Here is a 288,358-nt window from a genome sequence, read left to right as displayed (position 1 = left end):
TCCTCTCAGTGGCGCTTAGGATAGGCTGTGTAAAAGCTCAGAATAGGGAGTGCACGCATTTAGACATAAGGCACATACAGATGTGTTTGAGAAGATAACACAACCTAGATCTGGACGAGTACCTCCCCAGCAAACTCAAAAGTTAAGTTTTCCCCATTGATCCATTACTGGCACCATGCGATGTTGAACAAGTAAAATGTGCGACACCAATGCTTCTCTTTTTCCACCACAAGCAACTTGATATACACCTTGCCAACTGTACTTGATTTGCAGGAAAAGCAAAAACAATTTGATATTGTTACTTCAAACAGCATTCTGGACATCTTCCTCACAAACACACTGTACTTCTGAAGTCATGATTGGACATAGAGGCAGTGGTGTTTCTGATTTTTTTTTCCCTAAGTTTGAATTTTTTTTCCTATAAAATAAAAGTATAAGGACCTCTGGGTACATTTTTTGCTGGAAGTAGCACAAGGCCCACAGTTAAATAAAACTCAAAATGAACATATGCCCCAAACAATTAGTTCAATGGCAATACTTCTAGATTTTCCTAAATGCAAACTGCATCCAGCTGATGGCCTCAGCCTCCTTTCGCTTTGACTCTGGATGGAACCAGGGTAACTAAACGTAAGGAGAAGCTAGCACGTCAAAAGGTCAGACCTGCAAAGCTCACTTTGATCTGTGCATGCTTATCGGTGGGATGGATCTATGAATTCATCCACGGCCTATCTGCTGCTCTTGTATAGAATTATCTTTATGTATGTTAATAATATTCTGACTCAGACAAAACAGAAAGAAATGATATGAAATTAAAACAACATAAGTTTGCTGTAATTTCAGCCAAACATGCATTTGCCTTCAGAAGGCCATATAGATGGGATCTTATTAGTCTTTCAGTCCCTGTTTTGAGAACCGAAACTATTTCTTGAGAATGTTTAATGTCATTAAAAAAAGACACTGCGGGCAGACAAATGTGATGTAAAGCCTTTGTGTTAGATTTAGCAGTCCTTCAGTGCTTAGCTTGCAGATTTTACGATGTTAAAAATACACATCAGTGAAGTAGCTACATCCATTTCTCTCTGCATGCGAGTTTTAATATGAAATTCAAGGATACCCAGCTGTGGACAGAAATGTAAGTTGGTCAGTGGATTTTTTCACTGCCTCTCAAACACAGATTCGGTTTCTTCCATAGTTACTGTATGGCATATGTGCTAACAATAGCACCCCTTTGTTCCTCTCACTAGAGAGAAAACTGAGGGAGTGCTGGAAGATGTCACCTGTAAAAGTCATTTGACAAGGCCAGCAGCAGGACCAGAAATGGAACTCTGGCTCCTTAATCATGACTTTCGTATTTCCCTTCTTCTTGCTAGCTCCTTTACTCTCTAAATCAGGCTATTTATTTTCTATTTAGATGCATTATAAATACTACAACACTAGAACTCCAGTTTTTAGTACTTCCTCAATCCACACGAAGTATTGTATCACATACAAATAGTTTTTCAGTTTGATCTGACAGATGCCTCTGGGATGATAACATAGCAAAGTGCTGAATATGGGCATTTTGGCTGAAAACTAGATCACTCAGTCATATGTTCAGACAGGAAAAGAAGATCAGTTACTATGTTTATATTAATTTTCCTCTGTGTTAGTTTGTATGCTGGTTTCAATCATTACATTTTACCTGCTTGCCTTCCTTTTCCAACAACAAATGTCAAGACCACAGCTCTTGGGGCATCAATAACAACCACTCATTTAAATACAGAAGCAATTGAATCATCTACTTTATGATAGAGGATTAAATCTAATAATCTACGTTTTATGCTTCAAAACATCACTAGCTAACATTTGCTTTTGAGCAGAAAGCTTAATACTTCTAAGTGTCAGCACAAAGAATAGCATTCAGTTTCTTGATTCAGCTTTGCCAGCCAAGTCACTGATCTTTCAGAACTGCAGAAACTGGATAAGCAAGTGCCTGTTTATAACTCCAGTCTCTTGAGGGAAAAACAGCCATTTCCTCTTTAGTGAAAATAATACAAAGACTTGGAAATGAACACAGCCCTCTGGTGCGTCTGGCTCCCTTTTAGACCCACTCCACATTTCTGTAACCTGCAGCTTTATTTATGTGTTACCAACCTAAGACAATCCCCTCCCAGCCACAGGAAAAAAAAAACAAAAAAACCAAAAACGACAGAAGCATTTTTGGGCCTCCACCCAGAAATAAAAAAAAAAAAAAACAAACCAGAAAGTACAGGGACTGTTTGGAAGTCCAAAATTGCTGATAAAATTCAGCCTTAGCCCAACATATCTTCATTGGCAAAGAAAATCCTGTAAAGAACAATACTTATGGCTTAACAGCTGAGTAGGTTTTTATTACATCTTAACATTTATAAAATTTTTCTCAAAATGCATAGCATATGAAGAAAAAGGCTGAAAATTTTAAAAGAGTGTTTTTTTCTTCCTACCATATTATTGGTGTTTTGAGACCAATATGAAAATGAAGATTTTATCCTTGACCTGTAAAGTAAGAGTAAAATTAATATTTACTTTATATTAACAAGATTCACAGTGTATGAAACGCTATCTTGGGTCTTCACTGTTTATTTCATATCTGCTATTGTTTACTGAACACACTGTTACTGCTTTTGATTCTAACTTGCAGAAACTTTCAGGGATTTTGGTTTCCTTTATAAGCAAAAAATTGAGACATGGTTTCTTTTCTAACAGATCCTGAACATTACAAGAAGCAAACAAAAAGAAGAAATGTATTTTCTAATACAGTCAAGCTTTCTCCAAAGCACTGCTCTTCCTAAAATGTTCCTGTGCTTTGTTTCATTCCTTGTTATTTCCTCCATTAATGGAGGGAATACTTTCCTTCCTGCTTTTCCTTCTCGTTTTCCACGATTCCAAGTATTGTTTTCTGCAACGTGGCCCTTACCACCGTGTCCACAAAGCTCAGCTTCTGATTTGCACATTGGCCTGTGTTCGAGCAGCAGCTCTGGCTGTTTCTGCTATAAAAAGTGGGCATGCCCTTGGTGCATGTCTGCAGCGGTGTCTGCCAGCTGCAGTGAGGTTTTGCAGTCTCAGAAATTCAAATACCTTCTCTCTTAGTTCTGCCCATCTTCCCAGTGAAGTTCAGAGGCATGACAATCTGTATGGACCAAAAAAAGTGAAGGAAAAAGAAATAACAACAGATTGCAAATAGCAAAAATGCAACTATTTTAGAGAAGTCAAAACTCTGAAGAGTATTCATGTACAGACACCCTGCCACACATAGCCTTCATTATACATTTTTCCTGAGCAAAATCTTTGCTGTTGCCCAAGGGGCTCCAACCCAGACAGAAACAGGGCATCTACACAGGATTCCAGAGGGTGGTACTCCCCACTGCCCATTCCCCATGCTGAAGATGCATCTGGCCAGCAAGAGAGGAAGCCTGGCTGTGAAGGCCAGTGATTAGAGTCCTTCAGCAGAAGGGGAGTCCTGGACTCTGGTTCTTACTGATAGCAGTATTACACTTGTTATCTATTTGTTAGCATACCAGGTGGCAGTGTGGCAGCAACCTAGTTGGCCACCCTTTTTGGCCAGCCATTATCAGTGCTGTGCCTTGTGTCCTTAAAATATGTGGAAACAGCATCTTCTCAGGGACAGTCTTCAAATTTTCCTGTTATTCACTCTCTGCTGCACAACCCTGAGCCTGTCCATACATTGTCAGCCTCCTTCAACAGACCAAAATGCACCTCACCAAAGGTAGCTGCATCCCCATGGACCATCATTTCTTCCCAGTCCAATCTGGATGTCTTTATTTGTATATGGTATCCCAGTAAAGCAAAATGCTCTACAAATCAGTTAGACTTTCAGGTTATGTCTCTTTTTTTTTTTTCCATGTCAGATTAATTTCTGGTTCCTATTAACGTCTTATCCCAGACTGGATTAGTAAGATACTTTCCTGTGGTTAAATTCTCCTGGATCTCTCCAGCCCATAGCTTGAAACTTTCTCTTAATTTACACTGATGTTTATTTGCACCATGAAGTTGAGTTGAGCTGAACAAATCTCACAGAGAACTCAGATGAATTCTACCTGTGCTAACAATTTTTTTATTAAGTAAGTGTCAGAAACTGGGCTCACCTTTGCTTTGTTTGGGTTAGAAGGGATCTAGTTCCAAGCCCCTGGGCTTTGCAACAGCTGAGACTGTAGGCCAAGGGGAGACCTGGACTAGGATAGGTGCAGGAATGGGATGAGGCGTGCAAATCCCTGTGGGAACACAGGGGAAGGGGCGCAAGAGGGACCAAAGAGGGCAGTAAGCAGAAAAGGCTATGAAGGGGACCTGTTGAATGTAAATGGGTCCAAAGAGTGTATTTGTCTGTCTGAGCCCTGTGCATGGCCACTACAGTCTGTCCCTTCCATGGGTGAGTGAACTGAGTGAGGGGCTCTGCACCAGGGGCTGGAGCAGGGCTGTGGGTCACAGCCTGGGTGCCTGTGCCAGCTGCTGGGGGCTAGTGTCTGTACCTCCCTCAAAGTGGGGGTGTGGGGGGAAGGAGTGTGTGTGCTTACCAGCAAACTGCAAGCTGGACCAGCCAGTGAGTAAGGGGGCCTCAGGCTGGGGTATCACGCTGACAGGGAGTCAGTGCTGCCATGCCTGGGGGCCTTTGTGAACAAGGGGTGTCTGTAGAAAGAGTGTGTGAGGGCACAGGTATTTGCAGTGAGCCTCAATCTGGACCAACCAGCAACTGGTGGAAATGTGGGGGAGGCAAGTGAGGGTTGGATGGGGGCAAGTGACCATCAGAGGGGTCATGCTGGTGCTCAGGGGATCCATGAATGCATATGTGCTTATGCACCTGGAGAGCATGATGTATATGCCTGCACCAGTGACCTTCTGCCTCTGCCCCTCCAAGCAGAGGGGACTTAACTGTCTGTATTTTATGTGAGCTGTTGAAGGCCATGCCTTACCTGAAGGAGGTGGTCACACAACATCACTTGTCACCTTGTGTCCCTTCCAGACAGCAGAAGGAATTAGCGATTTCTGCATCTGACTTGCAATTTTTCCATGCTCATCTTCCATTTTTATTTAGCAGATGGTTATAAGAGAGAGTAGATGACCCTAATTAGGATCATCAGGCCAAAAATAATTGCTTTTCTACAACCCAGTCTGTATGCTTGTGAACCTACATGTGTCTCTACAAATGCATATACCTGCATACTGAACATTTGTACTGGAACAAATTCAAAGGTGCCTTTCTTATCTAAGATACCAGAAAAGTATTTTTTTTCCTGGTTGACTTCCATAAAAACAAATGCCTTTGATGAGAACAAAGATTGATGTATGATCTTCTGATGTGATTGGGGGTAGTTTTGTCTTACTCATTCACTGTGTCCTGTTTCCCTTTGGGAAGAGGGTGGTTAGGGAAACAAATTGTGAAATGGTCCATGCTATAGTCAGCAGCTCTCCAACATGGTTTTCAAGGCTGTTGTTTGATTTATAGAAAGTTTTTTCTCCCAAATAAAATGCACTGGAATGAAAAAGTTGCAGTTTCACCTGTCACACCCCAGTGCTGTTGCATCTACAGTATTCGCACACCCCGCTGTGATGTCTGGTTCCTATCCTCTCTCTGAGATTATTCTCTCTCTCTCTGATTATTAGCTCTGTGATTGAACACCAATAGTTTAGAGAAAAAGCAATAAAAAACTGTACCTGTGTAGTCTGGACAAAGCATAGCTGCATGGCCCTGGCAGCTTTACACATTTTAGAGGAGTGATTTTATCTTTGCACATCATTTCAGAGATCCTCTTGCTGTCCCAAAATGGGTTCTTTCACCTGGTGGGCAAGAGGCTGGTCCCACACAGAGCTGAGGTGTTCGATGTATTTACAGTTCTGCACAGAAAGCAGTGCTGGATGACAAATCCACAAAATCAGCACACTGACTTTCAAAAATTTTCACTATTTATTACATTTTAGCAAAGGCATTAATGTTAATTGGCTACAAATTATCTAGTTCTCTTATTAACTAGTACTCTATCTTAATTGGTTGAATTATTTCCTTGCTTCTTATGCTAATTAGTGACCATGCTCAGTCTTTCTCTTCTTTTGAGTCACTGTGTTTCTTGGGTCTGTGGTTTGTGAGTCGGTGGTCGCGATCTCTCCCCGCTGGAATTGACTTTTACCCAGTTGGAGAAGATTGAGCACAGTTGCTGAGTTGGCTCTGTTAGTTTCTTCCTTGTTTTGTGAGTTTGTGATGACCCACCCTTAAGAGAAAGGAGTTCTGCCAAATGTCCCTGTGGCCTGTAAATTCTGTATTCTTTGTGTCCACTATCAGTTGTACATCCTTCTTCCCAAACTTTGTCAACCTCCACCTGGGACTGAGATCTCACTGAAGCATGTCAAACCCTCAACTTTAACAAAATAATTCTACCAACAATTAATTTACCTTTCTAAAACCTGGACACCACACCAATTTCCTGACATACGCATGATGTTTAACTCCTTGTTTTTAAATGGCTCTCCTCCCAATAACAGACAACCACCACAGGTTTCATGCTGTTCTTCCGGGGAAACAAAAACAATTGCAGAAAAGTTTACTGTCAGGAAAAATTCAGGAAAACAAAATCACACAAACTACTACCTGCTTGGTTAGCTGCCTTTTTGTTGAGAAGCAATATGTTTTACTTATGTTCTACAGTATGCTATATAGGTTTGTTACAGATCAGTCTCAGGCACAATTAATTTTGTCTTACACAATCTAAACCATTCTTGAAATTTTTCATTTTAACAACTAATTTCTTAGTTGATGTAATGAGACATGCATTTCTTTATTAATCATACTATGTCAGAATTGCGCCAGTCTGTGTGCAGATCTGCGAGGCATTTTGTTTCAGTATGCTTACAAATGAAACCCATGTCCAGCAGAAATCAGAAAGACTCCTTACTAAATCAAGCGCTTTTTTTCTTCTTTTACCAGGTTTTATTTCCCTTTTGGCACTATTTTAAAGTATTGTCAGAAGATTTTTTTTTTTCTCTTATGGGAATGTAGTTTGCTTTTTGTCCTACAGCTTTTAAAAGGAAAGGTTTGGAGGATATCAATAATACACTTTACAAGAAAAAGCAGCTCTAAAATACAATACTCCTGGCAGCTAATTTTTATACACATTCTTCAGTTCACTAGTAATCCAGATAGATTACTAGAACCCTTTCCACTGCTAGAGCAGGTTGTCTTGTTTATTAATTACTTTTAGTATAAACAAACTTTATTACACCTAACTAGATTTTTATTCCCATTAATCTTAGCCTGAAACTGTTCCAAGGCTGAATCTCATGAAAATTAGAAACTTTCTTCTAATTTTCAGCCTTAATTCAGGCAGGAACATTTTGTATTTCATGATTTTGTGTAAACTTTACATTTTGGGTTAAAAACCGTGAACATATTTGCAGAGAGGAGAAGTTTCTGTTTCAGCCTTTTCTTTTACCAGACTAGACAAGACAAGCACTTTTATCTTTTCCTCAGAATACCCACTTTCAACTATTGATCAGAATAGCTCCTTTCAGCCCCTCTTCCTGACTGCAGTGTCCTCTTGGGACAGACATGAGCAGTCCCGCGCACTGCTGCAGAAAGTATCTATCTGCTTCCTCAAGTGCTAGAATTGCTATTTCCCTCACTCTACTGGATTCAACACCTTTATAATTTATTAGCCTGATAGCTGATAAAAAGCATATGATAACATTTTTCATAGTCTGTTAATTATCACACAGTTCAATTGCGGCAAATTTCCCAACACAATAAATCATTGCCTAGAATAAAGACCATGCGTTTGTTCTGGCTTCAGCTGATGCGACAGTTTCCTGACCCACCACTAATTTATCAAATATGCTTTGGTTATTTTTAAACAACAGAAGCATAAGCCAAACAAATTATATCTAATAAATGGCCAAGGTAACAAAAAAATGTTGATAAATTTGGAAAGGTGGGTGTCTCTGTCAGTCTCTGCCATCTGAAATTTCTCCGAGGCTATCTCTCATGTTCCTGGAAACGCCCAAGAATGTCCAGCTCAGGAACAACCCCTTTCCATGTGGCATCCTGAACTGAGCCCTACCCCATCTCAACTCCACCTAAGGGTTACAGCGGGTTACACCTTAACATTGTGCACAAATGAGTAACTGGAAATCCTTATTTTCCTCTTCCTGTTCCTATGCAGGACCTATTGCAATGGCTGCTTAATTCTCTTCAAATGTTTGAGAAAAAGAATGAAAGCTTGGCTGGTACCAGTATACACATCAGCACTTTAATATATTGATTCATCTATTTCACTTCACCTTCTTCCTCTGCTACTCATTCCAGTTACTGTTTATTTGGCCTCCTCCCTTTCCAGGTAATAGAACTTGCTTCAGCAAACACATATTCACATAACAAAATTTTCTGTGACAGCAGAATTAAGGAAGCCTGGTTTCCTAGGGATTCATGTTGCTGATTCCCAAGTTCCATCCTCACACCATGTCCCCCAGGATACCTTCACTATGCAAAACCCACACTTTAAATGGCCAGGGTGAGCCATATACCTGCTGCTTGGTTCAGCACTCTACATCCATTGCACAGTCAGTGAGATAACTGTGTTCTTACAGTTGTTGCCAAGGAGAATATACTGCATTCATTTTTCTGACTGGAAAATATTTCTTAAAATACTTTAAAATTAAAATAAAGGGGGTTCCAATGGAGCTCTCAGTTTCCTGGAATTGTGAATTTAAAAAGAATGGATAGCCAAGGAAATGGACATGCATTTGAAATGATTGCTAGAGAGTTAGGAATGATGCTCCTGGAAGATCAAATGTGTATTTTTACTGTAAGTCTATATGAGAAAATCACTGAACTTCCTGACAGATTAATGGGATGTATAGGAGTGAAATGATCATGAATGAGCACTTTTAAATTTTATTGCCTTTCGGGGTGTGTGTTTGCTTTTACCTTTGGAAGGTGAGCACAGCTAGTGCTTTTAATCACTGGGGAAAGTTCTGGTTAGAGGTAACTTCTCTATGTCTGTGATTTCTCTTTATGATAATATTTAAAGAAAATGTGGTGCAATGACTGTGGTATTGAATCAAAGGAGCAGGCATTTCAGAATAAGTGAGGTGAAAATCCTGTACCTACTTCTTCAAGGATAGAAAAACCACATGGAGTGCTACTGCACATGCACATGAAGGCACAAAAATTCTGTGACACAACTAAGTGATAGCTAAGAAAACAAACAAGCAAACAAACAAGCAAGCAAAAGGCTGTGGAAATTTGTCCCACAATGTGTGAAGCTGTTTATCTTGTCAGGACCTTTTCTGACAGAAAGGCACATGACCAGCACTTGGGCTGAGAGTGTGAAGATCAAAGGAGGAAGTTACAAGTTTGCATAATAGCCAATTTTTTTTTTTTTCCAATATGTAACACTTCAAGATAAGGATAAATGTAGCAGGTTGGCAATGTTTTGGTGGTGATAGACTACATTGACTGCACAGTGAGAACAACCCCTGCCAAAAGCTGTGTACAGGGTTCTGGTGGCACAGGCAGTGGGTATGCCAGGAACAGCTCTCCTAAGAGGAGTTACATTCACTTTCTCCATACAGAGCTGGTTTCATTTTTATTCATTGATTTCCCCTTTCATGTTTTTTCAACTCTGTGAAGTATTGTCATGAAACACCCACAACCTTATTAAGCTCTGTTTATGTGACAGCCACCTTAGGTGTACTGTTAGCCTTTGATACAACTGTCAGAACACCTAAACTCTATCCAGGGCTGGTGATTCCTTGTTCTTACTTAATTTTGCATAAAATATCATTTCAATCACAGAATCATGTTACTATCATCAAGTCCAACTGTTAATGAAACATTACCAAGTCCACCACTAAACCCCGTCTCTAAGTGTCACACCTGCACTTCTATTATCCAGTGATAGTGACTCAACCATTTTCCTGGGAAGCTGTGTTCTAATGTTTGGCAACCTCATTGATGTAGAAGTTTTTCCTAATATCCGAGCTAAACTTCCTCTCCCACAACATGAGGCCATTTCTTCCCATCCTGTCATTATGTGCCAGAAAATGCATTCTGTGTTAGAAAACACCATGCAAGCATGTCACCATGCAGGAAGTTAAAATCCACGTGCCAGTGAGTGGTCAATACTTCAGTCAAGGCAGTTAAGTGCTCGTTGGTTGCAAAAAGCTTGTTATTGCACTGCATTAAGCACAAAGGTCAGTCTGCCCATATCGTTTGCTACACGTCAGTGTAGTTTCACAATCTATTTTTTTCAATCTTAGCACAGCTGGGAGGAGATGTTAGCTCTCTACCTCACACTGATCCTACACCCCACAGCACCACCTAATCACCTCTGGGAACACCATGATTTCTCAGGCCATAACAGTGAGGTGTTTTCTTCAGCATCCATTGCTGGCTTGTGACCTCCTGTCTCCTTGCTACTCATTCCTTCCCACACAGCAAATTGTGCTGTCTCTTGAGTTTTGCCAGTGTGGATAGCAAATGGCAAGAAAATAAATTTCTCCATCCCTTTCCCTAGGAAGTGAGCTAATGCTTGGGACAGGAAATAAAGGCGAGTGAGCAGCTGAACTTTTTCAAAGAGAGGTATGAGAAAGGGGAAGCGTAATGGCTCTGGCACATAGCTCTTTTCTCCTCCTGTCCCCTTGAAAGCCTGAGAAGATGTGTGGACATCAAGGATTCCTCAAGGTGCCTCCATTTTAGGTCTAGAAAAAGCATTATTTGCAAAATCACTGACAGGAGCTTAAATACCTGCTACATCCTCATCACAGCTGCTGAAGCATGTAGCAGAAGAGGTTTCTTCTGTGTCCTTGTCATAGGTTAGCACTAAAGTCCTTCTACTCATCTGGCCCAGGGTAGTCTTGAGTTTGAAAGGTTAAGGTGGAGAATTACCTGGCACTGGGACACTGGATGGGAGACAAAGGAACAGTAGGGTGGCAAAAACTGCAGTCTCCATCCTGCTTGTCAGAACTTCAGTTTTTTGAAGTGCATAGACAATTAGGTTATTTCCAAGAAAGAATAAGGCCTCTCAGCATAAGTTAGGACTCCTCTACGCGTATGAGTTCAGTGTGCTATTTCTGAAACACTCCACTCGTGTTTCAGAAGAAATGGGGAGAGAGCACAACTCACAACATGCCGAGGTGGATGGTGCTTTCCAAGCGGCTGGGGCTGACAGGTATGACCCAGCACTGGCCCTTAAAACACAGCATTAACAAAGCCAGGGCGGGCATCGCGGAGGTCACCACCCTGTTCATTGTTGGGACAGCCGCCAGGCCACGACTCAAGTCTCTTCCCCCTCCCTCGGCGCCCCTCAGGCGCGGACCGGCGGTGACCCCGCTGCTTCCGCCCGCCCCCGCACCGTTCCTGCCGGGCATCCCGCCCCTTCCTGCCCGGCGCAGGCGCCGCAGCGGCCACGGCGGAGCGGAGGCGCTGGGGCTTCACGAGCGGAGCGGCCTCCGCTCGCTCCCCACCCGGCGCCATGTGGGTGCCGCTGTCCCTCCTGGCTCTCGCGGCGCTGCTGGGGCCGCGCCGGAGCGCGGCTTCCCAGGGGGAGCAGCCGCCCGCAGGTAATGGGCGGGACGGGACGGGACGGGACGGGACGGGACGGGACGGGACGGGACGGGAGGATGGGGCGGCTGGGGCAGGCCGACCGACTGAGGGGCAGCACGGGTCACCTGAGGGGCGGCGGCACCGGCCGCGCCCTGTCGCGGAGTCCTCTGTGACCGAGCGCCGCCAGTGGTGCCGCCGGGCCCGCATCGCTGCCGCGGCCCGCTGCGGGCGCAGGGAGCCGTCGGGGCAGTGCGAGCGGCCGGGCCGTGGCGGGGAGGAGCCCCCGCTCCCCGGGGTTGTGCCGTGTTGTCCCGCCGAGGCGCCCCGGCCGAGCTCTCTCCGGTGCGCGGTTCAGCCTGGCCGCAGGCCATCTCGTGGCGCGCGCACCGGCGGCGCGCTGGTGACATCAGCCGTCATTTCGGGTGTTTGCACATTTTGGCACTCAGAACCAAATGGACTGGCCTGCTCCGCTGTGCTTTATCGCTTCCTATGTCCAAAGAAGCAGAGAAACTGGGAATTTCAGTGCGAAAATTGGGAGCACGGGACAGGGGAGTGCAAAGAAGGTATCGGGAGCACGGCCTGGAACACGCATATTTTGGCCAAGCACTGCTGGGGAGTAGAGGTGGCTTGCCAGCAAAGAACAGTGTTGTGTCTGTTTGCAGAGTTGTGGCAAGTAAATTACGAAAGAAATAGTCAGGTTTACATGTGTCACTTTAAACTGAAACGGTTCATTAACAACAGAGATTGCTGTCTAATAGTCAAAAGGGAACATGCATTTAATTTTTATTGAGACTGCTGAGGGCTGGCTGTGTGCCCACGCTCCTTGGATTCTGCAGATGGAGATTTCCTGGAGTTTAGATCCATGCCCAGGTGAAGTGACTGAACTTGATCACCCCTGAGCATGGGCCACACCAGACTTTGGAAGTCTGGTTAGGTTTGTCTCATATGGACTAGCAGTGCTAAAAATGGCAGTCTGCTTGCATTCTTGTCCCTTAATAGTTTGCATTTTGAATATCCAGTTTGTTTGACTTGGTTTCTGATTGTAAGTGGCTAACCTTGCAGGGAAACTATCTTTTTGCCACATTTGATCAGTAAGGTGGCTTGATATGTTAAATACTGTCTTGTGTGGATATGTTAAATATTGTCTTGTGTGGTCTGACTTAGTCTCTTTTAAGGGCATGCTTTTATTGCTAGTAAAATATGCCACTTCTACATTGTATTAAGCATTTTTAGGGTAAAAGCCACAATACCAGTAAATCATTTGTGAAATAAACCTGCTGTAATCTAGCCTGGTCCAGCACAACAGTTATCTCTGTAAGAGTAGAGAGCAGTGCTCTGGTGTAGGTGATGTACCAAGCTGCCTAGAAGCAGAAAGCTCATTTTTCTGCATGTGAGTGAAGCAGCAAACCCTCAGCTCAAAGGAGCAGAATGTATTTTTGAGTTAGGTTTTGAAAACGCAAGCAGCATTTTCTTGGTGGCTTATACTCAGCTTGGTCACAGCCACTATAACGATGCCCTTCAGAGACTTCATCATATAAGTAAAAACTTAATTTTTTGGTGAACAAAAGCATCATGAAGGGAGTTCTAATTGACATTGCTGTGTATTAGTTGAATGAAAATGGTGGTTTTATATGTAATGACTAGTAACATGTCCTTACTTCATTATAATATTGGTGCAAGCAGATGTGGTGACTTACAGGGGAAGAATTAAGGTAGAAGGGGAGTCTGAAGCATGTTTATGATGCTTTCACATACAGAATAGCAGGGTGGGTCAGGTTGGAAGGGACCACAGTGGGTCATCTGGTCCAACTTTCCTGCTCAATCATGGTCATCCTAAAACACATGGCACAAGATTGCATCCAGATGGTTCTTGATTATTTCCAGTGAGGGAGACTTGACAGCCTCTCTGGGCAGTCTATTCTGATGCTTGGTCACTCACACATGAAAGAAGATCTTCCTTGTATTCAGGTGCATTGGTTTCTGCCCATTGCCTCTTGTTCTGTTGCCTGGCACCAGTGAGAAACAGTCTTATTGGCACTCCTTTTTCAGATACTTGTAGACATTGATGAGGTCCCCTCTGTCATCTCTTGAGACTGAACAGGCCCAGCTCCCTCAGCCCTTCCTCATAATGAAGATGCCCCAATTCCTTGATCAATTTTGTAGCTTTCTGCTGGACCTGCTCCATGAACTCCATGTCTCTTGTACTGAGGAGCCCAGAATTTCCATGGCAACAATTGCATGATTATTTTTTTTTCCTTGAGTCTTGTAGGGCTTTCAATGTGCCAGTCGTATAATAGATACCTCAAGACTGAGTGTGTAATGAGGAAATGTTCAGTTGTCTTCATCTTCCGTTGTAGGACACCATTTTCCTTAGAAAAGGAATGAAGCCAGACAACCCAGCAGCAGCTGGAACACCTCCTGCATTTCCTGCAGCTGGATGCCTAATGTGCCTGCATTGATAGCCCTCTGACTCCACAGTCAGAGGAGCTGGGCACTTTTGATGGGAACTCTCTGTATTTTAGTATCATGGAAGACAAGGTCTGTGGTCAAGGTGAAGAAGATTTAGAGGCTGTAGTAGCAGTTCAGGTGCTTACTGCACACTGGAAGCCAGATTTCCAGGGACATGTGTAGTTTGTTTATGCAGCTGACTTCCTGTTGTATGGGATAATCGTGGTGGTCTTGAGTTGTTCTTTTATGGTTCAGGTTATTGGCATTCATAGCAGTTGATGAGCTGCAAACAAAAACAAATTAGGTTGTAGAAAGTGCTATATTTAGGTATCATCTATTACAACACTTCTATGACAAAAGGGAAGAATAGTTATAAAATAGATAAAACAGTATTTAACTTATTACATCAGGTTTTTTAAGTGTCCATCTTGTGCAACTTGCTGTGCTTTTTCTCAAGATGGTATTCTCCGTGTGCCTCTCTTGTTAGTACAACTTACAACCTTGTGGAAATTTTTATCATAAACAACGATTTTAAAAACTCCACAGAACAGTGTCAAACCTCTGAGCCCTGAGAAAACACAATTCTGTTAATAGAAGCTGTAAAAATGCTCTGTATACTGTGTATAATGTTTATTCATGATACTTAGGAAATCATTTAAGTTCATTTCAGTAAATATTAAAAAAATTAATAGCTTTAAATTTTACCCCAGTCATAGTACTCACTTCACAAATAAATTAGTTTACAAATGAATTTGAGGTCTTTTGAGTACTTCTGGTAGAACCTTCTGCATAAATCGTTGTTACATGCATTAATTTAAGCTTGTTTGTAGTAAATTTTTTAAGGAAGTACCATCCAGGTATGGGAGTGGCATTAACAGAGAAATGCATGTCCTGGGTTTCTTTTGGAGGGATAAATCAAAGCGGGTGAAGGCAAACACATGCAAATATTTTCACATACACCATGTGGCTGCTGCCGCTTAAAAGAAAGCCAGTCAGGTAGCAGGCACAAAAGTTCTTCATCTCCTTGGTGCTTGCCAGCATGCCAAGCTCCCAGCCAAGCACAGCCAACAGGCAGCTCCCCTCCAGCAGTCTGATAGGAGCAGGAGCTGTTTAGTGCCTGGTCTGCTGGAAGTGCACAGAGAGGCAGGCATGCTAACCTGGGTGTGCTGCCTTGAAGGAGAACGTGGCAGAAGGCAGAGCCGCTGCTCTGACAGATATTCCCATTTCTCCCCAGGGCCCGTGCCTGGTGCTCCTGCAGCCTGTGGTGAGCAGTGACCCCTTCCTGCTCAGATTCTGTCCTGTGGTGCTGGGCAGTGCTCCTAGCTCTTCTCTAGCCCCCAGATGGCTGAACTCTGCTTTAGTGCGGGCCAACTTTGTTTGATTTAGAGCAGATTGAAGTGAGGATATTAATGGTTAGGAGGACCATTTGTCATGGTTTAACCAAGCGTCATGCGGCTGCTTGTTCACTCCACTACCAGCAGGACTGGGGAGAGAATCAGAAGGGTAAAAGCTGGAGAACTCGTGGATTGAGATAAAGAAAGTTTAATAGGGGGAAGCAAAATCCATGCGCATAAGCAAAGCAAAACAAGGACTGAATTCACTGCTACCCATGGGCAGGCAGGTGTTCAGCCATCTCCAGGAGAGCAGGGCCCCATCACAGGTAAGGGTTATTTGGGAAGACAAACACCATGACTTCAAATGTTCCACACTTCTTCCTCCTTCCCCTCACTTTATGTCCCGAGTGTATGCAACACAGAAAGCAGCAATACCCTGGGAGCCCACTTGCATTGCCATGGCTGTTATCAGAATGCTCCCAAGGCACACCACAGTGAGGTGATAAGCAGTACAGCAAGCAGCGAGCACTGGACTCAAACATACAGTCAGGAAAGTGAGCCCCGGGACAAACACAGGAGTGTACTCATTACTAACTAAACAGCACTAAAACCTGTAAATTCAGTCTAGTACATCTAGTCAAGTCTGTCATTATCTCAAACCCTTTGAATCCCAAGTTGGGCACCAAAAAAAAATTAAGGAAATTCAGCCTTCAGAGAGAGACTAAGTTGTTTTTATGTGTTATTTTTCATCCTTAGCATTGACTTGCTGCCTTCCGAATCCATTTTTCACAGTATTGGTTGCCTTTTTGCCACCTTTTTTTCTGTTTGGGTATTTTTTCCAATGCATATGGCTGCAGAGGCGTGCAGAACCATTCAAAGGTCGTGCAAATTGATCTTTTTTCCCTTGTCTTCATGTTCATTGGCGGTCAAAGTAAGGAGAGTGACTTTTTTACATTTGTGAAGTCATCAGAACTGCTACCCTTTCTGGGTGCAGTTAAAGGGGATGTGTGAGATCAGGTCCCTGTATGGGCCGTTTATGTAAGAGTTGGACTCAGTGATCCTTGTGGGTCCCTTCCAACTCAGAACATTCTGTTAATCTGTGAAGTGAAGCAGCTGTAGGTAAAGCACAGGGCTGGCACAAGGAAGGCACACTTCTCCCGGTCAGGGGCCCAGAAGGGACCAATTTGTTACCATTGCAGCTGTTTGTCTTTAAGTGATGAGTTAACCATGATTCTACAGCACAGTTCAAGCTGTCGTCCCTCTTGGCCTGTTGAAGTGGCTTGTAAGTGTTTTCCTATGATGTATCACTTGGGGATTATAAGGATTTGTTTGTTTTTAATGGAAAGCCAAAACAGGAACAGACTTTCAAAATACGTTTTTACGTGTTGTTTTTGCACAGTTTGTCTTTTCAAGCTTTCAGTTTGTGCTTTCAGTCCATATTTCAGTGCCTAAATGATGTTTAAAAGGCACATATGACTTGAATGAACTTTTATGGCTTTTAGGTCCACCGTTGTCTCAGATAGCTGTACCATAAACTCTGCATTGTGGATTCATCAGGCCCTGTTCTGTTGCGTACATTATTGCACTTCAGCTGAATTCCACTTGTGTGAGCTGTGGTGACAAATCCCTCTGTGTATATAATAATGTCAGAATGAGGGAAGGAACTTCAGTGTTGCACAAGATACACGTATCAGCTTGAAGGCTGTCTCATTTTTACATCTCGGAAATGTCCAGTTCATTGAATTAATTTTTGCTCTAGGCAATGCATTGCTGAGGCTCAGTGAACAGGTCGGACATCTACATATATACAAAATATTAAGTCCTTCTGTAGAGGCTTTAAAAATAGGTTTTATTGAGTACATGGCTGCTTCAAACTTGTCTTTCATAAGTACTTTCAGGTATTGTTAAGGAACCATTACATAGTGAACAAGAATGTCCGGTTTCAAGCTGGTAAAGAAGTCTGTATGGTTTGCATATGTCTGACCCTGCTGAGATTTGTGAGAGGTGTGCAGTGGGTGTTTTTGACTCGGAGAAGTAAATGCATAAAATAAGACAAGTTAGACTTGTTCTTCACAAGTTACTCCTGTCTTGTAGGTAAAAACAAGCATTTTCTGCCTTGATAATGTACACTTTTGAAGCAGAACTACATCATATATTCTGTGCAAGTAGTGGATTAGTTCTAAGAATTATCTGTCTTAGTCTTAGAAGACACTAGGTACACTTGTTTATGTTACTCTGAAAAAAACCCTCCAAACCAACCCAATATCCCCCTTATTTCTTAGCAGCCTGAAATCAAGCAGCAGCAGATACTTGAAGTAAAACAAGTCTTTCAGTGGAGTTTGGCTTTTAATTTCTTCCTGCATGTATTTCCTTACTGTCTTCTCTGCAAGTTTGCTGAAGATGTAAATGTCTACTAAATCTTAAATACATTAGTTAAGATAATTGCACATTGAGAAGGTGTTTGATTATGTATATACACATTCGTGTCCCATAGTAGTCACCTGATGAGATCTTTGTCATCAATATGGCAGCAATAGTTTGAGTTGTTTGCATGTGGACAAATTAATAAATTTCTGTCCAAGTTATAAACTGATGCAGGTGTGAGTTTCTTGAGATAAACTGTGTGGTTGTATTCCCACATCTATTTTTTGTTAAATGCTAAACATCCAGGTCACCCTGTGGTCCTTGTCTTTGCTTTTACCCCTCTCTTAGTCCTACCTTTGCTTTCCAAAATTCCAGTTCTTTATCCTCAAAATACAGGCATGTTGAATTTCTTCTCCTGGCATGCTTAAAAAAGATATCTGATTGGCCTACCTTTGCCCTTTATTCTATGGATGTAGAGCTGCTTTCTGCAGTTCCTTTTATGTTGTTTTACAATACAGATACACATTTCAAAAATTGTTCTTGCTGTTCTCTGTTGGCTTCTCATCAGCCAGTGTTCCTGTCCTGCAAGGCAAGGTGAACTGCAGATGGGAATCACTTTGTTTGAACTGGAGGCAAACTAGAACTTGTTGAGTTTTCTGTGTCATGCATTATAACATGAATTGCTGATCAGTTTTCTTATCTCTTTCCATACTTGCTGTCTCACTGTTTGAATTTGCACCTTGAGTGTTGCTGCATTTATGTTTATTATAAATTAAAAGGAGTTTTATGTTTAATAGTTAACCTTTGTGGCACTAACTGCTATTGTCATCTTCCACTTATGCCTGCAGAACAACATAGAATGTAGCATAAAATGTTTAGAAAAATGAATGCTTTCATTCTGGGTTCATTTCAATGGGTTAAGTAAAACAGTGTTTCTGTAAAGTATTAGGGCCTTTTACTGGTGATACGCAGAAATGGCATATGTGAAGATTAGACAGTGGCACTTTGAAAATCTGAAGGGTTCTCTGTGGTCTGCACTCTTGATGCTGGAGTGAAATGGGACTGCGGCATCCCCAGGCACTGTCTCTGGAGAAGAAACCATTAGAAATCAGATAGCCAGCCTCAGTAAAGGGGCTGTGAGCTAGACAACGAAGATCATTTGTTTAGCACCCTCTGCAAGGCCTCACATGCCTTGAGAGGGGGGGCAGCACCTCCCAGTTCAGGATCGTTGGCAAATTGGCCCAAGGTGCATTCAACTCCTGCACCCAGATCGTTGGTAAAAATCCTGAACAGAACAGGCCCTAGGACTGGGCCCCAGGGAACACTGCTGGTCCCCAGCCAGGTGCAGCCCCATTCACAGCAACCCTTTGAGCTCTGCCCTTCAGCCAGTTCTTCACTCAGTGCACTGTGAACCTGCATGTGCCAACTTGTTCAGAAGGACAGAATGAGGGACAGTATCAAAAGCTGTATTAAATCCAGAAAAAGTACATCCACTGCCTTCCCTTCATCCACTAGGTATGATCAACTGATTAATTAATAAACCAGTTAAATGGGACTTTCACTTTGTGAATCCCTGTTGACTGTTCCTGGTGATAGTATTGCTCTTTCAGTGTCTTCCAAGAGCACCCGGCATGATCTTCTCCATCATTTTTCCACGTGCTGAGGTTAAGCTAACAGGTCTGGTTTTCTGGGGTCTTTCCTCATGCCCTTCTTGTAAATTGGAATAGTGGCTGGCTTCCAGTCAGCAGGAAACCTTAGGCAGGTGATGGAGGGGTCCTACTGTAACATTTACTACCCCCTTCAGCGCTCTGGGGTCGTCCCCATTTGTTAAGCAGTTTCTTTTGTATAATAGTACACAACAGTTAAATTTTTCTAAGGCTAGCTACACTGTGGCTTAAACTGGCATATTTGAAGTAATGTTTGTATGCTTTGGCCCATCTGTGTGCTTGACACCTCTTCTGTCAGCTTGTCACCTTTTTTTTTTCTTGTGGTTGTGAATTTGATGATTATGTTCCTTTTTTTTCCAATAGCTGAAATGCCACTCTTGTATGTATTAAAACATAAACCACAGAACCATTTGCAGAGTGATCTATGTTTCATGTATCAAACCTTTGTGGTCAATAGCATATCTCAACCTCTACGTATTACTTTCAGTAATGTGTTATATTTGTGGTCTTGTTCTCAGGATGTGAAAATTGTTTACTTTCCCCGAATATATCACAGAGTGAAGTTGCAGTACTTGCTTCGTGAACAAAGAGCACTGTAGAGCAGGTCAAATAAGAGTTCCCTCAACATGTTGTAAAAGCTACATTGAGAATACTAAGGGTGCCAAACCAGACATTGAAAAGCTGAGTTGTAAGAGTTAAATTTAGTTGAGTGACCTTCATTTATCTTTTCTTCCTGAGTATCATGTGGCAGCCTTCAAGAGTTACAGCATACTGTAATTTTCCTTCCACTACAGCTGCTTCATTGATATCCCTGTTGCTGTTGCTGCTTAAAACAGATACTTGTTGAATATGGAAAACTGTCAGTGTTGCTTCTTATTTTTGTATTGCTTTATGACATTACCTCTGATACAGATGTATATGGAACTACATTATAGCTTCAGTGTTCAAATTCCTTACAAATGTTTGTAGTTTATTTTGGTCATCACAGCTTACTGAAAATACTGCTGGAGTGGTAGAAGTATCACTGTTAGAAATTCGTGTGGAATCCGGGCTTTCCCTAGCAGGCCTGTTGTATTTTGGCCTTGGAGGTCCAGCTCTGGTACCATTTCCCACCCCAGCTCCTCCAATTCATTTTATGAACAGCAAGAGAAATCTACAGGAACTGAGCTAATTTCCTCTAACTTGAGTAAAGTCTTACTATCTGTCTTGCTGGTACATCTGTAGAAGACCAACACAGGGGTATAATCATCACTGCCTATGAACCTGATATGGGCTGTCTGATGGACTTGCTTTCAGTGAATGTGGGTTATCTGAAGTTGTTGCAAAGAGGACAAAAGCTGTCTCTGAAGGAGAGATTAGTAATAAATCACCTTACAGGGCTCATAGGTGTCTGTACTGGTGACAGACTAGCTCATTTGGGGCAAGTATTTGTGATTTTTATGTCTAACGTGTTGCCTTTTCCAAATAATTTAGAAGTACATTTGGCTGTTCTTGTGCTTACAAAGGTTTATCAAAGTGCAATTGTTCTTTCTTCTAGTGCCTTCACCAACAGAGATTGTAGTAACATCCGAAAATTTCAAAACAGTTTTGCATTGGCAGTACCCATCTGTGCCTGTAACTCCTCGTTTTATTGTGGAAATCAAGCCTTACAAGTAAGTTCTTACTATTTTATTTCCTATGCCTGATATTCTCTAGAAGCATATAAAAGCAGTCAGTCCGTGGTAAATTCTTTTGTTTCTATGTAGTGAAGTCATGTAGGGTGAAGGTTGCCCAAGTGTGAATGAAGGCAAAATTTGTCAAGTAACAGAATGGTTGAGGTTGGCAGGGATCTCTGGAGGTCATCTGGTTCAAACCTCTTGCTTGAGCAGGTCATCCAAGACTGTGTCTAGTTGGCTTTTGAATATCCCTAAGGGATGCAACTCCACAACCTCCCTGGTTAATCTGTGCTGTCATGGGTCCTGGCCACCCTCACAGTTTTTTATTACAGGCAGTGTATTGTACAGAATTGTGCAGTTGAAGCTGTATTTACTATTATTTGATCTATTTTACAGTTTAGGTTACTATAAGAACGTCTCAACCTGTGTGAACACTTCAGCTCATTTTTGTGATCTCTCAGAGGAAATATGTGACCCTTATTTATCTCACTGGCTTCGAGTTAAAGCTTTTGTTGGGTCACAACAGTCTGAATATGTCGAGGCAAATGAGTTTATTTTGCAAAGGCATGGTAAGTTGTATCTAAGCTAAACCTTGTGATTTTTTTTCAAAAATTTAGGAAGTTAGTAATTGATTATTATTTTTGCTCTGTTATTGCACTGCATTTGGGAGTATCTTAAAGCCAGGAGTCCAGGATGAAATGAAGAGTGATTGCTTAGTAGGAACTTCATAGTACTTGTTAGCCCTGACTCGGAGGTATCTGAATATTTGTTTCAAAATGTCTAAAGGCAAGAAGGTGATGTGGATGGTGCACTCTGAATCCTTCCCATATTCTTGCCTGGTGCCCCAGAAACCAATTTAGGGTGGGAAACTGTCACCAGACAATGTGGACCTTGCTTGACACTAGAATGCCATGTACTGATAGCTTCAGGTATCTAGGTACTGTAAGTTACTATTTTTTCATGTAAATCTTTCGGCCTGCTTTGGAAAAAATTAGCCTTTAGCATTAATATTGTAAAAGTAAATTTTGTGTCTACAATCCAGTGTGGCAGGCTCTGGCATTCCATGGGCAGTGCAAAGGAAATGCAACAGAATGAGAAAAGACCAGGAGTCTTTTTACCATGCTTGCTTCATTCCCAACATAGAGCTTTCAAGGGAAACCTGGTGCATGAGATTCTATCTGACTTGGGTTATGCTTTAGCTAGAGCTGGATTTCTACATTGCTGGAGCTGAAGGAGTGGAGTCCCTCTTTGTTTTCTGCTATGATTCTGTCCCCACCTAACAGTCCTATGACTTGAAATAGTGGCTGGTTTCTAGAGTTTGACAAGGGGACAGAAGTCAGGGTAGTAATGCTGAGTGTGACAGTTTCCAGAAAATTGGTGGCCATGTATGGAAAAGAGAGACAAAACACTTTTCCCACTGAACAAGAAACTCGTGTTCAGTCAGACCATTAGACACGAAAAATTCACATAAACCATTGCCATGGGAAATCCAAAGTTTCCAAATGTTGCTTACAGTGAGATTTGTTTAGCTTTTTGTATAGCCTTTGTTTCAGTACAGTACTGTTTTTAACTGAGGTGATTTATGGTGGGATCTAGTCAGCAGGATCTTGTGTTTGGTTCTCATTTGTGTATATGTTTAATTGCTGTTAGCTTTTTCTGTTGTCAGCTGAATTTTATGGATTTATGTGTGTAGGAAAGTTGAATTGTTTAATAGTGAAATTCTTCATGGACAATCTGTTTCTATTTTAAAAACTTTAGTTAATTAATATTAATTAGTTAATGTATCCAAATGCCTCCATTACTTCTAAGCAACAAAGAGGTCTTACCACAGCTATGGAATATTAACAGCATGGGAATAAATACGTAAGTCTTCTCAAATCTGTGATGAATTTTGGAAAGCTAACTATAAATACCATTATTTTATGTTAAAAGCTTTGGCCTAATAGCAATGGTGCAATGTGTTGCAGGAAAAATAGGACCGCCAAAACTGAATCTCTCAAGACATGGTGATAAAATCGTGGTTGATATTTACCATCCTGAATTCCCTCTTTCTTGTATTGAAGACATTTATTCAAGGCTTGAGTACTTGGTGAGTGCTCGGAATAGTAAAAATGAGGTAAGTTCCAAAAATAAAATTCAAGATTAAAAACACTTGTTTACCTTAAATGCCTATACAAGGGATTACTCCTATGACACACGGAGCTAACAGATACCAAGAAAACGGTTGAGCACCTTAAATGTTGAGCACATTACAATGAGATATGTGAATGAAAAGTCTGGATTTTAGTTGCCCAAATTAATGCTTACAACAAAAATTAGATTACTGCATTAGCTGGACACAAGATAAGTGTTACTTAATCACATGCTGGTGTTTCTGTGTACATGCTAAACATTGGTAACTTTACTTGTGCCCCTCTCACTTGTCTAAAGAGACCTTTAATTTAAGAAAATTACCTTTCAAGGTATTTATACCAGTTTATTTAGCAGTCATGGAGGGTGAACTCAAGGAAAATTACAATAGGTGTGTTTACTTACAGTTAGCTTTTCATATGGATCCAGGTACAAGTTTTATAAATGAATTAGAAATGTGAATCTCTACTATGAACAGCACAAATTTTAGCTGGAAAATACCATGGTCTGATCAAATACAACATCTTGAGGTAGCCAGTAAGCTGATGTTTGCACAGCTTTTGCAAGGCATGTGGCTGATGTAGGAAACACATGGTGTTTTAACATTTTTTGAAGTGGTAGAAGGTACTGTAACACTGTTCTAGTGAGTCAGATGATATAACATGTCTTCCACTTTTTTTGCAGACTGAAGAGTTCTACGAGGACAACTGTACAATGCATAAGTGTAGCCTCAAAATCCCAGTTCCTAATGAAAGTTCCACATATTGTGTTTCAGCAGTAGGACGTTTTGATGATCTGATGGTTGGCACTCCATCAGAGGAAAGCTGCATTCCTGTTCCTCTCAAGCAGACACTGAGTAAGAGGATTCTGATATTATAGTGAGAACATACTGAATCTGAAGACAGATCTGATCTAGCAAGTATTTGAGGTCTTATATAGCCATTGGATGCCTGCGGGAGAATAGAAAAAATAGGGAAAGCTTAGTAATTATTTTTCAAAGGCATTTTGACAGTTCTGACCTTTACAGATCATGTATTGTTTTCAAGTGACCCTGACCTCTTTTTGGGGTGTTTTTCCTGTGTTGTTGGTATCACAAAACCTGTTTCCATTGCACGTGATCATTGGTGTGATTAAAAAAAGACATGGATCATTCTCTGAGCTATGTGGTTTTCATATGCATTGTCTCTTCTAGCAGCTGGCTTTTTGCTCAGCCTCCTCACTGAGGAAAATGTATGTAGACTTTTAATTTGAAGCAACTATAAACTTACAGCCATTAAATTAAGATATTGAACTCTTTTTCTTAATTAAAGAGAACAAAAGGCAGATAATGACCCAAATTTATATCTGAACCTCTTGAAATGTTGTAATTGTACTTCATTATGGCCTGGAATTTCAGCAAAGAGTTAAAGTTGATAGAAGCAGTTTTCTTGAATGCACAGGAGCAGCTGTATGAGTGAGGCAGGAGGGTGTTAAGGAGAGTCAGACTAGTGGAGTCCTACTAGTAATTGTTAACAATTCTGTGTTTTGGAAGGTTCCACGTTTTACTTTTATTGTACATAAACTCTGTGCAGTTATGTTAGTTAATATGCTATCACATGGAAAAAGTCACAAATGACTCCATCTGTCATCTCTTAGGAACAAAAAATTAGTTGCAAAATTCCTTTATTTCTATAAAAACATGATTATGTTTATATAAATTGAAAAGCTTCTGTCATTCTCATTTTTATTTACTCCATAAAAGTTTTATGGATTAAGTTTTTTTGAGTGAAAAAAGGTAGTAAATTGACTTACAGCTAAGCATTCTGAGCTATTACAATTTCTGAAATTGTTCTAAATGATAACAGCAGTGGCTTCTTTTTCCAAAATTCCTACTAGATTTTGCTTTAACTTCTTAGGTATACATTTTATCATCATTCTGTGTGTTGTTTTTGGGACCTTGACTGTAATAGCAACGGTGTACTGTGGCTGCAAGAAACTAAGGAAAAGGAACATAAAGCTGCCTAAGTCTTTGGTAAGTTCTATAACTACTGTATCTTTATGCCAATCTCTTGGGTTTGTTTGGTTGGGTCTTTTTGGCTTTTTTACCGTTGTCTCATAGATATTTAGAATTTATGCCAGTCTAATATTCTGATAGGCTTTGCAACTAGCTGCCTCTTATTTTTTTTAGGGCTAGACTTCAGTGTCTCTTTACCTGAAGTAGCAGTAGTTGGTCTAGTTTGAGAATTTGGTTCTTAAAAACTCAGTGTGTGTGTACCTAGAAGGTTTGTGTTCATTGTAGTAGCAGAGACACAAAACCACAGAATCACTGATGGGAGAAGACATCATCTACTCAAACTCTTTTGCTCAAGGACAAGAGCAGGTTACCCATGAGCATATCCAGATGGCTTTTGAATACTTGCAAGGAAGGAGACTCCACAGCTGCTCTGGGCAACCTATTCCAGTACTTAACCACCCTCACAGTTTTTCTTACATTCAGAAAAAATTCCATATGTTTCAGTTTGTGCCCATTTCCTTTCGTCCTGTCACAGGAGCTCTGAGATTCCTTCATTAAATGATAGTATTGGAATTCTGCTAATTGCTGCAATGTTCTTAGTGATGTGCAGAGTAAGGGGAGGGACTAATAGTGCTGTAGGAAGAGAGAAGAAGGACATGGGGAAATCTGTTCTCACACTAAGCAGTTACAGGGAAGAGAGGTCAGCCACTGCTGTATCTTAAGAACTCCCTGTAGCCATCCCTAGGAAACAGAGTGGATGTTCCTTAAAGAGCAGCAGCACTCCTTGGTTTCATGTCAGGTGAGAGTGGAGTATCTAACAACTATGGTTGTAATGTTCTCCTGGTGTCGTGTTACTCACAATAAATGAACAACCACAACTTCAGAGAATGCCACCTGAGGCAGTAGTAAACAGGACTCACAGGAAGTATGTCTTCTCAGTGGATAGAGAAAGTTTCATGTATATAAAGAGTAGGCAATGATCTTTGATTCCATGTTCTTCAGTTTCAAAATCCTTTAAAATTACTCCCCCATAGTCAATGCCTAAGATCCCTCTGGAATCTGCATTCTTTAGAATAGAGTATCAGGAGGTGAGATTGCTCTAAATGGAGATATCTAAGCCAGAGGTGGTCCCTTTGTAGTAAAGCAGTAATCTAGTTCACCAACTTGTGCAGCACAAGATGATTCATCTTATTCTGAAATTATATACACTTCTGGTCAGACAAAATGCTCTCTAAAATTCCTGTTTCTTTCCATGGACTGTGGTGGAGCCAGGGGACTAGTTTGGAGGTAGCCATTCACAGTGTAGGCTTTAAAAAAATCGGATGAGAGCAGCCTCTCTGATGGCATCTGCAGCTAGGCCCCAATATCAAAACACACAGGCCTGTAGAGATGCTGGAGGCTTTTTGTCATCTTCACACCAGTGTGTAATTGTCTGAATGTGTGACATTGTGTCCTGTGTACACACAACAGTAATGTTTGTGTTTAGGATTACAGTGTAGTGCTCAATGGATCCATAGTTATTTTAGCTTTCCAGTACCACTGTGATATCCCATCTAAAGGATCAGGAAAAAGAATATCACAAATAGAATGTGTGCTCCTTAATGCCTGTGAGCTTCCTGATACGTGCTCCAACTTCATGCTTGAGGCTCACCTTGTAGAAACTCATTTGTGTGCCCATATTCTCATTTTACTGGGCTGTATGTTATTTTGTGGTTCCTAGGCTCTGGCACCACAGTATGGTTCACATGCTGCATCGTATTTTATTGCTAAGGAGCTGAATGAGGCCTATAACTATTTATAAATATTGTTAGCTAGGTGGTCAGGCAATGAGACAAGCTCCCTTGGGAAGTGGTTACTGTCCAAATCCTGTTCAAAAAGCGTTTGGCCCATGCTCTGAGATGTATGGTTTAACTTCTAGGTTGCCCTGGGTGGAGTCAGGAGGTAGATGCTGATTCTTGGGGGTCCCTTCCAAATCAGGATATTCTATATTTCTGTCCATTTTCATTGAAGTCTCTAATGACAAATATAAGTTGTAGAGCTCATAGAGGTAGTTTCAACACAGGTAATATCAATACTATGGGAATGTAAAATGAGCAATTAGTAACTTATGAATAATTATTTTATGGTTAATCATTTAGAGTAATGAACAAACAATTTAAATAATTAATATTAATGATAAATTTAATTATATTGCATTATCTCTATAGACTTAATGGCACTTGGAGCCTGTCACTGACCTTTGAATATGCACAAGGCATTTCTTTCTGTACAGGTTATGATCATTGCACCTTACCTGAGCTTGTCTGAAAATAAAACATCTAGGGAGTTTTTCCATCTGTTAAAAGGCTGGGCAAGATTTCCTACCTTAGGACTGCTGTTTTTCAGCATTCTGCTTCCTGGTGACTTTAAGTAGATGGTAAAACATCATTTGAATGACTTCCAGCAACTTGGAATTTTCCAACAGAAGGGAAAATAAGGAAGAGTAACCATCAAGCAGCTACCTTTGTGAGTCTCACATACTTAGAGAAAAGAAAAAAAATGCATTGCCAGTTAGAGCTCCAGAGCTTTTATACTGTCTTTTTAAAGCTGTTCGTGACTCCCAAGAATTACATGTCAGTCATGTCTAGGTCCTGCTTCCACAGTGCAGCTGTCATTCGGTGTAGGCAATGGATGATTGTCTTCATCAGAAGACATGTTTGTTTAAATGTTTAAACATTATAAACAGTAGGATCCTACCAGGAATATGCATATGTGAAATGGGACAGAACATGTTAGTCTTCTGCCTGGATCAGAGGAATCTGATGTTTCAGCAGTTCAGCTGTAGTTAAAACTTTCATTTATTTTTCTCCCAAAAAGTATTACAAGAGGTTGTCTCTTTCCACCCATCATCTTCAGTCACTGCAGTTTGGCCTGTGGTTATTCCTGTACTAGATTTTTGTTCTAAGATTTGTGATAAGGGCTCACCCACTTTTAAAGGAACGTGACCCTAATTTACTGATACGCTGTGGGTATCTCTCTCTCTGCTTTAACGTCACTGTCTTTTTCTTCAGTGCCTTTTGTCTTTAAATTATGGCAAATATTTTTGTGGGTAGAAAAGATCCACTCTCTAAGAGAATGAGCTAAAGGTGAAAGTTGAGTCTTGCTTAAGCCAACTTTTCTGCTATCTGCTGATGCTTTTTCTGATTCTGACAGGAATGACAAAGCTGTGTTCTGTCTTTGTATTTGTAGAACACGTAAGGATATTCACAAAACACTTGAGAATTTTCTTTGCATCTGTTTTTTTTTTTTTTTTAGTTATACTACATAAATTTTTGATGTGGAGAAACTAGTTGTTCCTGTAAATATTGACTGACACTTACCACAAATAATTGTCATCTTACAAGAGAGGAGCTGCTTCATTACTTTTGTGAAAACTTTTCCCTGTGGGCATCTATAGGGGGCAGTAACATAGTCTTCTCTTCATGAATTTACACAGCATTAATGTTTTGAGGAACCATGCAAAGCCCACAAAGATTTTTGCCATCATCCTAATAAGATTTGAAATGGAGTTCTCAAGCTCTCCTCCAAGAAGCGTGCACCTGAAAATTACTTGGATCTCATGGGTGGACACATCATTAGAAAAGGAAGTTAAGAGAGAGCCTGACTTTCAGCAGTTTATTTCCCTAGTCTGTTAAAACAGTGAAAGACCTGAAAGCTCAGGTGCTGTTACTGGAGACAGGAAGTCATGTGAGTACCTGCACATGCCAGGAAATACTGCTGATGTCCATCTTAAGATCACTGGCTGTCAGTTTGCTAGTATTAGATAATATGCATAAAAAAAAATATTAACTTTCCTATAGTAAATATTTTCTTTCAAATAGCAACTGTATCTTAATTACCCTTGTTACTTAAGATCTTTTGAATGGCCTTCCAGTTAGTGTAATAAGCTATGATTCTTATCTTTGAAGCTACAAACAACTGCATGTGTTGCTAAATTGTCTAGTAGTCATGACTCAGTGACTCTTAACAAACCTTTGGTACCGGGAAACACACAGGAGTTTTTTCTTCTGATCACTTCCTCCTTTTGTGAATGGGAATAGGAGTGTCTTTGCACCATCTTGACTTGGTCAAAAACTTGCCCCGAGAAAAATGGATTTCCTCTTTTGAGAAGTCTTGGATGTAGTTGTACAGAGAATATGTATTTTATCCTGAAAGTCTCTTGAGTATTGCCAGTGCTCACTGTGAAATGCCAGACCTGTGTAGAATACAAAGTGATCCCTTAACACATTTTAGGACTGTGATTTTTTTAGAGCTGTGTGAAAATCCTAAAAGGACAGAAACAAGAACTCATTGGGTTTTGTTTTTAACTTCAGTTTAGCATGTACTGGTATGGGGAGAGATGGAAAGCTGAAAATACAGCTTTTGGCCATGGTTTCTGTAATACTTTGTTTTAATTCACATTCCTCAAGTATTCCACCTTACACAGCGAATTACCTTCTCTTGTCATTTGCTGTGTGATTATTGGAGTCAGATTTTTGCTGACCCCCACCCCAAAAAACTATAGATGCTGGTTCCTTGAAGATCAGTGTTGTATAGCATAGGTACCCAATATTTTGGATATATATCCACTAGTACACTAGTCCTTTAAGTTGTTCTTAACATTTTCAGTATCTATCCATTATTGATTGTAATCTGTTCCTTGCAGCTAACTTTTAAGCATCTGCTTCTTACGAATGAGTGGTTTCCATGAATTCTCATGGAAATTACTCTGAATAGTCTTTATATAGTATTCTGTTTCCCCATAACAGAAAATGAAAATCCAGAGACACTGATGGCTGAATGGCAGCTGGGTTCTAGTGTGTCAGGAGCCACCTGAATGCAGTTTTACTAGTTTTTCAGTGGCAACCCTTGATTCCCCGGGGGATTGCCTCACCTTTTCGATGTTCACACGGCTGTTTGTAAAAAAACCTCTTAGATGACCAGTAACTGCTCTTCAGGGAGTAGTGTTTGCTTGACTTGTGGTGGTGCTTGTTGTTTAGCTGGTTCGTTTTCCTAAATTGTAATGTTTTCATTGATCCAGCCTTAACCACAGAGTAGCATCAACAAGGTATCAGGGCTACTGAGGGGAAAGATAATGGGACTGAAGTGAGAGATGAAGGCAATTTCTAATGAAGTCAGCACAGTCTGAAGGTGTGAATGTAAAGCTACAGCCTCACAACCTTTTAATCAGGGAAGACTCTTGAAAAGCACAGTCAGATTGGATCATCTGGTTTTGATGGCACTTGCAGTTCTTACACTAATACAGACTGGGAGATTCTTTGTGCCTATTTGTAATTTCTCTTAATATTATTTTTCTTTCTTTCCTCCTCCTGTATACATCCCTTTCTTCCAAATTTGCCTCCATCTGAATTTTCAGGCAGATTTTTTTTTTTGTAAAGTATCTGAAAAAACAGTGATTATGTATTTTATTAAGAAGTTCAGGTATCTATAATACTTGGTATTGTGTGATACACATACATAGTGAATTATGAAATTTGGAAAAGGGCACTATTAACTCTTTCTCCCTAGGCATTCTGTTGTCTTTAGGGAACACCATCAAATAGCTGAAAATTTACCCTATTTTGTTTTTCATATGTATGTATTCTTGAAAAGACATTTAAAAAAAAAGACTAAAGAATTTAAACAGCCTGAAGGCATATCATAATTGTTTAAAGCAAGCTGGGGCATGGCCATTGAAGGAATTCATATGATCATCCTGTGGAGGGATTTCAAAGTGAAACATTAAAGTTTGTTGGAGCATTAAGGGACTTAGTGACACTGTGAAATAAGTTGGGAGACTCCAACATGGGTGCAGTTACTGGGTATGTTGTTAACTTCCCTCCTGGCTGAGACAGGTGCCACTGTAAATTACACTCATTAGCTACAAAGTATGGAAGGTTTTCCCAGCTGAAGAGTATTACATCTTTCCCTTCTTTTGCTGTTTTCCTCTACACTGGAAACTTCAAAATACAGTGAGTGACATGAAATGGATTTGATCCTTGTTAATGTGCTTGCCCAAAGAAATTTTTGAGATCTTGCATACAAGTGTTACTGGAACAGTTGAACTCATGGACATAGCCTTATGACCATACCAGATTTTAATTTTGCAGTTTTGTTTTGGAATTGGTTATATTAATGTTAAATTTGTTATTATCAACACACTTTTTTTTTTCAACTTTTAAACTCAAAGTTGATTTTTTTTTTTTTTCCCATTTAAGGTCAATGTGATGAGAAATCTGAGCACAGGTGCCTTACTGGGGCCAAAATCAGAGGGGAAGTATATATCCGTAATTAGCTTCCCATCAGGTCACTCGGAGTTGCCAGTGAATGGTGAAGTAACATTGCTGGAGATAGAGCCAGAAGAAGAAGCTGTTAGTCCTGTGACTTCCTGTGACGGAGGCCCTTCTGTCCCTTCCCCAGAGGCACCACCCAAGGTAGAAGAGGTCCCTGTGCAGGAAAGCACAGAGGAGGTATCTTCTGATGCTGATGAACAAAATTGTAAAGTAAAAGAGAGTTACTTCATTTCTGGCAGTAGCCAAATGGATACATGCAGTAAGTCTTCAGGGGCAGAGATTTCTACCACAGAAGCACAGCAAACAGTCATCCCAAGCAGCTGCTTCAAGTTTTCTGGCTATGACAAGCCTCATGTTCCATTAGATGTGTTAATGATAGATGTTGGTGAAGAACAGCCTGTGAATGCTTACAGGCCAACTGAGTAACCAGGGTAACGGAAGTATTTAACCACAACTCAGAAAGAACAGCATTACTGAAGGTTATGAAAAGTCTGGGTTAAATTGTGAACATCTACAAGTCATACTTGTTCTGCTCAGTTGACAATTGAAAGTAGTACCTGAAAATGACATAAAAAGTGTGGGGAAGTTTCATAATAACCACTTTTAGAAATGCCTTTTTATATGACATAACTCATTGTTTCCTATTTGAAATAGTGCTGTGTTTTTTTAACAATACTCTATAGAAAACATACCATTGACTATAAAACAGCAACTGTACCATTATTCGCTTCTGCCTCAAATCCTTTTTCAAAGTCAGTTCAATGAATGTAATGCTTAAGAAATCCTTCACTTGATTAGGATAGACATGTGCAAGAATTGAGAGGTTTTACCATTATTGGAGGTATTCTCTTGCTTATCTTCCTCTCTTGAAGAGTATTTTTATATTAAATTAGGTGCTACTATTTCTTTTAAGTAAGACTATGCCTATAAGCTCTTCCTGTAAATCTTAAGAATTTGATTCCATGTCAAAGAATTAAGAAGTAATGGCCATAAACTAAGAACACAAGTTTGCCTCAACATGAGGAAGAACTCCCTTACACTGAGGGTGGCTGGCAGAGCACTGGAGGAGGCTGCTCAAGGAGGTCACGGAGTCTCCCTCTCCGAAGACATTCAAAACCCACCTGGACACATTCCTGTGTCACCCACTCTCGGTGACCTTGCCTTGACAGGGAGTTGGACTAGATGATTTCCAGAGGTTCCTTCCAACCCTAAAAATTCTGTGAAAGTACCAGTTATTTGTAGGCTTTGCTGTTACTTGAGTACAGCAGCATCCATTTGGATCACCTAGTGACGTGAGTAACCATGTCATGTTCTGGATAACTCCAGAATGTATTAGCAAGCTGACTGATCATCACTGAAGGAAAAAAAAAAAGTCTGATGGGTGGTTGCACAAATTCTTTAGAAAATGTTTTCAAAATTCAAAAGCCTGGTTTTTTCTGGGGCATTTTATCCTAATATTTAAAACAATATATTCTTTAAACAGAAATCAATAGAATTTTTTCCAAGCATGTTTTCTAGCAGGATGAAAATCACTGCCATTTCCCCCCCCCCTTTTAATAACATAACTTAGGAACTACATAAAATCACCCTCCAAAAATATGTTTCAAGACAATAGAAAAATAGTGTGGTTAAACTGTACTTCATAAGTTTTATTGTCATCTGACAGCCTTCTGAATTCTGTATCAGAGAGATTGTAGTTTTGAAAACTGAGGAATAAGAATTTTATAGCTTTATATTGAAATGCATGCAATCCATTTATTTCCCTTTGGTCAAGATTTGATAGGTATTTTTTATTCATAGGAAATGTTTAGAGCAATCATTAATGAAGTTTAGTTCAGGAAAAAAAAGAACACTTTATAGTTACAAGTTGGTCCATTTACACAAAATTGTGGTTTTGTTTTAAAAGGTGTTTTTATAGGATTATCAGACTTGTTAGTATGTTACAGCAGGTGGTTTTAAAGGAAAACCAGTACTTCTGTCCTTAGATTTCTCAGTGCCATGAGTATTCTTAAGGTGAAGTTACTTTGTACAGCAGTTTCAGGAGTGCTTCCATTCTTGTATATATCAAGATATTGACCACAAAGGTACAAAAGATTTAAAGACAATAGCTATTTTTTCCCATCTCTACTCACAGGAAGGTAACAGATTGGTTAGCAGGGTTTTGATAATTTTAGGAAAAGCCAAATTAAGCAGGTGAATTTTGTAGTTACAGTGTCATGGAAAGCCCAATTAGTAGTTGTTAGCTGGCTGTGATCTGTTTCTGCGTTATATTCAGATGTAGTGAGATCCCCCTAGCAACTTTTCCAATGTCATGTTCTGGGTTAAGTTCCTAGAAGGCAGTGCTTAGTGACTTTCTGCTTAGGATGCACTAATGTGTAGGTCTTGCCATGGCAAAAGTGCAGAAAATAACTCTCTTGGTGTTACAAGAAGGCTTTTTTAAAATCGGCATTAATTGCCCTGAAGCTCCTAGCAGGCTGTCTACTAAGTACCTGAGCAGCTGTGTCTTGTGCAGAGATTGGAGTTGATGTAATTTCTTCCTGAGTTTGGAGGTTTGTTGATGAATATGAATTGCAATAAATATCTCAGGAATTTATAAACGTCAGGTAAGTGTTTAAGTTGAACTTGGCTCTGAAGGGATAGAGAGGGCATTAGAAACTGTGAAGTTAATCTTGTTTTATGGGAAGAAGTTTCTGGTCAATCTGCTGAGTTTTCTTTGCAACTGCTCAGAGTGCTTAACCTTGCACTTGGTAGCTTGTTTTCCTTCTGTCAGTTTTGTCCAAAAAATAAGTAGGATGTTGGTGTTCTCCAAGAAGGTCAGGAATTAGCTCTGGCAGTTGTTGGATCTGATATATCTGCCTCAAAACTAAGATTCTGTCAGAAGCATGTAATTTTTTTTAAAATTAGATTTGCATTCTTAACAGTGCATCAGGAAACCCTGGTGGTGTTAGAACTAAGAGTCAGCATCTTAGATTTGTGTGAGCTAAGTGTTTCGTTGTTCTGGAAGATTTTCCTTTGCTGACACACTGGAAGAGGAATGCAGATAGACACATTTTAAAACCAAGTGACTTTCTCAGATTCTTCTCTCTTTCCCCTGCAATACAACTACATTGTACATTTTTCTGAATCTTTCAAATCACATGGAGTCAAATGTGAATAAAAGGACCCAGCCAGGAGCTAGGATATCATTAAGAACAGTGATGTTGAGATAATAAGAAGTGACACAAAAATATATCATAATATGTGGGAAAAATGTGGCATGGCAGATAGTCATGTGTATGGGAAAGGCAGTGTTATTTTATAAGCTGAAGATCAAAACCAGTGGAATGAGTGCTTTGTACTATATCACGTATATGTATCTTTACACACACACAACAGAAATATCTGCTCTTGAAATACAGCATGGTTAAATGTACTTTTTAATCAAAATTTCTGAACCTTAACTACAAAAACCACTGAATTAGCACCATCCCTGCAGTCTGTCTTCTGTGTGCTTCATACTTAACTAGTGGCACAGGGATAGTGTAGATGCTTAAATTGCTCAGGCAAGCTTACAGCTTTTGTAATTGTGAAATAAAAAAGTTTAAGGGTGCGCACAGCACAGGATTCTTTTACTAGCTGTGACTAGCTGAAAATGTGAGGCCACAGTGAGACAAGGATGTGTTTCTGGGTCAGTTGCAAAATTAGAAGTTACCACCAGTCCTGCTTTCAGCAGTTGCCAGTAGTGGTATTGAGAGCTTAAGAGTAGGGCAAGTCATGGTGGTAATCTCGGGATACAGTCCAGTAGCTTCCAGTGTGAGAACTTCTTGGGATGGAAATGGAAATACCTTTCCAGCTACAGGTAGTTAGCCATGCTTTTGCAGTCCAATAATACCAAATATCTGAGCAATGTGGCTGGGAACCTGTCAGGTAGTATTTATCTATACCTTTTCACCTAATTGAGTTTGTTTAATTGATTAATATTCTTGTGATGAAGTTGTTTGCTTGAGCTTCTGGATATTCATACATAGCACCTTGATCCAGAATATGAAAGTGCCTAACATTTATACATTCAAAATCATTTAATATTCATGCCTTTTACAGACCTGTCAGCTATCCAGTATGACACACTTAGAAGGTTTTGACACTTCAAACCTTTTCAGCTGATTTTTACTCTTGTCCTGGCTGCTTAGCATTCCTCCCTCTCTCCTGAGGATGATTTGGGTGATGATGTAATATAAGACTCCAAAACATTATATCCTGTGAAAGAGAACTTCACAAAATTTCTGAGAACTTCAGTTCTTGTTCTTGAGTGGACATTGTAATTTTTTATTATTAGATCTGCAATTAACAGTGAAGTATTGCAGCAGTACTGCATGCTGGCACAGAAACATCAAATCTGCTTTTGTGTGGTTTTCCATGTAAGTCAGTAATTAGTTTCAAAAAAAAATTGTCAAATCTACTAACATCTGTGGAAACAAGACACCATGTAAATTCCCAGTTGCCTGGAACAGACTTCCATATTTTTATGTAATCCTTCACTAGAAGATTGCAGAAAAAGAAACTTGCATGAGAAAACCTGTTTTTCTCAGGGTTAGGAATAACCACCAGTTGCTTTGAAGTGCTTCCATGTAAACATGGAAGTATTGAGTATTAATAAGTAAGAGATGTTGTACTTGGTCCAAATTAATGGTTTTAGTGTGTCTTAAAAAAACCAAAAACCCAAAAAGCAAAAACACAACCAAAATGACAAACCAAATATGAAGCACCTTGCATCTCAGGAAAAGGTGGCCTGTGTAGATTTCTTGAGTGGGATTTTTTTTTTTTTATAATTTAGTCCTTTAACTGAAGTTCTTTTTTATTAATGCCCCATGTTCTCTAAATGGATGCAGTCATTGGGCTGAAATCTGTAATTAAATTCCTGTAAATACTGTACATTTTAAATGTTTTATATGAAAATAAAAAAATTAAGAAAAATGTGTGTCCTTGCCTCTTTATGAGTGGTGTCTTTTGTTCTGAAGATTAAATGTGCTTTTGAAGCTCTCTCAGTTCATGTTATGTGTGTAGTGTATGCCTGAGCATTATTGAGAATCAAAACTGTGCTTGGGGGAGGTGTGTGTGGCCCGTCTGTGGCTGTGTGCAGCCAGTTCCTGGATCCTACTGCCCATCTTCATCCTTGGCGCTGCACTTTCTCTTCTGCCCTTTGGCGCTCTTGATGCAGCCTGCAGTAACTTAAGTCCAGTTCTATTGCTTGGGCCTGGGGATGCTTCATTATGTTCTATTTTTAAATTGTGGACAAGGATTAAATGGTCAAACCATTTGAATGGATTAGTTGCTACAGAGTGAGGGAAGCTGGCCTTCCTTGAAACTGTAACTGTTCATTAGAAGTTTTAAATGATCACTGAACTCTTATTTGTGTGATATTTTAATTTCTGCTGTCCAGCCACAGCTTGAAAGAGGAAAAGCAGTACAAGCAGAGCAAATGATGAGCAGGCAAACCAGGAGGTTCTGCCAGCCAGCTTGCAATGTATCCTGCAGTTGTCAGATGCTTGCAATGTGAACGGTACAGCAGGAAGGGTATTGACTCTGATACAGCTTTTTTCTGTGCCAACATCACTTGAATAACACAAAGTCAAACAACTTCAAACTCAACAACTTACTCCCCTTCAAAAATGCCCTTTCAAAGAGAGTAAATAAAATCCTTTCTGATTGAAAATACAGAGCAAAAAGAACAAAAATAAATACACTGTTTTCTTTCTGGGTATGGCTGTTTGTTATGTTTTGTAATATATTTTGGAAGTTAATAGCAGCTCAGTGAATTGTAGGAAGGGTGGGGGACATGTGCTGTTCCATTCAAGAAGAAAGGAACTGTCGTGTGCTTTCTGCTGCCAGGTTTGGCAGAGTTGAGGCCTGTGATAATGTGCTGCACTTGTGATTGTGAGTTAAATTATAACAAGTAAGGAAGGGTTGCAAAAGCTTGCCTGAAAGGCTAGAGGGCAGTGGTAGCAAGGAGGTAGAGAGCATCTTTCCATTTCTCAGTCCATTCTTCCGTGTGGCTTCATCCTAGATATCAGTCTGGCCTTATCTCAGCTTTTAGTATAGTAGCAATTTGTACTCATCCCCCATATCTGAATAGAAATTGCAATAAAATACTGTGAATGTGGATGGTGAAATACAAAGAATTAATTTTTCAATTGCTTCAGGGTGCGTAGCAAACCTAGCAATTTTATTTGAGATACACCAAACTTCATTTCTTTTAAGACAAAGAATATGGAACAAAGCTTTTTTGTCTTTAAGAATTACAGGGTGATCTTGATTAAATGGTCACGTTCAGTAGACTTGAAACTAACACCTCTGAGAGGTGTGAAAACCAATTATGTGAAGTGTGGAGGGTTCTGTCATGAAAAGCTCAGCACACAGATTCCTCAATGCTCAGAGACTATCCACACAAGATCTTCGACATTGTATTTATTAAGGAAGAAAAATGCAGGCTTGTAAAACTACAGCGTATATACAAATTCAGTAGGTATTTGGAGATGGTGGTGGTAAAGATTGTTGTAAGAATGGACTTTCTGGTCTAGAGTTTGCACTCCTTGGATGGTGGAGAGATGATACTGAGAATTCAAGACAATCACAGAACGGAGCCACAGGCTAGAAAGTGTGATGTGTGCAAACTTCGCCTTGCAGAAGAAATGAGTGAAAGGCAATTTCTTTTTTTTCTTCCTTCTATTTCTTCTTTCCCTTGGCCAGGGAAACCCCTGGAGCTTGCATCTTTCCATGTTTTATTGCCCAAAGTAACTACTAGGAATGTTTGCTCCTCCTGCAGCCCAATTTTTAATGACAGATACGGAGGCAGGCATCCCAGTTGTGTGGGTCAGTTCTTGAGTGCAGGCCTGCCAACCCCTTGCCCTCTTTGTGCTGTGTGCTGAGTCAGCCCTGTGTGGTCTGTAACCTGGACAGCACTTTGGTGATCAGGTGCAGAGGCTTCGAACCACCCCCTACACAAAAATCAGTGTGTGGGTCATATCCTACTCACCAATATTCCAGGAGTTGCCTCAGCTACCTCTGGTGGCAGTGTGTCACAGAACATTGGCCCTACCAGGCTTTGAACCTTTCTTTACTTTAGTAGGCGGACCAAGAAAGCATAAGCAATGTTTGTGTTGTACCTCTCCAGTCTTATCTGTGGTTTCTGTTGGCTGAGTGAACACTTGGCGCCTTTACTATGCTGTGAAGATGCCTAAGCAAAACCGACAAATTATGGAATATTAATTCTGCGTGTCTCCAAGCTGGTAGTTTTTTGTCTGCAGATGACTTGGTGAGGGATCCACAACCTAAAAAGTGTGTCTTAATGGACTTAAACAAGCTACAGCACTTCTTAGTGGTAGGAAAAAATATAATTCTATGGCTTTGCAAGTGAGAAAAACTGACCATTTTAAGGGAACTTGTCATTTAAATAAAAGGCTTTGAGCTATTTTGGGGTTTGGTGTTAATTTCGGTTCCTAATGAATGTTAGTGTTGGTTACTAACTTCCCAGTCAATTCAGTGTGTTGCACATTGTTAAATAAATACTGCATGTGCAAATAATGACTTGCTACTTTTGAGCCTTCAGCAGATCTTCATCTTTAATATGGTGAAATGTCTCACTATGTAGATGCAGCTACAGCATTGGGAACTTCTAACTGTCATCTTTAAAATGTTGACCCAAGCTCTTTAACAGTGAGAGGTGAACAGTTTGTACCTGTGGGCAGGAAGCAGGGAAGGCACACACTGTGCAGTGAAAGTCTGTGTCACTTCCTCAAAACCTTCTCTGCAAGAACATATGTGATGCAATATCTCTTCCCTGCAGATCAGGGGGGAAAAAAATCTGAAAAGTCCCTCCAGCCTGACTGTGTGTTTGCTTTTGTTTTAATTTTTGTGTGTAGTGATTCATTTTCCCAATCCCCCCTGAGCTGGTGAAAGGCTGCCCTGCTGCACATGGCACATCAGAAGAAGCTGAGGGAGCTGGATCCCTTCAGCCAGGAGAGGTGGCACTCGGGAGAGATCTAATTGCCAACTACAGCCAACTGTAACATTTGCAGAAATGGCAGGCTCTTACCTGAAGCTCCCAGGAAAACCACAAAAAACAGCTGTCATAAATTGCAGCAGAGGAATCCCCCTAGGATGTGCAGGGGGAAACTCACATTAGAAGTGGTTAACTCTAGGATAAAATTGCCACTAGCCCTGTGCTGAGGCTGGACTGGGTGACCTCCAGAGCCCCCTCCCAATACAGGTTTTCCTCTAAGTCGACACTGGCTGTTTAGAAAAGACTGAAAACTGTGGCTCCAGTTGTGAATAGTCTTTAGGTCTAGAGTAACATGAACCGCTCACTTTCTTTATTTTTGTGTGAAATGCTACACATGAGAGAGAATTGCCTGGCCTCTGCCAGTTACTAGAAGTATTCTCTGTATGCTTTGGGTATGCTTTCTTCATCCTCCCACATCCTCATCCAGGCCTGTAAGCAAAACCCATCTCACATTCACTGCAAGTAATCAGAGACTCGCATCTGAAAAGCCAAAAGTAGTGCTACAGTAGCAGTTTCAGGGTTACATTTTCTCCTCTTATGTATGGGAAACACCTCATTCAAGGGAAAAAGAAAAAAAAAGAGTAACAAGGAGGTGGTCCTGTCAAATGAGATGAGTCAAGCAGCTTTCAGCAAAAATGTACTTGCCTTTTAACTCTGTGTAGCAGTAATCTGTCCTCAGGAGAAAGAAAGCTGTTTACCCAGCATTCAGATAGGTTTCTATTTCAGCAATGGAAAAAATTCTCATACCCGTGGTTTTCTATGTTGGTTCACAAAAATACCAGTTCTGCTGTTTCACAATGGTTTGGATCAGAAAGATGCTGCAGTGTAAGCTAGGACAAGCTAGTAGCATAATTACTTATGTGGATTCTGCTGGGCTAAGTAACACATTTTAACTTTCCACTTCTTAAAGTGCTGTTCAGAGTACCTGTAATACTGTTTATAAAAGTTCCTGTATTTTAAATACCATTGCAGTGCATCATCCTGCGTTCCTCAATAGTTTACATTTTGAAATGCACTCTATACACCATGTGCATATTCTTTGAGACTCCAGACATATTTGTATGTCCATGTCTGTGTGTGTGTGTGTGTGTGTGTGTGTGCAGCTGGTCCTTCTTTGACTCTAGTGATTTTTATCACCCAAAGCACTGAAGCAGCGTGACTGAGGCTGATGAGTAGCACAGTGTTACAGGTGCTAATAGCCTGCTATTGAAACAGCGGCTGTTTCAAAGACAACAGAAATTATGTGAAGAGTTACTGATTACTGCAGAATGCCAAGCCCAGCTGCCGATTAAACACTATCAGAGTGCAGTGCACAGGAAACCCTGGGTTTCCCCATGTGACAGGCATTTCTTGCCCAGTTTCACCACATCACAGTGCAGCCTTTTCCGAGCAAAACCTGCTGGCGCCGGCACGCTGGCCCTCAGCTCTGCTCTCCTAGGAGAAGCCACCATCAAAAGGAACTTTGACAAAGGTCCACACTTCAGCTCCTGGCAATGGGCTGCTTCCCAGGATATGAGAAGGTGTGTACAAGTCAAGTAAACAAATACAGGACCTGTGACTAAACATTGATGACCTTTCAGACTAGTGATTGGTTTGTAAAAGTTCCCTATTCCCGTACTTGAGCTCATATAACATGATGAAATACTAATTGAATTTGGTATGGGGAACTACTTAAAGGTCACTGGATTTTGAAGATGTGTTTGGGAAATGGATAGATAAAAAATCTGCAGCTAGAGATAGACTTTCTGACTTCTGCCTTCATTTTGGTGACGTGGTGTTCTTCGTTTTTTCTCAGTTCTTTAATTCCCTTAATTGGTTTGACTAATTCATTACTCAAAGCTACACAGTCAGCATTTTACTATATATGCTGCAGGTTTGGTGCTAGTATAATGAGGTATAGGTGATCAGCTGAACTGAGACCCTGTGCCCGTCTATCTGACCAAGGTCAGCTTCTTGATTAGATGTTGTTTGTTCAATATAACAGGTGGCCTTTAAATAAGTTCATTTGAACCAGAACTTGCACTTTTTTTTGACCTGACAAGTCTTCTGTTTCCATGTTTTCCCAAAGTAAAGATGATTTCATGACATTTTTGTTTGTTTGCAGACAAGTAGTCTTCATATCCATTACTCCTTTTGTGGAAGCTGTTACACAGGGCTGTGCTAAGTCTTACAAAATTAGCATTTTTCTCCTCTTGCTTATCATCATGAGTTTTCAAAAGGAGAATGCATCCTGACTTTTGCTTAGTTGCACTAGTGCTTGAGCAGTGAAGTACCAGTGGGTGTCAGCATCGGGGAGCTTTTGGGGAGGGAAGAGTGAGGGGCAAGGCTCGGCAGTAGCACCACATTCACCACCAGTAACCGAATTGTCTGAGCTTTCTATGCATCCCAGGAGCACAAAACTCATCTCCCACCAGGCAGGCATGCACGTGGCATTAAAGCATTTGCAAGCACGAAGTGAGATTGCTCTCGTGGGGGAGCCCTGGCATCCCCAGCCCTGGGGGTCTGTACATCTTGGGCAGGCAGGATCCAGAGGATAACACTGACAAATGCCAGTATTTGTGCAGGTGGTGTTGGAGCACGCCTGCACCAATTGGAGCATATGACTGGGCAGTCTGAAAGTCCAACCCAGAGTGGCACTTTGGCTCTATGGGCTGGGCTTACCTTCCCGATCCCTGTCCGGAGGCAGTCAGTCCTGCAACTTCCCTGGCCTCCCAGCATCTCCCAGCAGCCAGTGTGGGGTGAACGTGCTGCCCAACAGCCAGAAGCGATTTCACAGCCCCTCAGTCCTCCAGTGACAGCCCCCAAGATGATGTCCTGCCACCAGCACACCTGCAAACTCCATCTCTTGCTTTTGACCCAGAGGCAGTCCATCAAACCAGAGGACATCCCATGGGTAGGTATTTTATATCTTTGGAGCAAAATTTCTTGTGTTCTTAAGCTCTGAGCAACTAGTGAACTGAAAATGTACAAACATACAAATAATATACAAACAAATAAATAACTATTAAAAATCTTAGCATGGCAAGCAAGCAAGCTTCTGTGACAAGTTTATGGGATAAAGCAATATTGGCAGGCGTCATTTGGGAATTAGTGTCTTAAAAAAAGGACGGCTTGGTTCATAATTAGTTCCAAACTTCTGCATGACCACAGCTGCCAAGAAAGAACAATTGCTCATGTTTAATTTAGAGCTACTCATATGTTCTCCAGCTAAATTAAACCAAAGCCAAACAGGGGAATTTGGAAACCACTGAAAATAAGGGGAACTCTGGAGTGCTTAATGATTACTTCCTCATAAGACATGCCCAAGAGGAAGATAGGTGCTTTTCAGTCATGGAGCTGCTCTTCTAAGCATGAGGAGGATCATGCTGTCCTTCCTCTGCTTACTGATGCACCTACTTCAGGTTGAGACAACTTGTAAGTAAGGGTTTTTCTCTCTTTTCCTGTGTGGGAAGTGGGGGGTGGGGGGTGAGAGGACATGGCTTGTTATTGAATTTTTGGATGAGCCAAGAAATCTCTGTATCTTCTGCTGGGTTTCAAAACCCAGTCACTTTCAAATTAGTTTGTTATTTTATCTTTCCAAGTTGACAAATGCAGATAAAATGAACATGTTGCCCATTAGATTTTTTCATGGCTGTATTGCCAGTTTCAGTTCAGCCAGTACAAGTCTTATATGATTCTGTGCTATGCCAGAGTAAAAGCTGCTGTCATCTGGGTTGCAAAACCCACAAAAATACTAGGATTTGAATGCTTCAGAGAGGTTGTTAACTGAATCTGTTATAAGTAATATTGCAGTTTGAAAAAAGATGATCTTGAAAACTGTCAGCTTTTCCAGTGGTACAGACAGGAAAAGCAGTGAATTTAAGGTGATTGTTTATTAGGCAGGAGCTGGTAAACACAACTGTGCCAACAGTTAAAAGAGCTATAATCTCTTCAGGTTAAAGCTGAGATGTGGAGTAAAGAGAGAAAGGGCACTTGACTTTTAAGTATTGATGGGGCTGCTTACTGCAGACTCTGTGAATAGATCTGAAGGGTTTGTTTCCTGGGATGTTCATGAGGCATCTTGCACAGCAGCAAACTCACTGAGAATTATACCAACAAACAACAAACAAACAAACAAAAAAAAAAAGAACAGCAAAATAACAACAAACAAACCCAAAACAAACAGAAAAAAACTCACCTCCAAACTCTCAGACCACATAAAAGTATTCCTTTTGTAGTTCTAAATGTGCTTCTTCTGTAATTGTTTGATCTCATGACTTGGAAAGTTTTGAATGTGAGATCCAGGAGATTTAATTTCCCTGTCGTCATGAAACTAATTGGTCTGTAGCAATACCCTCTGATTCCAATACAGAGGAGCATGTCTGTGACAAATGCATTATGTTATCATTCCTTCCTATTTGCAGCGCTTTTAATTTTGGAAAACCAAGACCTGCAAGATTCGATTAAGCCGCAGAAGGTAGAGTTTCATTCATTAAACTTCAACACCACTTTGCATTGGCAGCCTGGGTGGGCCAGAGAGGCGAGAGATGCGCTCTACTTTGTGCAGTACAAAGTGTAAGTACCGGGGCCTTCTACTGTGCTGGGCCTTATCCCTGCTGGGCACATCAAAAGGATTTCTCAGGTGACAGGATGTTCTCATTCCCGGGGAACAGCCACGTCCTGCTTGGCTGCCAGCTCTCAGTTGTTTCTGCACTTATCAATTCCATAAGGTGCAGTCAAGCAGCATGAGGCAGGCAAGGAATAAGCACCTCTGTGCTGATGCTCTGCACCTTCACTGCACCAAGGATTTGAAGAAAAATGTAGTTTTCAGGGGATTTCTGAAGGTCACTGAGTCCAGCCACCTGCCTAAAGCAGGTCTAGGTAGGTCAAGTTCTTCTGTAATAGGACGTTTATTTTATTTCAGTGGCCTACCTTGCCCACGACACTGCCTCAGGATGCCTTGCATGGAAAGCTTGAGGCAACATTAGGGGCTGGTCCTCAGGGTCTGCTCCCATCTCTGGCACACTGGTGAGTGCCTGAAATCATTATCGCCCTTGGGAAACTGGCCGGTGAAATCTGGAATTCTGCCCATCATTGAACACCCTGGCTAAGCTGAAGCTTGAGTGCCTCTCCCGTGGGGCAAGTAAGAAGTGGCTTCCTACAGGGCTGGTGACCCATGTCTGTACTTTAGATTTCTTTCAGAAAAGACAGAAACCTGTAGCTCCCAAATGCCCATGAAATCAGCCTTCCCTGTTTTCAAACTGAAGGCAGTTAATTTCCATGGCAGAACGCTTGTCAGTGCCACTGGAGTAAAACAGATGGCTAAGAATCTGCATGGACACAGGCAGTGATCCCTAAAGTTTACATCCTTCCTCCTCTTTCTCCATAGGTATGGGCAGAGCACGTGGCAAAACAAAGACGACTGCTGGGGGATTCCCAGCTGTGTCTGTGACCTAACACATGAGACCTCTGACATCCAGGAGCCTTACTACGGCAGGGTGAGAGCCACCTTGGCTGGTGTCTATTCCAGCTGGAGCCTCAGCTGCAGATTCACTCCCTGGCGAGAAAGTAAGTGCAGACATATGTGTCCCCCAGGAAGGAATCTGATCTTCTGTGGCAGGGAATGCATCATTTCTGCTCACAATTTGCAAACATGATTCTAGCCACGAAGCTGTACCTAAAGAAGTGAGTCAATAGCTCTGAGGTGAGGTGTTATGCCAAAGTAATTCTCCACACACTTGAAAGCCAAGCAATTATGGCTAAATAGCCATTTACCAGTAATTAGGAGATCAAAAGATCCCTTTAGTTCAACCTCTTCCTCTGGGCATGGAACTACACAAATTATTTTCAGGCATTTTTGGAGCTGCTGGAAGGACAGGACTCAAGACAATAAAAAAGGAAGCATTCTTTGCTTGGGGGGAAAAGAGAGAACAGAGCTGCGTGGTGTGTGGCCACTATTCTTCTCGCATTTATGTGTTTTCCTGACTGCAGGAAAGGACATAGAAAGGACATGTGCAAAGCTTTTGGTTCGTACTGTCATTATAGTGCCACAGTATGTTAGAAATAGAGTACTGCCCAAACACTGAACAGTAGCAGTGTACCTACCAGTAAGTTCACCATGAATTAACTCATTTTCCCCCACTGGTCAATGCAAAATCGAATTGTCGGTGTGGGTCACTTCACAGCCTCAAAGTGCAAACTACCTTGAGCCTCCTGCACAGATGAAACCACAAGCTTTGACATAAAGCAGTACCTTGCAGCAAAACCAGAACATCTTGCCCTGTGCCACCTCCTCCTCCTGGAGGGATTCATGTGGCAGCTGCTGCCCTGTGTCCCCACATTTCTGGTGCTGCACACACATGTATGCAGGCACTAGCTCGAATCCTTAGCTGTGTTTTACCAAGCTGATTGCAAAATATTTGAAAGTGATGATGGAAACTGCATCCTTGGCATAGCTGAAATGGTTCAAATGGATGTTTTGTGCAGTCCAAGCACACAGACAAATATGAGGGAAAAAGAAAATCAGGGCAGTTTTGGAATTTCGCTTGACTGGTCAGCACTTAACAACATGCAGCTCTAAGGGATTTCAAAAAGTTTGGCTCAAAGATAGATTTACAAAGACGAGAAATGTCACCTCCAAAATAACAATAGCCAATAAACACCAAAAAGTAAGAATTTATGAAATGTCACTTGAAGAGTAAATACAGCATATATATTGTTGGTAATGTGAGCATTTGTTGAATGGATTCAAATTGCATCTATGAAATATTATTAATAAACTACAACTGTGTTTATAGCTTTAGGTTTTTTTCACAGCTATGATAGGACCTCCAATGGTAACTGTGGTTCATAGCAACAAATCCATAACAGTAAAGCTCCAGGCTCCACATTCCCCTTATAAAAGGAAGAGAGGCAGCAAAATAACAATGACAAATTATTATGATCTGCTGTATCAAGTCTTCATAATTAACAACTTGCTAGATGAGGTAAGAGCATATTTGGATATGAACCCTTTACCATTGAAAAGCCAGGAAAGTATGGGCACACCATACTTTTTACTGTTGAAACAGTCTTCTGGGATTGTGAGAGCAGTGATGACTGTGCAAGTGTTTGAAAACAAAGCTTATTTTTTAGGAATTGAGTTTGATTGAATTGAGTTGTAATTCCTCCCTGTATTATTTTCCATCAACTTAATACTTCATAATCTATGACCTAGATTAAAAAATTGGGACAGGAGAGGAACAGGGGGGAGGAGGGAGGGATTTTCTTAAAAAAGCATAGGTAAGTTTTTAATGCTGTTGAGTTTGTGTAAGTCCATGTACTGTTCTGCATCCTCTGTTCTCATCAAACTTGACTCACAGACACACTTGCTAGGGAAATGTGCTTGACTGGCTCTTTTCTCTCCACTCTTTGTGAAGCAACATAGAGTCTTGGTGTATGAAGGGAAAGACAAGGTTATTAAAATACAAGACTTGAGGCCTGGAGTCAGCTACTGCATCGTGGCTAAAACGTACGTGCCGATGCTGGACCGCAGCAGTGCCTACAGCAGCAGGCAATGTACCGTGCTGCAGTGACAGGGCTGGCACCTCTGAGACAGGTAAGTCACTGGCTGACTGGACATGACTCTGCAAGTCAAGATCTATCCCCTCACCAAAGGCAGATACTCTCCTAAAGCAGAGAAAAAAGTGTGTCATAGAAACTGCCATCCCACATGACAATATTAGCTGAAATTCTTACATAATCTCAGATGCACATCAGGTAAGAATGATAAGGCCAAGATGATTAGAGGAATGGGATAGACACTTATTTGAATGCTGGCACTGTCCTCAGAAATATCTGCTTCTTCCCTTTCTTTAAACAGTTATACATAGTATAGTTAAATAGTTATACATAGTATGGCTTTCATAATTTTTTCTGTCAAGTAATAATTAATTAGAAAAATGAGTGACCTCCAACTTTATTAACATGCAGTTCTCCTGAAAGCTCTGCTAGCCTGTTCTGCTCAGGAATTGATCAGATGGATTACTTAAAATGAGCCTGTCCCTGTTTCATGGCCACTCTTCAGTGTAGTGTGTTTAAAAATAAATCAATTATCAAATGTCATGAGTTCCCATGGGCCAAAATGCAAGAATTATCTGCACTGGCTGGTCTGAAAATCTGGTTTTTAATTACATCAGTCACTAGAGTATTGTCACCTATCATTTGCCCAGCCAAAAGATTTGCTATCAATCAATCCTGCCTTGCAGGTGCAAAGGCACGGAGTGTACAAAGATCTAACCCAAACTTGACTTGTCTGGAATTGGCCTTAGAAAGCTCAGATTTGGGGTAACAGAGGAAAACTGGAAAAGTGTCAGAGTTTGAACCTGGGCTTCTGTTCGCGGTTCTCTACCCTAAAACTATAAAAGTTTTCCTTTCTTCTGCTTCATAATATGATGCATAACATTGATGTCTCTTGAGTCTTGGTCAGTGGGTTTAGGCTAAGGAGGGAGTCACTTTCTAGGGGAATTTCCTGCATTTTTTCTTGCTTTGCCTGTACTGTAAAGAGCTGGAAACTCAGGTTAGAGCTGGACTTCCAAACAACCTGCAGAGGGACAGGACAGATGCAGGTGAATGGCATGTGCTGGATGTCAGTTCAGTTTAATACCACCCAGCTTAAATGCACACACCTTTCTTTTCTCTTTCTTTCTCTTCCCCATTGCAGGGATAATGGCAGAAGATGCCTTCCATCACAGGTCCAGCTGTAAATCAACATCTTCTGTCTGTGTCTGGAATACATACTTGGATGTATTGATTTAACCTCTGCTGCATTAAATTATTTGATTCATCACAATCATTTAATGCTACATGAAGGTCAAGGATTCTTTGTATGTCCCATATTACAATTTATGATTGTACATATTTGCATTTTCAAAGGAAACAGTCTTGTAATACAAAAATAAAACCATGAAAAAAAGTCTTTGTGGAAATATCCTTAAGATTGCTTCTAGGGGTTTTGTATTTTAAGTCTTGGAATTAAAATACAATCTATAAAAAAGAGTTTCAAATATTTTATATTTTCTACAATGATTAAAACAGAAAATGAAAAAAGTGTCCTTTCTTTAAAATAAGAAATGTACAATACAGGAGTATTTCCATGCTCACAGTGTCTTCATAGTACCCTCAACATAATATTTCTGACAGTCAAATTTCTGACATTCAAACCAGGAATGCATGTAAACTAAAACAGGAAAGGTCCTCTCTTCCATTCAGTGAAAGACAGTTAAAGGAAAGAGATCCTCAGCAAGTTTGCTGAGGAAACAAAACTGTGGGGAGTGGCTGATAAACCAGAGGGCTGTGCTGTCATTCAGTGAGACCTTGATAGGCTGGAAAATTGGGTGGAGAGAAACTTAATGAGGTTCAACAAGGGCAAGTGTAGGGTTCTGCACCTGGGGAGGAATAACCCCAAGTACCAGCATAGGCATGCATCTGACCTCCCACAGAGCAGCTCTCCAGAAAAGGACCTGGGAGTCCTGGTGGATGACCAGTTGATCACGAGCTGGCAGTGCCCTTGTGGCCAGGAAGGCCAATGGTATCCTGGGGTGCATCAGGATACCATTATTAGGTTTTAACTTTTATATTCTTCAGATTCTGTACTGCTTAGTGTGTATCTCTGAAAGTTTCTTGTAGCCTGTTAATTTCTGCTCTCGTGCTAGGTAGACATAACAAAACCTCTCTGGGCCTGCTTTCCAAGGACACCAAGACTGTCCTAGGCCAAAAAGTATAAACCAAAGAGCCTCTAAAGGGGGGGTAAGCTGAGGGCAAAACTGAAGCTTTAGTTGGAGAATTAACCCTGCTATGCAAATGAACCAAACCTATAAAAGGGTGAAGAATTCGTGACCTGTCGTCCACATTGGGGTCCATCTTGGCAGCAGCCTCTGGCTTCCCAGGGGGTACCTTTGAAGGCCTTTCAAATAAATACCTACCTTTCTTCCCTTACTCCTGTCTAGTCTCTGTTTCTAGAAGGCCTCTTAAGGCATCATGGCCAGCAGGTAAGGGGGGGTGGTCCTGACCCTTTACTCAGCCCTAGTGAGACCACATCTAGAGTGCTCTGTGCACTTCTGGCTCCTCAGTACAAGAAAGACAAGATGTGACTGAAGAGGATCCAGTGGGGAGCCATAAAGATGATGAGGGTTCTGGAGCATCTCTCTTACGAGGAGCATCTGAGGGAGTTGAGCCTGCTTAGTCTAGAGAAGAGAAGACAGAGGTGATGTCATTAATGCATATAAATATCTCAAAGGTGGGTGCCAAGAGGAGGGTGCCAGATTGTTTTCAGTGGTGCCCAGTGACAGGATGAGGAGAAAAGGCCATAGACTAAAACACAAGAACTTGCACCTCAACATGAGGGAGAGTTTCCTTACACTGAGGGCAGCAGAGCACTGGAAGAGGCTGCCCAGGGAGGTCATGGAGTTTTTCTTTCTGGAGACATTCAAACCCCACCTGGATGCATTCCTGTGTCACCTCTAGGTAGCCCTGCCTGGGCAGGGGGGAATGGACTGGATAATTTCCAGAGGTCCCTTTCAGCCCTAAGAATTCTGTGATTCTGTGACCACTATTTCAGCCATTTCACAGTAAATGGTGACTGAGTGCTGACCATCACCTGTGATTTCTAATGATTTTAGTCCTTCATCTTACAAGGGAAAAAATTGCTTGGGCAAGGTCTGGGTAGTGACTTACTAAGCCATGCCAGGAGGGAGAAGTGAAATAGCTTTTCCACATCTGCAAGGTCTGTAATTAATGAGAATCTTAGTGCTTAACTATGTTGTGTTATTGCGGATTAAATGAGATGAGGTGAGAGTGGCCCAGACACAAAAGGGCAAAGCAAGCCCTGGGAAAAATGGAGATCCCAGCTACATAATCACTATCCACTGTTCCCTTAATTCACGTACACAAAGGTGGATCAATTCAGTGTAAGTAACAGACCCTGAGTTCTCTTAATCCACATCCAAAGCATTTTTCATGGTCTGTCACTAGCACCTCTCCTGGAGGCATCAGAGCTGAGAGCTGCATCAAGATGCTGGCAGTAGGCATTTGAGAAGAGGTTGTGTTTAAGGAAGTCAGTGCTGGTCACTCTTGCCTATAACAAAATGAAAGAGGTCATTACATAACAAATATTTCCACCACCTGATTCTATTACATGATATATTTGAACAACTAGGTTTGCAGACAACATCCAGCTGTATCCACATATCTAGTCCATAAAACTAGGTTTCTTTCACTACTTTTTGCTCCTTTCCCAATTCTTCCAGTTGCTTTGCCCACTCATATCCCACAGTTTCTTTATTTAGGTAAGGGTTTTTTTGAGAAGCAAGCCTTTAAATCTCTGTGCAGTATCTAGTGCCCAGATGAGTGTGAGATCCTGCACATCTTGCACTGGCCAGAAAAACTATCCAGGCAAACTATTAAGAAATAGTCTGTCTTACATTTCAGCCATGGTGACTTCATCCACTTGTGGGTTATCACAGCCTGAAAACAGTATCTGTAGTAATTGAAGTGCTTTCTCAAATTCACTTATTTCCTTAGCACAGCTTGTGTTGCCATTGCTACACAAAGATAAAGCTTTATCAGAGAACAAACTCTGACAATTTCAGATACTGTATCTATGTCAGATGCAGAGGGTAAAAATGTTTTATAGAAAACATAAAAACAAAAAAAGGAGAGAGAAAAAAGAGGAGGCAGAGCCATAAGAGTACCTGAAGCATTCAGACCTAGCTGGAAATATAGCAGCTGCCATGCTACAGGTCTATGAAGACATTAAAAATCTGAAAGTTTTTTTATTTGATAAAATTATGAAAAATGCACATGTATGCTGCAAAAAAACCAATAAAAGATCTGGAGAAGTCTTGCACAGTTGTGTGCTAAGTTGTGTGCTAACCAGATTTCACTTCCTCAGCAACAACACAGGCTTACAGAAAGCAGTGCAAGAGTTGCAGGAACCCACTTCCATTCTGACAGTGATTTATTATTGCCAACCCCATGATGTTCTGCAAAAGCAAATTTTCCCTTTCCATTTGAAATACAAATTTTCTTTCAGTGCTGTTCTGACATGTAATTTTACTGGGGAAGGGTTTGGTAGAATGACTAGTGCTGTATTTTTTTCCCCCCAAAGGCTGAGTGGTCTGAACTCACAGCTTCTATATAGACTTGGTAATGCTGTAACTTTAAAAAACATCTTATTGTGCCTTAGACTGCATGCTGCAATGCTGTTTACAACTCTGTGAGGGTGGAATGGAGAAAGAGTTCTCTCAACTACAGCTGGGACTTTCCTGCTGGCAAGTCAGTTTGGGAATACCTGGAAAAGTGAGTTCTAGCCCTCCCTTCTCTTTCTCCTCGTGGGAACAAGCAAACCATCTGCTGTGGGTCCACATCTCCAGAACTGCCCAGGCTGGCACACAGCTCCACAGTGGGTTGTGCACATGCACACCATTCCGTTCAGGATGCTTTCACACTGTTGGCTTGGCTCCTTCTGGCAAAAAGTTTGCAAGACACTGCTGAAAACGCTTCTCTTGGTTTTTTAGTCACTTACACAGCAGCCATTTTCTAACCAAGTGCCAAGCGCCAGCTTCTGTTTCAGGAAAGAGAAATGCTGCCTTCTAGGGCTATGGCACTGGGAGAGAAAGATCAAGCAGTGTAACAAAAGCAAGATTTGTGAGACCTATTCTGTGAACTCTCACCTGCCACATTGCTGAGGGATGTCTGCAGTCACAGGCACAGCCTGTGACAATGGCCTCCTCTGGCTGAGCCTCTCTGTCACGGCTGAGGGTCCTGCCAATGAGAAATAGATATTATTTCTTTTAGAGTTTGCAGTTGTGGATTTTGTCATGAAGTGGAACCCATCCCACAAGGGCCTAACCTTCTTTCTTTCTTTTGTTGGAACATATCTTATCTGCCAGATAGAATAAGAGCTTATCTCCTACTATAAATGGATTTAACTTCCCATTCTGCTGGCACTCAGAAGAGCAATATTCAGCTACCAGAAATTCAAGAACAGGCCTCCAGAAAAGCTGATAGAGCAACAGCAATGAACCAGATGCTCCACCCTTATAAATTAGGAGAAGATTATGCATAGCCAGCTGTACCATATAAATGCCCAGTTTTATAGGATGCCATGGTCCTTGGTGTTTATCATATGGTGCAGCATCTGGCCAGTCCTGTTCATACCTCCCATATATCTGCTTTAATCAGATGTGGACTTGGGGTTTATTTACTTGCATGGCTTGATCTCAGCTAAGAACCACTTTGCGGCCCAGGGTGGGGTTCTGTTGTGAAATAACATTGGCTTTTGCCACAGATCTGTTAGACATTATCAAGTATTCCAGACTGCAGGGAATTAATCATAAATAGGTGGGGTTTTCTATGGACTTCAATGTTTGCTACAAAGATCAAAGATACAAATCTGTAAAACTCATCTTAAAAAATAAAAGGAGAAATCTCAAACTCCTGAGTATTAGTTTGCCACAAAGGACACAAGACACAAAACAAGGGTGCTTTCTGCAGAGAAGGGAAGGGAAAGAAATGACACTGGTGTTCATGATCAGGAAAGTTATAGTCTCCGTTGCAACTTGTTTTCAGAATCTTTTGTAAAAGGTTCCCAAGGAAAGAAAAAAACCTTTTAAATGTAATTCCTCAAATTATGAAGTCACTGGTTGTTTTATTGTGTTACATATTTACTCCACTGAAAATCCAGTTAAAGAAGTGATTGCTACCAGAATTTTGGCTTGAGATGGGGAAAAATGGGAAGCTTGAGCCCCAATGCTTACAAGGAAAGGAATACCTGAAAAAGCTCAGTGATCTGAGGTAAATACTGAAGACAGTTCTAAATGTTTAAATATTTTTCCCTTTTCTAAGGCAGTGGGGCTCTGATGCTGAGTTGCCTACATATCATTACTAATGACAAAATGCAGCCCAGGAGTATCACACTGAGGACTAGACTCTTCACAAATGTCCTTTTAAACTCAAGAACCGGATGGCAATGAAGAGTCATTGTGCTAATTGTTATACCCACAAAAGAGCATCATAAAATTGTTATTAACTTAATTTAGTTATTCCAGGTAATATGCTCCTAATACTTTTTTTTTCTTTTTTTGGGTATAAGAAATCACAAATCATCCCAATTCCCAAGAAACAGCAATAAACTCTTGTTTTTCATTTTTTACAAGAGGAGTATTCTTTTAACATTGCTTTTTATGTGATGCTGGATTTGTTTAATAGCTGACAAGTACATGATTGTTACAGGGCTAAGGTTTTATTTCTAGGCTAACTTGTAAATATAAATTCTAACATTTGGAAGAAAAAAGATATCAGCAAAAAGACAAACAATAGCATTGTCTTTGTTAAATCAAACTTAAACACTTCCAGAGGGTCAGTGAAATCATGCTCTGAGTGGAATGAGACTCAGAGCCACAAACCTGGAGAACAAACTGCTGGAAAAGACAGAAAAGGAAAGAAGACAAAGTGCACACAGACAGGGGCTGGGAAGCAGAGAACATGCAGCATTAGAGCAGAAATGTGTATTTCAACAAGTGTAGAAAATAGGAGCAAAGTAATTTGACGTACAACACAGACATTAAGCAGTTTCTGCCTTGGAAAAGGAGACCCATATTCCTATGGAGCAAAACTCTTTATTATGTCAAGGAGAAGATAGACCTATAAGGACACAACACAGATGTATTCTGATCAGAGACAATTTCAGCTATTTCAAAAGCAACTTTAGAGGGAGAAGAGACATTACAGAGACAATTTCTAAAACCAGAGAGAGAAACTCATACATGATTAGCAGATACAGTGAGGGATCTGCATGAGATCCTCACGTCCTGAGGGTGGCAGCTGAAGCCATGCACACAGCATCTATGCTTGGGTGACTGAAGCTCTACCCCAGACACTGAAATATTACTGTAATGTACTAATGGGATATTTACCAGATACGAGCTGGACCCTGAAGTCATGTGTATTTGATTTGTAGGGTTACATTGACAAATCTGAAGAGAAAACCTGGTTATGGGGATGAAATGCAGATCAGATCATGTTGGATATGTACACTGGAGTTACAGGGTGCCTTGGGCACAATAGCCTTTCTAGTGCCAAGGACCTTCTCTTTGCCTTTGAGTGATTACTTTTATATTTAAATGATCACTTTTAAATTTGAATGATCTTGTGGAAAACGGAATAGGATGAGTGAAACTCTGGAAAATTAATGTGAAGAGACTTCAGAAATTGACTGAGTTCCCAGTTTGGTACTTCTTTTTATCACATTCATTCTGAATACTTTCTTGAAGCTGGTTCTCTCCTCACTGAAATATTGCTCCACTCTCAAAAATAACATGAAAATGTATGTTAAAAGTACAGAAGCTTACTAAATAAATAGTAAAATCCTCTCAGGTGCACAAGAAGTATCATTATGCCATCCCTGAGCACACAAGGACATTATTTCTTGCCAATTTGCTCCTCACTGGTGGTTGCCACAGAAAGACAGACTTCCAGAAATAACAGGAGACACAATGATATAAAGTACAATGTATTTTGAGTGCTTAAGATTTTGAAACACAACAGGCTGGGATCAAGCACAAGCAATGGGAAGAGCTGAGTAGAACAGAACTAGGAAATCCAGCTGGGAGACACAGTGAGATCGTTTATTCTGTATGTTCCAGTCATACACCTCCTTGCTCTTCAAGATGTGCCATGACCTCAAAAAAGAACCAGAGCCACAAACAAGCAAGAGCTACTGCAGCTGTGTGATCCTCTCAGTGTGTGCAAACAGAGTATCTGTGATGCCTTGGAGAAAAGCTGGCCAAAATGGCTTGTGCTGGGAAAAGGTACTTTCCCTAATTTTTATACCTGCTGTATATGAAAGACAGCTGAAAGCACCAACTCAAATTACCATTGGTCCTCTAAAGGAACATTATGTTGTTCATATTTTTACCATGACTGACTATTAAAACAAAAAAGATTCTGCTACTTCCAGATGAAGTAGGAAAAGTAACATTTCAGAGTGAGGCCATCAACCTGACCAAACAGAGAGCCATGCATTGGTGTAACCAACACCTGGTAACCTGTGGCAAGAAACATGACCTCTCAAGGTCCAAGGATAGCCAGTCATGTTATGGGGTAAGGTGGGAAAATAAGCCAAACAGGGGAGGGAAATTGAACAGCCCAGAAGCTTCAGCTGATTTTCCACAAGCCTCTGCAATGCATGTGGATAGTATCAACAAAAACACACCCAGAGAAATATTTCTAATGAAAAACTGGAATTTTGCTGCAAGGAAAAAATACGACTTATTAAAATACCATTCATAACATTTTGGTTTTTGAGTGAAAAAACAAAATAAGATTCTCTTCTCTGTCGGAAAATAAAACCCTGTGTCCTTAATCTTCCAGGCTGTGAGATTTCACATGACATGTCTAAACTTCCTGGAGTAGGACAGGAATGGAAATTGTCCTAGACAGCTCTGATCAATCTTTATCTAACACATCCAGTCAGAACTCACTCTGCAATCAGTGACGTTTGGGAATGCTTTTCATGAGGTGCTATTTCTCTGAAAGCAGTATAATTCAATATATAATATTCAATGCTCCTGCCAGGAATGCAGCATACACAGAATCTGAGGCAGGAGGTAAAAAGAGGACATTGCTCTGCACACTCATCAGCCTTACTTCAGGCGTTGAGGTTGTTCCAGCCACCCTCAGCTTCTTGTTAATGACAGCCCTGTGATTTCACCAACAGAGACTGACAGGTCAGCATTACATTGACAAGAGAACAAAGAGTCTCCCCTGCCTTGGGTCAGGCCCCTTCCCTGCTCCAGGGGCTCTGCTCCTGCTCCCATTGTGCAAGTTTCACAAGTTACACTTCACAACACCTTGTTTCCTTGTGCTGGCTAGAAAAGAAAAAACAACACCCAAGAAACTTCTCTGTAATCATGAGGGTCCAAACAGCTTACTGAAGTTTACATGCAGCAAACTGAGTATTAACTCCCACCCTGCACTTCATTTCAGCTGGGAACAGTGCAGAACAGAGACATGGGTATACCTCCATGAATAGTCGAGATTAAAAACATCTGTTTAATGCTTATGATCCAAACACTAGTATTTCTAATGATTTTCGAGACTTGAGCGAGCTGAAGTGTCACAACCAGCAGGCCAAAAGAGGAGACTGGAAGACATTACACCCACATGATGCAGGCACAACAGAACAGAGAAAATAGCTGCTTATATTATTGAGCATACGGTATTAATGTAATATTTCTTAAGTAGAATCAAGTTTTGAGGCACTTATCTAGACCTTTGCAGATTATGTCCCTTTCAGCCTAAAAGCATTTCAGTTAACTGGAAAACAGCATGGACAAAATCAACAAGAGAAAGACAGTCAGTCCAGTGGGTTCAAGTCCTAGGGTATCCTTGGAATATGGAGAAGACAGAATTCTCAAAAACTATTTTCAGTTTCTTAGTGGCAAAGCAGGAGAAAAGAGCGAGAGGTTCAATTCACTCTTCCCTCTTGGCCATTTTGCATTTGCTGTCATGGCTCAGGAGGCTGTGTATTTAACCCTCACAAGCAATTTACTCATGGTTTTAGGCAAGGAATGAGCAGGCACTGGTGAGTGGACATAATGGGTGTGGATGACCGTAAGTCTGGGGTGGTATTTGGAGAGGCTGTGAAGCAGAAGTAGGGACAGACTCTCTGCTTGCTATGGGCTGTGCCAAAATCAGAGCCAGCTTTCACAGTCCAAAGGCTAACTTCGCACAATGATACAGGTCATCTGTTCACTTGCTTAGGGACAGCATTTTAGCCAGAGTCCACATAAAAACACCAGATGTGAATGTTTCACTACCAGAGAAGAGTCAGAATTACATTGTAAAGAAAATCCCAATTTAAATACTACAACTACAAGTCAAAAAAAAAAAATCAAACCACAGTCATAAGGTATAATTTAATTTCTCATTGATAAGTGTGCCTAGCTTGGCAGGAGCCAGTCCTGGAAAAGTACATTTCAGAACTGAGCCTTTAATGAATGCATGAACACTCCTTTTAAAAAGAAAAGTATAAAAAGGAGGGATTTATTCCTGAAACAAATCTGTATTACTTTTCTCAGAAGAGGTACATTTCTACTCAGTGCACGCAGTTATTACTTCACAGATTGGAAAACAAAATAAAACTGAGAAGAACAACAGCTAAATCCCAAATCCCAAGGCAATGTTTTCTAAATAAACCAAAGAACTATAAAAAGAAGTGTGGCTGAACCATGTATGGGATTATACTGACATGTTGTGGCAAGATGGAAGTAATGCAGTGCCTTAATCACATCTGTGACCATAAGCTACTCTGCTACGCTCTTTCCTCTGCTTGAGGAGCAGAGAGAAGTCTGGGATCCTCAGTCCCAAACGGAGGACAGGGACAAAGAAACTGAGAAAATATATGAGCAAGATGTTATCACTGGATCCTTCCAGTATTTCCAACCATGGTATGTGGAACAGTGAAGTCATTTCCACATCTTAGCTTGGAGAGATGCAGAGCAGATTGCTTCCCTGTCTGAATCAAAAGTTGGAAACCCTCATCCCACACAGCTGCAGATGTGCATTTGGAGGCCTCCAACCTATGAGCTTTCAGCCAGTTGGAAAGCTCTCTGTTTTCAAAAAAAAATATCACCAAATGATTCCACTGAATAATCTTTCCCATACCATTGAAACATTGGGAAAAAAAGTTCAAGGACAAGCTGTGTTCTGAGACATGACATTTTCAGAGGAAAATGGCCGTGCAGACAAAATAATTAACAGACCTGTGGCAGTGAATAAGCTCCTGAAGCATGGAGGCTTTATAATAAGCCTTTCCATCTATGGATCCACAAGAATCAGTCTCAGTGCTGGAGAGCTACAACTCTTCCTAACCAGTGAATAGTTGTAGTAGGGAGGTAAAGGGTGACATGAACCAAGGCTGACCACCCATGGCTCCACCATGTCATCAGCTGCACAAGCTGGAGGATTGGTGTGCTTTATTTCTGGGCAATGAGAAATGTTTGAAACATGGAGCATCTTTGTCGGACCATGAAGACCACAGTCATTTAAACAGCAAGGCAGCTAGAAGAGCTCATCTCTCCTAGGTAAGAAAAAACATGGTCCTGTGAGGAACACATTATTCAAAAATATTGACTTCAGTGGGAGTTAATCATCTAAATACCCCTATTTTCAGAGTGCCTTAAATACTTTCATGTATTTATCTTTGTAGTATCCATGTGAAATACAGAAGGGCATTAATCAGTTTGTAAAGATTTACAGGCAGCCAATCCCCTTTGAACTGACTGCTAAGATTACACAGAAAGCTTGTGGGCAATGCAGGGAACTGGATTTCGTTTTCTAAGATTTTAGGACCTCAAATACTAGACTGCTGTGGTACTGCCTATCACACAAAAATAATCATCAATGTGATTTGGCATGAATGTGCCATAAGTGCCAAGTTATTTTAAGGGGAAATATCCATTCTGGCAAGCTGTGTTTCAAAAGATGCAGGAAGTTACAGAACAGCTGGCTCAGCAACAGAAAGGACACTCCCTTCTCTGATTCAGCCCTAGAATGACTAAAGACTATTCCTTCTTTTTTGCTACTTGGAAGAAAACACCAAAATTAATTCAGGTGGTTAGAACATGGTTCTAATAATACCAGCGTTGTGGGTTTGATCCCAGTATGGGCCATTCGCTTGAGAGTTAGACTTGATGATTCTTGTGGATCCCTTCCAACACAGAATATTCTGCGATTCTATTCTATTCTGCTGGAAAAAAAGCAGCATTTTTGTGCAAAAGCACTTTCACTTTCTTCCCCAAGAAAGTGTGCTCTGTGTTTCAGCGGAAAACATCGACTCATTTACTTCTCAGGCCAGCAAAAATGTAGACACTCAGCCTACGGCTTGAGATGTGCTAACCACTGCTATGTCTTGACTTTTTAACCTCAGTTGCAATGTAAAAACAGATTCCTATTAATGACACTATTATGTACTGTTGGGGCCCTCCCCCCTGCCATGTGGTCCTGTGGGAGAAGGGCCCCGGGGTAGAGGCAGGGCCTGTGGGGTTTCCCTACTCCCTGGTCAACCTCATTCCCCACTGGTTGTTTGTGTTCCCCTGCCTGGGAAGGACCCTCTGGTCCCGTGATTGTTCAGTTCTTGGCCAAGTTGCCAGCCAGGTTGCTGGAAAAATAAACATCTCTGAAAATATCTACCAAGAATCGGTCCATATATTTCTTTTCCACGCGCCTCGTTGTCTGATACACGTGTTGCAAGAATCCCCACTGCAACAATGTAGGAAGGGAATTGAAAGAAGCAGCAGCACTCTTGACTGTGCTGAACTTTATGTTGAGGTGAAATTAGTTTTGTTGTTCCCTGCTACCTTGCACAGTACTTGGCTCCTCAGGCACAGAGAAGTATACAACTAAAAAAGAGCTGTGACTCCTGTAAAGAACCTGCAGTCCATAGAAAATGCACAGGCAATGCCTGTCGTGCCTACTGAGGAAATGTTTTCTGGAAGTGAACTATGTGTGGTATTATTATCTGTAGTATAAAGGATATCTATAGTAAAAGGAATAATGTTTCTGTGGCTGCTGGAAACTCACAATGTTGCTTCACATCCCTACCACTGTCTTGTGTATAATTCTCCTCTCTGCCCTGACATAAATGTTAGTTACCAGAATAAATGCAGATACAAATACTAAATGGCTTGAAGTTTACTCACAAGAAAAATAAAAAGCATTATCTGCAAAACACTCAAAGTGCACCAGCAGTGAGAGGGTTTAAATCAGTATTTCTTTATTATACTTACAACTTCCTTGGTCAGAGACAAGAAAGTTGAAAAAAGCTACTTCACAACCCAGTGCTTCTGGTGCTTACATAGCATTGTGTTTCCTTGCACTGGTAAATTTTTTTGTATTTTATGTTACTGTAGAGACCAGAGAAAGCGACTCCAGCCAACTTGCTGGTCACCATGGCCCAATTTCACCCTCCCACTCTGCACATGCCACTGCCTACATCCCAGAGGTGTGCGCTGAACCACTGCATAAGTGGACTGCTCCTGTCTGGGTGGAGCCCAGCAGAGCCTGCAGCAGCCCCTGGCACACACTGCAGTGCCAGCAGCCTGATTTTGGTGACACCCATCTTTACCTCCCAAGGAGCTGCACAGCTGTCAGCAGTGCAGAGTCTCCTCTCAGACTGTGCTAAAGGCTGTACGGGAACAGTAGCATCCTTCCAGCATCCATGGACTCCTCATCCTGCAAACAACAGGGAAGGCCCTGCCCTGCCACCCTTCCGTTTCAGTAACTTGATGCATAGACAGCTTCAGACTCCCTCCAGGCTCTCCAGCATGCCAGGAAGGCAAAGGCAAGGCATGAAAGCAGCAGTCAGGGTGTGCCAACAGTACAGATTATAACCAGAGACGCAAGACATAGAAAATTCCAGTGTGGGATTATGGTAATAAGACTTCTCTCCAGCAATTCAGGCACTTCACCAAAGATTGTGCACTGTGCTAAGCACCATGCCTAGAAACTAAGTGCTACAATACCGAATGCTGCAATGCTGAATGTTGCAGGGCATGAATCCCATTTGTCTCCCTACCCCATGGAGCCCTGTCAAAAGTGCAGAACTTTGCAGCCATGTGGTGACCAACAACCCTCTGCAGGAAGCAGACAGGAGGAGAAAACAGACCACATCAGAGCATCTTGTGAGTTGCCAAAAGAATACATGTGCTATCTTGAAAAATTTATCATTTGAACACTTGAAAATGGCAACTTGCTTTGAAAACTCTATCAGCATTTCAAATTTGGCCCTTAGGTACAGTATCCATGATCTTTCCAGAGAAACCTGAAGAGGCAAAAAGCCTTGCTTTCCTCTTGAACTTCTGCTTCTCCTCGGAGGCGAAGTCACGGAGTGACAATGTGACAGTCCTCTGGATTCTTGACACTCACACCTTGACCATGCAAGGAAGTTTCTGTGGGTGAGCTATGAACTTTAGACCTGATGAAGTTTTCCCAGACAGCTAGCTCTACACTCTGATTTTTTTTCACTTTTGTTTATAGGACAAGCTTCGCTCCTGACTCCTTCCCTGATCTTCTAAAATCAGCAAAGCAGAAAACAAATGTAGAAGTTGAAAATCGGATTTCCTGAGGGTGAAGCCTGTTACACTATGAGCACACATGCCAGCGACAGAAGATAACTGGTAGAAACTCAGATGTTTGTTATGCTTGCTGCTATTTAAACCATTTGCTTTTACACTGTTAATAAAACTAATAAAAACTTCTGCACAGCAGCAAAACCAGACCGGTAAGGACATGACTTGAGCAGAGTACAGAAATAGAAGGTTTCTTGAGGTGAGATTAGTCAGGCAATGGGCAAGTGGCAGCATACCTGCTCAGGGATGACAGCAAAGCCCAGGGGATCATATAAAGGCAATAATAGTGGGCAGGGTTAAGCATGAATAGCCAATTTTTAAAAGAGAAATCTCTACCTAATATATGCTCAGAGGTTTTACACAGAATTTTGTGAACACACAGAATTCAGGCAGCCAAGCAGCTGGCTATATACTCGATCATCTCTGAAGTAGGCAGCCTCAGCAGTCAGACTCCAGCTTTGATCCACCTGTAAATTCCCCACTTTCCCATGTGATTTGCCAGAAAGAGGTGTTACTATGACTGGAAACAAGTTTATGCCTGATCTCTGTTCCCTTTAAAGTCAGACTGTTGCTCTGACCTCTTGTGCTACTGCTGCTTGTCAGTAACATGCTGTAAGAGATGAGGAAGTACAAAATATCACAATTAGATTTCCATGGCACTGTTAACGTGAGGTGTAAGTCAGCTCAAACTGGCACACTTGCTACCTTTACCATTATTTTAGAAAATATCACGGCATCAATTAAGCTGAAAACTTCTGAGATAATTTCCTACATTTTAGCACAGTAACAACAGTATAATGTAATGGGACTGTAACTTCTCTCTGTAGGCAGATGGCAAGACAACACACAAAGCATTGTAATGACCAGTGTGGGGTGTTGTTAAGACATGAATTAAAGCTCCTGGACTGGAAAACCTTTTTTTTTTAAATAGATTTTATAGGTATGAACTACATTACAGACACATGCTTTCAGTGTGGGCTCATTAAAATTACCAGAAATTAAGAACATGCTTAGCTGGTACTTTTGAGGTTGATCTGATTATGTGTCACCCATCTAGTTTTGTCTGCATCTAGTTATTCTCTCTCATGGAAAGCCCTGTCAAGGTGAATCCTCTGACATACGTTTTCAAGTGTTGCAACACATCCTGTGAGGTAACTTGAAATCAAACGGAATTGAAACTGCACCCTTGAGCAGCCTCTTTCAGGCCAAATATCCAACATGAGATTAGAAACTTTATTTATCTTCAACATTGAATTCCAATTTTAATAGGACTCCATCGTAAACATACATCTGGGACAGGATGTAGTTGCCTAAATCGGGGAAGCAGGTACATCTTAGGTACTGAGGGTATCCTGCCTGGTCTTTAGCTGCCACTGCAAAAGAGATTTCAGGCCTTCCTGTAACACATAGGTGTCCCTGTACCTGTCCTTGCAGGTGTCCTGGATACTCAAGGAAATGGTACCCTGAGTATCTGATATTATCAGCTACCAGAGTGCTGCGTATTGATATCTCTGTCCCTTTAGCTGGTGATGTATTTCCCTCCTGCAAGTTCTTGGATGAGGTGCAGCAAATCGCACACCCTCTTTCACATAAACTGAAAACTGCCATCACAATGAGTGCAGGTCCTGCATCAGTGTTTAGGTGCCCACTCCTAGGCTGACTTGAAGCTAGCTAATTTGGATGCTATTAACAAGGCAGTACGCCCCCAAAAGCAACCCCCCTAACTACTGCAGCCCACACAGAGCTTCGTATTCCCTCAGACACACTGCTATAGGCATCTCAGGTACCTCGGATACAGGTCTAGATGACACCATGAGATAGCATAACCCCAGCACAGTGAGTGCTTAGCTCTGGTTGTGCAGTGTGGTGAAAGCCATACATGTCGCTGCCTATGTCCCTGAGGTCTGTGTAATTCACAGTGCTGTCCCACTGTGGCTGCAGTGCCACCCGGCCTCACAGCAACCCATTCTCATCACTCTGGTTGGGGAAATCTTTCCCCTTGCCTGCACAAACCACCACTGCTATTGTATGGAGATTTTTGCTTCCTTGAAGCAGCCATGGTAGGCCAGTTTGGAAGCCAGGATACCAGACTTAAAAGGTTAATGATCTATCTATTATGCTAAATCCTGTGCAGCAGCACTAATTCTTCCTATTCAATCATCCTTTTCCCAAGAGCTTGGGACAATACGAGAGACATGGAAGGCTACTGATTTATTGCTGTCATGCAAAAGGTCAGACTAAGGAAGACCAGACACTAGAGTCTGTTGCCCTATAAACTTAGTATATGACAAGCTGTTTGTTAGCTTGTCTTCAAAACATCCTTTGACAAACAGCCACTATAAAAATAACACTTGGAGATTTTCAGTAACTCGCATTTCACTTTTCTGGGTTTTTTTCCAAAGGAAATGAGAAAATAGGTTCTACCACCTTCCAGCATCACATGTTCACTCTGAAATGGAAGCCAAGATACTCTGATTTACCATATGGGCTATTTACACATCACATCTCCATGAGGGATGAATTGATGAAAGTTATCACAGAAGATAACAAGACAGTAGCAAAGATTTCTGTTATTGAGTTAGAAACCCAGAGTACACAAAAATCAGTAATAAATATGTTTTCATTGAAATAAACTGGTATATCTCTCACTTTTAAGCTCCCAACTAGAGTTTAGGACTACTGAGAACACAAACATCAGTCTACAGCCGCCAGTAGAAAAATGTGCTTATATATGGTATATTTTTGGATATAAAAACATTTATGTGTGTAATGTAGATATATATATATATATATATATATATATATATATATATGTTGATATATAAGATGATTTAATATATATGAGCATATATATTCTGTGCAAGCTGAGAGACACAAAAGAACCTAAGCCACAACTTCAGAGCTTCTCTTTGTAGGAGAGTTACCTTCTGACAGCAAGACAAATGAAATGGCAGCTGTGTTCATTCTCTAGCGCTCATGCTTGTTTAGTACTCTGATTAATGATGAGTGCTTTACTTAGCCTAATTTATCTCTCACAAGCCTTTATATGCTGCTCAGAGCCCAATGTAAACTTTATGCGCAGATGCACCCACACAATAAAATGATTCCATATTGAAAATTACTTTAGTTTAATTTCAAAGTGAATCCCCAAGGACCTCATTGGTAGGGATGCAGTATCTTGATCTGCCTTGACGTTAAGCTTGGGTTCATGGGCCATCCATAAAAGTTGCAATATTGCAGTAAAAAGGTGGAGTAGATATTAAAAGAAAACAGTGACATCCAGTTGCTACTTTGGTAAATTTTTTAGTTCATTTGAACATTTTGGAAAAAGAGGGAAAGGAGCAAGGGCACTGATAGAGGAAAAAACCTTTTATATTGGAAGTTTATCCTGGGAAGATATATCTATCTAAGCAAGGTAAGAAACTCTAACCTTTACTCTGACTCCTTCTGACTGAGAAAATTATTCCATCCCAGAAAAAAGTATGAAACATGAGCCTTCTAAAAAAAAAAAAAGATGGAATCCTGCTGTGTCCTTATAATAATTTCTGACTACATTTCCACTATTATCAGAATAAATATTTTATGAGATGAAAGTACTTGATAAAATGGCATAATGTGGGATAATCAGAAGGAGTTTCAACACATCTTCGTGGACTGGTTTATTGCAACCTTTGCACCGAGAAAGAGCCAGGTCAGCGAACTCTATATGAGTACTAAACAGCTGCAGAAGCTTAGAAATAGCCTGTGGTGGTAGAGTGGGTAACAGGAAAAAAAACACTTTGTCATAGAGACAAATGCACATAGTAAGGCAGATGTGAACGCAACAACACATACTGTCTTTCAGCAAATCCAGCAGAAATCAGGAATAACTCTCAAATTGACATGTAAACTCCTATGAGAAGGAAGCTTATTAGTTAAAAATTAAAGCATCTTCTATGTGGAAAGGCAAAAATGAAAAACAAATTAATGATAGCTCTTCACATCCTAACAGCAAAGAAGAGAAGCCAACTTAGAACACATATCCATTCTCTACATTTAAGTAGTTCTTGCTTTTTCAGTGAGATGAATACTACCAGCTATTTGGCAGGCCACTGCTGAGACCTGCAAAGGGCTTGCACATCCTCATCAATTGGCTAATTGGACATTCATTTTGAGACTAATCTTACTCAGAGCTGCAACTTCAGCTCTGACTGTATATTTTATCTTTGTATTTTCTCTTTGTAGTCTCTTTGTATTTTCTCTTTGTATTCTCTTAGTTTTTAATTTTAAATGTAAGCTGATGCATGAGTGCAACTTTTCTAAATAACACTGCTCTAAGGCAATAAATACAGATATCCTTTCATTAAGTTTCTTAAAATTAGAGCTGGTATGGTAAGAAAACAAAAATAAAAATTATCCTTAAACTCTTTGAGATTTTTGTAGCAAATATAAATTTAGCACTTATTTTCTTATTAGAGCTAAGATGCTCTAATATGTTTTGTATGACATTGATGTTGATAAATATAATGCAGAAGTTGCAGTTTCCTGCAGAGATGAATTGTTGACATTTTAGAAAATAGATTTCATAGAATTTACAATGACTCAAGTATTCATGCTATCAAGCATTTGTGTGGTCATATTGATTTCTTTACCATTACATAAAAACCACGTAGCAACAATGCTTTATTCCTTCAGAAGTTAATGGCATGAGTTATAGCTAATCCTTTCAAAATGATACCATTATTGCTTCTTTATAGGCTATTTGTTTCTTCATTCAGTTTTCTCAAGCAACAAAATACTTGTAAAAACTTGATTTCAAGAGTTGATAGTCTGATACTGGAGTTAAGCAGGGAAGAAGAAAGTAACAGAAACTTTATTCAGAAGCTATGAGATTTTCTTATTTTCTGAACAACTATAATGAAAGCAAAATTTCTGTTCAGGTTATTGCTGTTACTACTATAAATGCAAACTTATCCTCTAGCCTCTGAAAAACAGGGCAGTGACTCCTATAGGTAATTTCTAGTTGGTAACCTCATTAAATTTTTGCTGTATTAAACTTCATACTCATACATTTACTGTGTTCCTGCTTCTGTGAGCTTTAAAATCACCTTCAACTGCCATGGGTTTCAAGGAACCTGTCCCTTGCATCATAATAACAATTATTCACAGAGTCATAGAATAAGCTGAGTTGGAAGGGACCCACAAAGCTCACGGAGTCCAACTCCCAGCCCTGCACAGCACCATTCTCAAGATGATGGGAAGTGCCATGTCATACTGCCTGTGCATGCTCCTGCTCCACTTAGAAGCACTTTTTTCTAGTGTTAGGGCAAAATCCTGCCTTTAGGCATCCCTCCTTCCTTAACAAAACACTGCTAGAGTGACATCGCTCCCTCTTTCATATGTGCCATGTCTTTCATTTTCACAGGAGAAGCCATTCATTATTTATATGGAAAAAGCCCTCTCCATCCATGTGAGTAACTGTTTCATCTGTCTCTTATGATTTATTAAGCCTTTGCCATGTTTTTCCTTTTCTTCGTTACATTATCATAACAGGGTGGTACCACCTTGAAAAGGACAGTTTCCACTCTGTTCCCAAGGGGAGGTAACCGAGCACTTTTGTGTAAACTTTTGAATGCTTGACTTCCTTATTCACAGTTTCTTGAGTATGACTGTATTTTGCACACCTAATTCCTAGGTGGCAGTGCTGCCTGGGCTAAGCAGACCATGTTAGGCCACAATGTGAAGGGTGATCCCCCCAGCAGGCACACCATAAGTACAGTTCTGGACATGTCACACCTGCCTGTGTGATGGCCATTGCATCTACATGTTTGCAGTGAACTCTGCCCTGTGTGTGGTGGCCCCAGTCTTACTGCCCATGTGAAAAAATAGTCCTGAAAATATAAATTATCCAGATTCAGGCTTATCTGATTTCAAAGACATGACTGACTTGGGGCACTTAAGTTAATAATAATGTCTGGCTTTCTTGCTGTTTGCAGCACTAATCACAAGAAGATCTCCCCAAGTGAATTGCAGTCCTCCGTTTTAGGAAGACACCTAAAATAGGTGTTGTTTTCGAAACTCAAACACGTGAACAGATGACTGAAAATCAGACTTTTTAAAGCTCAGGCATGTTAGCCATGCAGATGCGGTAGCACTACAAACAAGCAGCATTAAAAAAACAGCAGGTGTTCAAAAATAATTTGTGAACATAGAGTAAGCCCACAAATTCAGATGTCTGATCTAAACCCAGATGAGATTGCATCATTCTTCTACTTCTCAGGCCAGGAATGATGCCTCTAGCAGCAGGGGAGGTAGCTGAGATTTCTGCAGTTTCTAGGCCAGGTGTCATAGTATAAAGGATAGGTTGGACTCTTAGGACCCAGGCAGGAATAGGTTTCCCTCCTGTTCCAGGTGTTTGCTAGACTCATTTCTCTCCTACAAGGCTGTATCTTAATGTTTCTGATAAGCAATTTAAGAAGTCTGGTTTGCAGGACAGGCACATTTTTTAGCATATCGTCATCGTGATTTTCTGAAGGTTTATGAGACCTCTTGGGAGCTTAATCCTTCCTACTTTTGCACAGCAGGATTTCTCTAGTTATGCCTTATCATACCACTTAATTATCCAACAAATGAATAAAGGGAAGAGGATGAAAGAAATAAAATGACTTGAGTAGCCCAGTGAAACCTATGCATACAAATGACATACTGAGTCATTATTCCTCTACTAACTCCTCCCAAAGAGACAGTGGGGAGATATGCAATTCATGGTCAGTCCAATCAGGCTGCTCTTGATCCCACTTAACCCTTGTGCACAACCTTCTGATGTTCTGGAGGCTGCATTCTGAGGACAGAATAAATGATGTCTCTTCAGGAAGGATATCAGTTGTTTTCCTTTAGAGGAGGCATTACCTGATTTCTACCTGCAGCAGAGGATCTTAAATCAAACTTCATCTTGCAGGCTGTTGGACTCAGGCATTTCCCAGAGCACTTTCTGCTTCAGTGAGTGTCCTGGGTCAAGCTCAGCTGGGAATAGTGCTGTTATGATTTTTACTTCTCAGTCATGGTTAGTTTTCTTCCACCTCGGTGAACTCACTTTGGATTTGGTTTTATGAATCAGGAGTGGTCTTGGCTATGCTCAGTGGTTTGGTCGGCTGTTCTGGGCTATGCAAATCAGGATTTGTGAATACACCACTCAAAATAGCTCTGCAGATGTGACTTAGGAGAGTGGAAGAATGACTTTTACTTCTATGTTTGCAGTGGTTTAACTTTACTGGTTTTGGCAGTATCAGTAGACCAAGACAGATCAAGAATACGTGCCACATCCTCCTACATGCAATATTGTGGAAAATCATAACTACTCTTAATTGAATTAGAGACAAGGAAAAGCTCCGTTAAAGGTATTAACAAGTGGGGTCACTGCAAGGCTTACCATGCTTTCCTGGAGTGTAAGTCTTATAATAAGCAGTTTAATTTTAGAGGTGTGAAAAACAAGGTTCACTCTCCTGTGAGAATTTAAAGAGTTTAATATAAAGACAATAAGAGACACATAAAACAAAGCAAAGGGATAACGGCCGGGTGCCTTGGCGCTCTGCCAAGAGCACACCTGATGCCCGGGAATAGTCCTTTTTATACCATTTTTAACCGTCTGTTCTTTATGCATATTCAAACTTTTCCAGGAATTGATCTGCATGGCCCCTGCTTGGTTCCGCCTTTTTAGAGCATGCGTATTCTTCTGCCTTGCGGTTTTATTTCTTTTGATTTTTGGGCTTGGGCTCACTCGGTGAGAGTTAATGGTAGGGTGGATCTCTTAATTCTCCAGACAGTCAGGGCTGATTGCAGCTTTGGCCTCTTTGTCCCCCGGGCAGAGCGGTGATAGCGGCTCTCGGACCCTCCTGGCTGCCCTTTCTCCGGGTGGAGTAGCCTTTGGGCCCTTTTGTTCCCCGGACAAAGTGTTGATCAGCAGCTCCTTGGGCCTCATCCTCTGCTCCCTTGGAGGTTATCTTACTTGCTCACACTTGCTAAAAAGAAAGAAAACTACATCCACACAGCAAAAAGCATTTCTAACATTATATAATATCTACCTTAATACTTGCGAGAAACCAGTATTATATGTTTATAACAGAGGGATTATCAAAAGAAGGTGAGATGGAATATTCAGAAGGAATTGGTTTTTTCTGTGAGGAGACCTTTATTTTGTGACTTCACTGTCAAAAAGAACAAGAAAATGTCTATGTGTAGCAAACAGCCGTGGGCTAGGAACATCAGCCTCAGCAAACAGCTGCTTTCACTGCTCCACTTAGGCTTCTCAAAGTCACAAAGCCTAGAGCTCCAGGGACACTGGAGGGAGTCTCTTGAATTGACTCCCTTCGGTTAACCCATGACATGGTGGAGCTGAGGTTCAGCTGCAGGTGGCACCATCTTGACACAGGACTGATATTCTGACTGCTTTGGAAGGGGACAGGAACGCAGAAGGATGTATACATCCATTTTCAACTTATTAACTGCAGGTAACCTATACACAAAGTATCTCCACACATGTTGGCTCCTGGTATAGGAGAACTTTCTCCTTGGTCATGTTTGCATTTATTAGAAACACTTTGTAAGAGACAAAAGGCAAAGCATTTGCAAAAGATCCAACTGAACTATCTCTAGGGTTTAGAATATGTACTACTCTCATTCACTTGAACTTGAACTTTAGGTAGCTCCCTGTACAGCTGTGTAGGTGTGTTCCTAATTACAGCTGTGTTTAAGAATGATTTTTCATTGCTGCTGATTGTTTTACCTCTGAGTTAAAAGACTGCTTATTTTGTTTAGTCAATCAATCTACAAAGAGCAAAGAAGGAATTTTTAAGGTGTTTCAGTTCACTGTGAGCAAAAGCAGGACTTTCAGGTCCGTTTATTCTTCCAAAGTTCTGAAAAAGAACTTTGTTTAAATTGGATCTATTAAACTCTTTATTAAAGGTCTTAAAGAAATATAAACATCTGATCCTTTTCCTTCAGCCTATGGCTGAAAATAACTGTGCTGGTTTTCATACTTTGAAAATTGTGAACTTTTATATAATCTTTTACAGTAAATGACAGAAATATTTTAGGAAACAAGATGATGAAGAACCTCTTTCACGAGAGGTATTTTATGGGGGAAGATGAGTAACTGTTGTTACACTGAAACTACTGTAGCACAGGAATAAACTATAAACTCTGTCTGGAGGAACATGAATCGTCACTCAAAAAATTTTATTTCACTCAGTTTTCCCTTTCAAAGGTCTGACAGATTCATATATCAAAGAAGGGATAAATGCTATTTAACTTATATAACTCATACCCTGTGTAAGTATACATTTATTTTCAAAATGTGAGTGAATTTCATAATCAGAAAGGAAGTATCACAAATAAATGAGCTGGTTTATTTTCCTTTGGATACTTTCTTAGGAGTTTTTAAATACCAGCATGAAGGGTAGCAAAGCTAGCAGTCAGACAGTCTTCCCATCAATGTGAACAGGGTCAGAAGAACTTACTGGCAAAGCAACAAGTATCAGGATCAGCAAAAGAGACACCTTCCCATCAATCTTCTGCTGAGCTGAACAGCAAGATGACCCTTGCCTCTTGATTGCACCAGCAAAACCTAGTAGTCTGCACCTGAGTTTTAACCTGGCTGGGAGAATACAGATTCAACAACAAAGAACTGATTAGTAGGCAAAGGACGCTGCAGATATGAGAGGCATAAAACTGTACAGTATCAGAAAAAAAGCATCCCAATCTAACCCTAAACCAATTGGTTAAACCCAAAAAATCCTCTTGGAAGGTGGTTGTTCAGGTTACACAAGACACAGATTTGTTCCTGCAATGAGCACAAAACACAAACACCATCCTTCTCAGTTCTGCATCTGGATTTCAAAACATAGTCTGATAGCATCTTTTAGTATTTTCAAGCACTTTTTCTTTAAGTTCCTCTGAAGATTACTATACTGCTACTGTTCCGTTGAAAGAATGCAAAGGCAAAAATTTCCTGAAACGTTTTCTGAGCAACAGTGTAGGTTTATCTTTTCCATGTATAATTTTAAAAAGCATCCAAGGCAGCCTACCTGCACCTTAAATTAAAACAATTAAAAAATTTCCATAGAAAGATCAGTTGTGCAAGGCTGGATTGGATTGTGGCCACATGTCTGAAGTTTCCAGTTCCTTCTAGTACTCATGTTGTTCTTTATGGATACATTTGGCAATGTTCCATGCTATATGCATTGAAATGACTCTTTCATTTACACTCCTGAGTTAAACTATTTACAGAGTAAAGCATAGGCCCTTGATTTTCTAAGACCATCCCTCTATTTGCTGGCAGGAGGAAACGTCTCAGAAAAGTTCTTGTCTTCACCAATAGCAGGCCCAGATCCAGTGGGATGCATCTTGTGATTCTCTTGACTGAAACTCTATTTTTGTCCAAACAGGGCCTTTCTTATTGCTTGCAGACAGTAAATATAGTCTGTAGAAATATCTGTGCAGTCCATCTACCTCACTCTTCGCCTGCTAACACACCCAGCAACAGTCACCACCCAAGCACAGTCAACATATCACCATCAATTGGCAGAAACACAAGGCCAGACACTGCCAGCCTCACTCAGGCAAATTTCCAATGAAAGCCAACAGCAACTTAGACTGAGAAAGGAGCATGGGATTACAGGTAGTGTTGGAGCCAAAAGCCGTGTGTGCACTGTTCCACAAAATAAACACATTTCTAAGAAATGTGAGCAGTACTGAGAATGAGAGGGAGATTGCTGAAAAGCACAACTATGACTTGATTTCAACTGCAGGTCTTGTGATCAGGGAAAGAGAAAGAAAATAAAAAGGGCACTCACAGTCCCAGATTGATGCAATCAAGCTAGTTAACACTCCCCACCCTGTCAAGCACAGAATTTCCTCCCTCCTGCTGGGCTTCTAGGGCTAAGGATGTCAGGTGAAAAAAAACCTCAAGCCTGCCAGCAAGTTCCTTGGAGAAGCAAACTGCTCCTGAACACCTGTCACAGAGCATCTTATCAGGAAAGATTATAATCTCTTTCTCACACTTATTTTACAAAGGTAGAAGCTTATCCTAACACCATTTCAACACCCAGCTAAAAAGGAGAATAAATCAAAATGTCAAGGATTGGATTTTTTTTCCATTTATGACACATAATGCTAAATGTTCTTCTGACTTTTTCCATTGTACAGTTAAATTAACTTCTTGAGCTAATTTTTTTATAATAAAGAGTAAATTCTTCCACCTATTCAGTCTTTTAGCTACTTTGTACTGCAGTTAAATTCTAAATAAAACCCCTATCTTGTACAATCAATCTGGAGTAAATCTGCAGAAGTTAAGGGCTATATGCAAATTTGCTGTAATGTAAATGAGAGAGATCCTGTCCTGCTAAAATTAGATTATTCCATCATTAATCTCTTATGTATATCCTTTATTTTAGACAGAAAAAAATGAAGATGGAGAGGAAAAAGATCAAAATACAATGGAAACAAAGCTCCACTGTCACAGGTGAAGATGTAGTCAGAGGTCATAGCAAATAGTACTGGCAGTGCCAAACTCTGGCAGGAAAAGGGTATTAATTTTTCTCTTCAAGACAAAAAAGAAAATGAAAAATGAGACACTGAAATTGAGGGGCTACTTCCACTCTGTAATATTCAGAAACTTCAGTCACTTGTGACAAGGTTTCCTGTCTAAAGCCAGGCTCCAGTCTTCAAAAGTCAAGTCAGCTGGGACATTTCCAAGATCAAGGGTAGGAGAATAAAAAAAAAAAACACCAGAAGGCCTCCTCTCCCCACTTCTGCTTAAAATGCCATTTATCCACAAAGTTTAAGAAGTTTCAGCTGAATGCGGAAACATTTCTAGTTAGAGAAAGTAGTGTTATTTTTCGTCAAAATCTTTGTGAAAAATCTGGCCAAAATTTATTGACAGGAGAGACACTGTCCAGTTGAGTACCTGAACTCACTATAGGTCCTCTCATCATTCATGGTATGTATACTTAAGACTGTGAGCAAGCCAGATTACTTGCCTTGAGACCATGGCTTTGAACTTTGGAAAGCTGTGTTGTCTGTGGAGCCAGAATGAGGCTAGAAACCTCATTTTCTCAGCACACTTTCAGATTGGGCCTCTGTATCCGGACAAAGGCATCAAGTACCCCCTTCCTAACACAAACAGCACAGCAGGCAAAAAAGCAGGAGTTGCAGGAAAGACACAGAGTGACAGAGTCAGCTAATCTGGGAGAGAGACCAGTGTGGAACACTGTAGTGTATATCTCTATAAGTATATAGATACTTACAATATATATTACTCTGTACATGTACCATGTACAGTTTCTAATCCTCTGTAAATTAGAATTAGATAAACAAGCAAGACAATAATTTCCAGACACAGCCTCTTGCTCTACCAGTCAACCCATGCTGACCATCACTTCAGTGAATTGATCTGTAGCAGTTGCATTGACACCTGGCTCTTGTTTGCATGGTACTCCTTTTATGCAGAAAGGCCCGAGGGAATGGTTGGTGATGAAAAGACTAAGAGACCAAAAACTAGCAAAAGAGTGCCAAGATGGAGGAGGTAAACTTGAAGGGAACAGAACAACTGGGAGGACAGCAAATCAGGTCAGCTGGCAGGAAAGGAGCTGGCTGGGGTCTATCTCCGGGAAGAAGGGCTGATGTCTCAGCACCTTCAACTGCTAGAGCCTCCCCAAGTATTCAGTCTGTAGCACCCCACGAGCACAGCGTGCACCCTTTCAGGTTCTCTCACCTCCTGCTCTCAGTGAGGGCTGCACTGAGCAGCAAGAGCTAAACATGTTATTTCTCACAAGCCCAGAAATGCTGAGGTGGGAATGTGCCTCTGCAGCCCCTCTACTCCAACCGGGGTCAGGTGGAACAGGATGCTCAGCTCCATCACCAGATGGATTTTGAGTATCTCCAGGAATGGGGACTCCATAGCCTCTTACCATCTTCAAATACACAATTAAATGCGAAGTAGTAGGGAAAATCATATCTTTGAACACCCAGTGATGTAGCACGTTGCCCTTCAGCTTCCTCCGGAAAAAAAAAAAAAAAAAAAAAAAAAAAAAAAAAAAAAAAAGGTGCGCAAGAGCATCCCACTCACGTCTCACGGTGGTTTCGAGGGAGAATTATTAATCAGTGAAAGCACTGAGGGGCGCAGCAGAAATCACCCCGCAGCCTGGAGACGGTGTCACGGCGGGACGACAGGGCCGCGGCAGCATCACCGGGCGCTCACCGGCTCCCGCAGGCCCCGCGGGAGCGCTCCCGCCCGGCTCCTCCTCCCACCTCCTGCCCCGCCCTGCCCTGCCGGGCCGGCCGGCCCGCTCCCACCCCCTGCACGGCGCGGGGAGCCCCCGGGCCGGGAGATGTGGCCCCGATGGGCGCCTGGCTGCCGCTGGCGCTGTCGCTGCTGTCGCTGCTGCCGCCGGGCCCCGCGGCGCGCACAGGTGGGTGCGGGTGCCGGCGCTGCCCCCGCCTGTCGCGGTGGGGACGCGCATCCCTCCCGGGCTGGCGGTGCGGGCCGTGACCCCGCACGGCCGAGCTGTGCTCCTTCAGCCCCGGCCGGCCGGCGCCCGGGACCCGCGGACCGGAGCAGGGCTCGGGTGCTCCCGTGCCGTCCGCCCTGGACAGCCGTGCATTTGGTGTTGTGTTTTCGGCTGGAGGAGGAGAACTGGGTATTTCTGTAATGTTGCTTCATCTTTTCTTTTTCTCTGTAATTAAGCTGGAATTAGGTTTTACAAAGCTCTGTGTTGATTTGCTGTCAGCTCTAAGTCGATAGCGTGCTCTTGAGATAGTTCTTGTTATACCCATCGCGATAATTCCCCAAATACCTTTGGTGTTTGTAGCTTCCCTTCTGTTTGACAGGCATTATCCTCAAGAGTGTAACTGAGCAGTCAAGAGCTAGATTAAAACAAAAGTCAGGGTAGGGTTTTGGCAGAGATACTCAGCCCGCGTGTTAGTGTCCTGAGTGGCTCCAAGTCCCTTCTCCCACCGGTTGGCTGTATCATATGGTGACAGCCACACATCCAAGCACAAGAAACCCGGAGCAAAAAAGGTGGCCGCTGGAGTGGGTTGTGGGAGCAGCTCAGAGAGCAAAATGTCTCGACTTGGACAAGGATGTTACCCAGTGGGAATGAGCTTATAAACTGTAGCGTGGAACGTGTGTGCAGGGGGGGTCCCCTGCTGCTGTTAAAATCATACATTATTTCCTTTTTTAAATATATCTCCTATTATAAAACAGAGCAGGGCTTTGGACGGATTAGCAGATCTTCTAAGAAACCTACTCTGACTCTGTGATTTTGTTCTCTGCTGCAAGTCTTGCCTCCAAAACTCAATGCACAGGGACAGAATCTGCTCCCATTTAACTCCACAGCAAAACTTTCCAATCTTGTGAGAGCTGGAAGGCAGTGAGGAGAGTTCTTCATACCCTGAATGCCTTTGAGTACCACTAAGTACTGTGTCCTAGTTACTCTTTTGACAAACTACTCCAATAGGCATCAGTGATTTTGAGTTGCTTTCAGAGGTACCAATGCCAGCTTCTTTTTAAGTAACTGACCACATTATTTTCATGTTATTTAAGTCCGATGGTCATCAGTGCAAGTGTGGAAAATCTGTACAACTGGCATTCAGTTACCCTTTAAAAAAAAACTTTAAAATGTGTTTACTGCTGGTTTTGATTCTGAAGAAAGTTTAGAAAAATGTCAAGGGGGTTATGCTGCTTTTGTCTAGTGGTTGTTCAAGGAAGAAGGGAATCTGTTTGCACATTCCTGAGGTTTTAGCTGGACATCACTTCAGAGTTTTGTTGACAGTCAGCAATACCAGCACGGAAAGGAGAGCTGTGCCTTCCACTGAAGGCTTAGAGCTTCCATTTTTACCTTTTTCAGCGTGAGACCTTAAATGCTAGTTTAATTCATCCTAGAAGTATTTTGCTAATAATGGAAGAAATTATATGAAGTGCAGAACCATCATAGCAGTGCTCATGTGCTTTTTCTGAAGGGAAGTGATAGGTAGAGGAATCCCTTTTGGGTACTTTGATCCAACAACAGAAACCAGGACCCAAGTGCCATGTAATGCAGTTTTGCAGCAGGACTTTGCAGACTCAGATTCTTAGATCTTATGGGATCTGTCCTGTGCCTGTCTCCTTGGGATCTCTTGTCAAGTTCCTTTCTGAACTCCTTAGCAGCAGCATTTAAATGCTAAATTAGAGCTTGACCTTTGCGAAACACCTTTTATTTTGACTGTGATGTGTTAGTGGGCATGATTTTATCCTTACTGGATTACATCTACTGTTCCAGCAGCCTCTAACTGCATTCTGTTTTCAGGCCCTGCTGTCTATGAACTGTACTTAATAGACTATCTGAGCAAGGATAAAAATTTCACTTGTCACTGCAATTGGGATTTTTATAAATTGGTGTTTCACTTAACCATTTAAAAATTTGTACTGTAGAACAAGTAAAAAAGTGAAGAAAATGCAAAATAAAATGGAAAATTAATTTTTTAACCATCGGGATCAAGACTGTTCAAGCACGTTCCTTTTTACCACATGGGAGAGTTCAGCAATTTTTGTGAGGAATGTGAAGGAACAGCCTGAATTTTTTACATGGTAGAATATTAATCCATTAACTTACCAAGCTCTATTTTAAATCCTTCTGCTTGCTTTTAGGGGAGGTTTCCCTAACCACATTCTTCTGCAGTTAGAGAAACCTTGAAATCTTTGGCCTGTAGAGTCCAGTCTCTCTCTTGTAGATCCATACAGAAGAAAGAATGCACTGGATACTATGGTATCTATATCTATACTATGGTGAGGAAAGGGAAATGAGCCTGAATTCTGTACAGCAAAACTAGGAGCATTTTGATTTATTTAAGGCATATTTTACTATTTTCATTCAGGTAAGGTATGTGATTTTGAAGCAAATCTCAATCATTTCCCTTATTGTATTTTTGTTTATATTGTGACACAGTCTTGGAACTGGATTTTTTCTGGATGAAGCTGCCCTTGAACATGTGCTTCATCCGCTCATGTAGTGCCAAGTACAGGTGGTCCAGTGTTAAAAAGCAAAACCCTGAAATGTATATAATGTAGACAAGGTTTTCTCAGTATAAACATTTTAATCTAACAGACCTGCTCATACTGGGTTGCAGTCCTTGCTGGCATACACCCAGCTTTAGATCCCACTGGAGCTGATATGTGGCTATATCAACTACATTTCATATGATGCAACCTTGAAAGCTTCCCCCTTTTGATGTTTTCTAATTGCAGTGTAAGTTGCTTGTTCTGCACTGACATACCTGATTTAATTTATGTCTTTCGTATTCCACTTTATCATATTTTTACTAATAAATAGTAATTTGAGAAGCAGCTTCAGGCCTTCCTTTAAGCAAATTTCGATGTGTTTTCTTTCACAGTTACTAAAACTGTACTGGAATGTACAAAACATCCCTTTTGATGTTGTTCTGGGAAATACTGGATAAAAGGCTAGAGATAGGAAAAGCAGTGGGGAAAAATTGTAAAATAGAATGATTTTTTGAACTCTCAGCTTGAAAATTTTGTGTATATAGTATTTTGTATAACCTAGTACATATCTATATACTTTGCAAGATTGAAATGCATGTGTGTTAGTGATAATCTGTGTGTTTACCAGAGAGGGCATAAAGCTTCAGTAATAAGAATGGAAGTATATGGGGGGGTTGAGCTTGGTGTTTTTAAACAGTATTTCCTTGCTCTCCACTAGTGTGAAGCAAAGAAGAATAAATGTAACATAGAAATAAATAAAAATGGATATTGGCATAAGGAGAACTGCAGTATATGAAGAAGGAGTGGCATGTTGATATAGTTGAAAGGTTCATCCCTACTTTCTCATCTCCAGCTTCCAGTATCATGCTAGGCTGTTCTGGACAACACTGCGATCTAGCCCTAGTACTCGGCTTTGCTTATGACTCAACTTGACAAGTTCATATTGCCTGTTAAAGAGAAATGGAAATTGTTAAAGGAGGCAGTTCATTCCATAGAGGGACTTCCAACACTCTTGGGATTTGTGATTAAAGGCCAAAACTTAGATGTGCATTGCAGTTCCTCAGCAAACACTCAGGTTCACCACTGTAGCTGATAACCATTCCTTTCTGGGCCTCTTGTTGTCTAGTGACCTTTATAGTCTTAATTCCAAGACAAGCAAGTGGTTAGGATTACTCAAGTCATTTGTGTGTGTGTGGTTCCTGTTTATGTTTGGTTTTATAGTTTTGGCTTGTACAGATTGATTTCTGCTGATGGAGTTCTCCCTGAGAAATGGTATTGATTATCTGCAAAAAAGAGAGAGAAAAACCACCCTTATGAGCCAGCTGAACAAGAGCTCCCATATTTTAAGAGGCTTAACTTGGTAAGAGCCTGAATTTTGGAACTCAGGACCATCTCTAGATAAAAATTTAAAATTACATACAGCTCTTCTCTTTGTACTTGGTGTGCCAGTAACTTGGGTGTTGTTCAGAGGCACCGTATTTCTGTTCAGTCTCACACCATTGAGGGGATGCCCCAGGAGTTCTCTGCAAACAGTTCCTTCCCAGAGGCATTGCCTGCGAGAGGTGAGGCATTACAAACTTTCTGGGAGTGTTGGTCCTTCCTCTGAGATCTCGGGTGCAGAAGAAGGTGTTCAACTTCCATCATCTTAGGATTGCCTTTCCCTCAGAAAGGAAGGCAAGTGCTCATCCCCCATCAATGTTACATTCAGTCTCCTGTCCGAGGCAAAATGTGGATTGAGAATTGTGGATTTCTCTAATTAAAATTGTTTTGACTCCCAAGAAAAGCATAAATCCCTTTTCTAGAAAAGCCATCAGTAGGTCACAGAGCAACAAGCAACATCTCTTAGGCAATAAATACAATGCTGTTAGTTCTAACTGGACTGTTGTCACCTAATAGCTGTTAGTCAGTGCTGAATGATGAAAGCCAAACCTAATTTTGGCTCAATTTATATGTAAAAAATAGATATTTTATGTAAAGATGGATTAGGAGTGTACCAAAATGTGGTGTATGGCAATTTGGCTGATAACTGTCGCAGAGCATAATTTTTACAATATTTCAAATAGAAAGCTCAACTCTTGGATATTTTGGAAAACAAATGTAAGATGTCAGAGGTATTCTAACTAAGCTTGCATTTTCTTGGCTGTTCGATGTGATTGATCTAAGCAGCAATAAATGGGTAATGCTAAACATGTTCTAGGTAGAAAAGAAAATCCTCAACATTAAATGCTGGACAGGCAATTTTCAATATTTCATATTATTTCAAAACATCTGTTTTAAAAAACAGCTATCATGTCATGGCATTGTGTCACTATTGGGCTTTTAAAATTAATGTAGCTCTTTTAGACAAAAAATGGTTTTGCATGACAAACTTAACAAAACTTCTTTGCATTTTAAATTAAAAAACAAAATAACAAGAACCAAGCTGGAACCAAACCAAACCATAAAGCACAAAACACCTCCATCAGATTACAACTCTGAAAGCCTTGAAAGGGCTGTGACTAATTTTAGACAAGCTCACTTTGAATTTCACTCACAGTGTTTGCTTGTTTCAGGCAAGTATTGGTCACTCAGAATTAATAGAAAACATACCTACAGTAACTTTTGCCTGCTGGAGTGCATCAAGCAAATCTGTTTGCAGCAGGGCATGGCGAAGACAGTGGGAGTTCTACTCTTGTACTTGCAAACTTGCAATGCAGTGGGAAGAAAATTCAGTTTGTTTTATTTCATAAAAGTTAGCAAAAAAGGAATGGATGTCAGCTGCCATGGTTCTCTCCAGCTCTCTCCTAACAAGCCTTCGATGGACTGGGAAGACTTCCTCCTCCTCTCTGAAGTTGGGTATTTCTGGACTGAGTCTGAAATGTTCTTTGACCAATATTCTCTTTAGAGGTGTTTTTTATAAGTTAGCACATGGTTTGGATAAATAACAACAAAGCTTGACATGGAGGAGGAGAGCCTGTCAGGGCAAGCCATAGCTTCAGTCCCACTTCCGTATCTCCTGTTCTTCAGGCTGTATTTCCACTCACACTCTTTGACAAAATTACCTCCTCAGGCTCCCTGTTTCCAATGGCAGCCTGCCCGTTTCTTGAAAAACAAACCCCATGTGCTTCAGTCTCATCCTTCTCCCACCTTTCCACACCTCTTCCCTCAAGCTTTTCCATCTGCTCCACCACCTGGTTTTCATGCAGCCTTATGCTTCCCTTTCTGTCCATCTTTCTTCCCCGTGTGCCCCCTCTGAACAGGCTGTGTAGGGAGTGATGGGCTCCTCTTGTGGGAGAGCAAAGAGTGTGCTTTGTGGCTAGCTCTTGAGTGCTGTTATGACTTGAACAGGAAATCACCTCTGTGCTCCTCCCCACATTCCCACCAGTGCCGCTCAGTTCAAAGGGTTTCACTAACCTGACTTCATACCCAGCAACACCAGAGTTCCAGCAACCCATCAGGAGAAAGGCAGCTGAGCTGTAATGGCTTCTACGTACCTCTCCTCCTCCTCCTCCTCCTCCTCCTGCTCTTTTTTCTCTTCCTCATTATTCAGTCTGCTGAGTTTGAGTCAAAAAGAATCTGCACAGAAAAAAGCTTTCAGGATCACTTAATTGTTAAGAAGTTTACTCATTTACTTAAATTGTTGCTAAGACAATGAGTAAGTCAAAAGTTTGCTAAAGTATATTCTTGGTTTTGCTGGGTTTCCCTTCCTCTGTCTATCTTATGATCTACAATTTTGGCTCAGTCCCCCTGTTTACCACTTGGTGCAGTCCCTCGCATTCCTGCATGGCCAGTGCCGACTTGCCTGAAGCTGGAGATGTGCCAGAAAAACCCCAACCCTCTGCTTGTGAGGGACACCAGACATGATGCTAAATGGACATTTACTCTGAGTATGACAAGTTTTATTTTTATGTTATGCTTAGGCATGTGTTTGAGGGACTCTTTTTCACTGAGAACAACATAATCAAAACAGATGAGCTGGAGGAAGAGAAGAGAGAAAAAAATTCCTCAAAAAATAAGAGCCAACAGCATAGAAGGAGCAAACGAGATTTCAGAGGAATATGGTTGAAGTCATCCAAAGCTGAACTGTAAGACTAAAGAAAGGGCAGTGGTTTAGAGTGTTCATTTTCAGATGCAGTGTATCCTAGATTGATCCTTAATTGCTTGATGCTTCACTGGTGGCTCTAAGCTACCAGTGGGATAAGGTAAATCAGGGACTCTGCCTGTTTGAAAGGCTGTCCGCTCTCTGAGGTGTGTAAGTGGGAGTTCAATGCATGGCCTTGAAGTGGCAGCTGCAAATGCCAAGGCACAGCTGCAGTGATGCCCACAAATTCGGTACCCAGCACAAAGGTTTCGCTTCCATCAGAGGTGCTACCAAGGGCCACTTCTGTATAAGAAAATACGACCGCAATTGAAGCCAAAGTCTGTGCCATTGTCAGAGAAGCAGTTCCTCTTTTGAATTCTGAGAGGACTGTGGGGGAGTGTTCTTGGGTTTTACTGCTGTGGGTAGCAAGACTGTTGCAGTAGGGCTCATCTTTCTGTCTTAATGCTTTCCACATCACTCACTGTCTTAAATTTTATCTTACAGTCATCTAGAGGGTTCTGTGATACTTCTTGCTGTATTTGATTGGATAATTTGGTGTTTGCACCTTTGTGCCATGCCACAGTAAAATATAGCAGATGACCACTCTACTTGAGAGGGCTACAGTAACCAACAGTGATCACACAAGGAGGCACTTGGATACCAATAGGTCAGCTCTCAGTGGGTCCTCTGCCTTCTCCCCACCCCAGAAATTTTGCCACTGCACAGAAAAAATAATCTAAACTTTTCTATATGTATATATTTTTATGCTTTGCAGCTGCTGGGTTACCCAACTGAAGTGCAAAGCTAAAAAATCTGTTTAGAGCCAGAGGACATGGGTAGCTGCAGCTGTATTTGTTCTGCAGCACTGCCATTAAACACAGTTGTTTGTCACAGAGGCAGGCAGGGGGACCTCCTAGCAGGTAAAAGACAGATGCACTGAATGGGTAATGGTTGTAACATGGAAAACATGTGTGTTTATCCTTGTGTCTGTATGTATGTGTCTGTGTGTGCATGTAGATAGATAGACAGGGCTATAACCAAAACTGAGCTGTGAACTGTACTGACTTCAGCAAGGCAGGTACTTGGCAGGCAGCTCTATGTGATTCAAACTGACCAGGTTTTTAAACATAGCAGGTGATTTCATAAAGAGAAGATGGAGCACCTGTCATGCAGACTTTTACTCATGTGAATAATCTCACTGACGTCAGAGGGGTTTTTCACTCACATGCAAAGGTGTTTTCGGGCTAAGTCATGTCTGTTTTGGAGAGTCTCGCTATAGCTTATTCTAAGATCAAGACTTGGCTGTTCCTTGTGGTGGTGAAGTTTGCAAGCCCATATTGTTGCTTTAATTCCAGTCCAGATGTCACTCATGAACATGTAAACCATGATATTACTCAAGGTTTGATTTACAGCGTTTCCAAAGACAGTAATAAGGGTTCCATTTTATTCCATGCAATAAATAAAGTGACTTAGTTGTACTGGGAACTGAATGACAGCCATTGCTAGCAATCAGTGACGCAGACCTAACCTAGCAGAGCAACGTGTGACTGATTTCTGCTCCTAGGCCAGTACAAACTGAAAATGCTCTATGTGACACCCATGCCATTAATCCTGAAAAATGGAAATAAAATCAGAATATAACTGGATGTACTGTGTTTAAAGACAAGAAACTGAAAGACTGAAGACAAGTTAAAGGACTGAAACAAGCAGCTGTTGCATATTCTTGAGCCCTTTCCTGACTGATAACCATGGAACATTCAAGCTCTGTGTATAATCTGTTTTCTGCACGTGCCTCCTGATACTGCTGATCACCAAATAGCCAGGAAGGAATTTATTCTTAACTCTTCCTGGAGGCGTAGTATGGTAGTTTTATTCTTGTTTTACACGTGCAGAATTGAGGTAGAACTAACTTGCACGATTTGTTGTAAGGACAGGAGCCCTTTAGTAAAGGGGCAAAACCAGAAGTAAAAACCGAATCTCTGCTTTTGCTTCTCATGGAAAGTTAATGGTCTCGGTCCCTCTGTCTTCCAAATCCCACTGAGCTGGGGGTAGCTGGGAGCACAACCAGCAGTGTTGTAATGCTTTAGATCTTGTAAAGATACAGTCTGCGGCTTCTGCATACTGAGATTGGCTCCTCTGCTGCAGTCAGTGTTTCTGTTTTGAAACTTCATTTACCACAGCAGAAACCACACTGGGAGGAGGGAAATTAAAATTTAAAAAAAAAAAAAAAAAAAAAAAAAAACTTAAAAAGTCAAAGAGCCAGTTTTACACATTAATAGTTTAAGAATATTTTAATGTAACAGCCAAACGCATTACTCTTGCTACTTTAAAATGTACTTGAGGAATACAAATGTTTTAAAATAAGGGTGGACAAATGTGGAAAGGTACAGGCAAACAACTCTTCAGAAAATCAAACTGTTTTCTCAGCTTTCCTGGGCAGCTTCATCTTTACATTTGGTTTCACTTAAAGCAATTGCAGAGGACATTTATTTTGGGGAAATGAAAACCTTTGATTTTCTAGATTCTGTATCTTCCACTTGGAAGCAAGTGTTAGAGTAAGGCAAATTCCTGGAGAATCTGTTTTGCTGTTTTTACATCCCCTGGCACCCTAGAATTTTTTTTATGTTGTTACAACCAAGTCTTTCTTACAAGCTGACTGTCATGGGATATTTCTGCATCCAAGAGTCAAGGAAATGGGACTTTCTACTTTTTGTAAATAGATAAGCTTGCCCTAAGGACTATACCTGACAAAATTTGTTCTCTGACTAGAAAATGCAAGCTACTGAACACTAAGAGCTGGAGATAAAAGAGAGCAACATTAGAAATACCTTCCATAAACAGCGCTGTGATCTGAAGATACAGATGCACACATATACCACTACAGCATTAATGAGCAGCTAGAGGCTTGGAAGACCCAGAGTTTGCACTGAGACAGTTTAAAGTAATAGGTCTCTATGGAATTGCAAGGAGATTGTTTTAATAAATGTACTGAAGAGAAAAAAACTTTTACTGTTTGGCTCAAAGACAGATAGGAGTCTGCACATTAATCAGGAAAATGGTGGTGACTTTTGCTTACAAAAGAGCTACATGTTACATACACAGGAGGATGAACACTATTGCTCTAGTAATAGTGAAATATACTACAAAAAAACCTAAGGTCTGCTTACGGAAGTAACAGCTCAAGGACTATTCATTTGAACAGGTTCCCAATGTTTGTGTTGATAGATTTTATTTCCCCCTTTCTTTGCCTCATTTTGTTATCTCAAGAACTAGAATTGCATTCCTAGAGGAGGAAATGACAGGGTTTTGAAAAGTCCTGAAAACCCACAGAGTCACTTTTTTTCTTCCCTATTATGCTCTTGTGGCTGCCTGCAATGGGAAGTGGCAGCTTCAGAGCTGGTCTCGGGGTTGCTCCCCCCGGTGCATGGCAGGAGTAGCTGGGGCTTGAGCCATAACTTTGAACTTGGGATTCTTCCCCTGGGCCCACAGGCTTCTTTTTGCAAGCAATTTAGCAATGCGAGCACCTTCATGACATTTATGAGATTAGTAGTGGGTATTGGAAAGATGTGAAACTGTGTTCTTAAGATAGCCAGATTTGCCTGTTTATTTATTTCAAAATTTCAATGAACAGCAATTTAGATGTGTGTGACCTACCAGTAGATGTTTGCTTTTGACTTTCTGGAGAATCAAAAGGGGTGATCAAATGACACTGGGACTATTGTGAATCATCCAGTCCAATTCTCCAGATTAAAGTCATACTTCAGTTTGTAAAGCTGTGTGTGCAGTAGGTTCTATGTGTATTTTTAAAAAATGCCTTGTTTGTCTTTTAAAAATCCACTCAGCTACAAGATGATTCTAATGAAGTATTAAAGGATATTTTTCTAATTTTCAGTGTTAAATTTTTCTTCAATTCAAATGCAGTTACAATTTTTAAAAAGTGTGTCTCTTTTAGGCCAAGCTTTCCTAGTTTTAGCTTCCAGTCCCTGAGTATTTCCATGCCAGTGCCCGTCATAAATGGCAAAGTCGTTTTTGCTAGAGAAAAAACACACTTGTAAAGATGGAATTTGAGACTGCACTAGGTAGGGACACTTGTAAAAAAATTGATTTCCCATAGCCAAGCACATTACACTTTGAATGCTAAAAAATGTTGAATTTCTGGCCTTTTCAAAAATAACTCTCTGTCTTGGCTAAGTTGGAAGTGTATGTATTTGCGGATTCTTAGTGCGTGTTGTTCCTTTCTTATTTTCTTTCTCAGGAGAGTTGTATTGTTCTTTGCCCAACCCTAGGAATGTCCATTTTGAGTCTATAAACATGAAGAATGTCCTTCACTGGTCAGCACCAGAAGGCACAGGTGATGGAGTACTCTACAAGGTGAAGTATACAGTGTAAGTTGGCTTGTTTATTTTATCTCCCACTGACTTTATTTTAGCATTTTAAATAACAATTTAAAAAAAAACCCGACTTCATGCAAGGTATTGCTGATATAAAGTAAAGAAAGAACTAAAGTGTGAGCTAGACTTAAGCAGTGTGGTTTTTAACTTCCACTTCTGGCACTGTTTACTTCACACCAAGTTAGAAAATGTGTAAGGAGATGTTCTTCCTATGTAAGAAGTGTAGGAAGCAACATTCTAATACTATGGAAGCTTTCAGAGGCATTTCTTCTAAAATGAGACAGAGGGATGAAGAAGGACTGTGCTGGGGACTGGTATCTGTCCACATACGTCCTCTGTAGACATTTAAATGGAAATGGAGATGTAGTATTTAATACGATATTAATAACACCCAGTGTGTCACTGCTCTTTCCTGACAGACCCACTCCCCCAGATTTTTTTTGATCCAGCAAGCCTTTCTAGGAGAAAATCCACTGATGTTATCAAGCATTGTACAAAACCAAGTAATGTGGTTGGAATCAGGCGCTTACATTGTCAAGGTCTGCACCTTAGTAGGATGTCAAGGAATTTGCATTGAGAACCAGCCTGCATTTCCTTTGTTCCCCCTGAGAGAGCACTGTGTCATTCTGAAGGGCAGTGATAGAAGTTTGGCTTCTAAATAGGTATAGCATTGTTGTGACAGATGATGCAATGCTCCCAGTCTTTACCTCTAATATTTACACTTCCCTCAATCTAGGAATATTTTCAGATCAGCAAAATGAATGTAGATCTCTGGAAGTTTCTTGTACCTTGAGAGTGCTCAGCAGTTACAGAGTGAACAATAATTGTCATGGTTTGGGAACAGTGTTCTCCAATTCAGTAGTTCTGCTAAAAAATATGGCACCACTCGCTTCCTCTCCACCTCCAGCTGGAAGCACAAAAAGCAAAGATCACAGATGGAGATAAGAACAATTTACTGGAAACAGCAGTGAGATAAGACAAAAAGCAGTGACAGCAGCAATATTCATGATAAAAATATACAAAAGAGAGAGCACAGAGCTCGACCTGACTGCAGCCATGCCACCCAAAACAGCTCCCTCCGGTCTGGATGAATGTTACCACACTGCTCCATCCACCTCGTTTGCTTCACTGGAAAGGAACACCTTTCTTCTTGGAATGGAGAGAGAGTCCCTTTCCCATGCCCTCAGCAATGACAAAAGATGGTATGGAATAACATAAAGATTTTGGCCATGCCCACATGGCTCCAAGCTCCATCCACTCATGGCTACTGCAAAAAATTCACCCTGTCCTTGACTGAAACCAGGACTACTGTGTAGGAGGTAAAATGTTCAGAGGGCACTGGCTATACTGAACAAAAAAACACTCGTGCCTCTACCCACCCCAGAGAGCAAGGCCTTGGGACAGCTTGAAAATGCTGCTGAGTGATCCTGTCTGGCAGTCAGGCAGAAACGGCCACTCGCCCTTACTAATTAGCAGCCAAAGGGGAGTTCTTAAGGTGAATTTGAGGAGCAGGAGCTTCTGAGCAAATCCAAGCAGGAGTTTTCCAAGGAAATCTTGGTTTGTTCTACCAGTGTATAAGAGCTGGTCAGTACCAAGCATTGTTGGTAGCAGATACCTGGCCTTTTTTCAACTAGAAGGGTTTTGAAGTTCATTGTGTTCCAATTGAAGCTTTCTTTGAAACTAGAAAATGAGGCAACAGGCAGGAATGAGTAGTCTCCTGTCATTCATCTTGGAGACCCTGAGCATCATCTGTGTCCATACTTGAGGATGAGTCACTGACCATTCTGACAGAACTCTTTGTTTCCATGTAAATAGTTATCCTTTCTCTCTTATTGTGTATGTAGAATTTAAACTAAAGCTGTGGAGACTGAAGTTGAGAGATCTCTGGTCTGCGCAAGCAAAGTTTGACTTAGATTGGTATCACTAACATCCCACTTAGCTCCATCTGGCTTCTTCTGGATAGGACCTACTCTAATCTATTTTGCATTAAAAACTTGTGGAAGTCTTGTGCTTCATCTTAGCTGAAGTTGGGATTCCTTGAAATTTCAGATTTCTGCTAAACATGGGAACTGTTTTATCAGCTGTAACAAAGCAGAGAAAATTTTATTATGAGGTGACTAATATAATGGAAATAGCTTTTGTAGAGCTCCTTTCTCTTTCTTTTTCAATATAGATACGGTGTTGGCAAATGGATTAGAAAGCCAGAATGCAAGAATATAAACAGAACATGGTGTGACCTCTCCAGTGAGACCTCTGATTATGAAGAACAATACTATGCAAGTGTTAAAGCATTCCTAAATGGGACATGCTCTGACTGGATGGAGACCACACGATTCAACCCTCTAACAGACAGTAAGGAGGGCTAAGCACACAGCCAGGCATTCAATGGCCTTGATTTGTAATGTGTGCTCAGACTGCATGTGCCTTCATAGTGTATGATATTTTAATTTTAACATGAAGTTACACTTTTTTGCAGTTGTTCCACAGTTATGCTTTTGACAGAAGTAATTGAAATAATAACATTGGAATTTGGAGATATATATATATAGTCTGGTATATACTGAATACTTTGTAATGTTATGGTAAAACCTTACTCAAGGCAAATAAAAGCTGTGGCACATTCACAGTATAAATAACTCATTTTGAAAAGGCTTTATTAAACCAATCAGTCAGCATACTCTAGAGCCCAATATTTCTTATCTGTGCCAGATAATCTAAGAACCTATTGCTAATTCAGCCTATTTTAGTAAATTGAGTTTCAAGGTTGTTTATCCTGTGAAGTCCCAGGAATTCCTTGGCAAAATTGCAAGTCAGTGTTCACTTTCTCGCTATAGAGATCCTCTTAGTTATCTGATCAAACAATTTTTTACCAATATAAGTAAATTATTCAAAGCTCTACTTAAACTCCCCTGAACATTGCAAAAATGTAATATGATCAATTTTTCAAAACTGGTCAAATCAGCGTGCCTCTGCTGAATCTGACTGCTTTTTGTACATGTTCATTTTTCCAGCTAAAATTGATCCACCCATGGTAAGTGTATCTTCTACTGACAAATCTATTTCAATCGTTCTGACTGCTCCTGAGAAGTGGAAGAGAAGTCCTGAGGAAGAATCCATATCTCTGCTTCAGGTGTATCCTGGCCTACAGTACAACGTGTCTGTCCTCAACAAAAAAACAAGGAAGCGGGTAAGCTTTGGCAAGGCTGAATGTTGATTGCATTTGGAAAAAAGGATGCAGCTGGCAGCTCTTAAAGTATCATTAATCTTTCTAGAAAATGTGTATGTGTGACCTTTCTGTAGCTGAGGAGTTAAAGGGGAGAAAAATATTTTTTTAATGTCTTCCAGTGGTTCTTCTCCATCAACAACAACACCTTGGTTGTGCCCTGGTTAGAACCTGGAACAGCTTATTGTGTCAGTGCACAGATACATGTCACCACACCAGTTTTGGACAGCAGCTTTTCCAAAGAACATTGCATTGCTACATTGAGAGGTATGTGTAAGGTGGCAAATTAAGAAAAAGAAGATGCAAGTTAGAAAAAATAATGGTGATTGAATTAGTGAGGTTTTTATGTATCCATTTTGAGAGTGATAATTGGCATGGTTTCTTCCTCCTCTGTGCACTTGTACCAATGAAAAAAACATTGCCTCTAATAACACATAGCTGGGACTGTCTGGAAGGTACATCAGTACCTCTGAAGAAAAGTATCTGCATTCTTGGAGTTTTAGTGCATGGAGAATGCTTTTTTTCCTTGAATGAGATTTGGGAGTGGCAGACCTGGGTCAATCTGAAGTTAGCAGCAGGAGAACCTAAGGGAAGGGTTGTTGCTTCTTTTTACAATTTAATTCATAATTTAGACAATAATAAACATTGTCCTGTAGCTCAAATATAATTTTTTTTATTTCCTGCAAATTCCTTGTTTATCTAAAACATCTGCATTCAGTATCCAAAAGACAGTGTGGTGAATGCACATATTACTGTCTACATACATGAAAAAGTTGCCCGTTGCAATGAAAACTTTTGTTTTATTAACAGATAAAACAGAAGACGAGACTATAACAATCACATTTGGATATGTTATGCCTACCATGCTGGCTCTCCTTTTTATTTCTGTGATATGCTATTGTGTGCACAAGTATATTCACATCCACAAACAAAAACATCCAACAAACCTGGTAAGTGTCTTCTGTTGCAGGAGCTCACTGCCAGCCTTGGCACTCACAGCAGAGCTGTGTGTTTTCCAGGGTTCCAAGCAGTCTTGGAGGAAACCATGGCTAGCTCCAAATAAAAGGTCTAGTTGCCACTGAGATCAAGAGAAGAAAACCACATTGAGGGTTATTAAATGCAAGATAAACAGAGTAATAACTCAAGTTTGCAATGATCAGAACAGAGCTGTTGGTTTGGGAAGAGTCATTGCCTTAAGCAAGGTCTGGGGTGTACTAGGCAAGGTCTGTCAGGATGTCAGAACTCCATAAATTTATCTAAGATGAAGCACTGTGTAAATTCAGTTGGAAAAAAGTTATTGATTTGTTGAATTCAGAAACAAGAAGGGAAGACAATTAAGCAGTATGGAAACACCATCATGTTTTCTTGGACTATTACTGGGTGTTACCAGATTTTTCCACTTAATTGTGATTGTGACGGATTTATCGCGTGTTTCATACAGATAATTTGACCTGGATTTCAAGAATACTTAGAAATCTGTACCATTTCCTAGCACCCAAAAATGTATAGACAAACACATGCTGTTATTTAGACAGCCCAAATACACTTTCTGCAAAAAATGTTCTCAAATTTCTTAGCGCTGCAAAGTTTGTTGATTTTTAGGAAGAACACATAAAGTCTATGAAATGTTACTGGTTTCCAGCTCATGAGGTCAACAGAACTTTCTCACTGGTATCTTTAAGCAAGTTGCTCAACCATAGGCATGCAATTATAATAATGAATGAAGACTTCAATGTTAATCCAATCTGCGTGACACCGTGGGATGGGAGATACAAGGGAGTTGGTTTCAACATGCTGATCTTGCTGAAGAAGATTAGAGCAGTGCAGGAGTCATAGGAGAAGTCTTCACAGGCGGACTGTGGGTTCAGAAAGGCTCAGAAGGAGTGGAGCAGCTGCTGCTGCAGTCAGATGTGCATGGAAACATCTGCGCTTGATGAGGCACTGCTTTTATTACGGAACTGTGGAATCACAGAGTGGTTTGGGTTGGTAGGGGCCTTCAAAGGTGTCTAGTTCAGCCGCTCTGGCATGGGAAAGGACACCTGCCACTAGATCAGGTTACTTAAAGCTCCATCCAACCTGACTTTGAGCACTTGCAGTTATGGGGCATCCACAGCTTCTTGGGAAACCTATTCCAGTGCCTCACCACACTCACAGTAAAGAATTTATTCCCTATATCCAGTCTAAATGAATCCTCTTTCATTTTAAAACTATTGTCCCTTGTCACTACAGGCCCTTGTGAAAAGTCTGTCTCTGTCTTATTTACGTTTTATCCCTGGGATGAAGGGCATGGTATGGGGAGGTAGCTCGGTCTCTTGGGGAGCTAACAGGACAGAACTCTTTAAAGTCCAAGAACATGAAGGGCTACCTAGTGAAAAATTCCCACTCAGTAGCAGACTAAACTCTTAACTCCTGGAGTTTTTTCTCTAGTAAAGATGTAATGTCAATGTTGGGAATTTTTTTTATGTTCATTGCACTTTTTAATGACCATCTTGGAGCTTCGATTTTATTTCTCCCTCTGGAGTCAGTCAATGTTAAGGTAATGAATGAATATTGACCTGATATTTTAATGATGCTCTGGATTTCCCAACATACAGACTATTCCACATGTGCACCCTGTGTGGCTGGGGGGATGTGGAATAAGCCGTTTGTTTTGGTCCAGCACTTCTGTCCTGTGGGACCTTTCAGACTACTTGGTACATCACTTAATGGTCTTAGTCTTCCATTCAAGCTTGAAAACACTGAAATGCAGCTTCTGGTTGTCTTTCCTGTTCACTCCACCAGTGCCCACGTGTTCCTGTCATTTCAGGAAGATCGCTATTGTTTAATTCGATGATTTTGCAGAGAGTCACAGAAGCAGCCTGTGGCAGACTGCACAGTGCAGGCTCCGTAGATGGTGCTTCAGCCTGATGTGTAGCTTCCTCTCTGAAAGGAAACCTGCTATTAATTTATTCTCTGTCAGCCATACGTTAACATGTTACCTGACACCGCTTGTGGGAACTGGTTGTGACGACCATTTTCTCTTCACTGGTTAAAAGGAGTGGAATATATTCGGTAATCTTTGATCCGAGAAGACAACTGGTGTTTTTTCCAAAGTCACATGAGTTTATGCTGGTGGAAACAAAACCCATACTTGACAGAATGGTTCTAACCAATATTTTGACATGGGGAAGGTGAGGAAAGGGATATTAAAACCAGTCATAATATAGTTTTACTTTAGATAGAATAAAAAAAGGGAGCATGTTGACACTCCTGAATGTTTATGTGATGAACTTTTTCTCTAAATTGAAATAGCCTCCTAATAAGGTCGAACATAGCCTTATATTTTAAGAATATAAGATGGTATAAGAAGCAGCAAGATGATATTTTTATTATACTTCACTCAAAGTATTTCTTACTTTCCAGGTATGGCAGTACACTGACAAATGCAAGGAACGGGTTTTCATACCAAGTGAAAAAATAGTTCTCAACCTTATCACTGTTAATGGGGATGACTGTAAGGAATCCAGCCATCTATCAGAAAGGAAAAGTCCCCAGTACTGCACTGTTTACAGTGCCACTGAAGGGAAGGATTTGCCTTCTAAACAACTGCTGAAAGCAAAATATTTGCTTGGTATTTCACATGAAGAGATTTCACTGAAAGAAGATACTTTAGTGGAAGGGGACCATTCTGGACACTGGACATCTCATGGCCAGTCTGGAACACAGAATACTTGGAAAGATAAAAATCCAGGGGTAGTAGAGTATGAACATGATGTAAGGGCTGAAGGATTCACTCCTGGTCAGAAACTAGACAAGAAATGTTCTGCCCCCAGGAGACTACAGGGTGAGCCACAGATTGCTTTGGGGGACTTGGCTGGTATGGAAACAGGACAGCCATATTCCCCCCAACTGGAGATAAGGGTAGCAGACCTTTGTTTGGGACAGAAAACAGAGGAACTTAATTTGCAGGTGGTTGATGCAGCAGATGAATTGCCAGGTGAGACCCATATCAACTTGATGGACCTGGATACTGAACCATCTGGGCAGACATCCTATCATCAGCTGAAAGAAATCACACAGGGCCTCACAGATAAAGAAGGTGTGCAGACCACGTTAGTAGATTGGGATCCTCACAGTGGAAGACTGTATATTCCTACCTTGTCCAGTGTTGAAAATCAGGTGTGTGGAGGAGTATTCAAGTGTGATGATCCTGACAAAGAAGGAATTTTGCTCAGACTGTATGAGAAACAGGTATCTGGTGAATCATCTGAGGACCAAAAAATGTATCTCCTGCGGTTCAAGGAACAATGGGGACTTCACATAGAAATGGAAGACTGAAAAGTAATTTTCTAAAATATTCAAAAATGCAAAATCTTGTTTATTTTGCTAAAGAGAGTGATAGGCTCAGGGGAACAGGCGCGTCTTAATGTGCTGAAATTTTTGGAACCATCTCAGTCGAACAATTTATACATTATTCATAATGGTTTCCAGATGTGATATAAATGATTTTGACATCAATCATAAACCTCTTGTGTAAAATATGATTGTTGTGAGGCTATATTGTTTTTTTAAAAATAAAATAATTTTAAAATAAAGAAGTAAAAAGAAAAAAAATGTAAAAATAAATATTTTTACAGATGATGCTTCCACCTTGCAATTCCTGCAAAAACAAATTACTAGCATTTAAAAGCACTTATTTTTAGAGGCAAAATCCAAACAAACCAAAAATATTGGAAAAATTGTAGGACAAAGGGGTTTGGTGAAATACCTGTAATCTTACTGGCTGGACCATGCCTTGTCCTGCCTCAGCAGGCAGCAGAGCATCTGTCTGGCTCTGCCCTGCAAGTGTCTGTTCCTCTCTGATGACTTCAGTGGCAGCGTGGCAGGGCCAGCTCAGAGGGAGAGGTCTGCCCCAGACACAACATTGCTTCAGACACTCCACACCTGCTGGGGCACACCAAGAAAGGCTTCCTGCGGGCTTGCTTTTATTGCCTGATGTCCTGACCAGCACTTCTGATGCAAGTTCACTTTGTCTTCATGTCGTGTGACATTTAGGATAGCAAAATTACAGGACATTCTAGAAATGACTTACTAGGGCAGATGGCATTTTCCTTTTCAAAACTTGTCACTTTTTCACTTACTGAATCTTTATTTTTCCTCCCAGTACACAAAAAACCTCACAGTAATGATTTGTTTGGTTTTGAAGAGGATAAGCAAAAGAAGAAAAAAAAATCTGTTTTTAAATTTGTACCTTCCAAACTAGTACATGGTTAGGTGTTTTTTTAAAGAAAGACCTTTACCTAAATGTTTTGTCTCAGCAGTTGTTGTTGCATGAGCTTGGCCTTGGCATTCTCTGTGACTGTTCATCCTCTGTATTTTCTAATTGTAGTCGTAGGCTTTAAAACCAGAAATTACATTAGAATATTTCTAATTTTTCTAATTTCAGCATTACAATATGCTGATGACTCCTTATCAGGAAGTTAAAAACTGTCCTCAGCTGCTTTTATAATAAAGGTGTAGTGTTACATGTAGCTTACATAAAGACCTTTGTGCATCAGGAGGATTACAGAGGAGAATTATAGCTTAGTGTGAAAGAAGAAAATAGTTGAGAGATGTGAATGTTTTTGCTCCAAAAAAAATCAGTCATCCAAAATCTTTATTTCCTAAAGATTTCTTAACTATCCTCTTTGTCCATGATCTTGTAATTTTCTTTTGCAATGTGGGGCCTCTAACTCGTAGGTAGGAAACAATATTTACTTTTTTTCCAGTAGCCCATTAAAATTTACCCAGTTCCTGCTGCCCTAAGACAAATCACTTGAGTTCTTACATATGGACAGATAAGGATGGTTCAGCTCTGTAAATACTTTGGTATAGGTCAACCAACATTCCTTGAAGAGGAAGGTATCCCTTATTTTCGGTGTGGAATTCCCCTGGCCTTATTTGCCAGCTGCTGGTGTCTGCTGCTGCTTTTTGTGTTTGGTGAGCAAACCTTGCACCAGTGGTTAAGGATATCTGCTTGTAAGGATATTTAACATACCATAATCAAGTCATTGCTGATTAAAATTTGAAGACTTGGTAACTTATCCATAGAATCTCACTTCTTTAAGTTCTTTTGTGGTTGTAATCTTTCACTGCATCTTGTCCTGTTTTGGTTTGGATTTTTGGTTTTTGGTTGGTTTGGTTCTGGGGTGTTTTTACTTTTCAGTAACAATTAGGTTGTATAGCATTTATTTCCTCTTGTACTTGAAAAGGCAGCAGCTTCCTAGTTAACAGTACTTGTGATTAAGGTACAACATGCTGAGATTCTTACAATAATTTTCACCATAGATTTATGCTTAGGAATAGTGGTTAATTTTTGGACCAAAATATTTGTGATAGAAGTTTGCAGCACTTTTGGTGTTGCTTCCTTTTGATCAGAATTTGCATTAAATTCAGAACTGATACTAGATTATGCAAACAGTCCTTCATGTTTATCAGATACATTTTGAAAGTGTTTTCAGAATGATCTATGCAAAAAAAAAAAAAGCACTGGTGGAAAAGATGTTAATGAAGATAAGAACTTTCTTTTATATGCAAAAGAATTTTTCAGGTTAGCTAGTCAAGTTCTGGAATTGATGAAGCAGACATTATAGTGCCAATTTCCATCAATATAAGGCCAGTAGACTGTTGATGGCCTTTTTAATATCCTCAAAGTTACTAATATTTTTCCTTAAAATCTTCTTATTATGTTAATCAAATGAAGCTGATCAGGCATGGTACCTTCAGCAAAGCAGTCAGCAAGGAGAAAAATACTGCCATGTAAATTTGTAAAATAGTAGAGGGAAGAGCCAAGCAGTAAGAGAGCTGACATGTTCCTACTCTTACTGCAGTTTATGAAACTTTGCTTAGCCACATTTAGTAGACTTAATGCAGCCAAAAGCAAGGTCATATATCTAGAATCATACACCTAGACTGCAGATATACTCAAACACAAGGTTACCTGGATCTGGGAAATCAGTGATTTTGAAAATTACATGGGAGAGGAATAGAATGAAGAAGTGGTTTGTTGAGGACAATAGGATGTATATTTCTTGATTGTAACAGCAGTAAAACCAGACCTTTGGCTGTGTTTACAGGGCTGATGTGACTACTACTGGAAAAACTGCCTCCAGTTTACAGTATAAGTCATGAAGATGAAAGACAAATGCTACTATAAAAGGCCAAAGCAATGCACTTCAGAGCTTGAAAAACAGGAAACCTAGCTATCAAAATGAGATCTAATGGTGATGAAACTGATAGCTAGGTGTGGGCACACAGTTTTGGAAAAGTAACTATAATTATAAGCGTGGTTTTACTGCCTAGTACTTAGACAGTAGGGTGTCTCCTTCAACTTAGGGTGTTGAAGGAGAGACTGAAGCAGAGCTGAGTGCAAGATACCTTTGACCTGATGTAGAGCAGCCCGGGAGAAGCTACTGCAGAATGAGAATGACCAGATGGAAAAGTCCAAATACCTGAGGGAAATGTGCAGTATGAGTCGTATGTCTGGTGTGATAAGGTCTGCAAAGTGCCCACCCAGGGGCATGAGGTTAGCCAGGTGAGGGATCCATGATAACTCCCTAGTACTTTATGCAAGATCACATGAAGGACAGGGAAATGATCAAGAGGGATCCAGAGGTGGGATCTGGAAAGAGTAGCTAACACTATTACTTAGCACAGCTCTTCCTACAGATAGTAGGGAAGGTCCAGCAAAAGCCCTGAGAAACATTCTCAGGGTCTAGAAATTGCACAATATGAAAACATCCTGAGCAAGGAAATACTTCGAATTACATTACTAATGAATACACAGAAACATGTTCAATTTCTGCTGATTTCAAGTTAAAATTTAAGTAATGCTTTAGCACTTCCCTAAAATGGAGTGAATTCCTGAATTTGGGACTGACAAAATCTATCAAAGCATATCAAAACAAAAATAAGTCATTACTTCCTTATGGTCTAACCTGCAAACCAGGATTAACCAGACTAAATGACTGGGATGTGAAACACCTGAAATTTAAAACAGAAGAGCAGTATGGTTTGAATATTTTACAATATGGACAATTGATTGTTTACCAAGGCCTGTGAAAATTCCCTAATGCCTGTAGGCCTTTCAAACAAGTGTGTTGTTCTTCAACAATAATGCTAACAGTTGGGTGACATTTCTTGCCTGGAATATGCTAAGTGGTACAATGATGTTCATATGTTGTCAAGTCTTAAAATTTGATTAATCCCTTTGTTTCCTCTTTAAATAGAAATGTTTGCTCATCTCTGAAGTGGAGTTAAAGGAACAGTTATTCCAAGCACCATGTTTTTGAACAGTTGAAGCTTTTATGTCTGATGTGGTTCATCCTTGCGAAGTCAAAGATTTAAACCTATTCAGCCATCTCACGTTGTCCATACAAAACACCAAAGTTCTCCTTAAAAGGAAGACACAGCAACATGTCAAGATTTTTCTGCCTTAGTTTTGCATGTAGGTTTCAAGCTTGATCAGCCCAGGAGCACATAGCAGTAAGTGTAGGAAGTAATTTTCATGTTTAATGCCACCTCTTAGCAGCCATCAAGATTTTTGTTAGTTTGTCCTGGTAGTGACACCAAGCTGGCCCCATAGTTTCTCACTGTATTTTTTTTTTTTCTGGTACAAAAAAAAAAAAGAACAAAAAGTACTTCTGTTTTCTAATACCTCCAGTATCAGTTTATCTAAGACAAGTTTTTCTGGCCTAAGTTAGGTTTTAAGAAGAGGACTTGGTCCTTAGCATCACACAGCTATGAAAACTCTCAACCTCCTGAGGGAAGACACACATTCCAGTAGTGCTGCTTCAACTCTCTGCTTTTGCCTCTGTTTGGCTGGAGAAGCAATATCTTGAATTACAATATTTTTCAATTACACTGTCCATGCTGTGAAGGCCTCTTGTTTGCCACTGCTCTTCAAACACTACAAGGTCTCTACAGGCTGAGAAACCTGCAGAAGGGGAATTGTCCTAATTCTGTATTATTGCAAGGTGGCCTCCTAGATCTCTCACGCCTTACTTGTTACCTTGTCAAAGTTACGAGAAGTTATTCATCCAAGTAGAAATCTAGCACTGCTGCTCCCCTCTGTCAGCAGTTTGAGCAAATGCTGTCTGCTAGCACCCGAAATTGCTGCAGCGACTCCCATGGTGCCAGAGCATTCTCATTTCACAGTAACTCACCCAGGTGCTGGCTTTAGCAGCAGCAGCCTGTGCTATAAACACGCATCATCAGCTCTGCCATCCAAAAACTGCCATTAAGAAACAACATCTTCCAGATGTCCAAAGTAAGTCAGCAAGCTGACAGCAGTGTGGCCCAGCAGCAGGGCAGCAAATTGTTTTGGTTTTCTAAATTCTCAATGATAATGTCATTGTGAGCGGAGCAAAATGTTCAGCAAGACCCCCTGCTGAAAACAGCAAGAAATACTGAAAAATACCTGGACCCTTCCAGTGTGATGGAAAGACACCAAAATATTTAAGCATTTTCTGCACTAGTAATTAAACATAAAGCAAGAGAAGTTGATCTTCCACTTATACAGACCGGGCAACTGATACCTGGAAAGGCTAAAATGGATTGAAACCCATCATACAGTAAGTGTAGGGTGCAGGAGACAACAAAACACAGATGATCCTTCCCCAATGTAGTAATTGCTAAAGTCACAGTTCCCCAGCAATGTATCATCATAGTGCAGGTTACTCCAAGTTGTTAGATGTTCAAGGCTAGACACACCTCCAGTTTGGTTTAAATTAAAAATATTAAATTTTAAGGTGAAAGTTTAGTATGTGAACCAGCTGCAGAGTCCAGACCAACAAGAGCAGAAGTCTGACAAACCCAGCCCTCAGGGCAAAGTCAGCCAAAAGGATCTAAGTAAACCACTCTCTAAGGAAGAAAAGATAACAAGTCATGCCAGGCAGCCATCTTAAGGTGGCATTAATCTGTGCTATGCTGAGTGGAGTGAGCTCCAATTGCCCCTATACTCTCCCATTCTCTTCCACAGCCTCCTTAATGTTAACACTAAAGTTGTTTCACTGGATGTGGTTTGTTTGCTAGTTTATTTTGTAATATGTCTTTCTTCCAAGAAGGACACTGGGTCAGTGGAGTAGGTAATTTGGGAAGAGAGGACAGTCTTTAGGAGTTAAAGAAAAAAAAAAAAGAAACATGAGTTGGAGTGGTTCAAATACAGTCAATCTTGTCAGGTCGCAGGGTGAGAATCGAACGAACTGCTCCTGTTTTATACAGCAAATGTCATCAATCCAAACAGCAAAGAAAAATCCCAGGGCATGTTGGTGAGACTGTTTCTACACTTCTCCTTTGCTCTTGGCCTCAGATGAAGCATGGGTTGAGGGAAGTGGTTCCACTCTTGCAAACTTCTTTCCTGGGACCCTCTCCACCAGTGTTCAGGTTCCTCAGTCCTTCCCTATCTGTGCCACCTTCCAGGCTTCTGATCTTTTAAGCTCTGAATAGCCACTTCACTCTTAGTCCGCTGCTCTGCCTGAGCGAGCTCTGCTCTGCAAACTCTCCGATATAAAACTTCTTTCACCAATACACTGTTGGAAAATGGTTTTATGTGTTTTCTGACTTTGCTTAATTATTCTCTCTGCAAAATTAAGACTTGTTAGGATATATCTGTACAACTACTTCTCACCCTGTCTCTGGGAAAACGATGTTCTTAAGATTAGCCCTTGCTCCTTGTAATGCAAGCACCATCACATCTACAAAGAGATCAGAGGGACTCAGCCTGTGTAATGTAATTTAGAGACTTATTTACTCTTCTCCCACTGGATTTAAAACCACTGTGTGCTCTATTTGTCTCCTTCTAAACTGACTTACACAAACACCGCAAAATAATTCTCCTGAACTGAATATACTTAAGTTTTCCTATGTGGCCACAGAGACGTATTCTTTAAGCAGTTATTACATATTATATGCATTCAAAAAGATATATTTAATGTTTACAATTAAATAGGCTTTAAAGATAAATCTTAATCGGTGTGGACTTCTCCCTGGCATGCAAGATTGATCTTGCATAGCTCACAGACTGCTGGAAACAAATGTTTATTATTTACCCTGGATATGTATTATATCCTTATATGAGGATTTAATGCAAAGTTTAGAAACCTTGAGTTTAGAAACCATAGAGTTTTCATGACCAACCAGAAATTTTAAACCCCACCATATTTCTTAGCTGTGGGATAATATGGGTAGCAGTCTGTTCTGCTGCTCAATGCTGTTCTCTCTTTCCTCCTACACTCAGTCTCCTTGGAGCTCACATTTTTAATCTGTAGCCAAAAAGCAGTCTGGCAGTAGGGCAGCAGTTATCAGTCAGAAAGGGACAGTCAGCAACTGTCAACAGACAGACAGCAAAATTAATGTCAGGCAGTGCAGTTGGTTGCAGTAAAGGCAGAGTGCATTGCCAAAGAGCAAAGGAAAACAGTGAAAGCTGTTTAAGAGTTGTCTTCTGTTCTATGGAATCAGGAGTTTAATGATGCTAAAGATGAGCAAAGAGGCCCTGTACATATCCCAAGGCAACAGCAGGAGCTTTTTACCTTCTTCCTTTTGCTGGGAATTTGTTTTCTGCTGAAAATAGGAGTGTCTGCATCCCAGAACAGACCTACCAGGATCCTCAGCATGCAGTAATGACAGCATTTGGCAGAGAGGTCCAAATTAATTACAGCTACTGCCTTTGCCTGAACCTGACACTCAAACTCTTCCTGTAAGTACTGTAAGCAAAGAGGCTTCTAGGGAATAATAGGGGTAGTGATAGAAATCTGACTTTTGCTCCTTTCTTTCCGTCTTGCAAAGAGACTTTATTGCAGCTGCTAAGAAAGGGCCTGAAGCAATGTCACCTGCAGCAATGTCACCTGCTCTGCTGAGCCTCTGGAATCAGCAGTGAACTGGTCTGTATGTTCCTGTACTACTAAGGAAGCAAAGGTTTGTCAGCAAACTGATCTCATGGCTTATAATAAATGAATGTGAGCATGAACCTAAAAAGCCTTGCAAATTATCTACTGCATTTGTCTCTTGATGGCTAGTTTGCAATAGCTTTTTGTACCTTATATCAGTAGTTAAACATTAGTTTACTTTCATTTATGTCTTTCCTGTATTTGCAACATCCATAATTTCTCGTTGCCATCACAAATACTTATCACAATTTTTATCTTTTAAGACAATTGTACCTCTAGATCATCAAAAACACAGATGTCAGAACTACCCAGCCTTGAAGCCCTTGTCAAAACAGTCCCACGTCTCTGTAAACACATTCTGGTCCAACACACTGGGGTGTGGCAAGGCCAACACCTTTTACCCAATTAGTAAACACAATTGATCTGTGTGGCAAAGAGAAAAGGGTCTTGCTTCCATTATGCAAACTAATAAATTTCTTATAAACAGGTCTCTCAGGAGAGACCAGTTCTACCCCACTTACACCATTATCTTTAATAGAAACCTTTCCATAAGCAACACAAGTTCAATCTAAGTGTGCTTCTCAAATCCTCTTCATTTTCAAGTTGCAGAGTGTGCTCATGGATAAGAAAGCACTCCTTTTTTCCCAAGATTGCATCAATGCCACTAACAGAAATAAGCTGACCAAGGTTAATGACAGAGAGCAGTCAAGCCACAGCCTTCTTCTACAGCAGAATGCTGTGCAATATTACGTTGCAGCTGGCCTTAGGTCTCAATACTACAGGCTCTATTTTTCCCATTCTCCTGGCAATGGAACCTTATTACAGCAGATGTTTTACCCTGCTGCTCGTGCCATGCTCTGTTTCCTCAAGTCTTTTGAGGTTAACACCAGTTTTCATTTCCTAGTTAACCTCAAAGGAAATCGCAGCATAATCTTGACATTTTAGTGCTTCTTTGAGATCCATTGTGCCACCTGGCCACATGTGGAGCGTGTAGGGCATTTAAAAGAAGCCAGTGCCAAATTGCCAGCTTTCTTCTCAAAACCACATGAAAAATGTGAGAGAGAAAGAAATCCATGGCTTCTTGCCAGGGCTGAGTAGTCTGAAAAACAGGGTGGTCAGCACCCAAAATCCTATGATTGCTGAGCAGTGGACACTCCTGCCAAGGACTGGAGCATTTGGAATAGAAATTCCCCCTTCCCCCAGGGATGAGGGCTCAGTGCTACATTTGATGTAATGCAGATAATGAATAGGAACTGAAGATTTTGTTCTGAATGCCTGGAACACTCTCTAACAATTGATCATTTCCTGGCATTTCTGTGGCATTCAGCAATGCAGAATCTCTCACTACTAGGTTTCTTTGCAATAACTAAGATTGTTTTGAAGTCCATCCTGTAAAAGCAAAACCATCCCACCTATCCTCTCTAGTTTGTGCAGTGATCATGTTACTACTGGCTCCATTAAAAATCAGCATTTTGCTCATGGCTGATCCAATGCCAAATATTCCAGTAAATAGCAATAATCAAAATCCATTAAGTCAATGGACCAGTTGGGGCTTGTTTTCCCTAGCTTTTTACTGTTCTGTTTTTCATTAGTAAGAAGGCAGATCTGTTCCTCATAACTTTGTTAACATTTATCTGAAAGCTATCTGCTATAGTGAGTCCATCAGAGTTCCCAGGAAATACAAATAAAGACCAAACCAAGCAACTTTATTGAGACTAGGTTTGTAAATTTGCTTATCTTCTAACTTCTGGTCACCATGACACAGGGCAGATGGCTAAGATTACTTTCAGTCTCATTTGATTACTACTTTTTTTGTCTCTTCTGCAAGAGAGCACATGAGACCCCACATTGAATTAGATGGAAAGAACCTTGTCCTAACAGTGTCACCAAGGATGTCTCATTACTCCATGATCCAGTGCACTCTCCAGTCCTCCTAGTAGCAACAAAACATCAAAAGTCAGTGTACATGGTTGAAATTCAGTTAAACTGAGCACCTGAAATAGGTAGTGTAAATATTATCTATTAAAAATAGAAATCTCATGGCAATAAGCACAGTAGAAATACCAAGATATAGCTTCAGTTAGAGATGGAAAACTCTTAGCATTTCAAATTCAGACAGGGATTTATCATTTAATCCTTAGACTTGCAACACACTTCACTAGGACTTCAGGCAAATCAATCTTTTTTCTTCCTGTTTTCTACTTCTGCCTCTATTACTCCATGTTTAGTATTTAGAAAGCTCCCCAAACCTCTCTCAGAGTTGGTCTGCCTGGTGCAATTCATGCAGGGACTCAGTTTCTGCCTCAGGCAGTTTTCATTCACTGAAGAAGTGGGAGCATTTTGTCTGCCAAGACACATTGCAACTTCTTATAACTAACCCCAGGAGCTACAGGGGAAATCCATTGATTCATTCTCTAAACAGTGAAAACTGGCAGAAATGTGTCACACCACTGTGTGGTGAGGCCAGGGCAGCACCTGAGATCCTGTCTGCAGGTTCATGAACACCCCAAGACAAGAAGTCCCTAACATTCCAAAACTCTTGCTTTCTCAGAGGGAAGGACTGGAGTCCAGGCCCCTTAAGGTGCCTTAAAGAAACCAAGGATGTTCGAGTCTTCCCATGCAGAGGGAAGCCTACCAAGGGAAGTTGTTCATTGAATATGAAAATCTTCACAAACAAAATAGGAAGTTAAAATCACAAAATGGGTGGACTAAATGGGTAGAATAAACCTGCTTCATCTTTTTAACATTTTAAAGGTGTTGCCAGAAGTGCAAGAGGAAGTAGAGAGCCAGATACGTGTCAGTCGCAGTTTCAAGAAGAGCAGATGACTGAGAACTTGGTTACTCTGACTTATGCTGAACCCCACTGTTCACTCCCTTTTTTCTCAGCTACTCCATTTCGGTGTTATTTGTCTAGGTTGTAAGAGTTTGAGAGCACAGTTCAGACTCACCTTATTTCCTCTGCATCTTGTCAGTAATACAAAAAGAGCAAAAATGGCAATGGCAGATTCGGCATGAACCTTCTGGTCTATAATGAGCACATCTACGGAGGCAAAAACTTGCAGTGGGTGAAATCCACATGTTATTTCAATATCTAAAAACATAAACCAAGTGGATGTCTCCCAGATGAATATATTACAATATATAATATAATAAGACTAAAAACATCATATTAGAAGGCTAAACCAGACAGGCTGTTCTGAAGGAGCATGAGTGTGATACATAACTGAGGCTACTGCATAAACCTGGAGCAGTCATGGCCCTGTAACTAACCACACATGAGAACGCACACTGCTCAGACTCACTTTCATCCATCCATTTGTATTAATTTCCAAATTAGACCTCTTTGAAAAGGTTAACTTGTGATTTTGCATCCAATCTCATGGACTGCTTATAATCTTGTCTGATTTCCATTCACCAAAATTAGTGTCTCACCCAAAATAGCATTAGCTGGTTCATCTACCTGGGTAGTTTCATCTATGATATATCCAACATCCATGGGAATTTTCCTTTACTGGAAACCTCTCATTAGCAAACTGAAGGGAAAGCTTGGACACAGGTACCCAGCTGTTCACCCAGAAGTTTATCCATCTGCAAGCAGGCCAGCAGAAACTCGAGTCTGAACAACACACATTCATATTCAGAGAGGAGAGTCATCTTTCACTGAGGAGGGAGGAATGAGCACTTGTGGATGAGCCCTTGCTGGTTGGGACTGCAGTACTGAGCAGGGGCCTCTGGTCACACTGCCACAGGCAGGACAGGGGCAGCCTTGGATTTCAGGACAAGTAAAGGAAAGATTTTTTTTCTCAACCACTCTATAAATTCAGAACTAGAAGGACTATGTGCTCACTTCCAGAACACCAAGGGACTGAAAGAAGGACTTTGCTGCACCTGAGTTTTTATACTTTTCCCTACTCTGCTTGTGAGTTTAGTAAAGACTCGGTCAGAAAGCTGTCCATTGTGTAAAAGTAAATCATGTCACTGAGGACTTCTTGAAGAGGCTTTATATGAGGAAATCTGTTAAGGATGACAAAGCACACGAAGACGTGCAGGTCGAAGAATCTGCAAAGTTTCAGGACTCAGTGCCACATTACTAGACTTTTGCAGTAAAGCCCGAAAACTTCAAAAGAACACATGTCTAATGTAAACCTGAACCCTAACCCTAAGCACAGCAGTAAAAGCAGCCTTTTCCTGAGGCTAAGGTTCCCAGCACATGGGTGGTGCCAAGGAGAAAGTTGTGGAGGGAGCAATGTTGTGGCAGTGCTGTGCTCCCCTTGGCATGCTTTTTGTAGTTGCAGTGTCCCTGGAGCTCTGGGCTTTGTGGCTTTTTCAGCCCTAATCATAACCCTAACCCGAAGCCCAAATGCCTCTGAGACCTGGCATACACAACTACTAGAACTTCCAAGCCTTTTTTCTTTCTCCTTTTTGTTATCCCCATGGGGATCTTTCTCCAGGCTTCCAAACACCTTCCCCACCAGCACATTCAAGGGAAGTTTTAAACCAGCTATCGGCAGCTGGACTTACCTGTCTAAACCCACAAGCAACCTGTCTTGGGGCTCCACATTTTCTCAAGAGAGGCTGCTGGCAAGCTTTTAAGTGGGGTGATGGCTTTTTCCATTTCAGTACTTTGGTGTGCCAGTTGTTTAGCAGCAGATTAGGACATTGAACCCACCAAACTCTTGGAGCCCATTTGTCCCCTCCACACCTCTGCTGTGACACATGGACAAGCCAGTTGGTACTCCTGCAGTGCTGTGCTTGCCCAGCTCCTACATGTGGGTGGGAAAGGATGTGGAGTTTCTTTGTATTTCTTTCTTTAAGAACGATTCAATGTATTTTTGTCTGCTTAAAGTACGTGGTGCGGAGAATGTTATCCTCGATCAAATTATGGAAAGTGATGGTGTTATTTTAGCATGTACCTGAAATTCATATTTACCTTCCTTAGGATGCCTTGTCAAGGATAGATAACCACATCCTCCAGTGCCTGTCTAGAATATTTGCCACTGACAACTCTTTAGCATGAGACGGTCTTTCTCTCCGAACTTCGCAGCGATCGAATTTCCGTATTTATCCCTTTCCTTCTTTTGGGGGGGCTTGGCGTCCCCTGGCGGTCGCGGCGCGCCCGGATTTTCTGCGAGGCAGACGTGAAGGGAAAAGATACAAATAAACGTGATTCCTTCCCCCCGCCCCCCTCCTCCCCCCCCCCCCCCCCCCCCCCCAGTTTCCCAGTTGTGTGCTGTCGTGTAATTTTTAACACTTCACTTTAAAAGTTCTTAAATACAGCATCAGACATCTCTGCTGTGCATTCTCCAGGTGAAATAAAATGCAGTCTCCCTGTCCTGGTTTCAGCTGGAATAGAGGTAATTTTTTTCCTGTGCTGGTACAGTGCTGTGTTTTGGATTTAGGATGAGACTGCTGATAACCCACTGTTGTTGCTGAGCAGTGCTTACTCTAAGGCAAGGACTGCTCGGTTTCCCATGGTCTGCCGCTAAGGAAGTGCACAAGAAGTTGGGGGGGAGCATGGCTGGGATAGCTGATGGAAACTGGCCAGAGGGACATTCCATACCAAGGAACATCATGGCCAGCATAAAAACTGTGGGAAAATGGCTGGGAGGGACCAACTGCTGCTCGGGGACGGGCAAGTCATTGGCTGGTGGGTGGTGAGCAACTGTATAGTGTTTCTTGGGATTTATAGCTCTTTGTCTTCTTATTATTACTATTATTATCATTATCATCATTATTATAATGCTTTACTTTGTTTCAATTATTAAACTGTCTTAACCCAGGATTTTTACTTTTTCCTCCCCTGATTTTCCTGTCCATCCCACTGAGGGGCAGGCGGAGTGAGTGAGCAGCTGTGTGGGACTTAGTGGGCCCAGTGTACTGGGGTTAAACCACATCACTCCTGTTGGCAGATATTTTAATTACATGAGTGTGTCTAGGTTCAAAATAGCCTTAGAGAGGGTATTTTTATTCTTTTCACAGAGAGGATTCTGTGACAAATGTCCTCCCATCAGCAAGATTTTGGAAATGTGCAGGGAGAAATCTCAGGCCTTTCTAGGGTGTCAGCAACTTGTGCTGAGTGAAAAGATAGGAAACTCCTACAGTCAGTATCCTGAGCCCTGAAATAATACCTTTTGAAAACAAGTACTCAAGGCAAGAAAGTCTCAGTCTTCTCTCGAGCAGGATCACGAGGTGGTAACGGTATCACCAGTATGTTTGAAAGGTTGGATCATTCATCCCAGAAGAGGGTCACAGAAATTAACCTCTTCCTCTGCCCAAGGAGGGATCCAAATCCATGTCAATTTGAATATCCCCCACACCAGGAGCATTTGAGGCTGTATAGCAATTCAAGAAGGAAGACATTCCACCTCTCTTGAAGAACATGAGAGGAAGCAATTGTGTCTTTTCTTGTTAGCAATGGGAAGCCATTTTTTCTTTTCTCTGCTCTCAGTCCTGGTTATCTAATTTATTCACAAATGCAAATGCTACCTACAGTGGAGAAAATGACACCTCCTCTTGATGTCCTGTAGGAGAACACTGCTTCCAGCATACAATTTGTGGAGAGATCAGACTTGTTGGTGCATATGGGACATTCTCAGCATAGACAAATTGATAAAGCCCTTAGGGGGATTTAGGGGAAAAAATTTTTTTCTGGGTCTTAGTCAGACTGAGACATAATTGAGGTATATCTCCTGCCAAGACTCAGATGTTGCCAAATCTGAATTTATCTTTTTATCATCATTTAAATAACCCAGTTCCACACACCCCATACCTCTGGATATTGAAGAACTCTTTTCACCAAAGTGTTATTTTTTCTTTTAAGAAAGGACTAGGAAGCATACAAGACAAAGATGTTCCACAATAAAAGTTGTATAACAATGTTAAAAACCCCTCCATACTATTACAGTTTGAGAGAGTAGAAGCACTTAAACCAAGCATAAACTCAGGGCTAATCCAAGGATGGTAGCAAACCTTTGCTTCAGCTGTTACCAGTGAAGATGATGTAGAACAGGATGAGCAAGTGGACATAATGCCTGAGGAAAATGGATATGCTAAACTGTAAACTGCTATCCATGATTTGGGAACAGAGAATTTAATTACTGAGAAAGAGAAAAAAAAACCAACTAGAAATGAGAATAAAGTTTCTCATAATTGGAGAGTTGAAGCTCTGAAAGTCTTTTCAATACCAGCAAAGGCCCAAACCTGGCCATTTATAGGAGCTTAATAAATTAGTGAAGGGGATTAAGGACTGGACTGAAATAACCCTAGATATTCTTAGTAGTTCCAGGTTCATCTTTTTAAACCAGGGAACAGAGAGTCAACAAAGTCCCTCAGAGGCTAATCACAATGACCTTTCTGTGGAACCAAAAATACTGCTAGAATAGAAAAAATTTTCAGCCAGATCAAATGATAAGGCAGACAAAGCCAAATTTTGCTTCCAGTTCTTCAGATTTCACATTACATATGGGTGAAGTTCCCAGTCTTGGCTGTAGTCTATAATTAATATGTTTCAAGCAAATTTTGGACCATCTCCTTATTTCCTGCATGGTCACATAGAGGCACAAGTCCTCAAAATGAGTGGGAACATTTTGTTACATCTGACTCAAAAATGGATGCTGACAGCAATCCTCCATGTCCTGTCCTGCCACTCTTACAGCGAGAAGCCCGTAGTGCCAGACCATGAGGCTGCAAAGCCAGGGAAGCAGTAAAGTCTCACATGCAGTGATGAGAATGATGTCTCTTCTGCAGCGAGTGCTTCCCCTTTCTGCCAAAGCAATGCCACAAAAATGCATTTGAAACAGAAGTTTCCTTGCACTAGCACTTGGGCACATAGCCAAAATGTGGTTCTCTTAGTTTCGGTCCTGGTGCATCAGGAAAAGTGAATTATGGTGCTTGCATCTTTTTTTTCCCCATAGAGCTGCTGGAAAATGTGGGCTCTGTTGCTGGAAGGGCAAGTGTTCTGAAAGATAAAGCTGGTACTGCTCAAGCTCCCTGGAACACTTTCAGGTCACTGTAAACAACCTGATCTTACTTTGAATTGATTACTCAAGATTAATAACATTTCAGCAGGTAGGAACACCATAGGTAGAATGACCATGTGGAGCTGGTAGCAATCCTGCAGGGATAATGATACCAGAAATTTGTATTTGGCTTTGAGGTTATTTTCTTTTAAAAAATTATTTCAATAAAAGAAAACCCTTTTACAGGAAAACCAAAATAATCAAGAGATCTGTGAAGGCTTCTTGATTTTCTCTCTTTGAAGATAAATAATCTGCTTTTATGGTCATATACAAAGTCTTCTCCTAGGTAACTTCAGCCCACTGGAGACACTGACAGTCTCTGAAAACAGCCAAAGGGACAGGAGGCCAGCTTTAATCATTTGCAGGTAATACATTGTACAACATAGAGAGAGTGGGGAGAATAATTCTACATGAGAAGTAAAAAGTAGTCTATTCCTTACAATTACCCATCTTCAAAGGAAATAAAGGCTTTGGTGGTATAAAAAAAATAAGAGTGGTGCTGTAGTTATGCCATATTTGCTGTATCCTGTGTGAATTAATTTCATTCAAGTATGAACTGTGCTTGTGGGTTTCTAATTTACATTATGTCTCTGAACTATTTTTTATAATGCCTTTTGAGAAGATCTTGGGGTTTTAGACAAATTGAATATTGTTTTCTCTTTCATAGAGATCATCCGGAGCCAGTCAATGATGCAGTTTTTTATAGCCCTTTTAAAATTTCATTTTATTTTTAGAGTGTAGAACTTTTTTTTGATTACTTGGAGCCTCTTCTTTTGCAGAGACACATTGTTTGAGAAATTACAAGTGGTTTCACATAAACACTCAGGAAGGATCAGAGACTGGGAAAGCTGTAGAGGCTGTAGGAAAATCTCAGGCTGGAGCATAGCACTGTGTTGCAATGCAATAGATCACAGCACATATCAGATTAAATGGAAGAGCTACTTGCTGTTCAATATATCACACGCCTTTGCCATGCTTGCGGCTTTGGGAAGGGAAGGGAAGGGGAGAGCTGGGAGCTGCATTTGCAGCAGAACACAGCAGCAACAGCAAGAAACAAATTTGCTGTGCTCAGCCATGACAGAGCAATGCTGCTGCTTCCCTGGGCAGAGGACAACTGTCTGCTGCCTCTCACAAAATGCAAGCCCTCCCATGTGGGCTCCAACGCCAAGCTTCAAATTGCCAAACTCTCTGACTCTAAGGACCGGGAAATAGAAGCCTGAAGCCTGACTCCACTGAGGGTTTTTTCCTCTCTCATGGACATCCCCAGAGTGAGGACCACAGAGAGAGTCTCTGCAGAAGACAAACTTCATTTGTTTGTTGCAGCTTTGTGACGGTCACTATCCACCACTCTCCATCTACAGCATATGGCTCTCGCATCCGTTTTCTCTTGCTTCTGGAGGCTACATTGTTCCCTGCTGTAGAAAAAGTTGTCTGTGACAAGGACAGCAAGTATGCTGTCATAGGTGTCTGGCTAGTTACTTCTATAGGTCTCATAGTGTGCTCTCTGGTATCAGGAATAGTAGATAGCCTGGTTTAAAAAAAAAAAAAAAAATTACGGAGGCACAGGAAGCTGCCTCGCTGGGGCTTTTGAGGCCGGGTGTGTGAGTTGGGCAGCTCGGGAGCAGTGCAGCTCTGTTCACACGGTGCTACATGCATGTAAATCAATCCTAGTAATCCAGTGCCGTCACACAGATCTACCTTAGATGTCTCTGCACCTAAGGCAATCTGTACCTTTGATAATCTTCCCAAAAACAATAAGGAGCTATTGAGAGTAAGTCGTACAGTAATCCCCAAAGCAGACCAACCCAGGGGTGTCACAACCCAGTTTGTGGAGGAGGAACAAGAACTTCAAAGCCCTGCAGAAGGTTTTGGGCAAGGCAGTACCTGGTTTCAAGGCTCCCTGTTGCCTGGTGGAACCCTCTGCCCTGAGGAGGGATGCAGGCCTGCTGGTGGCTCGGGAGAGCAATGGATGTCAAAGTGCAGAAGTTGGAGACTCAGGCTGCCATCAGGACCTGCTAACACAGTAAATACTAGTCAAGGCGGTGTATCTGAAGATGCTGTTGGCAAAGTGTTTCAGTTCTTTTGTTCATTTGGTGCCCGTAGTAATTTGTCTAAAGCTTGAAGTTTGCCATATGGTAATTTTTGCATAGCTAACAAGAACTAACCCAAGTCCTCTATGTCCCATAGCTCTCTTTCTGTGGTTAGTTACCCCAGAAACACTATCTTCCAAATGTAGTTACTAGACAGCCTCCAAAATACAGGAGATTCACAGTACACAAGCACAACATAGACTTACTTGTGGGATGAGTTAAAACGTTTTTTATCACAGTATGGAATTCACCAGATTTCTTTAAATAACCACTCGTTGTTGGTCTGTTTGGTCCCATTGGAGTAATCTGTGAAAACTCCCATTAACTAAAAAAGGAGCACATAAAAAAAGCTGTTTACCACTCACACTCCACTTACCTTCTGAAGTAAGTGATGCTCATACATGCTCAAGTCTATGTGATCAGTATCTCCACAAGCAGGAGTCTTTCTCTGAAGCAAGTGTGTTAAAAAAACCCCACACTTTACTCACTCTTACTTGGTTCACAGTCAGAGGCAGGTTTTTTTTCTTCTATCAAAGAGTGAAAAGAGCTGTCAGAAGTAGCAGCACCATTTCCCATCTGCAATATATATGCTCACTTCATTGCTGCAGAACCTCAGATAGTACCAACCTATGCCATAGCTCAGCTGAGCCTTTCACTGCAAACAATACACCGTGGGCTGGGGGGACTTTTTTGCAGAGGAAAAGAGCATCTGGTGGCTACTTTACAGGAGAACCACTGCACCTTCTTTATCACACTTCTACACCTGTGAGCTCTCTTCATTACTTCATCTTCCTCTCTTCAGATGCAAGTTATTATGAATTGTTAAGGAATATTGCATAATGTCTTCTACTAATAAGAATTTACCCACAGATGGAACCCGGTATTAGATGAGGCAATGCTATCTATCTGCTCTGACAGGTTTATTAACTGTGAGCAATTTTGTTAAGCACTTGATGCAGTTTTATCTTCTAGTAGCACATACAATTGCAGAGGATCGCTCAACATCATATTTGGATTGCGAAATCTTTGGGCTGAGACCATCTCTTTTATAAGCAGAGCGTAATGCACTAGGGAGCTCTTTTAGTCTGTGTCCTCCAGATACTTCTGGAGGATGGAAATTCTAAATCCACAAGGCTGAGTTTTTCCTGAAACCTTCCACTCCATAAAGTTGGTATAATCCACTTGGTGTTGTGCCAATTGCTTTACAAAGTTAAATCTTTGTACTTTTACTACAAAAGCTCAAGGAAAAATTAAAACTACATGTCCAAGGAGAAACACAAACACACAGACACATATCCAGGTGTTTACAGAAATACTGAGCTGAGAAAACTCAGCTGCTGCCGCTCTCTGAAGTCCACAGTCATAGAATCTTCTGTTGTCAGACCGCCAACCACCTACAGCACTCCAGTCCTACTACCAGTTTCCATCAATGCATCCAACCATTGCCAGCTGGGTGCAGACCAGGTTCCCCCATCGCCTCACTCTTAGGTGAGCTCTGCAGTGGCAGGCACAGAGAGATGAAGAGATAAACCAGTGAGGTCCTCGGTTCCAGGAAAGGAACCAGAATGAAGAATCACAGTAGGAAGAGGTACTTCAGCTGCTGAAACAACGTAAAATCCTGCACCAAAGGGGCACGGCTTGTTCTCATGTGAGCTCTTACTGCAGTGGTCTCCTTACTGCAGCAGTTAGAAATTTTCCATGTCTCAGTTCTCTTCAAGGCACAGGAGACAAGTGTTGAGCTCTGAGCAGGCTGACGTAGCCAGAGGGGGCAGGATTCAGCTCCTGAGACCAAGCCACAGACGTAACACATCACTGCCCCCATCCTGCTTTTCACAGCCCTGCTGGCTACACATAGCTCGGGAAAATCCGCATCTCAACGACTCAGCACGGATACTTCTTTGGCTCCTGGGAAGGGCTGGTCACCTTAATGTAGGGGTGGAGAGCTCCACAACTGGAGGAACAACTAAAATCAGGTTTTGCCATCTGTGGCCACGTGTCTTTGTACCACTGTTTTATGCCTTTGGGGAGTTCAGCCCCACCTCTGCTCAGCTGTTAGTGCTTTAACAGATCTTCCAGCCCTGTGAATCAAATTGTCATTGAATCTAGTAATTTCAAATCAGATCAAGCATGAGTCTTGAAATTAAAATATATACAATCAATGGAAGTACTTTACTATTGTGCTCTTGGGATTATTTCAGAGATGCAGTTACTGATTTCCATCAGCTGAGGCTGACTGGATTTACTAAAGAATTTTGTTGTTTTAAAACTGTTGCCACACATAAGATCCAGCTAAACAATCCTCCAGATCATAATTTTTATCAACATTGGAGTATTTTTTGTGCCACACCCTGAAGCACATCGACCCTTCTGCAATGCAAAGGGCTGGTGCTGATGCCATGATGGGGTTTTTTTTGCCTTTTCTTTTTATATACCTTTTATGCATTCTCAGTACCCTTAGCATGCATACTTGTGATTCTTTAAGTGTGATATCTTAGCATACTCCTGGTATTCTACTAGGCCAGAAGACCAAACATCCTAAAGGCCTCACAGCTGGGGGCCAGAAAGCCTTCTGCTATCTTGAGAAAGCAAGGCTCCTCTAGAACAGATCTTGTAAACTAAGATTAGTTTCCCATTGGGGGGAATACTTTAGGATGGGGAGATGTTACACTATTCATTCAAGCCTCTCATTGGGACATCTCTGTTAGATATGCTAACTGGCAAGGTCTATAAAATTGCATACGCGATCTACCAGGGGTGTGCGTTTCGGCGTATTCTGCCTTGACCAATTGTTGCACCACGAGGATCCTTATTAAATACCTAGGTAAAACCCTTTATCCCTTAAACGTGTCTGGCTCTTGATTCTAGGACCAGGGAGAAGGCATCAGTGCTTGCAAAGGTTGTGGAAGCAGTAAGCAACTGGTGGATACAACAAAGGGGAAGCATATAAGACCTCCTATAGCTGCAAGCATCTCTTAAGAGTGTTGCACAGCAAAACACCAGCCCAATTCCATTCAAGTTTTGTTGACCTGATGGATAACAGTAGTCAAATGGGGGGTTTGGTGACTATTTATTGACACAGCTTTGTGTTGGGCTTGTAAACTGGGGATTGTCTAGTAGCTCCTTGAGAGAGCTGGAGCAGGTATATGATTCACTTACAGGGAGCACTTGCTCACTCTTAGGGACATGGTGTAAGTGGGCATTGCCTGTAATAATGATAGATGTGATATGTCCCTTTGTGATTATTGTGGTGTTTTATAGCTGAGGAGGTGAGGGAATCTGGCAGGGTGTACGCTCAAAAGCAGTCCATACTGGTGAACTTTTTCAGCAGAACTCTAAGGCCTTTGTAAAGACCTTTCTTTGTTTCTAACCACACCGAGTCACTATTTTGGCACAGGAGAGGAAAAAACCAAGCCAGAGAGTGCAACAAAGAAATTGACAGCAGGTAAGCACAGTTTTTAAAACAGTGATTGGTGGCAGAGTAAGAAAGAGTAAGTAAATTGCTGAAGGACAGGATTTATAAGACCTTTGAAGATGGAATGTATCTTGAATAAACTTTTACAGATGTTCTTCCTAGTGAATGCATTAAAGAAAACATACAAATGGCCATACTGGCTCAAACCAAAGGTCTATCTTGCTTGGTATCCCATTCTCAGCAGCACCATGAACAGGTTCTCAGGATGAGAGCAGGAGGCTGTGCATGGTACATCCTCTGAATACTCTCCCAGAATCAGCTTATTTCAATCTCAAAGAACATCTTGATTTATATGAAGTTTTCTATATTTATTAACCCTCAGGTACATGGAGTACATGGAGTACATGGAGTACATGAGTATATGGATTTCTCTTCCATGACCCTATGACATAAAGGAAAGTTTCAGCTTCCTTCGGCAGCAAGCGACACAAGTCTAATGCTTCCTGTGTCAAGGACATTTCTATTTGCTTTGAACCCAGAGCTACATCACAATCCTCCCATTACATCAGATAATTCTACTTGGGGAAAAAAAGTGTAATGAAAATGATAGTTATACCTGAGTCCCAAAGAAAACTCAGGGCAAACATGGAAGATGCCAGTCTGCCCTAGAAGCACTGAGTAGTCATGATAATTCTGCACCACTTGCAGTGTAAATATGGCTGGAAGGGCCAGCAGTGCAAGACCAGCCAAAGATTTGACAGTGTGAAATGCAGCAGAATGGTGAAGAATAATATTTTTTAGCTAAAATAAAGATTAATCATTTTAGATCCTGCTACAAGGAAGCTGGTGACTGAGATGAGGAGCCTGGCAATGAGCAGTCAGAAGAAGGGCAGTGGATCTACCACTGACTGAGGAAGTTTTAGCCCCCACTGAGTTCATCCATTCTCCATTTCCTGCAATGGACATTCCTGCCCCTGACTTTTGCCGAGTAGGAGATTCACAACTTGCAGACTGCATCTGAACTCAAGAGGCAAGGATCTCCCACCACAGTGTTTGTGATTGGACAAAGGGAGTGGGGTGAAAACTTTAACTAATGACAAAATGACAGCAAACTGTGTAGCACCAAGAGAAAAAACAGTCAGAAAAAGCTCTCCGTTTTTGACACCCCTAAATGCAGGTAGACAATTCCCACAAGGAACTGTTCCACAACATTGGAAATTGTAACAAATAAGGCAAAAATCCTGAGCTGCACCTCAGCAGACCCTGTGACAGGTATATAAAATCACACTCCCCTCACAGGAGCTTTTTTATGCTTCTCTCTGCTGCCACAGCAGAGAACTTTGCAGTTTTATGTCCATCATTTCCTGATCGGGAGAGATGCTTATAGCTCATGAGGGACCTATTTGTCCTGAAACAGCTTTTTGCCAATCAATTTTATTGGCATTTTGGGACCATGTCAGTGTAGCGGAAGCTAGCCAGCTCTTTGCTTGTTTTGAAGCACATTGATCTCACCAAACCTACAGAATTAACCCACAGTCCAAAATCAAATGGATGAAACCCCCGAATACTCATTGTCCTCTTACAAAAGTGAGTGGCAGCAGAATTTCAGAGGGAGTGCAATTCTGTTTACAGCTGAAAAGATCCCAGCAACGAAAGACCTGGCTATAGTCCAAGTCTAATGGACTTTATTTAAACATAGACACTAGCCCTGGGACACAGCAGCTCCTGTCACAACTGGTGTAACGAAAATGTCAATTTTGGTGGATAGTCTAATCTTTCTCATGTATCAGATAGGCCAAAAGCGAATGGAGTAGTTCATCTAAACCTTCACCTTCAAGAAAGCAAGTTATCAGAAAAAAAAAAAGATTACTAAATTAATCTGGAGGCTGTGGTAGATATATATATATATATATATATATATATATATATATATATATATAATTCCACACTTCTGGCTTTCTTTTTTCCTTTTCTGGAAATACTGTAATATAAATGCCAGTCGAGGCATTGTCACAAAAATATATGGGTGGGGAGAGATTTGTCCCTGAAGGAAAACAGGAAGCAAATGAAAAGGTTGTGAAGTTTTAAATTTCATCTGGGTATACAAAGGCAAAACAAGGCAGCAGATGTATTTACTTCCAGCTTCCCAGATTCCTGCACGCTGTGGATCAGGGTTTCTCCAGCCTTGAAAGTACTGTGGTGTACTGGGATGCCCATAGCTCAGATCCTGGTGGCTTCTGCTGAAGAACCTTATGGGCTCCCTGCGCCTGCATTTGGGTCAGATAGTGGCACTGGATTTAAAATAACCCAAATTATCTATGTCCTTCTTGTTAATACTCAAATGTTTATTCATTATTCTGACTGAAAAATGAAGAGCAACAGTACTGTAAGTCTTTGGAAATGTGTCTGTGGGACTCTAGTTTTTTTGCTTCCTTTGGCTTTCCTTCTTCACTGATAGCTTATAATACTTTTATATCACTACTCAAGCTTAGTATTCTAGTTAAAATGAGAGCAGTTTTTTGCATGAATCTGCGAAATTGATCCCGTGTATCTCTCCTGGCAGCCACTCACAATCAACCTTATGCACCCTAATGCTGGAAATGCACTTACCTAATTAGATATCCCATTGCAGCAGAGCTCACCGATAGCGGGGCAGATCTGCCCTGCCTGCACCCTGGGAATAAGCTGGCTACTCCTTATCTTTCAGGAGACCGACTTTGTGACATTTTTATTCTAAGGCTCAACTGTCAAGATGCCAGAATTGTTTATCAAGTCAGCTTCAAGAATAATGGCAAATCCCTGACATTCTCAAATGGGTTTGAAGGTTCGCTGTAGCAAAGCTGCTTTACAGAGCTCGTTCTTTGTTACAGTCCTTACCTTTACATCTTAGTTTTCCCAGCCGCTTCGAAGGCAATGAAAATAAGGCAGCCACCAACCTAATCCATTCCATACACTGAATGATTCTGCAAGCTCAGCAGGTGTTGTATTGCCTGCAGGAACTCTCTTCTGAAATAAATCTTTTCTTCTAAAAAAACTGTTAGTGCATTTGCAAATTTCCTTTCAGAAGCATAGAGGGAGCTATGCCTGGTAGAAAAAAAAGTAATAAAGGAAGAATTTTGCTGCAGTAATAGCCTATCTGGACAGCACAGGTTAAATTTTTGCTGTTCCTTTCCCTCGCCATGACGCCACTTTGCACCTGAGCTGACCTGTTTTACCCAGCATGGGGAGGGACTGAGTTGTGATGAGCCAGGTCCCTCTAAGGAGCTCTTGAAAAGGGGCAAACCCCTGACCTCACAGGAGACACCCACCCCCACAGCTTTAGTGTCCAGAGCTACTCTCCAACAGCCTCTGCAGTCACAGCTCTGCTTGTTCGGGGGTGCTGGCATGGCCTGGCAGCTGGTGGCCCTTCACTGGTGTCATGGGGCTACACAGTGCCATGGAACACACCAAACTGGCAGAAAGTCCTTTCTCCTGCATCAGCTGTATTGCCACAGCAATGTCACTAAATAGATTCGGGTCAGAGGGGCTGTTTCTTTGGCTTCGCATCGCTGGAATTCTGAGTGTTAGCTTAGATCTCGGCTTAGTGGGATAGAAAATAACCCTGAAACCCACTTCGAACATTCTCCTTGGCTTGGGGAAGTGGAGCACCAGACACTACTGAGCCCGTAATGTAGAAAAATGCTTCCATTTAGGCCCGTGTCCTACTGAATGAAGCTTTGGTCAAGGCCCAAAATGCATAAATGTTTTAGTGCAACGAATCAGAGCATTCCTGATGGCAGCTGGGGAGGGTTGTGGTGACTGCCCTATACTGCCACCTAGGAATCTGTGCTCACTTGGCAGCCTGAGTCTTCAAAGTTTGCCAGTTTATGTCCCCACACGTTGGATCCATACAAAACACAAAGAGGAGCCCCACTAAGAAATAATCTCTGTTTTCACACCATGCTTTAAATGCAGAGATACAGCAAAGCCTTCTTGGCTGTGAAGGTCTCACTCACTGTGCTTTTCATGATGAGTATGAATCTGCATAAATCTGTAATGAATCTGTAATGAAGCTCAAGTGCAGAGCAATGTGTCCTTATCTTTGATCCTGAGAGTGGCAGCTGATGATTTTTGCCTGCTGGTTGCTGGTGTGGGCCCGGTGCAAGACTCTGGGTGTTGTGCCCTACCTGACCAGCGACAGGGAGACAGGCAGAGGTGAAGTTTTCAGAAAGAAAATTAAAAAAGAATGGTTCCAAATCAACACCAAAGCTCAGTCAAGACCAAAATTTTCAGATTTTGAGGAAAGGCACTGAAGTAGGTAAAGATGGGGAAAGCCTAAAACTTGGGTAGCGAATAGCCCAAACTTCTTCTGGAAAATCTTCCATTGAAAAGGCAGCTCTGGCTGTCATTTTCATCCTCTACATCAGCCAGCTGTTGCTTAGCATCTTTCCTGAACTGTAGCATTGAATATTTGGAGTAGTTATAAAAGACCTCCATGAGTATACAAGCATACTTAATCACTGTTAAGTAGATTCCCCAGACAGAAAAAGAAATTGTGCTGCTTGTGTTTGATGACAGAGCTGGATGCAGCATGAAGGGTTCTGGTTTGATCAAGCCACTGCAACATCCAAATGGTCAAGAAGAGTTCAGCATTCAGAAGGTACCCCAGGACAGGACCAGATATTACAGATGATTCTGCTCATTCATACCTTCAATTAATAAAAAATAAAATAACAAAACAACAACAACCAAAAAACCCAATAAAACCAACAACAACAACAACAAACCACTAAAAACAACAACAAAAAAACCCCAACCAACCAAACAAAAAAATAAAACAAAAACCCCCACAAAAACAAAAATGAAAAAAAAACACAAAAAACCAACCCCCCCCCCCAAACAAACAAACAAACCAACCTCAAAATGAAACAAAAAAACCCACAAAAAAGTGTTAAGCAATTTTGAAAGTCCAGCTCTGTCTCAGGAATCCTTGTAATGTGCTGCTGGCTTGATAATGATCCTTCTTTGAAGAGAAGCTCTTCACAGAGACCTGCACCCCAGCTTTAAGAAGTTTAGCAATTTCTTCCATGGTGCAAGGTAAATGCACACCACTCTCTCTTTTTTTTAGAAAATATTGTAAATCCCAGGGCCAAAACTGTGTGGCTGTGCACTCAGTTGTGGTGTGTTTTGTGTGCATCAGCCTTTTGATGTTCATTGAAGATTCTGACTCAGTAGGCTCTCAGCCACTATGCTTAAGGAAAAGTAATTTTTTTCCTGTAAAATTGTGCTAAGGAAATATTTAGTTGGTTTCCTTATGTTTGCAATAACATATATTGTTGGACATTTTATCTGTGCTCCTGAATGCTCACTCACTCAAGAAGATGTATCAACAAAGGGAACCTCTCTGCCCTTCAGATCCCAGGTTAGCTAGTGGTTTGATGAACAGAAGGGAAAATCCACCTTTTAACCAGGTGTACATGGTTTGGAACTAGACTAACCATAAGGACAAATTTGCAGAGATACTCTGAAGACAAACATGCAGTTAATAGAATTAAGACAATTCAAGACATGAGGAGTTAATGGTGATATACACAGCAGCCTTTAGCTGTTTTTATCTACTGATGATACTCATTATTTACAGCAGCTGGTAAACCTGACTGGTTTACTATCATGGCCAGTTCCAACCCATTATTCTCTCTCGTTTGACCCCCATGTCAGGTAAGGAGCTGTCTGTGACCTTAGAATTCATTGCTCTTTATCAGAGAAATCCTGAATTCTGTTAAATAATTGTTGGAATCTTCTTGTTTCGTCAGGAACAAAATCAATAGCACCTAATAAAAACGTGCTGTAATTTTGAGAACAGAACTGACATTGCTTTTACTTGATAAAAGACAAACTTATTAACAAGATTAATGTGCCCAGAGCAAAATTTCTTACAACTGTCCAGTAAAAGAAAAAGATCATAGAACCACAATGAATAGATCCAGCCATCTTTCCCCCAGCCAGCTCGCTCACTCTGCCTCTCTCCTTCATGTGCACTGCTATTGTGGAGCCCAAATTCAAGTGCATTCGCTACAGATTTACCACACTGTTTGGCCATTGGTTTCCAGTGCTGTTACTTTTTATTTTTCCATACAACAGCATTTTTCTTTTCTGCAAACTATCGCATATTCCCCATCCATCCTAATTTGTAACTCACGTATTTTGCCCATATATCTTTATTCCATGTCATGTATCTCTTTGAGCACTGTTTTTATGCTCTATACCTGGGTTTTTATCTCAGGCTGCCTCTCTTCTATTCAAATACAATGTCTGGCACTGAAGCGTGAGTGGCTTTCTTAGTGTCCACCTATAAAAAATCGAGCCTGACTCAACAGCAGGTTTATAGATTTATTACTTAAGATGTTGTTACTATGAAAAAATCTCCCAGTTCTGTGTGTATAACAAATCTCCACAGGGCAGGCACAGCCAGATTTCAGTGCTGGCTGTCTGGCAGAGTGAGGGCCCTCACTCCGGTGCCTGTCCCGTGCACAGCCCATCTCCGCAGGACACTGGTACGCAGCCCGGGCACAGCTCCACGAGAAGCTGGGACACAGCCAGGGCTGAGCTATATAGGGATCTGGGATGCAGGGAGCTGGTGGGCAGAAACATGCACAAAGGTAGAAGGAAACAATCTGGACATACAAGATCCTGCTGCTCCATCCCTTTCCTGCCCTTCTAGAGAAAAAAATGAAGTAGCAGAAGCCTCTCTGTGGCAAGTCCTCCAACACTTGCAGAGGTTTTCAGGATGGACACTGGAAAAAAGATTTAGGAGATACAGCAGGAACAAGGAATGAGAAAAGAGGGCATGTGCATGTTCATCAATTCCCAACAGGAACGAGGTTGAAGTGAAAAGCTTCCTGATGACCTTCAACAAGCAACTGAAGCATGAATATAGCAGCTAATTGAGAGCAGAGTTGATTGTCTGCACTGCACTTAAAGATTCCAGGTTAGAAAAACACAGAAGAAACCTCAAAGCAATATGTGAAACTACACAGAACACAGAGAGAGAGGGTTAAGGTGTTAACCCTTCACCATGATAAGCAGCAAAATGCTCAAATGTTAATTTAGAGACCGGAGCTGAAGGGCTTGCACCTTTTTGCCTATTAAAGCCTTTGCAGCAAACAGGCATTTTTGCAGCAAACAGAATTACAGGAGGCTGTTAAACACTGGCAATAAACTATCCCTGGACATATGCAGGGGTCTGGAGTGTTGGTTAGTAAACTGTAAAATTTCTTTCCCTCTCCGATGGTGCTTTGTAGGTTGCTGCATATTTTCCCTGTGGAATTGAGGGCAAATACAAGATTAGTTTGTCAGTGATGTATGCAAATTTTTAATTTATCCTTAGAAATTGTAACTGTACCTGCCTCCAAATAAACTGTCCTCTCTTTAGTTTCTTAGAGAGAAGAATATATTTCGAAAAAGATAGCCAGTCTGGCTTTTGTTGTCCTGTTGCATGTGTATTTGTGTACGTGCATGTCTAAGAGTGCTAAAGCAGGTGTTACTCAAGGATGTGTTGACACTGAAATTCTTGTTTATTCTCAAAGCAGTCATTGTGCATCAGGTTCATTTATTATCTGACAACAAGGATGGTTTCCTTCTCTAAAGCAACCTGCAGGCACATTTGTGTGGAGCTCTAAGATGAGTTCGGCAATAACCACCGACCACAGGCTGGTCTGGCACAACCCAGTTTCAGCCATGGGTGCATTATGTACCTTTCATCCAAAGAAAACAGTTGAAAAATTAATGCTTAATTCATCTCCTAGCACTGCCATGTGACATAGATGGTAATACAAATACTTAACATTGTAAAATGAAATTAATATTACATCCTTTAATAATGCAATGATTTTATAATAGAACTGTTAATAATGAGCATCATCTTACTTTTATTTATTCTAGAGTTATAGCAGTTACACCAGTGACATTAAATCATCTTAAACATGTAACCAAAAAATCACCACTGAGAACCACAGAAATTTTGAGCTGTATTGAGGTCCCAGCACTTCAGAATCTTATGTTCCTTTGTCTGTCCTTAGTCCCTCTGTCCATGACAGTATTTATAGTGTGTGGTCACATGCTGAGGAAATTTGGATGGTATAAAGGCACAAGAATAACTATAAATGAAGCAAAAATGGGCACCCCAGAGTAGCAACAATAAGAAAACCAGAAGCCTTTTGGAAAGCAGTGCATTTTATTCCCACATCTCGTTCTGCAGTCTTCCGCTGATGCTATTAAAATACCTCAGCACGAGGCAGTATTTTTATTTTATTGTGCGACAGTGTCTGTTACTGAAAAAGTGGATTGCATTTGCCAAATTCCCATTTTAATTTAGGGAATTTACAGGTAAAAACAGAACACAATATAATCACATTTCGACTATACATGCAAATGTACAACATTGTAACAGCAGCTTTTTTTAATAGTCAAACCTGTTTGAATTTCCACAGATTTCTACTAATAATTCAACAACAGTAACTGGCAAAACATTTAACACTCCCGAGGAAAAAGTCCTGAAACAAGAGTCCAGGGAGAGAGCTTCCTACAGCACGTGTCAAGCACGGCCTGTGCACTATGGGATCTAAGACTGGCATCCAGGTGGTAAGAAGACCCACGTTTTTTGTGGACAGAAAACACTGAGCACAGTGAGGAGAGATCAGAAATGTGGGTTTCTCTCCAGCCATCTGTATGATTACAATGCAGTTCAATATTGCAATGAGTTCAGTAATACAGCAACTATAAGTCATAGGCACCAACTTCTTTAGTCTAGGATGCATTTGAAAAACTAACAAAAGCCCTATTATATTAGCCTAGAAACAATAAATAGTACTTTTATTGAGAAGATCCCATATGGAGCTTGAACAGAAGGTAACCGTATTTTGGCATACAGCCAGTATCTCTTAAACACGAGCTATACATAACATGTGATATACAGAGCTCTGTGCCCTGTCCCCCAGCTCAGCAGCTACAGGCTTTTAGCATAAATGTCCTTACAGCCATCTCTTCAAAATTCATGGGTGATGCCAGGTCAGCCAACTTCTGCAATCATTCAGAAAACACACCACCACAGCACCTGATGTTTCTGCCTGTATTTATTGACAAGAACCTCAAGCTCCCCCAGAGAGCAGTTTTGCAAATATTCCCTGCCGGGCAAATTGCTCACTTCAGACTGAACGCACTGTGAGGCTGATGCTGCCTGCTCGGCTGGAGAGAGCACTAGGCTAGGCACTGGTTAATTAGGGCTGTGGGAATAATTGATTTTCAGTTCAGTGGCTTAATAGATAATAATAAATAATTATCAATAACAACAATAACAATATTAAAAACAACAACAACAAACTTGGTTCATTTCTTCAGAAAATGGTAACAACTTATTTCAGTCTGTGGTCAAGGTGGCCCCGATGGCCACAGCACCCTTTTGGGGTGAGAAACACTCAGAGTCAAATCTTTTCTCCGTCTAGTCTGAGCAAAGGTTCCACCCAAGTACCCCCACCTACCAAAAGGATATCCTCAGGCGAAGAAACACTCAGACATCTGTTTCCACAGTCCTTCCAGTTAAACAGGTGTGGGACAAAATATTAGCATATTAGCAGAGGCCTCGCTGGAGTGCCTGCTTCCCTCTTCCCACACGAGTGCTCCAGTGGCTGAGGGGAGAGGCAGCTCTGCCCCTCACAGCCCACGGGGACAGAGACAGTCTGGGCACTGGGGAGCTCCTTCTACCAAAGACATGGATGTCCTTATGCCAAACACACTGAACATCACAGTCCCCAAGCACTTGGCCATGGGATCTGCAGGAGCACACAGCAGCTCCTGCTGCCTGCCTGCACTTCCTTCCACTGGATAGCACAGGTACAGCAAGGGTGGATGCACATGAGGCCATGTACCAACAAGTGGCCAGGATGTAGCAGAACTGGCCTGCAAAGGTGCCCCTGGGAACTCCAGAGCTGGTGTCCCCAGTTCTGCTCTCAGCTTCTGCTTATGAGAAAATGGATGGAGAGGACACCTGGGTTCCAGTCCAGGCTCTGATTCTTCCGACTTTAGGGTACAAGGAGGGATAACAAAAGGCACACACTTTCTCCCTATTTTTTTTATAGCCCTCCCAATTCCAATCAATACATACCAACATTTCCAAACTCTTTTATTTGAGTCAAGCTAATATTCCAAATGCTACATGTAGTTAAAGCTCAAAGATACACACCCTTCTTTTGCCATCAAAGCTTCTCAGAAGCTCAAATCTAGTTCTGCCTTCATGCACACCACCACAACACTGATGTATTTCTACTGAAGACACAAAGCACCCAATGTAAACCAGGTCCAAAGCTTGGCCTGGAGGGCCTCAATTTGTCAGATAAGAGAGTGATTTTATACCGGTGTAACTGAAGTGGCACAACCTCTAGCTCTCTTGCAATTGCATTGACACAGAGGAGCACAAAAAAAGTACAGCTAATACGAGTTTATATTGTAGGAATTAGTTATGTAGAGTACCTATAATTGGATGGATACAGATACAGAAGCACATTGACAGAGCCTCCAAACATGTTAAAATCACAAGGCTCCAGACACAATCTAAGGTATAGGCCACTGCTGTGTCACTGGCACTGCCGAGTAACTCCGTGGTACTGATGTCCCTCATAGCCCAGGCTGCTGGGCAAGCACCCCGTGACTTCCCATTACCCAACTCTCTCTGTGTCTGCAGCAGAGTGTCAGCACCTTAGCTGAGGTGGGTCTAAAGTGACTTACTGAAAGCAGCTGAAAGCAAGCCCAAAGCATGAGCAAACAATGACCTTTTGCTTTTTGATAATGAGGTAAAATCATCCTGAATGATTTGGATGTGTACGCATTGATGTGGAAATGTATGCTCTGCCTTTCCCCCTGTACAGAAAACCAGGTGTCTGTCCTCAAGCAAGAGGTTTTCAAATCTGCTTTTTAAGGGTTTGGTAGCTCTTCGTTTTCTATCAAATAATCCTTCTTTATATAATTAGCACCCCTCACCAATCTCCATACTCCAAGATAGGCTTCTTTCAGTGAGCTTCTGTTCACTTCTTGTGTGTTGGTGGATTTTCCCTGAACCACAAGTGCCTTGGCTGATTTCTCAGTGACATCCTTCTCTTCCTCTCCACTCTGTCTCTCCCCTGTGGATGATCCTTCCACTGCTGCTTCCTCAGCCCCCTTCCCCTGGGAAATTTTCTCCATGGCAAACAGAGCTTGGTCTCCAGCCTGCCTTTTCCCCTCCTCTTCTCTAGCTTCTTTCTCCAGGTCCTCATAGTTGCTCTGCCGCCTGGTCTCAACGTACTTGGCCACACAGTAAATGACAGACCCCAAGGTGTTGACCACAACACCAGCTATAAATAACTTTGTGGGCTCCACATCATTGAATGCCACCATGCCTACTGTGATGGTGGCTATGCTCTTCACCACCCCTACAAAGCTGGTGGTCACAGCCGAGTTAATGTAAGTGCAGTGAAGGGTGGTAAAGTTCATGGCACAGCTAATCAGGACACAAGCAATAAAGATGCATACCATGGCAGGGTCCTTCCACCCCGGGAAGGACCAGACGTTGATGGAATCCATGCTGGCAAAGGAGCAGATGATGAGAAAAGGGGTGGCCGAAACAGCGATGGCATACTGAGCTGTCAGGGGTCCATATTCACTATCTACACTGGTTTTCTGAATGAGCACCAGGTAGGCAGCATGTATTAGCACGGCCAGCACGCCTGTCACATAGCCCATAGCATCCCCAGTCAGGTCACCAGCTCCTGTCAGAAGAGTCACAGAGAAAAAAAATATAGGTGTTGCACATGAAACAGAAAGAGAGCACTGTTTCAGACTAGAGGGATATTTAGGAAATAGGCATCATCGCACTTTCCATAACTCCTAGGATTTGTAACGCTTCTCCCAAATGCTGCCTCCCAACAGATCTCTTACTCATTTTTTTAAACTGCAAACATACTGAATATTTTTCATATCCCCTCTAAGTCCCGCAGCCAAAATCAGATTGCCTTCTCCCTTTTATGATGACACTGTGGAAGATTTGTAGCTGAAACCACACATACACACACACACACACACAGAGCAACCCTGAGCATCCTGTTGCCAGCACAGACACATGCCAGCTCTGGCTGGCCGGGCTGCCTGCCCTCCAACCCACTGGCCATTCTGCACCCTCTAGCAATGGAGCTCTGTGGGATCCCTGAAGCATCAACATCTCTCCCGAGATGCCTGTCAGTCTCTTTGCAGATTAAATTACACACTTTGTATGTGCTCTGTTGTCGGAGGCAGTCCCCAACCCAGGAGTGCTGTCGGGCAACAGAGTACCAGCTTTGCCTCCCACGGCACCTACACCTCGGCTGGAAAGCAACACGGGTCCTCCCGGCCGCAGAGGGCCCCTAAGCTTGCACCTGCCCTTACAAGATCACACTTGCCCCAGTAGGGCTGCAGCTGGCCCATGGGCTTGCAGCTGCTCCCAGAACATTACATCTACCCCTGTAGATGCACCCACCTCCCGTAAGACTACACTTCCCCCGTAAGATTGCACCTTCCCTAGTAGGGTTGCAATGAGGTTGCACCTACTCGCACAGGTTTACACCGACCCCCATAAGGATGCACCTATCTCCAAAAGGTTGTACCAAGCCCTGCAAGAACGTACCAATCACAGCGGGGCTGCATCCACCCCTGCAAGGCTGCACCTGCCCGCCCGTGAGGCTGCACCTGCCTCCGTGGGGCACAGCTGTCCCCCAGGACTGCAGGCCCCCCATATCCCCGCGTCTTTCTCCCCGGGCTGGCGCTGCACTCCCGGTCCCACGCCCGAAGCCCAGCCGGAGCGGCTACTGCTGCAGCCGCCCGTCCCGTCCCGTCCCGTCCCGTCCCGTCCCGTCCCGTCCCGTCCCGCCGCATCCCGTCCCGTCCCGTCCCGCCCCGCCGCATCCCATTCCGTCCCGCCCCCCGGTACGGTCGCGGCCGCGGTCGCGCTCACCGGCCAGCGCGGCGCCGCAGGTGGTGATGAGGACGGCGATGAGGACGCCAGGCGAGGGCATGCCGTCGCGGAGCACCAGGGCGCCGGTGACCAGGGTGACGAGGGGCAGGCAGCGCTTGAAGACGACGTACATGGGTAGACTGAGGCCGCGCAGCGACCAGAGGGTGAGCGTGGACTGCAGGGTGGCCAGGGCGGCCACGGCGGCGAAGGGGCGCGCCAGGCGGGGCCCGAAGGGCGGCAGCGCCGCCAGCCCCCGCCGCCGCAGCGCCTCCAGCCCCAGCGCCGCCGCCGCGCTGCTGAGGCACTGCAGCAGCGTCAGGAAGGCGAAGTGGTAGCGGGCCAGCAGGAACTTCAGCAGGATGTTCAGCGAGCCCGAGCACAGCCCGTGCGCCACCGCCACTGCGACGCCCCGCGCCCGGCCCCGCCACCGGAGCATCCTGCCCGCGCACGGCCCCGCCGCCGGGGCCCGCGGCACTGCCGCCCGGCCGGCCACCCGCCGTGGCGGCGGCGGCGCGGGGGGACGGGGACGGGCGGAGGCAGGGGGCGGGCGGAGGCAGGACGCGCTCCCGGCAGGGCAGCCACCGCCCCCGACGTGTCCCCCCCGCGCCGCCCCCAGCGTATCTCCCCTCCTCTCCGCGTCCCCTCCCCGCCCCCGGTGTGTCCCCACGCCATCCCCAGAGTATCTGCGTCGCTGCTGTAGGTGTCCCACATCCCCCCGCCCCCCGTGTTTCCAGGTTCGCCTCGCGGTGTCCCCCGGAGGACGCCCGGCTCAGCGGGAAAGGGAAGCCCCCCCGCCGTCCGCCAGCCCTCCCGACCCCGGTCGGGTGCTGGAAAACGGGCAGCGGGAGCGGCCACCGAGGTGCTTTCCACGCGGGGGAGAGCCGCGGGGCGCCCGCGACGGAGTACCACCGACCCGAAAATAACGTGGAAGAGCCGCGGGAAAGCCCGCATCTCCCGGAGCGGGGAGATCAGTGCAGGCCCGCGCGTTCTCAAGCAGGGAGTACCGCTTTTCCTACTTCCCAAAAGTCTACGGCCCCCCGGGAAGAAGTATCTATCGAGCCTTCCGGCAGCATCCCTCCCACAGCCCCGCCGCTTCGCAGCGTCGGGTACCCGGCCGCCCGCGGCTCGTCCAAGAGAGCCCCTTCTCAGGCTCCCAACGGCAGAGAGACGGGAACCGCTGTTAAGAAAAGCAGGGAGAACCGGGTTCTAGCAGAGGAACTTGCCTTGAGAAGTCACTAAAAACTGGTAGCGACACAGCTTTCAAAATCGATGTTTCAAAGCCTGGTAAAGTTTAAATCAGCTGATCGCTTCTCTCGGCTTTCCAGATGAAGGTTTTAACAGGAGAGGGCAATAGACCGTATCGACTAAGTAAAAGGCAAAGCAAAAGCAGTTCTCTCGGGCAGCCAGTCCTCTCTACCAGTCTCCTGCAGTGTCAGACAAGACAAGGGAAGGAAAAACTTTGATTCTTTTATTCAGAGCTGCCTTATAATCTTGAGTCTTCTTTCAACATCATACATGTTCAATTTCTCTCATCAGGACAGGCAGGGTAAAGGAGACAGGGCAAGGTTTTCAAAACGAAATGAGGTACTCATTAAGTATGAGTGCCTGAAGATGAAAACTGGTAATGCAGGAAAGGAAACCATAGGTACTGGAGACCAAGTCTGGCTGCAGAACACACTGAAGAAATGTGCCAATACATTTACATCAGCCTCTATTTGGACTCACCCCAAGCCCACATGCAACACAATTTAAAGGAACGTGTGGATCACCTTGACAGTGTTTGCATATGGGAGAAAAAACCCAAACTCCTTCTGCCAAGTAAGTGCAGATGGAAAAAAAATCAAACTGTGCTTTCTGGAAATACTGTAGTAATTTGGACTATGCCTGAGTGTATCCTCTGGCAGAAACAATTTTGTCACCTCAGCAGTGAAATTATCACTAGAGAAGTGAATTTCTGACATTGCAGAGTATCAGGCTGCAAAACTGCTTTGGAGGCTAAATATTTTCCTGACTGAAACAGAGAAACAAATGTACCAGAAACATAAAAATTTTAATAGACTCTTTCACTTGTAAGGAATGTAGAATGATCATCCTAGTCCAAGTGCCTGACCAATTCAGGGCTGACCAAAACTTAAATAATTTTGTTAAGGGCATTCTCCAAATGCCTCTTTAACACTGACGAGCTTGGGACATTGACCACCTCTCCAGGAAGCCTGTTCCAGTGTTTGAATGCCTGCTTGGTAAAGAAATGTTTCCTAATGTCCAGTCTAAACCTCCTCTGGTGCATCTTCGAACCATTCCCATGCATCTTATCACTGAATCCCAAGGAGAAGAGATCAGCACTTCACTTTCTACTGTTTCCCGAGGAGGGCAAGTGGATAGGGATGACGTTGCCCCTCAGTCTGCTTTGTTCCAAACTAAACAAGCCCAAAGCCCTCAGCCTCTCCTCACAGGACATGCCTTCCAGCCCTTTCAACAGCTTTGAGGTATGCTTCTGGATGCATTCAAGGACCTTCACAGCCTTCTTACCTTGTGGAGCCCAGAACTGAATGGAGAGCTCAAGGAAAGGTTGCACCAATACCCAGTTTGGAAAGTCAAGTGTTCAAGTACCAAATCCTATCTTTTGGAACTCACCTGTGCTGTAAGGGCAGCTTCTCTTGCAATATCTCTCATGGTACTCCTAATTTTAGTCTTGTCTATAGACAGGAAAGGGAGGTGGAGGGGAAGCTGTTGTCCCTTGCCAAACCACCCCTTTCTCAACATGGACTGAGGCCAGGTTCAGTACTAGTCTCCCACTGTCTCTCCACCACTCCACAGTCAGAAAAAGTGTTCTGCTCTTCACTGGGGAGGAACTGAATAAAGCGACACGGAGCCATCATCAGAGGTGACACTGCAGTGCAGGTACTTGCCCCACACTGGCTGTTCTTGTGTCCAGAGGGAACAGTGGCTGCTCACATATGTTGACTCTCTTGAAGAGTTTTGGCCTGGCAGTGGGGCACAGAGCATAGCAATGAATGGCTCTGTGGCTCCTTACCCTTATGAGATGATTATGACACCTTAACTCTCATCCTTTGATGGAAATTATGCTTAGTTCTGCATTTAACCTAGGTACAATGACACGGGTGAGAGGAAAAAATATCTGCAGCAAATTGGCGTCTTCCTAAGGGCATAGTTTTTTTATAATGGCTTCTTGGATGAAAATGGTAAAGATCTCCATAAAAAGTGTAATGGAAAATTTGCTTTAATTAGAGTCTAATGCAACCATGAGGTTTATCAGGGAAGAATTGTGCAGAGTTGTATCCATTCCCCATCCCATGACCCTGAGCACAGCTGAGCAGTACTACTGAAAGGCACAGTACACTCTGCTTACACAGCAAAATTTGAGGCCAGCCCTGTACTTGGCTAGAAGAAAGAGATCACTTCATCACTGACACATACTCTGCACAAGCAGACACAAAGAATAATTTAAAATAGCTTTCCTTTATGAAAATGAAGATCTGGTGGGACACACAGCTAGGAAAAGTTGCATAAAGTATGGTCTTTACTGGTACAAGGTAAAAATGTGACCATCACCCAGTATTCATACATGAAATAAACCATGATTATGATACTCTTCTTAGAAAATACTCACAGTATCTTTCACTGCATTTACTTTTTGAACAACATTTCTTAACTGGGAAAGTGAACACAAGAGTATAGCCAAACATACTGTGTGCAATTAATTTAATAGCATTACAGAACAACAATCCACGCCTTTAGAACTTGATTAATCAGTATGTTTCTTGAACCAAACAGAAATCCAGACTTCAATAAAACAAAATCTTTCACAGGAGCAAGTTTGAAAGTAGAACACATTACATCTTTTAGATTGTTGTTGTTAACCATTTCACTAAATGAAAAAAAAAGATTGGAAGCTAGTATTTTGGTCATAAAATAAGATGTATTTCTTCAAAACAACTATAGCAAATATTCCCTGAGAATTAAGAATCAGCAACAACTATTGCCAAATTGTTTCTTTTGTTACAGTGCAGAAATATTACAGCACATTCTCATCATTTAAAGATCACACAGGAAGATTAAAGGCCACAGTTTTTATTTACTATGTGCATCTTCTGGATGTGCTCATCTTTCAAGAGAATTAAATCCGGATACAGCAACCCTCAGCACTGAAGCTAACCAGGACATGAGGGGAGAGAAGGCAGTTGAGGGAAGATTTAACCCATGTGCTGAGTGTGCATGTTCAGAATTCCTAATTTTTCCCCCTGCGCTAGGTTTTCTAAACTTGCCCTTCCAACTGATAGGCTATGGCAGCATTCTGGAATATCCCACTCCCTGTGTCCCCCCAGAAATGGGCATATAAAATACACACCTGCCACCAAAATGTTCCACTTAGACAAGTAACTTGTAATCGAAGCAGAAGAGGGAGATAAAACAGGAGTGGAAGAACTATTGAAGTTGAAATAATCAATTTTAATGCCTAAAATTAGATTTCATGGCCCATGGTACTGCTGAAAGCTGCATGCAGCACAGCTTTATTCTACATTATTCCTCAGCACACAGAATTAAAGTGCAGTAAATGTTTGGGATTTGGTACAGCACACTGTCATAAAAAAAGATAAAATCTATTTTTTGTTATTAATGCAGCTCAAAAAGACATCAATCTGTGGGCAGTTTGCATTGACCACGAAAAATACAAGATCCTATTGGGATCCAAATTATCATGTTGTAGAAGAAAGTTTCTTCCTGTCCTGCCCTATACACCACATCAATATATGCATGTCTCCCTGTGGCAACATGTTAGTTCCCTGGCTCTTTCTCCAAGACAGAACAATCATTCTTTCCTTGCAGCTTGGAGGTCTTAGCTCAGCTGAATTCTTTCCTTCATTGCTTCAAAGCATCCAGCAGATCCAGCAGTGTCTGCTATTGGTTGATCTACAAGTGCTGCAACCCAGAAGGGTAGAGCATTTATTAACAGCAGACTATGAAAACCTGACCAGAGATCTGCAAAGACCCAACCTGTAAAGAGTCTTTCGATGGTAATGATAGTTGAGATGGGTTAACAGCAGAAGGGAGACAGCTTTAAGAAGGTAAAAAAAAAAGGCTAGCAGGAAACCAGGAGAGAAGGCTAACATACACCAATGAGTGCTGCAGTACTATCACAGTTGGATCCTAAAACACTATTCAAAGGTGTCTGGAGAAACATAACAAGTGAACATCTCTAGTTGCCCCAGAAAACTTAGATGGAAGTACCAGCATGTGGGCTGAGGGGTCAAACTGGGAATGCAAAATATTCAACATACCTAGAACATGTTGTGCATATTCTAGTAACTGCAATAGTTTGGCCATGGTGGCTGGATCTGCTACGCTTACATCATGCCATTAATCTGCATGTATATATGTTCAACTGGTCTGGACACCACTTCTCACTTTGGCCAGGCTGTCAGAGGTCCAGAAACACTGGATATATGGCCACATTCCTCTTCTATTTCTTGGAAAAACTTTTTGAGTGAAAATAGAAGACAAATCTAATAGAAGAGATGGTTGCCCTATCTCTAAATCTTGGGGATTGTGAACCAATTAGTTTTGTGTATATTTCATTTTTCCATAACCATTTTCTCTATTATCAGAGTGTCTTTCTACATAACTTCATCAACTGTTTTATTCAAAGAGCTCTAAAGGAAAAATATATGAAAATAATCTTTAATATCTTTGTGAAGCGGCAATCAAAAAGGTCAAACATATTAGCTGGCTATTAACTATGACATTTACTGTCGATCAAGAGTATTCATCATATTGCAAAAGAAAATAATGCAACGTGACTCACAGCAAAACATATAAATGCATCCTGGTGATACAAACTTCAGTTGACATTACAGTACTTTACAGTAAAAAGCCTTTATTTTCTCTTCCTTTCCTTTCTTTTCTTTTCTACAGTGACATTACATCAAAATACACTGCCAGTTACTTTTAATCTTTATAAGGAACAAGATGATTCAGGCCTCTGCTCTCATTATTAGCCAGACAGATCACAAACTCATGTTGGTGATTCAACTCTGAAGACAGCACTGATATCTGCTACGCCACTCTTCAGCCATTGAGCAGCTGTGGAACATTTTGCTAGTTCAAGTACTACCTGTACAGTAAACCAAGCCCAAAAGGCTCCACGTGTTCAAGTGCACAACACTCCATTCAAGCAGTTTTACTTATAAAGAGACACTGAGATTAGTGACACTGTTGACACTTTAGCACAAGTCTGGTTGTAGGGGAAGAGAGAAAGGTTCCTGATGTGTCAGATCATCTTCTCTTCTAAACAGGAACTGCCAGACATGATGGAGTATAGATCTTGACTAGTTCGTCCCAAGCACAGTCCACCACCTATAAAGCAAACAGAATCTATTTAGATCCTTCAAAAGTGTCATTTTTACAAAAACCACAGGGAACTTAACGCATATTGTGGATTTAATACCAGTTAGTACTCTGACAGTGCTTCAAAATTACGCAATAATGAAATTGGTTTTGGTTTGGTTTTTTTAAACTTTACTGAGAAATGTGAAAATTAACAACCTCCTATTTTTCATACTCCCCATGAGGGAAGCAGGGAAACCTTTGGGTTTCGCCTATTCAAAATAGGCAAAAGAATATAACTGAAAATTAAATTAAGGAAGGGGACACAGAAGTCCAGACCTCGTCGTGTTTATTCTCTTTATAGAGTCTCAGGATCTTTTTACCATAATACTGAAACACTTCATGACCAGATCTGAACAACTTTCTTACACTTGCAGGTACAGAAATTTGTTATAGACATTTTCCTAACATCTAGTGCTGAGGAATGGAAAACCATAAACGTTGAACAAAATTATACAGGAGGTTTCCTGAAGAATTAAGCCAGAATTTCAGTCTCACACTTGATAAGCTACAAGATCACTGTCTATTGTTGAGAAGAGAGATGTGTATTTGCTGAGCATTGAGATCTGGGGGCTGTAGCGTTGCTTCAAGGACTATCTAGACCCCACTAGTCTGATAAGAAGTGGTGCCACTTGTGGCAAAGGCATATTATAAACACAGAGACTGATTCGAGTATAACTGAAACTTTTTTGAATTCAATGTCCCAAGCTCTATCCTAGATGAGGGCTTGAACTTTAAACCAGAAGGTTAACATAAGTCTATAGTGTTAAAAGATTTTAACAAATAACAAGAATACAAGGAAAAAGACTACAGAATGCTTTAGGTTTGAAAATTAATTCAAAATGCACTTTAGAGTCTGTAACAAAGTGACAGGGTTAACCACACTGACAATTACTCAAGAAGATGACCTATCATATATATTCACAAAGTATTGTGGGAGGCAAGAACTAAGGCAAACAGAAGAAGAAAGAGGAGAGCTAAAGAGAAAAAGCTGATGAGGTCCACAAATAAATGCCAGTAAATCTGGCTGAATCCATATTGCATTATCTTTACAATGTCATTTCCAGTTGGGATCACAAAAGATACAGTATTGGATCCTCTGCACAACAAGCTTCCTTCTGCTGCAGACTACAATTCCTGTTCTCTTCTAGAGCCAGAATGAACAGCTGCACACTAAAAATTTGGAAATCCAATGACAGTATTTGATTTCAGACTATAATTAGCCCATTTTGTGTTTACTATACTGCACTATTATTCATTTTTATTGCTTCCTTAGCTGGTTCTGCTTAGTTATTTGAAGTGCTTTCCATATACATCTAAATGGGTCAAAAAAACTCTTGACAATATGTCTGTCTATTCATACGACATAATAGAGCTTTCTGTAGCATAATGTTCTGCTGCATTGCAGTCTCCCAAATCATACCAAAAAGAAAATTTGCGTTTTCCACTAAATGCTGTGTAGAAACTGGCAATCACATAAACTTCAGGTTTTTTTTACTATTCTCCACAGCTATAGATCAATGTTCTACAGGCAATACTTTCTACTTTTGTAAAGAAACAAGAAACAGAAATAACATTTGGAAAAAATCCCATGGGAATTCCCACCTGTTATCAATGTAATTAGCATCCCTGAAACTGCCTCTGAACAAATATAGTTATAGAACCATTTAATCTAGCAACACTAAAAATAAACAGGGGATATTAAAAGAGTTGAATAGGATCACTTGCGATAAGATGCCCAACTCACTGATTTAATGATACCACATGAAAGGAGAAAACATAGCCAGCCAACAAGAGGAAAACAAAAGCTACAGTAAGTAACAGTCAATCAAGTTCTCCTGTGCAGCAGGAAGTCTATAATGGAATACTGATATCAGAAACCATGATGAAAAATACACATGCAAAGTACAGCAAAGGGGTATCTATAGGAAACTGGGACACTGCAGCATGAAGAACATTAAAAAATGAAATAGCATTTCCATTTCTTCATACTTTCTCCAAAATACAGCCAAGACTGCCAGAGAAAGGGGGCAACTGTAAGCAAAGAGTGCAGCAGCCAGCATTCACTGATGGAGAGTGCCACGTGCCCCTTTGCAGTAGCTCAGAGATTGTCACGGCCTCAAATACAAACGACTAAGATGAATCCTAAGATAAAGAGAAGGACCTGTTCATGCAGCAACTGCATCAGTTTACAAAATGTCTTCTCCTTGCACTTTGCCTTTTATCTTGTGACCTGTCTTATACAGTGGTCTTATGACAGTTATGTGCCTTCCCCCAGAAAAGGGGAATGCGGGATATTGAATATAAATGCTTTAAAAGTATTTAGAAATGTCAGTTCTCATGTGACATATGACCATTTGTAATACATACTTTAAAGCTCTTTAGCCTTTTTTTAAATAAACTAAATGTTACTTAATTTAAATATTAAAATAGAAGTAGAAATTTCGTTGGGATGAGGGCTCATCCAGCACACCACAGCAAATAAATAAAGCATACAAAAAAGTGTAAGATCCTCAAGTTTGTATCTTGATTAATGAGATGATGTTACTGACAGGTGGAGAAAATCCTCCTGTGGTGGGATGAAGACAAAGGAAAACTGAAAATGGACTCATGCTTTATTTGCATATCTGATAAAAGTCCCTGCCATTAGGAACATGACGGGATGGAAGTTTGTCCTCCTGTAAAAATTGTCTGCTGTACTGGGGACAAATTTTACTCTGAGATTCAAAAAAATCTCACTCATTTCAGTTTTTAGTGGGTACATGATTTTTTTTCTTTTTTTAACTGACATGCCAGTAGAATAGAGGACAGTTTATTTCAGTTGCGAAGAACTGCATAAATTGCAATATCCTTATAATATTGACTACTTTGCATGGCATATTTTTGTATGCCATGCAACTTCTGTTATCATTTATGAATACTCTTGTAACTGCATAATGCAGTTTTACCATAGCAACTTTTAACTATTAACTATGCAGAGAAAAGGAGAATAACTAGAGCCTAACTGTAAAACAAGAATATTTTCTGTCGCACTGACTGGTAAACTACATCAAGAAATAACGCACATAGAAGAAGCATTCTAAGCCTGGTAATTTTCACTGCAACTAAAGCTACATGGAACAAAGGCAGTCTAACAAAATGACATTTATTACTTGCCTTTAATGCTTTTATTTCAGTAGCAAAGTTGTGGTACTAGCATATACACTAAAGGTACTATACTGTTACTACTGCAGAATAAATATCATGCCAATTTATCTGCCAGCAAAGATACAAAAGCAAGCACAAGAAGTGGGGATCACTGTATTTCTGTTCAAGTAAAGCCAAAAAGCAAGCAAACAAACAAAAAACTGCAATAATCTAGAAAGCTAATTGCTTGACTAGAAAATCATAGTTCAACTCAACTAAAACATCTATCCTGTATTTTATTGAAATGTTTATCCTTGTCCCAGAGTGTAACAATGTTTTCCACCAACTGATTTAATACAGACATCCATTCACTTATCAGAGCCATTTCCATTGACTCACTAACTGATTTACTCCCTTGACAGGCCCTCTGTTTCCCATTCATCACAATCATTTTGCCTTGCAATAGACTTAGACCTTTTCCAGCACCCGAGGGCAATCCATTCAGTCTAGTGCAATTACCTGCATGACATTCTGCCTCTTTACTGTTCAGAAGAAGCAAGAGAACAAGAAAAAACTCCCAAGTTAGCTACTAACTTTTTTATTCAGTACTTGAAGGCACAATAAATCTGCAAGCCCTAATCAAGATTAAATATATTCAAAAGAACAACTAAAAACTTATGAGTTCAATTACCCTTTATGAAAGGGTTTAACCATAACAAAGTACAGCCCTCTCTAGATTAATATCTCCTGAACTATCTTGGTGCCACTGAGCTTCCAGAGTGCTCATAATGAATCACATAATAATATATAAATGTGCCTGAGAGAGACCCATTTCTCAGCTTTTCCCCATCCCATTTTCAAACGAGACCTGTCTTTTTTTTTCTGTAGAAGAGACAGCAGAAAAAATATTCAGTTCTTGACTCCCATTAGTTGTGTGTCCCTTCCTCTTTTAGTTTCTTATCTTCTGTGTCTCCTCAAAGAGAATTTAATGGTCTATTTATATCATCATTACATATTTTTGAGGGATCCTGAACATCCTCTAAGCATGTGGGATGGAGATTAAGTGAAGATAAAGCAAGCTATCAGGTTTGCTAGTCATCAGATTATTTTCACAGGTGAACATTGAAACTAACTGGTCAAGTGCATAATGGATCATGCATGAGTTTAAATTCATTCAATACCTATTTTCTTCTAGAAAATGTAGACCACTTCTGTGGCCTGTTTGCTTAGCAGTTGCCAGAGTGAACTGCACGATGCAACCTTTACACAGGAGTGGAAGTTTTATTTGCAAATAAAACTTTCTATTTTCAATTTGCAGCAACACCAATATTATTTTAAATCTACTTTCAAAAAAAACCCCACCTTGATTTAATTATTATTTCCAGTAAAGACACTGGAAATAATGAAACAAACCCCAGAGCAGAACTTCTTATAAAGATCTAGGTTCAAACTAGAGTTATCAGAAACAGATGTTCCAAATACTGCTTAAAAAATTCATTTCTTTCTTAAGGAAAAAAAAAGGTAAAAGACTTCAGGGGTATTATTTTTCATATTGCAAAGATATGTCACAAAGAACTAACCTAAGAAGCAGAGAGCTGTCTCAACATTTGTTCTGTTGCTCTGACATGGGCAATGGGAAGACGACTTGGAAGTCATGCCACACATTTCTAAATGCAAGTCTTCCAAGTGTGCATTTCAGTAAAATAAGTTGTAAGTTGTAAAGGAAACAGAGACGTGAGTTGCAGGTTAGAGAAAAGTCTTTGAAATCTCCACAGATTTTCTACCAATTCCTCCGTCCTCTAAAAATTAGGAGAAAGACATCACCTCGGTCTTTCAAGAACTGGCTTAATTGGTAAGTCAATTTTAAGTTCTGTACAAGATACACTGGAACTGCAAAATGCCTTTCTGTGCTGATACTGACCTTGGTGACCCCAAATGCAGTCAATTTACATCAGTGAAGACTGTGTTTTCCAGTGACCCTATCCAATCTTTCATCCTTCAGCTCAGAGTGAAGTTCCTTCCTTTTGGGATGTAACCACGAACAATCATAAGCCAAACAGTAACAGCTGCAAAATCCTGTTGTCTTACTATGAGCTTCACTAGGGCAATTCACTGGGACTTCTCAAACATTTATTGGTCATGCAGGAGAGAAACATATTCCACTACACTGACTAAAAGATAGGGCTCACAGAAATAGCAAGTATTTGTAAGCCACTGCACCAAATACAGTGCAAAAGCAACACATTTACTGAGTAAGAAACTACTGCCTCCCACCCTTCCCAGTACTTCAGTAACAAAATTGATTTTCCTCTCCATACACTTGCAGCTTTTATAGAATTGTGATGCCTGACAGAAACCTTTCCAAACACCAAGAGACTTTTGCTGATAATGCAAAGAGTGACCATTACTCATGAGTGGCTAGCTTTGACTTACACAGTGAAAGTTTAATTTTCACAGTTTGGGAAAGACATACCAGAAGCACCAGTAAGAAATATCACCTTCTTTTAGCCCCTCCAACTCAATAAGGTGTTCAGATTGGTTTAACACTTGCAGCTGGTGAAATCTGGTATTTTCTGGAAAAAATGCACTCTGGAATTAGGTAAGTAGGTTCTTTTTATCTCAAAGAATCAAAGAAACTGCATAACTTTAGTAGCATCCTAGAGAAGGAGCATAAGGAGACACTAAAGTGAAGTACAAATAGTGTTATAATTATAGCAGTGGGATAGCCACAACAGCTGGGTGGAAGCTATCAGGTCCTTGTAATTAAGTGTAACAGATAAGAGCAAGCCATCAAAAGAAAAAAGCAGAGAAAGTATTTTTTTCTGTACATTTCCACAAGATGTAACTAACTCCACTTTTATATGGAACAATCAACATTCCTGGGCCTCTTGAGTGTCCGCAATTAATTTAAATGAACAGCAAAATACATAGCCAAACAGCCTTACTAAAGACACCATCTGCATTTATATTTGGCTATACTGGTTAAGCCAATTTCTGCAGCCCCTCCTGTCCCTTCTGCTTCGTGTGTTGGCACAGCTAATGGAGCACACTGCAAAAGCTGCACAAAGAAAACAAGGAGCAGAACAAACCTGCACACCAAAACTTGACAATGAACAAAAATTACTCCGTAAAGCTAGAGGAATTTAGAACTAGATTTCAAGTTCCCTTCAGGGCATGAAGCTCAAGGGTACACAGTTTGGCTATGGCCTTCCTCCTACTAATAAGACATTACAGCCTTTAAAATTTTAGTGATGCAGGATACCATCGGTTTCACCTGATCAACAGGCTGATGCAGGCATCCCCTCTCAGCTCAAACTACCCCTGGCCAGGTACAAGGAAGGAGAAGACTGCGGTTCAGCACAACATGATGGTGACACACCACAGCTTTAGAAAGCAGAGAGTGGAGGTTCAGGAAGGCCGAATCACAAGGCCAAGTGTAACACAGAGCACAAGAGCCACGGGTACCACACTGGTACCATCACTGTCTCCATTATATGGGGTGTTGTGTGTGTCATGGTTTAATCCGCACCAGCGACTGAGTACCACGCTGCTGCTCACTCACCCCGACCCCATCAGGTGGGATGGTGTTGGGGTTTTAGTTTAGTCTTAGGGTTTTTTTTTTTCTGTTAAAGGAATTTTCTCCCATATGCATGTTGCTAGGGGACAAATAGCTGTACTTAAGAAAGACAAAAAGGGAGTGGGGCGGGCCTGGCTACTTTCTTGTCTACACCTGGGTGTGGGGGCAGTTCGCTCTGAGCGTCCGGAGAGAGAAGCTGCAGAGAAAGGAGCTGCTGCTTCTTTCTTTTTGGCCGTTCTTCTCTTCCTGCTGGAAACAACGCCGGGACCCCAAAAGCCGCTTTCCCTGCCCTGCTGGAGGCCGAGCTGTGGCTGCCCTGCCCCGCTGCTGCTGCTTCGAGCTTTTGCTACGCTGTAGCCCTGCTCGCCCTGCCTGCCTGGGCATCCGTGGGGTTCTCCCATCTGGATACATCTCGCCTGCCACCCGGGATTTGCGTTCGTCCCTGCCGCTCTAGCCTGCCGCTCCTGCCTGCCGTTCCCAGCCTGCTGCTCCTGAGAGTCCGGGATCGGCTGCCCAGGGGTTTGTGAAGCCTTTGTCCCATCCCTTCCCGGGATCCCAGGGCACCGGTGCCGCGTGCTCCCCGAGCTCGCTCCGGAGCGCCCCCTGCAGCCGCGGGGGAACCATCGCACCTGCCCTGCTCACCGGGAGCCGCCAGCGCCCCTGCCGGCTGCGAGCGGAACTGCACCCGAGGGGAAAGGGCCCGACAGCCGAGAAGGCTGGGACTGGGTTTGTGTGTGCTGTTACTGTCATAGTTGTTGTTGTTTTGTTTGACTGGTTATATACATATACATATATATATATATAGTAAAGAACTGTTATTCCTATTTCCCACATCTCTGCCTAAAGGCCCTTGATTTCAAAATATAATAACTTGGAGGGAAAAAGGGTTATATCTGCCACTTCAAGGGGGGCTTCTGCCTTCCTTAGCAGACACCTGTCTTTCAAAACCGAGACAGATGGGAAGGAGAATTGGGAAAAAAAGGAGGTGCAGCCAGAGGATTAGAGGAAAAAAAACAAACAAACCAAACCAACCAACCAAACAAAAAAACCCTCCCCAAACTTGTTGACAGAAATAGCAATTTACACAGACCCATATGTAATGTAATTATGATTCAAACACACACAATCACAATAGAAGCAAATCCTAAGTGATCACTATTTGTGCTGTACACAAGTTATTCTAAAACCTAGACTTCAGCATGCACTCAGATAACAGATGATTTTAAACTAGAGAACTGACACTAGGTTCATACTCATTTGGAGCTGAACATTTCCAAAGGGAGCACCTCAGCACTGTCCACTGTGGAGCCCTGTTCTGATCCGGCACGTCACAGGTGTCTACATGGGCTTTTCACGTACCAAGTGCTCTCAGCCACTACACCACTTGCCATCAGTCCCATTGAAAGTCACGTACCCTTGCAGTTTAGGAATGCTATTGTTTATAGCACAGAAGCGTAAGAGAAATTGAAAGATTTCTCTCTTGTTCCCATTAGATACTTAATCCTGTTCTCAGCAGCACAACAGAAAGCCTGAATCAATGCAAAACAGTGATTTATACATTCCACTGGCTGCTTTACATAGTTCAGAAGAGATGCGAGATGTAGCTAAAAAAGATTTTCAGACGAAATTCAGAGCATCAGGTTTTTTTACATTTGTGGTAGGCAAAATAGTTTTAGAACTGCAACAGAAAGGGCTGGGTATCTTTTTGTCCACGATTTAAAGAAATTCATGATACATGTGTATTTTCTATTCTTTATATACTTATGGAAATAATTTCAGAATCAAGACAAGAAGGGAATGTTTGCAGGATCTGTACTTTTTATCTGTGTCATTAATGGATTGCCTAAAGATATTTAAAATTAATTCATGACTCCCATATGGCATTCAACCTACAACATGAGAAAAAGGCTGTTTTTAAATAAAGCTGCAGAAGTAATATCAAAGGAAGTTACCTACAGCATGTAAACATGCATGTAAACACAGCAAAATCCCAGGAAGAGATGTCTTAAAGGAGTATTACATTTTTATTCATTAGAACATTCACAGTAAATATCAGGAGAGCAGTAAGAAATCCAGTGAGCTACAGAGCACAACTCCACTATGTGGTCTAGCATCACCAGCCCCAAGCGAGGAATACTTTATAGCTGATTACCAATTTTAATCCCTACATACATCCTATGTTTATCTAGTGTGTATACAAGGAAGCAAAGTTTAGTTGTTTTTCTTATCCCTAAACTTTGGAAAGAACTACCTGGTTTAAAAAACTGCATACTCTTAATTTGGCTGATTTGGTCAGCTCTTAATATTACACATCATCACAAATTTAAAAGATTTTGGTGCTTACAGTCTTGTCACTGTTCTCATGTGTGCCCAGGCTACTTTGGCTGAAAGCTGGAGTTGGTTGTATTTTCTCCTGGAAAACATGCCTGGCAAACTCTCACATCAGCACTTGCAGTTTAACAGAGAAATACCCTGAATATAATGATGATCATTTCTGTTAATGCTTTGCACTGAAAAATTACACATTTTTCTATGCACCTGAAAGTTTGTTTGTTGTCTCAAACTTCTATGAACCTAGCACTAACATTATGGTGGGGAACAAAACCTCAAAGCAAACATCTGATTTTTAAAATTCAAAGCTTTCAAAAAACACCTGCTTTACATAGAGGCAGATAATCCAAAATAGATTCTAGAATATTTAATTAAGCACAAAGGAGGTTTTTTTTCATCTAGCTAATACTAGTGGGTCTCTTCACGTTCCTTATGATCAGATTTCTCTCCACATGTTGCCTCCCTTAATACAAGAACCAGCCTGTCTGCATGTACCTACTCTCTGCCTGTGGGTTCTGTGCAAAGCTCAGTCAGTTCCACAGGAATATCTTGTAATTCCTAGATTACTAGCTACTTAATCACAGTATCTATTCTGAACACTTTCAGCAGTGCAGATAATTTTTTCCTTGACATGTAAAAAATACTTCAAAAATGCTGAAGTTCATTGTGCAAAGCCAAAGAAAACATAGTCTGTCTAGACAACAAAAAATATCATTAAGAATGAAAGCAAAGGTTAATGACCAGAATGGTACTTAATTTGAGTATAAATGAATAGCTTGTCCATTATAAGTAAAATACCCGGCATTCTCCCTGGATCCTTCTCTTTCTCCCTCGAGGAGAGAAGCAGTTCAAATCTCAAGTTGTAACTCCTTATAAAGCACACAGTGAAAATCACAAATCATGCAAATACATGAAGATAACAAATAATGGAGCTCATCATCAGATTGATAAAGAACAGACATAAAGGCAACCTACGTGTTGGGAACAGCAGCATAAAATTTAAGCAAATAATCTGTGTTGGATGGATGCAGAAGCCAGGGAAAGACTCCAAGGGCTCATACTGGAAGCAACTATTCAGCAGGTGTTCATAGAATCATAGAATGGTTTGGGCTGGAAGGGACCTTAAAGATTATCCAGTTCTAAGCCCCCTGACATGCACCCAGACACCTTTCACTAGACAAGGTTATCCAAAGTCCCTTTCAGCCTGGCCTTGAATGCTTCCATCCACAAATCTGGGTAAGCTGTTCCAGTGTCTCATCACCCTCACAGTAAAGAATTTTTTCCTTATACCTACCTAACTCAATGATCTCTCAGTTTGAAGCCATTACCCCTTGTCCTATCACTACATGTCCTTCTAAAAAGTTCCCTTTCAGCTCTCTTGGAGGATCCCTTTAGGTACTGGAAGGCTGCTACAAGGTCTCCCTGAAGCCTTGTCTTCTCCAGGCTGAACAACCCCAACTCTCGCAGCCAGTCTTTATATGAGAGATGCTTCAGCCCTCTGAGCATCTTCATGGCCTTTCTCTGGACTCATTCCAACATATCCATGTCCTATTCAGAGCTGATCAAAGTACTCATGATGGTGTTTCATGGGTCTTCCTTTGAAAATGGGGGTTATGTTTCCCTTGTGTTCACTCTTTAACTTAGTGAGAGTTTAATTTTATCATAGGTTTTTAAACTTCTTTAAAAAAAACAACATTCACATTTTGCATTGCTGTGATATCCAACCCTCACAATACATTAAATCAACTCAATGGAAAAAACCAGAGGAATATCAAAGCTGTTGCAAATGCCAAACTTCTGTCTGGAACGCACATTGGCACACAGTAAATATGGATATGTACCCTGGATTTACAGATTCGTGCACTAAGTCCAACATCAGACTTGTAGAATTTCTGCATGGAAAAAAAGATACCTGAATGCACAAATGTCCTAATGTTGATGGGTATGCACACCATCATTTTCCTTTTTTTCAACATACAAGTGCATGTGCAGCAGTTTTCTTTCAATTCATTATCTACCATGAAGCAATGGGCTTATACTCAAAGTAATCACATTCTCAATACAAAATGAAAGAAAAAAATCTTCTCTCTTCATTCAGATCAAATGCAAAACCCCTATCAGCTTCATGGAAAGCTGAGCTGGGCTCAGCACGTGCACTGCTGTGGGACTGAAGCCCTAAATGCTATGCTATGCTTGCTGCTCCCTCTGGACCCAGTGCAGACAAAATCATATCTGTGCAATCACTTGGGATGAAGTTTCCAACCCCAGCAACTGGCCTTTAAGTATTCTTGCCTTGCACTGATAAAAAACAATCTGAACCTTGAAAGCTTTTTTTCAGTCTTACAAATTCCCCTATGTGGCTCACAGAACGACCTTGCGAGCAGTTATTGCAGCACCACTGAAGCAACAGAATTTAAGGAAAAACCAACCAGGTAGAAAACCCATCAAGCTATCATTTTGGCTGGAATGGTTCCACATGAAGTAAGCTAAGTATTTTGCCAAACTTACACCTTTCTCCTGTGTCCTTTTACCAGCAGAAATGGCAACGGTTTTAATTTGCTTTGTCCAAACAGAATTGGAATGCAGATGTTACAATTTTTATCTGGGGTAAAAAATTCATTTTATTGTGAATTTGAGAAGAATCTAGATACAAATTATATCTCTGGCACATTAAATAGTGCATTAGGACCAGTTAATACAATTACAGTAATTTTTGTGTGAAAACTAAAGGCTTTCTCATGTTAAAGCAAATAATTAAGTTCAGTTTTTCAGAGTTTCTTGTCTGAAAAAAACACTTCGTATTACAAAAAAATTAAAAAATCCTCTGTTTACAAAATAAAAACAACTGTAGCAACAGAAGGAGAGGGGAATCCTTACAGAACTAGTACATAAATAAGTGCCACTGATAAAACAGGTTCTACTTATTCACATGAATAGCTGAGGGGTTTAAATTTCAGCCACAGATTAAGCTTCCCCTAGTCCTCCAAACAGTACACCAAACCAGGTCTAGGCATCATGTGTGACACTACCAATATTTAACTTGACAACTTAAGCAGATGGAAGAAAGCTCTGGATCTCAGCTTAGCATTCTAGACTCTTCTCCACTACTCTTCCTTCCAAAACAAAAGACCTCATTTTCCCAGAGCTCACTGTGGCTTTCAGTTATCTAATTTTACAATCTTGTCTGTCCCGCCCTCCTGTCCTACCCAATGCAAGGAACTGCTTTACAAATAAAAATGGACCTGAAATGAGGTTTATTTAATAAGCATTCAGCCAGATTCACTTCCAGAAGCTTACTTCAATAGGGTGACTTATTCAGGGTCTGAGTCCTGCAGCCCAGCCATGACCACAGTAGCTGTAACAGGCAAGTGAAAAGTAAATTCATTCCAGCTCTTACCTGACCACGGTTGTGGAGACTTAAATCCAGACCACATGTAAATTCAGTATGATGCTCAACTGTTTCCAGCAAAGGATTAGGCTTGGAAAAGTCCCAGAATCTATAGAGAGATAAAGGAGGGAGAGAAAGAAAAAAAAAAAAAAAATCAAACAAACCACAGTTAAAGTAATTGAAAGGCCATTTCAAAAATATAATGCAAGATATTGACAAATCTGTCACTGCCAGGGTATTTAAAAAAGCAAACTCATCCACTTAGGAAACATAACAAATCATACTCCTGCAAAGCCATCTGCTGATTTGCATAAATTAAACCCCACTGGGCAAAGCCATCTTTGTGTCCTGTTGCAGAAACTGAGATCAAAGTTGGCAGCAAGGAGCAGTCGTTGGGACATTATTAAAAGAGAAGAAAAAATGTAGGCTAGAATACTCTTGCTATATTTCTTGATGGCTGGGGAATTTTATCCCTGAAAGATATTAGCACAATTTATGATTTTTCTCAGGTTTTGGTATCATTAACTATGTGGTCTTTATTTAAATAAAAGTTACACATTCATTTAGAGATCTCAGTCATGCACATTCTCAAATTTGAGACTGTGTTCCTGGAAAACAGAATTTAATATTATAATTTAGTAACAAATTTGTACTACACAGATCAGCTACATTACACAGTTAATTCCACTAGTCCATATTTTTAAAGCAATTTTTGTTTTGAGCCTCGATTGATAAAAAATACTTAGAAAATAACAATTCTGAGGTCCTCTACTTCTCCCAGCTACTGTCCCAATAGATGCAGTGTCCATTCATGCAATTAACAGCAAGTATGAGAGATGTAAGAGTAGTTGGGATTAAAATATAGGTAAAAGACACCTCAGTCATGAAAAAAACAATTCAAACCCAGAACCTTCAGAGGGTAACACCCCATATGATGGCACAAAACAAAGGTTTGTTCCTCTTTCTTGTGTTGTATATACTGCTGAGAAAAGTCCACAGGCTGCACAGCACAGCACATTTTGTGGGCTGTCAGGTGTAATCAAATTTTCTACAGCCCAGATTTTCACACAGGGGTCAATTATACGCTTTTCTACTTCTGTAACAATCACAGAGGTCTCTTTGCCTTGCTCTTATTGGGAAAAGTGACAATACTTAACAAGAACAGCTCATTATCAGACCAACTACACTGGAAGTACTGTAAGTTCAAACCAATTCAGGTAAAACAGCAAACACTGGAGTTAGCAGGGTCAGTTTGTTTAATATGTAGATGTTATTTCTCTCATAAACAAGGAGAGTGGTATCAGCACAATGGCTATGCCATAGCAACAATCCTCTTAATTTTTTCCTAGTACCTGAGATCTAAAATAAACAACCTATTTTGCAGGACAGAGGAGCAAAAGACCATCTCAGCATTTTCATCCTCCTACATTTGTTTATAAGAAGGTAAGGAAACAAATTTTGCTGGTTTTAAGTAATAGTGTTAACCTTCCATACCACATTAGCTCTCTACTAGTTCTTGAAAGACAGATGCTCATAACTGAAAACTAAAGAAGATAACTTTAGATCTACATGAATAAAAACTTTAAAAAGACTTTCTGACCAATTTTAAAAACAGTAGGATAATATGGTGGTTGCATGAAGCCATGCTGTAAAAAGTCAGAACCAGTTTAGAGGTTAAGAGTACTGCAACTTAGTTAGAGTTCAACAGACTGACTGGAAGCTTTGGTATCTTTTTAAAATATATAAATAAGTACTGGTGAAAGCTCAAAAAAATGTTCAGTCTCAGGACTGAGAACCATTAATTAATTAATTAATTAATTATGATTAATTAATCATGTTAATTAAGTAAAAAATTAATGATGGTTCTCATAACAACTTTGCAATCCAAAGTGAGAAACACTGTCTATAGCACAGCTTCCAAAACCACCATGGTGACAACACTGTTTTCTTCAGAGTCAACTTCCATCACATTCTGCAGACTGAGAGGGTAATGCAATTTTTCTAAGAAACTGTTTACCACAGCAGGATGGCTATACAGCAAAGCAAAGATGCATTCACAGCACAAACAGGTGTGCTTCCATTACTTTAGTTTTAAGTGTATCTACACAATCAGCAGCATGAACTAAAAAATGGCCCAGACAACCACATAGGCTTTTACGGTCCCTTACAGGTTGGTACAGCCTGTACAATCACAGGTGTGTCACTTAGAACTGCTACTTTTACCCATATCATGTATGAAGCCACAACTTCAGTCACATCTGCACTGATCACAGACACCCCAAAACCTATATGAGTGCATTTTCTTAAACTTTTTAACACTGGAATTGTTAAAAGTATAACTTTTCCCTCATTTCTCTACAGTTTGTTTTACATGTATCTGACATGCAATTCATAAGCTGCACATGTATTGCAAGTGGACTGCTTATTCTAAATGAGACATTATGAGAAGAGAAAAAGCCTGCTCCCCTACCAAAACACTTTCACCAACCCAAATATTGTTTGTCCTGCATATGTCCTACCTTGTCCTCACCCCCACTGTACCCTCACCAAATGCCCCTGCACCTTCCCCACTGGCTGGGAGAAAAGAGGCAGCAAGTATCATTTCAGGTTCCAGTGTCTGTACAATGCACTGCAGCAGCCTGTTGCTGCATGATGAGGAGCTGGCAGATCAGTAAGAAGATTAGACAGGTGGTGAATTCATGCTACGTCTCTTACCTTCCTTAAGGCAGTACTTGGGGTTTCCCTCTCTTGCATGCTCATGCGTTTCCCTTAAATTTGTAGAAGCTTAGTAAATTTAGACTACAAGTTTCCTGTCAAATCTAGTTAAGTTTTCAATAGGTTCAAAAGTTACTTCAGGAAACAATTCTGTGAAAAAGCATGTATGGAAGCATGAAGAACAACTCCTCAAGTCTGTGTCCTTCTGGGTAAGAAAAATATATTTATGATAAATATTTATTCATGAAAACTTTACTACTGCTCTTAGGTTACTAGATGCCTTCATACATAGTGTTTTTAGGTGGGCGTGAATCAGCTGTTTAGAGGCTGCTTTCCACAAAAGCCCACTCAACAACAACTAATGCTAGCTTTCACACACAACCACAGCAGGCAAAAGTCACAGTAGCATGTGGATGTAGAAAGGCAAGAACCTTTCAAGAGCGACAAAGAACTCAGTGCTAGTTTACTGCATGTGTATCACACAATTCACCACCCTGCTCCTAGTCTCTAATTCCTGTGCTGACTTGTAAAAGCTCTTCCTGCAAACTAGAAACTCAGAGTAGAGCTTAGTGTTGGGCTACAACAAGTAGTTGGATACAGGCCAATCAGGGCAACGATGTTACTTCAGGCATTAACTGGGAACATCTGTTTCCACACTAATATTCTGAAGAGATTATTTCATTCCAGTTCCAGTGAACTATCAACGTTATGAAGCAACTCAGGTATAGAAGGGCATTTGCCATTTGGGGAAAATAAGAAAAAAAGAGAGTAAATGAGGAAACACCCACCTTTTCACCTTGAAGAAAAAAAGAGAAAAAGAATACAAGGATAATAAGAATAACTACCTGAAGTGAAACCCAGTTTATTTTATGATCAGCCCTATTTTGTAAGATTTCTTTGTGATCTAAGTTACTGAACTTAGTGATAGAGCGCTGGAGATAGTGGTTTACTTTACAGTGTGTTGCAGAGATGATGTCCAGTATAGTACAACTTTTAATAAAAATTGCCTTTTTGCCTTAGGGACAAGCTTCTGTGAATATGATTCAAGATCTGGCCTGATACCAGCCTAATGAAGCTCTACAATTTATCAGATCTTCTGTTTAGATTTTGGTGAGCACCGTCTGTGACTAATGCACCAAGATTTCTTTTTTATAGAGTCCAAAAATACAAAATGGTGATTCCAGGAAAGATGACACTGATGTTCTTCCAAACTGAATTCTGACAGAGATAACGTTTAAGAATATGCATGCAGACCTAAAGCAGTTCTGGAAATGTTACAGTACTTTGTGTATTTCCATTTTAATGATTCATTTGTGTTCAATCTGCTCTTTAATTAGCCTACATTTTTTCTGAGCTCTTCCAAAGAGTAAGGAAATGGTATAGAAAATTTGTCTGAACGAAGCATTTACCGGAAAGGGATTAAATCAAAATCATTACATCCAGGTATGTAAAAACTCAAGTTCGAATCAACATCCTTTTTTTCTCAGCTCCCAGTATGAAGCTGGCATGTGAACTAGGTTTCTTTTCAGTAGCTTGACTACAGTGCTCACATTCAATCGTTATACTATTTGCAAAGGATGAAGCTAAGTGTTGCTAACTTTGTTTTCAACCTACTACTTTTTTCTTTTAGATACCCAGTTGTGATTATGTGCCAAACTAGCTGTACTACCTGAAACAAACAAAGCCCCTGTCTCTTACATGGCAGTTTGGTAATCTGAGCTAAGATTTGCAGCTGTTTGGTTGAACTATAAACCAGTGAACCATAAAGCTTCTGTAACATTTAAGATTACAGAGTGCTGACAGTAAAGAATTGCTCCAAAACTATGCTCTGTTCTGTTGTCTACTATAAACTAATGCTTGCAGGTAATTCTGAGCTTCAAACAGACACACTGAAGAATATAAAGGAACAATATCATAACTAAACTGCTATTAAAATAACACTGCAATGAATCTGTTTTTAAAGGACTGCCATACCATGCTATTCTCTGAACCAAAAACCCCCTATCAAACGGGGCGAAAAAGTCACAGGCCTTGAGTAGATTCAACAAGATCCATAATTAATGTCATGTGCTGGAATCCCAACTTCTCCTCCAGCTTTTATGTATTTATCAAGGACTTTTACGTTTAAATTTAAATGTATGTGAATGTTGTGTATATACTCATGTCCACACATCCACGTGTGTGTGGTGTACATGCATGTGCATACATGACAGGATTTCTGCATGTATGTGCATGTGGAGTGTATGGTGCATCCAGTAAAATGACAGTACAGGATATGTGATGGAGGTACAACATACTCTTTAAGAGGTGTTCCCAAATTCTTATGGTAACAATTTTCCTCCATTATACAGAATATTTTGCTTGTGACACCTTTTCCAAAGACTTCCACCTGGCCTTTTCTGTTGTTTGTTCACTCGTAACAAACCAAACAGTTTTAGAAAACTGTCAAAAATCTTTATTTCATCTCTTCAATTCTGCTAGTCCTAGTCATGACAAGTAAATATTTGGACAGAAGAATAATGCCTAGAGTGAATTTTGTGAAGAAGTCCTCAAGCTCTGCATTTATAGACACAACACTTTGTGACCTAGTAGCTCTCTCCATCTTTACTGACAATTTCCACATACAAAAATGTCAGAGCAGAAACTGCACTAGATTTCAGTACTGCATGAAGCACATTAGTGCCAAACCTGAAGGATATATAGATAGTGCCAAAAAGGGGAAGAGCATGACAACACAATCAAGTCACTTCAGTGCTTAATGGGTTAACTTCATAATGCAACTTTATATGATGTTATGGCAGAAGACTGGATAGATTTATGATTTAGCAACAGATACAGGCACTGAGAATTAGCAAGATTTGCCTTCGGAAACAGAACCTCTCTAGGTCTGGTGTCAGACCAATTAGGACACAACCAGAAGTGATATTTACTTGAGATGATTTGGACAAGAGGGATAACTTTGCAGTCATTTATAGAGGCAAGAGGGCTTCTCTCATTTCTTGATGTACTGCCTACTACATTCAGTCCATGTAGAAAATTAAAATGTAGATGAAAGAATGTGATCGAGGTATTCAGAAATACTTCACAGGGCTTTGACTTATGACATTTTCTATCTTGGAGAAATCCCAGTATCAAATCAAACTTCTTTAGGATTTCCAATTAGCTTTAAAACAACTGTGCTGTAAGACCCTCAGCAGTATCAGATATACTGAGCAGCCAGGGGAACTTGCAGAAATACTATCTAAAGAGCTTCAGCATGCACACTGTGGAACACTACTGAAGCTTTCTCAGACACTGGTAGGACAAAAACTATGTTCATAAAACGTCTAAACAAAAATGTGTCACAGAAACATATGAGTTCACCTAACTATATTAATTTAAGAGGGTATTACCTTCTTATCAGACATTACCACAGCTGGATACAACTATGTTCAGTAGAGTGATGTGAAAAGGATTGCAGAAAGCATTTGACACAGCAGATATTGCTCAGCAGAGTGACTGAGCTGGTCTTTAAGTGAAGGGCCCATGCATTTTCAACATAGCTTATGAAGCATCTGACAGCAACATTAACTGCAATTCAGTATGTCCAGTCTGGAACTGTTTTCTACTGCAAGCCACATTAAACAGATCATCTTTCTGTTTTTATCCAGTTAGAGAAAATACTGTACCTTACAGTAAAATCATAGGAGCAAGAGGCCAATATGGTTGCATGGAATGGTGAAAACTGCAAGAAAACAAAACAACTTTCAAAGTTAAAACTTTGTGAACATATATAGACTTACTGTAAGTAGCAAGTTATCAAAGTTTAACTATTTTAATGGTCTTTGTTGGTACCACATCATGCCGCAATAAAACAGACTATATCAATATATTTCTCCCCCATGTTTCTAATTACAAGGAATCATAGAATTAATAATCAGAAGGAATGTTCTATGGGATCCTGGTTTGCTTAGATTTCATTACAGCAGTGCCAAATAACTCTGCTGTAAAGTTAAGAAGTTCTGGAACAGTCACATAAACAGTCATTCAATTCTGCTTTTGGCTAACAGGCTGAGTTTCATCTCATTATATAAATCAAGTTTCAGAACAGCTATGTGACCAGTTAATTATTTTCAGAGAGACAAAATCTGTGCCATACTGCAGAGAACATAAGATATATTGCCATCATCAATTCTATATCCTACCATTTTGAAATTATTTATATAAATGGGAAAATTGGAGACAAGTGGAAAAACTGAAGGCAATATAACATCATTTCATGATTTCCCCCTCTCCTACGGGGCATTTTACAGGACAGACTCTTCCATGGACTCTTGCAGACTGGTCTAAAAACTGCAGCAAGAAGGATGCAGTTACGCAAAAATTGTTCATCTCAGCTCTAGCTTTTTGGCAACACTCAGTTTCCAAATATTTTAAAATCTGTATTTCTCAGCAGGAAATACAACAAGCCACTGACACAACCTGAGTTTGAAATGCAGGTCCCCCACACCATGGTTCATCAGTAAGTCTTCCTGCAAGACTTCTAGTATCATTCACAGCAACTATGAAGTCAAAAGTTAAGTCTGGGCTATTGCCACAACTGCCCAAGTTGCCAAGAGAGCAGTGTATGTTGATGGCTGCTGAAATCTGCTGACAGAGTTCTCTTTACTATAGCAGAATTGAGGGATGTGCATGCTGGAACTTGAACCTCTTCAGATTTCCTGCAATTTTTTCTGAGGGAAAAAAAGCCCAAAACAAAATGGGTTCTGCAGCTCAGAAAAATGAATACTACAGGGGAAGAAGTCTGATGGGCAACAAAAAACAATGGTACACTTTCCATAAGCCCCCTTTGCATGTCCACATAGTTTAAGATAAAGCAAAACCATCCTGTCAAAGCTTTGTCATTAACCTTAAGTATCCTAGAAACTTATCCAAGAAAACTCTATCAAAATACTTAGCAGAGTGCTACACATGCAAGTTGAAAAAAATTTGCATGTCTTTCTTTTACAAAAGAAAATTCTGTTCCATTTAGCTGTAAGATACTACAGTTTTATCACCTGAACAGCTGTATACAGGCAGAAGATACCACCATATCATCCATCCTGACCTCCAACAGATCATTTATCCAAATACCTTTACAGGTAAACTAAAAAACCGTAACTATGTTTCAGTGTAAGATATTGAAGCCAGCTAAGAATGTGAGGATCAAATGCACAACATGAAAACCTCCTGAAAAGGACTCCAGATGACCTCATGTGCTGATAATGCTCTGCACTGCAGTGAAAGACCATAAGAAATCTGCAGGACTCCTGACAGTATTGTTTGTATCGGGTAGAATTCCTTGCTAGTCTCAGATCTGACAGTCAACATGAGCCCTGAACGAGAGAGCAGAATACAAAAGACAGGCAACCCAAGAGTGTGATTTCATGGTTGGTTTAAGCTAATTTCAGAGCGCACTGCTCCAAAATTTGTGGCTTCCAGTTTCTTTTCCACTTCAAATTGTGTGCTCCTGCCCCCCTCCTTGTGTCAAGGCTTGCAATTGTGTGGTTGAGCAACAAACTGAAACAGCTTAGTGATCCAGACAGAAACTAGTCACTTTTAGGGACAGGGTTTTCAGTCAGAGCCATCAGCTGCAGCTTTATAATCATCCTGTCGGCATGCAGGGGAAGGAATATCAGTAGGGGCAGCTGCCTCTATTGAGGCAGCATCCAGGTCTCTCTCTCAATTCAGTGTGACTGGTGAGTGATACCACCCAAGTGTAGGTATGCTGCATCACCTCGAAGTGCTGGTCCACACTGTCATATCTTATGTTCTCAGGGACCCTGTCTGTCTTGAAACACAAGCAGTGAAAGCCTGGTAAGATGGAATAGAAGTCATGTACTCTCAGATACGTCTCCTTTGCACATGGATGCATCTTCGGCTATGAAAAATATTTCACAGAACCGAATTAGAGAACGGTCATGCAGGAGTTAAATTAGAAAAAAAGACTCAGCATCAACCACCGGTGGGGAGAGCACGCAGAGGTAGCTGGGATAAGGAGGAGCAGGAGCTTCTCAGGTTGTCTGACCACGAACAGGATTTGTGACACAGAACTACTACTTGAGTCACACCCTTTTATGAACATTTACAAACTAAGCACAATAACTTCTAAATACGTTAGAAACACATCAAGGCCATGTGAAGCAAAATACCAACCCAGGATAACCTTTTTCTGCCAGTTCAGACTTCCCAGAAAATATTAATAAACATACCTGTTCCTGAAAGGCTTTAAAAGGATTAGATATTATCTCCTTTTTCAGGAGATTTTGATAGTGGTGCATTTGACTCTCACATTCTTTGCTGGTTTCAGTATCTTACACTGAAACATAGTTATAGTTTTTGAGTTTACCTAAAAAGATTTTTGGATACATATTTTCATATAACATGAAAAAAATGTCATTGTGCATCTAGAACAAATTCTTATTGGTGGGTGTTCTAGTTGTACACAGATCCAGTACAGTCTCCTGTAGCCTTTCATGTGTAAAGTTTCAAAATCTCTTTAAACACATTAATATTTTTTTTGTATACCAAAAAGTACGTATTCACAATGAGCTCTATACCTTGTCTTCTGTAAATATTGACCCCTTGTGTGGAAAGACAAAGGAACAGCATCATTTGAAAATGAGTAAGGGGAAGTGTTTTCTTCTTCTCATATTTCCCATTTAATTTAGCTGAAGTACACATTCTAACACTCTCTCAAGCCCTCTAACACTCTTCGTGTAAATACACTGACTTTGAAAATGTCATTTACTGTAAAATCCCAGTAATCTACTAAACATCAAGATGTTTTACAGTGCTAAACTGAAAGTTTTCAAGAACAGCCACTGTGACGTCTAAAATCCTGTTGGCTTTTTCCTAGTAATTAGATAATATAAAGTATTACTGGTTTCCAGGAAATTTGTGTAACAATTCAGTGATGGGCAATGGGAAATAAAGTACAACTTACCTTTACTCTTCTGATAGCATAGGTATGACCAAGCAAGACGAACACTGGTTGCCGGATGTTCCTCAAATCCCAGCCTTTCAAGCTACAGTCAACTGCACCAGTTACCAGCAAGTTCTGATGATTTGAAGAAACCCAGACATATCATGACAATTTAATTGTTGGATAAAAAAGTTAGATAAATCAAAAAGTACGGATGAATAAATCATAAATGAAGTGATGTCCTCAGTGTGCAAATTAAAGAGCACACAGAAACACAAACTGGTTTTCCTCTATTAACTACTCTGCCTGTACACAAAAGAGTAAGCAAAATCTCTGATCTGCTTGGGCTGACCATCTGTTAGAACAAAGCTCTTCTGGAAATGTAATAGGGAATGAGAGCAACAAAGCAACTATACATATTTTCATAAAGAGAAGATGCAATAATGTTGCAGTAAAACCCCTTGCTATTTAATGAGAGTGGTTCAATTAGCAAAACAGTGGGATGAATGGTTTTATACCTCATCATATTTGCACCAGTCACAGCTCAAGACCTCAGCCTGGTGGGCTGGTATCACAAGCTTGACTCCTGGGGTTTTCACATCCCAAATTCTTAAAGTCTGGTCACCTGAAACAAAGAGAAATTGATTCAATGTTGTTGCATCAGTTTTGGGATTTAGTTAATCCATTAGTACTCAGCAGACAAGTGTTTCTTAGCTGTATGAAATACAAATGGTTGCATGCCAAATAAAGCAAGCAGATTATAGACACATTATAAAGTTGGATTGATGCAAGAAAAAGTATCTGAACTTACTACTGCTCTTTCATTAGAGAAAAAACCCCACAACTTCATTTTATTACTAACACTTCCACTATTTTTTAAACTCAGATTTGAGTACAAGGAAATAGGGTAACAGACTTAAAAAACATTTAATTAAACTAGGAGCTTAAGGTCCATTTAAAAATGAACTTAGAAGATCAGAATAATGAGAAAGCTTTCTTTTCAAGCCATCTGAGAGGTACCACCTAGCCAAATGCTTTTGGCACAAAGAAAAGTGAACAGTACTTGATATACAAGTTGTTTCAAAATTCCTTCAATGAAAGGAAAATTTAAGATGTATCACCTATATTCATTATGTACAAAGTCTGCAATTACTCTCATTTGTTGAAATACTGGAAGATGGAGTCATTCTACTGTAACTGTTACAGATATGAAAGGCAACATGTGCTTTAACCTTGGAGCACACACACACAAAGAGCAATGAATGCAGTCCAGCTTAATTTAAGAGCTGTTAATCACCTGTGTCTCTCTCTCTCTCTACCTCCAGCCATAAATTTTCTTCTACCTCTAAAGATCTTCAGCATTTGTATACACCCTTCTTACAAATTCAGTTCCTAATGGCTGGTAAAGACATAGAAAGCTGCATCAGCTGACGGGACAACTATGCTTTTCAATTTTTAAAATCGGGATTTTCTCATTAGCCCTGAATATTTAGCTTTGTGTCAGCAAAATGAATTCTCTAGCTCTCTAGCTTACAGAGAGAAAAAACTAATTAGAATTATGATTATGCCTATGTTCATTCAAGAGACAAATTTAATCACTAAAAGGTGATTGAAACACTCATGATTACTACAGGAAGCGTGTATCAATACTACCTAAATTAAAAAAAACAGTTTTACCTTGCTACTGAAGAAATTATTGATATTACCTTATAAATATTATTTTAGTGCCATTTATATACAAGAATTTTGATGGTTTTAGTGCCCTGTTGGTCACTGGCTATAAAATATACGGCTGGGCACAAAAAAATCATAGTGCTTTTCAAGAAACTGGCTACACATCAAATAAAACCATCCTTAGAGCCACAGCAATATTCCTAATTGCATGAACTACCACACCCTGCAGTTTTCACAAAAAAACCCATAAAACATTGGAAAAGTTTGAATAAAAAAATAAGGCAGAGAGAACTTGCTTCACTACATGTTGTGAGTCCAGCCTTCTGCCTGCAGAGCTGCACAGAGCTAGGGGGGCTTTGCTCTGGTGTTGGCTGCCTTGTCCTCAGCCCTCCTGACTGTGAGAGATGCTGTACCCCTGGTGGATAAATTCCCCGTCTCTAAGGCGAGAACAACACCCAGTTTCTCACTGTTTTCACTCCCCTCTCCTACTGTCAAGAGGAAGACTGCTGCTCAGTACACGAATAGCACTCCTGACAATGGCACCCTGCAGCCAGCTGAAGCCTCAAACATCACTACGGTGCTTATAAAAACAGGGCAACATATGGAGAGGAAGAAACACGAGCAGCGGGGTTTTGGCAAAAAAACAGGTAGTACACCCATCCACTCTCCATTAGCCTTGCTAATCTGCTTGCCTGCAGAGGACAGTTCGGGTCGAGTTTTAAGTGTTTCTGAGATATTACAATGGACTTCTTAAAAAGCTTTTATTTTAATTTTATCAGATAACAGAGATTTGAAGGGGAAACACGTATTTCACTACAGATAGGATCATTTTCCCCAAGCAAATAAATATATAAACCCAGGTGAACTAGAATGAACTGCTACAGAGATGCTACAGTAGCATTGTGAGGGCCAAAAACATTTGGAAAAATAAGTTACTCGGCCAATATCAATTTTGACACTAAATATACAATTGCCCCAATTATTTCTTTTTTAATAGAAAACGCTGATGCATGAGAAAAGGAAAAAAAACTGTTATTTTCCTTTTTTTTTTAAATTTCTTTGAAAATGCTAGACTTAGCAGTTATTAATTCTGGCTGGCACTACCAGTGAAATGTTTTTAATGGAGTAACACAACATGCAAGTGAACCTTTCTGTGAATAGAAAAGACTGATTTAAAGCCAAAGGCAAACCAAATTTTTCCATTTAAGTGGAAAAATCAGACTAAAAAAAAAAACCCTGATAAAGAGTGCAATCCTGACAGTGCAATCCTGACTCAGTGCACATTTTAACAAACCTTTTTTTACCTCAAACTTATTTCCATTACATATAAATATTTACATTTAATTTCAACAAAACCTGCAGTCAAAAATTTTGCAATTTCCACACTTCCATGACTACTACAAATACCGAAGATGCACTTCTTCTACAAGCATAAAGCAAAAGTAGGATAATAATAATAGAAAGTCCAAGGAAAGCACACCTAGTACAATCATATTCATTAACAGACACTTCCAGTTGACATCCCAAAGTAAGCAACCACAAAAGCACCCAACATTTCCCCCATAAAATATTTCTATTTTTGTAAGAAGCAATTTCTCTATGGCAACAGATTTTTACTGGTCCATTAGATAATTATGATTTCAGAATTGTTTATACATTGTACTTGCTTGCTTTCTTTCTAATGAATATTTGTGAAATCTTGGACGAATCAATAAAACTACACAATATACACTCATCTATTCAAAACTTTTCAATTGATGCTAATCTACAAGTACATCATCCTTATACACAGGATAAAGACTGCCAATGTGAATGACAATGTCTGATAGTGAAAAGATAAAGTTTATTTAAGATTTAAATAAAAAACAGTGCAGAGGTATAACAGTAACTACAAAAAATAGTTAGGTATTTGGGAGGTTAATAAAACTCCATGAAACCTTAAAGACTATCTGAAGGGGAAAAGGATTCTAACTAGGACAGGTACAATGCTTTTCAGGAACCAACTTCCACTAGACCAGATTGCTCAGAGCCCCATCCAACCTGGTCTTGAACTCTTCCACAGATGGGGCATCCACAGCTTCTCTGGGCAACTCGTTCTGGTGCCTCGTCACCCTCACAGTACAGAATTTCTTCATAATATTTAATCTAAACCTACCCTCTTTCAGTTTAAAGCATTACTCCTTGTTCTATCACTACACACATTTGTAAAAAGCCAGAACCATCGCAATTAAAGCATGTCTGCAGTGCCACTGAACGATTACAAGTTAACATTACTTGCTTACTTATATGTATTTTTAAATACTAAACCAGATCAAATTATTTAGCCTGAATCAAACAGAAAATCTGTGGGAGAATTAAAAGCAGAACTCAAATCTCACGACTCTCAAAACCAATTTTTTTATGCATGTTAAAATGATTGTGCTGATTGCTTCTATCACAGATAATTGTCCTGACTTTGGCTGAAATAGAGATATTTTCCTTCCAAGTGCTGTGCTTTGGATTTAAGATGAGAATAACGTTGACACCACACTGAGGTTTTGGTTGTCACTGAGCAGTGCTTACACTAAGTCAAGGACTTTCCAGCTTGTCATGGTGCCCTGGGGTTGCACAAGAAGTTGGAAGGGGACACAACCAGAACAGCTGACCACAGCTGACCAAAGGGATACCCTGTAACACATGGTGTCATGTTTAACATACAGAGCTGGGGGAAGAAGAAGGAAGAAAGAGATGTTTGGAATGATGGCATTTGTCTTCCCAAGTAACCATCACGCATGACGGAACTGCATTCCAAGAAATGCCTGAACACTTGACTGCCCATGGAAAGTGGTGAATGAATTCCTTGTTTTGCTCTTGCATTCACAGCTTTTGTTTTACCTATTAACTGTCTTTACCACAACGCATGAGTTTTCCAGCTCTGACCCTTCTGATCTCTCTTCCATCCCATGGCGGAGTGACTGAGTGGCTGCGTGGGGTTGTCCATAGGGGGTTAAACCGGTACAAGAAAACTCAGAACAGGGATAATAAAGCTCATGGGATTCCACACAGAGACAGAAATAGAGTGACACAAATAACAGCTTTAATTAAATCATCCAAGAGTGCTACCAAATAAACACAATGCTCTATGGAGCACAACTTACTTAGCAAGTACACATAATTACCAGTGGAAACATACTTTCCAACTGGTCAATTTTAATCTGATACAAAATGCTGTCAAGCTAAAAATCAGAACAGTTTTAAGTTATTTTAGGGAAGAGCCCAACCAATTCTTTTTCTGAAAAGAATAAAAAAAATAAATTAAATTTTAAAACAAACAAGCAAACAAAAAGTTAGTGAAATCTTTATTTCAGTATTTCCCAAGAGGATTATACATAAATCTTGGGAAAATTTTTTATTTCAAAATTGACCACAGTTATGACTTATGATTAAGCCATTCTTTAGCAAATGGCAATATTGGCTAGATACCTACCTGTAACCCAAGTGACACAACCCAAATTAATTTACTGTAAAAAGCTGTTACTGCTTATTTCTTCTGAACACTAAACTGTTTTATAATAATGAGATTCTAATACAAAATACTATAACCTGAAAGTGCTTTATATTATAGCATGTACTATATACAGTACTTTACCATGGTTAGCATGTAGTATAAATTGAGGGATAAACTCATTTCCTGAGAAACACTTCAGCTTGTACATTAGAGGATGATTTAGTAAAGCTTATTTGATGTGCTGGTTTTGGCTTGGGTACAGTTAATTTTCTTTACAGTGGCTGGTCGGGGCTCTGTTTTGGATTTGTGCTGAGCACAGGGTTGATAATATCGAGATGTTTTTGTTATTGCTGAGCAGGGCTTACACAGAGCCAAGGCCTTTTCTGCTTTTCATAGTGCCCCGCTGGTGAGGGGACTGGGGGTGCATGGGAGGTTGGGAGGAGACACAGCCAGGACAGGTGACCCCAACTGATCAAGGGGATATTCCAGACCTATGACATCATGCTCAGTATATAAAGTAGGCGAAGAAAGCAGGAAGTGGGAGGACGTTTGGAGAGATGGTTTTTGTCTTCACAAGTCACCGTCATGCATGATGAGCCTTGCTCGCCTGGGGATGGCTGAACACCTGCCTGCCCATGGGAAGCAGTGAATTAATCCTTGTTTTACTTTGCTTTTGTGCACAGCTTTTGCTTCCCATATTAAACCATCTTTATTTCAATCCACAAGTTTTCTCACTTTTACCCTACCTATTCTCTCCCTGATCCTACTGGTGGGAGAGTGGCCATGTGGCTCCATGGGGCTTGGTGGCTGGCTGGGGTTAAACCCCACCACTAAAGCACAAGACTTGGATGAATTCAATACTGTGGTGGTATGTCCTGAAGTAACAGACTGTAAATGAAAACACTCACCTCACGTCATTACATATATTTGGCATAACAAACTAAGCAAGTAAATTGTATTTCAAAAGCTTCTAGTATAAACAGCAATTCAGCTGAACTGCAACAAGCCACAGTAACTCCACAGTCAGCTTGCCCTCTAGATGCTCCATTTGTACAACAATGTACCATGCAGTAAATTGAAGCATCTTATTCTTTTATCCCTTTAGGGTTTGGGTGCCAAAAATGACCACTTTCTTGCAAAGCCTTGAACCTTGTTCACTATGGCATTTCTTCTAACACATTAAACAAGAAAATAACCAGGAGTCATAAGAAGCAAAAAGTGGACCCACGCCACACACAAATGGATGAAATATAAACCTCTAGAAAAAAGTGCTTTGGAACTCATGAGAAACTGCTGTCATAGCTGAAAACAGCAGATTATTTCTTCCATTTTTAAGGAACCTGAACAAACATATCTCTGGAATTCCTTGTCCGCAAACCCTACTCTCCAACAGCTCCTTCTTTTGCCCAGTGCTACTTCTGAGGCAGGAATGTGAGCTGAAACTTTAGAAAACTGATGTCAAAGACCTGACAACCCCAAACTTTGGTCCAGAAACATATAAAACACCTCTACTGAGAAGCTGCACTCAAGGCTATTCTTTCCAACTAAGTCAGTAAATGTTCTCTTAGTAGATGTACTCCTTCCCCAGCTCATTATTTCATGCAAAATAATTTGTTCAATCATAGGTTTTCTTACAATTTGAATACCGAGCACAGAAAGGTGCACCAAGACTACATAGCAGCCTGATTTATGAAACTACAGCTCGACAATCCCTTTAGTACACACATTTATCACCAAGAGAGCAGTAAGCAAGAAGAGACTTTTTAAAAAAGGCAGCTCACTAACTCAGGGCTGGCAGTAAAACAGAGTATGAGATAAACAATGGTTTTTAGTTTTAACATTAAAGTCTAGCACTCAATGCAAGGGCTTACAAGAGTGGGACCTGGATTTACAAGTTCATTTCTAAAGCAGCGAAGTTACAGTCATCCAACACTTGTGTCAACATAATAAAAATTTATCAGAAATTATTACACCTTGTTTTGGTACAAGAAAATTTCTTGCCCTGGGCCTTCAGTCTGAAAAATAAGCCTTTGAGCAAAGAATACAATTAATTGATCTAAATACCGATGAATACAGACATTGTCAGGCAGATTTCAAAAAAATTTATTTCCCTTTTTCATAAGTTGTTATTAAAATTATATACTTGCCCTGATCAGTAAACTTAAAGAGTGATTTAAAAAGAAATGCAGCATTAAAACTAAGGCCCCAGTATTTAAGAAAATAGCAATCAATCATTCTAAATCTGGGCTTTGTTGAATCCAAAACATTCATATTGTCACTTGCCAGTGTTGTATCTGTATCAAAGAACACTACAGTTATGCAGATAAAGGTAAAATGGTATTCATTAAGTACATTCTACTGTTAAAGAACAATAAATCTAGTCGGTACTAAAAAGGATGCTTTCTTTATAAACAACAGTACTGAGCAAGGTCTATTGCTCTGCAGTCATGGAGAATCCCTTAGTAGAACTGATTAACATTTGACTAAATATTACTGTTGCGTGCATTTCTAACATTCTTTATGAGCTTCTCACCAATTTGCTCTCTGGGTTAAAAAATATAAAAATAAAAAAAAAATCTACTAGGCAAACGACATAATGACTCATTAAACCGCTTTAGCCATGAGGCTGCTGTTAAACATTCATGTCACTCCTTTAATGACATTTTCCACATCAGTGTGTTTACAGCGTAGGGCAGACATTTACCAGCGCTCTGGTTTGGTGCGGCACGTACACCTGAACATCCTGCTTATCTTATCTGCTCAGAAATTGTTACTGACATCAAAACAGCACTTATTTACATATACAGAATTAACAGTATGCTCTGTTACTATTAACTACCAATTTAAAAAAATTTACTTTCTTTTTCAGAGTACAAATGATTGTACATGAAGATAACAGCATCGTAAAGTACCTCACACATGCCCGTAAATGTTAAATGGAAGTTTATTAGATGCTGAATAAAACCTAATTTAACTAAAGCATCAGACATATATATCTTTTGCAATTCAATTGCATTTTATTGTCCACTGCAGACAAGCTCAGTTTCTCTTGCTTGTATGCAGAATGGAGACTTAATGAAGCAAAAAAGCTGTACCTAGTATCAAATTCTTTTTCAATTGCTTTATATTGCCATCTTAGATTTCTCATTTTCTTCACTTGTATTCTTTTCCTAGTCTCATAATAGCTTGAGAGAAAGCCATATTTCAAAATCAAATATTTGCTTCAAGCATAAGCTGATCCTTTTGAGCAGCTATTCTACTGTGGTTTGCGATTCTGTTTGGTTTTCTGTTTTCAGTGTTCACAAACTAATTAGTTACATGGAAATTAAACTTCTGCTGGATTCTATGGGGATTCAGACAAAGGCAGAAAAATGGCAGAGGTGTGGCATGCAAAATATTTTTAAACCTTCTTTCCCCTTGCTTACTTCCTTTAAAAGAAAAAAAAAAAAAAGAGTGCATCGGTTTACTTACATTTAGTTTAACCGGAAGTATTTAAAGACCAACATTTTTTTCCAATCTGTAGTTTACAACATACCTAGCTTATTTTACTAGTACATGCAGAATTGAAGATGCTGCAACATGAAACAGTTGATTTCTCAAGCATTACAACTATACTACTAAGACAGCAGTAAGTACACGGTTGTGTGTACGTACGTGTGAGGTGGGACAAGAGAAAGGGGTCAGGTGGGGCAAAAGAGCGAAAAAAAAAGACACAGACACACAGACATCCTACAATCCCAAATCAGTACAGACTCCTTCAAGAAAGGAATGTTTCAATAATTTTTAATAACAACATCCAAAAAAGCTATTGTTTTAAAAAGTGAGAAAACCCAAGTGAGATGAAAGGAAGTACAAAAAGTTTCCCTCCAGACACATTTCAGTTACTAACGTTCAAGACAACAAAAAGTTGCAAAATAAGAGACCACAAAACTGCAGGTCAACCTTTCCAGCAAGTGCATCCCAAAGAAGGGAACAGCTCTAAATTTGACACAGTACTATCACATTGAGATTCAAGTTTCTCTCCAGCTCCAACTTTAGCTCAATAGAAGATGAATCATCAGTGAAATTTAGCTTTCTGTCCCATGATTTTCTGTCATCCTTACAGAGTATGCAGATCATAGCAAGTTTTAAATGAGGACAACCAGCCTCCTTGAACAGTTCCACTTTACTTTCATCACATGCTTTGACTGACAGAGTAGAATGTCATTAAGCACTAAACAATAAACTCTTTGAACATTAACTGTGTGATATACTTTTACAATAAGGAAATGGCATTTATACACAGAGCTAGAGGGTCATGAGTACTTCTACTAGCCACAATCCTGCTGACCAAAGAAATGACTGCCAATATATATTTTCTGTAGTGAAGCAATCCAATCAAACCACAAGAAAATTTCAATGTAAACAATGTAAACACTGAAACCTTTTCCACATCAACATGTCATGATTTCTATGTTACTTCATTTAGAAGCACACCAGACATTTTATTCTGGAAACTGGAAGAAAGTTCACCATCATTTTGAAGACTTATTTTTCTCTCACCTAATGATTTTATACCCAGAATTACACTATCAGTGTACTGATAGCAGATTTTTATTTCACATCCGAGCAGTACTTGGAGAAGAAAAATATTGTGTCTTTTGTGCATGTTGTTTTTCCATCAGTGAGTGAAAACTGACTGCAATTAGCTTTAGGCTCCAGTAGCATATTAGTCCCTTTCAAGCGTCAAAGGAAAAATTCACAAAAGAATAGGAACTCTGTAGTGTTTTAGTCAAAACTTCTAACAGCTGCACCCACTGAGTCACCCAAAGAACAGATCAATTGTTGTACCCAATTTAGGTACCACGACATACAGCATCTAACAATCAATGTTTCCCAAAATTGTTCAAGTGACAATGTATTAGAAGATAAGTTTGGCTTCATATCCTAGAGGCTCAAATTTGAAATAATTAGCTGTATCAGCAAAGCCTTTTTGTTCATCTAGAATGACAGAGATTTTGTATGAGTAAGGCTACCATGGACAGGAGGGTTCTAAGCAGGACTTTAAAGAGAACATTACTTAGAACTTGCAAAAGCCACTACGTACTTAACCTTGAACAAACGGTACTTAGCTAGTATTTTGTAGTATATGGATAGCTGCATTTCAGTAGAACTGTTCATACAGTGTACAGGGCTCAAACCAGTAAGTTTCTGCACATCCTGTTAGACAGGTATCCACACGTAAGGTGAGAACATCTGTGCTCCATCATCTGGCTTTCAAGAACTACTATGTTAGAACAAATAATAAATGTGACTTGGTCATCATTCTAGCTAAACCCTGCAGGCAGAATCAGATGGATACAGCCAGATTGAAATTTTATGAAAGCCACACATATTTTTTCATCTGAATTCCCAGAGAATAGGGAAGACCAGTGTCTCTTGTGTGTACACACTCTCTAACTCTCTTCTATCTGTGTGTAGACACTCTCTGACTTCAGTAACAGGAAAGAGCCAAACAACTTCTATTTAAATCAGTACAGAAGTACAACAGATTTGAAATCTGAGAAATTTAGGCCACCAGAGTTAATCTATCAATATTTGTATTAAGACAGCCCTTCTATTTCCCAGGCAAACTCTGTGGCTCACAGCACCTCCACCCAGTTAATCATCACCTGGGCTCCAGGTATCACTCCAGAGCTCTCCTTGTGCCTCTGAAGCAGGAGCAGTGTTTGGAAAACACTGCCACCTCACCTTTGCCAGCGGGTACACCCAACTCAACTATGACTGTATTTACCAGCAAGACCCATAGCACTGGCCAAAGCAGAAAAGTAAAATTGTTATTACCTTTACCGGAGAAAAAGGCACAGAGATTTACAGAAGCACTTAAAAAAGCTCAATGGGAACTGACTACATTTCTCACAGAGTTAATAGTCTACTGACACTTGAGACAATTTGAACAAAAACATAGGCCAAAACACAAAATAAAGGATGTAACATGATTTAGTGGTCAGTAACAAGAGTGAGATGAATGGAAGAGAGCTATATAAAATAACAGAAAAAATTGCCACAAGGTCACTGCTAGAAAACTGCTGATCCTCATTTAAATGGCCAAGAGGATGAACTACTGATTGTAACAGAACCTACAAATCCAGCTGCAGCAATACATTTACCTTTCCTTGTTCCATTTTTACAGACCAAGTGTATATGACACACACTACCATCTGCTGGACAAAGTGCTGAACTAATCCACTAACACAGAAGGTGGCCTTTGGGTTTTTGTTTTAAGAACCTCTTTACCATCATGCTTACCTGAGGCAGATGCAAAACAACCTGGGATGTGTGGAGACCATATAGTGCTGTAAATGACCCCTTCGTGGCCTTTAAAAGTGCATAATGACTTCCCCACAGCTGGATCCCACTGAATAAAGGAAAAAAGGAAACTGTTGAGATACACATTCAGTAAGAAAGGAAAGCGTTTCATACATTGAAAAAAAAACTTCATATATCCAGAAAGGACTAAATGAACTTCTTTTAAAAAAGCATTTGTACACTTAAATTGGTGTCAACTGAGAGTTCAAGCAACATCTCAGTTAAAGCAGAATTTCAGCCACAGGGTAAAAATAAACAGGAAAAGAGAATCCATGTTGTTTCTTAACATAAAGAACTATCAGATCCAAAAGAAATCACACTTTTCAGCTTCAGCAGAAAACCAACATACCAGCTTGGCTGTTTGATCCCATGAACCGGACACCACTAGCTGCTCTCCTCTAGTTTGGCTCCAGTCAACACTATATGCCTATAAATGACATAAGAGCACAGTTAGAAAGAGCATTAGAATACAAGTTTCAGGCTATAGTTAGCCACAGTTTCACAAAATAGACTTGGATCTGCAGATTGCATCCTAGCCAGCTGAAAAAAAATGCTGCTAAAGCACAATAAAACTGCCAACAACGCCATTTACCTGAACAAAAATTGTATTTAGCATCTCAGTCAGACATTAAAGGTACATACAGGCTAAGACAAGCATCCAAAAAAGCAAAGATGAGCCAAAAAGGAGGAAAAAGAAAAGTTATACCAAAATCCACATACAACTACCATCACTAGAAGTCTACCATTTTAAAAGCCATAATTTTGACTTGTTTTCGTATCGCTGATCCAATTTTATTCAAAGATCTACGGTTTCCAATTGCTAGCCATCTCTCATTGTAAATGCCATCTCTCTTCAGAGCTCACTCTGAGATCTTAACTGACTAACAATAAATGCTTTTTTATTATATCTAATTCTCCTAAAAAATATATGTCATAAAGTACTCCTGGTTTTCATCTTTTCCAGGGTCTATGGCACTCTTTTTTGACCATCCAAATCCTCAAACAAGTAAAATAAAATAAATAAAAAACTCAATTTCCCTCACAACTACTCGTTTCAGCTATTAAGGAATTATTTTTCACTGTGTAGTTGAAATAAGCTCCCTCTTCCCTGAGAGCATGTTCTAATGCTGGTCCCTGCTTTGACAGAGGATACCTTAACTCCATCCTTCACTGCTGATTTTTCAGCTCTGCTGCCTCACAAAAACAAATACACTAAGGCAGTTCTTCAAATTATTTAAAATCCTCAAGTCTCAAGCACATGCACAAGTTCCATCTTCAAATACACATCTTTATCTACTTGATGGAAGGTGCATTCTGTTTTGTCCGGTTTTACCTCACTCCAAAGTGATTCAATAAGCTTCAGCAGGACATGAACCATTTCAGTGTAAGGCAGATAAATAATAGATAAAACAGTTCATCCACTTCACCTCCTGACCCAATCAGAACTCCCAGGACAATTCTCAGAAATGTGGTCACTACCTACAAGTAGTAGGTGACACTGCTGTGAGCAGCTGGGCCACTAACCACCGAGGATTTGTACTCCACCTGGGATAATCTAGTTCTAGCACCGCACTGGATATGGTCTGCAAGTCAACATACTAGATGTTGTGTTTGTCTTGGATAGATGGAATTGTGCATTTAATAACAGCAACCCTGTTTTGAAGGTGGATATGCTTGGGCCTGTGTCAGCAGATTAAAAAAGCAGAGAAGTTGAAAGGGAAAGAAATCCAGAAATTGCCGAAGTCTTCTATGGAAAGCATCCTGTGTGAGAAAGGAAATTGAGGTAATATTTAGCTATTTCTGAACATTTTCCTTCCTAAGAAATATTTCAGTCTATACTAGATCCAGCTTAAATGAACTGGTTTTCATCTATTTGGTTATTTCCCATAAATGGAAGGCAACCACTGCCCAGAGGAAAACAAGGTGCTTTATCTGCAACTCTTCTTTGTTGTTTTACAAAGTCCTGCCTCCCATATACTGAAAGCCATGCTGCTCTAGAACCATTTTTTACTAACCCCCTTCCTTGAGGAGCTTATAGCCCAAATGTACTGGGACACTACTTCACAAAAGCCATATAACCACCTGAGCAGTAATTCTTTTGGGTTTTTTGCCAAACCACACCTTTACCTCTTGACTTTTCTACTTTTGTTAGCTAACTAATTGTACTAGTTAAACTCATTAAAACATGCTCCCTTCCAAACTAACTCTTCCTACTAAAATAGTAACGAAGGAGACACACCAGTACCTCTCAATATATTCTAAGAATGGAAGACATGACAGTCCTCCAAAGTGGCTCCCAAGCTCCTCATGAACATTAGCCTCTCTCTTTACCCCTGAATCTGTGTGATGGCCCAAGTTCAACTCCTAGGCTGCTGCTGTTTGGAAATGCCCCTAATTGTATCACTACATAGTATGCCTCTTTCACACAACAGCTCAGTGTTTGGCTCTCATATTCATAGTCAAGATTTTCCAAAGAGAAACAGCTCTTTGGGAAACATGCACCTGTGTCACACAATTCACGTAGCCCATGTTCAACACATTGTACTTGGGATGTATCAGATCTAGTGCACGGATAAGGCAAAGCACACACAGGACTCCCGGCTCGCTCCCAAGCTATCAGCACGTAGATCTGCATAGCACGTGCTGTGACACGGACCTGGGCACATATGGCACACAGCGCTGGGACTGCTCAGCGCTCTGCAGCTGCAGCAGAGGCAGCAGGACCTGGGCAAACTCTCCTTCAGGCAAGAATTACAAACAAAACAGACAACAGGCTCGGGAAAAACAAGAGATACTGTCCATTTGGCACGTGACAGGTCTAGGCAATGGGAAGAGGATGAAAAGAAGACAGTGCAAAGAAGCAAGTAAGGTTCACTTTTATTCTTTCCTCTTCATGCTATCCTCCAACATAAATTTACAGACACTTCAATGGAAGCTGTGTTGAGCAACTGGGAAAGACTAATAACACAGCAAAAACCTTAGCTGTTAATCTCTTAGTGCTTTATCTTCAATCCTAAAATAAATGAACGCTAGCTTATGGCTAAACAGCAGCAAGAAATGCCTCAGGCAAGACGAAAAGATGTGGGAAAAAATATGTAAAAACATAAAAAATAGCTTAAAATAAATGTTCAGGCTCACTTTACAAGACAAATTTAATTCAAGCATTCTATTCTATTATCTCACAATCCAGCGAGATTTTGACCAAACCACAGTAAATTAGACTAATTTATTAATGAGATTCAGCAGTTGGTTAGTGCTGGAATAAAACTCCTTGTCCTTTGATAATACAAATTCACTTTAAAATTAAAAATGCATGTTCTTTTTGAGAAGGGACAATGATCTCATTTAGAAAAAGAGAAACAGATCCGTGTCAATCGTGCATTAGCAATAATAAAAAATGCAGTGACAAAATTGTCATTAAAAATGTCAGACAGGGATTGAGGATTAGGAAGGTAGTGAGAACACTGTCTGCCAGTGTTTACCACAAACTACTAGGTGAATTCCTTCTGAGATCTATCCTCTTAATATAAGTTTATAAAGAATCAACACAAACCTCTCGTACCTCACAATAAACACTCAGCCCATGTTTCCTAATACTTCCTAAACATGGTTGAATATGTCCAGCTTCCCATGCTCAGCTAGGACATGGAACAGAAATGTTTATTTCACAAACAACAGAAGGTGTAGCAGAACTAAAATAAACTTACTGACAGAATTTCAATGAGAAAATGACAGGAACAAACTAACAAAAAAAATTGCTACTGTGCTTCACCTACGTCTTTGTGTAACTACTGTCAGCCTTTGAACACCATCACAAAATCCTGACAACTACAAACTCCTCTATCAAAATTCTCAGCTTACACAATATATGTATTAAAACTAAGTAGAAAAACTACCAAAAAATAAGGCACAGAAGATGGACTCTTGTGTAACTGCAGTCACTCAGCTTTTAGCTTTGTGCTTCATATCTGAAAAAATCTTGAGGATTTTGGGAACAAAAATGAATTTCCTCCATCCGTTTTTTGACTACATATCTACTAGATTATTTTATTGAGATTGATGTCATTTAGATAAAGCAACAGTAATCCAGGCTAAAACTGAAGTTTAAACTAAAGTTTAAAACTTAAGTTCAAAGACTTGATAGAAGTGAATGAAGAGTTAGAAGGAAAGCTTAAAAAAAAGGGAAGAAAAATCACTTCAGGGAAGATATACGTACTACAGTGTAAATATCCTTAAAACTATGCAAATATATTTATGAACCTGAATATAACATTCTTCTCTACCCATACAACACTGCATAAAGAAACTGAGATTTTAAGAAAATCAAATGCAACAGTATCAAACCAAGGCTAAAATAACATACACTGTCCCAACATTTGACTACTGTTATTTGAGGAGGATCTCACAGATGCTAGGAGGGAAAAGGAAAAGCAGATCCGAGCGCAACCCAAGTGCTAAGGATCTGCATAATGTGTACCACTCCATAACCTCAAGAATAAGACTGATATATCAGCTGTCTGATTTAGACCTATCTAATAAGGCTCTCTAAAAATCACAGTGTGACTGCAGTAATTTCATGATTACTTAGCCTGTAAGGAACTACAGGTGCTACTTCTGAATTTATTAGATTTGTGTAATCAAGCAGTACCTACTACAGCATATGAACATGCACAAGAATATGTGCTTTCACTTTATATTCATTAATTCAAACCACAGACCCAAAAAAGTTAAAAAGCAGAAAATAAAAAGCTGCTTTTGATTGTAAGACCACAAATAAATACTTTAATTATTCAAACATAAGATCATCCACTAAATTTTTTACGTTTCCTGGATTTACCTCCAGAGTGTGCTCTTTATACACTTGCAGCGGACCTTTGGTTTTAGCCATATCCCAGATTTGCAGAGATCCATCTCCACTACAAGTGATCAACACGTTTTCGTTATTCTCACTCCAGGTCACATCAAACAGGCCATCATTCCAATCAAAACTAAATTGGAAAAATGAAGATATTAATCTGTGAGAAAGCACAACATAAAAGTCTGGACTAGTTACATGCAAAGAAAGTATTTCTTTAAATCACCATTTTTACCATTCTAAACAGCATTTTTATATATTTGAGCTTCAAATGAATCTCTTCACAATTAACTTACTTGTTTGAACATCAATTTCTACAACCGTATGTCAAAAGAGATTAAGTTAAAGCATAAATGAGCTAAGGACCTTCCACACACAGAGAAGGAACTCTGAGTTCAGTCTAAAACTTGCCACGCAAACAGAGATACAACACGCCTCAGTCTGACCTATGGTTTCTCCAGGATGTAAGAACACTTTGTTTCTAACAACTGTGGTAAAGAAAGAAAGAAAACTGTGTTGGGAGAGCCCTATCCAATTCACAACACCATTACAAATCTCAGTCACAATGAAAACCCAACAGAAACACAGCCATGAATTTACTGAAGATCTCTACACTCCCTTGAAGAGGCTCTCAATACACCAACAATTCACCATATGGGATCTGATGCCATATATTAGTTACTCTGCCACAACTATCAAAGACTGTAGTATTACCTGATGGCAAATAGGAATTTATTTACCCCCTTTTCACTGAAGGTTCAGCTAAGCTTAGGTCAAATTTCATGGCACTCTGCAGTAATGATAGGAAAGTAATGAAGGGAAAGCCATGCACAGAACACTTTGACAGAGGAAACAACAGTCTGTGGGTCAGGAACTTAAGAGGACTTTCTACCACAAAGTCAGTGGAGTCACTGGAAACAGAAACGAACAGTACTAAACCAGAGTACTTAGCAAAAGTAACAGAACATCTTCAAAGAGTCTTGTTTTATAACAATGAATGAAAAACAGTTTCTCTGAATATGATTAATTATTTTTTAACCATTTCTATGTCTGCCGCCTTAATCTAAACAATCACTGTTTCAAGACTTTCCTTAAAACATTTTAAGTTAATAACAGTCAAGTATTAATCTCCCACCTTTCTAACCTTTCTCCTCCTTCCATCCACAACAAAACCAAACTCCACTCAAGCTGTTAGAAAACTGTATCTCCTAGGAAGGACCTCCACAGCTTGATGTAGCTTCCTGCCCTATTTTCAGTATAAGACAATCATAAGGGCATAAATCTAGGTGTCACTGTTCCTAAAAAGCTAGAACTTATAATTTCAAGCTAGAGCAGAGAAGCTGCTCTTAATTCACATTGTCAGCTTTCTATAAAATGGTTTACACTACGGAAATGTTGAAAGCCAGATGACTTACCATAACAAAATCAATGCAATGTAAACATATCTTTTGTATTACATGTAAATACAAATACCTTAATTTATATGTAAATACAAAGACCTGTATCAGTAGCTACTTCAGCATAGAAAAAATACTTTATATCCCTAACAATAACCCAAAATATTAGTTGTGCCTTGTACTCACAAGAACACAGTAAATTTTTCTCTTACAAAAATAAATACAAACCTATATTACCTCCTGAGGAGAACAATCCCAGCTTCGTTTTGTTCCAGCATCGCCAGAGTTCCACAACCTAAACCAGCAAAATGAAACAAAACATCACAACTAGTTCCCCGATGCCAAAGGAATCTGGGGTGGTTCTCTAGTAGCTTCAGTGTGCAAACACAAAGGGTACCTGAACTTTAAGAGGCCAAACAATTACTTGCATAATTAAACATCTTGTGGTCTCATATTCTCTAAAACAGTAATTCATTTACATCAGATGGTTCTGGTTTGATTTGGGATTTTTTTTGGTTTTTTGTTTTTTTTTGTTTTTTTTTTGGTTTGGTTTTTTTTTCTCTAGTATATCTGTAGGTAAGGTTGAAAAAGACTTGCTTACAAAACATAAAAGTGCATTTTCCCCATGGGCCTCATATGACAGACATACCAATATGGGATTCCCTTTTGTCTTTTTGATAACACAGCAGACAGAATACTTCCTCTCCCCCCCGCCCCTTCCTGAATATAGTAATACAAACACAGCTCACCAGAAACTAAACAAATAATTCAGTTCTGATAAAACACACATGGGTTCTGCTTTCTCATCTGACTGAGATATTGTTGAAATAATTCTACACTTAGACTTTTTTTAAAAAATTGTTCTGGAGAGCAATATTCCCACTGGAAATGAAAAAGGTGCCAGTATTGAGAAACACTCAGCTTGGCTCTTTCAAGAGACCACAGGGTCACCAGGGCCTGCCTGGACACTGAGGGACTGAGACAAGAACAGCTGAAGCCACAGAATCACAGAATCCGCTGAGCTGGGAAGGATCCATCAGGATCGAGTCCAACTCCCGGGCCTGCACAGCACCATCCCCAAGAGTCACATCCCGTGTCCGAGAGCATCGTCCAAACACTTCTTGGACTCTGCCAGGTTTGGTGCTGTGACCACTTCCCTGGGGAGTCTGTTCCAGTGCCCAACCACCCTCTGGGGGAAGAGCCCTTCCCTAATATCCAAACTAAACCTCCCCTGACACAACTTCAGGCCATTCCCTCGGGTCCTGTCACCGGAGAAAGTTGTTTTCAGACATTTTATTCACTCTGTGCATGTCTTTACTACCATATTTATTCTCGACCCTATCAAACGAGCGCTCCTCCGCGAGGGCGTCGTGAGAAGCGCCACGGCAGCAGCGGGTTGGTACTCGGCGAGAGGCAGATCCCGGCGGGCTGTGCCGGGCTGGGGCAGCTCCCGCGCCACCCCCGGCCCGGCCGCGGGGCACAGGCGCTGTCCCACAGCAAAACAAACGCAGCGGAAAGGAAAGTCGTCCCCAAATGCTTTGGCAGACACCGTCTGTCCTTCCGCACACCCACGTCTCCAGCCTCTTCCTCCTCCTCCCGTGAGGAGCCACGTTCCCGGTCACCCCCGCCGCGCCGCCCCCCGCACCTGCCATGCCGTAGTACTGCGCGGCGGCGCAGGCCACGCGCCCCGGGCAGTATGGAGAGAACTCCACGGCGTACCCATGCAGCCCGGGCAGCCGCAGGGCCCCCGCGCCCGCCGTCGTGCCCATGGCCCCCGCCCGGGCCTCCGCCGAAACGCGGAGGAGCCGCGGAGGAGCCGCGGAGGAGCCGCCGCGCCCCCGGCCCCGGCGGAAGCGCCCGCCCGCCGGGCGGTGCCGGAGCCGCGGCGCCACCACCGCCATCTTTGGCGATGGCAGGGGGCGGCCCAGGGCGCTGCCCGAGCGGCGGCTCGGGATACACGAGCCCGCAAAATCGCCTCCTTGCGCAGAAGGAATCACTTCCAAGTTTCGGAGACAATCTGCTCTTTTATACGCCACGTAGGACATAGATCAGCTCGGTGTGTGTGCATCAGCTTGAATACATGAGATGTTTCAATCATAAGTCTGTATGTTAGCTCTCATTTTTCCTTTTAAAAATACCTTCTAAACTGTTCATTCTCCTAATTTCTTGATTAGACCAGCATATTTTATCATTCTTCTCATTATGCAGTTGTGCTTTATGGAAGTCCTTTTATGAATAAACTTCTTACACCTGTGAGAACTTCTGTTTAAGTCAGTGAGAATTTTGCGTTTGAAAGGAGGAGGTGGGGAGGGGGTGTTCAGTCTTAGAAAATTAATAGCAGAGCAGCAGCTGCAGCTTTTGCCATATTATATCCTACATCTGTCTATGTCTACGTCCCTTAAAATACAGACACTGAGATTATTCCAGTTGGACACAGACCACCCTAATTAGTCACAATGACCCATCTATGTGTTAAAAGATAAAAATGCAAAAGTATCATTTTACACTTTCAGAAGTTACAGCAAAGGCAAGTTAGATTGTTTAATTCCAGTTACCTCATGGAACTTGGACCATGGTTACGTATTCCTGCTACCTGGCCGTATATTTAAAACTAAACCTTGACTGCAAAATCCATTGTAAAGCCACAAAAATGTCCATTTGCTTAACCTGGCACTCAGATGCAGAATTAGGCAGTTCTACTCATTCTTCGATCTTGTAATAAAAATGAAAACAAATGTGTTTATCAGATAGCCTCCAGGATTTTAGAATAAAATCAGTTCAAATTCAATGCAAGTGAATCTCAGTTTAATGTATTCTCTGGATTATCACAGCAGTTCCTAAAGCCTCATAACTGGAAATTTATGGGCTTCATTTATTGACATCAAACAAGATCAGATTTTTTAACCCCGGGGCAAAGGAATACCTCACAGAATTGGCTGCTCCAGGCCAAATTCAACCACTGTTAGCTTCTGTGGAATCTTTTAACATCAATTTATCTCTTCAAATGCAAGTTACAAGACAGTTTTCTGAGCAAGTGTTTTTAAAGTAACTGCCCTTTGTGACTGGGATGTCAGTAACAATGCTTGAAAGTCCACCACAGTAGTACAGTAAGTAAGTTTGGACACTGCCATTTGAGAGGTGTTAGGGAGTCAGGTGCTTGATGGTGTAAAGTCCAGTTACTCTATGGACAATTTATCACTGAGTTGGAAAGGTTTCATCAAGTGCATTTTTTTCCAAGCTGGTTGATCTTTCTTAACAAGTGAAATTCTGCAAAGAGGTTATGCAAACAGGAACCAGTTCTTATCAGTTGCCCAGCTGTTTTGTAAAGACATGATTAAAAGAATTTTCATAGACATAAAGATCACGAATTGGATAAAAGGTTACAAGGAAGTCCTGAGAGAAGGACTAGTTCCCAAATATTTTTTTCGCAGACAAACTTGAGAATTCAGGTTTTAAAGATCCATGGAAGTAGAAAGCAAAATAATACAGGCAGTGAAAGTATTTGAGTAGGATGGTTTTGAGGTAGAATAACAACAAAAGAAACAAAAGCTGTTTTACAGGCAAAGAGAGAAGGGCCCAGCAAATGAAGTTGCTAAACATGACTCTATTTCCTTCTCAGCTTCTGGGCAGCTGAATAAATTCAAGAAACATGAAGGACCACCAACCATACCAGCATTTTATATGCAGCTTGAAACCAGATGGTCTACCAGCCAGCTCCTTCCAGCTAACACCAAATCACAGAATCACAGAATTGATTAAGTTGGAAAAGACCTCTGAGATCACTGAGTCCAACCTCTGACTGAACACCACCATGTCAACTAGACCATGGCACTCAGTGCCACGTCCAGTCTTTCCTTAACCTCCAGGGACACTGATGCCACCACCTCCTCAGGCAGCCCATTCCAATGTCTAATCACCCTTTCTGTGAAGAAATTCCTCCTAATGTCCAGCCTAAACCTCCCCTGGCTCAGCTTGAGGCCATTTCCTCTCATTCTGTCAATAGCTGCCTGGGAGAAGAGGCCGACCCCCACCTGCCTGTGGATACAAAAATGCTGCTAGCAAGGATTTTCTTGCTATTTTCTAAGCCCGTGAGAGACTTTTCTCTCTCACAGAAGAAGCAGCAGAGTTATGTAAACAATGAAACACCTGCGGCCTTGAAAAGTCTTGTTTATAGTATAGTAGAAAAATATTTTGGTAATGGATGTTTTAGGATTTTGGCCAATCACTCCCAAGGGGTGGCCGATCCTTTGTCCAATTAGACTATGAAGAAAAAAGTCTATTAAAGAGTTTGTAAAATAATTAAATCAATCAATCTTGCTGCACAATTCCTGCCTGCTGGATCTTCTCTCCTCCTCCCTACGGTTGCGGGACACGGTAATATACCCTAGGGCAATTATTTTTTTTAATACCTGCCTACACCCTCCTTCCAAGGCGTTGTAGAGATCGATAAGGTCTCCCCTGAGCCTCCTCATCTCCAGGCTGAACACGCCCAGCTCCTTCAGCCACTCCTCTTCAGACTTGTGCTCCAGACCCTTCACCACCTTTGTTGTCTTTCTCTGGACTTGCTCCAGCACCTCAATGTCTGTCCTGAATTGAGGGGCCCACAACTGGGCACAGGACTCGAGGTGTGGCATCACCAGTGCAGAAGAATCCAAACGGATTCTTCCGAACAGACGGATCCAGCATGAATCAGTAGATGGCAGCCACGTTCCATGCAAAAAACGAGAGCCTTCAGTTGAAGGAAAAAAATCCCTAACTACACTAATATTGCTGTTTTCCTAACACAACCTAATTTCAATAAAAAAAGGGAAAGTTGCTTAGTATGTAGTTTTAGGCTATCTTTATGCAGCTGTGACTTCTCTACGCTCAGCTCGAAGCCATACCCCTCGTTAGCATTAGAATGGGTGGTTGAGATGCTTACTGCAGTATCTCCACCCTTTCAGTCCCAAGGGCTCTGCTCTATTAGAAACACATGTCCCTCATTTCCTCAGCTTGCTAGCTGACAGCTAGCTTAGGTGTGAGTTGAGCTGGCAACCATCGCTGCTGTATGCATAAATCCTTCCAAAACCCTTGCTGGTCAGCAGAAACAGTAATCAGAAAGGCTCAAGTCCAAGTGTTTTAACAACTTACAAAAAGATCTTTTCTACCAGAGAAAGTAGAATGTGAGCTATTTCCTCATGTGCAAGGGCAGGTAGCTTAAAACACTGAAAACATTCAAGGACTGCAGTTAATTTTTGTCTGTCTTTTAACTATTAAACCATTCACTAGGCTCCATGCCATCAAGATTTTCTTCTACAAGTGAATGCTTATTAACTTAAAGAAACATAAAGACGTTTCCAGCTGAAATCCCCATATCATCATAAAGCTGAATGTGTTGCAGCTTTAGAAAAAGCATTTAGAATCTCAGGGTTCATATAAGATTGAAAAACTGGCAACATTGAAAATAAACCAAGTAACATTGAAAAGTAACCAAGGGGGTTGCAGGAATGAATGCAAAGGGAAAAGGCCCCCCTCATATGGAGAAACTGTGGGTTATGGCATTTGGAAGGAAGAGGCTGTTAGCATGGAGGCTTTTCTGGAGGTTTAAAAGAACAAAAGAAGCAAGAGGAGAGAAAGAGAAAGACACTGGAGCAAAGGAAAATTTAGACATGGAAATTTAGAAAAAAATGTAAGAATTATGGGGGAAGAGAGTATGAAGCAAGAACAACACACAGTCTTCACCATGCTCACAAGAAAAGGGCTACAACAATGGTCCTGACTGGTGAAATACCCATCCCTGATGATGTACCCATATTGTTCAGTCTGGTTTTGCTGTAATTTGGTAAGCAGATTCCCCATGTTATTACTGTTCCATGATCAGCTGCACCCCTACACAATGGCCACCAGTCTCTATTTACCTCCCTCCTTCTACTAAAATATTGTTTTAAATGATCAGTGTGTTCATAAGTGTATCTTTTCTCAAAGATTGGCAGCTGGCTGTCTCAAAATACTGCCTTCTCCCTATTGAACTTAAAGCTACTTCTCATAGTGATAGAGTGATACACTTAGTCTAACTTTTAAGGATAGCTTTTAGAAACAACGTTTTTTTATTTCAGTTTAACTGTTTCTACTGCTTGTGACAGTTCTGGCCTAAAGGTTACAAAAATCTTACTATGAACTTCTAATATCTCATTCAAATTTTTGTATCTCCAAGTTTCTTTAAATTCTTTTGAGTTTTTTTTAAACACTCGTAATTGAAGCATGCTGGACTCTTGAAGACCTCTTTTTCCTGTTTATCAGTGAAGAATTTACAGCGAATCTCCAATCTCTCACTCCTATATATTATCCTGTAGTTAAATAAGAGGGCCTTAAATGATGAGTGAAATTTCACATCCATTTTAAACCCAGTATTTGTGGAGATAGATTTCAGTTTATTCTATGAATTCCCTCCGCATTACCATAAACAAAATTCAAAATGCGTATTAGTCTAAAATAATTTTTCTCCCTCTACTGGACATGGATGGCCACAATACATGAAAAATATAAATTGGACAGAGTTATGTTTTAAATTTAATCTCTATAAATCAGGATACATTGGGTTGTGTTTTTTGGTTGGACCAGCTAAATCAAGCCTGTGGCATTTGTCATGTGCTGTTTATAACTCATCAAAAGTTGCATTTATATTTGCAACTAACAAAGTTGGCAAACTCTTGGATGTTAAAATTATAATTATGGTTAAAACCAGAGGCAAATGATTTATAGCTGTAGAAATATATAAAAAAGAGAGGGTCATTATTTCAAGAAGTCTACAGCCAACTGCTTGTTCCAAGTTTAAGTCTGTTTTGTCTCTGAAAAAAACAGAGCTGGAACAGGATGGTACTAAACCGTGATTATGTACAAACCATCTGGTGTTAAAGATGTTAATTTCAAAGCCCTTGAGAAACAAGTGAACAAGGTAAGAGTACTTCTGATAACAAATGGGGTGTTGTTTCAGTTTTTTAAAAATCCTTGGAATTATCTCCTAATCAAACATGAAAACACAAGAGCTCCTAAATACCTGATTGTTTGCTTTAGAGAGCTAACAGAGTAAAAGATATATTTTCACTTTATAAAAGCATCAGCAATTTGTGTTTGTTACTCAACAGTATTTTGATTTTTTTCCCAGTTTAGCGCTCAACCTCACTCACAGCCAAATCAGTAGAAAAACTAACTTGTGTTTGGAATAGACATGGTGCTAACAATGAAGCAAACCTCACAAGTCAGTAATGCTAAGTGGAATAGCATGCTTCTTCCGTCTCCTTTCAGTCCGTGACTTCCTCCTGCACTTGACAAACATGGGCTGTTCTCGAGAACAACAGAGACATATTGTTCTTGCTTCCTGTAAGGTGATGTAACTGCAATGCTGAATGGATTAACACCAATTCTGCATTTTTGTGGAAAACACCGTAATTTAGAAAAACACTTTGCCATTCAGACTATAGCAAGAAACAATAACCTACTGTATCTGGCAGATGAGCAAATATTAACTTTTCCCTGCAAATTAGTCTTTAGTTTGCTTGTCATCTTCCCACCCCATTTACTGATTTCTTATCAGCAGAAGCAAATGCCAGGCATATCTTGTTGGAAAAGGGGACTGCTCAATGCAAAAGCAAACAGAGCTACTGAAGCTACTGCAGTGACTAATTTTTCTAATTATTCTGGAATTGATCCTCTGTCTACAGAAGTAATGGAAAACAATGATACAGGAGGAGGCTTTGTGCCAACAAGTGGATTAGTCTTAACATCAATTTTAAAAGGATGGGACCTATTGATATATAAACAAAGCTAATAAGTGCTATTTTTCCTTCTCTCTTCTACCTATTTAATAGAAGCCCCCCCCCCCCCCCAAAAAAAACCCCCAACATTTGATAAATCACAAACTTTCACAGTATTTATATCCAAAAACAGACAGCAGTAGTCTCAACATGATTTTCTTTTCAAATCCATTTTGAATTCCCCACAGAGTCATTCTTGGGCTGCAAATAATCTGAAATTTTGGGGCAACTTGTCTTCATATGATGTATTATTTCAAATGCCAAAAAGGATCTCTTCCTCTGCTGGGTACTATACCATAAAAAGTTAGCATAGCTTTTGGCTATATCCCACTAGTTTCCTTCTCTGTGAAGTAATATTTTTGGTAATTATCAAGATTGCAACTATTCTTGACAAGTAAATTGTAGGTGAATACAAGAAACCGTCATATTTAATCAACATACGGGGTAGTTTTCCAGTTTTCGAGTGCAGCACTTGCGAAGCGTGAGGCTGATCCTGTTTAAAGCAGCCATAAACCCTTCAGTGAACTTGAAGCCACTCGGGAACACAGAGCGAGGCAGGTTTAGGCGGCGGATAATAGTAGAAGGCAAATGATTACTCAGTCCTGACACTGCTCTCAACTCACTGCAAACACTCAAAGCATTTACTCCTGACACGCTAGTTAGAATACCTGTGCCATTAAAAACAAACAAGAAAAGCAATAAATGATAAAAATCCCTTTAGCAGGATTAGGTTCAGAGCATAGGATTTGGCTTCTTGCAAACACAGGCTCCTTCAGGTGAACCCCAAGTGCTTCTGAAGGCTCCGGGGCGAGGCAGGGCTCCCGTCGTTTCAGCGGCGGAGAGGCGCAGCCTGACCCCACAGATTTGAAACGCGACCGTGGGCTCGTGTTAGGGGGGAAGATACTACAAAGCAAAGCCCCGCAGGAGACGGCAGGGAAGGGCCGCCCTCGGTCCTCTCCAACAGCCGGTACCGCCGTCCCCTCCCGGGGCACCGCGGCCGGAACTTCCCAAGGGGAGTAGTGCCCTTCCAGGCTGACAAGCCCGTGAGGACACGACGTGACTCCTCTTCCTCGAGAGCTCCCACTCGGGACACGGCCGGAACGCCGAGCAGGGGGGCGGAAAAGGTTCTTTCTGCCCGGAGGCGGGGCCGGAGGAGGCGCCCGGTGCTGGGGCCGGCCCAGCCCGCGCTGCCCGTGGCTCCGCAGCTGTCGTTCGGCTAGAGCTGGGGCGCCGGAGAGCGATCCCACAAGTGGTTCCTCCGCGCGGCCGAGGAATTTCGCCCAAGGAGCGAAGCGGCCGAAGGAAGAGCGGGTTGTCGGGGGTGGCACGAGAAGGAGGCCGGGCTGCCGGGGGTCGGCGCGCCGGGTAGTCCCTGCAGGTGCGGGGGAGAAGGGATCGGCGCGTCATGGTGCCGGCGGCAGGCACGGAGGGAGGCTGTGCTCGCCTCCCTGTCTCCGTCAGCTTTCGCTAGAGCCTGAGTGGGAGTTCCTCGCTTCAGCCCGGCCGCCTCTCCCCTCCAGCAGCTCAGCGGGACCGCTCCGGGGCGGGCGGCGCACTATGGCATCCGCCTAACCCCGGCCAGCGCAACAGAGCCCGGGGCTGCTCCTTCGCCACCGGGATGAGCGACAGCAGCGAGGGGATCGTCAGCCTGCCTGTGCCCGGCCCGCCCGGCGGCGGGACCCCCTGCGAGGAGGTGCTTGGCAGGCGAGCGCCTGGGGCCGAGACCGGCGCCCGCAGCCTCCCGCCCGACTTGGCTGCGCCGCCGCCCGCCGCTCTCTGGGCTGAGGACGCCGCCGCCGCCGCCTGCCCGAGCAGCGCCGCGCGGGCCAAGGGTGGCGGCCGGCGGACCGCGGTCACCTACGTGATCAACGAGGCCAGCCAGGGGCCGCTGCTGGCGGCGGAGAGCGGCGCCCTGCAGAGCCTGCGGGAGGCGTGCGAGGCGGTGGGGGCCGCGCTGGAGACCCTGCACTTCGGCAAGCTGGACTTCGGCGAGACGGCGGTGTTGGACCGCTTCTACAACGCAGGTGAGAGGGGCTGCCCGGCCGGGGCTGATCATCGCCGCCGCGGGACCAGCTCGACCCGGGCTCGCCGTCACCGCCGCGGGTTCACGTGGGGAGGCAAAAGTGCGCCAGAGCCCGCTTTTGTCTCCCGCGCTAATGGAGAAGAAACTCTTATGTCAGCAAGCGTGCTGTGAATCAGCTGTGCTACCAGCGGGTTAAACGTGCCCTGGCTATTTTCTCTCGGTGTCCTAACAGAGTGCAGGGACGCAAATTGGTACTAGTACGATGAGTGCAGGCTGAAACAGGCAGGAGCTTCCAGGCCACGGGAGCTTTGAAAAGGAGATTTGACACCAGATGTGTGGCTGGACAATTTCTTAGTGCTGACACAATATCTGGGACGCTCCATGTGTTTGTGCTTTTGATACTGGTTGCATAAATATATACGATGGATGCACTGGAACAAAGAGCTGTGCGCACTGATCTAGTTTATTTGGCGAGAGTACCCAGGGCTGCATCCTCTCACCCCAGTTTACCAGCTGCACGGCGATAAAAATACAGCACCCTCAGTTGAAGGTGTGGTGGCTTGACGTTCTGTGCTATGATGTACTTGGCCTCGCTTGTAAAAATAATAACTAAAAATTTTCCCCACCTATTTATCTTACTGACAGATGCATGGCATGAATGTAGAATAAAAAATACCCCTGCTTGCTATATTTTCAAAGACTTCATACAACTAAGGTTATAGTACTGAATTAATGACTTTTTGCTTTAAAAAAATCAGAAGCAGGAAATTGACCTGACCTGCAATTTTAAGCTTATTGTGTGATGTGGCTTTGGTGTATATGAAATATATGCTAAAAGTAAGCATTTAACAAGTTTTGTCAGATACTGTAATTTCCTCCTCTCCTGGGGAGGGGTGAAGAAAAAGGGAAAAAAAAACCCGAACACAAAAACAAACAAACAAAAACCTCCTGGCAGTATTGTAACCAGTTCTCACAAAAGACTCTTCAGCACAGGCATGCATATGCTGTCACCTCTTTGAAACTTTGCGAGCTTTGCCTCATGGACTGCTGCTTTCAGTTCAGTGAGGTGGGCGGTTGTGAAGCGTGTACTCACAGCTTATTCCTTCTGCCCCATGCAGAGCCCTGTCCTTAGAAGTAACAATTCAGAGAAGTCAGAGGAGCTGTCCTCACAGGTGGAAATAGGAAGGCCATTGAGTTTCATTATAGAATGAAACTCTTGCATTCTATAATGAACAGAGACTTACATTCTCTGCATTCAGCTCAGAGATTTCAAGCATTCTGACGTCTCTTCATTCCAGGACAGGTGAAACCTGAGGGTCTCTTTCGGTTCTGTCGTGGAAGCTGTCGCGTAGTGAGTCTCACAAAGCTGAATTATCCCTGATGTTTCAGTGCCTCTTACACTGGTTAATTTTTAGACTCTGAGCTGTTCAGTAGGCGGGGTCTTGATAGTTCATGGACGCTTTTCTTGTAATGGGAGATTTGACTTGAAGTGGGCCCCTTTTAATTCTGGCAGTAGGCGTCTGGCATGTAGTGCTACATAACTGCACGCTTATGTAATATAATTTGCTTATTTCAATGGCTTTTCAGCAAACTGTAAATGTGAAAACATTACTTTTTCTTTCATCCTGTTTGGCTGGAATTTAGTGGAAGTGTTACAAAGCAGAAAAAATACTTTGTCATTCTGCTTTAGTAGCAAAGTCCATAAACCTGTAAAGAACTAGGAGAGCTGATCACCTCCAGTGCCTGGACTGAAGACACTTAGATGTAGAAGCTTGTGTCTGCTCCACATATACTCTGTACTTCCTGGGCTGACCAGTGATAAACCAGCTGCAATCCCAAAACCTGCGTTATGCTGCTGGTCTTATGTCTAGAGGGATCTGTGGATTTTCATACTTGTTTCTTTATCCCTGTTGCACTTTCTACACTCTCTCTATTTTTAAGAATTATTTGTTCTCCAGAAACTTAAAAGTAATGAAAAAATCTCTCTGAGACTAGGAACAACATTAAAGAGTAGAAGCTCTGTAGTAGAAAAACACAAATGAGGAACAGTGTAGGGAACAAAACCAAAACAGCCATGGAGGGTGTAGCTATTGCACAGATTTTTTTTTTTTTTAACTGCTTTAACAGGGTGGTGGGACAGAATATTTGTAGGTGACCTAAACTCCTTCTCTCTTATCCTTGTTGTCCTCTTCTGCTGTGTGCTTTCAGTGGTCAAATGTGATATTAGTAATACCATAAAGAATATCTGCACACTATGTTATTTAGAAAGAATAGTGTATGAAAATAGCACAGCATGACTAAATATGAAATAAAAATTCAGCAGTGAAATTACGTGACAGTTAACTGGTCATATTCAGGGTATGAAGTCTTCCTGGATTCATTGTAAAGGCCAGCTAAGTTACAAGAATAAGGTGATTTCATGAAGGTTGGGAAAATCAAACTTATAATTGTGTTTGTATGAAACAAAACGAAACAAAACAAAACCTCTCGTAAAGCATGTAAATTAACTGTGATTTACAGGGATAGACCTACAGTATAATATACCTGTACATCGTTAAGGCTTCCCTTTTAAATATCTTAATTTTTGCTATGTATAACATAATCTGAAGTCTTGGTGATTTCTGATGCATGTTTGCTTCATGCCTTTCACAGCTACAAAGAGAACCTGAAGGAGTATTAAGTAAAATATCTTAGATGAAAATACTCATCATCCGCTCTAAATGTAGATTAGCCTACTAATAATCCTCCTTCTGCCACCTGCAGTCAACTATGGCCCTTAAATGCTGAGACATAATTAGCAGTGCATATTTAGTGAGTAGGTGCCAGGTATGTATAATGGAACCATGCATGCACCAAATATTAAGAATGAGCCTAGTCTAGCATTTCTGATTGCATGGCTTAAACTACACTTGATTTCAGCAAAAAAATTTATTTCTTGAGAAGCAAGTGTCAAATGAGCCCTGAAAACTGTAGAAGTGTCTGACAAAAATAGAGATTTCAATATTTATCACATTTTCTTCTACTTAAAGAGGAAGGTAAGGAGAGGAAAATGTAGTTCAATTTCTTGCAAAACTTGATGTATCTGGATTTCATCAGCTGTCTTAAGGACTCTTTTCCTTTGTAAAGAGAGTACAGTGAGAGTCTTTCTTTCTTTCTTTCTGTCTTTCTTTCTCCAGTAATTTTAAGCTTGTGTGGGTGAATTACAGGTATCTCTTAAATTCAACTTAATTTCGAAATACTTCAGAAATATTTTAGTAGGAATATTTTAATATGCCAAAATGTATCTGAAACACCATTCTACAGTGCAGTAGGTAATCATGGTATTTTAAAAGTCACTGAAACCATTGCTTTTGTAATTAAATGGAATTTTCTCTAAATTTTAATGACCAGATCTGCATATCCTGTTTATTTTTCTTTAATTGCTCAGTTTCTTTTGGAAACAGCCATAAATGAGTGTAAAGTACTTAGAGTTTGTTTGGCTTAGGTAAGCATTCTTCCTCTTTTTTTTTTTCCTATCTTTTTTTGGCAATTGAAATTAGAATGATTTTGTTTCTGAGCAGATTTTTACACAGTCACTTTGTGTTACATAAGTGCATCAAGGACTGGCTGAACAAAGTGTTTGAGAAAAACAAAATAGGTAAAAGTATGGTAAAAGGAAAAAAATGCATGAATCAGCAATCTGAGTCAGCTCTTCATGGGAGGGAGGTGCTCTAAGTCAAGGTAATTTCTTCACACATGTTTTTAGAATTAAGCAGGGATTTGTATAGTAATTTGCTAGATGCACAGTATTGGGCATTCTGACTTTTAAATACAGTCTCAGAGGGACTGGTGGAAGATAAAGATCACACAGGGACTGAGGCGGATATGGGTTTTCTAATCTGTGCAGTCACTTGTTTTAGGTTGGTTCTCACGTTAAACAGCTTGACTGATGTGCTTTTCATATAAAACTGTCCTTCTAACTTTCATGTTATCTTATAATGGGGAATTTCAATTTCATAAGCTTCTTATGCTCAAGTTTCATCCATCAGTGGCCCTTAGGATAGATAGCATTTTCTACTAACACTGTTGTGTCAGGCTATTGAGGTAATTCTCCAGAACAGCAATGATCAACTGAAATACAGTTCATCAAATAAGAGATGATAAAATAGGTTTAATATCTTATCTTCATTTCTGGAATTCAGCATTATTGCTCTCAGAATTCATGCAGGCTTGGGCTTGAGATTGGCAGTGTTGGCTTACTGGGCTTGGAAACATAGTGTGCTATGTTCTTGGGAAGACTCTTGGTATCAAAAATGACAGAAAGTTCAGAGAACTAGTACAGTCACTTGTGTGAAGGTGAACTTTACTTCAAAGATGCTCTACACCTAAGTTGTTTCTGCAGATTCTACAGGACATTTGCGGATTGTGCAGTTTAGAAACATTTACAGGCGCACAGAAGTGCAGTAAAACAGTACCAGGGCTCAACAGCATTCTTGTGGTTTCTTCCTCTAAATATGATAAGTTCTATGATGCTTTTTTTTTTTTGAAGTGGGATTCATGCCTTTATATAAAAGTTTCCTGAAGTTCGTGATTGTGACACACTAATGCAAACTTCCCTCTTAAACCCAAGTGAGGTTATATTCTATTCAAAACTGATGTTTTTGATTCTAGAAGTTGGCGTATATATTTACTGTGGTAAAAACCAGCACATCCTACCATATTAAATCTTTGTAGGAGCAAAAAATTCACTAGCAGAGAGAATAATCACAAGCTTTATTTTATTCCACATTGTCTGTCAGAACAATTAGGTGTTTTTCACCACCTTTTTATCTGTGCCTCCTGATGAATATTTTTTAATTTCACTGACAGAGTTTTGTCAAACACTTGAAATACTGCACATACTTCCTGTGGTTATGCAGCACTTATATTCATATCTTATTTTACTTCTTTTTGACACCCCCCTCATGCCCCAGGTGCTGCACTATCCCCACTACTGTTTCTATAGCATCATGACTGGAGAATCAAATTATAGTTCTTATTAGTGTAGCGGGAGAAATTATCCTGATGCATTATTCTTGTCCAATTTCAGAGTCCAGGACAACTACTAAAAAAATAAAAAGAAGTTTAGTCCCACTGTCAGTGGAAATCATGTTGAAAAATTCTGTATTTCAGCAGCAATATGATGCAAGTGATGAGTTGGAGCAAGAGGTGCCGAGTGGGTTAATAATGGTGTGCAGAGTTGAGCTGATGTCTGTCTTGAGAGTATGACTATAATCATGTCAGGGATGCTAAGTATTATGAGTACAGAATCTTTGTGTCGGAATGCACAGCACGTATTGTAATGTTTAGGTGGGGTGGGTTATAAAGCTCCTTTTGATTCTGTACATTGATTCCAGACTTTCTTAGAAATCAGCATTAGAAACCTAAACCAAATTCATGGCACATCTTCAACCCAGAAGAGTATTTAATTCTAAAGCATCTGAATGTCATCTACAACAAAAATGATGAGTCTGGAAAAAAATCTGTAGTCCTGATACAAAGCTTGTGTGCTCATAGTGCTAGTGGAGATCTTCTTAATTTATGAAAAAGTTGTGGGATTTGAAACAACATATTCACAAATATTTCCATTGCTGGACCAGCTGTAAATTTTTATAACCAAATTCCAAAATTGGTATTGTACTGCACTACTCTCATTAGGCTACTTGTCAATAGGTGACTGGAAAACTGATAATTCCATCAGCTTCTGTCTAAAGTAGAGGAGCGCAGAAGATACACCCACTCCATGTATGTGGGCTGTGAGACCTTGGTTCTCTTTCAGACTCTGTCACTGGCCTGTCACAGCAGTTTGTAGCTCTGCTGTGCAGAAAGAGCTTCCCGGGGTCTCTCCTACAGCTGAGGGGCTGAGAGGCTTGTGCAGAGTCTGCCATGGATGTGAATTTCCAGCCATGTCTGTAACATAAGTAACATTTAAGCGTATGCTCTTACAGTGTTTATTTACTGAGCTGCTATCAGTGAGACAGCTAACTAGAGAGTCCAAATGAAGGCTTATGTTGGATTATTTAGAAGCTGCTGGAAGTTACTAGAAGTTAGGCTTTTGAAATGGTACTTTCTCTTTTAAGTGCATCAGGGCGATAGAGCTAGTTTAGAAATACTTCATGATATTTGAAGTGGTGGGAGGAATGCAGGTTATGAAATTATTAGGCTGTCTTAAATTACAGTAAAGATGCAAAACTTGTGGGGCATGTGTATTAGCAGACATCATCTAAGTATATTCCCCACTGGAGAAAATGCTGAATGGAGCTAGATGAATGCTTTTTGAGTAATGTAGAAGAAAGCTCGATTTTTCTGCAGTTTACATTTCTGTAGCTCTGAACAGGATGTGTCATAAAGAAATGACTCTTGAATTTGCTGAAGTCATGATAATAATTTGACTTCTTTTTTTAGTATCTTTCCAAAGTAAAGAAGCACAATACGAAAAACTGTAAATGTAGCAAGAGACAACAGCTGAAACAAGTTGTGTTAAAGCCCAAAGGTTTCAAGTGAAAAGTGGAAAAGGCCTTACACGCATCCTTTAGCACCATTGTCCTCAGTAATTTCACCCTTTGTTATGTCTTAAATTAAACTAAATTAAGCAAGTGAAAATTTCATTTTTATGGCAGTTTGTTTTCTTTTGTCTTGGTATAGAACAGCTGAATTTTGAGTGTATTCTCTGGTCCTGATAATTTAAAACTTGTTCCTCTTTTCCCCAGTGCCTTTGGAGCAGTCTCTATTGGAGTTGTTGTATTTGCATGTATAGAAAACCTGTAAGTTTATTTGTAAGTTAAACACAAAGGAATTAAAAAACCTCAGCGGCTCTATAATGACAGGGATTCTGCAAGTCTGTGGTTAATAAAATAGAAGTTGTTGCTGGGATTCACATCTTTCCTTGTGGGCTCCCTGCTTTAGATTGTCCCCAAACATCCACTGTCCACAGTAGTCTCCTACCACTTCTTCAGTATGGCTTCTCTGGGGGTTTATACTCAGCAGTACAGACACACTAAGAAGTACAGCATTTGTTAGAGTGAGATAAACATCTGCAGCAGTCAGCAAAGTCATCTCATACACCAGAACATGTGTGTGTGACAGATGACAGAAGAATCTGCTTTGACAATGGGGGATTTTCCGGTAATTACTGATGGGTAGATTTCTGTAAGAAGTTTGTAATTGTTTGTGTTCCAAGAGAACATGAACCTCCAGCTGAGCTTGACATACAAGCACAGGCTGCTTTTTTGGTTTATATTACTTTTTTCCTCTGAGACCAAATTTATGCCTTGAGTGATGCAGGTATAATATTTCAGTTATGAAGAGCTGCTGATCAACTATTAACAACAGCATGCCAGAGTTGAATTCTCTTCTAAATCGTGTCTGCCTTTATTCATAAACATTGGGATGAGTTTAGATGCAGCATGGGGCTTAAAGATTTCCCACAGTCTGAATCATTTGAAGCTAGTGGGAATCAGTGCTCTTTCAAATCCCACAAGAAACGTATATTTTGATTTAAGAGCTAGACACCCTTGTAAAAATTTGGCTCTGGATTTCTCCCTTACTGTAATAAAGTAAATGAGTTGCTCTGGGACTTGCTTGCTGATTGTGTCAGTGGGTGTCTCTTGCAGAGAGTGCACTCTGGGTGAGTAAGCAGCTGGTGCTTTCAGTGGTGAAGACAGTTTTTCAGTGATATCTCCACAGAAGAGTTATCTGCAGTTCTTGCAGAATTTATGTGGTTTTCTTCCCCTTCACACAATACCTGTCTGATACAGTTTTAATGCTGCTTTCAGAACAGTCTTTCTGGCTTATTAGGGACTTATAGACCGAGACCTGCAGTCTGTGAAGTGTGAAGATGCAGGTTAAACTTCTGGCAGAAGTCTATTCCGCAGTGTGCACAAGTCATCTGACTGTACCACAGGAAGCCCTGGATGAACAAGGAAGACTCAAAGATGTACCAGAACAGTTGTACCTCCGTAGGAATTCATTTATGGTTCTGAAATTGGGCCCCTCCTGCTTGGGATAAATTTATCTTGACACAGTAGCAAAGTGCTTCATTTAACTCCACCGTAGAGGCACATCCATAAGATTAAATGCTCCTACTTCCGCTGCTCCACCTTCAGTATGATTTTTTGCAGCTACACATACTTTTTAAAGCATGATAGTACTGCCTTTTCTCTATAGAAGAATGTCTCTGAAGGGAAGCACACTAGATGTATGCCATAATTTTGTGTTTATTGGTTTATTACTGCCTTTCAATACAGTATCTCAGATAAGGTTTCTTGACCTTCCTCCAGGAACCTTATAGCTGATTTGAGTGAAAATGGATTGACTTTAACCTGAATATATGCATGCTGACTACTGGTTATGCTTTCAATAATGTGGCATGATCGTGAAATCCAGGTTTTTGGTTGTGTGCTGCATCATCTCTTCACTCACTCCTTGCAGCTCTTGCCATCAATGGAAGTGACATGTGGCATCTGTGGAGAAGGGCAGAAGCCATTTGCCTCTTGAATGTACCCTTGTCTTCCAGATCACAGTTGGAAATGAGAAGTTTTTGCCAGGCAGTTGGTGTGAAGAACAGAGAATCCTTCCAAATCTCCTTGGGAGCGGAATTTTGTCCGTTCTGAATGTCGTCATCATTCCCAGATCAAGTGCAATTGCAAAAAGCTCAGTGACACCATCCTGATCTCTTTCAGTAGAAAAGAAGTGATTGTCACTTGTGTAAATAAGATGAGGTCCTGTGTATTTATGTTCTCTGTTTCCCTGAGATCAGTTTCAGTATGTTTTCTGCAGAACTGAACTTCACTATTACTTCATATAAAAATAAATATACTTCATTTGATACTTGGAGTCGTTCAATACATAATCTCTTACAAGGGTTTTCAGTGACCTTGCAAATCATGCAAGTTGCTGTGCACAAACTATTTTCTTTTGCTTATTATGATGAAACTTGTGGAGGTAAAGTTCCGTGATAAATTCATTCAATATTTGTTTATTATTTACCTTTCAAGACTGTGAAGACTCCAATTTTCACAGCTATATTTATGACTGCATGTTAATTAGAAGAGAAACAGGGATTCTCAAAGAGGGATTTTTTTGTTTGTTTGTTTTGAGACTGTAACTCACAACCTTGGTTGTTCTAGTTTCCTTTTATGTCTTTCAATGTTTTTATTATTTTGGGAATTTTCCTGATTTATTGACCAGGAGCAACAGCTCCATGTATAGTGAGGGTGCCACATATGGCAGACATTGCAGGGCAAGCCAGAAAAAAAGTAGCCCTTCCAAAGTATCCTCTACGGCTATATTATTGCTATACAAACAGGTTTTATTATTTTTTTTGAAAGGGTACCTGTAGAGCAGGGAAGCAGCATGTTCTTTAGTGATGTGATTCTAAAGGAAGGAGGGGAGAAAAGGCCCTACCTTTGCCATGAAAGCAGCCTGATGAGACCAATGCTATTCTCTTTGAGGAAGCGCTGGGGTCTTGCAGCGGTGCCCAATTCTGGTCTGTTCTTGAGGCATTATTTCCTACTCCTACCCCTACTTCAGAGGTGGTTTTTCCCCTCTTCTACTTGCTGCCACAGGCCAAGGGCAGCATGGGAGTACACTGACTTACTACAGCAATAGAAGGCCACCTCCAGTGGTGAAGTCTGAACCTCCCATGGCTGTGCAGAGCCCAGGTCTGTAGCTGGAGAGAAAGTACTTTGTCAACCTCTCAGCATGAGGAAGGAAGCCCTTTGGCCTTGGCTAGAGCTGGGAACTAGTGGTGTATACTTGGTTCTGGACAAGCCTTTTAGGCTGGAGTCTATATGGGCAGCACTGTCGAGAGCTGAGACTGTGGTGCAGCCCAGCCCAGCTGTGCTAGCAGATTTTTTGCTGGATCAGTCTCAGGGTGTATTGCAGAATGCTCTGTTTACAGATGAGAAGTGTCTCAGGCTGGATTTAGTAGCCACTCAAAGAGCTTATATTGAACATTTACTCAAATGCACTTATTTCATTGAGGCTTAATAGCACCAAAAGCTTGTGGAGGCCATTAAAGTGCAAAGTGGATTTAACATGGTTTAAATACTTCAACACATTTGGGTGTATTTCACAATTCTGAGGTAAATGGAGAAAGTCTTAAAAGTATGTATGTGTTCTAAAAGCATTCCACAAAAGAAACAAGAAAATGGGGATTCTTGCCGGTAATTCTGTTACCGGAAACCATGATCTCCCTTTTCCAGCTGATGCAAGAAGGCCAAAATGCAATAAAAGCACTGGGAAAATGGACTAAACTAAAGCAAGAGTTTTTGCAGCAAGCCCTGCCAAATGGGTGTGAACTGGAAAATTTCCAGTCCATTTTGTTGCTTAACTGCTTGCATTTTGGTCTGTTTTGTGCAGCATCCCAGAAGTGTCTCTGCTTTGAATTATCAGTGAGTTGACAACCTGATACTTGTCTCGGTATCCTCTCTGTTCAAGTTTTTTAACAGTAGCTTCAGTTGAAAAATTTCCTGGTAGGCAGACATTCCAATTAGTGGATTTCAGTTTATGCTGTGGCTGGTGGCAAACTGGCAGATGCCCATCTTCAAGATTTAATTCAGTTCATAAGAAATTATATATTCCTTATTCATTATGAATTGAATATACTGATTTGCAGACACAGAGAGCAGGGGTTGTTCAACATGGAGAAGACTTCACGGCGACCTCATTGTGGCCTTTAAGTACCTTAAGGAGCTTTATAAAAAGGAGAGAGGGAGACTTTTATATGGACAGATAGTGACAGGAAAAGGGGGAATGGTTTTAAACTGAAAGGTTAAAACTGGTTTTCAGACGGAAAGAGGGCTGGTTTAGAGTAGCTGTTATGAAGAAATTCTTCACTCAGCAGGTGGTGAAGCACTGGAACAGATTGCCCGAAAGTTGTGGATGACCCGTCCTTGGAAGTGTTCAATGCCACTTTGAATGGGCCCTGAGCACCCTGATCTATTGAGTGGCATCCCTGCCCAAGGCAGCAGGGTTGGAATTAGGTGAACTTTGATGTCCCTTCCAACCTGAACCATTCTATGATTCTATGATTTAGAACTACTGCCGTAGTAATGTCAAGTACTTTTGCAGTAGAACTGTCTCAGACTTCTAACACTGAAAGGCCCAAATGACACATTTTCAAATAATCCTTTATGCCAATAAATAAATACAAGCAAGATGACAGTTACTGCAATGTGCATATCAATATCAGAAAAGAGAATTGTCCTCCTGCTAGGAGTATACTGCTGCCTCACTCTAGCTTCAGTGCTAAGTAGGGTAGGAAGATCATAAAATCCATTTTTCTGTGCACTTCCTTTCATTAAGTAGGACTGCTGGAAGAGTTGAGAACATTGTATCCTTTGAGATGCAGTCCCATGGCAGCTTAAGTGGATGAGAAGCTAGACTAACACACTTCTCCCTGGTGCTTCACCAGTGTTCGGAGAATTACGTGATGAGGTAGGTCATGGAACTGGCCTGATTGCTAACTCACTCCTTTACTTCCTTCTGGTTAGCCTTCTGTTGAGTAGGTTCTGTGAGCTGAGCATGCATTCCAGAGGACAGACCAAAAGCAGGACTGCAGCAACCTGTGTTGAGATTGCCTAAAGGTGTGGTTTCATGTTATTCTTGATCTTGTCTCCTTGCGGGTTGCCTCATATCCTTTCCTCTTCCGGTCAGGGTGGCTAAGGAATGTATTTCATGTTGGCTGTGCCAGCTGTTTGTTCTCTCAGTCTGATGTTTTTCAGATACTTTCAGTTTACAGGAAGGTTTGAAAACATTGTCTGAGTTTTGCTCTATATTACAACAAAAACTTGAGGACTTCTCATCATCTGAAAGTTCAAAGATTCTGCCACCTGAATTGAAATTTCGACTACATCTTTGCTAGCAAATAAGTATTTGTGGTGTGATGTCCCACTCTTAAGGGGAGCACCCAAGATTCGTATGTGCTTATGGTCAAAAGGAGTGACAAAAATCAGAGGGTCTGCAAAAGCTTACAAAGTTTCGTTAGATTATACACTTGCCATGGAAATTGGTATGTTAGTTCGCTGTCTCCCAGTATAAGCAACAGTAGTGGGTTTTGGATAAAGTGGTAGAGTGAAAAGGAAGAGAGAGAGAGATGGGTTAAAGAGGGAGAGAGAGGGAAAAAGGAAGAGGGATCAGCAGTCTTGGCTCCAGTGTTGATCCAGATGATGGTGTGACCAAGGTCATGGGGTGCACACACACTTGGACTTTGTGGGGGTACCTTTTTGTAGATAAGTTTTCTCTGCTCCGGAGATAAGTTTCTCGCTTTCTATGCAAGTTAGTTATCATGCTCAGTACATTCTTTTAGACCTTTCTGGAAATGGGTCAGAGGACTTAGGGGGTCTGTGGTAGTCTTGATCCCCCTCTATAGTCCATGCCCACTTCTTGACCTCATTCCTGCTCTTGCACTGTACTGTGTTGTGCTTCTCTCCAGGAGCCAGAACAAGGACGTTTGTCCTGGAAAAATGCTGCCCTATCTCTACATGGCCCCCTTCTCCAGCCACATCCTGTTCTTTCTCACAACAATCCTTGGCTGGTTCCACAGTTATCCAGGTATCGGTGTTCGGAGACATACACATTAGTTCCCTTATCTTCTAGGCTTCTACACATGGATACCAGAGTTCAGTGGCCTATGCTGTTAAGCTGTTATCACTTCTGGCATGCTTTTGGTCTGTGCCAATAAGTAGAGCCTCAGTAGCATTCCCAGTGGCCTGTCTGAAGCAAGCAACCTGAGGCTAGGAGAATTTAAGACTGATGTAAACCATTCCAAGCCACTTGGTCCTGAGGCAGAAGTGGGACCTGGGACCATGTTTAATCAGTCAGCATCGCTTTACTGGTTTCCTAGTTTGGGTGTAACAAGTGTGCTTTGAAGCTTTTGTTCAGAGCTGAGGAAGTGCGGTTGCAGTGCTGTATCTGTTCAGGAAGATGAGTTAAAGATACTGCATTTGTGAATGCACAATTCCAGCAGCTATCTTAGCTTCCAAGTTGACAGTCTTCTTGAGGCCCTTAAACTGAATTAAGGGCAGTGAGTAGCTATTGCAAGTCTTAGGCCTTAATAGCCATTCAGCAAATAACCTGCTAATATGTGCTGTTTGTTGAAAAAGAATCTTTGGGATTCACCATATAGAACTAGATTGCAAGTACAGCATTTGTGCATCTTTTCCAGCATGGATCATCAGTTTCTTTGTATCTGCATGAAATGTACAAAATGTTACAACTGAATATGATGTAAAAATTTCGTTTTCCATTTAATAATTTGATTTTTCAGTCAAACTCTAATGCATAACTCAGAGAGCACATCTCAGTTCCTTTTTTTGATAAAAGATATAATATTTTTCAGTTACTAGTTTCTGCTTAAATATAACTGCCCTGCAGTTATACTCAAAAGCCTTCAGTGTTGTAAATGAAGAAGGTTGACTGCAAAAGAAACAAATGAAATTTCAGGAGCTTAATTTTTGACTTATGATATTGTAAATGACTTGGTTTATGCTGGCAAAATTGTTTCCTAGAGTTTGTGCTTTAATTTTCTGGTCTTTATATCCAAGTATTTTTGGATAAATCTCTGTGAAAGAGTGATTACTCTGTTAAAAATGAGTGTGTGAGTAGGTGGTGGCTACACTTTTTTTCCCCCAGTGTTTCAAGTGTTTCTTCATCCTAAATATTTATTTTTCTCTTCTATAGATAGAAGGTGAAGAGCCTGAAGCATGAGAATTTAAGTGTTTATATGTTTCAAATGCAAACTGAGCTAGGTTTCCTACCAGTTGTGTGTGTTATTTAGTTTCTGTAAAGCTGAATATCTATTTTGATGGCAATTATTCAGACTTACATCCATGTAGCTTTCCTGTTTGCATCAATAATTGCTGTAGGAAAAAAAAGAATTCTGTTTTTAACATAAATGGCTGTTATCTTTACCATTTCAGCACTGCAGGTTGAATGGTGGTTGAAGCCTATGTTAAATATTGCAGTGAGATCATGTATACTGAGTGATTTTAGTTAATTGGTACTAGAACGCCTAGAATATTAACTGTATTCCAGAAGTTACTTGGAATGAAAACATTTTTACGTGTACGTAGAACACAGAAGGAATAGGAGTATAAGATTAGGGAAATCACCTGGTATATGTGCAAATGGTAGTTCCTGCCATTTTGGCTCAACTAGCCTATGCCAGTCATCAAACTTTCTCTTGCCCCACTGATTTAGGCACTTGGAATGGATGAATTCATAAGGTTCTTCTAGTATCATTTCCTTGGTTCAGTTGTGAGCTGGCTAGCATGAGTTTTTGCTGTCTACTGTGATTTAAGAAATATAGGTAATGGATTCCTTTGTGGGCTATTTTCTCCAGTAAAATGTTTGCTTGCGTTTCTATTTTGGAGTCCTTGTTCTTACTCAAAAATAGGATGCAATGCAAGTCACTTAAAACCTCATTTGTAGTGCTAGTTCTACTTCAAAAGTGCTGCTGGTACAATATTTTTTTTTTTCTATACATGGAGTTCAGCACTGTCTTAGCTTGGTGAATGTCCATATAGAAATACTTCAGAGTGGAATTCAACATTTACAGTGCTCCAAGTGCTTTATCTTGAAGTCTTTTTTTTTTGCTTCTGCTAGCTGTGATGCTGGCCATTCCCGTTTGTGGGTAATGTATTTACTTAAGGATTTCATCTATAAGATGCTAAAGCACTTTATGGAGGGAACAGATAACCATCTCATCATTTTAAGGAGAATGAAACCAAAAGGATAGAGAGTAAATGACTCACCAGTAGACCGTAGCTAAAGGTGAGGAGACAACTCAGTGTTCCTGAGTTTATGAGCTGCTGGCTGGATCAGATGTGCTGCTATTGTGATCACTGGTGATTTAGATATGACTCATTTCTGTTAAGAAGACAAGAATATCCATGATAGTTAACATCAAATCTGAAATTTAAAACACTCTTACACAGTGGCTGGATATTAAATTGTACTGCAGTAATTCTAAATTAGTGTTGTAGCTGTATAAAAGTAGTTTTCGGTACTGGAGTCATATGCAGAGATGGGTTGCCTTTGGAAGTAAAGTTTGAGCATCTTGAATTAATAGAGAGAGTAAGAAGCAGCAGTAATCCAAGGCTGTTCTTGCTGTAAAACAGAATTGAATGAGAATGGAATCATAGCTATCACAGGCCACCTGGAGTTACCATTGACAAAGCCAAACGCCTATCAGATCTGTTTAATCTCGTTTTGCAAGAATTAGCAGCAATCATGTCAAGCGTTAAAGAATTTGACTCAGATGAGTCATATCCGTTTTCTGTTGTGGGATGCAATAGTGCAGTTACTTGTGAGGCTGGGCAGTCTGTGCTGCCTTAGAGGCAGATGGTGGTGGTGTGAGCAGTAGTATTTTCTGTATTAATTTGCAACTCAGTAGTTGCTTCTCAGGAATTTTGAGTGTGATATTCCAGTAACTTAAATACCAAGTAACTACTTATGTGCACACATGTGGTTATTTTGGTAGAAAACGAGTGTGGGAGGTTTTGTCCTCCTTAATAAGAATAATTTGTGTATCACCTCCTCTCCCCTTTACTGATACTTTCACTGTTACTCTGACAGTCTTGAAAGGTGAGGGGTAGCTCTGGTCTGTGCATCTGTTCTCCAGTAAGCTAAAGCGAAGAGTCATAGCTCAAATTGTGAAATAAATTTCAAGCTTGGTCTGTGCAAAACAGAGATGAACTTAAGCTATGTAAAGCAGAGTGGACGAATCTGTTTCTGTCTGAACTTTTATCCTAGGCTTTTGTAATTGCTGTCCTTGGGAGCTGTTGAGAGATGAAGTTTACTAAAGGACACCCATTCCACACTTTATTGTACGTGGCAACCATAGTGTAATCTTGTAACTTGTATGTCTGCAACTGTATACAAGGCTGCAACTTTAGTTCTTTCTGCTGGGTATAAACGCCTCGTCCTTGTTACCTTCTAACAGGGTGCTTTAAATTTTTATAAGTATTTGAGGCTTTGTGTTACAGGGCAAGATTACGTAAGTCTGCACCGTAGAGTGCTTTGCAAAGCAGGACACTGATTCCAGCTCCATCTTTTGTGAATTGTTGTGATAGAAGAAAATTATAGTGCCATGTTAGTGACATATGTCTGGTTTGGTGGAGGGTTGCTTTTTTAATTTCTGCATACTCCAAACTAGAGTCTTGTCTTTACATTTAAGATTTTATTTTCTGTGTGAAGTTGATACTTTTTTACAGTGTTTTTGGTGGAGCCCAGGGGATCTTTCAAGTTTGGTTTGATCAGGTGCCTGTTGTTTATTCTGCACTTCACCTGTGTTGACTGAAGTAAATTGATTTGAGTGGTTGAGTGCTGCATGTGGGTTTTTTCCTGCTGAATTGCAAGGAAGGCTGTGTGTAAATGTACTTGTGACTTACAGATCACTAAGGTCTGACTAAGCGCTATGAAGGTGTCCTACCTGCTTTCAAATCATGTTTGACTTGTGAAGCTTTCGTGTAGTGTTAAGTGGAAAAAGCAGCTTAACTGTAATTCTACAGCTTTCTTTGTTGAAAGAAAGTGATGGTGGCTTCTTTTGTTTTATCTTTTTTTTTTTTTTTTAAGGATGAGCTGGAGATGGATGAGGTATATTAGGTACGGAAGCAGATACTGATATGCCTTTCTGTTTTTTCAAGGATTTCTTTGAAATAGGACATAAATAGACCTTGTAAGATGCAGATGTATGGGAAAAGTAGACATAATCTTTTGAATTTAAGCAACAAATATTTAGTACATTGCAAATAGACAATAAATGATAATAAATTTGTGCACTAGCAATAATAAATTCATTGCTGTGTGCTCATAGGGAAAGAACATGCATTGCTACCTAGAAATCTGTGAGCAAGGAAACAACTGATAAACTAGTGCTTATACAGGTTTATTTTGGGAAATATTGGTCAGTGCAGTCACTAAACCAATTTTAAAATCAAATGAAGAGATGGAGACACAAAATTACTAAATGCTGCAGGGTATGCTTATTTTTTAATCTATTGTGGTTTCTAACAGAGGTTAGAGCTGTTGTGAATAAATTTCTGAAAACCTCACAGGAGTAATAAATAAAACTTGTCAGGAGTCACAAGGAAAGAAAGAAAGAAAGGAAAAACCAGAAGAGTCATTAACTGTATAAATCTGTGATGTGTCATATCTTTACTACATGCGTCTTTGCTCATCACATTTGAAAAACTGAATTTGTATCTTGGTGGAAGACACAGACAAGGGAAAAAATGGATTATCAGAATCGTTCATGGAGTTGTTTCCATGCAGATGGAGACTGACTAGATAGGGTCTTTTCAGAAGAAAAACAAAGGGAATTTAAAATCAGGAATGGAAGGAAAGATTTATTAAGGAGTAATAACTCATTTTAATTTTTGACTTTCTAACTCTTATCTGTAAGCATCTTTAGAAGAAGCTAAAAGAAGCATTTTTCCATAAAAGGATATAGTTAAATAGTCTTCGAAAGGACTAACATTCCTGAGGGATGGGTTTGCTAAGACCTGTTATGTATTGTGTGCACATGAAATTACTTGGAAACTCTTCAGGCTGATGAGTTTTCAGATGCTTTAGAATGTACCATGTGGCTCTGAAGTTGCTCTTCCTTTCCTTTTCCTTTTTGGGAAGATTGTGATGTTTTTAAGAGATGATGGTGTTTTTAATCAGAAAACATGGCATGTGAATTCCAAAGCCTTCGGGCAATTAGTTTTCTCAGTGCCTTGCTGTTCACGGGAAAACATTGGGCATAGCTGTGAAAATGCTACAATGTAGAGATTTTTGTGGAGAGGGTGGCGAGAGCCAGGAGAGGTAGGTATGTTTTTTGATTATGATGAAACTTGGTGTCTAAAATTCTCAAGTGCTGTATTATTTATGAAAAATAGGGATTTTTTTAGAATGGAAGTATTTCCATGACTAAGTAAAGACATTTAACAAATGTGTTTGTTTATATCTCTTAGAAAAAAATCTGCTTCCAAGTTTTCAGAAGCTTAGGAAGGTTCCCATTTTTTACAGGCATTCCAGATGCTGTTCATCATAATCTTCAAATGTTTGTATTTATTTTTCAGTCTGTACTTGCTGCTCATGAGTCTGCTAAGTTTAAACCATTTTCGGTATCACTGGGTTGGAAAACATTAACTCTCATGACTTGAAAATAACGTTATAAGAAATATTTCTGCATCTTTGAATTAGAAGCACTTCCAGAGTCTTTTCAGTGGCTTAATGGACATGACTCTGGCCTTCTCGAGAAGGGTCTACAGTCTGTCTTAGACATTTAGCTCCTCTTGGTGCAGGCCACATTTCTAGTAGAACCTATGTAAAAATGAGCAAGCTTCTTAACAAGAAATTGAAAGGATTAGCTGTAAAGAGGAAGGGCTTTCGGATGGCATAAAGATATCCTAAGGAAAATTCCTTCCAGAAAATTTGTGCTATTTATCAGCAGAAATTCTAAAGTAATCCACAGCAGGTGGAGTTGCTGAGAAGATGAAGGAATGGAATGATGGCCTTTGAAAGGAGAACTCCTGTTCAGATGAGGAAACAAGTTAAAAAATGTGTAAAAATGCATGTAAGCCTTAATAAGTTTACTTAGTTTCCAAAAGAGTTGGGTCATACTTGCTGAAGACTGGTTTGTTTTTTGTTTGTTTGGGTTTTTTTCAGTCTTTCTCGAATGCTTCATCAACAGGGAGAAAAGTAGGGATCCTACGCAGTCAAGGTGGAACAGGAAGAGTTAGGAATAGTGCAACTTCCCTGATACTATTGTAAGGACTTTCCTTAAACAGATAAGGCTGAGGAACTACCTCAGACTTAAATTGCCAGAGATGTTTTAAAATAAGCTGATAAAATGAACATCAAGGCAATGAACAAGCCATAGGAAGTATGGGAAGATGACTCAGAAGTTCTCAAGGAGCTCTGACTGAAACAAGATGAGATGTTAATTATGGTGCGTGACTTCTGAGTTTAGTTGATGTCGGCAGCATTGCAGTGGGAGATTATACTGGTATTACATTAGGGCAAATGGGTTAAAAATATAAATAAAGAACACATCATTTAGATTCATGGGTAAAATCTGGCAGCAAGGAGGAGTTCAAGTGGCTTTTTTGTAGAAGGAAATCACACTCTTCTTATGAGCCTGCACTTAAGGGTAATCCATTTAAGACAGTATATTGAGTTGTCAAAAAGCTTTTGATGGGATGCTTTACTAAATACTCTTAAAGGGAAAAAATGACTGGAGATGACATCCTTATAACCCTGAGATAAATGGACTCTTAAAGGAAAGGAACAGAAGGTAATTTTTGCAATGAAGCAAGGTTGCCAGTAGAAAAACAGGCTGTTGAAAGGATTGTTCTGTACTTTCTTTTTTGAGTTGGCTTTTTTCACAGCTGATCTGGAAATTTCTTTCTGGTGAAAAGGGTGGTGATAATGTTTGCTAATGTGCAGGCTTGTCAAAACTTTAAAGAATAGGCAGTAAAGAAATGCAGAAAGTTTTATGGTACCAGGCAAATGAGCAGGTAAAGGACAGCTGAAGTTCAGTGATAGTGAATGCAAAGTAACATACATGAAGAAAAGCAGCTCTAATTGTTCACGTAATATTGAGCACTAAATTAGTTGTTGATATTCAGCTTTCTAGGTAGCTCAGCATTTTTCTGTAAATGTGTCTGGATTGTTGTCTAATAAAGCTCAGTCTTTACTTGGCTCATTCTTAGTATCTCTGCAACATTGCCTGCTGGCTTCTGGCAGAGAAGAAATACTTAGCTAAACAGTTTTGATCTGATCCCTCCAGCTGCTGCAATGAAACTCAGACTTGAAACTCAGACTTTGAAGTTTGGAAGTGGATCTGCCTAGACATTTTTGTCACAGTGAGCTGAACAAAGGAACCAAATATATAACTGTGTTGTAAGTGAAAATAGTGAGATTTTAGAAAAAAAGAAGCTAGAAGACTTCTTAGATGGAGAAAACTTCAGGTCACTAAGTCAAAAATAAACAGAACAGAAAAGACAGAAATAAAAAGAACTTTTAATCAGCTTTTTCTCCTGCCCATCCTGTCCTTGAGGTGGATTGTTGTTTCCTACCTTGGTTTAATGATCTCTGCAGCTTTGGAGCTGTAGCAAACTCTACCGTTCACTTAAACTTCAGGAAAACTTTCCACCACCCCTGAGACCTGGCTGTTTGGTTTTCATAGGACTCTCCTTTCTTCTCTGAACTTTTCTGTTGGCTCACTTGTGTTCTTACAAGTTCTTTCTTCTTGGGTAGGCTCGGTCACTTCTCCAGAGAATGAATAATCACTCTTTCATCTTGCATCTCAAAGACACATAACATGGAAACATAAACCAAAATAACCACACAAATACTGCCACATCCCTTATTTATTTATTTATCTGTTTAGGGGGGGTTTTGCCTGCTTAAGGTCCTGTCCAGGCCAAAGGAGCGTTTGGTCTTCTTTGAAAAAAAATTGCAATCATGAAGATATTTTGAACAAAACTTCCAAACGTAGAAGTACTGATTTGCTACAGCTTGCCTTGTTTTCATTGACTACTTCTGCTGTTGTGCCTGTGGATTGCTTAAATAATGTTTGGTACAGATCCTAACACTAGCCCTGTAATGTGCTGCTGTCTTCAGCTGAGCTTCAGTAGTTACCCCGTTGAGGTCTGAGTATTTTTTCTGATACAAAGTTCAGAGTTAAGGTAGTCTTTAGTATTTGGTGTTATTGGTAGTAGGGAGCCTGTTTCACTAGGATTGATACAGATGCAATGAGCCTGAACATATTGAGGTTATTTTTAAATAAATGGCTCTTTGTTTGCTTGTCATCTTTTATTCTTGCCTAATGCTGAGTTCCTCCCACATGCATCAAGCCGAGAGTGGGTTTTTTGAATTATTGGGGGTTGGAATCATGTGATAACATTACAATCCTGTTTTGGGCCAAGAAAGAGTGGATTTTTTGAATCTCAAGCTTTCTTATTTTTTCTTTTTCTTCATCTGGAAGCCTTTCTATATTGTTTCAATTTTCTTCAGATCATTGACACAGTGATTTAGGTTTTGGTGTGTAGTTTGATGTGTTAATTCCTACACAACCCTTTATTGTTTGTCATCTACATCTTCCTGTCTCATTCCTTTTCCAACATCTGTTATAACTTTCTTTGTGTTACCAGTTCATTGCCAGCTTCTGCTGTTTTACTTTGGTAATTGCCTTTGGCTTATCTCCCATCAGCTTTTGATTACAGAAGCAAGAGGTTCTTTCCCCTTTGCATCTTTGAAGCATAGTGCAGACAAAAAGGCCAGAGTTTCACTTGGGGGATCTTGGTCTAGAATACTGTTGTTGTAAAAAAAAAGTAGCTTGTTTTTCTCTCCTCCTTGCTTTGATGGTTCTACCTGGTGAAGTCTCACATCTGATTTTGTGAGAATGATCTGAGCCATTTAGCTATAAAAGTTGCCAGGAATAAATTTGCATGAGTTTTACTAAGGAGCACCTCGACGTATTGTGGGACAGGGTGCAAGTTTTGCAATGTGATAACAGATCATGACCAATCAGTTAAGCATTTGGGGGGAGTGCTCCAGGACATTTGGATTTGTAGATTATGAACTTTCTTGTGATTTCTGGTTTAAATTTATACAGGCACAGCTTATATTTGCTCTTGCACATTGTCATCCTTTTACTTAAGTAGTTCTTCTTTCTTACCCTAACTAGAAAGAAATAAAAAATTAATAATGATTTTAAAAGAGGAAAGATTGCTTTTATGTGATTAGATAGTTTATTTTTGTTATTGAGCAGTCTCCTAGAGACCTAAATTGAGTCACATACTCAATTTACAATCTATCAGTATGGCTATAGATGCCTAATGTCATGAGGTAGATTGTGTGAGTGTGCTTTTATTTATTTTCTGTATTGTTCCTCAAGGAACTTTTCTTCCTGTGGTATTATATATGGGATTCCTGAACAAGTGGGTGTTGCACCCATGTCTGTATGGAGGATTGAAATTTACTTACCCATTGGAACAATATGTGACTCTCAGGCAGAGAGGTAAGTAGGTACTCAGTTGCATCCCAGCAGATATTGTGGTGTCTGGTGCCTTCTTAGTGATTGTGTGGGTGGAAAGTGAGATCATCTAACTGATCCAGGAGTCAACTGATCCTGCACACACACCCCACCCCTCCAAGCAAACAGACTGAGTTGTCTCACTGGGTACTGACCACACTAGATCTGATACAAACGTGGAAGAGGGTCAGAACCACCCCTAACAGTAACAGCTGTTTGATGAGTTTGTCTGAAGTGAAATCATACCTTTTTGCTTGTGAGTCTAGGTGTAGAAATTCACTTTGAAATTCAAGAGCAGCTCAACTCAGTTTAGCTATTCAAGGAACAGTGGACTCTTAATACCAGCATGAAGGCAAAATACTTTGGATACTGTTGTATCCAAAGGAAACTTGATGCTTTTTGGCCAAGTATTAAGTGTTCCGATTATTTCTAGCTCTACTTTGTGTTATGCAGCATCTGGAAAGGGACCAGCCACCAGACAGCTGGGTTTGTGTTTTATCTGCTGGGAATTTGTGCTCAGAAATTCCCTTTTGAGTAGGTTGCAGGACAGGCTCTGATCTGTACTTCATTGATGCTGGATCTCTGCTTCCATTGCATAAAAATGAGAGTGCTTAAGACAGGATTACTGTAAGATTCCTAAGTCATAGTGCTTTTCACTAGATAAGAACTAGCTCATGTCCATCACATGTTTTTGTCTTGGTGCCCTTAAGCCTACTTTGAACATTAATTCAAGCTTCTACAAATACTCTGCTTTTCCTCTAGTATATGACATACTTAACTTACCTGTACCATCATTACCTGTTTTTCCTTCCCCATATTCAAGCCTCCGACACCCTTATAAAGTCTGAGGTTTTTTTGGTTAGTGTCTCCCAACAGACTGGCTTGGCTGGACTGGTTTCCTGGGAGGTCAGCCATTCACCTGTGTTTAGGTATTTTCACCTCAGTGCCTCCCATCATTTGTTTCCGGACTTGGAGCCGTATGAGACACTCTTGACAGGAAATGTCTGGTTCCAGTGCTGTTGACAAGTCAGTGGCACTGTGGTTTGCACAGTTGAACCAGAAATACCAATCTGTACTGAAGTGCTGGGATCGCCAAAGCAGGTTTCCCACCTCAAGCAGGCAGTCCCTGATAAACAGGAAGATATCTATGCCAAGCACAGAGAATCATACAGAATTTGAAGTAGATAAGGATATTCCTTGCTTGTTTCTGAGAGTTTGCCCAATAGTAAGTGTCATTATGTTGTTATTCTAAGGCTGAACAGAGCTGCTACTGCAGTACGAAATATGTTTGGTGTTCAGACTTGCACCAAAATAAATTTTGCCCTCCTTTCTTTTTTTCTGTATCTCTGTCAGAACAGTATCTTACTCTTTTAACCCTCAAGTGGAAAAGAACACAAAATCCTGGTCTGTCTCAGAAGTTGCCATTATCATCATTCCTTTTCCCCTGATTAATTGTGGGACAATGAATGCAAGGCAATGATCACATGTTTAATACCAATTAATCAGAAGATAATAGCAAACATAAACATTCATTGTTGTATAGCTGCTCTGTTTGTATTCATTGTTTTTCCTGGCAGCACTGTAGTAAGCAGGTAGTATCAAAAAGTAGGGTGTACGTATCTGGTATCTCAGAGCACTTGTTTAAACATTCTTCTTTGCCCTGTTACATTTAAAATAATGAGTAGGAGATGGACTTTGACCGCTGCATTTCATTTATCACTGTCTTGGTGACTAAAGGCCTGGCTAATAGCCAAGAGCAAAGGGCTCTATATCCACTAATGGACACTTACTGGGTTTTGGCCATGTTAATGTGTATACCCTTGAGTTTTTACCATTTCTTAAGACAAGTGAATTAGAGATTTTGTATGTAAGGTTCTCAGTCTTTGCACAGACAGCTTAAAGAGAATAAAGTGGATTTACATCTCAAGTAAGAATGATTGGTAAGATGGTTTTAATATATGCCAAACTTCACAGAGATGTGTACTTTTTCCAGTACTCAGGCAAAAAGGGTCAAATGAATTGCGTCCAATTCCAATCCATGAATCTTGTTTCCCAGGGTAATAAGAAGCCAGTTACTCCTCAGTGATATTTTGTTCTCTTGAATGTGTGACAGTGTGTTTCAAGCTATTGTTGGTGTGGATGCTAGTTAGCCTAATAACATGGATTGTGACGGCTGTGTGGGTGTTGGTGTGTCTGCAGCTCACTGTGTGGTTACTCAGCTAATGTGTACATCGGCAGCTTCATTAGAAGCAATTTGGCTGCTGTCAGCAGGCAGGCAGAGCTCAGGGTGATTTAGGATATGCACACTAAACTGCCTCCTGCTGTATTTGTGCTGGTTTTGCTACCTAGGCCTGAGTGAATGAAGCTCTAGTCTTATGTTCATGATACACTTGTCTTGTCTAGTTAGGCATGCCAGTTGTTGAAGGAGATGGGAGAAAAGATTGTGATTAGACTTAACGTTATTGCTCATAAACTATCAAGAGACAATAATTTGCTGCAAGACTTACTGTAAGACTTTCTGTAATGTCAAAGATGATTAGAAGAAGTAAAAACTGTTCTATCCCTGTTTTCTTTAGTATCAGCGATCTGTCACCTGGTCTACTTTCATGAGATAGAGTAACTTTTATCCCGTACTTTGGTCTTGGGCACAGAACTAAATTTCACTTTCTAGTAACCTGTGAGGTTGCAAGAATTGCAGTTCTTGCACTTTTCGGTCTTTTCTTAGTGTTTTATGAAGTATGCTTCCATACCCACCCTACTCATTAGTCTCTGGAGCATGAACGGACTTTCTTTGCTGCAACGCTGAAGGTATGCAAGAGTGTTTGAAGTGAGTTGTCAGTTCCTGGTCTTCAGAGTGCTTCATCCTGAGAGCTGAGGTGTTGAGAGAGCTCTACTCTGATTCTTGTGCTTGATCAGGTTTTTACTTGCCTTGAAACTCAAACCACAGATGTTTTGGTAAGGGGGTAGTTCCAGTATAACTGTAGAGCTGATTACTCCACCTTTATTGAAATACCATTTTGCCACTTACAAAACTGTGTTCTCCAATGAAACTTAGAAAACTTATCTTCTATTGCATGAGTATGTTTGAATTAATTTCATCTGGGAAAAATGAGAGTGAGAAGCAGATATACAGGATTCTGGCAGTTTATGTATCGATGACAAAACAGTTCTTTTGGGTTTAGCTAAACCCTGGCTCTTTCAAACTAGTGAGAATTTTGATATATGTATGTATACTTTTATGTAGATTTGTCTTTAAAACCATCAGTCTTGCTCATCTTTGCTAAACTTCTAATCATATTTTATGTAGCTGAATATAGTGTTTGTCTGTTTTGTGGTGTACTCAATGGTACATTTCAGGTGCTCTGTAGGAATCATTACCACTACTGTTTCTCTGTGGTGGTTTTTTTTCTCTTTTTTTTTTTTAATCCCAAATAAGCTTCCATTTACTACACAGTATTTGACTTCTGCACTCCTGTCAAGTGCTCAGTATGCTGATCCCTCCTTTGGTCAGAGGAGTTTCTCTCCCGATGTTGTGAAAGAAGATAGTCAGAAACAGGTCTGTCAGAAGAGCTGATTTAGGATGTTTTTTTATTTGGATTGACAGCTGATCCCAAAAGTGCACATACCTTTTGTGGCTTGTTGGAATTGCAGGTGAGGTTTGGGTTGTTCCCCTTGGAAATTGTGATACAAGCCCTCAGGCCTAACCCGAACTTGAGAAATCTGGGCTGTGTCATGAGTCTTTATCTTGAAATACGTAACTGCTAGAGTGAGCAGGAAAGCTTCACAGAAGATGAACCAGTTCTAAGGAAGACACTGCTTTGTCTATCAAATGAGATTATCCAGTAGACCTGGATTTCATAGAAGTCTTGACATGCTAAGGAAAGAAATCCTCTTTAGTTACATAAGAAATAGAAATATCGCAAAAGATTTTGCGCCAGTATCTTGGTGCAATTTTTCATACAAATATTTCTTTACCTGTGGTCCTTCCCTCCTCTGCATAAGTAACTCAAGGTTTTTGTATGGTTTGGGGTTTATTTTATTTTATTATTACTGTGATAGGGATGGTACAGGACCCAAGAATGTTTCCTACAGTGTGGCCCTGTGTCAGACTGTGTTCAATGGATTTGGCCAGTTTGACAGTAGTATATATACACACATCATTTTTTTTGAGTTCCTCTTTCCTTCTTCATGATCCTAGGAACTTGCCATTTTAACATAGGATTTCTCAAGTGTTTTTTGTAACATGGCTTTGATCAGGCTCCATCTAAAGTAATATTTCTCTTTTAATCTTAGTTTTGCAACTCTAGTGAGAGCACATTATCTTGCAAGATTGCAGAATTAAGTCATAGCAAGTTGCGCAAATTTTCCTCCTGCTTGGTGTTAACAGATATAGACCATAGATTTAGAGTTGCTCAAGGTTAGACTTCTATGTGAATAAGAGCAGTTAAAAATATAACTTGTGTTATGGCAACTTTTGGAAGAAAATAAACAAAGCCTAATCTCACCCAAAATATAGTGGTGTTCTGTCATTTTTGTTTGGCTTTTGTGATGCTTCAGTTTCCTAAAATGAAAGGAAGTGAGTTTATGTGTAGTCTTAGCAGTGCACTGCCTTTTTTACTTCAATCAAATTTGATGGAATACATACTGCAAATATTTTTGTGAAATTGGACAGAGGGGGTTGCTTAGAACACAAATTATGAATCTTTTAGAAAACATAATTTAATACTAGATTTTTAAGTGTGAAAAAATATCCTTTTTTGTACCATATTAGTCTCCTCTCTTTTAATCTTGTTTCTTGAAGAGCCTAAGCTTGTATAGGCAAATGTTTGCTCTTTCCCCTGTGTGTATCTATCCTTCCTTCATGTTTTTAAATAATTTATAAGCCTGTAGGCCAGTTACAGAAAAACACTACTGAAGAGTAGATGTCTCAAAGGTACTAGTTTTCAACAAGTTGGAGAGACACTGCTTCCCCATTTGAGAGCAGGGCCACAAGGGTTATCTTTTATTTAATATCTTCATTTCAATTTTGATGATCTAAGTAAACAGGTGAGGTGGAAAGTTGTGGTTAGAGGTAGAATCTCTTATTAGATTAATTAGAGTAGAGAAACTTGAGGGTACATAAGCTTTTTCCCTGCAGAGCTTGTCTTGCTATCTGTATTTTCAGTCATGAAAGCATCCAAAGGAAGGGAAAAGCACAGAGAGATACTGGAAACCAGGCTGCTTTTATTGTCCGACTCTTAACAGAAGCATGTTTCTCTGGGTTGGGTTTGGTTTTCTGTTTTTTGTTTTTTTCTGAAAGATAAGAAAAAAATTAATTGGGTGAAAAGACAGAAAGGTGTTTGTGGAAGAGGTAGAGATGTGTCAGTTTTCTTGCTTTGCTCTCTTGCTTCTACTAGACTTCTGCACTGGAAATATGCTGCCTGGTATAACAGAAATTTTACAAAGAGCAGAAATAATTAATTGCCTTTTGTTTTATTTTGATATTGGTGTGAATTTGGTCAATAGAATCACTTAGTTTAAGAGAAATTGTGGACTACATTCCTTGTTCTGTAAGCATTTGTACATGTGCTTGATTTTATTTCTGCAGGTAAAATTTATTATGAACAGAATTCTCTGCACAGTAAAGTTTTTACTTATATGGGGATTTCTTTGGCTTTACATATTCACTTCCTTGTTGCTTCTCTGCATCTGTACCTTGTCCTTTTCTCATTCTCTCTCTCATCTTTCTATATTAATCAAAATAGATCTGAATGGTATTTATACTGCAACATTACCTTTCAGTTTGTTTTCTTCCAAAGTTCTAGTACAGAATCTATACAGTATGTTCTGCAGTGATGTACATAGTTTACATGAATTTTTGTTGCAACTTGCACAGAGGGTAAAAACACATCAAATGTAATTTTTTCCTTTATTTTTACCAAAGGTTGTCGGTCACCATGTATAGATTTACCAAGCGGATTTTATTCCTCAAGACAGCAAATGAAATTTTTTCCTTTTCTTGATTAGTGGTTTATCTCTTCTTACTGTTTTAAGGTCTCACTTAAAGAAAAAAATAGAGGAGTAATAGTGGAATACAAAAAAACTAAACCACATCCTGCTGACTATATTTAAAATTCAGGCATAATAGCTAAAATGGGGAAATCCCTCTAGACCTCTTATTTCCTAATTAAAGCCAGGTCTTCTTATCAGACTAAACTGTGTGAAGAAACATGACCCAGAAGTACTTGACTGTCAGAAATGTGTAGCATTGACAATAATGTTTTTCATTTCTTTCTGCAGATATTGCTGTTGTAGAGATGAGTGACGCTTTCCGTCAACCTTCCCTGTTCTACCACCTGGGAGTCAGGGAGAGCTTCAGCATGGCTAACAACATTATCCTCTACTGTGACACAAATGCAGAGTCTCTGCAGTCACTGAAGGTAGCTCTGGGTGGAAAAAGGGGGTTGGGGGGCAAGTGACAGCTAGTCTAACACTTGAAATAGTTTCTCTCTGTAAGAAATATGCATACCACTTGTGGTTCAGATCAGAAGAGCAAAAATGTTCTGAGGCCTGGCAAAGTTGTCTACGATGCAATGATGTAAGACTCAGTTTAGTTTTCTAAAGAGAAAGATTTAGGTTATTTGATCACAGTCAGTTAAATACCTAGGTGTTAAGTGGCTGTTTATGGAAACAGAAGTTTGGCAAATCTGAGATGAGAAACTAAATTCATGACTTTGTCATTCAAGGGAATTACCGGTGTTTGTTACAGTAATAAAGATCCTGTCAGAGTGGTAGTGTGTAGGCAGCAAAATAATCCTTGGGTTTTAGATTTTGTCTAAATTAGCAGTTTTCTGTCAAAACTTACGGGACCTCCAGATACCCTCTGCCAAGTCTTGCTGAGTTACAGCTGTTTGCATCAGGTACCTGCAAGATTGCTGTGCTGGAGATTACCAGCAGTGTAATGGAATCAGTAAAAAACAAAACTAATGCCTCAGTGCACAGTATGGTACTTTGGTTTAAGGCAAGAGGGTGTTTTAAGGTAATCTATGGAGCTGTGAGTTGTGTCAGCCAAGGACCCGATACTTGCTTCCTACTGCAACTATCCAAAAGGTTTAGTAACTTCCATGATGGGAAAGGGTAGACAACTTGGATGGCAGTCTTTTCAATTACTTCCCCTCTCTCAGATGCATTGGCTTTGCTCAGGAGGTGTTTTATGCTCTTGCGCTTCCCTTCTAGGCTTTGCTGAGAAGCAGCATTTACAATGAGCAGCTTGGTGAGTCAGACTGCAGTCTGGGCACCACCACCTCTCAGGAAGGGCTTGCTTCCACTGCTTATGGCAAGTGCAGGCTATTTGGTTTTGATTCTGTCCCCTTTTTTTTCGGTTTGCCCTGTATTTGGGAGGGACATGCTTAGTAACTCAGTGTCTTCTCCCTGCTTTTCCCTTCAGATTTTCTCAGCTAACTGGACCACTTGCAATCCAATTATTTCCTTTCTTTTTGCACACAAAGAGTATACAGATAAAAGCCCTAAAAATAATGCTAATGATAAAAGATGTATCTCGGAATTGAATTCAATTGTGTAAGTACAATGATCTACAGTATAAGCAGAGCAGAATTTCACTGTACTGGGCAAAGAGCCAAATACCCAACTCCCACTGAAGAATCACTTGGGATGAGGCACCGGGCTACTAGTTTAGAGGCTGGACTTTGAGTCACATGCTGGATTCCCACAGGCATCAGTGGAAGCCCAGCTCTGTGCAGGGAGGCTTGGATGTCACAGTTGCCACCAGTACTCTGCTGACTGAAAGACTCCCTTCAGTTTCCTTTAGCTTTGAACAGGGCCTGTGTTTCTGCTCTCGACAGTCTGTAGGAAAGCCATTAAAGAGCGAGACCCTTTCCATACTATTTAGTAACTGCCTAAAAAAAGTAGCTGTCGGCATGCTGGGACACCTGTGGCAGCGTTTGTTCCTGTGTTTGTTACAGCCAGCAGATAAGAGTAGAAGCAATGCAGGAAAGCATGTGCAGTTTTAATCTTGTATAGAAGGGGGGAATTCAAAAACTGAAAATGAAGGAAATACAGAACTGCAGCACGTGATTCAGTCAGGGCATAAAGCAATGTAAGTAAGCTTTTGATGGTGAAATGTTCTTCTGTATGAACCTTCAGGCCAGGCTGGGCAGGGCTTTGATCAACCTGATCTAGTCAAAGATGTTCCTGTCCATGCTGGGGGTTTTGACCAGACATTTATGACCTGCACTTGGAAAGCTAGAAACAGTCATGTAAGAAGCAAGCCCTCTCAACAGGGAGAAGAGCAGTTTTATCGAAGCCTGACTTAAGCAACATGGAAAGTATGAGGTGCCTTGGTTTGACGCTGTGCTTGTTTTTAATGCTGTTGTGCTGGTGAAGCTGCTCACCAGTCCCAGAGGCAGAGGCATAGCTATCTGATAAATCTGTTATGGTTATTGATTTCTGGGATCAGAACTGGCTGACAAATCTTGCTGGAAGCAAGGTCATTGTTCGGAAGTGGTTTACACATGCACTGTACCACCTGGATTAGTGTGCAGGAATCAGCTCTTTCCATCTGTGTATGCTTCTAATTCTCTGAAAATTCACACTGAAAATGTGAAGATGTGGTTTTTGCATCTGATTATTAGAGCCAAGTGAATTTCAAGCAGTTTTGGAATATTTTAAAACCTCATATGAATACTGTTTTTACTATTCTTTTTGGTTGCTTCTCCTGGTAGCAAAATGCTACTTACTATATTTGACTTTTCAAATATGAATAGGTGTTTATTAATAGAAAACTTCTGGACATCATGCCTCTAGGCAAATTTATAAATGGAGGGACATGTATGTATGTGTATATATGTATATACACATGCAGACAGTATGTACGCTCTTATGTATATATAAGTTGTATATATCTACTTGGTTCCATAGTAATTTTGTCCCTCCTGAGACAATATCTCATTTATGTTGATTTGACAGGCATAGAAAACATCTCTAAACCAACCTTTTCTTATCATGTGTGCAAACAATATTAGAAAGTCATACTGATCAGATGTCTTTCCTAGTGCTATCAAGATTATTTTCTTTTTTTTCTTTTTTATTTCAGGAAATTATCTGCCAGAAGAATAATGTAAGTATGATGTATGGATTTCAGTTGAATTATAAACATTCCAAACTTCTGTTTCATTTAATGTTGTTTATATTCTGTGTTCCACTAGAATCATTTAGCACTCTTCTACTGTATTTTTACAGAATTAGATGCAGAATTCTGGAAATTCTAGCAGCAAGTCTGTGTAGATCACTTGGTTGCTAGGTACCAGGCTCACTTCTTACCTTGCCTCTATCTATCAGTGGTATTTTCTCTGCTGCCTTTACTTGTCTGTCATTATTTCACATCCATTTGCATTTGTCATTTTGATTATCTTTTTTTTCCTGTTGCGTTTTTCTGCACAGTGTTCTTTAGTGTTTTTTTAAAAAAACTCTATTAGAAAGTAGAGTCATTTGGAAACTGTTGCTCATTTTAGAAACCCATGGCTACAGCTCTGAAAAAAAAAAGTATGTGTGTATATATATGTATCTATGTGTATATATATGTATGTATATATATGTGTATATATATGCATATGTATAAAATATTTATAAAGAGAGGGAGTGTGTGTATTTATTTCTAGAAGTTGAGTCCTGGAGCCTGTTAGTCCAAGTGCAGTGCAGATCCCGGTGGTCTGTCTGACTGCCAGTCATTGAACTGTAGGTTTCTGCACCTTGGCACCCTTTTGGTTTCTGAGGTTGACCTTGCAACTCTCCCTTCTCTTTTTCACTCCCAAGTTCAAAGGAGGCAGACTTGTCGCTGGGAGAGCACTGCTTTTTCAATGTGGTTTGTCTGGAGCAGCAGGGCCAGTCATCTCAGAATATATATCTGGCACGCTGAGTTGTACTTGGCTTCTCTTTGTTACTTACTGGTAGCCACATTTGCTAATATATAATTTCATAGAGGTTAGTCAGTGCTGTGCTGATATCCTGAGGTGCTATGTGCATGCTGTACAATTCCACATATTTGAATAAAATTTTCTAAGGGGCAGATAAGTATTTCATTTCAGAAATTGGCCAGGTTTTATTTTCCACAGTGCCATGAAAACTGCAGCATTCCTGATTTTACTTCTTTATTTAACAGTGAAATTCATGGATTAAGTAATTACTTCTGCCGCTATGAAATATGTCTCTCTGAAAAAGATGCAGTCTTTCTTTTTCTCTGCATGGAGTTTCTAAAGATGGCTTCAAAACCAGTGTGAGCTTTGGTCTATTGCTGCAATTTAAATTGCAGACTTTTTTTTTTGTTAAAATACCAAAAAAAGCGAAGAGGTTTTCCTATAGAGTTTCTGTATAGCTGTTAACCAAAAAGTGCTTTTCAGAGACTCACAGAAGGCTGTGAAAGATGTGCTAGACTAGAAATCTCTCGCCTGTCTCTAATGAAAGTGGGGGAAATGATCAGTTAGGCCTTTTACATAAAATGAAAGAGAACAGTAAGGCCTTTTTTGTAAATGAATGTATTACATTCTGTGTTTTTGTTCTGATGGCCTAGGACCTAGGGAAAATGATGTGTGACTAATGTAATGATCCTGGGAGGGTAGGGGGAAGAGCTCTCTTAGCAGGAAATCAGCAGGAGATGACTGGTACAATAGAATAAAGGGAAGATGTCATCTTATCCTGCTTTTAAATGACAGTCCCCAAAGCTCAAGGAGAGGTATGATAACTTGGCCTTCCGTCTGTTTCAGAAAGGATTGTTCTGTTTTCCATTTAAATTTGGATAGGTTACTGTGACACTGTCATTTATCACTTTTAGAAATGTTTCAGTGTATGCCAGAAAAAGAATGTGTTCCTTGAAAGTCTCAGATGTTTTCAAGCACACCCACATAACATCTTTTCTGGGAGGAAGTATTTTCCCTGGGATTAGAACAGGGAAGTCAGTGAAATGGATTTAGCAGCTCTGTAACTGATTTTGTCTCTTTTTTCCTCATTTTTTCGTCATGATGTCAGCCAAATTACCTGGAAGCAGACTTTTCACAACGTTGGTGCATGCCTAACTATTGAATATAATACCTGCTTCATAAAAATCATGTTTCTTCATAAGTTATAAGATTCTTGGGTAAATGGGTGCAGCAGAGGTTCTGTTCTTGAGAAGCCATGACTCTGATGCCCACCTTTAACAAAAACAGTCATGAGACGTTACTATTATGAAAAAAAATGAAATTCACATATGGATAAACAAGGAGTTCTGTCTTGCTGTTCTAGAACATGTTTTTTAATAGCATGCAAACATCAGCCATATCAGGACCGTGGTATCCTTGGCACCAGGAGATTAAAAAGGTTCCAAAACAAGTGTGTGTGTGTGTGTGTACCTATATATATCTGCCTAACTGAAATGCCTTGTGTTTGCTTTTCCTAAACCTTGTATCCCTAAAAAGAAGTGGGATTAAAAAAAAAATCTATTGCCAACTGTTTTGTTCTTCTGACTGGATATTTGTATTTCCTAGTATTAGTCAATACAATGTTGCATAGCTAGGATAAGCTGCCTGGAGCCTGTCTGGGCAGAGCAGTACAAGATAACATTGGCTCATTTCCTGTTATATGTGGTTTTATATCTATTTAGTTGGACCTTTTCCAAATGTTCCAGTAATACCAAAACCATACATTTTTACAGGGAGTGATACCTTGACATGAGGTACTTACTTTGCTGGTTGAAAGCTCAAGTTTAATTTTTGCTGTTATCTGATTTTTGAGGTCAATCAAGCAGCAGAGGCATTCTAGAAATTACTAGTAAAGAGTTTCAGTCATGAGATGTAGCTATAAAGGTTATGGTTCATGACTGTACCTTGCTAGTTTTAGCTAACCAGTTTTTATTTCATCATAATTCTCCACAGTTTAAATTTCACCACCTTTGGAGGAAAGTTGAAGATCTATTCAATTTTTTAAAAATTTGTCTTCGTGCTGTTTAATGTGCATGTATTCTACATGAGGTTTGCAACCCACTGCCGTAAGTTACACCTTGACACAGTGCACACCTTTCAGTTCAGGCTGCTTGCTTGCACCAGGTTGGAGTAGTGGATAGCCTCGGGAGCTGCCTGGGGTGTGAGATTGCAGTGAAGCTAGTGGCCTGATCAGGAGGGCCCTTGGAGGCAATGGGAATTGTTCTCTTGGGCAGCTGACTTGCAGGTGTTAGCGACTAAACAACAGGGTTAGTGTTGTATGGCCAGGCACCCTTAGTAGTGTTTTGCTTTTCTAACACTTGAAGGGATGAGACTGTAGTGATAGGACAAAGGGCAATGGCTTCAAGCTCAAAGAGGGTAGGTTTAGATTAGGTATTAGGAAGAAATGATGTACTGTGAGGGTGCTGGGGCACTGGAGCAAGTTTCCCAGAGAAGCTATGGATGCCCCATCCCTGGAAGGGTTCAAAGCCAGGTTGAATGGGGCTCTGAGCAGCCTGGTCTAGTGGAATGTGTCCCTGGCCACAACACAGGGGTTGGAACTGGAGGACTTTTAAGGTGCCTTCCAACCCAAACCATTCTATGGCTCTATGACTGTAATTTTTACTGGTATTCCATAGCCTTTCCTAACTGCCTCTTGTTTAAGATGTAGCTTGGGAGACAGTTCAGTGTAGCTCTCCTTCAATGTGAGTGGAAGACCTCATCCAGTTCTGAAATCCTCAGTGCAAGAGAGACATGCAGCTCCTGGAGCAGGTCCAGCAGAGGGCAACAAAGATGATGAAAGGTCTAGAGCATCTCTTACAAGGAAATGCTGAGGGAGCTGGGCCTGTTCAGCCTTGAGAAGAGACAACTGAGAGGGGACCTCATCCATGTCTTTAAGTGTCTGAAGGGTGGGTGCCGAGAAGATGGAGCCGGGCTCTTCTCAGTGGTGCCAAGGACTAGGGCAAGGGACAATGGGTAGACACTGACACACAGGAAATTCCATCTGAATAGGAGGAAGAATTTTTTTACTGTGCAAGCGACCAAGCATCAGAACAGATTGCCCAGAGAGGTTGTGGAGTCTCCCTGATTGGAGATATTCCAGAACTGTCTGGACACAATCCCATGCCATGTGCTCTTGGATGACCTTGCTTGAATGGGGAGGTTGGAGCAGATGACCCACTGTGGTGTCTTCCAATCTGACCCATTCTGTGACTCTGGATGAGGCATTCCAGAGGCATCTGCAAGCTCAGGATCTCCATATAGCTGCTGCTAAAAGACTGTAGTGAAGGGTATGTTTAGATGTTGGTTTCTTTCACCATGGAAATAGGGGTAAATATTTTTAGTACTCTTCATCCAGCCAACCAGAGATTTGTGGCCAGTTTGATTTTTGATATCCAAGTATGCAAAAATGCTATGTAGCCTTCAGTAAATATTCTGTTGAAAATGATAACTGTGGTATTTATTATTGCTTGTTCTTTAATTTTTTGAATTCTTGACTACTATATTTGACACATGCTTTCCTAGGAAAAAGTTGGTAACTTCTTTTCCTGTGTGAATATGATGAAAGGACCATATAGGCTGTAAGCTGATTTTTAACAAGCATTTAGGATGTAGCATGGCTGCAATAGAATGCAATTGCTGGGTATATAAGGAAAGAATATCTTCTCAAAGTAAAGGGGAAGTATTTGATAGAGTAGATCCCATCTCTGTGCTTCAGTTCATCTGAGGCATGAGGCTTACTTAAGTTCCTTTTCAAATCAGTAGTAAGGCTATCATTCATGTGAGTGGGATTTAAAATAAACCAAAACCGAGCCTGTATTCATTAAAACATCAGCACGTGTTGATTTACTGTGTGTTTGGGGGATGGAGGGAAGAGATTTAATAACTTGGTTTATGATTTTGCCATCTGCTACACATAAGACCATGCGCAGTCAAAGAATTACCTTAAAAATTTCACCAGAAGAATTGAAATAAAAGCAGATATTTATCAAAAGGACGAGTGGGAGAAATAGAAAAAAGCTCTCTTAATTAGAGGAGTGTCAGCAGGAAGAACTGTTCCTACTGTGAAAGATACTGACTATTTTTATTACTTCGACTGATTTTTTTTTCTTTTTTTAAAGTTACATTGGATGCTGACCTGAAGCTTTGGCAAGTAGATGGGATTCTGCTAGATTCTACCATCCATGACTAAAGTATCATGGTTTTGCTTTGGGGGATCTTTGCTTTCTTTGACACTTGTCTTTGAAGGCAGTTTTCCTGTTTGTGGATATTGGACTGTTAAATGATCCCAGCAGAGCAGTGTTAGTATAGAGCCTTAGGGAATTGAAAGGACTGTGCATCACTGACTCCCTGGGATTTTTCAGAGTTTTTCCCTTCTTTTTGAAGAAAAAGTCAAGATACAAGAATTAATTGGCTAGAACTCAAATGTTCCTTTGTCTTTAGCGCCATGTCTTTTTAATCTGTGCAACTTTCAGAAGAAGATCTTTTGTATTACATCAGATTAATTTTTGAGGGAGAGAATAGTGTTTATCTTATTTTCATGATATTTCTTTCTAAGATGTGGTCTCCCCATTCAAGTCCCAAAAAGCTGCCCTTTTCACAAGTAGGAGTTCTATAGAAGAGAGGGATATTGAAAGAAGGGCTGCTTTATATTCTTACTGTGAGCATTAAGTAAGTAATGCCTAAGTAAGTATACCCTATTAATTTTTATTATCTCTTGAATACAAATAAGTGCTATATTAATTTCTCTCAGAAGCTGAGAAAGGATATTGAAAAAGAAAGAGGTGGTTAATGCTCCAGTGACCACTAGGTCTAACTAGAAGCAGCCTTGTCTTAATTTCTGTAATTATAGAGCTATTAAGAATGATCTTACATCTGTATTTAACTGAAATTACTCACACTTTGGAACGGTTAGATTTGTCTTCAGTAATTGAGGAAGGGACATTAGAAAAATACAGAACAATTTAAAAAAATTGCAAAAATTAATTACAGATTCTGTCACTTAATTGCAAGCGTTTATGTGTATAGCTGGCACCAACCAGCACTTCTGCCTTCTGATTAGTCTGACTGATGGGAGGAAATGGGCTGACATGGACAGTCTGTCAGAAAATGACCTGATGTTGCCAGGTACTGAGTGTGGTGGCCCAAGGCCTTCAAAGATATGTATGTTTGTATTTCCCAGATAAAAGCAGTTCATCTGATCTGAGAGCTCAGGCCAGGATTACCTGTCTAATGTCCCGAGTTCTCATGCATCAGTCTCAACCACAGTAACTGTCATCAACTCTCTGTATGCACACCTTCCCAGCCCCGGGTGTTTTCAGTAATGCCTTTCAACATACCACTCAGGTGCCCTGCAGTCCCTTTGTAACTTTCACTAGTGTAATTTGAGCTTTTGAACCTTAAATAATGAGGGCTTTATAAAGAAGGAGGATTGCAAAATGGAATTTGCAGCACCTCTTCTTGATTGAGGGTTCTATTCCCACCCACCTTTGAAGCCCCTGTATTCAAAGCATTTTTTTAAATGGTATTGACATAACAGAATATTACAATTTTATTTAAGGTGCTACTCCTTCAAAAATATCCTGGTTTTATTGAAAAGTTCATTTCTGTTACTTTCATTATAAATGATGTGGTGAATCACAAGAATGGATCAAAGTAAAATAATTTTGTCTTGTGTACTTAACAAACTTAGAATATGGAGTGAAGTCAGGGTTAGAAAAAATACCAGATTTTGTGGGATCAGAGTTGGAATGGAGTGTTACAGGGTAGATTTTAATAGAATAAATTAAATATATTTAAACTTCCAAGTCTAGTAATACGCACTAAGTCAAAATGTAAAGCAATGTGTGAGCAGATGGGAAGTGTGTGTCAGAAAAACCACCTGATCCTTTCTGACTTAAGTTAGTGTAGATTATACTTTGACAAAAAAAGATGAGAAAGATAAGATATAAGTTACTGAGACAGGTTGCATCACCTGGAAATGAGGAAAGCACACACTCTGCTTTGGGGAAAATGATTGAGAGTTGTCTGACATTTAGAATAGCTCCACAACTGCTTCCCACACAGCTTGGTCCTCTTGGGCTCCCACCCTAATCACAGCCCAAATGCAGTTAGAGTTGGGCTCTTTGCAATTAGGATTTGTGACAGCGACACAATATGTTTCTCCACAGGAGGGGACTATAGACTTTGTTACACAAAAGCAGTCTCACCATCACTGTTATCTTTCTTCCACCACCTTCAGTAAATAATATATATCTTTTGATTATTTCCTTTTTTTTTTTCTTTTGACGCTAGAGCTACTGCATGTCTGCCTTTGTTTAGCTGTTAAATATCTACCTGCTGTACTCATTAGCTAGGGAAGTGAAATTGAGGTCAGAGTTTCTTAGCTTTATTGCATCTGTGCTCGTTCTACTTTTTTTTTTTTAAGTGTATTTCCTAAGGAAATGAAACTTAAGAGCTTGTACTGGTTTTTCATCATCCACATTTGCTCTGTATCTGCCTGTTTGTCTGTCTGATGAACTTCAGCTGAATTTGACAGGTTTCAGAGGTACAGAGCTCCCACAAAAGATAACTATCTAGGTTAAGTTAAGAACCAAAGTAATGCCCTGGCTGAGGGAAAGGCCACTGTGTTCTCACACTGCTTGCTACTGAATTTCAGGATGAAATTCTACCTTGAGACAATTCCCTGAGATCCCTGGGGGCCCTCTGAACAACTGTAAATTGATTTATTCTTTTCTCTTTTCTTCCTACAGTGTTTTCTCCTGTCTTTAACTTTCAAGTTCTTCCCTGTCCATTGCTTCCAAAGACTGTTGGGTCTGCGTGTCTTCTATACCGGGCTCTATATTATAACCAGCTTTTCTTTTCCCCGCCTCAACTAACAGGAAGAATGCATATATTGCTGGCTCTCTTGTTTCTCTGAAATAGATACGTTCTCCCTACAGACGGTGCACTCAGGATGGGTTTCTAAGAGCTCATGCTCAGTCATGGACTCGAGCACTTGGCATCTGCAGGAAGGGCAGTTTTCCTCCTGGTAGAATTAAAAATTTTGCAAGGGTGAACCTTGGGTTCTGTGAATTTCAAAAGACGGGAACATCCTTTTTCAGAGTTGATTTTTATTTAAGACCTGAGCATTGGAACATTGTGCCAGAGGTCTGAGAAGGTCTTCCTGCAAACAGTCTTGAATTTATTTTTAATGCACTGAATAAACATTAGGAAGTAAAATTCTTGCCTCCAGATATCTATAGCTACTTCACCCTTTTTTGTGACTCTGACGTCCCAACCCTTTTCTCCTTTATCTAGAAAAGGAAAGTTGGAGAATAGTCTGCCTATGCGTAATAGTGGCTCTTAGGCCAGTTACTATATACCCATCTCTTGTAATTGCTGAAACCAGTTCCAGCAAATTCATAATTTTCCTTCTGCCTTTGACTGTGGGGCTCATTAGATTTTAGCAGGGTAAAAAGTTCATCCATTCACTGTTGAAAGCATGTGATTGCCTTACATGCTAGGATATTCTTGAATAGAAGTATCCCTTCACTTTTGTGTTGCACAGACAACCAGTTTGGGTTCTGGCATCCCACTCCTTAGTTACTTGTTAAGAAAATTGTTATATGCTTCCCAGTTCTCAACTTTCCTTTGGAATTGCTGCAGTCACATAGAGAAAAATACTCCCTGGCTTTTCAGCAGCAGTAGTTTGCAATGGTTGGGAAAAGAAGAAACTAACCCTTGTGCAAGGCACTGTATGCAATAATCTCCAAACAACTTCTGTGTTAGTTGAACTCAATTGACCTCATGTAAATGTCTACACCAATTATTTTTAGATTTTACAGAGTCTGTTGATACCCCTCAGAAGCTGCAGTGGGATTGCCTTTATATTGAGGTCTTACAATTTCATAGTGTGTTGGGTGTAATTAAAAAATAATTCCTGTACTCTTCATAGCCAGTCTCTGATTTGTCCACGAACGTGTTTACTGACATATCTGTACACATACATTTTGCAGACTTGAGTACCTCAATCCTTCCACGCTTTAAAAATCTAATAATGCCTGTTAAAATGCATGTTTTAATCACATGCCTGGTATTGTGCATTCAAAAACTATTCAGTCACTGCCCTCTCAATGTGCAAAGCTCAGCAAAGCAGGGGCATCTCTAAAGTGATGCCTGCATTGTTGTATTGACTTCTGGGAGAGCAGAAGCAGCTGACCAGAAAGTAATTAACCTTGGAAGTGTTTTAGGGGTACCAAAATGATGAGTCTCAAGAATTGCTACCTTAAGGCTTTTGTTATTGGGCTGCTGGGCACTTCAGTAATGAAGTCTGAGCTCTGAGAGTTGAATGGAGGAACTCCTCCCAATTTTGTTGGTATTCTGTCTCATAGCTAAGACTCTTTAAACCACAAATATTCAGCAACTTTCTCTGTACATAAATCTGTACTCACGCACATACTGTGGTATGTCAGCAGACATCTTGCCTCCCTCTTCCTCGGAAGACACCTAATTTTTCCTTTTTCTTTGCAAACTGTCATACATTGATATATAAAAATCAATGCAGTTTAGCAATGCTAAGGTGTTCTGTAAGTGATTATTCTGAACTATGTATGATTTTAAGTCCCATTGACGAGTATTTTCTACATAGTAGAGAATTTCATTTGCTTTTGAAGGCTAAACTGTTTGAGTCATTTTGCAGTTCATGTGAGGATTAGTTTTCTCCATGGTTTTCCTGTCGTGAGGCAACTAGATTGTGTTACTGTTTCCAATATCTGTGAGCCTAACTGTACTGCTCTCTTTTGATCATCTGTCACCTTGAAAAGAGTGCACGTCAGCTTCTTTTGATTCCATATGCCTTTTCAGGGTGACATGGGTGTACCCTGAGAATTGTTTCACTTTTGAACCAATTATAATTTTAAGGTCAGCTTGATACTTCTGAAAAGACTTATTTTACAGGAAGCAGATCAGAAATCTGAAAGCATACATTTCAAGTGTATATCATATGTGACGTGAAAACTGAATTTATGAGTCAAAACTTAATCTTGCTGAAGTAAGCAGCAGGTCTCCCTGTGACTTTACAGGTGGAAATCTGCAGGTAGTAGATGCAGTTGTTTCATACTTGGGCTTGTCAAGCCATAACTGCCCTAAATATTGCACCTTGTTTCCCTGCAGATGTGCACTGGGAACTACATATTTGTTCCTTATATGATAACTCCACATAACAAGGTGTACTGCTGTGATAGCAGCTTCGTGAAGGGACTCACAGAGCTGATGCCGCCTGGTTTTGAGTCTCTGCTTGGGCCTATATGCTTACCTCTAGTGGATCGATTTATTCAGCTCTTGAAGGTGGCACAGGCCAGTTCGAGGTGAGTTGTCGTCTTGTACACTCATGTAAAATGTAAATATTCCAGCTGTCAAGATAAATTTCAGGCTCTTTTGCCTCTGTTCAGACAAACTGATAATTAATAGTTTAGCTTGACCAAATCTCTTTATTGATACTGCTTTATCAATACGTGTTCTGCATACACATTGTGGGAGAGCTGTGGGGCCAGAAAAACAAGTGCAAGGGACCTGTCCCCAGTTGCTGATGCAAAGTTGTTCTTCTCCAGCCAGTATTTCCGGGAATCCATTCTGAATGACATCAGGAAGGCCCGGACACTTTACACGGGCAAAGAGCTTGCAGCAGAGCTGGCAAGGATTCGACAGCGAGTAGATAACGTTGAAGTCTTGTCTGCTGACATTGTAATAAACTTGCTGCTGTCCTACAGAGACATTCAGGTAAGAGTTTTGCGCACTAGTAAGAGTAGTAAATTAAATTACATTCTCACAGAAATTTTTAGTCTATTTTGCACAGATTTTTTTTAACAAACTGTGTGGATAAAGCACTGTAGTAAAAATGGTGTCTTTTCTGATGTTTTTATTTTGGTTTGTAGTTTCACTGTTTGCCTTTCTGTAGCAGAAAAGGGTTTTCTAACACTACCTAAAAAGTACATGACATATAATAACTCTTCTCCGTCTCAGCATTGCTGTGTGATGAACAGCCTGTAGTTAAAGGCTATGGTAGCATTCTGTAATTGATAGGCAAATGTGTTCTTTGTCACCAAAGCTTGTGACATTTCTTATGGAAACATAAATAGTTCATATGCATTTCAGCCTTTGGAATGATGATAGTAATGTTTTACTTTGTTAGTTTCAACTGTCGCTCCTTAAACATTATGAAGTGGTTTGAGTTTGATTTTTTATTTTTTTGTTTTTTAAATATCTCAGTGAGTAAGCTACTTTAAAAACCGTGGTATTCAAGAGTCTTTTATTTTGTTTTCATGGCTCATGCCTACTTCAAAGTTTTGGGATGTCTTAATTCAGATGCAGTTAGTTTTGTAATGTCTGCACAATATGAACACTGATATGTGTTCAACTCCTGAAGCTAACTTTAATCATGAAACACATGTATGAAAATTTCCACAGAACCTTGTTGAAGCAGCACAGGAGGCCAAATTGTGCTTCCCTGCTAAATACTGTGCATATTCCCATTTCTGATTAGTGCTAGGCTATTTACAGTTTGAGACTGAAGAAACTAAAATCCATAAAACTTACAATGGACTGAAAATACTTCTTAGAATGAAATAATACCTGCTTAGGTTGAAGAGGAGTTTATATAGGCATACCTCAGTACAGCCACTTAAAACTGTATTATTCCTTTATTTTTGGAAGGATTATGATTCCATTGTGAAATTGGTGAAAACTTTAGAAAAACTGCCCACTTTTGACTTGGCTTCCCACCACCATGTGAGGTTGCATTATGCATTTGCGCTAAACAGGTAAGAATCTACCCTTCCTTCTTCTGTGGAACAGGAAATCAAAACTTCAAACTTCATAAGGCATGAGTAATCCTGTGTGAGGTTCCCTACTGGAATCTTTATGCACAGTCCCATGATTTTGATTGAAGCAGCTTTGGGGACTCTGAGCGTTGTGATAAATCTTAGCTTCTTTTCATCTTGTACTATCAAATTTCATTCCTTTTCCTTTAGCATGTTTGATTTATCTTTCCATAGGTTTGCATTATTTTTTGTTTCAGTACCTAAGTTAGAGTAAATAAATACCTAACTATTTTCCTTCTGAAAAATACACTTTTAACATTGCTGTGTGAGTGACAGTGCTGCATCATTTGTGCTAGCAAAGACATCATCTCATTTTAGTCTTAGTTCTGGTAATGTTAGGAGACAGAACCAGACCTTTCATCAAAAGTCCATCAGAAGATTTTATTGTATTACAGTGATAAACTAATTTCCATGTTCTCTGATAACATGGACAAAATGTGATACATGGAGCAACATACACTGCTTCCATGTATTAAATAAAAGCCAAGCCTAGATTTTCTTTCTAGGATACTGGCATTTAGGCAAGAGACTAAAAGGGGAGCTTTTTCAGAAGAAATTACAAATGTTCTCTGCTCCCTTGCTGTTATCACAATGAACATTTTGCTGTTGACTTTTAGAGGAGTAGACCAGGTGTCAGCGGGTATTGAAATTCTCAAGTATAGAAAACGTCTACAGATGGTTCTGCTTCTCACAGATTTGAATTTTGTAGTTCAAGTTCACCGAGGAGTCTTGGAACTGCATATTATGTGAAAGTGATGTTAAAACATGTCGCAAGTAATTACTTGAAAAAATAAACCTGGTTTTGAAAGAAAATAAAAAGAAAACAAAAAATAAAAACAGCTGTCTGACTTTTTTTTTTTTTTTTGTGTCTGAATAAAATGTCCAGGTCCTTTCTTGTGCCTTTATACCAGGTATATGAAGATATAAATATTCTGCCCTTTTTGTTCCCTGTTTGACATAAATATGTGAAGTTTTGCAGATTAAATAATCCAGCATGTATCTGCCACTTCTACAGAGCCTTCACAAGGGTCACTAGGTGTTGGAGTTTTAGCATGTTGTTTAGACCTCAAGGACATGGTTTTCTGAAACAAAGTCACCTTTGAAAACAGGACTAATTCATTGAGGCACTAAAAACCTGGAAAACTGCAGCATCATCTTTTCAGGCATACCCTTATAATTCACTGTTTCTGTGACTCTAAGATGTTGCCTGTGAGAGTATCTGACGAAAGATTACACAGTAGCTCCAAAGGAGTCCAGATGAGATTTTCCTATTCCTCTCTTCTCCAGGCTGACCATTAAACTAGAAGCCATGACAGCCATGAAAACATTCATGCTTTGGTGTGCCAAGAAGGAATTACTTTGGCTAATTCTAACTTTCTCCTAACTGGGACTATAGAGGATATTTTGTGAGCTAAAGCAGGTGTGGAATACTCTGCGCTTCTGAATCTTTGCTGTGAAAAAAATGTGTCTCTTGCTTCTAATCCAGATCACTAGTACGGAAGGATGGAGCAGCTCAATTAGTCAGGATTAGTCTGACCTAAATCAAGAAAGTGTGAGGGCATTGATGATGGAAAAGTAAATAGAAATAAAAGTAGGGACCTCTGGCTCTGAAGACCAGCTAAGTGTAAATAATCCATGTTGCTAAACATTATTTTCCGTACTGGTTTTGTTCTCATTAAATTCATTAATCTGGATTAGTGATAGTCGATACAAGATTTGGAAGTGTTGAAAAGGGAGTAACTTGATTGTTCAGTACACAAGCACATTAAAATTCTAAACTTTTGATACTGAATGATGTACGTATCAAAACTATGACTCGCCAGGAAGTGTCAAATGCTTGCAATTACGTGGTTTATTTGTCTGAAGTTTCTTTTAATATTGCCTTATTGGCTTTACTCCTAAACCATCCCTATCATGGGAGTTCAATCTAGTTTGTGCTTTTTGGACTTTTTGCTTCACAGTCAAAATGTATATAAAAAGTAAAATCACAAACATGAGATTGAATCTTTTTTCCTTTAGAGCATGAATTACAATTAAAGAAATACTAGATGTGAAATCAAGGTTCATATTTTTCCATTTTATAAGGAAGTATCACATGATCCTTCTAAGAATTTCCCTGGAGGCTTTGGTGCTATTTTCAGTGCTTTGCTCTACTGATGCTTCACGAGAGAGAGAAATTATGTTTGGGGGCTTTTATAAAGGTTTCCTGTGATATAAAGAAAAGACAAAAAAAAAAGAAGTAGGGGGTAAGTGTGTATGCATAATATAGTCCATTTTGTCTATCAATAATTTTACATGGATGAAGTCATATGTCTGTATTAAAATATGGTCATGAAAAGGTATTTCTTCTTAACTTTATTGTTTTTTAATCAAAACTTTTATTTTCAACAGGCGAAATCTGCCTGGAGACAGACAGAAAGCTCTAGAAATTATGATTCCCCTTGTAGAACAGGAAGACCAAGTAGCTTCAGATATGTACTGTCTGGTTGGTCGAATTTACAAGGACATGTTTTTGGAATCTGGGTTCATAGATACAGAAAGCAGAGACAAAGGAACATTCTGGTGAGTACTGTTGTCCTGGTCTATGTTCTTTTGTTAGCTTTAGTAAAATATTCCTCAAACAAGAATATATTTAAACAGTTCTTCCCAAATATTTGGCATCCTTAGGGGATAGACTGAATCTTCTAAACTTCCTTGCATATTTGTTGAGAATGAGAGATTTATGTTGTTCACACATCTCATTCTGCAAAGTTCTTGAAGTACCTCAGAGGCTCAAAATTTGGGTATCTCATCAGAGTGTATTTTACTCAGTTTTCCCAAATATGATGTCTCCTGTTTACTGAATTATTTTTAGGAATCTGGGCTGGAGACTAACCAGTCATGAATTGATTTGCATATCTGGAATCTGATAGATACTAGCTAGGTAGGCTTAGAGGTGCTGAGGTTTAACTCACAAGCAACATGACTGTTCCAAACTTATGCTGACAAAAGTTTTATCACCCCAGCCTCACTGTATAGTACATGCATGTAGCAGTGGACTACAGTAGCATCAGTAGTCAAAGAACCACACAATGGACTAGTCAATAATAGATAAATTCTTATCCTCATTTTAGAGACAAGAATATTGGTTTTTAAAGCGCTTTTGACATGCGGTAAAACACTGTTATGTGGAAGAGGTTAAAAAATGAAGGCATGGGATGTCATCTTAGACTTATGTCAGGATGAGCTGCTCCTCTGCATTCAGATGAGGATACAGACAATCTGCGTATATGTGTCCTGCATATCACATCTTAGCTCTGGTCTTGTGCTCATCAGCTGCCCGTTGAAGTAAATGCTTAAAATGGAAAGCTTTCTTCTTCCTTTTTCATTTATCACTTGTTTTCAGTAAACTTCAGCTTAGAACTGTCTCTTGTAAAAGATAAGATAAGATTGTTTACTGTTTATGGCCTCAGAATACAAATGCAGTTTATGACTTCTGGTCATGCTTAACAGTTTTGCAATTTTTACTGGACTTTTTAAAAGATGTTGAAATAACAGGAATGTGAAATATTATTGTCATCCCTCCTAGCAAAATTTTGGTTTAAAGAAAAGTTTCATTTCCTGTAAGGCGCAAAGCCTATAAAAAACTTTTAGGGGTCTTTTGTACACGCTCTATTTTGCTGATGTTATGAACAAGATAAAAAGGAAAACTGTAGTTCTGTATACAAATTTTAGGCATTATTACAGGCTAAATGAAATACTAATTACTTTTGCTATTGTACATCTTGCTTTCTCCTTGTTCATAGTGCCTTATGAACAGATAAACTTTGATGTTGTCAAACATAATTGACCTAAGAATGATTATACCTATAACAGTGGTGAGTTCATGTAGCCATTTTAACACACTTTGAATAGATGCATCTTAGCAGTCGTGATAATCATAGCTCTGATGATGGGAAGTGATTGCAGGCATTCCAGTTTAGGAAAGGACAGAGGCTGATAGCTCCTGCACAGGGTAGGATGCTGGTCAGCCAGCCCCTGAATAATCCCTGAAGTCTCTGGCAAGTGAGACCCAAGACAGAATGCTCTGTGCACATGCTGCCACAGAACAAGGTGATCTCTGTTGAGTCAAGCTGGAGTTTGGCCGGAAGCTGTACCGGATGGGCCAGTTGCTTTTGGTTTGTACTTTATACTGGATATTGATTTGAGTTTCTAGTGTTAGTCATGCAGCAGGCTTGACATGCTGAAAGGTTGACTCATAACTCAGTGAAAAGCTCTTAGAAAGGAGCAGGCCTACTCTAGTGCTACAGCAGGCCACAACAGGACAAGGTGTGTGCAGGAACAATGCCTCCATGGAAGTGCTATGTTATGTTGAGATAAAGGTTATTATCTCAGTCTTAGAGAAATGAGGATGTAAGAGAAGTATAGTGAATTGAACAAGATAATGAGAATTTGGCAGCAGAACCAAAGCATTGGCTTTGCAACAACTAGTGATGTCAAGGTACTTTGGTCTATTCCAATTAAAAAAAAAACAAACTAGCAACAATGTGCTTTTCTGACAATTAGAAAGCAGAATAAAAGATATCTTTCATATAAGTATGAGAGAACAGATGGAAGAGTAATTATTAACTGTCACTTTCTTGTTTCACACTGACAGTGTGAATCAGACTTACCAAAGCTACCAAGTCTTTATTCATATCTTTTCACTGCTACCTCCCTAATTCAGTGTCTGCACTGCAACATTTTCTCAAATGTCAGCAACTGCAACATTTTTCCTAAAGTACAGTCTCTCCTGTATTGGAACAAAACCACTAATTTCCAAGGTTTTTTCTTCTTCTTCTGTCAATATTTGCTCTCTCCTTTTCTTATTGCATGAGAATTACAGCATGGAAGATCTCTAGGGCAAAAAAGGTAGTCCAGTTCCTAGCATCACTATGTCTCCAAGCAGACAATGCTAGCTCGAGGGCTTCTCTTAGATGTATATACTTAGAATCAGTGAGAGTGTTGTCCTGTTTGGTTGGCAGATTTTTGTGGGGGTTTTTATGGTGGTTTGTGTGTGTGTGTGTGTGTGTGTGTGTGTGTGTTGGTTGGGGTTTTTTAAGTGAGACAAAAGTATTTTATATGTACTTTCTTCCTCACTTTATTGTAACTCGCAGTATGAGAGGAAATTGCAGATGATGAAAGAAAAATATCTGGTACTCTCTGCTTCTCTTGCTTTTTTTTTTTAGAGGACTAGATACTTGTCTAATGATTAAGTTCTTTGGAGGTGGGCAACTGGAGTATAAAAAGTTTATATATATATACTTTTGACATATGTATATATGTATATACATATGTATACATATATGTATACAGGCTAAGAGAAGCCTGTCTTACAGTTTTGGAGAGCAGAGCTTATGTTAAAGGATGCAAAGTCATGAATCATTAGAGCAGAAAAAAACAACAAACAAACAAATTTAAAGCCAGCCATCTTTTTGGCCTGGTGAGATCAAAATGCCTTAGCTTTGCTTGCATGTCAAAGCGTGGTCTAGAAGCCAAATCCTTAGGTTTTGCGTAGATTGTTTTTCTTTCCTTCCTAATATACTAATCTCACAACCTGTCTAATTATTTTTGTAGTGTATTCCATTTGTTTGTCTGTATTTTTCTCATCCTTTAGAAAGTTATTTTAAACTCCCTTGCTTTTACTGTAGTGAGTTATGTTGACTGAATCTCCTGTGCTCCTTAACTCATGTACAATAGTAGTCTTTACCTCCTGCTTACGTAGGTGTTAATATAGGTGTGTATATACATGCAACCAAAGGTATTCTTATTCTGCAGGATAAGTTTAAAGCATTGTAGATGTGCTGTTGCTGTTGTCACAACTACTTGCATTGCTAGCATGAGGATAGTGTGTGCTGTGTTTGTTTGAAGCACCTCCACTTCTTCTAAGACAAGATTGAGGCTAGGTGAATGCCTCTGACATTTCTCTTGATTGCTCAGTTCCTCTTGAGGAGAATGAAATACAGTATAGTTCTTCCTTGTGTGAGTAGATTTATAAGGACAGTGTCAATAAGACAGTAAAGAATAAAATTTGGAGTAGCTGAAATCACAGCTAAATGTGAGGTATATTCTTATATCACTTGCTTCTGTGCTTATGCATTTTGATATCCCTGTGTGCTGTTGTAGCAGATCCACAATAGAATCTGAGGTTTCAAGTCAATGAAAATTCATATATGAAAGATTAAATTAATGAGCTTATTAATAAATATAACTGTGAAACAGGTCTTTTACAAACTGATAGTATTATTCTGTTTTATTTGATCTGAAGGAAAATATTGTAAGGTACTGTAACTTTACTGGGATGGATGACTAGGGTCTGTGCTTGTTGTGTGGGGGGAAAGGAAATGGGAGGAGGATGTATAAATAACAGTCTCCTAAAAATAACCACAAAGAATGTGTGGAAAACAGTAAAATATTTTTGCTTCCATGGATTCTTGCTGTGTAAACAGCAGATAAGCTCTTAAAGTACCTAAAACTGTAATGATGCCCGAACTAGATTGCATTATTTAGAAAGTAAACTTGAATGTTTATTTTTCTAGGTTCAAGAAGGCATTTGAGTCAGAGCCAACGTTACCAGCAGGAATTAACTATGCAGTACTCCTCCTGGCAGCTGGACATTGCTTTGATACTTCTTTTGAGCTGCGGAAAGTTGGTAATTATAACTTGCAAATTCTTGGTGAAATCACGTTCACATAGCGAAAGTACACTACCACCCACTGTTACAGGGGAAAATCTGATGGTTGTATATGAAAGCTTTGATGTGAATATATAAGTTGCTCTCTCACACCACTGCTGATCCCACCTGACTGCAGGTGAGTGCTGTCATGAAGACCTGGTTTCAGTGTCAAGGTCTTAAATGGTTACCGGAGCTCAGTAAAAACTAGGTTTCTGTGTAAAGGCATCATTTGTGTGAAACAGGAATGCCTGAAGTGGGAATCCAGTTCCAGCTAAGCACTCTTTAAAACAAACACACACAAACCACTGTAGGGAATATGGACAGGAAGTCCATCCTAAGACTGAGGAAAATGCACTTGACTTGAGCTTGGGTTGGGTTGAGAGAAGAATCTTTCTCTTCTGATGGATTCTTAAAAGTTTCTCAATGTTCATATGTTCATGTTCAATTCTATTCATAGAATCATAGGATAACAGTGGTGTGGGTTGGAGGGACCTTTTAAAGACCATGTAGTCCAAGCCCCTTCTGTGGGTAGAGACATCTTTCTCTAGATCAGGTTGCTCAGACTGACCCTGGACACTTCCAACAAAGGGGCATTCACTTCCCTGGGAAACCTGGTCATCCTATGCTGAAATTTGAATTCTTGTGCCAGAGTAGGAGGTAAAAATATATGTTCTACATATTACATAGCATTTACAAATACTCACTTAGCTGGCCTAAGTTTAAACCAGATAGTTTAATGGAGCTGGGCTATATTTTTTGTGTAGTTTAATTTGAATCCTTCAGTTTTAAAGAAACTTCTCAATTGTGTATAGGCTACAGCCAACTAGATTTGTACAAATTAATTTCACTGATGAAATCTGTGTGCTATTTTTTTGGTATCATCCTCTTATGAGTTCATCCAGTGCTGTTTTCCCTATTGTTTGTATCGAGAACATTACAGAAATTAGTGTTCATTATTACACAAGGTTCCATCCCCAGCTGATGAATTATTTAGTGCAGAAGTATCCTGTTCCTTGGGTGGTTTGGTTTTTTGTTTGCCTGCCTTAGGTTAACATTTAGTTAGTATCTGCTGGAAACCCTTGATATAGCAACCCTTCCTGTTAGCTACTGGTGTCCATCTTTCTTTTTTGTTACAGGGAATATTGTCAAAATACTTTTAGTTTCAAACTGACTCAGCTATGTTGAAACACGTTTTCAAATACATTTCAAATACATTTATGACCTTGTGTGTGTCATTGGTTGTTTATTTCGTGTTGATAAGACTGTGGTCACTATTCATAGAGTCATGGAATGGAATACCGGGTTGGAAGGTACCTCAAGGATCATCTGCTACAAACTTTCTTTGCAAAGGCACAGTCTAGACAGGATGGCCCAGGACCCTGCCCAGCTACACCTTATATGTGTCCAATATCAGCAATCCACTGCTTCCCTGGGAGATGATTCCAAGGGCTGATTCTTCAAATTTTGAAAAATTTTCATCTTATGCCCAATTGGAAAGTCTCCAGCAGTAACTTGCACCTATCACCCTTTGTTTTTTCCGTGTGACTTCTTGTCAGAAGGGAGTCTCCATCTTCTTTGTAGCCACCCTTTACACACTGGATGGTGATAACGCTCCCCTAAGCCTGCTCCTCAAGGCTGAACAAACCCAGCTTTTCCTCATATGGCAGGCTTCCAGTCCTTTGTTCATCTTTGTGGACATTCTCTGGACCCTCTCCAGCCTGTCCACATCTTTTGTGTATAGTGAGAACCAAAACTGAACACATTATTCCAGGACTGCCCTGGCAAGCACTGAATAGAGTGGGATAATGGCTTCTTTATCTCTCCTATTGATGCCCTTGTTGATACATCCCAACACCCCGCTGGGTTTCTTTGCTGAAGAAGCACACTGTTCACTCATATTCAGCTGCTTGTTTCTCAGGACCACCAGATCCCTTTCCACAGAGCTGCTCCCTAGTGGAGTAGATCCCAGCCTGTGCTGCACTCCTGGATTATGTTTTCCCGGGTGCAAGACCTTACAATGGTCTTTGTACAAAGTTTTTCAGACGGCTTGAGTTGTGCTAGATTCTGAGGATAATTTAGTATTTTCTTTGTCTAGGGTTAATGTTTTAAACAAAATCAGGCAAAATCACAGAGGTTGTGTGGGAAAATGTTTTGATTGCTTTCTGTTCCTAAGTATCTCTTACATGTGTCTAATTCTTTTGATGTCATCTCTTGTTTAGAGCTCTGTGTACAAGACTGTTTTTCAGCAGGAGTTAGATTTGCCAGGCAGTGCTTTCTGTTTGGTGTCCACCCACAGCATTATCTGTAGTACACAGAAATTAGAGAAGTTCTGCTTTCTGGTGGGGGATTAGGAGAGAAGCAAGAACAAACTGGTCAAGTTCAGTTGAGGTTATATGGAAATTATATTGCTAGGCTGGGAAAGGTGTAAGGAAGGATGTAGTCATTAACAGTTCTTCAGAGGGTGCATGAGATTGCAATTAGGAGATGCATATCTGATTACATTGGCAATATTGGAATAACTCCAGTAAAAGTAAGAATAAATCCAAGAGAAGTTTTACCAATCTGCATCAGATCAGAAAATTTGCCTTCTAAAAGTTCCTACCTGTACTTGTCAGATAATAGTTCACAACTAAATGAGCAAATGGAGCATTAATAAACACCCTCCTTCTATTTTCAGGGTAGTATTGCTTTCTTAACCATACAAAGGACTTTGAGACCAGAACAGAAATGCTGTCTTCTGCATTGACAGTTATGATCTCTGCAGGCTGTGCAACTTTTGACACACAAAGGATCCCGTAATGTGAATTGTTCTGTCAATATTTGAGCAAGGAAAGCAGTTTATTTATAAAGCCTTCATAGTAATATATTACTGGTAATATCTACTTAGTGTATCTCATTTTTGTCACAAGCTGTGGGTATGTTCTTGGTGTTATAAAAACAATGGCTTTTCTGGCATTAATGGTTCCTCTATTTTGGCTCATTTGTTTTAAAGGCAAAATATTTTTGATAAAATATACTGGAATTCAGCTGCTGCTTTTTTTCCCTCCCCTTGTGAATGCCAAGTTTATCATGAAAGAAGAGAATGTCTTGACTTTGCCTGGATTTTCTTATACTCTCAAAAATCTTTTAAAGATGGTGAAATAAAAATATGGAGACCATAAATTCAGAATTAAATTCTTGAAGGTTCACTTTGCAAGTTTCCAAAACAATCCTTCCCCCACAAGTTCTTTAAATTGGAGTTACAGTCTTTTGAACCTATTGCTAATGTCATCACACAGCAACTGCATCTCACGGATAAGTAACTTGCCTTTCAGGGATGAGTAATTTTGTAGATGAGCTTTGCAGAGGATGGTCAGCAAACCACAGTGAGTTTTAGCACCAAGTACTTCACCTTTCTCAGAAGAACTTGATGAGAGGGTGATGTTGTCTTCTCTAAGGTAATAGGATCCACTTCACAGAATACTTGGGTAAAACTTCCATTTTATTCAAGTTACATAACAGTAATGATTCCTAAACTCGGTGTCCTCAGGTATCATAACTGCTACACATCCATCCATTGTCCCACTATCTTCCAGTAAGTCTCCCTTACTGAGCTGGGACTCAAAATGGTTGCTGTCACCAGTCCTACCCTCCTAACAAACACCTCTCCCTGCCATGCCAGTAATGCCAGTCCCTCTCCATGTGAGTTGTACTTTTCATCAAACCCACACCCTCAGTTTGTACCTCCCTTTAGCTCTGTTCCCACGTCTGGAGCACAGAAGGGCTGTGATGGGTGTCTTCCTGCAGGTGCAGTAAACCATGGCAGAGCATGTCTGCCTGTGAACCAGAGACTGGTGCTGCTGCTCGCTGTGACAAATAGCTTGTGATAGCTGGTCAGTGGCCACTGCAGCTGTGTGTGCCATCGCTCAGTGCTTAGCAAAGGCCCTGTGCACAGCTAAATTCCTCCCTTCCCCCTTCCTCTCAGCGGAGGCATATCCAACTGAAATGATCCACATATCCTTGTGATACCAGTTCCCTACATCCCTTGTGATGAGGTCACATTAAAAACCAGTGGAAGTTAATAGGTATCTGTCTTTTCTTGTGTGTTGCTATCACATGCATGCAAATGCTTTAGACATTCTAGTAGAGCCCTGTGGCCTTTGAAGATATTGCTGAGGAGTGTTACTCTAAAGTCCTGGGGGAGATTAATTTTTTCCATTTACTGTGTTTTATGGATAGCATTCAGGGTTTGTTCTCTAGAAACCAGCTAAAGTTGAACACTTTCAGCACAAATTCCCCCTCCCTGTTCTCCACTGACGAGTGCAGGTGTACACCTTCAAGCAGTCTCTTTGACTGTGAATGTGTGTAGCACCCTGTCTTAAAGCCTTGCAGAGATGGTCACCATGGTACCTTGTGGAGTTGCTGGAGGTGATGTACACTGTGACATTTCTCAGGCAGATCAGAGATATTTTGTAACATCTATGGCATTGTTTTTCTCTTCAGGAATAACAAAAACTTATTTCCCAAGAAGCAAGCAAATAATGTTGTTCATGATTAAAGTACTATTTTGTTCTGTGTATTACTCAAGCATGGCAATTTCTTGTTAGCAAGAAAGCACAAAGTGCGAAATACAGATGTGAAATAAACTATAGGCCACTTGGATACAATTTCACATTTTAAAAGCTTTTATTACCTGACGTTGATGTCATAAAAATGTGAGCAATATGATAAAACAAGATAAACTTTGTAGGCTGAAGTGTAGCTTATGTAACGATACCTATTTTGATAATATTTATTGCTGCTCCCACCATGAAGTTTAGTCTGCTAGCTACTCAAGGAAGGTTAAGGAAAAAAACAAGATCAACTGTTGCATTGAAATTTCTTCTGAATACTCAGCCCAAATATCAAGGACAATGGAAGATGATGTGGGAGGGAAACTGTCATAGTGGAGTAGTGTGGGAAAAGTGAATTAAAGACTACAATAGTGAAGAGGCTTGTTGTGTAAGCTGCAAATTGTTTTTTATGCAGGGGTTGGTGCAGCATATCTCATGTTAGCTATATGTAGCAGCTCATATGAACTAAAACTCATCCTGAAGGCCACAGGGGAGCCTGTAGTTCTCAGCAAACTTAGCAAGTCAAAATAAAACCTGAGGCTCTCCGTAGTCTTGAGTTGCTGAGGGACTTGTGAATATTAATAGATGTCTTTCATTGGGGTAGGACTTGCGGCAGTTAAAAGAACATCACTGCTGGAAGAAGCCCAGTGGATCATCTGTTCCTTCTGCATGGGACCTTGTCTATAAAGGTAAGTTTGGGGCTTGGGGCTTGTAAGTCAAAAAAACAAAGCAGAAAAAAACATAATAGGTGCCTTATTCAGCATCTGTTAAGTTTTTGCAGCTATGTTGTGTAGCCTAAGGCCCCAATTTACCTTTACAGATGAGGTCCATGCAAGAACATAGGTAATCTGACTGTGGCCTTGTCCTGACAGTGATGTCTTAAAGTTCCTTTCTTGAGAAGCCTATAGGAAGAGGGGGTGGGGAAAAAAATATTCTACCACTTAGGGTGTTTGGAAGGCATATAACATTAACTGGTAAGTATGATTTCCATCTTATTTTATCAAAATGGAGAGGGTATAGTAATGCAACCAATTAATAGGTTTTGAATAAGGGAAATGGTTATTTTAAAATTGCATTAATACAAATTCTTGTCACTTGTTATTCTCTTTGCTACAGGAGTAAAGATCAGCAGCCTGCTTGGTAAAAAGGGGAGCTTGGAGAAACTGCAAAGCTATTGGGAAGTGGGATCTTTCTTGGGGGCCAGTATGTTGGCTAATGATCATATAAGAGTGATCCAGGCTTCAGAAAAGCTGTTTAAACTAAAGGCACCAGCATGGTAAGGTGATAAACAAGGCCGTGTACATTGCTATGTTTTAAAACACTGGACTCCTTCAGCTTTCACATTAGGCACTGTATTCAGCTGTCAGGAGATGTGTTTTGTGCTTTTTAACAGATTTTACTGTGTGTGCATTGTACTGCACTTTTATCCAGAGAAGGGACTCTCTTCCCCTTTTGCCCTTATTCAAGGGTAGATCTGATATGGGTCTTTAATTTGATGTGTGAGAAGGGCAGATTCACCATTGACTTCAGGCCCTTCTGAGGGCAAAGGGGAAAGGAGGAGTTGCTTGCAGCTACATTGCTGAAGAGAAGTGGTAGTCGACTGAGTGAGTTTAGTCATAACAGCCTGAAGGTTTGGGGGAATGAAGACAGCTTAGCTGGAGAGGCTTGGCTGCACTTTTAAATACTGTTAAGGATATGGCACATACCAGTTGTTTTAGGAACTGAATACAAATGATCTGTATGGTGCAAGCTGCATCTTGTAGTGATTGAGAAGACTGCAAATCAAAGTCCAATTAGCAGTAAGGTTATAAATCCAGGGTTAAAGGCAACCCTGTAGACTCAACATCTGTTATGCAAAGGCCAAGAGATGTGTGCTCTGACAGCAGGTTCCTGACACCTGCTTTGGATATAGGCAGCACTTAAGGACTGGTCACCTACTCATTAAGGGCTGGGATCATCTTAACTGGGGAGAACCAAGACTCCTTTCTGACTAAAAACGTTGCCACTCTGCTAATTATAAGAGTGAGCATCACCGCATATGTATTCTTATCTTTTTATAAAGGATAGAGTGTGTCTCCAGAAGGTGATCAGACGCATGCTAAAATATGGAAATGCTTAACTTCTGTGTTGACATAACATAGAAACTGTCAAAATTAAAAACTCTAATTTTCTGACAAAATGGATTTCATAAATGCTATTTACAGTGTATTTATTTGCAAGGTTTTCCATTTTTACTATGTGTATATTTTACTAAGGAGCTGGATAGCACTCTCTGGAAGTCTCCTGGTAGAATTTTCTGGAGTTTATGAACGCCTGGTTGTCAGGATTTTATATACCCCAGTGCCTTTGGGGTTTAAGCCTGTGGATTAAACTCTGAAAATACAGCTCACTCATTTGTGCTTCATGAAGAATTTCTCCTGTGAGCAATTCCTTCCCAGTCTGTTGCCTGCTTTATAGCAGGGCCCGCTCGGTGCAAATAGGAATAGACACAGTACCTTAGGCCAGCTATCCTGATGGTCTAAGAAGGATGATTAGAAACTGCACAGCTATGGGAATATTCACTAAAGACCCTCTGAGGGTGAAACAAACATTTCCATTAATAGCCTAATTGTGATAAAGTGATAGCAATGATAAATCCTCTTTTAGCATGTATAGCTCACTGCTGTAGTATTCATAAAAATTGCGTGAGATTATGTTTACAACCTTTTTTTTCAAAAATGCGAAGAGAAAGCAATGTTATCAACAAGCCCCTTAAATCAGCCCCAGAAAGTAGAACAACAGAGAGAGTGGTGAACTGCACTGAGGGAAAACATTCAGCACTGCTGTTGTCCTTCCCTAGCAATGCTGACAGACTGCTTAGCATAGCTGTTGTCATCTTTGTAGGATAATCAGTTCAAGAAACATCATGTTTTAGAAATCTGTGTTAAATAATTGCCTATGCAGACACAATATAGGAGATAGAACAGTGTAGAAAGTTAAACTAGTGGACTTTTCACCTGAGTTTTTATTTTAAGTAGGTCACTACTGAAACAAGTTGGAAATAGGCTCAGTTTGGTCCTTAGGTAGAGGATTTAGTTATTTTGTAATGTTTTCGTGGTTTAGGATTATATGGTATCAGGAATATGTGCAGGAAGGAATGTTCCAGGACACTTTTATATTTCAGTTGCCTCATTTAGCAGCTGTTTCTAATTGGGAATTGTTATTATGAAAAGCAATCCTAGAGAAGCAAAATATTACTTGGTGTTGCAATGGTGAATAGTTCAGTTGTGATTAACAGCAGAGACATTACTGCTTACAAGCTGTATTGAGTTTTCTGTCTGTGTATGCTTGGATGGTCACAGGTATCTGAAGTCTATTGTAGAGACTATTTTGATATATCAGCATTTTAAGAAACTGACTCCAGAACAACACACAGCCAAACAGGAACTTGTGGATTTCTGGATGGACTTCCTTGTTGAAGCCACAAAGACAGATGTGACTGTAGTTCGATTTCCAGTAAGTAGCTGGGTTTTTGGGTCTTGGGGACAGTTTTTGGTAGTTTTTTCGGGGTCTGGGGTTTTTTTTAAACAAATTGTGATGCAAAGGAAATGAGCACAAAAACACTGCATCTGTTTAGGTGGCCAGACAATAAACTGCTCGTCCAGAAGAAATGTATTTGGCCTGCATTTTAGACTGATTTTAATTGAATTCATATGGGTGCAACAGGATTGCACAGTGTACTCCATAAAAAAGTAAGGAGGAAAAAAGTCAAGATTGAATTTTGCTATTTATTGTTTGCTACCATACTTCTAAAGCAAACATTTACAGTGTATTCCACGTGGTAATATATTAACTATACTATGCTTTGAAGGAAAGATATTTAATTAATTTCAGTCTTTTTCTAGCTCAGCAGCCTTTGTGTACTCTATTGCCAATTAAGACTGTGCCCTGTTAGAGATTAAAAATCAGCCCAAACAGTCCGAAATGTATTGTTCCAGCTACTAGAAAATGCATTTCAACAACATTGCACTATAAGTGTGTATATATATGTTTATTTCTGATTTCTTCCACAAAAGTTTTGCTGAGAATTTTTATTAGATGCCCCAATGCTGCACCATGTCCTGAAAGTATAATGTAAGAAGGTCTATGTTTGCTGCACGTATCAGCTATATATGTCCAGGAAATAATGTCTTGGGTATTCCTTTTAGCAAACCATCAGCAAAAACAGCTTTTTGTTTTAAATAGCACTTGCTGTTGCCTCCCAGATAGTTAAAGTGCATACAGGTTGTTTTGTACAGTTCTTTTACCTTCCATGTGTAGATGTGATAATAAACCATAAGTAAGACTTCAATGTTGAACAGCAAGAGCTTGAGGCAACGAGAGACTGTCTAAGGAGCCTGGTTTTCCTTTTCTGAGGAGAACAGGTAGAAAGTTTTGCAGGGGAACAAAAGATATTTTGAATCTTCTGGAGTTTGTACAAGACAAGGCCATAATCCTTTTGGATTTTAGATGATGAAATAGTTCAATTAGATACTTAAAGCAGACTCTGACTTATAAAACTGTCCAAGTAAAATGGTTTGAATTTTTATTAATATTAAGAGGCAAAACAAAGCTGATCACTGCATTAGTGTGAGCCAAAAGATAAACCCAGTGTCCACCCGGTTTGATGGTGTTGTACAGGAAATTGGTTGGAGCATGGTGCTGAAAAGGCCAAGGTCATGGCTTTGATCCCTGTATGAACCCAGTGATCCTTCTGGGTCCCTTCCAACTCAGACTATTCTGTGATTTTGTGACTACACTGGTGTTGCAGACAGACGTGTGATTTCTCATAATACAAAAATTCTCTTTGTGCCTGTTCAGAATGAAAATCACACAGTTCAACAAGTCAACAAAATGAAAATTAGCAACTTTCTTTTCCCTCCCTTCTCCCAGTTCGCAATTAATTTATTCTAAAAGAAGCTTTTTTCATTTTTCCTTATTGTGAATGGTTCTGAGAGCTTGAACTTAAGAGCTCCACTGTCCCTGGGTACTAGCTTAGCTGTTAGTTACTCACTTACCTGGTAGCATCAGTGTCATCATCTTCTCTTTGGCCTTTAGAGGAAGAAAGGACAGTGCATGGATAACTTGTTGTAGGATAAAGACCGCAGTTTGTGAGATGGCTTAAACCAGATTTTACAAATTGTAAGTGTCTGGAGATGCCAAGCAACACATTTTAATTCACACTGGTTATCATTTACAGAGTAAATGTGTAGGTACTTTTCGGAATTTAGCCCTGCACTGCTTCCAGTATATCTGTGTGCTTACCAACTCTGAAGGAGGAGATATGGCTTAGATTTCACTCTAAGCCATGGCTCTCTCCAAGACTTTCTACTTGGGTGTTTATAAACATTTTAAAATAGGTGTAGACCAACTTGCTCTAGTCAATCATTATTGCATCCCATCTCTTTTAAATTATACTTCTAGTTTTTATTTCACTTATTCTGTTACACTTTCTATACTTTTTAGCTGTCAGCCTCTTGCAGTGGATCTTGTTGCTTTTGAGAAAATAATTTGATCTACTTTTGGTTTGGCTACAGGTCACGGTGGTCTAAATCAAAAGCAGTTCAGTTTAGGTTAATCTGTTTCTCTGCTTTGCCTAAATATGCTTCTACCAAAAGATGATAAAGTTGTACCGTGGATCTTCTCCACGTGGGAGATAGATATTCTAGGGTAGCATTGTAGGAGACTGAATTGTGACAGAAAGATTTCAAAACCTGGCATTTTTCAAACACATAATTTGAAAAATTGATACATGCTACCCATTGACACTTAACAGCCTTATATAAAAAAATTAAAGTTGGATTTTTTTTTAAATCTTAAATTACTGTCAGCCACACTAAACTAGCTCAGTACCTAAAATTTTGCTTTTCATTGTTTCATTATTTCTCCTGTTTTTCCTGCTATGGTGTGACTAGAGAAATAGTTTTAACAGATTTCAATACCTTTTGAAGTTCTACTGGTTTTGCACTAACTATTAAAAATTATTTTCTCTACAAGGTTTTAATATTAGAACCAACAAAAATCTATCAGCCCTCATATCTCTCCATCAACAGTGAAGCTGAGGAGAAGACGGTATCCATCTGGCACGTGCTGCCTGATGACAAGGTATGTCTGTAGTTTCAACTTTTTTCATGATTTAAAAGTATGCATGGTACATAAGGCAGGTAACATGTGACCAGTTGCATCTAATTATGATTCTGGAAAGTAGAAAAGTGTTTTAGTAACACACAGGAAGGTGCTGAGATGTATTGCCGTGCTTAAGATTGTCCCAGTTTTCAATGGATCTTTTGTTTCCCATCATTTTTCAAAGTAACTTGCATCTTCCTTCAGGTTGTTTTAAGCCTTTGTATAATATACAACATGTCTTTTGCTTAAGATTTCATAAGTAATTTACAATTTACTGTCATCATACCAATAATGTAGCAGAAAATTGCTTATTCTTCCAGAACTATCATCTTCCTGTACTTGCAGTTTTATGTGTCAGCTGTGATAAATACTCCTTTAATATGAAAGTAATAGAGACTGACATGTTAAAATGGGAGCAGAATCAATCAAATGCCAAAGAAGCACTTGGCAGAAGGATAGATAGATGCTCTAGAAACCGAAAATTCTGGGATGTCCATATGTCAAGGTGTGAGATAGCCAGACATATTTGGAAAGGAGCTTAGAAAATCCGGAGATGGAAGTGGAGAGGAAAACCTGGAATGGTTATTACAGTCTGGGATGCTTAGGAAGCAAAATGTTGGTAGGAGGGAAGACAAGGAGCGTGTCATAGAACCTTAGAGAAGGATGTCAGCACAGGAACATGAAGTAGTATATGAAGAGTGAGTGGAGACTGAGTCAGCTGGAGGCAAAACACTGGGGATGCTGTGATTTGTAAGAGCTGTTCATTCTTCCATGGCACCATTTTGTTTGCCTGCAGGATAGGGCAATGAAGACCTGTTTTTCATAGAATCTGTAATCATAGAATCATTTAGGTTGGAAAAGACTTTTAAGAACACCAAGCCCAACCAATAACCTAGCACTGGCAAGTCCAATCTTCAGCTTTCCTGCCAGTCGTCTAAAAGGAGAAACATTTTTGAACGCAAAATGCAGTGAGGCTGTACTGCTTAGAATTTTTGTTGTGAGTTCATGAGAAAATGTAAATGGCAGCTGAAACAGCATATTTAGAGAGCAAACTGAAATGTTTGCCTAGACCAATAAATTTCTATTTATTTGTGGTTTATTCTGACTGGTGTTTTTTGAAGTTGGCTCAGCCTCTGAGAATAATTTTAAAAATAAATTTATGTAATTCTTAGGCAAAATAAAAATTTACCATACAGTAAATAATTATTTGCCAGAACTACAGACTTAATCTTGCTATTCTAAAATACCTGTTCTGAAAGTATTCCTGTATTCAGAATATATTCTCTTTAGAGATTACTTGCACATGCATTTTTTTTCTTTTGTGGACTTTTTTGTGTGTATATTTAGTTCACCTCCAAACAAAATTTTGCCTTCTGTTAAGTGGCTTAACTGTAGTGTAAGAAGGAACGACGGACTAGAAGGAATTTTCTGAACTGTTGAGTCCTCTTCACCTCTGTTGCAGACAGTCTTCCCATATAATGTTTCACATAAAGTGATTGAGCTCTTTCTGAGTATCAGTATAGGTTTCACAGTTGACCAGTCATGCTGAAAAGTGGTTTGAGAATTCCACTGCAACTCTAGAAGAGCCAAGAGTGAAATATTGCTGGTGAAGTAAAAAAGAGTTACTTTAAATCTTCTAGTTTTCAGTCTGAATTTCTTGATATTTTATACACATTTGTTCTTTTGCTAACAGTGTTTATATTAAGTGGTTCCTTTTTCTCTCTGATATATTTACCTGACAGTATTTTTAAGGAGAATCCTAATATCTCTTAGTGTAGGGGTTTTGTGTAGGTTTCTTTTTAAGCAAAACAAGTAGGCTTGGTGTAGTGGCCACACATAGCACCTCATTGCCATGACTTCCCATGTTGCAGTTTGAGTTAACCTTACTTGAGCATGTGCACTCATATTCCAAAAAGTGTATTCCATGGTGCATTCATTTATCATTTAGCTACTGGGATATTTTTTTTGATACATTCAGCAATGGCATTTTTCATAGCTGTGTCATTTGACGGCCCAGTTACCCTCTGGTTGGGAGAAGGATTTGGATGTATTAGTCTACACCTGTTTGGTGTTTAGAAGATAGGTGTTTCTTTATAGCACGTTATGCATTTCTTTCCATTTTCCCCTTCTCCTTCCTGATGTGAGGTGTGTGTCTTTGTATTTTCTGCAGAATAGTGTTTCCATGTTTCTGTCCTAGTGTTAATCATTGGCATTAGACATTAAGTGCACTCCCTAGTACTTTTGCTCTGGCCAGAATCCTTACTGTGGTGAGCTTATTGAGTAGCCAGAAATCTGATTGATGCTCTGTGCCCTGTGAGCCACCATACCCTTTGAAAGAATGCAATGGGCAATTTGGTAGTTGCCCCTTCAGCTGTACAATTATAGTCTGTTGCAATTTGTCAAAGTCATTAGAATCCATCAGAAACTTTACAGGGAGAAAAGGGACTAGAAAAATTTGGAGACTCCACCTTCTTTTTCTGCTGAATATAACCAGTATAATATTTGTCTTTGCTAAGAGATTTTGTGAAGGATAAGGATGTATTATCTGTCAGTCTACTGCCCAGAGGAGACTCATACTTTGATCCTTAGTAGCCTGAAAACAAGCATTTTAGGGGCTGATTAACAAGAAAAAACACCTATCTCTACTGCAAGGGCATGTTAGCTGGGTTTGGAAACTTCTTCATCTATCCAAGTTCAGTCTACCAACCTTAGGTCTGTCAGAGCTTTAGCAATTCATGCTTCAGATTTCAGTTCATTTTGGCACATAAATTAATGGTTCTACTTGTTTTCCAGAGTTCAGTCAGTGCTCCAAGAGTAAGATCTGTGAGTTACAAAGTGTATGAACTTCCTTTCATGCACAGAGAAGCTGAATTTCCATTTCAAATCCAAACTGAAACTCAGTGGAGCCTGCAGCTGGCACTTTTGTGCTAAATAGACAAATGACAGTCATAGGATAAATAATGTAGCCTCTTTCTTTTCTATTGCTTTTTAGCAACATATTTTAACATTTATGTTTATAATAATACTGAGTTTAAGATAAACAAGTGCCTAGAAAAATCAGACAGCATTTTATTTTGCAGAATGCACATTACCTTTGCCTTGCAGTTCTCTAATTTTAGCAGCCCTTCCCGCATGGGGTTAGAGGAATGCAGCAGTGCTCTTTGTAAGTTTGAAATAGAACAGCCTGTCTCTGTTTTGCTTTGGCTTCTGAATCCATTTTGAGTTTTGTTTTGGGTAGTTGATGATTTTTTTGCCTAACCAAAGAACAGATGCTGAATTTGGATAGCATGCCTGATCTATTTACTCCAATGTATTCAAAACTTGGCAAGATCATGAAGGGACGTAACTTTTATGTTACTTCATTGCTTGAGAACTTTGAGTGGTAATTAAGATTTAAGAGATTAGTTGCATGTAGGTGACAGGTAAAAAATGAATACTAATGTTTCTTGTTATGTTTCGTGAGCATTTCTGTGTCTCAGAACGTGTTTTTTAACTTATTTAGATTTTAGTTTATTCCCAATAGTGGGAATTGGACAAGCACCAATAGCTTAGCTCTGAAGAGTTTCTAAGCATGGAAAATTGGAAACTAGTAGATTTTGTGTATGAAGGGAATTGTAAAAGACTAGGCAGAAACCCTTCCTCATTAGCATAGGGATTGAGTTGATCTTCCTTCATGGAAGAGAACCAGGCAACTCAAATAACAGTTTCACAAAGACGCCATAACTAGAATCAGTTAGTACTTCCATTTCAAGATGCAATTTCATCTTTTCCTAATATCAGGCTGCTCTTCTGTTCCTTACTCTGTGAGAGAGCCCCTTACCCCATTTAACATTGAAGAGATATTGAAGTTACCGCTTTGTACTTTATAATAGTTGTGAAACCTGTGCATCAAGAAAGATGTTTGCTTGTATTTTTGGTCCATTGTGTTAGGCATTTCATATTAGCATCACAACCTTTAATGTGATTTGAGCAGGAAGGAAAGAATTACAGAGGTGGAAAAAGTTGATGTAGGTCCTTATAGAAAGCTGTTATAGCTGGGAGAGCAATTTCCACTGTCATCTCCTGCACATGGTGCAACTATTTCAGTGCTGTATCTGTTCTGACTTCTGTATATTTCACTATTAGTTTTGTAAGCTACACATTCTTGAGTCTTCTTTTGGAATGCATTTGATTATGTGTCTGTTTGACACTATGCCCTTGCTCACATCACTAAAATGCCAAATGAAATTCAGCTGCAGAAAGCAAAGGTTCTTCAAATATGTGGCTCATTGTGATGGGATCCCAGTGTTGCCAGGGCTGTGACGTGGTGTAGTTCCACCTTTTCCTGAAAGGAGAATGTTTTCTTTAGCAGATACAAAAGGCTTCTGTTTGCTGCAGTAAAGTTTTATTAGAACATAAACATAGAGCAATGTAACTCCACAGAGTTCTCTCTCTCTACAGAGAACTCAGTTCTGCTGAATGTGACAGCTGTAAATTTAAAAGATCTGAAAATAAGTGAGGCCTGGCCCTTTGTGTTTTCATAGGGTGGCTTCTTTCTTCCAGACATGTTTTTACTCCAGCAGCTCTTAGCAGTTTTGGTACATTCTTACTGCTCTCTTCTGAATCCCTAGTCAAATAGTCTCCTTCCTGTTTCTTTGGACACTTTGCCTTCAGATTTGCTTCTTCCCTGAGCAATTCTTCCTACTTTGCAAGAATTTCTCACTTTGCTCTCCTGCATTAGACTTCTACTCATAGCTCTCTCTACCTGGCCTTCCCACACACTAGGTGATTGAGTGTACAGAGCAAGCTCTCATTATTCTCAGAGGTGGAATAATTTTCCCCCTCCTTTTCAGAGTATTGCATGTGATCCCAAGTTCAGTATCCAAACAAGGCTATACTGCCATCTCTTCTGATCTGCTCTTTTGAATGTTTTCTAAAATAGTAAATTGTGTTTGCAGCATAAACAGTGAAGAAATAACCCAAAACTTCTGTGTAGAACTCCTGTTGCTTTGGGTTCAGGTGAAAAAAAAAAAAAAAAGCCTTGAAAAATAGCTGTTAACAGGTAATAAACAGACTGTTGTCATTTGTGTGTTTCCCATTCCCATGAGCTTCATTCTAGAAGATATGCCTACTGGCCCTTCATACGTAAGAAGGAATATTTTGTTTATTTTTTTATTTTTTACTGTGTGTTACAGAAAGGTATACATGAGTGGAACTTCTGTGCTGCTTCTATCAGGGGAGTAAGGTAAGTTGTTTCCCTTCTTTGTTTTGAAATGAAAGGAGTAATTGAATCAATTCTGTGGTAAGCTGTTGCTGTGGACCTTGGAGGGACAGTGATATTCTATCACTTCTGTAACCTCTTCTCATCTATTCTTCTATTCTTCATCGTAGTTTTTTTCTTCTTTTCCTGAGAATTTATCTATATTTGTCATCCTGCAATTTTCCACTTTCCTTACAGTGTAATTAAAAAAAAGTTCAGAAACTTACATTTTTAAAATAGTCGTTGCTCTGTTCTAATAATAACTGTTCCATACACAGAGTTGTTGCTATGTCTGCAGGACGTTTTTGCACAGATGGATGATTCTTTTTCCTTCCAAAAAGTGACTTAAAAACACAAAACTATCAATAGGCACGAAAATTCAATCCTGTGGGATTCAGCTTATTTTAGGCAAAAATTGCAATGATGTGCTTAGTTCAGTCTGGTTGGGGTTTTGGCTACAGTATGTTTTTGTGTGTTTCTAAAAAAAAAAAAAAAAAAAAAGGGATGAAAGAAGTTATTTATTTATTTACTGTCCTTCTGGTTTTTCCTTCCTCCTACTCCTCATTAAACCATGCTGTGGTCAGTACTGTTTCTGGTGTAACCGCCTGCATTTGTTATTTAAACTGTGAATTATCATTTAATTTGTCAATTGATTTTCCAATCTGTTCATCTGAACAGATGTCCAAAACAACTCAGATGACTTTAGAGTGAGCCAAAAGTCACTGTGGATTTGTGGAGAACTCTCTGGCTCCCTCCATGAGGAGCTGCAGGGGGAAATATGTTTTTTTTTCTTTTCTTCTTTTAAATAGATGCAAGTTTCTGATCATTTAATGTTTCAGTGTTTTACAGGGCTTTTTCCTAGTTTTATGACGGCAAGTATTGTTTGGAGTGGGTGAGCCTTCAGAACTAGGCCTGCTTCTAGTCTATTTTTGTATCAAGACTATTTTTGGCTACTTTGAGGCTCCTAGACTTAAAGCAGTGTAGGATGGGGGAGTTGCAAGCTTTATAAGGATTCTCAGCCCTCCTGTACTAGTAAGAGTCAGCTTTAGAAATGCAGCCTTAACATACAAGGCAGATCTTTGTACATGATCTTGGTGGCTTTTTCAACAAAGACCTCGGTAAATATTTATGGCATTCCATAAGGAGACAGCAGGTCTGAAGAGACACCTAGCTTTGAAGTGGCTCACGTTTTTGGTAAATACTTCCCAGCAGTGACAGAGGGTCGCTTCTTCTGCTTGCTGTATAACAGCCAGTGTAATCAGCATTTTGTTTCTCAAGTAAGAGGGTTCAGCTCTCTGGACTGCAAACTTGAAAGTATGTAGAACTCTGAGCAGAACAGTGCTAAATCACTCTCTGTATGCAGAAATTCGTAGGAATGGGCTTTAGTATAAGAGACTCATCGATTAGCAGTTTGTGTGCCAGTGTAAATACCTCTGCTTTTGCCATATGCCTTCTTGACCTCTTAAATGCAGATGTTTCTTATTGAATCAGGCCAGAAGGTGCTGTTATTCTTAAAGGATTTATCAGAGCTTTTGGAATATGGCTGTTTCCCCAAGGTACTTTGCATCTTAGGTTATTGAGCAAAGTTCCTACTGTTCTGCAGAGCTGACAGCATATGGGCAGGAAGATAGGAAATGTGTTTTTCCAACTGAAAAATAAAAACTAAAGTGGCAAACTGAAGTTTGCTAGACTACAAGTTGGCTTTTACTCGCTGTTCAGGAGAAGTCCTGGATTATGAAATAACTGTTACTTGTGTTGTTTTTGGGGGAGAGTGTCTTAGAGGCCATCCTGATGAAAGTAGCATTAGAAACAGTGGAAAAGCTGAATTTAGATCTGCATCCAGTTTCTTTCATAGCTTAAGAACTTAGACAAGCTTGAGACAAGGCTATTTGTCTTCCATCCCAAGTTCTTGGTGCTTTGAACTTAACTTTGAACTCAGACTACTTAATTACAGCAATGAGAGGTGCCTGTACTGCTAGACTTCTAGAAAACACACTGACATTCCACGCAGCTCCTTTTCTATGATTCCTGCCAGTGTTCACCTGTTTAATCTGCTGCTTCATCTGGAAGTATTGGTAATCAGTAGTTACAGCATTTGCAGTATTTCTTATTGACTTAAGGGGAGTTCTGGATGTACCCGAGCTGGGCACGAGGCCTTGCTTCCCTGTTTGTTTTCAGAGTTTGGCGAATTCAGCCCCAGTTCTCCTGTCGCAGATGTCAGTGGGTACTATGTCTGCTTGGGCACTGTTAGAGTGAGGCATTTCCTGAGCAAATTATCCTGTCTCTTTTTATAACCTGGGTGGTTTTTAGTCTTCCTTTTTTAAGTTTAGCTTTTATTTTTTTTCAGGGAGGAAAGCAACATATAAGCAAGTAAACCCTCACTTAAAGGTCTTAAATATTTATGAATTTCCCTGGCCTCTGTGTACAGACCACATTCTTAGCCTTTTATTCACTGCTGTGTTAGTCGGTGGTTTCTGGGCATATCAGCTTTCAGCTGACAGTCAGTAAAATGTTTAAATGCACGTGGAACTTGAAATGAATGAGTAATTCTGTTAATATCAGTTGCTCCATATCTAGAGAGTTTACTTATATGCTTGAAAAGCTTAACATAAAAGTTAGTTTATAAGCTTGGGACAGTGACTGTCTTCCTAAATGTGTACATTGCTTAGCACTTATGAATTTTCCTAATGTAAAAATAAATGAGTCACCACACCCAGAGACAAATATTCTTATAATGAAACTCAGTCTTCTCATGAGTAGCTTTATGAAAGGCAAACCTCCCAGCTTGTCTAAAGAGTCATTTGTTTATCAAAATTTACAGGGTTTTGCAATAGAGGAATTATAAAGGAGAGCAAGATCAGACAATCTTAGACACCTATTAAAGGCTGAAAATTCCAACCATTTCCTTGTAGCTAAAAAAAACCTACTATGTTAGTCAAATTATCAATCCTTTGGCACAATATAATACATAATTCTACTTTATTGTGCTACAAATTAAATAGTGATATGATGGCTGTCTTGATCCAACTAAAATAGATTGATTTCACTAGGACTGTGGATATTGTCCAGTATATTAATAAGCTTAGTAAGGAGACTTAATTTGCCTTGGTTTCTCAAATACTGCATTATTTTCCCTTGTAACACCCCTACCCATTTCCCCCCGCCCTTTTCCAGTATGGTAAGAATCAATCATACTGCATCAGCTTGACAGCTGGCATTCAATATGTGACAAAGTTACAGAAAGAGCTATTTCAAATAACATTTAATATTTTCTGTAAGGAGCAGAGCAACGACAGGCATATAAAACAGTTCTGGTGAATGAGTATCTTTGCATGAGCTGCCACCTACTTGGGGTGGAAAACTGACAACCACACAAGAGTTTGCACCTCTTCTGTTTTTCCATTGAGACATCTATGCATCCATAAGGAAATGGCATACATTCCTCCTCTTTATCTTTGCTCTGCAGTTATAGCAGATAAAACCAAAACTGAAGGAAGACATGAGTGGGCAAGGGTAGTAAAGTCATTCACCTCATATTTAGATGCTGACTTAATTTAAAAATATTTTTCCAACATACTATCAAGGTACCAATTAACAAGGAACCGAGCAGAAAATTTTGTGTTCAAGATTGAGCTGTGGCTGATGTCTAAAGCATGAAGGACTCATTATTTCAGTTCAAAGTCCAGCTTTCTAATATGATCCTGAAAGGATGTTTCATCCTGGCTGCAGGAGTGAAAATTAAGGGCCTTACCTAAATGCTCTGAAGACAAAAAAGTCACAGGTCACTGGAAATGTTCCTATTAATTTCTTTGCTCTACTCTTTCTTGGGCTATGTCTGGACAAGGGGGGCAAGCTGATAGCAAGCATCAGAATGTGAACTTTGGAGGTTACAAGAGAGTGATTTTACAATAAGGAAAAACTATGGATTCTCAGATTTAATCTGGTGCTTTCCCATGTTAAATGGGTTGATCTGTGTGGTTTTACAAAGCTGGCAGAAGTCTAAATGCATCTTTCTGGTAACTTTCTTGGCTGTTCTTTCAGCATTTCAAAGTTTGAAGAACGATGCTGTTTCTTGTACGTGCTGCACAACTCAGATGACTTTCAAATCTACTTCTGCACAGAACTTCATTGTAGAAGGTGGGTCGCTGCTGTTATTTCAGAAAAAAACACGGCCTGTAATGGGGTAGATGGTGTCTGCATGCACAACAGGGCCTGACTGTTTCAGAACTATGCTGACAGTAGATCTGAGTGTCCTCAGTGATCAGCATCTTTTATGGGAAAGCTTAATAGATGGTACTCTGGAGATCTGATGTATGAAGGGTCAAAGAGCAAGCTCAGGCAAACATCAGAAACAAATACAATTATCAATCTAATTATTTTTTTACACACACATTTCTAGGATTAGTTTTGTAATACTTACAATATTACAGCTTACTAAAAGTGTGTGCCCTCAGTTCAACAAAGCATCCTAAACATTAGGAGGACTTTCTGAAGTGGGAACATTTGGAGTAACAAGGTCAAGATTTCTCTGTAAATACATTTTTATTTACAATTACGAAGAAGCACACTTGATTTCCTTTACATTAGCATGTGTTTACATAAGTTTGTACCTGTGTCCCTGCAGGAAATTTGGCAAAGGTTTGTTGCGCAAAATTAGGGGTGTCTCAGTTTCTCTAATCTGTGTTTCTGCTCCATAAGCTTAAGGCTGTGGTGTTGAATTGATCCTGGAGGCATTCTCAGAGGAAATGTCACGTCTTTTTGTGCTAAAAAAGGCTGCAACTTCACCTAAAATCACTGCAGTACTGTCTATTAATGACTGGGGCCACCTCACAGCCCAGTCTCCAGCTTGTTCTTTCATCCATTCAAGTTCATATAGGTTCTTTTGCCGTGTTCATTCCCCTTTACATCTGAGCTCTTCTTAGGAGATGAATAAGCAATACCTTAGCACAACATGGTTTTTGCACTTTCATTCTTTCAAAAGGATAGAAGTCATATATAATAGTATTTTTTAAATGAAAAGTTATGAAATAGACATCCTTTTCATTCAAGGAAAAACTTGAAGCTAGCATTCCTACACTACAAAACCTCTTCCAAATGTAGCAAGACTTCCTGGCACTTCTCATGATGCTTCAGTTCTTTCAATGTACATAAAGAAGTGGTGGTATAGGATAAGAATTTCAACCGAGCTGTAGATTTTGAAATATTAATTCCATTAATAATTTCAGATATCATGGATTTCTTGTACATATAAAAGAAGTAGAAAAACTTCAGATTTTGAGGGTTAAATCTCCATGCAAACAAAATTTTTCTTCTGACAAGCAAACTTATACACTGAAGTTATACTTATTGTATAAATAACACTTATATATGTGTATATTATATACATTATTATTACATAATACGTAATTATATAAAATAATACTGTATTTAAGTCCTCTCTTGGTCCATTCATTACTTTGTTCCCATACTGTCTCCAGTTATTTTTTCAAGTGTATGTTTGCTTTTTTTCTCTCCTTTTATTTTTTTTTTCTTGTAAAGATTTTTTGACATGGTGAACAGTATCACTGAAGAAATGGGGAAGACTACAGAGGAAGGGGAATGTGATGGAGACTCTCTAGAGGTACTTGTACTTTTTTTTCTCCCAACATACAAAATTATGGGCCTCTAGTCTAGTACTTTGCTGAAGTAAATGATTAATCCCTTTTCCAGGGAAATTAATGAAACTACTGTTTACACAATTTTATCCTCTAATGTTTATCTATTAATGCTTCCTTGTAAAGGTCCTCATGTAGTTTTTAGTACCAGCATAGCTAAATCTCTCATATTTCAGTTAGTGAACTGGCTTTAGAAGGTACACAGCTCTGGAGTTCTGCAGTCGTGCTTACGGCAGAGCAGCTCTTGAAACAGTTACTTCAGAGTGTATTCAGAGTCAGGCAGCACTAGGATCTGTTTAAGTTTTAAAGACAGTTTGTCTGACTGTTTTTAAAGTCTGTTTCATGCATCACTGGAATCGTGTGCACTTCCATTATTGGCAGATTATCTGCACAAGTAATGCTATAACTGCAGTAGGGAAGGCTTGTCCTGGCCAGTGACTGTCTGTAGGCAGCACAGCAGTGAGCAACAGAATCAAATCAGGTGATGATGTTGGTGCTGCTGGGAGTCTCTTTTATACCCTTAGCCCACAGACTTCCACTGAAGCTTAGGGTGCCCCTACTGTGAGTGTACTCACTGTGTTATCACCTGGAGTTTTATTTGAACACACACATAGCTGGAAAGAGAGTACCAGGCCATTGGGTGCAATGCAGCACTTCAGGTGTTTAAGCTTTCTTTGAGGTGGCAGGGAGCAGGATAGAATACCTAAGCCCCTGTCCTATCACATCAAAATCTGGTGTTCCGAAGCTCTAGAGACATCCATAACTAACTGAGAGAGTCAGTGCTGTGTAATGAATTCAGACAGCCCTTGTCCCAGTTTTGATGTTGGCATTTTATAGCACATTTATAACACATTTTATAACATTCTGTCTCTGAAATTGGAGACTGGACAAAGGGAAACCACCAGGGTGACTTGTGGCATAGAAAAAGAGCCTCTATTGAGAACCTTAGGGTGCCTGTTTGTTTATTTTAGCAAGAAGAAAAGCAGTGGGTGACTTGATTACAACAGGTATTTTTACTGGAAGAATAGCAATGTGCTAATGGTTTCTTTAATCTGTTGAATAAAAATGTAATTAAATAGTGACACCAAAAAAATTGAATTAAGAGGCATGACTTTACCATGAGAATAATTCATTGTTGAAACAAACTACTAAAAGAAGTAGTGGATTCTCTCTTTTATTAAAATAATAGCCATCTTTATATAGAAGAAAATAAAAAATACTTTAACTAGGCCTAAGCTACTGGATTTAGCACAGGAGTGAACTTGTGAAGTTATATGTCTGTTACACAAGAGGACAAATCAGGTAATCCCTCTAACAAACGTTTTTGGACTGGCCTTAAACCCTTTGAAATTCAAGCTCAGCCGAAACCACGCTCAATGCACGGCAGCCCTGACTAACTTCCATTGGCACAGTCTGCCGGCAGACCTGGCAGCGTCAGAATTGAGGCTGTGCTGGTTTTGGAAGCTGTGCGGAGGTCAGGAGAGCCCCTGGGAGGAATGAAGCGTGTCCTGCCTTGCTCCCTGTGCCTGGGCAGGAGCCGGGCTCTCCGCCTGGTGCGGAGTGCCCTCTGTCGTCGGCTGCGGCTGCCGAGCCCCTGCCCGCGGAGCTGCGGGCGCTGCTCGCCGGGGCACGGAGCGGAGCTGCTCCGGCCGGGGACGGGCCGGCTTGGCTCAGCTTTGCGCTCCTCCCTGGAAAGGCTGCCTTAGAAGCCGCTGGGGAAACATAGGTGTGTCTGCACAGCATCCCAGCTGTCGTCTTAAAGTGTTCTCTCTCCTCTGTGTTCGGCAGAAAGCTACTAGCATCCTAGATGCATTAGTTACGGTGGCAGGGTCAGATGGAATAAATGTTATCCTTCTGTTCCATTCATGTTGTTGTTTGCTTTGCAGTATGATTATGAGTATGATGAGAATGGTGAGCGGGTCATTCTGGGAAAAGGAACGTACGGCATTGTGTACGCAGGACGAGATTTGAGCAATCAAGTCAGAATTGCTATTAAAGAAATCCCAGAGAGAGACAGCAGGTAAAGTAACTGTGGCTAATTCCAAATTTTGTGTATTACATGATTTCATCATTAATGTGGTCGATTAATTTGCAGATCAAGGAGTGCCTCTTCTACAAAGCTGCCAATAAATTACCTGTCTGTGGTATATAGTGGTGTTCCCTATCTTTGTAACTAGATATTTCCAAGCAGTGGAGTAGATTGTGATCACAAATGAGAATTTAGATGTTTGCTGAATTTGGTACTAGTATTTTTTCTTTAAAACAAAACAAAACCAAACAAAAAAGAACCATGAAGTGCAGAATCTCTCTCAAACACCTGGTGATGAGCCCTATCTACTTAGACATACTCAGGCATGTCCTTATAAAAGACCTATTGGAATTTATGATTTGTGCGGTCCTTTAAAACTCTGGGCCTGAATTATTGATAAAGACATTTTTCTTTCTTGTTTTTGCACCGTTTTGAAGCCTCATAACATTAGACTAAAGCATGTAGAATTATCTCTTTGTTAATTATTTTTTTTTAATGCAAAGTTTCTGTATGAGTAACTCTCTCTCCTGTACAAAGGTTGCCATGTAAGGACCAGGCACTTCGAGTCCTTAGTATTTTTGTATCTGAAGACTTCCAGTATATCCTATTTTGTATATGTAGATTTCCACAAATATTGTGATAAAAGTGATATGAAATCTAAAGTTAAGAGTTTTTAAGTGAAACTGACTGTATTAAACTGTCAGGCTTACCTCAGTTTCTTTTTCACTGTCTGTCTTGTGGGCTTTCCTTTGGTTATTCTGCTCTGACTTGGTTTTTTCTTTGACATTTAAAAATTATCACTTCTAAATCTTTTGGAATTCATTTATAGATTGGCTGTTCAAATGGATATGTGGTCTAATAATTTTTCCATTCTCATAATATATTAAAGGTGCTAAAACTTAGATTATGGAGCGTCCTTCCATCCTCTACCTTGCTATTCCAAACTGAACTTCAATATACGTTATAACTTCCCAGAAAATATGGCCTCATTACATAAAACAATCTCTTGACTCAAAATAGTTGGAAGTTTTGTGTATGTTAGAAGAAATTTGTTTGTAACAACTGTGGTTAATAGAAAGATAGCCTGAATACAGCAGTAACTACTTTAAAGGAAAAAAATCCAGCTTTTTCTTCTCCAATACACATTTTTAAACAATTTTCAATGGAAACGGTTTCAGGTTCCGTGTGCAAAGCATACCACAAAAGAGATTACTAGGAAGCTGTCAGTCTTTCATCTAAGCTCTCAAAAATGTTTAGAGGCTTCCAGAATTAATTTCAAGTATTATTCTTTTAATGGCAAAGTAAGAAAAATGTAGTAATTCACTTCTGGTTAATTGTAACCTGATCTTTTCACACTTTGAAAGAAGTCTATAGAAAGAGAACAATCTCTGAAGTTAATTTGTATCATTTTAAAAGTAAGGATTACCATCTTTTGAATTTGTAAAAAAATATTTAAGTTCTGGGTCAGAGCAGGGCTGGAAATTGAAGTATTTCTGTGCAAAAAGCAGTGAGTCTTCAATTTTGCTATATGTTGAATAAAAGCTATTGAATAATTTACTTGTCAGGAAATGTTAGACTACAGAGACACATTCTGCATTCCAACAAAGAGGAAATCAGGAAAAAAAGCCAGGACACCTGTGTGAAGGAACAAGCATCTCCTGGAAAACTCAGACACAAAAAGGAAGCCTACAAAGGGTGGAAGCAAGGACATGTAGCCTGGGAGGAATACAGAAAAATTGGATATTGTCTGAGGAGCCAGGGATCAGGTTAGGAAAGCTAAAGTACCTAATAGAATCAAATCTGGCCTGGGATGTCAAGGGCATAATGAAAAGATTCTGTAAGTACAATGGTGATAAAAGGAAGGCTAGGGAAAATGTGGACTGTCTCCAGAAGGAAATGGGAAACCTGGTTATCCAGGACATTAGAAGGCTGAGGTACTTGACAGCTTTTTTGCCTTAATCTTCAACAAGTGCTCCAGCCACACTGCCCAAGTCACAGGAGGAAAAGGCAGGGATTGGGAAAATAAAAAAAAGAAGATCAGGTTTGAGACCATCTGAGGACCTTGAACATGGACAAGTCCATGGTGCCTGAAGAGTTACATCCATGGGTTCCCACTGACTGGAAATGGGAAATAAACCCCCTCTTCCTCCCCCCCCCCCCCCCCCCCCCCCCGTTTTTAAAAAGGGAATAAGAAAGACCCAGGGAACTAAAGGTCAGTCAGTCTCACCTCTATGCTGAATATGATCCTGGAACAGGTCCTCTTTAAAACTGTGCTAAAGCACATGGAAAATAATGAGGTGATTGGTGACAGCAGACACAGCAACACTAAGGGAAAATCACGCCTAACAAATTTGGTGGCCTTCTGTGGCAGGGTTACAGCAGTGGCAGATAGGGAAAGAGTGACTGACAAGGCCAGCTTGGATAAAGCCTTGAGCAGCTTGGTCTAGTGGGAGGTGTCCCTGCCCATGTCAGGAGGATTGGAGCTTTAAAGTCTCTCCTTAACTCCAGCCACTCTATGATGGTAAGAATTTTTGTTCATACCATTTAAAGTCTCCTAGTGACTAAGTTCTAAAATAAAAAATGCTTCATCCTGGTGAAAAATTTTCTGATGGCTTTATTTTATTTGCAAAATTATTTTAGTTGCTCAAGTCTCAACTGTGCTTTTTAAAAGTGCAGGGAAAAGAATTATAATGGTCTTGCTGCTGCTGCTCAGAATTAACATCTCATTAACACTACTCAGGAATACAATCTTTGTGTTGTCAGAATCTTTATAATCATGTAGAGAGGTAAGGCAAAACTCAAATTAGTTTTTAGTAAACAGACTCAGAGCTACATAATCATACTTTTCATTACCCAAATAATTATTTTCTGCAACAGGTTTTCTCCAGTGGGATTTTCAGATGACTACTTTTTTTTTTCTTTCCCCTACACTTTTTTAAGAGTTCAACCTCTACTAGTAGCTTGATGCTCTTTGAGGGAGCCATTGCTACCTGTGCTAAAAGGGAGTGGAAGTCAGAGGTGCTTTTCCCATAACAACTTCAATTTCAAATGCTGCAACTACTTTTCACATTTGGACTGACAGAAGAAGTCTGTGTCCATCATCTATTTCAGCTACTCTGAAAGTGTTGCCACAGGTGTTAGTGCTTTAGAGAAGATAGCCACCAGACTGTCAGCATATTGTCTACATTTTGACAGAAATACACAGAAAATACACAAAATCTGGCATCTGACCCACCTCCAAGAGGAAGTGTTACGGCAGGCCTAAGTTAGGAAGAGCGTCAGGGTAGACCTAATACATCAGTTCAGCACGTCAGCTGCTGAGCTCTGGTGGTGTTCCATACTGGAGAAAGATCCTGACTCCAGAAACTTTCTTGGCAAAAAGGCTGTTGAAAAGCTTATCTCTGAAAAAATACTTTGCCTTGGACTAAATTGCATTTGATGAAATTTTTTTGATTTGTTCTTCAAAATATCTCTCCATTAGTGATTTCTGTTTTCTTACGCTGATATCCCATCTTGCCTTCAGCAAAGACTTCTACTTTAATTAAAATTTAAATGGTGATTCATTTTCATTATTGAGGTGTTTTTGTATATACACTAGTTTTATAGTTTACTAGTTCACTTTGGCACCAACATGAATCCAACCACTGTCACAACTGTTTATTCTCTTGGAGTTAGACTGAAGTGGAGTTTATTTTCCATAAATTTTGTTTTCCTCACTCTATGTACATTTGTAACATTTTCTGTGTATGAATACACAATATTATATATATTTTACATATGTTATTTGTATTTACTTATGATTACATATTATTTTTGTATGTAGTAGTCATTTTCAATGTAAGCTGTTTCAAGGCTTTCTTCACCGAGATGAAGAATAAACTGCTCCTTTGCTTTCCAGGTACTCCCAACCTCTGCATGAAGAAATAGCTTTGCATAAGCATCTCAAACATAAGAACATTGTCCAGTATTTAGGTTCTCTTAGTGAGAATGGCTTCATCAAAATATTCATGGAACAGGTGCCAGGTGGTAAGTTTTGGGGGAGACTGGTTTGGTGGTTGAGGGGTTTGTTTGGTTTTTTTAGCATTTTAAAAGTATGAAAACCTTTAATAGGGCCATGAGACATATTTCATACAGATGTAATACTCTATAGTGTCTCTTTCTGAAATCAATGGGGAAAACTGTGTCTTCAAACTGCTTGAGGCATCTCCTTCAGTAGTTAGATAGGGTGTGCTACAGATAAAGCTCAGATCATTGCTCTAGCAGGTGAGCGAGCTCCTTTTACCTACAGATCAGTGGTGGACTGACCCTGGCTGCATCCCAGGTGCCCACCAAAGCTAGTCTGTCACTCTGCTCCTCAGCTGGATAGGGAAGAGAAAATACAATACAAGGCTCGTGGGTCATGATAAGGGTAGGGAGAGATCACTCATCAGTTACCACTGCAGGCAAAATGGGCTTGACTTGGGGACACTAATTTAATTCATTGTCAACCCAATCAGAGTGGGATAATTAGAAATAAAGCCAAATCTTAGAAACACGTTCACCCTACCCTCCCTCCTTTCTGGGCTTTAATTCACTTAGGATTTTCTCTGCCTTCTCCTACCAATGGTGCAGGGGGATGGGGAATGTGGTCAGTTCATCAAAATTGTCACTCCTTCCTCCTCAAGGGGAGGACTCCTCACTTCCTTACCCTGCTCCAGCATGGATGGGGTCGCTTCCAAGGGAGACAGTCCTCCATGAACTTCTCCAATGCAAGTCCTTCCCATGGGCTTCAGTTCTTCATGAACTGCCCAGGTGTGGATCCCTTCCATGGGGTGCAGTCCTTCAGGAATGGTGTGGGTCCCCCAGGGGCCACAAGTCCTGCCAGCAAACCTGCTCCAGCATGGGCTCCTCTCCCCATGGGGCCACAGGTCCTGACAGGAGCCTGCTCAAGCATGAGCTTCCATTGGTCTCCCAGGCTGGCTTCTTTGGGCAACCACCTCCTCTAGCTCAGGGACCTTCATGGGCTTCAGGGGGACATTCTTTGTCACTGAGGTCTTCACCATGGGCAACAGGGGAATCTCTGCTCTGGTGCACCTGGAGCACCTCTTTCCCCTCCTTCTTTGCTGACCTTGGTATCTGCAGGGCTGTTGCTCTCACATAGTCTCACTTCTCACTCTGGTTGCAGTTGTTGCACGTATTTTTTTCCCATCTGTTACCCCAGAGGCATTGCCACTGTTGCTGATGGGCTCAGCCAGTGGCCAGAAGCATCTGGCATTGGCTCCATCAGACACAGGGGAAGCTTCCAGCTGCTCCTCACAGAATCCCCCCCAGCAGCCCTCCTGCTACCAAACACTTTCCATGCAAACCCAACACAAGATAAGAGATGATCTGTGCTCATCCTACCAGAAGAACCGTAGCCAGCCTCCGGTGGTACATAGCACGAGCAACGGGATCGGTGATTGTTGCTTCTGTTTGTGACTAAAGAACTCACAGCAGCCAGACACAACGAAAATCCCACTTCTTGAGCTTAGCTTTTTCTGAAACTGTGGAGCTGGTGTATGTACATATGCGCATCCACCCTTTTTCACGCTTTTACAACATTCCTGAGAAAACTTCTCTCCAGGCATAGGAGGGAGGTGGGCATATTGATTAAATGGGTTCTGGTTTGTGTGCTTGAGGAAGCATACACTTCTCTGCTGCAGCTGAGGCCAGTGGAGATACTGACACTCTTTAATTGCTCAGGCCAGTGGTGATGCAAGTAAGCATTTGATTGGAGAGGACTTTGGTTATAGATGAGATGGCTACACTTGGATTGGGACTGATGTTTGTTGTTACTTTTTTCCTTTGGGGAGGAAAGCAGAATTTAATTGGATTTTTAATCTCACTTTTTGCTCTCCAAAATGATAGGCAGTCTATCTGCTCTTCTACGATCAAAATGGGGACCATTAAAAAATAATGAGCAGACAATTGGCTTTTACACCAAGCAGATTCTTGAAGGATTAAAATACCTCCACGATAATCAAATAGTGCATCGAGACATAAAGGTAAGAATTTGCAGAGAATTGATAGTGTTATGTAACTGCATAGTCATTTATTTGTCCTGTAATTTAAAAACATTTTTTTCTAAAACTCTCTGCTATTCTGAACCGTGGGTTAGATAGGTGAACCATTGTTGATTTCAATTTGCACCAACAAAATATATTTGAAGTTTTTTTTATTTTAGGAAAAATTGACATATAGCAACTTAAAATGTGATAAAGTAGATACTTTTTTTTCTGTTTTTGAAGACATGACTGAACTTTCATAAAATCTGATCAAAATGAAGAAGATTGTGGATGGGGTAATTAGCAAGTTCTTTTCCAAGGAGATTGCAAATGAAAAAAAATGTTTGGATTGTTTTCTTAAAAAGTAGTCTTTTTTCCTCTTTTACCATTCTTTAACTGAATTCCGTCTGGTAAGAGGGGAAATTCGCTTTGAGATGACGTTTCTGTTAATGGGATTGCATAAGGCAGGAACACTGCTGATTTCCCTTTCATCTCTGTTAAGAAGTCACTTAGTAAAGAGTGCATTGTAGAAACAGGTTATGCAAAAAGTCTTAGATGAAGGGTCTGCAGAGAAAAATAATTGCTCTGCTGTTCTTTTCCTCAGGGTGATAACGTGCTTATCAACACATACAGTGGAGTGTTAAAGATTTCGGACTTTGGAACTTCAAAGAGACTTGCAGGAATCAATCCTTGTACTGAGACTTTCACTGGTATGTTCCCTGAGGAGATTTTCTTATCCTCACTCGAACTGTATATGTAGGGTCAGAATCCACAGATGCTGAACTTTCATTGACTTCAAATCAGTATAAAAGGTTACTGGAAGAATAACTTTTGGATATATGATCTTAAGCTATACGCTGTACTTGTATGCACCATTCAAAGAGAATGCCATTTTGGATGTTCTGCTTGTGACATCAAAGTCCTCTACAACAGAAGAGCTGTGTCACTCCTGTGCTTTATTTGAGTCTATCTCCTTTGTGAGCATGGCTTTTTCATCTTGCTGGTCTTTTTTCTTTCATGATTTCCTTGGACATCCTGGCTTCATCTTCAGAATCGCTTATCTACAGAACCTGTCATTAAGTTGCTCCTCCTTCTGCTTGATAATTTGATTTGGTGTTAAATCATGCAGTGGCACTGCATTAAATAATTATGTAAAATGTGAAGAGACTGTTATTTTAATTCCATCCTTCACTCTTCCATTTCTTCTGTAAAAGGAACAGAATGCAGAATGATATGTCAGGTTGATTCCCCTACTTCAGAAGAAAATGTTCATATCACATACTCTCTTAGCTTAAGGTTTCAGGTTTCTCTTCCTTTTCCTCTGGGTACAATTCAAAATGCTTTCCCAAATTTTAATCTTAAGATATAAAAAAATAAATGAAAGCTACGTCTGATCCAAAGCTCATTGAAACATTTAATAATTGTTATTGACTTTGAAAAACGATATCCAGATCGGCAGATGGTACCAAATGCTTTTATCACAAGTAATATCTTGAGTAGTATTTTGAGTTTCATATAGAATGCATAAGGAAGTTTTTGGATTTTGGGGATAAAAGGGGATTTTTTTTTTAAACTCTTCTGCTATTGCTCACTTCTCAGTCATTTTGTTCCTCTTGTCCTTTAGCTGTCTATTTGCAGCATTAATACACCTAAGTAAACAAAAAAGAGTGTGTTTTAAACAGGTACCCTCCAGTATATGGCACCAGAGATCATAGACAAAGGGCCACGTGGCTATGGGAAGGCTGCAGACATCTGGTCTTTGGGCTGCACAATCATTGAGATGGCTACAGGGAAACCCCCGTTTTATGAACTGGGAGAACCACAAGCAGCCATGTTTAAGGTCAGACATCCTCCTTTTACAGCTCAGACTTGTTTTTCTAAACATAGGAAATCTGACGACTGTTTTGGAGAAGCTGGAATTAGAGGTTGCAAGAAAAGAAGATAAACTAAGTGCATGGATTGTGAGGATGTTAAGAACAATAATCTGGTTCAGCTGAGAGGGAGTGCTGTGTACTTATTGAATAGATTAGTAGAGAGATAGCAGCTATTCAGCAGCCTGGGTGTTTAAGAAAAAAACACCACCAAACTGAGAAAAGAAGCAGTTTTCTGCTTTGTGAGAGCCTCTACTTATGGTTGTGGTGTTTTTACATGTAACCACTTATGCCGTTTGTAATGGGTTTTGGTTTTTTTTTTCTCTGAATTAATAAACTAGTTGAATAAAATTAGTATAAAAACCTGAGAACAATATACCACTTCTACAATCTGAACAGTTTTTTGATGTTGTTTAGTGTTTGGGGGCAGAACAGTTTAGGCCATTGTCTCTCCCTTTATTTGTCTCAGGTGGGGATGTTTAAAATACACCCAGAAATTCCTGAATCCATGTCTGCAGAAGCCAAGGCTTTCATACTGCGTTGCTTTGAACCTGATCCTGATAAACGAGCTTTTGCTCATGAGCTACTTATAGATGAATTCTTGAAGGTTTCAAGCAAGAAAAGAAAGTCTCCTTCAAAGCTCTCAGGTAAGTATTGCTACATTCAATCTGGCAGTTTTCTCTTGCCCATGGTACTGTTTCCTGAAGCTGCTGATTTAGTCTTTCAGATGAACACAGCAGATCTCCATCCCAGGTGAATGCTCAGTTGTAACCTTCTGTACCAGCAGTTTACTGCAGAAACACCTTTGTAGCAGAATTCAGTTATCATGTTGTCACAGAAGTCAATTTATGTAAATATTTCTAATAAGGTTTCTAAAAGTCTGTGATTTTGTGCAGCTTTTATGGTTGTTGGGTTTTTGTTTCAATTTCGTCTGGTTTTTAATTTGCATATGTTTTCACTGAAAGAATATTTATATAGAGTATATTTAGTGTAGGTTAGAACATGCTATTAAACCCCAGTGGAGTTTTCTACATAAGCAAAATAATCTTTGTCCTATAGAAAATGTGCATACACGGCATTATTTTTGTTTCATGACATTTCATTTGCAGGAAATCTTCATTTCCTGCAGTGTTCTGCATTATGGAAAGTAGCAAAGGAGTTTTGAGAGCAGGAATAACATATTCTATGGTGTATGGATGTATACTTAGGAAAATATCTTCTATATATTTTTATCATGATACTTAAAGAAATAAAAATATCAGGTAAGGGAGATGATGTTAGATGATCAATTTTAATGTGGTTTCCACCCCCTCAGAATAAAATTAAATTGCAATAAATTACACCTTTGGAGTCTGCAGACAGGAGAATTGAGATAGTCCATGAAAATGGGAAGTTACCCTTTATACTATGCTTATTTTCTCAGTTAATTTCAGCATATTTAACTTTCTTTTTTTCTTTGCTTTTCTCACACAGTCCTTTCAGCTAACACAAACGGTGAGTTTTAACCTACTTCTCTATCAAAGACATACCTGTGTAGATACTGTAGTTATCACTTATTCTGGTATAATTTGTCAACACTAAAAAGTTGGAAAGAGAAAAGTGGTCACAATTATGAAAATAAGTGACCTCTGTCTGTTAGGAGCATCTAATTCATCGTGCATAGCTGAGCTGCTGTTTTTAATCCTACCAGCCTGTGGCTTAATTGCCCAGGCAGGTGGGTGATACAGGCTTGAAGGGCTGTGCTGTTGTTTATGGGGACATTTGATGGAAATGCATTGGCTGCTTTACAATAGCAAGAGAGCCAAGGTTTGTGGAGAAAAAGAACACAGATTTTTATTGGACTGAATTCTATAACTGAAAAATCAGAATGCATTTGAGACCCCTTGTCAGACTAGGATACAGGATACTCATCTCTTTCAGGAAATGAACTGGGAGAGTGCAGAAGGGAACTGAACACACACATAGTTACCTTCATGCTGAATTGGTATCAAAGTACATTTTGAAATGTGCACATGTGGAATAGATATGAGTAGTTTCCTGCAGCCGTAATGTGTGCTCTCGATTTAAAACTAAAAGTTCTGACTTAACTGCATGTGTATTGTTATTAGTCAAAGATTATGAATTAATTAAATTTGCTCAAGTTAATCTGATGAAGAAATGTATCTTATATGTGTTATAGTATATATACTTACATGTAGTGTATATATAAATTATATATATATTTATATACACCTATAAAATTAAGATCTTGGAAGGTGCTTGGGCGACTTACTCTATAGAAACATTTTCCTAATGCTGGAAGACAGGAGATGCATGTTCACTTCAGTGTTGAAGTTCTGTAAGTGAACTCACAAGAAGCCCAGCATTTCCATCTTTCAGGAGTAAAAACATACCTGAAAGATAACTCTACTCCAGAAAAATAAGCTTTAAATGTTTTTGACAATTTTTTTCTAATATTTTGTATTGGTGTGTGGGAAGGCTGGAGTTTTTCTGTCTCCTCTGAAAAAATAATGTTCACTTCAAAACTCTGATGGTATTACTAAATCCTAATTTCTGAATATTCCTGTACAAATAGAGTATCTTCGGAGCATATCCTTACCTGTCCCTGTTCTGGTGGAAGATACAAGTAGCAGCAGTGAGTATGGTTCTGTCTCACCTGATACAGAATTAAAAATAGATCCATTCTCTTTCAAAACAAGAGCCAAATCATGTGGAGAAAAAGATGGGAAGGGAATCCGGTCCCTTTTTCTGAGGTAAGGAGATACCTGACATTTTTTTACACAGTAGATTAGGAATGTGTGCATTGGGAGGGTTTTTATAACGTTTCTTTTCACTGAGTGTCTTTCATTCAGCATCCCAGATGAACATTTTGAGGATCACAGTGCACCTCCTTCACCTGAAGAGAAAGATTCTGGGTTTTTCATGCTGAAGAAGGATAGTGAAAGGAGAGCCACCCTCCACAGGATATTAACTGAGGACCAAGAGCAGGTGGTGAGGAACCTGATGGAAGCTTTGACTCAGGTAATTTCGGAGGGCAGCAAGAATTTTATGGAATTTTAAGACTTCTCTGCACTTACCTGGAACTCTTGAAATTAAACATAGTAAAGCAATTAAAAAATAAATTTTGATTAAACTAGAAAGTATACTCCATGTAAGCTTTCACAGTTACTGTTTTATTTGGGCTATTAAAAATAGCCTTTGAATTTGTTTATGCTGCATTACATCTGCCTTTTTTGTTTGTAATTACTATGTATATACCTGGGTATTAGTGCTGGGAAGACAACAGAAAAACATGTTTTCATGATACTCTATTTTGACAGTGCTTTTCAAATTGGACTCAAATTTCAAATTTGAGTCAGGCCTACTCACATAAGGTAGATCATCTCCAGGAGTGGATTATCTTGAACCCTTTTTAAAGTTCTGTGTTCTGGCTGACTGGTTTGACAGAGGGAAGTTTGGGTCATTTGGCCTGCTCTGACCTTATGTTAGAATATTGTACAGAAAGAATGAGGCTGATTGATACACCATTGCCTTCTAGCCAACAGCCACAACAGGGGAAAGAGGGGGCTACGGAGAAAACAAATTGCAGCTATTCTGCAGTGCAGTTGGGACCACATATGGAGGGAAGATAGAGTAATGGGAGCTACAGCAAACAACAAAATAATTGCAGAATGACCTTTTGGCACTCCTTTGTGGGGATGATTCATTAAGATGATGTATCAGTTCAGGACAACACTGAAGAAATAACAGGTCATGACCACACTACTCAATGTTGCAACACTATAATTGGATGACAGGATTTTTTGTTCCTGTTTATGTGTGTGTTAGTAGTTAATTGATTCACTTCATTCTCAAGGCAAAGTATTGCTGGTCTAAAACATGTTTGTATAAAACATAACAACTCATCTTCTAAACATACTAATGTTTAGAAACTGATGCAAACCAATATGATTATTATGTATGTACTACAGTTAACGTAATTGGAAATTGCTGCCATGCAAATAAAAATAGCTTCTAACTCTTGGGAGGGGGGAGAGAGTAACCTGCAGCTATCCTGGTAACTACAGAAAGTGTTAAAAGGTAAGGCAGTGAGAGAGATACCTGTGATCTGTGATTTGCGAGAGTGTTGCTGTAACAGACACAGTTTTTGCATGTGTATGCAAGTAATGATCATGAGAGGCTGAAACTCAATCACAAATCCCAGACAATGTGCTCTGTGTTTCATGTCTTTCTCAGCTGGGGCTGGAACAGCCTGAGTGAGAAGCAGAGACATAGAATTTTAGAGCCAAAGAGTTCAAAGCTCATGTTCATGGGCCTGGCCACCCTCCAAAAGGATGCAGACCTCTGACTCCCAAAGACTGTTTTCTCCCTTGAGAAATGCAAGAAATTACTAATAGAACAAGCCTGACTTGCCTGTTAGACCTCATCAGGATTTAGGATTTGATAAAGTTTTTCTCTTCTCAAAGGCTTTTCACAAGAAAGGTTTCGATGAAGCCATTGGGTGTGATGGCTAGGGGAGGAGAATGCCCCTCACAAAATGGGGCACTGTTTCTAATTAGCAAGTCGTACTGCTTGTCCTGTCCCCATAGTGCCTATGCCTTGATGGACTTGGATTTTTTAGTCCAGGGCTACAGTGTGCATTTACCTATCTGCCCTAATGGCTTTTTAATTATTTACATGAAAAGAAGATGGGCTACTGCAGAACTGTGAGAGATCCACTTCCATATAGAAAATCATGAGGTGAATTCTCCAAAGCAGATCAAGATCAGAGGCTAGGATCTTTTATCTCAGATGGATGTTTTAGTCTGTGGTATCTTTGCTCTAGAACTTTTGCTTTTTTTTTAAGCTTCTTTCTCAAGTAATCAAATTATCTTTGTTTCATCCTGACCAGAATTAATTGACTGTAGTTAAAAGCTCAGTGTTACTGGCAAACAAGAGTTCTTGGTGTCTGGCCAGCCATAACATTCATGACATAAAACTGGCAAATGCAGTAGAACCAAACACCGTATGCCCTTCTCTTGCAGAAATCAATGTTGGATAACCTTAGCCTATATAAATATTTACTTAACTTCCTTCGGAATAAACATCTAATACTTCATGTTGAACAACAACCCTGTCTTAATTTTAGGATTTGGAATTGAAATTTGCATTCAGGCAGCATAACTTTGCTTATGAGAGCAAATACAGTGCTCTGCTTCCTAGTTACTTAGGCTGTTTTTTCTGATGAATGCTTTTGAACTTTTCACTTTGGTAGCTCATGCAAAAACACAAAAGCTTTCAAAAATAGGCATATGAATATTTATACTAAAAAGGTGAGATCTTTGTAGACTTGCTTTAAGAACAGCTAAGTGTAGAAGTTCTGTATTAAGGGAAATTAGGAAATTATATAAGAAACAACCAGTCCCTCTGTGAGCCTCCTGCATAACGTTGACTAATCCCTTCTTTTAAATGCTGCTGTAGGACTTTGCACATTGTCTCTGAGGGGCACAGAGAAACTAGAAGCACTGCAAAGTATGTGTGTGCTTGCATTTAAGAGCAATTTGTAGTTTCCAGTGCACAGTGTATTTATTCATATTTTTTCATTGCTGCACAAAGAAACATACACACTGTAGTATGTACATATTTTTCAGCAACTGGTGTAAAATGAAGTCAGCTACTTGTTCATCAGGTGTACATCATACCTGTGGTACCAGGGAGCACAGCCACAGAGCTCTGTGCTGCTGCAGTTACGCTGCCACCGGTACCTGACCTGCAGCTGCACCTTTCCCTTAACCATAGCAGCAGAGTTTCTGAAAACCCATGTTGCCAACTGACATTATTGGCTAAAGTCCTTCTGGGTGTATGTTTCAGAAGATGACTATCAAAACTATTTCTTCTCCTCTCTCTTCTGTCAGGGAGCTGAAGAACCCAAGCTGAAATGGGAACACATCACAACGCTCGTTTCCAGCCTCAGAGAGTTCGTACGGTCCACTGATCGCAAAATCATTGCAACCACGCTTTCAAAATTGAAGCTGGAGTTAGACTTTGACAGCCACGGTATCAGTCAAGTGCAGCTTGTGCTGTTTGGTTTTCAAGATGCTGTAAGTTGTCATTTTTACTAAGAAATTTGTGCACCTAAACTAAAAAAAACCTAAACAAACTAGGACCAAACAGAACTTGCTTAACTTCCACCCAGAGTTACTGAAACAATAACATTTGAGGGCTTTGAACCTGTAATAGCGAAATCTGAGCCCACAGCAGTGACTTGGTTTCGTTGCCTTGTGATCCTTTGGCAGGACACAGACCCCGAACACTACTGAGGTTTTGCTGATTAAAGATACAGGGTTCAATGTAATTGTGTGAATATTGTGTCATAATAGTAAAGCAGGAAAGCTTTTTAAAAAAATCTTATTTTGGAAGGTGTTCTGGGAAATAAGACCAACAATGAGTTTCAGGCTTATCCTACATAAATGCAGATCTCTTAAACTTCTCTTACAAACTAGTGCATTACCCCCTATAGCAGTTTGTCTACCTTGTAGTACTGTATTGAACTCTTATTTTAGTATTTTTGATTAGCAGCAGATTTCTGCCAAACTAGAAATTTTCATTTCAATTTATAATAAGCAGGATAAGGAGGAATTAAAATTAATTAAAAGGTTACTTTTCTATCAATAATAAATGCAAGATTTATCATTTCTCACATTGAGCAACCAAACACATGCATGGGCAGCCTTTAAATAGCTAGTTTATGAAAAGCAAATGTTTTCCTAAGGTATGTGTTTAAATGGTAGTTCACAAGCAGTTAGGCTTGATGATTAAGATGAATAATGAACATGGGAGGGTGCAGTTGTGCTGAGTATCACTTGTCCAGACTGAAGTCATGTAGTAAAAATGAAATGACGATCCAGGTAGGCATTTGAGGTGGATGATTCTTTTAGAATTTAAACCTGTGGCACTCTGACAAGTAGAAGAGCTGTCAGGAAGGATGGCATAGCATGTAAACTGCTGCACAGACTACACTAACAAGAATTAGATGCTGTTTATGAAAAAAAAAGTGCGAAATGAATCTGTGAAAGAGCTCTTTCTACAAATCAAAAGTTTTCTCTTTGATTCTTTTGAGTATGCTTTCAACTCTATTTAGCTTCATATTAATACTCTTTTGACACTTGGAAGAAAAAAACCAAGCATACAAAGTCAAGAAAACCATGCAGGGGGTAATAGTACAAATACTTGTATTTGTGTTCTGATAGAGATGTTCCTGGGCATCAGTTGTTTGGTAGTAATTGCCTGGGTTGTATTCTTATCAATAAAAAATTTCTGTTAACTTCATCATTACCAGTTGCTGGTTTTTAACTGATAAATGTCTCTTTCGTTACTATCTCTCTATTTTTTAACTAAACACACAGAAAGTCAGAAGAAAAACTTTGCTTTATATGTGTACAATCTTAATTCTTTTGGCCATACAGTAGATTTCTGTAATACTACACTGAAATCCAGGACAGTATCAAGACCTCAGATGCTGCAGAGACTGAGGTGCTGCTAAAAGTGAGGAAAAGTATTTGCCTTGCTCTTGGGACTTAAGAATGTGATCTTAGGTTACAATGTTTAATAATCACAACATCCTTATCAGACCAACCAAGAAAAAGTAATTTTGTGATGTAATATAAATAACTAAATCGTATTACTAGGGATTGTTGTGATCTTGACAAAGTTAGATTACGCTTCTTCAGTTCTCAAAAAAGCTGCACTTAGCTAAACAGTCAGTTTGGGAAGGTGCAAAGTGCTTGCACAGGGAAGTTCTGCTGCCTCAGAGGGCAGTGGGCAAGCCTTCAGGGCCCTTGGTCTGCTGCTGTCCAGGTGTCAGGCCCCGGGCAGGCTCCCCTGGCGCCGCTGACTGCTCTGTGAATCCAAACACAGTGTCCAAGTGCCATCTCGTGGCCACAGGCAATAGAAATGAGGAGACATAGGTACTGCTGTGCTGGGTTGACCGTGGCTGGCAGGTAGAGGAAAGCCCCTACCCAGTCATTCATTCATTCCCTCCCAACAGGAAGAGGGAGAGAATTGGAAGAACCAAAAATGGGAAAACTTGTGGGTCAAAATAAAGATTGTTAAATAAGTGAAAGGGGGGAAAAAAAAGCTCTTAAGTGTTGCAAAAGGAGTCAGTCACCACCAGCAGACTAGTGCCCAGCCAGTCACTGAGCAACAGCTCCTTTGCAAAAAGCAGCCCCATGTTTATTGCTGATCATGACCTTATATCGAAGGGAATATTTCTTAGGCCAGCTGTGCCAGCCATGTCCCCCTCCAGCCTTTAGTCCACCCCCAGCCCCCTCAGTGCTGGGGCAGTGTAAGAAGCAGAGGCGGCCTTGACAGTGTGCAAGCTTTGCTCAGCAGTAGCTGAAACATGCGTGTGTTATCAAGGCTGTTTTAGTCACCAGTCTGAAACATAGCACCATGTGGGCTGCTGTGAAAAAAATTAACTCCATCCCAACCAAACCCAGTGCTGGTACCTGTATAAAGTGCTGCATTACTGAATACTACTGCTTTTTGGCAGTGAAAATAATGTGGTTAATAACTTTTACATATCCTCTGAAGGCATCATTTATGTAACTGCAGTCATTTTTTTACAGAGAGGTTATTATCACAATATGAGGGAATTGAACGAATCCCTTTTTTAGGAAGAGTGAAGTATCTTTTTGCCACATTTTTCGTGATCAGTAGTTGCTTCTTTTTTTATAAGGATGTGAGTTGATAATTTTCTAAACACAGTTCTATTTTTTGATTCCTGCAACTGTTTAAGTTCTGCTCCTGCAGAATTTGCTGCTTTGGATTGCTTCTGTGCCTGGAAAACAGCACTGAGTTTTGTGCTATTGCTGCTTACTGTTGGCTGGGCATTTCCTTGTCGTTTGGAAGCTGGAAAACGGTTCTGTGAGGTGGAGATGTTTGTGCAAGTGGCATGGAGCATCCATAGAGGCATCTGAGAATATGGTTAAAAGTGGTTTGAAAGCAGGCCTGTGGGCAGTTAGGAGCAACCCAGTTGTATATTGTACCATACTGATTGTACAAAGTACGAAGTAGAAGGAATGAGAAAATGGTACAGCACACAAATGAAGTTCCCTAATTGTTTAAACTAACATTAATTAACTAGTTTCAGAATTAAGTAGGAGCAGCATTACATTAGTTCTTTGATATTTCCTACAATTGTCCTTAGAATAGACAAGTGTTGCTCAGAGCAAGCAGTGAAGGTGATGCCAAAAAAAGTAACAAGTTAATTAGTTTCAGCTACAAGCCCTTCATAACATAGTCCTTGTTATTTGTCTTGCTTGCATTCTTTTGAAATTTCTCTCCACAGCCATGAAGGTTAAGTACCACTGACATCAAAAGTCACCTAACATACAAACCAGTACTTATGAAAAACATGAAACATTGCATGACTTATGATAAAATGGATGAAGTTGATAATGTTGCTATCAAGAAATAGTTGTAAACATCTGCTCGGATACAGCATCTATAAGTTTAAACACTTTATGTAATTATGAGATATATTCTCATTTTAAGTTGTGGGGTATGTAATATCTGTACTGAATTTTCTCTTACTAGGTCAATAAAATTCTCCGAAATCATAATATTAAGCCACATTGGATGTTTGCCCTGGACAGCATAATCAGAAAAGCTGTGCAGACTGCTATTACAATTCTGGTCCCAGGTGAGTCATTTCTTAATACTCAGCAAATGTTTATCAGCTGATCTCTTTAAACATGCTTCAGAGTTGTGATTATGATGTTTCACGTAAGATTTTGAAACCAGCAGTGGCCTTTTTCCTGTTCACTGTTTTGCAATTCAGAAACTAATCTGTGTATTGTTCAAGCTGGTTTGGAAAGCACCTTTCCACAATGTGTAATCTAAATGATTCTGCAACACGGTGAGTAGTAGTAGATTAAGGTGCTCTGGGACCTGATGTTTTGAGGTGCAAAATGTTGCCTATTGCTTATGGTCAGAAGCTGTCTAAAAAATAAAAAAAACCCCAAACCCTTGACTTGAAACCTGCCAAAACCAAACAAACAGGTCTGCAGTGCCTGCACTTTGTACATTGTATTTTGAATGTGGAATTAGAATGTATGGCTTCACTGAGGGAAGGAATCTGTTTAGACAAAACTGTAGCCCATTCTGTTACTTCTCTACCTATTTCCAAAATTAGTTTTTCTGCTGCTTCTTAACTTCTAATGCTGGAATTAATTGTGATATTTTCAAATATGTCATTTAATGCTTTAAGTCAGAATACTTACATTCCTGTTTCCTGCAGTGGGTTGAGTCTTAAATTATTAATAAGGGGATCTGAAAATTACATCACAAGTTACAGCTATTCCAATTCTCCTTATTTTCCATATCTGTAGCACAACCAACAAGATATAAATAGGGTTTCTGTGTTACTTTCAAGTCACAAAGAAACTCTGTCTTCTGACTGGAATGCTGAACACCTCTAACAGGCATGTACTTCATTGCTGTGTAATAGGAGTAACTGTGGAATTCCTCAATAGTCTGTTCTTTCCCATACAGCTCAGTGTCAGCATTAACTGTACATGGCCAAGCTTAAACAAAAGCCTCTGTGCCCCAGTAGCTTTCAGGCACCGATCATCTACTGCTTCCCTAATTGCCTTACCCTACTTCTGATTGCTTTCCCTTGCTTTTGTCTCACTCTTTTTTCTTAATTTTTTTTCTTATGATGTGGAGATTTATCTATGGCCTTAACACTTCTAAAAGTTATGGGATGTTTAAGGAATGGTACAAAACCAATTTTATCCTGCCTGGTGGTCAACAATGGTATAGAACTTCTGCATCCTGCTAACAAAAACAGAAGTTCAAAGCAAATTCAGACATATTTGCCTAGCAATGTTTGGGTAACTGCTATATAATAAATCTACTTTCCTTAATTTAGAGGAAGCACAGCTCTGTTGATCTTGTGCTCAGCCTTGAAGAAGGTATGTAGCATTGAAATGAAAAGGTGAAATAGATCAAGGAACAAATGTTTCTTTTGTAAAGAAGAGAAATGTACTTGTTAATTACTCAGCAGAAAGGGCATAAAACAAGTGTGATTCAGGAAAAAAAAGGACATTTTGGTGAGGAGACCAGAGGGAGTTCTTAGCAGTAAGAAGCTATAATTGAAGGAAGGAAGGAAGAAAGATTTATATGAAATAGTTAGAATGAACAAACAGATGTTGTTACAGTAATAGATTGTGTAGGAGTGTCAGATCTTGTGTACATATCTTGCATACCTGGTAAGCTCTGGTAGGTAGTTTAAACAGGGAACAACAGAAACTAGGGTATAGCTTTGTCTTCATAGTTTTGTGGATGTGCATCATTTCAAAATAGGCAGTGTTCCCTCTGATAAGTAGAAGGAAAGTGTGCTGCTTTTAATTGTTGGGAGAGGGGGCTTTTTTGTAATTTCCTCTCTATCTTTGGATGCAATTTTTTGGTAAACTTAGTATTCTTGTAATGATAGAATGCTAAATATGCTGGAACAGCAACTGCAGGAATAGCTGGGTATAAAAAAAAATGGTCTTTTGTTTAATAAAATATTTCAAGTCAGACACACAAAAAAATACAAGCTACTGAGAATGGAATTAAGCAAAAGTAACTCTGCGGTACATAATACTTCAGCACAATTTGACATGAAATGGTAGCCAAATCTGCATAAATCAAGGTGCTGTTTTGTTTTGAGTGATCTTAAAGCCCTAGAAAATATCTGTTCTCCTGTTACAGAAATTTCAGGTCTACTGTAGACAAAGCTATAGGATGATCTGTAAATAGTCACTTGGGGCTGCTTTTGTTTTAATATTTAACTAATGTTTAACATCTTTGGTGTTTTTTCTTTTGCTTATATTTTGATAGAATTGAGGCCGCATTTTAGTCTTGCATCTGAAAGTGATACAGCTGATCAAGATGATATAGAAGTTGAAGATCAAGATGAACAGCCTCAGAATCAAACCATCCAGCAGCCTTGCATTGTCTTGGAGGATGCAGTAGCTACCTCAGGTGTAAGCACACTCAGCTCTACGGTGTCCCATGACTCCCAAGCTGCCCACAGATCACTGAGTGTCCAGCTGGGCAGGCTAAAATTAGAGACAAACAGGTAAGTCTGGACATTGGGAGACAGGGACACTAGCCTGCTTACAGCAGTATGTATTGGTTAGCTTTCAGAATATATATGCTGGAATACTAGTGACAGTTCCAAAATTCCATAGCAGTGTAAGTTGTTTCTTTTAATGATGATCCTTGTTTAGCTGTGACTGATCACTTACATAGTTTTGTTAATTTTAACAAAACCATAGTGATGCAAGTTAAGGTCAGTCTTGATTTCAGGTGCCCTTTCAAGGAAGGTCTGAAAAAACCTGACTTGCTGCCAAACTTCTGCTTTTTCTCTCTTTGGTGTGCTCTGTATAGCTGATGAATGGTGTTATGTTTTGTTTCCATTAAGGCAGAACTTGCTGTTCTTTTCTATAGCTATTCTCAGCGAGCGAGCTCAAGCTAAGACAGCCACACAGAAACTCCACAAGGAAGCTGCTTCAGACTTGTTTTGTGCACAGAAATTACTGCAAGCAGGATCTGTCCTTACCAGCAGCCATTACCTTTTTATTAAACAAATTCTTTTCGTCAAAGAAAGACAGGGAAAATAGGTGTTTTGTTTAAAAGAAGAAATGAGCCATACATTTGGATATTGTAATTTTTTTCAGAAATATGTCTTGCACTTTAAACCTGAAAAGTGATTCCTTGAGGTTTTATTGTTAAGAAATGTCAGAGAAAAATCTGTCTCCATTATTTTATCCAAATGATTTTCTATATACTTTGTTTGCTTTTCATTATAATACACCAAATAGTCTGGTTGAAGTAGGTATTTAGCTTTAGAAGCATCTGATTTATGACATTGGATTTCCTACTGATCTCAGTAAATTTTGAATGTGACCTTGATAGAAAGAGAACATGTCTTCATTAAGACAGTTGTTATGCTGATAAAACATTCTTTGGAACTGCAGTTCCAATTGAAATTAAAATGTTAAATTGCACTTTACTTTTACATGTGTCCAAGAAGGTTGCCATAATTAGAACAATTCATTAGACTGTACTTTTTAAAATAAAGTATCAGGATTTTGGGGTCCTTATGTAATAATTTGTTTACTTGTGACCACTGAGAAATATTTTAACTGTCTTATTGATATACCTAAAGAAATACTCACTTCACAAGTTTATGGTGGGGAATAGCCTCAGAAGTGATCAGTTTGCGTAGGTACTTTTTTGGTACTTTTTTGCTAGCACTTTGTTTCTGTAAATTTCTCAAATGCGAAGCCTTTGGCCAAATAACCACATCCAGTCATTCATGCAGAAATTTTGAAATAAATAATACAGACAATTGTTTGAATGTTTATGAAAGCTTTATTGGCATAAGCAGCAAGCAGTTATCAGGAGAAAATAATGGCCCTGAAGGCCTTTTTCAACCAGAATAGATAGACTAAGCATAATTTAACTGAAAGGTGACCAGTCTGGACGGAATATCAGAGAACAACTAAGCTGTGGGGTTGTGTAGCTGCACAAAGCAGCTCTGTTCCCATGCAAGGTGGACTTGTTAAGGTTTGTTAGCTCAGGTGTGGAAGCACTCAAGTGCAAATATGTTTCTGGTAGGCCTGCATACAAGCTAAAAGTAGGGCTAGATGTTTTTACAAAGCAATCATATGGGATTCACTTTACCCCTGTGCAAAGGCAGGTAAAGGGCTTTTGTGGCACATTTTCTAACTGAATTCCTGTGTTTCAGTGTCCCAAATAAAAAGTTGCAGCGCTCAACTGGTATAAATTCACAAAAAATGTAATATATGAATAAATAAAAGGAAACACACTGAAATGGAACAGTTATTGCATAGTTCTCAGGCTGGCAGAGTTTCAAGAAAGGGATGAAGTTGCTTCAATCCAACCAAGGCAGAACTTCTGAAGACTCAGAAGTCAATTATAGGCTTATGAGTGTGCTCTCCATGTCCTATTTCTGTTCCTAATAACATATTATTCACAAATCCCACATTTTACTAAACCACTTTTCTAAAAGAACAAATTGCAGCAGTTTTACATACTAGTTTTCCATTATATTTTGACTATTTTCTTTTGATCAGCTTAAATGGTGCTGGCCACCAAATTTCTCCAGGTTTCTCTCTGGGCTTGTCTTATGAAGGAGGTCAAACATAAGTTCCAACTTACTTCTGCTTGACATTCTCAAAAGTAATTGCTTAGGGGAGTAAGGAAGTATTTTGCCCCCTTTCTTCTTGCTCTTAATACAGCTTAGGAGGGCAGGAACGAAGTGCCTTGTATGTGAGGAAGGGACAGCCCATGTGTGGTTGAGAACATATTTTGCATATTTAAGAAATGCAACCATATGTTTTCACCACATTTTCATCACAGCTCTGCCCTTTCCATACCTTTGAAAATGTCTGCTGGAGAGATGTGAACTGGTGTTTTTCCTTACAAAGGTTTAGCCCTTAGTTTATGAACCACTTTGATATTTGTTCTCAGTTCCAGTTTTGTTTAAAACAGAGCAAGGTCTGGAGAAATTTCACTGAAAATTTGTGCTATACCACTTGTTTAGTGGGGGAATGTTTATGTGGAAGCTGGCGTGTTTGGGGCTTCTGTATAAATGTTTATATCTTGATACAGGTCATAATCAATCTATAGTGAAAGAATATACCTGTGAAAGCTGAAGAAGTCTGTCCTTGTCTTTGTCAGGAAGGTTTCCAGTTTAAGTATAGTAAGATCTTTCTTTTCCTGAAAATTTGAAGCTACTTAAGGAAATGAGCGCTTTGTTCCCATTACTTCACAGGTTATTGGAGGAGTTGGTTCAAAAGGAGAGAGAATTTCAAGTCCTCTTGCATCAAGCTATAGAAGAAAAAGATCAAGAGATCAGGAACCTACAGCTCAGGTCACAGCCAATAGGTAAGTGAGAAGAATTTTTAAGGAAAAAATTCATGCTAGCTACAGATGAAAAAGTGCCAGCTAAACATCTGTTCATTTTATTGAGCCAGTCTCAGCAAAGATGCTTTATTGTGCTGCTTCTGGCAGGGTTTGCTCTGAAGTAAGAATGTATGGTGTGGAAACAAATTACTGGATTTGTTAATCACAGTACAAGGAGTGGTACAATTTAAATATTTTTGTTTGTGATTATATGGAAGAGTACAAGGCACATATCCTACTGAATAAATATTATTCCTAAAGAGGATAATCTAGTATGTTTAGGTATGTGCTCCTTGAATTAAAGACTGTTCCGATTGTTACAATTTAAGTTCAAGAGGATCTAATTGGTGAGATGCAAATACAACTTAAAGGTTACTGAAGGAAGCCAAGTTTGCTGTGTCTGCCCTGAAGAAGGTGGAGGTGCTAATGCAGTTTGATGTTTCTGTGCGATGTGCTTCTAAGTGTTGCTTCCCAAAAGCAGCTGATCCTCAGTCTAAGGCATTGCCTATGCAGCAATTGTATGAGTTACACTGAACAGTTCAGTTAATTGATCAAAAACCTTAGTGTAGAAACAGTGACAGCCTTGTACTAGTAAAGTCATTTTTAGAAGAGAGCAGAAAATCTTATCTGTATCAATGTTCACACTAGTTTAACTGTACCCTTAACCAAGTAGAGAAATTAATGTGTAACTGTCTATAAATTGTAATTGTGTTCTTTGTGAATTGGCATTTATTTATGGGGATACTGGTATTCTAAGCTCGAAGGGAAAGCTCACTGTAGAAAGTGCTTGAGAGTCAAAAATGACAAGAGGTTGCTTTGGCAACACAAAACTCAAAAATGCTTGTTCCAGATATTCCTGGATTGTCTGTCTGTCATCGTCATTCCACTGGCACAGGGACCGAAGACCCTGATCTCATAAACTGGCTGAGAGTTCATGGAGCTGATGAGGCCACGATAAACAAGGTAGCAATGATTCTATTCACTGCCTGGTACAGTTGCAGTTCTGTTCTGACTTAGTTTAAAAAACATTTTAAATTACTTTAGCACATTTTGAGAGATTAATTTGTCTTCAGAGGATAGGAAAGAGCCATGAATGTGAAGGCCTTCATAAATATACGGTACCTTTCATAGTTCCTATATCTGATTATGAATAAAGCGATAAAATATCCTGGTAAATAGACACTCTTGTGTTTTCAGTGTCTTTACACACTGCAGCATTCCTGCTGATGATACTCTGGATACAGGATACATGTTCACCCTTAGCTAACTGTGCTGTAGTGAAATACCCTGAAGTAGATCAGTCTGCTTTGCAGCAAATTATGTAACTTTTGAGGTGTTGAGGATTTCAGCTAATTTAGGAATACCTGCATGTAGTTATCACTCCTACAGATCAGACCAAAGGTTCCTCCAAGTTCAATTACGTCAAATTCAGATGCCATTTTTGAAAAGGTAGGTCTTAACTGCTGCTTTTAATTTTCTCATGGGTTAAATGTGGTATTACTTATGGTCTAATTTTTGCTCAGTGAAGTCTGTGATTCTGAGATTCCAGTGGTAACAACAGAATTGCCAGTTGACAGAGGTTTTTGAGTAGATGTAAAAGCATTACACTTTTCAAGTTGTGCCTGGTCTGCCGATGCAGAGTATACAGTGTAAAATTTAAGTAGTTTCATTGTATTTGTAGGAACAACGTGGATTAATCTGTTACATGTACCACATTTTAGCCCAATTTTGGGTTTCTCCCAATTGCAACCTCCTATTTTTAGAGGCAGATGATCCTAGGAAGATGAGCTTAGGAATTTAAATAATATTTCAAACAAAATGTTCATTTAAACTTCTTTCTGCAGTTCTTGGCTGAAGACTATACCTTAACGGATGTTCTCTGCTATGTTACACGAGATGATCTGAAATGTTTGAGACTGAGGTAATGCTTCGCAGTTAAATGAACTGTGCTTTGTAAGAAGAAAAACTAACTGATACTAAGTCTCTATTTATTGCATTTTGCAGTATTAATTTAAAATAAGTAACACTTTCCAGTATGCCATTGTATGTTGATACATTCCTGCCAAACAGCTGATACTGTTTAAATTTTAAATAAACTTTTTCTATTGAAAGCAAAACATTAAGGTAAAGCAATTACCTTACAACTGGAGGCACTGGATATCCCATTAGCACCTTGTTTTTATTTAAAAAAGTAGAACTAGCAAAACTTTCAGTAGTTTATTATCATCATCAAACTTCAGAAACTTTACTCATAGACTGTAAGTAGCAATACATTTCACCTAATCATACCAGGTGTGTAGGTCACCAGATTGCATCATGTTGGAAGTCAGATATGGATTATGCAAGTCCTTTGGACCAAAAGTCTGAATTCCAGGCAGCAGGCATCTGCCAAGTGGAAAGATTGCCCTGTCCTGTAATCAGAAAAGGACTCTGTTCTCTATTTGAGTAATGCATGTTGAATTTCACCTTTGATCAGCCTTCCCACTGAATTTCACTGATCAAAACCAGAGCAAGAAAATCAGAAAGCACCTAAATTGGAAGGCTTTCAGGCTAGAGAGTATCTTTGTACCTGAGTATCTTTATGATTTTTCTTTACAGAGGAGGAATGCTGTGCACGCTCTGGAAGGCTATCACTGACTTTCGGGAGAAGCACGCCTGACGCTGATCTTTTTCTTTGCTTCTCTGCAGAGATGAAAAGATTTCCTTTCAGCCAGAGCAGGTGTGCTGTCAGAAGGACTGTTGCACTTTAATCCAGTATTTGTTTACCAATGTTAAAAACACTGCAGCTTCCTGACTGCTTTTACTCCTATAATCCTATAATAATAAGGAATCTGTAAACAACCTGCAACATTATTTTACTTTAAATGTTTTTACATACAAGTTTTTCAAAAATTTTTAGAAAACACACACATACAAAAGTTATAAACTCATGAAATATTGTAGTTAAAGTAAGTAGATGTTAATTTCACGACAAACTGATGTAAGATTTCATGTAACTGTACATCACTGGAACAAAACCAAAATGTGACAACAACTTTTCGATTTCTTTGTAATATATCTCAATACTATCTGTAGTAGAGCTTCATAATTTCAATCATAATTAGATATTTTTCTTTTAGTGTTCAAGACCTAAAGGTAATTGTTTTTACCTACTGCTCTACGTAGTTTAATATTGTTTATTTTTGGTAATTTAAGTTCTATGGTGCATTTGTTTTAGAGTTGTTTATGTACTACTGAACTGTACCAGTTGTATACATCTGAACCACAGTAATGTTAGCTTGTTCTAAAGCTATCTCTGACATACACAATTGAAAATAAAAATAACCTAAGACTTACTTTTTCCTGTATTTTTGGACTTCTAAAATAATAGCAACGGTGTAGGGCTGGAAAATATTGGAATAAAAAAAAGAAAAAAAATTCATACCGAGTATCAAGGGAACCTTTCTGACACATCCTAAACTTATTGTGATTTGAATATGATAACCATAGCATTGAATATTTTCTTGGTTTTTCTATTCAGTCTAATTCCTGTACTAACAAGCCAAGACCAAACAAAATTCTTCTCTGGGTGCTGTACTTGACTTGTGAAATGAAAAGTCCTGCCTCTGTGCACTGAATAGTCATTGTGGCCTGTTGTCTCTTTTTCTGCTTTTGTTTATGCAATGATTCTTTTCTCACATGTAATGTAAAAAGGGTGGTGGATGTTCCCTGCCCATCCACTGTCATTGTCACTCCACTATTCTAACACTGGGTATCAACAAATTTTTCTGGGGCAGCTGCAAAAATTCCATTGTGGGTAAGACTTGCCTGGACAAGAAGCTGCTTCTTTCTTCATAAGCCTTGGTAACCAGTAAAAGACTTACGCTCTTAATTTTTCAGGTCTAGCAGGTATTTTCAAAGAAAATGAAATATTTTTTTAAACATAAACATGTTGTTCTAACATGTGTACAGTAACTTTTGCTGGCTAAAACACAACAGTTATGTATTAAAAAATAAGATAAAGAACAGTAGATTAAATAATTTTAGTCAGTTTTTTTTTTTTTACTCTGAAGATGGTTCTACTGATTTTTAGGCACAGATGTATTCAACTCATTCCAAAAACTTAACTACATTTCATGAGAAACACAGCTGCTGTTTACCAATTCCTACTGCTATTACAGCAGAAAACAATACATTTTCAAGGTAGTTGTAAACACTAGAAAGACCAGTGGGGGAGGTTGACTTGTAAAACCCAAAACATAAAAAAACCTACCCATTGAGAAGTAACCCCAGGACAATGAACTTGCCTAATTTGATTTTTGTGTGAAGCATGATCCTGTATTGGTCCAGGTTTGAAAACCTCTGGTGTCATGCAGTATGACTAGAAGGCAATTGCACTGGTCTGTTTACTTTGAAGGCATGCAGCCTGCTCTCTATGACTCAGGCTGCTCAGAAATGCCAACTATGTAAGAGAGAAGGGAGTGTGATCGAGGTTTCCGTTGAATGTCTCCATGAAACCTAGCCTGGCACCAGCTAGGAATTAACTCCTATAGTTCATTACTGGCTTCATCAGACCCGAGGTGGCTTCTGCAGCATTGCTTAGCAATCAGTTCTGTATTCTCCATGGTGAGACTGTTGGGTCTGATCCATGTCCAGGCTGGGCCATGTACACTTATGCTCCTTGAGCAACTGGGTTCTGGTCTGAAAGTGGCTCCCTGAGCAGCACAGTTTATCCATGTAGGTGCTAGATCTGTGCACGAAAGTTTATGTAAGATCCCTACATCAGGCTAGTTCATATAGATAGTACCAGATGTTACTTTTTACGTCCTCAGACAAAACATGAGGAAACACTTTGGGGTGGAGTGCATCAGACAGGTCAGCCTGGGATTCTTCAGCCTGGCTCCCAGAATATGCTGGTGGGTAGATGCCTACATGGACCACCACGAGTGAGGGATTTGAGATTATGTTAGGGCAGGATTTTACTGAGGACAACATTCTGACCATGGGGCATACCAGTGGGTTTGAACTTGGATAACCTCTTGGCCCTTGATCAGTGCTGTTGTAATCCAGGGCTCAGGCTGACCTAGAGACACCTTTACACCGCCCTGAAGAGAATACAGAAGTGAAAACTCGACCAAGGCAGTGCTGTTTTTGCTGTCTTTTGCACCTTTCATCATAGAGCCCAGCCTGTTCTATTACAGACACTCTCCTGCCCGCAAGCCAACAGGGCGTGTTTATCACCCAAGCCCCAAACTGCTTCTTTTAGAGCATAAATGGCTCTCAGTGCAACAAAGTATTAATCTTCCCTTCCCCTAGAAAACCGTGTGCTCTGAACTTGGCAGTTTGTGAAAAGAGGATGTTTTGCATGGTGGCTGAAGTTGGCTTGGTCCAAGCTCACAAGAATAAGGGAGCTGTCCCTCTCCACCTCCTTGCCTGCATCCACAGCTGCATCCTGTGAGTTCCCCAATTCATTCACCCTCCTTCAACTGTAGTTCTGATGACTGGTGCTACCTACAAGCAGATGCAAAATTAAATGATGTTTCGATGCCGACAGGAACACTTTGAAGAGAAACACTCTTATGACCCTTAAAAGCAGTATAAAGCAAGTTAAGGCAAACTCATAGGAAAGGTAACAGGACCATGACCTTTACAGAAATGACTGATACATCGACAGGTCTTCACAGAGCTTTTTTTTTTTTTTTTTTTGGAAGCAAGGCGTTGCACGCAGCTTTAAAACCGGCTGTTTAAGAGCACGTGCCGCAGGAACGAGTCTACAGCAGTGCAGCTCTTTCCCACACGATGCGGCGCATCGCCTGGGCTTGCGAGGCGGCCGCCACTCCTCCCACCTACTGTCGAGATGGCGAGCATCCCCAAACCTGTTGTTTCTCTCCGCGCCGATACCGAACGAGCTGCGCCACTGCGGAGGGAGCTACTCTGAAGAAGAAAAAAAAAATAATCACACCTGTGTGAACACTGGCACCTCGGCTGCCCAGGCCGCCGAGGGGGCCGGGAGTGCGGGCAGTCGCCCCCGCACCGCCGCCGCATAAGCGCGTCCAGCCCGTGAGAGGCGGCTGCTCCCGGGCCGCGGGCGCCGGTCCCGCCCTCACCTGCTGCCGGGCAGAGCCGCCGGCGGGGGCGGGGGACGTGGCGCTCACCTGCCCCGGGCCGCGGAGCCGCGGGGCGGAGCAGCCGCGCTTGGCGAGCAGGAGGAGACATGGCGGAGGCCGCGGGCAGGAGCGGCGGGCGCCAGCGCCCCGCAGGTGAGCGACCGCCGCCGGCCGGCCGGGCAGAGGGGGGCGGCGCGGACGGGCCCGCGGCTGCGGGGACCCTGCGCTCCCGGGCGGCTGCGGGCGGCCGTGCGGAGCGGGAGCGCGGCGGGGCCCGGCGGCGGCCTCGTCCGCAACAGGTGCGGGGGCGCTCCGCGGCCGCCCGGCTCTGCGGAGGCTTCGCTGCCTTCCCCAGGGCACCACCGCGACCCGGCCGGGGGCAGCCGAGGGTCGGCCCGGGCGGCGGGCAGAGCTGCGCCGGTGGCGGCGGCGCGCCCGAACCGTGCCCGTCGTAGCAGCGAGACCCCCCCGACCCCGCGCAGGGGCATCGGCGGGGCCACGCTGTCGTTCCCGGGTCGCCGCTGGTGCTTTTGGAACCTTCGTTCCTAGCATGGAGTGCTGCTGGGCGCCCGCACGGCGGCGGGGCTAACGCGGGGTGTGGAGCTGTCCGGCGAGGAAGGGGTCCGGAGGGGACGGCAGCCGGGCTGCGGGCTTTGGTCGGGGTTGGAGGTAGCACTGACCTGCCGCAGTAAGGTCACGCTGCTAACGGGGACGGGGTGAGCCCCGGCGAGGGCGGAGGGACGGCTCGGCAGGGTCAAGGTACCTGGTGGCTGCGCCCCGGCGCCTGCCGAGCGAGGCCCGCTGCGGGGCCCCGGGGCTTGGCTGCGCCTCAAACGCGTGCGAGCGACGGGCTGCTGCAAGCCCTTATTTCCTATAGGGAAAGCGGGGAGATGTCCTTGCGTCTCCTCTAAGGAGGGATGTACACTGCGAGAGTGTTTTAACCCGCTTTTATTTTGGCCCTAAGGGCGAGGAGGGTGCAGGGAGGAGACTTTGGCTTACGCAAACGGATCGACCGCTGTATCACTGTTGTAGGCGCGGATGCTGTTTGTTTTTGCTGCTTGCTGGACTGTGAAGTCTGACTCCAACTTTTAGTCCTTTTTCCTTTTTTTACCTCCCTCCACAGTCCAATTCCACTCACCCTTTGCTAGTCCTTCTCTAACATATGTCTAAGTTTATTTCTAAATCAAAGAGTGCGCTTTTCTATCAAAACAGCATATGAATAGGCCATATGGCTGTTGGCTAATTGATTGTGTTTCCCCAGTATAATATTTTTAATACATACTTTATGTAATGCAGACAGGCAGTCACAAGCAATGACTGTGGGCAACCCCATCCAAGTGCTGTCTTCATTAGACTTAGAAATACTGTCTTTCTGCTCAGAAATCCTTGCAAGTCACTCCCAGGCATCACTCTAAAGTTCAGCTTCAGAAACGATGTGCATCTGGGTTCCTATATGCTTCAGAGTTTGCAACTGCATTGATTTCACTTTCCACAGGAAGAACTGACTGTCTGTTTTTTTGAAGCCATTTCTAACAAAATCTTTTTGAGTTCTCTACCTTACATTGCTGATGTTTTGTTTTGTTGTTTTTTTTTTTAACTAGATTGTCAGTCTTTTTCTAATTACGTACCAAAACTAGAAATGAGCCAACAGGTGACATGTATTTTGTGTATGTTCTGTTTTAAAGGGACTTATGTTCCTAGATTTATTCTGAGTTTGCTTTATAGTTTCATTTCAGGCTGCTGTGTTGAACTTTTACTCATCAGGACATTTGTAGACAGAAGGATCTGCTTTCATAAATTCTTGAGTATTTTGAATTTAAATTGCTCTGTGCTGTTAAAGTTCACTCGAAACTTCCTTGTCTGTGAAATGTTAAACTTCTGTGAAGTTGTTTGTTGTCTGTTGAGATCCTTTTAGGTCTCTGAGTTATCACAGGGGCCGCTTTGCAGGCGTTCACAAACAGGAACAACCTCAAAGTACTTCAGGATCTGCTTCTGTGGCTCTTTGGTCCATCCATGAGTGAGCAGATGTGTGTGCCCAGGGAGGGCCACGCAGATGGCTTTGACTGCAGTCTGCTCTGCAAGCCGAACACCTGTGTCTGGATCCGGCTCGTCAGGAAGGGCAACATCCCATCTGTGTTTAGTGAAATTACCTACTGGTTGACCTATTGACTCTGTTTAAAAAACAAAGCTCTGTGTGTGTGTGTGTTGTGGTGTGTGTCTGGTTTGTCTCTTTCCTTGCCTCCTGTGGCTACACACGTGGACTTTCAGGGCTGATCCTGGGGAAAGCTTCAACATCACCACATGGGTTTTGCAGGGAGATGTTGCAAGTGGCTCCCTGTATTGGCAGATGGTCTGCTGCATTTAACTAGCTTTCTTTGGGTAAATGGTTTAATTA

The 288,358-nt window shown here is 40.3% G+C and overlaps 6 protein-coding genes across 6 annotated transcripts; 4 read left to right on the top strand and 2 right to left on the bottom strand.

Annotated features, from left to right (window-relative positions):
- The first annotated feature begins 11,420 nt into the window (after nucleotides 1–11,420).
- Nucleotides 11,421–36,415, top strand: IFNGR1 (interferon gamma receptor 1). The gene is made up of 7 exons (XM_082276563.1): nucleotides 11,421–11,583; nucleotides 20,917–21,031; nucleotides 21,431–21,603; nucleotides 23,002–23,150; nucleotides 23,849–24,020; nucleotides 25,060–25,175; nucleotides 31,394–36,415. The coding sequence occupies exons 1-7, from the start codon at nucleotides 11,496–11,498 to the stop codon at nucleotides 31,892–31,894; spliced, it is 1,314 nt and encodes a 437-aa protein (XP_082132689.1). The 5' UTR covers nucleotides 11,421–11,495; the 3' UTR covers nucleotides 31,895–36,415.
- A 6,441-nt stretch (nucleotides 36,416–42,856) lies between these two features.
- IL22RA2 (interleukin 22 receptor subunit alpha 2) lies at nucleotides 42,857–47,059 on the top strand (the record flags this gene model as incomplete). Its single annotated transcript, XM_082302331.1, has 5 exons — nucleotides 42,857–42,920; nucleotides 43,910–44,060; nucleotides 44,875–45,053; nucleotides 46,302–46,471; nucleotides 46,904–47,059. 5 exons carry the CDS (start codon nucleotides 42,857–42,859, stop codon nucleotides 47,057–47,059), a joined length of 720 nt encoding a protein of 239 aa, XP_082158457.1.
- Nucleotides 47,060–75,029: 27,970 nt separating this feature from the next.
- IL20RA (interleukin 20 receptor subunit alpha) lies at nucleotides 75,030–93,657 on the top strand (the record flags this gene model as incomplete). Its single annotated transcript, XM_082302593.1, has 7 exons — nucleotides 75,030–75,099; nucleotides 85,982–86,111; nucleotides 88,291–88,469; nucleotides 89,129–89,304; nucleotides 89,463–89,607; nucleotides 90,151–90,290; nucleotides 92,743–93,657. The coding sequence occupies 7 exons, from the start codon at nucleotides 75,030–75,032 to the stop codon at nucleotides 93,655–93,657; spliced, it is 1,755 nt and encodes a 584-aa protein (XP_082158719.1).
- A 32,050-nt stretch (nucleotides 93,658–125,707) lies between these two features.
- SLC35D3 (solute carrier family 35 member D3) lies at nucleotides 125,708–128,190 on the bottom strand (the record flags this gene model as incomplete). Its single annotated transcript, XM_082302783.1, has 2 exons — nucleotides 125,708–126,537; nucleotides 127,755–128,190. 2 exons carry the CDS (start codon nucleotides 128,188–128,190, stop codon nucleotides 125,708–125,710), a joined length of 1,266 nt encoding a protein of 421 aa, XP_082158909.1.
- A 3,273-nt stretch (nucleotides 128,191–131,463) lies between these two features.
- PEX7 (peroxisomal biogenesis factor 7) lies at nucleotides 131,464–175,826 on the bottom strand. Its single transcript, XM_082303021.1, has 10 exons — nucleotides 175,646–175,826; nucleotides 174,238–174,295; nucleotides 172,586–172,736; nucleotides 168,098–168,175; nucleotides 167,689–167,797; nucleotides 156,758–156,864; nucleotides 156,261–156,374; nucleotides 152,965–153,020; nucleotides 146,591–146,690; nucleotides 131,464–134,129 (listed from the first exon to the last, which is right to left on the bottom strand). Exons 1-10 carry the CDS (start codon nucleotides 175,767–175,769, stop codon nucleotides 134,061–134,063), a joined length of 966 nt encoding a protein of 321 aa, XP_082159147.1. The 5' UTR covers nucleotides 175,770–175,826; the 3' UTR covers nucleotides 131,464–134,060.
- A 7,204-nt stretch (nucleotides 175,827–183,030) lies between these two features.
- MAP3K5 (mitogen-activated protein kinase kinase kinase 5) lies at nucleotides 183,031–283,202 on the top strand. The gene is made up of 30 exons (XM_082303411.1): nucleotides 183,031–183,817; nucleotides 212,144–212,283; nucleotides 214,956–214,979; nucleotides 224,965–225,158; nucleotides 225,402–225,570; nucleotides 226,504–226,610; nucleotides 229,062–229,232; nucleotides 233,228–233,340; nucleotides 239,073–239,232; nucleotides 241,298–241,451; nucleotides 243,972–244,079; nucleotides 249,275–249,324; nucleotides 253,381–253,476; nucleotides 254,878–254,959; nucleotides 256,880–257,013; nucleotides 260,921–261,048; nucleotides 262,909–263,045; nucleotides 263,650–263,755; nucleotides 264,728–264,885; nucleotides 265,386–265,563; nucleotides 266,390–266,410; nucleotides 267,492–267,669; nucleotides 267,769–267,937; nucleotides 270,811–270,996; nucleotides 274,493–274,598; nucleotides 276,782–277,022; nucleotides 279,747–279,859; nucleotides 280,728–280,840; nucleotides 281,722–281,798; nucleotides 282,476–283,202. Exons 1-30 carry the CDS (start codon nucleotides 183,412–183,414, stop codon nucleotides 282,534–282,536), a joined length of 4,080 nt encoding a protein of 1,359 aa, XP_082159537.1. The 5' UTR covers nucleotides 183,031–183,411; the 3' UTR covers nucleotides 282,537–283,202.
- Nucleotides 283,203–288,358: the final 5,156 nt, after the last annotated feature.

Source organism: Coloeus monedula, assembly GCF_965178545.1.
Source record: "Coloeus monedula genome assembly, chromosome: 2".
Classification (NCBI taxonomy): domain Eukaryota; kingdom Metazoa; phylum Chordata; class Aves; order Passeriformes; family Corvidae; genus Coloeus; species Coloeus monedula.
This window is presented reverse-complemented; position numbering and strand designations above follow the sequence as displayed.

Excerpts from the sequence above, each read along its gene's own strand:
- IFNGR1 (XM_082276563.1), top strand. The coding sequence starts at position 11,496 with ATGTGGGTGCCGCTGTCCCTCCTGGCTCTCGCGGCGCTGCTGGGGCCG. Across the intron at positions 23,151-23,848 it reads CTCGGAATAGTAAAAATGAG|ACTGAAGAGTTCTACGAGGA; the intron begins GTAAGTTCCAAA and ends CTTTTTTTGCAG. Across the intron at positions 24,021-25,059 it reads TCCTCTCAAGCAGACACTGA|GTATACATTTTATCATCATT; the intron begins GTAAGAGGATTC and ends TTAACTTCTTAG.
- PEX7 (XM_082303021.1), bottom strand. The coding sequence starts at position 175,769 with ATGGGCACGACGGCGGGCGCGGGGGCCCTGCGGCTGCCCGGGCTGCAT. Across the intron at positions 153,021-156,260 it reads ATGCTATCAGAAGAGTAAAG|TTTTCACCATTCCATGCAAC; the intron begins GTAAGTTGTACT and ends GTTTTCTTGCAG. Across the intron at positions 134,130-146,590 it reads GTCTCCACAACCGTGGTCAG|GTGGTGGACTGTGCTTGGGA; the intron begins GTAAGAGCTGGA and ends TTTGCTTTATAG.
- MAP3K5 (XM_082303411.1), top strand. The coding sequence starts at position 183,412 with ATGAGCGACAGCAGCGAGGGGATCGTCAGCCTGCCTGTGCCCGGCCCG. Across the intron at positions 261,049-262,908 it reads CATGGAACAGGTGCCAGGTG|GCAGTCTATCTGCTCTTCTA; the intron begins GTAAGTTTTGGG and ends CCAAAATGATAG. Across the intron at positions 267,670-267,768 it reads ATCCGGTCCCTTTTTCTGAG|CATCCCAGATGAACATTTTG; the intron begins GTAAGGAGATAC and ends TCTTTCATTCAG.